The sequence below is a fragment of the Salmo salar genome, chromosome 03 (assembly GCF_965601325.2).
Source record: "Salmo salar chromosome 03, fSalSal1, whole genome shotgun sequence".
In the NCBI taxonomy this organism is placed as follows: Eukaryota; Metazoa; Chordata; class Actinopteri; order Salmoniformes; family Salmonidae; genus Salmo; species Salmo salar.
The window spans coordinates 58476185-58764542 of record NC_138293.1 but is presented as its reverse complement, the minus strand read 5'-3'; the positions used below and the strand labels follow the sequence as shown (position 1 = coordinate 58764542).

At 42.8% G+C, this 288358-nt stretch overlaps 9 protein-coding genes and 1 pseudogene across 21 annotated transcripts; 5 read left to right on the top strand and 5 right to left on the bottom strand.

Annotated features, from left to right (window-relative positions):
• The first annotated feature begins 46578 nt into the window (after positions 1-46578).
• Positions 46579-47557, top strand: LOC106600960 (heat shock protein Hsp-16.1/Hsp-16.11). The gene has a single exon (XM_014192767.3). It carries the CDS (start codon positions 46716-46718, stop codon positions 47436-47438), a length of 723 nt encoding a protein of 240 aa, XP_014048242.1. The 5' UTR covers positions 46579-46715; the 3' UTR covers positions 47439-47557.
• Positions 47558-72200: 24643 nt separating this feature from the next.
• On the top strand, positions 72201-76078 carry pyy (peptide YY). Its single transcript, NM_001139523.1, has 4 exons — positions 72201-72331; positions 73208-73395; positions 75505-75585; positions 75874-76078. Exons 2-4 carry the CDS (start codon positions 73208-73210, stop codon positions 75896-75898), a joined length of 294 nt encoding a protein of 97 aa, NP_001132995.1. The 5' UTR covers positions 72201-72331; the 3' UTR covers positions 75899-76078.
• Positions 76079-77402: 1324 nt separating this feature from the next.
• mpp2a (MAGUK p55 scaffold protein 2a) lies at positions 77403-103909 on the top strand. Of its 4 annotated transcripts, none has more exons than XM_014192588.3 (13): positions 77403-77514; positions 86640-86750; positions 89807-89910; positions 94420-94572; positions 94786-94941; positions 95272-95499; positions 96651-96782; positions 96964-97069; positions 100034-100105; positions 100246-100407; positions 100621-100823; positions 100954-101082; positions 102152-103909. In XM_014192588.3, exons 2-13 carry the CDS (start codon positions 86720-86722, stop codon positions 102326-102328), a joined length of 1653 nt encoding a protein of 550 aa, XP_014048063.1. In that variant the 5' UTR covers positions 77403-77514; positions 86640-86719; the 3' UTR covers positions 102329-103909. The 4 variants fall into 4 exon arrangements, with proteins under 4 accessions (XP_014048063.1, XP_082829750.1, XP_082829749.1 ...); XM_082973624.1 differs by having other exon boundaries at positions 77431-77514; positions 86693-86750; XM_082973623.1 differs by lacking the exon at positions 77403-77514 and adding an exon at positions 88649-88866 and having other exon boundaries at positions 86644-86750; positions 95272-95394.
• On the top strand, positions 103083-108260 carry LOC106600779 (inactive all-trans-retinol 13,14-reductase-like; annotated as a pseudogene).
• A 7858-nt stretch (positions 108261-116118) lies between these two features.
• abi1 (Abl interactor 1) lies at positions 116119-145315 on the bottom strand. 7 transcript variants are annotated; one of them, XM_014192418.3, is made up of 13 exons: positions 145033-145315; positions 144692-144906; positions 132629-132799; positions 129559-129738; positions 128715-128773; positions 127980-128081; positions 127455-127756; positions 126855-126974; positions 122994-123122; positions 120855-122815; positions 117211-117276; positions 116859-117066; positions 116119-116699 (listed from the first exon to the last, which is right to left on the bottom strand). In XM_014192418.3, the coding sequence occupies exons 2-10, from the start codon at positions 144821-144823 to the stop codon at positions 122649-122651; spliced, it is 1362 nt and encodes a 453-aa protein (XP_014047893.1). In that variant the 5' UTR covers positions 144824-144906; positions 145033-145315; the 3' UTR covers positions 116119-116699; positions 116859-117066; positions 117211-117276; positions 120855-122648. The 7 variants fall into 7 exon arrangements, with proteins under 7 accessions (XP_014047893.1, XP_045570207.1, XP_045570208.1 ...); XM_045714251.2 differs by lacking the exon at positions 145033-145315 and having other exon boundaries at positions 127980-128078; positions 144692-145023; XM_045714252.2 differs by lacking the exon at positions 145033-145315 and having other exon boundaries at positions 126855-126971; positions 127980-128078; positions 144692-145023.
• Positions 145316-145460: 145 nt separating this feature from the next.
• Positions 145461-146900, bottom strand: fam187a (family with sequence similarity 187 member A). The gene has a single exon (XM_045714989.2). The coding sequence runs from the start codon at positions 146893-146895 to the stop codon at positions 145603-145605; it is 1293 nt and encodes a 430-aa protein (XP_045570945.1). The 5' UTR covers positions 146896-146900; the 3' UTR covers positions 145461-145602.
• Positions 146901-147199: 299 nt separating this feature from the next.
• LOC106600861 (dynein axonemal assembly factor 19-like) lies at positions 147200-149417 on the bottom strand. Its single transcript, XM_014192590.3, has 4 exons — positions 149020-149417; positions 148459-148605; positions 148116-148254; positions 147200-147742 (listed from the first exon to the last, which is right to left on the bottom strand). The coding sequence occupies exons 2-4, from the start codon at positions 148602-148604 to the stop codon at positions 147200-147202; spliced, it is 828 nt and encodes a 275-aa protein (XP_014048065.2). The 5' UTR covers position 148605; positions 149020-149417.
• Positions 149418-151021: 1604 nt separating this feature from the next.
• On the bottom strand, positions 151022-154959 carry LOC145877590 (uncharacterized). Its single transcript, XM_082973621.1, has 5 exons — positions 154787-154959; positions 152053-152177; positions 151557-151681; positions 151376-151444; positions 151022-151241 (listed from the first exon to the last, which is right to left on the bottom strand). The coding sequence occupies exons 1-5, from the start codon at positions 154847-154849 to the stop codon at positions 151207-151209; spliced, it is 417 nt and encodes a 138-aa protein (XP_082829747.1). The 5' UTR covers positions 154850-154959; the 3' UTR covers positions 151022-151206.
• An 88-nt stretch (positions 154960-155047) lies between these two features.
• On the bottom strand, positions 155048-192924 carry LOC106600863 (integrin alpha-3). The gene is made up of 26 exons (XM_045714988.2): positions 192371-192924; positions 169921-170048; positions 169533-169624; positions 169017-169260; positions 166709-166804; positions 166140-166371; positions 165742-165935; positions 164041-164129; positions 163709-163845; positions 163460-163537; positions 163238-163305; positions 162225-162361; positions 161897-162043; positions 161528-161625; positions 161141-161309; positions 160667-160750; positions 160455-160534; positions 160245-160322; positions 160031-160133; positions 159771-159947; positions 159408-159527; positions 159071-159184; positions 158856-158954; positions 158504-158629; positions 158085-158252; positions 155048-157577 (listed from the first exon to the last, which is right to left on the bottom strand). The coding sequence occupies exons 1-25, from the start codon at positions 192568-192570 to the stop codon at positions 158145-158147; spliced, it is 3198 nt and encodes a 1065-aa protein (XP_045570944.1). The 5' UTR covers positions 192571-192924; the 3' UTR covers positions 155048-157577; positions 158085-158144.
• Positions 192925-217701: 24777 nt separating this feature from the next.
• gbgt1 (Globoside alpha-1,3-N-acetylgalactosaminyltransferase 1) lies at positions 217702-287929 on the top strand. Of its 4 annotated transcripts, none has more exons than NM_001139786.1 (6): positions 217730-217994; positions 278757-278795; positions 278950-278985; positions 285846-285878; positions 286086-286220; positions 286753-287929. In NM_001139786.1, exons 1-6 carry the CDS (start codon positions 217927-217929, stop codon positions 287441-287443), a joined length of 1002 nt encoding a protein of 333 aa, NP_001133258.1. In that variant the 5' UTR covers positions 217730-217926; the 3' UTR covers positions 287444-287929. The 4 variants fall into 4 exon arrangements, with proteins under 4 accessions (XP_082827306.1, NP_001133258.1, XP_082827303.1 ...); XM_082971177.1 differs by lacking the exon at positions 217730-217994 and adding an exon at positions 258549-258858; XM_082971180.1 differs by lacking the exon at positions 278950-278985 and having other exon boundaries at positions 217702-217994.
• Positions 287930-288358: the final 429 nt, after the last annotated feature.

Sequence of the window (288358 nt, the reverse complement as noted above, 5' to 3'; positions counted from 1 at the left end):
ACTTTGGAAGCATATGAGAAACACAATGAAGTGAACATGTATCAAATATTTATTATAATCCTTTCATAATCAAATGAATGCGTTACATGTGATGCTGGTTTGAATGTAAATGTGGCATCAATGTCAGTATCTATCTTGGATTGGTTTAATTCTTTATTTCTAATGTGGGCATCAAGAATGAATCCTGTCTATGTCAACTGTCAATGAATAAAGGTTCATGTGAAAGAGCCCTTAGATTGTACACTAAGAATTACAATCTAAGGGCTCTTTCACATGTCACTGTATGATCCGGATCCTGGAGCATTTGGTACCCTAATCTGCACTATAAAGCATGTGTGAAACGCAAACAAACCATGGCTAAAACGAATCCTGGATCTGCGTGAGTAGCAGGTCCAAGATTCTGCACAACCACAGTACCAGGTTTTGTGACGAACCAGCACGAGTCGCATGATTTTTTCCCCCCGTTGTAAACAAGCTAGCTCGCTAATGCGATGATAGCTAATGATTTGGCTACTTTGAGGTTGGGTAATCGGCTTCCATTTGTCTAAGCCTGATTTTGGCATGCCCTCACTAGCAGACCCAAGCATATTGGCCTACTAGTCTGTATCACTGAGGAACATACCCCCCATTACCCTGGATCAAACACGTCTGTAAAATCTCTTCTTCTCAACAAGGATGGAAAACAGGAATATTTTATGGAGCCTGGCTGTCAACCAGGAGGGTGGACCTGGGAACCGTCCCTTGCTGGGTCGGTAACATGTCGCCTCGCCGTTATCATCTTCACACCCAGCACTCTCTCTCTCTCTCAGTCCAATGCTTTGACTGACAAGACTCTAGTGAAGGGATCCGATCCTGATCCGGCTAGGGCTTATACAGCACATGCTCCCAGGTTTTTTAAATTCAATTTTTTATTTAACCTTTATTTAACTAGGCAAGTCTGTTAAGAACTAATTCTTATTTACAATGATGGCCTACACCGGCCAAACCCAGACGACGCTGGGCCAATTGTGCGCCGCCCTATGGGACTCCCAATCACGGCCAGTTGTTATACAGCCTGGAATTGAACCAGGGTGTCTGTAGTGATGCCTCAAGCACTGAAATGCAGTGCCTTAGAACGATGTGCCACTTGGGAGCCCCAAAATCTCTGACCCCATCCATTTTAAGGGGCCATGCTACAGTATTCCTGCTAGAAGTCTCTCTCTCCTTCTTTCGTTCCCCCACAATGTAATCTTTCGAAGAGGCTTTCAAAGATGATTCCGCTGATGCTCATCCTGGCTAGTGTCCTCCTCTCTCCTCTCCTGGCCTCGCCTGGTCTCCCTCTCCTCTATTTATGGCAGACTGTAGTGGGCTACCCTCCAGGGCTATTCCTGGGATGGACGTGAGTGCAACGGGTCCGTCCAGTCCACACTTGTTACTGCCGGACAGGGTGGGCCATAGGCCATAAATGGGCCCCTCCTAAGCCAGGCATCCCTGGCTGGGTGTCCTCTCGCATCTCTCTCTTCTCTCCTCCCCCTTTGCCAAGATGTATGAGGAGAGAGACAGCTGCTTGGAGACTGCCAGGACCTTTTATCCACATAGCACTATGGCCTGGCTGGCCGGCGATGTTTCCAGGGAGAGTGTCTTCAGACCTGGGTACAAATACTATTATAAATGTCCAATGCTTTGAGCCTGGAGTGTCAGGTGGGTGGTGTTTGCACTTTGGGGACTTTTCTGTTGGTTGCATCACACCAGGCAAGCTCAAACAAGCATCATTTTCAAATAGTATTTGAACCCAGGTTTAGTGGATCCAGAGTGTGCGTTTGTGTCTCCTGGGACAGGAAACTGAGCATTCCAGGGCAGAAAGCCAGGAGGTTTATGGGCCATGGAGACGGAACTAGCAGATTGGTGTCTTTGCCTGGTATAAGCCTTCCTCTCCTTAGTGTGTCTGGGACTGCAGGAGCACAGGCTTGAGCACAGATGTGCCCGTAAGCAAGTGCATGTGTATTTGTGCTTATTTGTGTGTGCGTTTATTTGTGTGTGCGTGTGTGTGTGTGTATCAAGTAAATCAAATCAAAATCAAATCTAAGTATATTGGACGCATACACAGATTTCCAGGTGTTATAGCAGGAGTAGTAGAATGTCTCGCAAATACACAAATAATCTAAAAGCCTAAACAAGAAATCTTAACAAGACATCAAGAAATGACAGAACGGGTCCAATTAACAATCCAGGGTAGATATGTTAGAGTGAGCATGTGTCAGAATCCAGTATATAAATACATGGTGTGTATAGACAGTATATCATTTGGAAATCAAATTATATGTACAGTTGTAGGTGTACATTAGGATTGTGTCTAGAGAAAGTCTACACCCCCCTTGGAATTCTTCACATTTTATTGTGTTACAAAGTGGGATTAAAATGGATTTAACTGTCATTCTTTTGTCAACAATCTACGCAAAATACCCTGTAATGCCAAAGTGGAAGAATCTTTTTTTAAATTATTATTATTAATGAAAAAAATCAAACACTAGTACACCTTGATGTAGATAAGTATTCACCCACTGAGTCAGTACATGGTAGAAACACGTTTGGCAGTGGTTATATCTGTGACTCTTCTTGGGTAAGTCTCATAAGAGTGTTGCACACCTGTATTATGCAATATTTGCCGATTATTCTTTTCAAAATTCTTCAAGCTCTGTCAAGGTGTTGGGGATCATGGCTAGACAGAAATGTTCAAGTATTGCCATAGATTTTCAAGCAGATTTAAGTCAAAATTGTAATTTGGCCACATTCACTGTCTTCTTGGTAACCAACTCCAGTGTAGATTTGATTTGGTGTTTTAGTCCTGCTAAAAGGTGAATTCCTCTCCCAGTGTCAGGTGTAAAGCAGACTGAAGCAGGTTTTCCTGTATGATTTTGCCTGTGCTTAGCTACATCCCGTTTCTTTTCATCATGAAAAACTCCCCAGTCTTTGCCGATGTCAAGTATGCCCATACCATGATGCAGCCACCACGATACTTGAAAATAAGGAGGCAATTACTCAGTGATGTGTTGGATTTTCCCCAAACATAAGCCTTTGCATTTAGGCCCAAAAGTATATTCCTTTGCCGTGTTTTTTTTACACTATTACTTTAGTGCCTTGTTGCATACATATGCGTGTTTTTGGAATATTTTTTATTATGTATATAACATTTTGTATTTTTCTTTTCACTCTGTCATTTAGATCATTTTTGTGGAGTCACTACAATGTTGTTGATCCATCCTCAGTTTTCTCCCATAACAGCCATTGAGATGTTTTAAAATCACCAATGGCCTCATGGCTACATCCCTAAGCAGTTTCCTTCCAGTCCTGCAGCTCAGTTCAGAAGGACGACTGCATCTTTGAATGTATAAAAAAAGAAGTATTCAGAGACTTTGCTCAGTACTTTGTTGAAGCACCTTTGGCAGTGATTACAGCCTTGAGTCTTTTTAGCTATGATGCTACAAGCTTGGCACACTTGACTTGGGGAGATTCTCCCATTCCTCTCTGTAGATCACCTCAAGCTCTGTCAGGTTGGATGGGTAACGCCACTGCACAGCTATTTTCATGTCACTCCAAAGACGTTTGATCAGGTTCAAGTCCGGGCTCTGGCTCGGCCACTCAAGGACATTCAGAGACTTGTCCCAAAGCCACTCCTACTCTGTCTTAGCTGTGTGCTTACACTTGTTGTCCACTTGTTGTCCTGAGTCTGAGGTCTTGAGCACTCTGGAGCAGGTTTTCATCAAGGAACTCTCTGTACTTTGCTCCGTTCAACTTTCCCTCGATCCTGACTAGTCTCCCAGTCCCTGCAGCTGAAAAACATCCCCACAGCATGATGCTGCCACCACCATGCTTCACCATAGAGATTGCCAGGTTTCCTCCAGACTTGACGCTTGGCATTCAGGCCAAAGAGTTTAATCTTGGTTTCATCAAACCAGAGAATCTTGTTTCCTATGGTCTGAGAGTCCTTTAGGTGCCTTATGGCAAACTCCAAGTGGGCTGTCATGTGCCTTTTACTGAAGAGATGCTTCTGTCTGGCCACTCTACCATAAAGGCCTGATTGGTGGAGTGCTGCAGAGTTGGATGTTCTTCTGGAAGGTTCTTCCATCTCCACAGAGGAACTCTGGAGCTCTGTCAGAATGACCATCAGGTTCCTGTTCCCCTCCCTGACCAAGGACCTTCTCCTCTGATTTCTCAGTTTGGCTGGGCGGCCAGCTCTAGTTAGAGTCTTGGTGCTTCCAAACTTCTTCCATTTAAGAATGATGTTCTTGTGGATTTTCAATGCTGCAGAAATATTTTGGTACCCTTCCCAAGATTCGCGACTCGACACTCCTGTCTCTGAGCTCTACAGACAATTCCTTCGACCTTATGGCTTGGTTTTGGCTCTGACATGCACTGTGACCTTATATAGACAGGTGTGTGCTTTTCCAAATCATGTCCAATCAATTGAATTTACCACAGGTGGACTCCAATCAAGTTGTTGAAACATCTCAAGGATGGTCAATGGAAACAGGATGCACCTGAGCTCAATTTCGAGTCTCATAGCAAAGGGTCTGAATACTTATGTAAATAAAGTATTGATTTTAAATGTAAATAAGATTGATGAGGATTTTTCTTTATGTAATCAATTTTAGAGTAAGGCTGTAACAAAGGGCCTCCCGAGTGGTGCGGCGGTGCACATTTGGCCCAGAGTCGTCCGGGTTAGGGGAGGATTTGGACGGCTGGGATGTCCTTGTCCCATTGCGCTCCTAGTGACTCCTTGTGGCGGGCCGGGTGCAGTGCACGCTGATTTCGGTCGCCAGCTGGACGGTGTTTCCTCCAACACATTGGTACAGCTGGCTTCCGGGTTAAGCGAGCAGTGTGTCAAGAAGCAGTGCGGCTTGGCAGGGTCGTGTTTCAGAGGACGCATGGCTCTCGACCTTCGCCTCTCCCGAGTCCATACGGGAGTTGCAGGGATGGGACAAGACTGTAACTACCAATTAGATATCACGGGGTAAAAAGGGGTAAAAAATTAATATGTATATTTTATCCATTTTAGAATAAGCCTGTAACAACAAAATGTGGAAAAACGGAAGGTGTCTGAATACTTTCCGAAGGCACTGTATGTGTAAGGGTAAGGTGACTAGGCATCACACATAAGATAAACAGAGTAGCAGCAGCTTGTATGTGAGTGGGTGTGCGTGTGTGTAGAGTCAGTATAAATGTATGTGCATATTATGTTTGAGTGAGGATACAAGGTTAACTCAGATCGTCCGTGTAGCTATTTTGTTAGCTATTGATCAGTAGTATTGCTTGGGGATAGAATCTGTTCAAGAGCCTGTTGGTGCCAGACTTGAGGCACAAGTCTCGCTTGTTGTGCGGAAGCAGAGCTAATAGTCTATAGCTTTGGTGGTTGGAGTTATTATGTAACTTAGGCTTGCCTAAACAAATACTTCTGCAACGACTATACCGTATTTTAGTTATTCAATTGTTAATCTATTTTTAAAATGTGTCGAATTTTCGATTCACTTTGACATTATGGAGTATATTGTGTAGATTAATGACAATGAAAAGGACATTTAAATCTATTTCAATCCCACTTTGTAACGCAACAAAATATGTACAAAGTTCAAAGGGGGTCTAGACTTTCTATGGGCACTGTATTTACATTGTGCATGTACATAGGGGTTTTCCAGTAGTGTTCTGTGAAGAATGCATACACATGTATGTACAGATATTGTATTTTTATTTGTGTGTGTGTGTTTAAGAGGACATGTTTGTGCGTGTGCAAAACGTGTGTTTTTAAAATGCATGCACTTTATGCGTATTGTTACAATATTTGACTACATAATGTGTGTACACATTCTTAGGAACACCTTCCTATTATTGAGTTGCACATCCTTTTGCCATCAGAACAGCCTCAATAAGTCGGGGCATGGACTCTACAAGATGTCGATAGCGTTCCACAGGGATGCTGGCCCATGTTGACTCCAATGCTTCCCACAGTTGTGTCAAGTTGGCCGGATGTCCTTTGGGTGGTGGACCATTCTTGGTACACACGGGAAACTGTTGAGCATGAAAAACCCAGCAGCGTTGCAGTTCTTGACACAAACCGGTGGCACCTACTACCACACCCAGTTCAAAGGCACTTCAATATTTTGTCTTGCCCATTCACCCTCTGAATGGCACACACACACACAATCCACGTCTCACTTGTCTCAAGGCTTAAAAATCCTTCTTTAACCTGTCTCCTCCCCTTCATCTACAATGATTGAAGTGGATTTAACAAGTAACACCAATAAGGGATCATAGCTTTCACCTGGATTCACCCGGTCAGTGTATGTCATGGAAAGAGCCGTTTTGTACACTCGGCGTATGTGCATAAACTGTCTGTATTGTGTGGAGGTTGTATGAGAAATGTGTGTGAGTGGGAGTGTGTGCTGCTGCGCCTCTATTCATGTGTTTGTGAAAGGTCACCTCACTTGGCCTTAGGAAATAACAGGCTGGTCGAGATGATATCTGCTTTTGGGGAAAAAAAACTGTTATAGCTTAGACCCCCCCCTCTGAAGTGGGAAACCACAAAAAATAAAACAGGCTCGCAAATCTACCCCCCTCTCACTGCTTCTCTGTCTGCTTCTCTGTCTGTCTGTCTGTCTGTCTGTCTGTCTGTCTGTCTGTCTGTCTGTCTGTCTGTCTGTCTGTCTGTCTGTCTGTCTGTCTGTCTGTCTGTCTGTCTGTCTGTCTGTCTGTCTGTCTGTCTGTCTGTCTGTCTGTCTGTCTACCCCCCTCTCACTGCTTCTCTGTCTGCTTCTCTGTCTGTCTGTCTGTCTGTCTGTCTGTCTGTCTGTCTGTCTGTCTGTCTGTCTGTCTGTCTGTCTGTCTGTCTGTCTGTCTGTCTGTCTGTCACACACACACACACACACACACACACACACACACACACACACACACACACACACACACACACACACACACACACACACACACAAAAGCCAGTGGCCATTATGCCATTTCATTTTCTTTAACACACGTTGGGAAAGATAAATAATTTTTCCAGCAGTCCTGGACAGCGCAGCGCAGTGCAAGCCGCCTGGTGGGGTTGAGCCCATCTGAAGCATGTGGTAAGCCATGTGGAATGTTTCAAATCACTCCCAGATGTGGAAGCTAGCGCTGACACAGTTAACCCCTTAGCTCCACACTCAATGGCACCCTATACCCTATTTAGTGCATTACTTCTGACCAGGGCCCAAACTTCTTTTGATCAGAGCCCTATATGCCCTGGTAAAAAGTAATGCACTTAGTAGGGTACTATTTGGGACGGCAGACCCAGAGAAGATGTTTCAGTTAGGGGAAGAGGGGAAGTTAGTGGGAGATTTGGAGGGAAGCGTGTGGGTCTTTTTTCTCTCCTTTTTCCTTTTATCGTTCTTTCTTTGTCTCCCTCACTCTCTCCTGTCAGCTGAACGAGAAAAGGTGAGGTGTGTCTGGAGTTGGTGCGTGTGTGTGGTGTTCCATGTGCACTTCAGAGAGAGGGAGGGCCATGGAGGAACTGTGTCTCTTTCCACCTGACTGGACATCATACATCAGAGTGAACCAGACCTGAAGAAAGAAAGAGAGAGAGAAAGAGAGGGAGAGAGACAGGGAGTGAGTGAGTGAGTGAGTGAGTGAGTGAGTGAGTGAGTGAGTGAGTGAGTGAGTGAGTGAGTGAGTGAGTGAGTGAGTGAGTGAGTGAGTGAGTGAGTGAGTGAGTGAGTGAGTGAGTGAGTGAGAGAGAGAGAGAGAGAGAGAGAGAGAGGAGAAAAAGGGGAATGTTTATCGATACAGACTGTACCTTTCCACAACCTGAACAAGAACATGTAATTCTCTATTCAGTCTCACTGACCTTGTGGACTATTTCTGTTTACTTGGCTTAACCATAGCATAACCACACACTCCCTCGTTGGTTGCCACACGTTGCAATTACGGTAATGATGCAAATACTGCAACAGTATGAGAGAAATTAATGAAACTAAATGAACTGACTAATTGTAGCCCTCAATCTCTTCAGTAGTAGGTAAGGAATTAAGCACCTGCAAATAGCTGGTAAAGCGAGGAAATTCTAATAATAATAATAAAATATGTAGCTGCGATTAACTGGGGTTCACAGGATGACAGAAAGGATACAAGATCAGTTGGATAACAAAGCAAAACAAAGATAGTTCCTACATGATAGAACTGTCTCCCTTTATGTACAATCAGTAAAACCCTTACCGTTTATCTCTCAATACTACAAGGATGACGCAAGAGAAGTTGTGTCTAGTGCTGTATGATGGTTATCTTTAAAATATGTTAATATTTGTTCTTCCAACAGTCCGTCTCCTTCCTAGGGTATCGCATTTCTACGTCAAGGGTGGAGATGGAGAGTGACCGCATTGTAGCCGTGCGTAATTGGCCGACTCCCACCACGGTTAAGGAGGTGTAGCGATTCTTAGGGTTTGCCAACTACTATTGGAGGTTTATCCGGGGTTTTGGTCAGGTAGCGGCTCCCTTTACTTCACTGCTGAAGGGGGGCCCGGTGCGCTTGCAGTGGACAGCTGAGGCGGACACTGCTTTCAGTCACCTGAGGGCTTTGTTTACCTCTGCTCCCGTGCTGGCCCATCCGGATCCCTCTTTGGCGTTCATAGTGGAGGTGGACGCGTCCGAGGCTGGGATAGGAGCCGTGCTCTCTCAGTGCTCGGGTACGCCACCGAAGCTCCGCCCCTGTGCCTTCTTATCGAAGAAGCTCAGCCCGGCGGAGCGAAACTATGACATGGGGGACCGGGAGTTGTTGGCTGTCGTCAAGGCCCTGAAGGTGTGGAGACATTGGCTTGAGGGGGCTAGACACCCTTTTCTTATCTGGACTGACCACCGCAATCTGGAGTACATCCGGGCGGCGAGGAGACTGAACCCTCGACAGGCAAGGTGGGTCATGTTTTTCACCTGTTTTGGGTTTACCCTTTCTTACAGACCAGGCTCCCAGAACGTTAAGGCAGACGCGTTGTCCCGGCTGTATGACACAGAGGAGCGGCCCATGGATCCCACTCCCATACTCCACGCTTCTTGTTTGGTGGCGCCGGTAGTGAGGGAGTTGGACGCAGACATTGAACGGGCGTCACGTGCAGATCCCGCTCCCCCTCAGTGTCCAGCTGGGCGTCTGTACGTTCCGTCTGCTGTCCGCGACCGGCTGATCTATTGGGCCCACACGTCACCCTCCTCTGGTCATCCTGGGATCGGTCGGACAGTGCGCTGTCTTAGTGGGAGGTACTGGTGGCCCACATTAGCTAAGGACGTGAGGGTTTATGTTTCCTCCTGCTCGGTGTGCGCCCAGTGCAAGGCTCCTGCACATGGGTAAGTTACAACCCTTACCCGTTCCACAACGGCCGTGGTCGCACCTGTCGGTGGATTTCCTAACCGATCTTCCACCTTCACAGGGTAACACCATGATCGTTTTTCTAAGTCCTGTCGTCTCCTCCCTTTGCCCGGTCTCCCTACGGCCCTACAAACTGCGGAGGCCCTGTTTACACAGGTCTTCCAGCACTACAGGGTGCCTGAGGATATAGTGTCTGATCGGGGTCCAAATCAAATGAAAATCAAATCAAATTTCTTTGTCACCTACACATGGTTAGCAGGTGTTAATGCAAGTGTAGCGAAATGCTTGTGCTTCTAGTTCCGACCATGCAGTAATATCTAACAAGTAATATAACCTAACAATTTCACAACATCTACCTTATACACACAAGTGTAAAGGAATGAATATGAATATGTACATAAAAATATATAAATGAGTGATGGCCGAACGGCATAGGCAAGATGCAGTAGATGGTATAGAGTACAGTATATACATATGAGATGAGCAATGCAGGGTATGAAAACATTATATGAAGTGACATTGTTTAAAGTGGCTAGTGATACCTTACATTAAGATGGCAAGATGCAGTAGATGGTATAGCGTAGAGTATATACATATGAGATAAGCAATGTAGGGTATGAGAACATTATATAAAGTGGCATTGTTTAAAGTGGCGAGTGGTACATTTAATTACATCAGATGGCAAGATGCAGTAGATGGTATAGCGTACAGTATATACATAAGAGATGAGTAATGTAGAGTAAGTAAACATTATATAATATAAAGTGGCTAGTGATAAATTAATTACATCAATTTTTCCATTATTAAAGTGGGGGGAGTTGAGTCAGTATGTTGGCAGCAGCCACTCAATATTAGTGATGGCTGTTTAACAGTCTGATGGCCTTGAGATAGAAGCTGTTTTTCAGTCTCTCGGTGCCCGCTTTGATGCACCTGTACTGACCTTGCCTTCTGGATGATAGTGGGGTGAACAGGCAGTGGCTCGGGTGGTTGTTGTCCTTGATGATCTTTTTGGCCTTCCTGTGACATCGGGTGGTGTAGGTGTCCTGGAGTGCAGGTAGTTTGCACCCGGTGATGCGTTGTGCAGACTTCACTACCCTCTGGAGAGCCTTCCGGTTATGGGCGGAGCAGCTGCCGTACCAGGCGGTGATACAGCCCGACAGGATGCTCTCGATTGTGCATCTTTAAAAGTTTGTGAGTGTTTTGGGTGACAAGCCAAATTTCTTCAGCCTCCTGAGGTTGAAGAGGCGCTCCTGCGCCTTCTTCACCACGCTGTCTGTGTGGGTGGACCATTTCAGTTTGTCCGTGATGTGTACCCCGAGGAACTTGAAACTCTCCACCCTCTCCACTACTGTCCCGTCAATGTAGATAGGGGGCTGCTCCCTCTGTTGTTTCCTGAAGTCCACGATCATCTCCTTTGTTTTGTTGACATTGAGTGTGAGGTTATTTTCCTGACACCACACTCCGAGGGCCCTCACCTCCTCCCTGTAGGCCGTCTCGTCGTTGTTGGTAATCAAGCCTACCACTGTAGTGTCGTCTGCAAACTTGATGATTGAGTTGGAGGCATGCATGGCCACGCAGTCGTGGGTGAACAGGGAGTACAGTAGAGGGCTGAGAACGCACCCTTGTGGGGACCCAGTGTTGAGGGTCAGCGGGGTGGAGATGTTGTTACCTACCCTCACCACCTGGGGCAGCCCGTCAGGAAGTCCAGGACCCAGTTGCACAGGGCGGGGTCGGTTGCACAGGGCGGGGGTCCCCAGTTCACGTCAAGTGTCTGGAAGGCGTTCATGGAACGTCTGGGGATCTCGGTCAGCCTTACCTCAGGTTTTCATCCCGAGAGTAACAGGCAGGTGGAGAGAGTTAACCAGGATGTGGGTAGGTTTCTGAGGTCTTATTGCCAGGACCGGCCGGGGGAGTGGGCGGCATTCGTGCCCTGGGCAGAGATGGCCCAGAACTCGCTTCGCCACTCCTCCACTAACCTTTCTCCCTTCCAGTGTGTAATGGGGTATCAGCCGGTTCTGGCACCTTGGCATCAGCGTCAGACACGAGGCTCCTGCGGTGGCCGACTGGTTCCGGCGCGCGGAAGAAACATGAGAAGCCGCCCATGTCCACCTTCAGCGCGCTGTACTGCACCAGAAAGTTGGCGCAGACCGTCACCGCAGTGAGGCCCCGGTGTTCGCACCGGGGGACAGGGTCTGGCTCTCGACCCGTAACCTGCCCCCCCGCCTGCCCTGTCAGAAGTTGGGTCCGCGGTTTGTGGGGCCATTTAAAGTCCTGAGGAGACTGAACGAGGTTAGTTACCGGTTAAAGCTTCCCCCCGATTACCGTATTAACCCCTCGTTCCATGTGTCTCTCCTCAGGCCGGTGGTGGCTGGCCCACTCCAGGAGTCTGAGGTGCGGGAGGTTCCTCCATCCCCACTGGACATCGAGGGTCCCCGGCGTACTCCGTTCGTTCAATACTGGATTCGAGACATCGGGCAAGGGGCCTTCAGTACCTCGTGGACTGGGAGGGGTATGGTCCGGAGGAGAGATGCTGGGTTCCAGTGGAGGACGTGTTGGATCCTTCCATGCTGCAAGATTTCCACCGTCTCCATCCGGATCGCCCTGCGCCTCGTACTCTGGGTCGTCCCCGAGGTCGGTGCTGATGCGCTGCTGGAGCCGCACGTCAAGGGGGGGTACTGTCACGACTTCCACCGAAGTCGGTCCCTCTCCTTGTTCGGGCGGTGTTCGGCGGTCGACATCACCGACCTTCTAGCCATCACTGATCCATTTTTCATTTTCCATTGGTTTTGTCTTGTCTTCCTTCACACCTGGTTCCAATCCCATCAATTACATGTTGTGTATCTAACCCTCTGTTTCCCCTCATGTCCTTGTCGGAGATTGTTTTGTTTGTATGTGATGTGCTATTCATTGTTGTTGTGCGACGGGTTTTGTACCCACATTGTTATTTTGTAAATTTTGGTTGTTTTGGAGTTTAATCAGCATTTATTAAACAACTCAGTTTATACTAAGTTCGTTCTCCTGCGCCTGACTTCCCTGCCACCAACACACACCCCTTACAATTTGTGAAATAATTTCAGCGTTCGTGTATTGGTAAATTGCAGTCATCTTTGAATTCGGGGACTGTACTTTGTTAAACTCATTAGAGATTAATTTATGTCTACGTACCAAATATGGTATGAATATGATTTGTGGTTTTAGAATTGTTCTCTTAACTGTTTTGTTCTTGACTCCTTGTGAATCCTTTTGAGCGTGTCCATTGTTTAGTTACCTGTGTTAAGGTGGGAATTTGGTAAGGTTTAGGAATTGTATTTATTGTAATATACACATTTAAAAGCAGCATGTGATAACATGAAACTATACATGTGAAAACATTTGAGCACATGTGAAATAGGATCTCGTGAAACAAATGTGACAACATGTGGATGCAAAATTTCAACATGTGATACCATGAAACTACGCGTATCAACATTTCAATGTTTTTCACGTGGAAGTGACAATTTGATTTTTACACGTGAACGTTTTTTTTTCAGAATTGAAAATGCAATTCTACATGTGAGAGTTAGATTTTCACATGTGAGGTGAAAGCATGTTATTCTGCTCACATGTGAAAAGGTGGTGGTAACATGAGAACTCTATAATGAATACATGTGAACAACTGACCTCAAGTGTGTGTCTTATACATACAAAGTCTCTAGGTCAAACGCTGCGACAGATGTGAGGGCTTGAGTGTCTGCTTATAACAGCGCCCCCATAGGCCAATTGGTGCCATTCTTTTTGACCAAGTTACTCACGGGCCTCTAGTTTTTGTGTGGCAAATTAGAAAAAAAGTGACCAATATATGCTTGAGTTATTTGAACATGTCAAGGATTTTTTTATATAAGAATTCAGAGAAAAACAATAGGTCTTCCCAGCTTTGTAGTGAACCCCTAATAACGTTTCATTTGTAGAGCGCATTTCCCATGCGCAATGCGCATACACATCGCATGGTTGCTCTGAAATATCCCCTAATACAGCCTGCGCTTGGAAGGTTTCCCTCTGTAGCAGATATTGGCAGGGATCTGAAGTGGGAGAAACACCAGCTTATAAATCCCTGAGAGTTAACCTAACTTTACTGCCATAGGCATTGTAGCTTTTTTGTTGTGGTGGTTTTATTAGCATGATTTAGTGGCGTGATAACACACATATTGTTCTTTTATGGGTGTAATAACACACACAATGCTGTTTTATTACAGTCATAAGGGACACCAAAGGGAGTGAGGAAGGAGAGGAGAGAGGGAAAGAGGGAAAGAGGGAGCAGTTTGCGAGTGAGTCGACTACACAGGGGGCGGACACAATGAGCTGATTGATTTCCCCTTGAGCGATGAACTCAAGTACCCTCTCTCTCGCTCGCTCTCTCTCTCGCTCACTCGCTTTCTGCTCCTATCGCACTCTCTCATCGGCTCTCCCTCCCGCTCTTTGTGCTCACTCATTCACTCACTCACTAATTTTGTCTCAATCTCTGTCTTACCCTTTCTCTGTGTCCCTCTCTCTCTCTCTCTCCTCTCTCTTCTCTCTCCTCTCTCTCTCCTCTCTCTCTCTCTCTCTCCTCTCTTCTCTCTCTCTCTCTCTCTGTGTCCTAGTTGGAAGCTGCAGCGCTGGTCTGCCTGCCAGAACAAAGCCCTGGAACGAGGACCATAACCCTGCCTAATAACAATAGACATAAACAAGTACACAGGAGGAGAAGAGGAAGAGGGAACGACAGAACGAGACAGGGAGAGATATGGAGAGAAGGAGGGATAGAGAGAGAAGGCCAGGGAGTGAGAGCTACTGGAGAGAGGGAGGGAGCAATATGGAGAGAGGGAGGGAGCGATATGGAGAGAGGGAGAGAGAGATATGGAGAGCGGAAGGGAGAGATATGGAGAGAGGGAGGGATAGAGAGAGAGGGGCAGGGAGTGAGAGCTACTGGGTAAGAGGTTTGATTGAGTTTTTAGGAGCTCAGGCAGTATGACGTGGGACCATCATTCCACCACGTTTACACACACTGAGACACACACACATACACACACACATACACACAAAAGGGAAAGGGAGAGTGAGGGAAAAAAGAGAGATGAGGCAGGGGAAGTGAAGAGAGAAGAGAGGACAGGGAAGGAGAGTGAGAGAGGGATACAAAGAGGGGAGCAAAGGAGAATGAGGGAGAGAAAGTGAGAGGGAGCAGGAGAAAGAGAAACACTATTTGGTGTAGGGGACAGACTGTAGAAACAGAGATGGATAAAAACAAAGAGAGAAAGGGAGAGGGAGAGAGAGAGTGAGTGAGAGCGAGAGAGAGAGAGAGAGAGAGAGAGAGAGAGAGGAGAAAGAGAGTAAACAAACCCAACTGTACTGTACAGTACGGTACTGTGGTGTAGTGGTGTAACGTAACACCTCCACTACACTGGCTCCTGAGGTCCCAGACACCTCAGCCCAGACGACAGACATCTGTCCAGACAGACTGGACTCACGTGGTGGATTGGAGCTTGGACTGGGACTGGAGCTGGGAGTGGGGCTAGGGCTGGGACTGGGACTGGGGCTAGGGCTGGGACTGGGGCTAGGGCTAGGGCTGGGACTGGGACTAGGGCTGGGACTGGGACTGGGACTGGGGCTGGGACTGGGGCTGGGGCTGGGACTGGAGCTAGGGCTGGGGCTGGGGCTGGGACTGGGACTAGGGCTGGGACTGGGGCTGGGACTGGGGCTGGGACTGGGGCTAGGGCTGGGGCTGGGACTGGGACTGGGACTAGGGCTGGGACTAGGGCTGGGACTGGGGCTGGGACTAGGGCTGGTACTAGGGCTGGGACTAGGGCAGGGTGAACCACGCCTAAGAGCATTTTCGCTCCGAATGTGGTTTCAAGATGAATAAAGTACTTCTATTTCAGTATTTGGAATGTTAACTACAATGAATGATTATGACATGCTGTAATAGCAATAAAATATTGCTTTAGAAGTAAGATTATCACATTTGGCACGTCATCCGATCATGAGAGGACACCATATCACACCATAGCCATCTAACAGGAAGGACGTTACATGTCACTGACATCTCGTGTGGTCCGCTGTAGCTCAGTTGGTACAGCATAGTGCTTGCAATGTTAGAATTCTGGGTTTGATTCCCGGGACCACCCATACGTATAAAGTTGCTTTGGATAAAAGTGTCTGCCAAATGTCATAAATTATTATGTATTTATAACAAAATACCATCCTACACAACAAGAATATTTCCGTCAAAGTACAGCAGAATCCCTCGCCTCTGGCACCATACCCAGCAGGTGAAACCAACTCCATTGGAGACACAAAACCCTTTTGTCATCTTGTGTCTATCTGCTCCCCCTCTGTCCTCCATTCTGTGCCCACTGCATAGTTCCTCTGATGAGAACCTAATCTGCTGAAACTGGAGCCTGTGGAATGGAGAATATTGCCGTGTCATAGAGAGAAGCGCCTCGTCATCCATTAGAGGAAGCAGAGAGTGGGGTGATGACAGAGATAATGAGGGTGCTGAAGTACGGAGAGGTGGATGGATAGAAAAAAGAGGAAAGGAGAGGGGGTAGTGATGAATAATTGAGGACACCTGGCAGGGCGCTTCCTCGTTTTCCTGGTGTCTCTCTTTCATTTATTCTTTCTTTCGTTCTTTCATTCTCCCCCCTCCCTCTCTGTTTATCTCTGTCTGTCTTCCTCTGCTTGCTGTCTGCTGACCCACTATGTGGAGAGAACCAATAACAATAACTAACCTGATCACTCAGACTCCATGGAAACATACTGGAGGCTCTGCTGCCATTGAACAGGACTGACTGGCATCTAACTGTCCTGCCCTGTCCTCTGTGTGTGTGGGTGTGTGTGTGACTCCAGCGATAGAAAGTTGTTTTTGAGATTTTTGTTTTAAGCCCATCCCAAACCTTAACCCTTACCTTAACCATTAAGAGTTAATACCTAACCTTAAGATTTCTGATTTAATGTCTAAACTTAACCCTAACCTTAAAAATATGTCGTTAATGACAAAATGTATAAACCTTAAACACGTTGAAATTTGACGTTTGCAACAACTTCAAAATTTGACGTTTGAGAAACATGGACGAACGTCTAATTCTGACATGAGACTGTGAGAGCTAGTTGGCATGTCAGTACACCCAGGTTGAGTCCAAAATTGCACCCAATCCCCTATAGTGCCTTACTTTTGACCAGGGCCCTATAAGGTGCTATTTGGAACATAGCCTCAGAGAGCTCTTTCACAAGCCCTATAAAAACCAACAGCTCAGTAAACCACAATTAAAACCCTGGGCACTAATTAGGTGGAAACTACAGCTTGTAAAAAAAGAAGAGGAGTGAAAATGAGATGCAGTGTGTGTTGGGGAGAGTTTGTGTTTGTGTGTGTGTGTGTGTGTGTGTATATTTGTGTATGTTGGGAGTTTATAGGCAAAATTATCTTAACTTTAGCCTATGACCACCCAGTTTTGTGTGGGATTAAACAATCTACAGTATGTACAGTATTTTCAACGATGCTCCAAATACAGCTTTCAGGCTCACTGTGGGCACAAATTAGCCTCTTATTGACCACACACACACACACACACACACACACACACACACACACACACACACACACACACACACACACACACACACACACACACACACACACACATCCCCTCCCAGTCATAAACTTTGGCTATTTGGCTTGCTTTCCTACTGTATTCAATATCAAGAGCATTTTTAGGATAGCAATGTAAAATCAAATCAAATTGTATTGGTCACACACACATGGTTAGCAGGTGTTATTGCGAATGTAGCGAAATGCTTGTACTTCTAGTTCCGACAGTGCAGCAATATATAACAAGTAATCCAAATACACACACATCTAAGTAAAGGAATGGAATAAGAATATATACATATAAATATATGGATGATAAATGACAGAGCGGCATAGGCAAGATGCAATAGATGGTATAAAATACAGTATATACAGTGAAGGAAAAAAGTATTTGATCCCCTGCTGATTTTGTACGTTTTCCCACTGACAAAGAAATGATCAGTCTATAATGTTAATGGTAGGTTTATTTGAACAGTGAGAGACAGAATAACAACAAAATAATACAGAAAAACACATGTCAAAATGTTATAAATTGATTTGCATTTTAATGAGGGAAATAAGTATTTGACCACCTCTCAATCAGAAAGATTTCTGGCTCCCAGGTGTCTTTTATACAAGTAACAAGCTGAGATTAGGAGCACACTCTTAAAGGGAGTGCTCCTAATCTCAGTTTGTTACCTGTATAAAAGACACCTGTCCACAGAAGCAATCAATCAATCAGATTCCAATTGACTGATTGATTGCTTGATTGATTGCTTCTGTGGACAGGTGTCTTTTATACAGGTAACAAACTGAGATTAGGAGCACTCCTCTTAAGAGTGTGCTCCTAATCTCGGCTCGTTACCTGTATAAAAGATACCTGTCCACAGAAGCAATCAATCAATCAATCAGATTCCAATTGACTGATTGATTGCTTGATTGATTGCTTCTGTAGAGAGGTGTCTTTTATACAGGTAACAAACTGAGATTAGGAGTAATCATCTCTCTTGTTTTGATGATGTTGAGTAAGAGGTTGTTTTCCTAACACCACACTCCGAGTGCCCTCACCCCCTCCCTGTAGGCTGTCTCGTCGTTGTTGGTAATCAAGCCTACTACTGTTGTGTCGTCTGCAAACTTGATGATTGAGTTGGAGGCGTGCATGGCCATGCAGTCATGTGTGAACAGGGAGTACAGGAGGGGGCTGAGCACGCACCTTTGTGGGGCCCCAGTGTTGAGGATCAGCGAAGTAGAGATGTTGTTTCCTACCTTCACCACCTGGGGCGGCCCATCAGGAAGTCCAGGACCCAATTGCACAGGGCGGGGTTGAGACCCATGGCCTCAAACTTAATGATGAGCTTGGAGGGAACTATGGTGTTGAGTGCTGAGCTATAGTCAATGAACAGCATTCTTACATAGGTATTCCTCTTGTCCAGATGTGATAGGGCAGTATGCAGTTTTATGCCGAGTGCATCGTCTGTGGACCTATTGGGGAGGTAAGCAAATTGAAGTGGGTCTAGGGTGACAGGTAAGGTGGAGGTGATGTGATCCTTGACTAGTCTCTCAAAGCACTTCATGATGACAGAAGTGAGTGCTACAGGGCGATAGTCATTTAGTTCAGTTACCTTTGCCTTCTTGGGTACAGGAACAATAGTGGTCAACTTGACGCATGTGGGGACAGCAGACTGGGATAGGGAGAGATTGAATATGTCCGTAAACACACCAGCCTGCTGGTCTGCACATGTTCTGAGAACGCGACTAGGGATGTCGTCTGGGCCGGCAGCTTTGCGAGGGTTAACACGTTTAAATGTCTTACTCACGTCGGCCATGGAGAAGGAGAGCCCACAGTCCTTGGTAGCGGTCCATGTCGTGGCACTGTGTTATCCTCAAAGCAGGCAAAGAAGGTGTTTAGTTTGTCTGGAAGCAAGACGTCGGTGTCTGTGATGTGGCGGTTTTTCTTTTTGTAGTCCGTAAATGTCTCTAGACCCTGCCACATACGTCTTGTGCCTGAGCCGTTGAATTGCGACTCCACTTTGTCTCATGAAGTCCAGTGGAGTTCCTTGATGGCCGTCGTGATATTGGCTTGAGGGTGGATATACACGGCTGTGACAATAACCGAGGAGAATTCTTTTGGGAGATAATACGGTCGGCATTTGATTGTGAGGAATTCTAGGTCAGGTGAACAAAAGGACTTGAGTTCCCGTATGTTGTTACAATTACACCATGAGTCGTTAATCATGAAACATACACCCCCGCCCTTCTTCTTCCCGGAGAGATGTTTATTCCTGTCGGCGCAACGTACAAAGTATCCAGGTGGCTGTATCGACTCCGACCAAGAGAGCCATGTTTCTGTGAAACAGAGAATGTTACAATCTCTAATGTCTCTCTGGAAAGCAACCCTTGCCCTAATTTCGTCTCCTTGTTATCAAGAGACTGGACATTAGCGAGTAATATACTTGGAAGCGGTAGGTGGTGTGCGCACCTCCGAAGTCTGACCAGAAGACCGCTCCGTCTACCTTTTCTCTGGCGCCGTTGTTTTGGGTCAGCCTCTGGAATCAGTTAAAATTCCCTGGGTAGTTCGGACAAAGGATCCGCTTCGGGAAAGTCGTATTCCTGGTCATAGTGCTGGTAAGTTGACGCCGCTCTGATATCTAATAGTTATTTTCCCGGCTGTATGTAATAACACTGGGCTAACAATGTAAGAAATAATACATAAAAACATTTTTTAAATACTGCAAAGTTTCCTAAGGACTAAAAGCGAGGCAGCCCTCTCTGCCGGCACCATTTTCTGTATGTGCCGCCATAGCTGCCTTCATGGGACATAGAAAGTAAATCAAATGTATTAAATTATTGTGTCATACCCTATAAAACCTGAAAAACTGTACTGAACCTAAATCCAATTAGATGACATAGCAACAACATCATCCACAAGTGGAAGTATACTTTATAGTTATACAACACGTAAATGAATAAATTCAGGGACCTCTATGATGACATTAGTAATTAGCCTTAGAATACCGCTGCCTGTTCTAACAGTGTGTGTGTGTGTGTGTGTCTGTGGTCACAGTGCGGCTGTATGGCTGGCTGTTTGGCCACATTAGTGTCGCTCCGAGGCCCAGTGGTATGCTAGGATGGAATTAGGGATCAGGGTATAAGGTCAAGCGTCGCAGAATTTAATCCCCTGACCATCTGGCCCACATTCACACACAAGTCAGCTGACCTGGGAGAGGGTAGGAATGGTATGGTGGCAGGGAGGGATGGATGAGGGAGGGTGACATACGGGAGAGAGGAGAGGGGTCAGAATGGTATGGAGGGAGGGAGGGAGGGAGGGAGGGAGGGAGGGAGGGAGGGAGGGAGGGAGGGAGGGAGGGAGGGAGGGAGGGAGGGAGGAGAAGGAGGTTGGAATGGTATGGAGGAAGGAAGTAGGAGAGGGCAGGAGGGGGAGAGAGGGGGGAAGAAGTAGAGAGAGTGAAGCTTGTTGTGATTGGAATGGTATGGAGGGAGGGAGTAAGGGAAAGAGGACGAGATAGAGGAAGAGGGGAGGGTACATAAATATAATGGAATATCGTCTCAGCACATGGTTAAAAAACAAGTAGCATATACAGGTATATTATAATTCCAGCTAGGGAAGGACAGAGTGGAGGGTATTCTCCTGTCTTTTCTTATTGTCTCTTTTCTTCCCTTGTAGCAAAGACCTGCCCGACACACACACACACACACATAGACAAACACAGACAAACACACACACCCTTTAAACCCCCTATGCTCCTTTGAGACCCCTCTCAAAGTCACTGAGATCTCTTCTTCTAGCTATGTTCGCAATAATAATAATAAGCAACTTGGCATTTTTATACATGACCCTAAGCATGATGGGATGTTAATAGCTTAATTAACTCAGGATCCACACCTGTGTAGAAGCACCAGATTTCAATATACTTTGTATCCCTCATTTACTCAAGTGGTTCCTTTATTTTGGCAGTTACCTGTACATACAGTACACACTCACAATCACACACATTTACACAAGCATACGCACACACACATGCACGCACACGCGCACACACACACACTTTCTGTCTCTCTCTCATACGTCCCCCCGTCTGCGTCACGCACCCCACCCCTCCTCCACCCTTTCAAAATAAAATGAATCCGCTGTTGAACCTGAAGCCTTGACATTATTAACAAGGAGTTGTTATCGACATGAGGTAATGACGTTAATGATGGACTCTTCACTGAACCTAATACATTCCCATTAACAGGAGACAATGCCATTAAAAGGACAGTCTTCCATTAAGGAGCGCCGGGACAAATAATATACGGCGGCGGAGATTCCATTAAGGGGATTACCATTACATTGAGGCTCTAGCTTTCATCTCCACGTCTCTATCACACTGAAACTCTATCCTTCTCATTGAGCATTACCATTAGTTCAGAACACCAACGCCATTTCCATGGAACTGGATCATTGTTTGAAGTGTCGCCATGCCTACCCCCACAGGTGTCAAAGATAAGGACTCGAGGTCAGCAGCATACCAGCCTGCATCCCACTGCTGGCTTGCCTCTGAAGCTAAGCAGGGTTGGTACTGATCGGTCCCTGGATGGGAGACCAGATACTGTTGGAGGGCCAGTAAAATGATGGCGCTTATTATAAGAGTAGGGGTGTTAACCCCAGTGTCCTGGCTAAATTCTCAATCATACCATCATGGCTACCTAATCATCCCCAGCTTCCAATTGGCTCATTCATCCCTCCTCCTCTCCCCTGTAACTATTCCCAAGGTTATTGCTGTAAATGACAATGTGTTCTCAGTCAACTTACCTGATTAAATAAGGGTTAAATAAAACCAAAAAATATGAAGTTTTGATTCCAAAATGCCACCAAGTGAGTCCTCTTTCCTTTCCCATATTCCAAGAATTTGTGTCTACAGATTTCTCTATCCATCCCCCTGCCCATCGTTCTATCTCCTCTAAGAACATTGTGCTACTGTAAAAAAAAATGTCCGTAGCGGAGACATAGCCCTCCTGTGTCCATTTTGGGATGCGGGGCTCGTTGGAGCGTGTAGGCTAGTTGTCACTTCGTGTTACGGTGAGCAGGGGCGGCCGTCCAGCATGCAGGCATGCAGAGCAGGGAACCACCTAGCAACCTCAACAACACCACCACCCCAGCCCCCTTCACTCCTTGTATAGTCATGCCATGTAGTCCTAGCCTCCAGGGCTTGAATGACAGGCCTACACTCTTAGAAAAAAAGGTTCCAAAAGTGTTCTTTCAGTTCTACCAAGAACTTTTTTGATCAGTCTTTTTGGAGGACAAAGAACCATCTTAAGAATAATTCTTTGAAGAAAGGGTTCTTTCATGATTCTTTGGAAGGCTAGAAGGGTTCTACATAGAACCATATCTAATATTTCCCAGCATGCTCTACTGCAGGGAGATTTTCAGAATTGTTTGTTTTACTGTAACATCTGTGTTTTTACATGTACTGTACATTGATTGGTTCATACATTTTATGCTACACAAAGATAAATAACATACAGTTTCTAAACGAATCCAATCAGTTGGATATATACAGTAGCACCCGTTACTGAGATGGTTGGTCCAGTTTAGATGATTGAGGTAGTCTCAATATTCAATATTCACTACCATGGCAGTCATTCGGAATGCCAGAGGTGGGACCAACTCACTATTATTTGAGTCACAAGCAAGCCTCAAGTCACAAGGTTCAAGTCCCAAATAGAACGGGTTGAGTCTCGAATCAAGTCCAAGTCGTGCATTCTAAGAGCAAGTCAAGTTTCAAGTCAAGTAAAAAATGATCTATGCATGTGTTGACTTACAAATCAAGACCTCGGGACTATGATATAATGACAACCCACCCAAACTAGGTCTCTCTGAAATATGAAAATGATCAATGAAATCACCAGGTAACCTATTGTTCTGGCAAAGATCTGTCCGTAGTAAATTGCTAAACTGAATTGTATTTGTATAATATTTTTTGCCAGGCAAAACCAGAGAAAATTAAACAAGTGCTTTCTGATCACTAATCTGGATAGGTGCTCCTTTGCGTGCCACTGTAGGCCTATGTTAGTGACCAGATCGAATAAGCAAGGGTATAAATATAAAATACAAATGGTAGGCTATATCTAGCCTGTTAAAATATGTATATGTTTTGCATTTATTTTTCCCATTCAGTTTCACACTCAAGACCCCCAAAACCTTCTCACCACGCTACTGTACCTCAACCAACCTGTGTTGATTGACAATTTGCTGGTCCAATCAGAGGGCCGAGTGTATGTTTCACTACCCAATCTGTCTTTTTCAAGTGCGATACTGTCTCTGGCTGCATGGAGAGCAGCCTAATCCACGGAGACTCTGTGCCACATAATTTGTGATAAAACATTACGAAACCTGGCCAGATCATTTCAAGCCGTCAGTCTCAAGTCTAAATTCAATCCAAGTCTGAAGTCATGTCTCAACTTGTTTTATTCTCTATCAAGTTGAGTCTCAAATCATCAAATGTGTGACTGGAGTCAGACTATTCCAAGTCATGTGACTCGAATCCACACCTCTGGGGAATTACACATCACTTTGCAAGCCAGCATAATGTGATTTGCAGGTCTGATGTGGCCTGTAAACCAGGAGATTCCTAACACCACTGTGTTAGGGTATAACTATGCCCTCAAAGAAAGGCCTTATGATATATGAAATATATTGTCATGAATAATAAAATGTTAAAGGCTAATAAGGCTGGTGGAACCGTTCATAGAGGGTTGTAGGAAGAACCTTCCAAAGATAAAAGGGTTCTTGGTAGAACCCTTCATAGACAAATTTAGGAAGAACCTTTAAATGATCAAATGGTTCTTGGTAGAACCCTTCATAGAGGGTTCTAGGCAAAAACCTTCATAGAGGGTTCTAGGCAGAAACCTTCATAGAGGGTTCTAGGTAGAACCATATACAGGGGGTTCTTTGAAGAACCCTACATAGCGGGTTCTAGATAGAAACCTGTGCAGGGTTCTAGGGGTTCTACCCAGCACCAAAAAGGGTTCCCTTATTAGGACAAACCAAATAACCCTGTATGGTTATACTTAGCACCACTTTTTCCAAGAGTGCAGAGCTGCATTTTTCCATCCTCCTGTGGGGGATTCCAGACCACCACACAAGATGGTACCCGTTGAAATGATGTATATTATGTCAAGGCCTACAAGGCATTGAATTTAGTGCAAATCAGCAACAAGCAGATCTAAAGCCAAAATACAGTACAAGGTACAAATGACGGTATTACTACCATGTTCCTTAATACTAAAACAACAATTATTTGTTGTTATTAATAACTAAGGGGGGACTGGAAACATACAAAGGAGTCACAGGACAATAAACTTGAGTCATTAGACCGCAACAACAACTAGGACCTTCCAAGTGTAAAACTGTCTTCAGAACTTCACAGATGAACAGAGAGTTGCAGCCAACCTCTGCTGAGAAGAGATGGCAATATGCACGTGTTCATAAAGTCACATGGACTTGTTTACCAAAATTGTTCACCAGTTGGCCCTCCTCTTCAGGGTTCTCAACCCACGAACATAAAAATGGTATAATGTGTTTATCAGATACTTTTATAGTCATCTTTCAACAAAATACCCAAAGAGAGAAACTATTTCCGGTTGCAATACAGTAGACCTGGCCAAAACAACTGGGTTAATGAAAGATCTCATGGTGGTTAAGCATTAAGCCTTTGAAACTGTAATATGTAATATTACATGTAATATTATAATGTAATGTAATGTAATATTATATGTAATATGTAATATGTATTTGAAATGAAAAGGAATTAATTCTCAAACACATCTGTTTGATAGTTGTTCGTTTCTCATGCAACTAGTGTCTTCAAGGGCAAAACAAAACGGAATAATCTTTTGACAATTTTGAACAACGTCTTCCATGGCAGTTCTGACGGCTGTAAATCCAACGTGTGACATCATAAACCCAGAAAAAACGTTTACCACTAAGCTAGTATACCTTGCACATACACAACCATACGCACATTCATATAAACAAACACACATCCCTAGCCCACTTCTCTCTGCCTTGCATGCAATGTGTGCTGAACCAGAAACCAAAGGCTTCCTCTTCCTCCCGCTGCTTGGCGTTTAATTTCTGCCATTTCCAATATACAACCTATAACCTTCACCCCCTCCTCTTACACCCCCTCACCACCCCTGTCTCCCTTTCCCAGAAGCCCCCAGCCACCACACAGAAGTGAAATACTGGATCGTTAGTTCAGGGCAATGGTGACAGATTTAACACAACGTTTCCAATGTGTGTGTGTGTGATGTGACTGATGGTGGTTTGGGCAGACAGTGGTATTCAGAGTGTACAGGTGTGTGTACGTCTGAGTGCGTGTGTACGCAACCTTCAGATCATGTGAGATACAGACGTGGAGGTTTTTCATTCAGACAAAAACAACCGAAAAGAGGAGGGGGAGAACTTATGTCTGCTAGAAACTCTTAGACAGAGGAAACACACAGGCTACACCCTTAAAGGGCCATATTATCTCACTTAGTAAAGATGTAAGATTGGATGTCTCACATATGACAGAGGTATGACAGGTGTATGACGGTAGTGTACTAACCATGTAACAAGTTTAGTGCTAGAATAAATGGAAAACTGGACATAAACCTCCCACATAAATTTGTATCGCGGCTAAAGGCCTCAATTAAAAATGGATTAAATCGATTTTTTCTCTCCCATCTACACACAATAACCCATAATGACGAAGTGAAAATGTGTTTTTAGACATTTTTGCAAATGTATTGAAAATGAAACACAGAAATATGTAAGTATTCACACCCCTTTGTTATGACACTCCAAATTGAGCTCAGGTGCATCCAATTTCCTTTGATCATCCTTGATCACCTGTGGCCAATTCAATTGTTTGGAAATGACTTACAAAGAAACACACCTGTCTATACAAGGTCCTACAGTTGACAGTGCATGTCAATCCATCCTTCAATCCAATGTATTCATAGAGCCCATTTTACAACAGCAGTTGTCACAAAGTGCTTATACAGAAACCAAGTATAAAACCCCAGAGAGCAAGCAATGCAGATGTAGTGGCACAATGGCTAGGAAAAACCCCCTACAAAGGCAGGAACCTAGGAAGAAACCAGGCTCTTAGGGGTGGCCAGTCCTCTTGTGGCTGTGCCGAGTGGAGATTATAAGAGTACATGGCCAAAGGCCTCCGGACTGGTGCAGCGGTCATCACAGTGCTAGAGGCATTACTACAGACCTGTGTTCATTCCCGGGCTGTGCCACAACCGGCCGTATCTGGGAGTCCCATAAGACGGCACACAATTGGCCCAGCATTGTCAGGATTAGGGGAGGGTTTGACTGGGGGGCTTTACTTGGCTCATCTCGCTCTAACGACTCCTTGCGGCAGGCCAGGTTTCTGCAGTGCTCCTCCGACACATTGGTGCGGCTGGCTTCCGGGTTAAGCTGGCGGGTGTTAAGGAGCGGGGAATGTTTCGGAGGACGCATGACTCCACCTTCGCCTCTCCCAAGCCCGTTGGGGAGTTGCAGTGATGAGACAAGATTGAAAAAGGGGGGTAAAATACAAACAGAAAAAATATATGCAGTACCAGTGAAAAGTTTGTACACCTTTTTACTATTGTCTACATTGTAGAATAATAGTGAAGACATCAAAACTATGAAATAACACATATGTAGTAACCAAAACAGTGCTAAACAAATGAAAATATTTGTTATATTTGAGAATCTTGAAAGTAGCCACACTTTGCCTTGATGACAGCTTTGCACAATCTTGGCATTCTCTCAACCAGCTTCATGAGATAGTCACCTGGAATGCATTTCAGAATTGAATTCCTTCTTAGCCAATCAGTTATGTTGTGACAAGGTAGGGGTTGTATACAGAAGATAGCCCTAGTTGGTAAAAGACCAAGTACATATTATGGCAAGAACAGATCATATAAGCAAAGAGAAATGGCAGTCCATCATTACTTTTAGAGTTGAAGGTCAGTCAATCCGGAAAATTTCAAGAACTTTGAAAGTTTCTTCAAGTGCAGTCGCAAAAACCATCAAGCGCAATGATGATACTGGCTCTCATGAGCACTGCCACAGGAAAGGAACACCCAGAGTTACCTCTGCTGCAGATAAGTTCATTAGAGTTACCAGCCTCAGAAAATGCAGCCCAAATGAATGCTTCACGGAGTTCAAGTAAGAGACACATTTCTACATCAACTGTTCAGAGGAGACTGTGTGAATCAGGCCTTCCTGGTCGAATTGCTGCAAAGAAACCACTACCAAAGGACACCAATAAGAAGAAGAGACTTGCTTGGGACAAGAAACACGAGCAGTGGACATTAAACAGGTGGAAATCTGTCCTTGGTCTGATGAGTCCAAATGTGAGAATTTTGGTTCCAACCCCTGGGTCTTTGTGAGACGCAGAGTAGGTGAACGGATGATCTCCACATGTGTGGTTCCCACCGTGAAGCATAGAGGAGGACATGTGATGGTGTGGGGGTGCTTTGCTGGTGACACTGTCAGTGATTTATTTAGCATTCAAGGCATACTTAACCAGCATGGCTACCACAGCATTCTGCAGCGATACACCTCCCGTCTGGTTTGGGCTTAGTGGGACTATCATTTGTTTTTCAACAGGATAATGACCCAGCTCACCTCCAGGCTGTGTAAGGGCTATTTGACCAAGAAGGAGAGTGATGGAGTGCTGCATCAGATGACGTGGCCTCCACAATCACCCTACCTCAACCCAATTGAGATGGTTTGGGATGAGTTGGACCGCAGAGTGAAGGAAAAGCAGCCAACAAGTGCTCAGGATATATGGGAACTCCTTCAAGACTGTTGGAAATGCATTCCAGGTGAAGCTGGTTGAAAGAATGCCAAAAGGGTGCAAAGCTGTCATCATGGCAAAGGGTGGCTACTTTGAAAAATCTCAAATATAAAATATGTTTTGATTTGTTTAACACTTCTTTGGTTACTACATGATTCCATATGTGTTATTTCATAGTTGTGATGTCTTCACTATTATTCTACAATGTAGAACATAGTAAAAGTAAAGAAAAACCCTTGAATGAGTAGGTGTGTCCAAACTTGGATTGATACTGTATATATACTGTATATGTAAGAAAAACAAATGTAAATAATAAAAGTACATGGCCATTAAACCCAGATTGTTTGTCAAGATGTTCAAACGGTCATAGAAGACCATCAGAGTCAAATAATAATCACAGTGGTTGTAGAGGGTGCAAGAAGTCAGCACTTCGGGAGTTAATGTCAGTTGTCTTTTCATAGCAGAGCATTTAAAGGTTGAGAGAGCATGTGTGTGGTGGTGGCGTACGGTGAACAGGTCAGGCAGAACAGCAGTAACTGGGTTAGCAGCACAACCAGGTGGACTAGGGACAGTGACTGCCAGAAGTTGTCAGGCCAAGGTAGTCCTGAGGCATGGTCCTAGGGCTTAGGTCCTCCGGGAGGAGGGAGAGAGAGAGAGAGAGAGAGAGAGAGAGAGAGAGAGAGAGAGAGAGAGAGAGAGAGAGAGAGAGAGAGAGAGAGAGAGAGAGAGAGAGAGAGAGAGAGAGAGAGAGATGGGAGAATTAGATGGAGCATATCTAAGATCACACAGGACACCAGATGGAACAGGAGAATTACACTAGATATAATAGACTGACCCTAGCCCCCCGGCACATAGACTATTGCAGCATACTGTAGATACTGGAGACTGAGATGTGGGGGGGGGACGGTGACACTATGGCCCCGTCCAAAGTAACCCACGGACAGGGACAAACAGGCAGGATATAACCCCACCAACTTTGGCAAAGCAGGGCCCCCACACCACTACAGGGATATCAACAGGCCACTAACTTACTACCCTGAGACAATGCCAAGTATAGCCCACAAAGATCTCCCCACCGCAGAAACATGAGGACAGGAAGGATGGAAGAGCGCGAGCAAGCCAGTGACTCAGCCCCCATAATAGGGTCACCGGCAGAGAATCCCAGTGGAGATGGGGGAACAGGCCAGGCAGAGACAGCATGGGCGGTTTGTCACTCCAGTGCCAGACTACACCCAATCATAGGACCTACTGAAGGGATGAGTCATCAGTAAAGACTTAAAGGTTGAAACTGAGTCATCGTCTCTCACAAGGATCGGCAGACCATTCCATAAAACTGGAGCTCTATAGGAGACAGACCTGCCTTCAGCTGTTTGCTTAGAAATTCTAGGAACAATAAGGAGGCCTGCATCTTGTGACTGTAGCGTACGTGTAGGTATGTACGGCAGAACCAAATCGGCAAGATAGTGCTTTGTAGGTTAGCAGTAAAACCTTGAAATCAGCCCTAGCCTTAACAGGAAGCCAAAATGATAAAATTTTTTGGGTTCTGGTCAAGATTCTAGCAGCCGTATTTAGCACTAGCTGATGTTTATTTAATGCTTTATCCGGGTAGCCGGAGTGTAGAGCATTGCAGTAGTCTAAGTCTTGAAGCGAAAAAAGCATGGATTAGCTTTTCTGCCTCAAATTTGGACAGAAAGTATCTGATTTTCGCAATGTTACGAAGATGAAAAAAGGCTGCTTCTTTTTAAGTCTAATATTGCGGGTAATGGAGTCGGGAGAGGGAGAGTAGCCAGACGGAAGCCACTCCTGAGAAAAAGGCACATGACAGCCTGATTGGAATTTGCAAAAAAGGCACATGAAAGACTTTAAGGCAAAAGATTCTATGGTCTGATGAGACAGAAATTTAACTCTTTGGCCTGAATGCAAAGCCTTATGACTGGAGAAAACACCCGTCTAACATCATCCCTACTGTGAAGCATGGTGGTGGAGTAGCGTGGTTCATTCTGCGTTGTGATATTTTAATGAGGACACTGCCACAACTGGAGGTCTGCTGGTTGGATTATTTTTATTTGGGGCGGCAGGGTAGCCTAGTTGTTAGAGCATTGGACCAGTAACCGGAAGGTTGCAAGTTCAAATCACTGTGCTCACAAGGTACAAATCTGTCGTTCTTCCCCTGAACAAGGCAGTTAACCCATTGTTCCTAGGCTGTCATTGAAAATAAGAATTTGTTCTTAACTGACTTGCCTAGTTAAATAAAGGTAAAATAAAAGATTTGTCCTGCACACGAAGAGACAACACACACTATTTTAGCCCTTGGTGCAGTCACAGCTCTCAGGCACCTGCGCGAGCACAGGTCCCAAGTACTCACAAGTTAACCTAGTTAGCGAGCTCGGTGAAACTTGTTAACATAAATCTTTATATTGTCCACATTGTAACAAACGTATGGTTGCATAACAGCACATTGTGTAACATTACCACGGTTTTATATTGAACAATTTCGGAGCCAAGGACAACATACCTTGCTTGCCGAAGGTCAGGCAAAAGAGAACAATAAGGTGGTATGGAAATACAGATAACCCGCGATGGGCCAAACCAAAATATACAAAACTTTTACAATCACGTGTATGTACAATATTGATAGGAAAAAGTGTTTGTACACCAAAAAAATAACATTAGCTATGCAGCTGCAATTAAATTAAAAAAACACACTGAATTATTATTATTATTATTATCAAATTATTAACATCCCCTCTTGACCTGGCCTATTTGAATTGGTCCTTGTGTGCAATTTGGTGCATAATCTAGGGAAACAACATCACACTGCTACATTGGCAGCATCATGATATGGGGATACTTTTCAGCAGCAGGGACTGGAAGACTGGTAAGGACAATGAATGGAGCCAAATACAGGCAAATCCTTGATAAGAACCTGCTTCAGAGTGCAAACGACCTTAGACTGGGGCGAAGATTTACATTCCAACAGGACAATGACCCTAAGAATACAGCCAAAGCAACACTGGAATGGCTTCAGAGTGGCCCAGCCAAAGCCCAGACTTGAATCCTGTTGAAAATCTGTGAAAAGACTTGAAGATTGCTGTCCACCACTGCTCCCCATCTGTCCAGTACATCACTGGGGCCAAGCTTCCTGCCATCCAGGACCTCTATACCAGGCGGTGTCAGAGGAAGGCCCTGAAAATTGTAAAAGACTCCAGCCACCCCAGTCATATACTGTTCTCTCTGCTACCGCACGGCAAGCGGTACCGGAGCGCCAAGTCTAGGTCCAAGATGCTTCTAAACAGCTTCTACCCCAAGCCATAAGACTCCTGAACATCTAGTCAAATGGCTACCCAGACTATTCACATTGCCCCCACACTCTCCACACCACTGCCACTCTCTGTTGTCATCTATGCATAGTCACTTTAATTAACTCTACCTACATGTACATACTAGCTCAACTAACCGGTGCCCCCGCACACTGACTCTGTACCGGCACCCCCCTGCATATATTGTTATTTTTTACTGCTCCTCTTTAATTACTTGTTACTTTTATATACTTATCTGTACTTTTTGAAACTGCACTGTCGGTTAGGGGCTCGTAAGTAAGCAATTCACTGTTGTATTCGGCGAATGTGACTAATAAAATTTGATTTGATTTGATTTGAACTTAACAGAATTTGACAAATGGGAGAAAACCCCCAAATTCAGACATACCCAAGACGACTCAAAGCTGTAATCGCCGCCAAAGGTGCTTCTACAAAGTATTGACTCAGGGGTGTGAATACTTATGTAAATTAGCAAAAAATTAAAAAAATGTAAACAAGTTTTCACTTTGTCATTATGGGGTATTGTGTGTAGATGTGTGAGAAAAAACATATATCTAACGAATTTTGAATTAAGGCTGTAACACAACACTACAGATAAAATAAATCAATTTTAAAAGAAAACATATGAAGAAGAAAAAAAAGAAAAGATTTGACATTCAGGCTGTAACACTACCAAATGTGGAATAAGTCAAGGGGTATGAATACTTTCTGAAGCCACCGTACCTATATTACAGCAGATAATACCAATACAGTTGACTTCCAAATTCTGAATTTAGTTTGTGTTGATTACTGGCAATTCACAATCAAGCATCTGTCCTGACATTTTTTGGAAAAGTATCTGATAAACAGTTTCCTGCAAGATACGATGTAGCAATAACCCTTAATGAAACACGTTGCAATATAATACACATTATATATTATGAGATATAGTTTCCTCATTATATGTTGTAATACTGGCACGCCATCACTTCCTGAGTTCTAATGCATTTCACAAAGGTTAGTGATCTCAAAGAAGCAGTTAACACAAAGAGAATGTTTTTCAAGTGAAACACAACAAAGATGTTACACTCTAAAAAAAAGTGGGTTATTTGGATGACCCAACTGCTGGGTTACAGGCATTGGGTCACTTATTTGGGTTGTAGAGATATGACCCAGCAGGTCAAATCAAAAGACTGGCGACTTGGCTTAGTAGGGTGTGGCCACCAGTAAGAGTAAATGTCCCTCCTGTTCATCTGTTCTGTTGCATTGTAAGCGCATGCTAAGGTTGAACACTACCAGGTTTCCACCCAACCTTTTTTTGTGATGAAAAATGTCATGACAGGCCTGATGGAAACAGCAAATTTGTCCGTGAACTTTCCAAATGTCAACGAAACATTTGGAAAGGTGGGATATTTTTGTGTTTTGGTGACATGATGATCGATGCTTGGCTGCCGTTTGACAAAAAAAAATAATCTCGCTTTTTTGTCCATAATTATCTCATCATGTAGGCCAGGGATGGGCAACTTTGTTGGGGTGGTGGATCTGCATACCCCCCACCCCCCCACCCAAGAGAAAAAATGTCACGCCCTGATCTGTTTCACCTGTCCTTGTGCTTGTCTCTACCCTCCTCCAGGTGTCGCCCATCTTCCCCATTAACCCCTGGGTACTTATACTTGTGTTCTCTGTTTGTCTGGTGCCAGTTCGTCTTGTTTATCAAGTCAACCAGCGTTTGGTCTCAGCTCCTGTTTTTCCCCAGTCTCTCTGTTTCTTGCCCTCCTGGTTTTGACCCTTGCCTGTCCTGACTCTGAGCCCACCTGTCTGCCTGACCTTTCAGCCTTCCCCTGACCCTGAGCCTGCCTGTCATCCTGTACCGTTGCCCACTACTCTGGATTATCAACTCCTGCCTGCCTTGACCTGTCGTTTGTCTGCCCTGTTGCCGTAATAAACATTGTTACTTCAACACAGATTGCATGTGTCTTACCTGAAACCTGATAAAACATGTAGTTTTAAAGTTCATTTAAAACTGAAAGAAGATTTAGCAATTTTATAACTAATTTCATGCAATTCTACTGATTTTGCCATGGGGTGGAGAGAAAAACATGCAGTTTTACAACTAATTTCCTGCAATTCTACACATTTTGACATAGGCTGGAAGCAAATGTTTCCAAATTGCATGCTGTGTATTCTATTATTCTAACTCTCAACAGTAAGTTGAGACCCTGACTGAGTTCCAAACAACAAGAAAAACTAATTGTTTGTGAAATTGGTCCACCAGTTCCCCATCCCTGATTGTAGGCTATACCCACACTGTATCTGTGGGTGTGAGCTGTTGGCTAGAGTGCACGTGCCAAGAACAGAGTGGACAAATCTGCCAAATATTTGTTCCGTCAAATGTTTTCCCAGAGCTAGGTTACTAAATAACCTAAATTAAGTTGTTTTTAACCCAGCATTTTTTAGAGTGTAAGTAACCAGATTCAGAATTTTCATTTAGTATGTGTCTTTGATAAACATCTGTTTTTTATTGTCTACAACTGTTGTAATTACAGTTCTTCTGAATCAATCAGATCTTGTTCTTTTGATTAGCAATGAGGGATTAATCAAGCTTTCTGGGCAGCCCGTGATGATGCCAGGATTGAAAAAATAAGAAAAAATAATTATTTACAATGACGTCCTACCAAAAGGCAAAAGGCCTCCTGCAGGGAAGGGGACTGGGATTAAAAAATAAATAAATAAGAATATAGGACAAAGCACACATCACGACAAGAGAGACAACACAACACTACATAAAGAGAGACCTAATACCACAACACAGCATGGCAGCAACACATGACAACACAGCATGGTAGCAACACAACATTACAACAACATGGTAGCAACACAACATGGCAGCAGCACAACATGGTACAGTAGCAGCACAAAACATGGTACAAAGGGCAAAGGGCAAAGGGCAAGAAGGTAGAGACAACAAAATTCATGCAAAGCAGCCACATCAGGATGTTATATTTTGATCAACAGAGTTTACCTCTCACATTTGAGACTGGTTTACTCGCGCACAATCTGTCCTCTAAAATTTCTCTCTCTTGCTATTTATTTTTTTCTTTCTGTCTCTCTTCCTCACACAAAGTACCTACATACAAGCACGCACAATTGCATACAATACATTCACACATAAGCACACAGGCAGTACACACTATTCCACGCGCACGCGCACACACACACACACACACACACACACACACACACACTGGGCTGTGTAGTGGTCCTGGATAGCAGTGCTTAACCTGGGCCAGCCCACTGTAGGCCAGGATTGATCCGAGTGGGCAAGGCCTGACAGGGAGTCTGTCAACACCACGCATAATCAATACAACGCATCGATCCTACATGCTGGGTGTGTGTGTGTGGGTGTGGGTGTGTGTGCATCATGCATCTCTCTGCCTCTTATCTCTGTCTTTCTCCCTATGTTTCCCTGTTCCTCTCTGTCCTGTTTGTGAGAGTATAGTACCTTTTTTAACCCAACCCGGGTTCTACAGAGAGAGTTCCACAGAGAGAGTTCTACAGAGAGAGTTCCACAGAGAGAGTTCCACAGAGAGAGTTCCACAGAGAGAGTTCAACAGAGAGAGTTCCACAGAGAGAGTTCTACAGAGAGAGTTCCACAGATTGAGTTCCACAGAGAGAGTTCCACAGAGAGAGTTCCACAGATTGAGTTCCACAGAGAGAGTTCCACAGAGAGAGTTCAACAGAGAGAGTTCCACAGAGAGAGTTCTACAGAGAGAGTTCCACAGAGAGAGTTCCACAGAGAGAGTTCCACAGAGAGAGTTCCACAGAGAGAGTTCAACAGAGAGAGTTCCACAGAGAGAGTTCCACAGAGAGAGTTCCAGAGAGAGAGTTCCACAGAGAGAGTTCCAGAGAGAGAGTTCCACAGAGAGAGTTCTACAGAGAGAGTTCCACAGAGAGAGTTCAACAGAGAGAGTTCCACAGAGAGAGTTCCACAGAGAGAGTTCCAGAGAGAGAGTTCCACAGAGAGAGTTCCACAGAGAGAGTTCCACAGAGAGAGTTCTACAGAGGCAATATCAACAGACAGGATTGCATGAAATGAGAAGAAATAGAGTGGGATGGTAAAGAGAGAGAGAGAGAGACATGGAGACAGAGAGAAGGAGGGATGACAAGCCTTTGAAATAGAGCCGATTCCCAGCCTTCTCCATCTGGCTGTGGTAAAAAGGGAGACCCACAGTGAGATACAAACATGCAGAACGGTGAGAGGGATTTGGGGGAGGAGCGGAGGAGGATAGGGGGGAGGAGAGGAGGTACAGGGGAGTATCAAGTCCAAAACAATGTGATTGAAAACTGAATCGGCGGATCTTTATGAACATGGAACAATGTCCCGCATTCTTTCCCCTGGAACCATAAACAGACACACACACGCACAAACACACTTACACACACACTTACACATACACATACACATGCACAAACATTTGAAGACACCACCTTCCCATCTCTCATGGCTTGTCGCTTTGGAAATGAAAGGGCTTGGGGAGGGGGGGGGGGGCTGGGGGGCTGGGAAGGGCTGGGGGGGGGTCTTTTTGTTTAGTTATGCGCCGAGGGTAGGGTGGGGTGGGGGTAGTGGAGGTGAGGGGATCACAGAAACGGGGCGGAACAAGATTTATACGCTGCTGTAGTAAAACTCTGACCCCAAAGCTGTAAATCTGTCAATGGAGTCTAGCCAGCGCAACAGGATGAATAGAGGAAGAGACGGAGAGAAAGACAGAAAGAAAAGATGGTGGGGGAAAAAGAGAGAGAAAGAGACAGGACGGGGACAAAGCGAGAGAGAAGGAGGGATTGAAAGGGAGAGAGAGCAAGACAAAGATTGAGAGAGAAAGAGAGAGAGAGAGAGCGAGAGAGAGTCGTAGAATCTGCTACGCCCAGGTTTGGAGCATTTCAAAGGCATCAGGCTCTTTCGAAGGAGATAGTTTACAGTCCAGCCACTGATCCGATACAGCTGGAACACCCCATACGGCTTGAAACAACCCCACCCCCCCATCCACAGCCCCTAACCCCCCCATAAACACTCCCTGGTCTATACCCAGCCCCCTCCCTCCCATCTTCCCTCATTCACACTCCTTACCCACCCCCACCCATTCCCGTGTTTAACCAGGCCTCCCTCACATTACCTCCTTATTCATAGTACCTCTCCCATCTCCACCCCATCCATAATTCCTACCCAGGCCCCTCTCTCTCCTGCTCCCTCATGCCCTGCGGTAGGAGGTGGACAATGGGGTCCAAAGTGAGCACACATACCCTCTAGGTCTCAGTATAGCCAGGCACGGCAGGTTATGTATGGTGAGCATTTGTTTTCACTACACCACAGCCTGAAGGGCAACTCTGCTGATAATAAGGATAACGAGAGCCAGCTTAATTTCAGTTACAGTCAGATTAGAAAATGAATTAAAATGTGATTCATCTAACGATTTTTTTTCTTCTGAACATTTTGTATTTATTCATTAACTCCTAATAACCCTGCCTCCTATTATCTAATCATTAGAAAATGAGAAAAATATAATGGATAGGGTAATATTCATTCACATTACATTTGAGTCATTTAACAGAAACTCGTATCCATAGGAATCAATATATATCTGTATTCCATGTAGGAGTGGATTCGTGGCCCTACTGCAGCCCGAGTGGCATGACGTCAAAGTCAAATAGACCATGACCCTGCTCCTAGGCCTGGCTCTAGTATGTATGAGAGGTTACTCAAGGTTGCCATGGAAACTGACAGGATGTCAGGGCAGGGTGAGACAGGAAGTGGCAAAGAGAGATAGAGAGAGAGGGAGAGAGAAAGAGAGCGAGAGGGAGTAAGAGAGAGAGAAAGAGGGAGAGAGAAAGATATATATATATATATATATATATATATATATATAGTCGGAGGTTTACATACACCTTAGCCAAATATATTTAAACTCAGTTTTTCACAATTCCTGACATTTAATCCTGGTACAAATTCCCTGTCTTAGGTCAGTTAGGATCACCACTTTATTTTAAGAATGTGAAATGTCAGAATAATAGTAGAGAGTGAATGATTTATTTCAGCTTTTATTTCTTTCACCACATTCTCAGTGTGTCAGAAGTTTACATACACTCAATTGGTCTTTGGTAGCATTGCCTTTAAATTGTTTAACTTGGGTCAAACCTTTCGGGTAAAGTTCCACAAGCTTCCCACAATAAGTTCAATGAATTTTGGCCCATTCCCCTGACAGAGCTGGTGTAACTGAGTCAGGTTTGTAGGCATACTTGCTCGCACATGCTTTTTCAGTTCTGCCAACAAATGTTCTATAGGATTGAGGTCAGGGCTTTGTGATGGCCACTCCAATACCTTGACTTTGTTGTCCTTAAGCCATTTTGCCACAACTTTGGAAGTATGCTTGGGGTCATTGTCCATTTGGAAGACCCATTTGCGACCAAGCTTTAACTTCCTGACTGATTTCTTGAGATGTTGCTTCAATGTATCCACATAATTTTCCTGCCTCATGATGCCATCTATTTTGTGAAGTGCACCAGTCTCTCCTGCAACAAAGCACCCCCACAACATGATGCTGCCACCCCCGTGCTTCATGGTTGGGATGGTGTTCTTCAGCTTGCAAGCCCCCCCTTTTTTCTCCATGGTCATCATGGCCAAACAGTTCTATTTTTGTTTCATCAGACCAGAGGACATTTCTCCAAAAAGTACAATCTTTGTCCCCATGTGCAGTTGCAACCCGTAGTCTGGCTTTTTTATGGCGGTTTTGGAGCAGTGGCTTCTTCCTTGCTGAGCGGCCTTTCAGGTTATGTCGATATAGGACTCGGTTTACTGTGGATATAGATACTTTTGTACCTGTTTCCTCCAGCATCTTCACAAGTTCCTTTGCTGTTGTTCTGGGATTGATTTGCACTTTTCGCACCAGAGTACATTCATCTGTAGGAGACAGAATGCGTCTCCTTCCTGAACCGTATGATGGCTGCGTGGTCCCATGGTGTTTATACTTGTGTACTATTGTTTGTACAGATGAACGTGGTACCTTCAGGCGTTTGGAAATTGCTCCCAAGGATGAACCAGATTTGTGGAGGTCTACAATTTTTTTCTGAGGTCTTGGCTGATTTCTTCAGATTTTCCCATGATGTCAAGCAAAGAGACACTGATTTTGAATTTAGACCTTGAAATACATCCACAGGTACACCTCCAATTGACTCAAATTATGTAAATTAGCCTATCAGAAGATTCTAAATCATGACATCATTTTCTGGGATTGTCCAAGCTGTTTAAAGGCACAGTCAACTTAGTGTATGTAAACTTCTGACCCACTGGAATTGTGATACAGTGAATTATAAGTGAAATAATCTCTCTGTAAACAATTGTTGGAAAAATGACTTGTGTCATGCACAAAGTAGATGTCCTAACCGACTTGCCAGAACTATAGTTTGTTAACAGGAACTTTGTGGAGTGGTTGAAAAACGAGTTTTAATGACTCCAACCTAAGTGTATGTAAACTTCTGACTTCAAATGTATATATATATATATATATATATAGAGAGAGAGAGAGAGAGAGAGCGAGAGAGAGAGAGAGAGAGAGAGAGAGAAAGAGAGAGAGAGAGAGAGTAAGAGAGAGAGAGAGAGAGAGTAAGAGAGAGAGAGATGGTGTGAAGATGACAGAAAGAGAAGAGTGGCTCAGAGTGTTGACACCCAGTAGCTAAGGAAACAAGTCAGCAAACACTCACTCTTAAAGTCATAATCTGAACATGTTTAAAAAGTCTGAATGTTACATTTTTGTTTCTTGTATAGCAATGCCAACTCAATTTAAAATAGGGAAACATTGAGAAAATAGTATTTTGCCAACATTTCTGCTAGTAAGTAGACATATTCATATCACAAGATGAATCAGGTTTTAGTACTGTAAACAAATGTTTCAACATTTCCTCCACGATCGTACAGAATTGACCCAACAAACTCTTAACCTGTGTGTGGCCCAAATAACTTCTAACTTCATGAATTTACTTCCACAGAGAGCTATTCCCAAATTCTAGCTAGTGCATTTTCCCCGCCGAGACACAAAGTATGCATAGCTGCTGTGTCTTCTGAGAGGACAGAGATGTACCAGAGTGCCATACGGTTCATGTAACGTTTGCAGGAGGAACTTGTGGTGAGTAGTGCTGAAGTGGTTTCAGAAAGAACAGGGAAATGAAACTCTTTTTCTGCAGAACCGTATTGGCCTTTCAAGTCTCTGACACGCAAAACAACAGCAGATGAATTGAAGATATGTGCCATGGCCTACATAGGGTAAATGTGCCTACATAGGGTAAATGTGCCTACATAGGTTAAATATGCCTACATAGGGTAAATATACCTACATAGGGTAAATATGCCTACATAGGTTAAATATGCCTACATAGGGTAAATATACCTACATAGGGTAAATATTCCTACATAGGTTAAATATGCATACATAGGGTAAATATGCCTACATAGGGTAAATATGCCTACATAGGGTAAATATGCTTAGATAGGGTAAATATACCTACATAGGGTAAATATGCTTACATAGGGTAAATATACCTACATAGGGTAAATATGCCTACATACTGTAAATATAGCTACACAGGGTAAATATACCTACATAGGGTAAATATGCTTACATAGGGTAAATATACCTACATAGGGTAAATATGCCTACATACTGTAAATATACCTACATAGGGTATATATACCTACATAGGGTAAATATGCCTACATAGGGTAAATATACCTACATAGGGTAAATATGCTTACATAGGGTAAATATACCTACATATGGTAAATATGCCTACCTGTGAGTGTGATGAAACAAAATGCCCGTCTACGCATTACGAACTTAATCACACAGACAGTTAGTTCTGAGTTGTTTCTCATGGTTAGTAGTAGAGCTTTACCGTTGGTTTGGCATCATGCATGAACAATTTGTAACAGCAGCATTACTAAGACAGACGCCATATTTCATCTCCCTTCGCTGGATGTCTATTCTTCTCATCTTCAAACCAAAGTAATGTATTTACGTAGTCCTAAATGTCAGCTGGCTGAATTTATGGAGACTTCCTGTATTTCCTCAGAAATCCTCAGATTTCCTGTAGCAGCTGCTGTCTCCAGCTCCACTAGCAACACGACAGTAATGAAATCACTCACATTCATTTGGCTGGCTGGCTGGCTGACTGGCTGAATGACTGACTGACTGACTGACTGGCTGACTGCAGCGCTCGTCTATTACTCAATGTGTTGGATTAAGTGGATCTTGTCTGGACATTGCTGTGCTTGTCTGGACTGAGTGGAACAAACTGTGATGCTGATTAGCACTGTATCCTGCAGCCTTATTGGTTAATAGGCACATTCGTGTGTTTGCATTACAAACCAGGATGTTGCTGGTCGATCTCCTACCTATATTACCAAACAGTCAGTCACAATAATTTTATTATGAATTTCTTATGACAAAGCTATACTATAATTGCAAGCGGTAACAAGGTCAACAAAAGCAATTAATTATTTATTTGTTATTTACAGTAAATGATGCCTTCCGTTTATGTGACAGAATGCTTTTCCTAGGACACTATATTGGAATTTTGCAAAGGCATAAGTAACACACATACACCAGCCCCTCAAGCCACACACCACACACACACACACACACACACACACACACACACACCTTCCTATGACTCACTGGGTTTTGCCCCTGCTCTCTCATCAGTGACACAGACACAGGAAGAGAGAAAGAGAGGTCACATCCACACGCCCCAGACCAACGCTGGCCAGCTTCCCTCCCAGGCAGGCCCTTCCCTGGCAGGGCAGAGGTAGAGTCATTAACCGTCCCTATACTACAGACATATAGTGCAGGCCTCAGTATCTCTGTGTGTGTGTGTGCTTGTGTGTGTGTGTGTCTACAGGGGGTGTAGTTAATGCCCCTAATATTTTCTCATAGACGGATGACTTGTACCATCTGTAGTAGACAGCAGCTGTTGCCAATTGAAGGGAGAGAGGGGGGGCGTTGCCAGCCATCACACATATTGTTATGGTGCTGGACAGGCACCACTCAACTAATGGGCCTGTACCTACATGAACATGTACAGATGTGCCTTAGTGAGTGTGTGTGTCCCTGTGTGTGAGTGTGTGTGTGGGGGAGTGGGGTGTGTGTGTGTATATGTGTGTGTGTGTGTGTGTGTGTGTGTGTGTGTGTGTGTGTGTGTGTGTGTGTGTGTGTGTGTGTGTGTGTGTGTGTGTGTGTGTGTGTGTGTGTGTGTGTGTGTGTGTGTGTGTGTGGTGTGTGTGTGGGGGCACTCGTTCCTGCACATATGCGTGTGACAGCATGAGAGCGATAGAGTGCCTTTGCATGCGTGCAATCATTTCTAATCACGGAAATGAGTGATGCTGAAATTAAATCTTTCCCTGTATCTTCTGTATGACCTATGGTATACACAGAGATCATAGGTCCAGACTAGAATAGCAGATTACAGTTTTTTATTTACAATTGCTAGGACCCATTTCTCAATACTTAGGCCACTTTTTCAGAACTCTTCACACAGTTCTCCTAACCAACTTTCAGCTTGGCACAGCAGTTCATTTCCCATCCAAAATGCACTAAAACTATCAAAACACTTCTTACATGTCTCAAATCAACTCATTCTTCCATAACGCTAGCAAAGTTTGTCACCCAACAAGCACACTTTGTCACTCATAAAACAACGGCCTAAAAAACACTAACAACAGGCAGCATTACACAATGTTTTCTTTTGTAAAATTACAAAAACAAGAATGACACCTCTCTACTGTTTAGAGTTCACTGCAGTATATGTTACAGGAATGAATCAGAGATGATGCAATATGCTTCAATATGTTTTATGTCAATTTTTGGCTTTGAGTGATTCCAAAATACAAGAATTTGTATTTACACCATCTACCGATACAGATACCGTAGCAATGCTTGTCAACCCTGTCTTCTGCATTTGGCCACAGGTTCTTATCCACATCACATCTTATGTCATCTTGGGCAATACACCTAGGAAATAATCTTTTGGCATGCCTGGTTCATCCCTGGCAATCTTCTTCCTCTGTCAGCCACTTCTCTATCTCTGGCTGGGTCCATGTTTACATTACAGTACAGCATTATTCCTAAGATGTCCCCTTTTGTATAGATGGTAATGTAATTGAAAGACTAACACCTGGGTAGGTGTTCAGCTACAATGGGAATCAGCTGGGGTTGGTCTAATTGTTTTGATAGTATTTCATTATTTAGATTTGGAATATATTTCAATACGGTATTACTGTAGGAATGTAGCAAATTGCTGTCTTATTAAATTTTGTGTTACGCTAGGTTTTGAACTGAAGTTGAACAGTTTTGAAAAGAGCATGCAAACACGTGCAAATTGGCCTGTAGGTACATAGAGTATCGGTGGTGGTTGTGTCTGAGTGAGAAAAGAATTCATGAAATTTGAAAGAGGTTGTCATTGAATGCATTTTGTGCCAAAGCAATGGAAAACGATCCACACTTGATCCCACATAGACTGCTGTTGTGCACACTGTGTGAAGAGTTTTGAAAAAGTTGCACAAGTACTGAGAAATGAGTCCTAGCAATTGTCAAAAAAAACAAAACTGTAGGTTGGAGTCAGAAGAAGTTGAACCGTGTACCCCAGTGGGTCAGGTCAGGTGTGGTTGAGACAGACGAGACATGGCGAGGTTGAGAGTAGGTTGCCACAGAGTTGCGGTAGCAGCCTTCACCCATCAACTCACTTCCTCTCGCTGCCAAGCTTCTCATGCCATGGTGGTTGATCACTTTCAGTATCTGTGACACAGGCTGCCTGTCTGTGTCCCACACATTCCTCTGTGTCCTCTGTGCATGATAGAATTTCTTATTTCGCTGTTTCATTTCACCTCGTGTTTCTCTTTTCTGTGTTTGTTCTGCTCCTCTTTTCCCTGTTAAGTTATCTTGTCTGTACGCCATGCTCATACACTCTCCAAACAGCATATCAATCTAATCCAACACCGCAAGCCTATAGGAGTCCAATAAACCATGCATACATCATTTGGACTTCTGCTTATGTTACGACTTACTTAAGACCAGGCAAGAGATCAACTGTATTAAGGGCCAGTTGTTTTTTCGGTCTCTCTCTCTCTCTCTCTCTCTCTCTCACTCTCTCTCTCTCTCTCTCTCTCTCTCTCTCTCTCTCTTTCTCTCTCTCTCTCACACACACACACACTCCCCCTCTCCTTCCCTCTCTCTCCTTCCCTCTCTCCCGCCACTCCATTTCACCCTCTCCCTCCCTCTCTCCTTCCCTCCCTCTGTCCCTGATCTGGTTTCCATGAGACCTTCCCATGGTTCCCGGAGGAGGAGTTGCATGGCTTTCTGGGAGAGAGAGCTGTCAGATTAATAGATTTTCCCCTCTGTGATGCGAGAGGGCCAGAAAGCCCCTCCCTGCTGGGGACCCACTGCTGCTAAAAGCACCGTTTTTGTGTTTCAAAGGGGAAAGTGGTTGGGAGGAGGGTGTGTGTGTGTTGGCGGGGTGGGGGGGTGCTTGTTTGAGTGTGTTTGTGGGGGGTTACTTGTGTGCATGTGTGTGTGGTTGTGTGCATGCGAGTGTGGCATGCAACACATTCCATTGTCCTGTTCCCCTCTGTGTGTCTTGGATTGTTTTCATTAGTCCTAACAGTCATGTAGTAGGAACGCTAAATACATACAGTATATGCCTCATGACTTTGCTCTCCATGCCAGTGAACCTGTGGCTACGTATCTGGTGTATCGGAGAGTCTACAAACTTAACCAACAGTGCCACCCACCAGCCAATAAGTTTCCTGCAGCTGCAAGGAAGTTGCTTTCATTTAGTAAAATGGCTCAGGGCTGACCTCTAGTGTTCTTATTGAAGTCACCACACTGATGCTCTCAAATCAAAAGATGCGCTTTCATCTCTACTTGGTCATGTGGTTCCACATACACTGAGTGTACAAAACATTTGGAACGCCTTCCTAATATTGAGTTGCACACCCTTTTGCCATCAGGACAGCCTCAATAAGTCAGGGCATGGACTCTACAAGGTGTCGAAAGCGTTCCACAGGGATGCTGGCCCATGTTGACTCCAACGCTTCCCAGAGTTGAGTCAAGTTGGCCGGATGTCCTTTGGGTGGTGGACCATTCTTGATACACAGGAAACTGTTGGAAAAACATAGCGACTTCGCAGGTCTTGACACACTCAAACCTGTGCACCTGGCATCTACTTCCATACCCCATTCAAAGGCACTTAAATAGTTTGTCTTGCCCTTTCACCCTTTGAATGGCACACATACACAATCCATGTCTCAATTGTATTATAGCTTTAAGGGATCATAGCTTTCACCTGGATTCACCTGGTCATTCTATGTCCTAATGCTTTGTACACTCAGCGTATATTTTAAGCCCCAACTCTGAGGCTTTGTCATCACCTAGTGGATAAAGATAGCACAGATAAAGTCGGGCATTGGTATGTGGGTATTTACTGCCTACCAAACTGCACCAAGTGTCTTTTTATGGCCTAGCGCAACAGCACCTTATCAACTTGTCACCAAGATCTTGTTTAGCCGAATCAGGAAGTGCTGGGCTGAGACACATGCCTTCCCTGTAGCTCAGTTGGTAGAGCATGGTGTTTGCAACGCCAGGGTTGTGGGTTCAATTCCTATGGGGGGCCAGCACAGGGAAAAAAGAAAATGTATGAAATTGTATGAAATGTATGCATTCACTACTGTAAGTCGCTCTGGATAAGAGCGTCTGCTAAATGACTAAAATGTAAAAGCCTGCACACACTGTGGCCCTTCAGAACCAGAAGTTAATAACACTTGAGCAACACTTCTATATTCAATAACTACAGTAAGACCAAAGCAGTCTCCTTGAAGAAATCACTTTAGTGATATTGTTGAATTTGGGAATGATGCAATTTTACCTATTTTAACTAAGATCATTGATTGGCCAGCATCCAATCAGCATCCAATCAATATCCCGGGCAGCAGTTGTGGGTCTTTAACTTACAGTATAAATGCTAGAAGTGTAAGGGGTTGTAATATGACTCTTCCTGAGTTCCTCAGCTATAAATATTCTCTCCTCTCCTCGCTATAACTATGACTGAGTGTCTCTAGGCCCCATCAATCTCCTGACTCCATCGCAGGGAGGATTGTGGGTGACACGGTGACATATGGCCCAGCTCCCAGCACGCACTGGGAGACACCTGCCACATGCCGCTAAAGAATGGAGCAGACTCAGTTCTTTATGGCTTCAGTCTGTGGGTGATCAATACACACACACACACACACACACACACACACACACACACACACACACACACACACACGGGTGGAAGCACAGACACACACACGGGTTGACATGAGGGCACACACGCACATACACACAAATCAGCCACACACAATTTCTAAGGGTGTGAAGTTGAGCTGAGGGTTGAGGTGAATTTGTATGAAGCTGCTTCACTTCGTACAGAATCACTATATGTGATCCTTAAATATCTCCAAATAGAGCTAGTTATTGTGTTTCTGTGACTGTGAATGGTAGCACCATTATTAGAGTGTACAAATAAATACTTATAGGATTTCGAGTGTAGCCTGTTTCTGACTGTGAATGGTAATAACATTTGCTGGGGGGTGATATTCCTAGAATGGCAGGTCCCAAAGTGTCTGATGACTGAAAAGTACATGCTGTAAATTTAAAAAAGCAGCGCTCATCAATTTACTTTTGTACACCCTCTTTCATGTTGCTATACTCATGGTGTCAGCATTTATACTACCAGGAAGTTGTCTAAAATAGACCTCAGTCTGTGCTAATGTACCAACGATATTCAAACGGACTAACTTCCTTAGACTTCTGTTTGACAGCGACGCATCACGCATGTCTCTTCTCTGCTTACCTGGTACCTGGTGCATGAGCTCATTGAACCCATCCTGAACTATGAGGATAGCCCCCTAGTACACGGCCACAACACTTGGCTCCTAAAGTATAGTTGTGGGTTCACGTCAGCTAACCCCGGGGGTGTCCAGCCATCTGTAGCCTTCACTTCCAGTATGTCACCCGAGCCTATCCAGCACCCCCAAATAGACAGGGGTGGGGCTCCAAACACATGTATGACACACCAGGGACAATATCAGCCCGTTGATCTCATCCAACAGCCGTGACTCAGGATAGAGGGTGGAGGGTGGTAAGGCGACCCTCAGCTGTGGCACGACCAACCCGACGCTGTGACTAATGAACCAATGACAAACACAGAGGGGGAAATAGAAGCGTCTGCCCGTAAAAACACGTAAACAGGATATGGCCATAAGCTCAGTTTAGCCCACCGACTCGTCGCAGGGCATTCTTGCCCCATGCCACTTACTGCCCCCTTCCCCCGTCCTTCTTTACTGAGCTCATGGGTTGTAAATAGGGCAACAAGGGGGAGGGCTATAGGGAGAGAGGGAGTATATAAGCCTGAGAGGTACTGCCACAAGTTCAGAAACACTCACTGGGAGTAGCTCACCAACCAAGAGATCAACACAGCTGGAGATCCAAGGAACTCACACTCGTCTTCTTCTAAGCAGACCGGAAAGGAAAACAGAAAAAAATAACAACATGACTCAGTCCGCCACCCCAGCAATCGAGAGCATCTTTGGAAACGATCCTTTCTTCAGTCAGGAGCGGATGGTCTTCCCCCCCATGCGCCACCATGCCCTATCCGGCATCCAAGAGGACTTTTTTCAGAGGAGGTCCAACCTGGCCAGTGATCTCCTCAAAGAGCTCCGCGATGGGCTCCCCAGTATGTACCAGCTGCACGAGAGGGCCCACCTCCGAATGGGCTCCCCATTCCTGGAGAGGAGGAGCACAGGAGTTCCAGCAGGAGCTCTGAGCCAGGGCCTCAGCACGGAGGTGGCTGAGACAGGCCGGAGCCACAGCCCCCTGGCCCTGAGCCTAAACGCCCAGGGCTTCAACCCAGAAGACATCACAGTCAAGCTGGACGGACGGAGGCTAGCCGTGGTGGCCATGAAACAGGCCAAAGCAGAAGAGGCTAAATCCACCTCCTCTGCCATCTCTTCCTGCTCCTTTTCCTCCTCCTCGTCCCAACAGAAAGGCTTTGTCCAGAAAATTGACCTGCCTGCTCACCTAGACCTGACAGCCTTGACCTGTTCTCTGGGAGAAGATGGACAGCTGAGGATCGAAGCCCCCACTGCGGCCCCCCAGCTGGAAGCCCCTACAGCAGAGCAGGAGGTCCCCCTCCGCTTCAGAACCTCCCTGGACGTTCCCATAGCCAAGGGCAACACGGAAGAGTCCATAACAGTGAAGACCTCAAAACCTTGAATTATATTTCGTTAATCATTTAATTGTATTATCAATCCAGTGGATTACATTGTGGAAAATTATTTATAATATGCCTATTTGAATAAATGTGATTTAATAAAGACAATCTGACATTGGAATGATGGTTGCTAGAATTGTGGTTTGTGTGGATGACAGTTTTAAAATAGATAACTAGAAATAAGTGGTGGATCCTGTCATTACTAGCATACTATACATTTCAAACAGTCATGTGAACTAAATACTTTTACAGTCCGAAAACACATGTAACCTTGCACTCTGCACCTCAAAACATACAATACCGTTCAAAAGTTTGGGGCCACTTAGAAATGTCCTTGTTTTTGAAAGAAAAACACTTTCTTTGTCCATTAAAATAACATAAAATTGATCAGAAATATAGTGTAGACATTGTTAATGACTGTAAATGTAAATGACTATTGTAGTTGGAAACGGCAGATTTTTAATGGAATATCTACATAGGCGTACAGAGGCCCATTATCAGCAACCATCACTCCTGGCTGAGACAGGCCGGAGCCACAGCCCCCTGGCCCTGAGCCTAAACGCCCAGGGCTTCAACCCAGAAGACATCACAGTCAAGCTGGACGGACGGAGGCTAGCCGTGGTGGCCATGAAACAGGCCAAAGCCATTTTGAGCCTATAATCGAACCCACAAATGCTGATGCTCCAGATACTCAACTAGTCTAAAGAAGGACAGTTTTATTGCTTCTTTAATCAGCACATGATTGCAAAAGGGTTTTCTAATGATCAATTAGCCTTTTAAAATGATAAACTTGGATTAGCTAACACAACATTCCATTGGAACACAGGAGTGATGGCTGCTGATAATGGGCCTCTGTACGCCTGTTTAGATATTCCATAAAAAAATCTGCCGTTTCCAGCTACAATAGTCATTTACAACATTAGCAATGTCTACACTGTATTTCTGATCAATTTGATGTTATTTTAATGGACAAACAATTAGCTTTAATTTCAAAAACAAGGACATTTCTAAGTGACCCCAAACATGACAAAGACATTGTTGCATGTCACATTGGTTGCATTGTGTGTGTTCTCTTCATCCGTATTGAAATCAGGGGCGTAGGCATGGGTGGGCTTGGTGGACACAGGCCCACCCACTGGGGAACCAGGCCCACTCAATCAGATTGAGCAAAAACAAAACAAAAAATATTTTGCAGTATGAAGTGCTCACCAACCTGAAGCTTGACCAAATGCTTAAAATACAAACTAGCATTGTAATTATAATTGAAACACTCCAGATAAAGGAAGTGATTATGGTGTACTTGCTACTCTACACACTAAAAACAAATGGTTCTATATCGTGCCAAATAAGGGTTATTTGGCTTGTAACCATAGTGGATCCATTTTTGTTCCTGTTTAGAACCTTTCTTTGAAAGTGCTACTGTATAAAGAACCACGCGCATAAGGTTTTAAATGGTACCTGTATGGTGCTATAAAGTACCCTTTCCTAAGGTTCTAAAAAGAACCATTAATACAAGGTTCTATATAGCACCAATAAAGTGTTCCGCTATGGTTACAACCCTTTTTGGGGCTATATAGAACCCTTTTTATGGTTCTTTATAGAACCTTTATGGAGAAAGGTTCTATAAAGAACCTTCCTCAATCTCAAAGGTCCTTTGTAGATTCTTTTGAAGAAGCATACAGGGTTTCTTTTTCAGGTCAGCCATATGATCTTGTTAAAATTCCTTACTGTTGTGTTAATTGACCAGTTGAGTCAAGTGTGCTAGCCCTGCAACGGCTGGGGATCCCTGAGACAATTGAGAACCACTGATTTAGTCAACCGTTCTCAATTGACACAAGGCCGTGTGAGTCTTTCACAAAACACTGTCTGGCCATAGTCATAAATAACACATATATAACACATATATAATACAACAGACTAGATCAACTGGAATGACACTCTCACTTGCACAAAAAGAGCTGTAAGCAAACAACGCCCCAAAATATTTGAATAAGGCGCCACCCCGACATTTGAATTATTACTAAAAAAGCAAAGAACCCTTTTGTGAACTGCAAAGAACCATTTGAAGGTTATTTGAGTCATTCTGGTTCCACATAGAACCATCACCCTTCCCAAAGAACCCTTGCGGAACCCTCCTTTTTTAGTGTGTACCCTAAACAAACACTACCTCTTCAATGTCCGATGATGGCGCCAGTACCCTTTAATAAGACATGTTCCATTGCAGCTGCTGTTTGTGTAATTCAATCAATCATACTCTTCCAAACCATCTATTATTCTGTTGAAGTAATGGCTTGCTTCATATTTTCTGTTGAATAAATGATTTGCAACATTTTAATTTGATCGTGTCAGTTCTTATAGGCCCTGCATACTGTTTACTGGTAAAGACCATACAAGTCTGTGTAGATCCATGTTAACCTCTGGTAATGGTAAAAAACAAAGGAGGCACTGAGAAGGAACACAAGATGTAATTTGATATATACAGTGTAAGAGACCTGTTCCTCCTTGTTTATTTCATGTGACTTTTTGTGTTTACCACCTATAATCTTTTATTTCTTAAATGTTTATTGAACCTTTATTTATCCAGGTTAGTCTCACTGAATTGTTGAACGATGCACAGTGACACCATCTGCAGCAAGATGATGTTGTAGGTCTTTGGAGGTGGTCTGTGGGCTGTTTTTGACCGTTCTCACCATCCTTCGCCTTTGCCTCTCCGATATTTTACTTGGCCTGCCACTTCTGGCCTTAACAAGAACTGTGCCTGTGGTCTTCCATTTCCTCACAGTGGACACTGACAGCTTACATCTCTGCGATAGCTTTTTGTAGCCTTCCTCTAAACCATAATGTTGAACAATCTTTGTTTTCAGGTCATTTGACAGTTGTTTTGAGGCCCCCATTTTGCCACTCTTCAGAGGAGAGTCAAAGAGAACAACAACTTGCAATTGGCCACCTTAAATACCTTTTCTCATGATTGGATGTACTTGTCTATGAAGTTCAAGGCTTAATGAGCTCACCAAACCAATTGTGTGTTCCAATTAATCAGTGCTAAGTAGTTACAGGTATTCAAATCAACAGAATGACAAGGGTGCCCAAATTTTTGCATAGCCTATTTTTCACATCTGATTTAATTTCATACAACTTAATATTGCTACACTAAAAATCTTTGTCTGGACAATACCCCAGTACTCAGCTTTTATTAGAAAATGAATGGCATGCCACTGTGATCATTTTCTGTGACGCCAGAGTCAATTATTATGCAGCCTCAGAGGGGTGCCCAAACTTTTTCATACGACTGTATAACCACTGAAACACACTTTCTCTCAACTAAAACTCGCTGGCAACTTTTCAATCACCTCTAGAATCCCTTCTAGAATCCCTTTAAGGCTGATGACGAAGAAACTCCCAGAGACAAAGGGGTCAGAGAGGGTGAGACGCCATACAGAAAACAGCATCTTTAGTCTCTACACTTGGGGAACTCAACACCAGGGAAAGGAGAAGAAGAAAGAGATTTAAATGCTACCATTACAACCAACTCCCTGAAGGGGCTTAAATTAGTAACTGTAAAGGTTCCTCTGACATTTGCTACCTGGGAGACACTATTTGTTGTCGCGCCATAACAGGGACAAAACACAGCAGTTAATATTTGATGAGTACTGCCTAGGGCAACAGGATAGACTAGGAAGAGAAGAAGAAAGGAGACCACTTAAATCTTTAGCTTTATTTAAATGTCACCAAAATCAAATATTTATATTATGAGAGTTAGCTGACCCTTTCCAATGTGTAAAGGCTCCACTCCAATTTAGAACAGGCAAATTGTTATAGGTGAAAGAGGTGGTATGTTCAGAGAAACAGACACTAGTCAAGTTGCACTATTCAGTTAACAGGGATCTGTTTTTCTGTTTTTCACAAATTAATAGCTTTCATTGACTTTCAATGTGTTTTCTCTGCCTTGCTTCTACCCAAGGATCATCTCATATTAGATAGAACACTTTCACAATGTTTTGGGGACACAAGTAAAGTGTTCGCTGTCAATCCAAGTGGATAATCATCACTTGGAGGGAGGAACCAAAAATCTCAGGGACCCCGTTTCTCCACCTGAAAATATTGACCCTTGTACGACAACCTAAATCTTATGACACAGTCCACAGCCTGCCTGGCAGCTTGTATCATCTGGAAGAATATGTGGACAGCTTCATGTGTTGCTCTAAACTACTGTCTGACTGGTATCGATTTTCAGCCCTGATGAGGTACAGAGAGAGCTGCTGCCAAATCATCATAATCTGAGACATCCCTTTTATAGGTGTAGGACATTTAAAATGGGATACTTTCTGTTGACATCTCTCTGCATCATCAGTATCTTCCAGAATTTAATTGGATTCTAACATTTAGAGGGTTCTACGCTATCGTTTGTCTTGATCTTCCAGAAACCCTCTCATCTCCTCCAGGTGGGGTACCTCATTTGGAGAGTGCAATGGGAAAACATTATTGCCACCATCAGCTATTGCAGACCCTTGTAATATTAGATCATGTTGCTATTGGGCGTTTATGAGCCGGTGGTATGACAAGGTCGGGAGCGCAGCTCCTGGATGTCATATAGACGACAGCATGAAATGTGGTCCGCTGCATCAAAGCCAATGAGCTTCGCCATGGCGACAAATATTAACTGGTAATAAAGATGGATTCCAATGGCGTCTCGGAATGGCCAGGGCCGAGGCAGGGGGTCGAAGGCTGATTTGATTTGTCAGGCCATCTAGCCGATACAGGGGCGGGAGCAAGCAAGCGTTGAGCCGGGTTGCCAGTCCCTTACCTGGAGCTCACGGCCCATTTGGGATGTTGGGAATAGCTCAGCCGCAGGTTGCAGACTCTGTGGCGTACTAAACTGAGCAGACAGATATGCGTGTGTTCCCGTGGGATTATGAAGCTGAAGCATGTGACTCACAGGTTTAAAAAGATTTCCGCTTTGACAAATCTTGAAATATTTATGTGGCTATTAGTGGTATGTAAGATAATAAATAACTATAAACAGGTACTCTCACACAAATCATAAAAAGAACAAACGAAGGAGGCCGATACGTAAAAAAATATATATACAGTTGAAGTCAGAAGTTTACATACACTTAGGTTGGAGTCATTAAAACTCATTTTTCAACCACTCCACACACTTCTTGTTAACAAACTAAAGTTTTGGCAAGTCGGTTAGGACATTACTTTGTGCATGACACAAGACATTTTTCCAACAATTGTTTACAGACAGATTATTTCACATATAATTCACTGTATCACAATTCCAGTGGGTCAGAAGTTTACATACACTAAATTGACTGTGCCTTTAAACAGCTTGGAAAATTCCAGAAAATGATGTCATGGCTTTAGAAGCTTCTGATAGGCTAATTGACATAATTTGAGTCAATTGGAGGTGTACCTGTGGATGTATTTCAAGGCCTACCTTCAAACTCACTGCCTCTTTGTTTGACATCATGGGAAAATCAAAAGAAATCAGCCAAGACCTCAGAAAAGAATTGTAGACCTCCACAAATCTGGCTCATCCTTAGGAGCAATTTCCAAACGGCTGAAGTTACCACGTTCATCTGTACAAACAATAGTACGCAAGATTAAACACCATGGGACCACGCAGCTGTCATAACGCTCAGGAAGGAGACGCATTCTGTCTCTTAGAGATGAACCTACTTTGGTGCGAAAAGTGCAAATCAATCCCAGAACAACAGCAAAGGACCTTGTGACATATCTTGCACTGTTATGCAATTAATAAAGTCCAAATACTGAGCTGATTCTAGCAATCAAAGTTCTAGCATTAATTAATTAAGCCAAACTAGAGCAGGGATGTCAAGGTACACTACAAATCATGCGTGTGTAGTGTAACCTAATTATATTTAACATTAGTCCATAACAACAAAACAAAGAATACAGTGAATTATGAGGACGTCAGTATGAATCCAATTTAAAAGTAACTAAGATACATTACAAGCATATGCAATAAGAATACAATTATCAAAGGTGTACATACCATAGGTTTACAAAGTAACTAATACACCGTACTTTGGCATACAAAGTATACCCAGGAAATTTGCTAAACAATTTCTCCATGAATGAAGCAACCATCAACTTTTTACCCTACCTAGGGCAAACTCAATTTCAATAACCCTCATCGTTGAATTAGCATCACTCTGCTGGCCAGGAAACAATAGGCTATAACGAAAGGCGTAAAACTTCACACTCATTCTCTAAACCTAGTTCTAAACTGGGTGGTTTGAGCCCTGAATGCTGATTGGCTGAAAGCCGTGGTAAATGTAAGGGATAATCAACAAGAGGTTGCTGTATGCATTCTATGGAAAATAATGAACGATGTGGAAGGTCCACGGGAATTGCATTATTTTCCAGACAACGCATACCACCATGAGTTGATTATCCCTTTTATACCATGGCTATGAGTGAAGTTATTTTTGCATGGGCTGCATCTCAATCCTCCGCATCCGCCTACGTCGGCCTTTCGCATTTGCAATGGAAGGTGGCCGAGCTACAGCGGTGTTTGTCAAACCATGAGACACGAACACAAATGTCACAAGACTCGTCTGAAGGTAACCCGTACAAACGAATGGAAGTCCGGAGGTAGTTTTGTCCCAAAAAAAATAAGGGGTTAAATATGTCCCCAAAATGTTTTTTCTTTCCTGAGCTTTCTGATATCTCCTAGATATAGGACAGACACTCTCAAACCTTATTCCTTATGACTTATTTTTTGACTGTCTTTTTGGCCATTTATGAATGTGATACTCAATGTATTTTTATGGGCTATAGTAGTAAAGGCCATCCACCCTCCTCCCATCAATCTAAATGATAGGTGCGCACATCTGTGCAGCTTAGAGCTGACCACGGTCCGGCGATCAGTTTAGTTTAGCAGCTCTGTAAAGAGAAATCCATAACACGTATAGTACAGTGAAAAGGTTCCAAACATGACAATTAAATTCATAGAGTTACATTCAACACAAGTCAACCCAAGTTTCATCAGCCTTCACGTCTCTGAGGGCGCCAGTATGGAGCTCCGTGGGAATGTTCCGCCCCCGGAGGAAGCCACGGGCGAAGGTGTGCTCACTCCTGTGATGTGTAAACATATGGCCATACATTCGGACAGTGCCATAAATCGTGTTCAAATCATCAGGCTGTGCCTTAGTGCCGACAAGTCGCCGACGTGTCTTCATCACTACCTTCATCATCGGTCATCCACATGCTTGTTTGGGTTATTAAATGCCGCTAGTGTTTCCAGCCCCTCTCTGGGCTTCTGGGCCGACCATTTTGTGTCTGAGACAAACTGCTGCAATAACGGGCGGCCATTTTGCTTGTGGCTTGTTGATGCTCGTGGCTGTGAGCCTCTTGGTCAGTTTTGAATAAAACAACAAAATTAGGGCATCAGTCACTTTTTAATAGGCCTAGCTGTATTTCTGCCATTGTTTGATAGATGTTTCAAATAAGAGCAATATAATTTAGTGCGACAAGACAGACTTGTTAAACAGCTAGAAGCTAGCTGTTAAAAAATCTTCCTTGATACCTTGAGGATACCAGTATTGTCTATGTCTCAATAATCTGTGTTATGTCCGTTCCTCACTGCCTAACTAAGAGACAACAGGTGCTTCATTCCAAAGGGTGGATCAATGGTCAAAATGAGCTTTGTTGATCCTGTCAAAAACACACTCCCATCTTTCCAACCTCCGCCGTCAAAAACACACTCCCATCTTTCCCTAGCACTGACAAAATGGATGAAATGGAGGAGGATGGTAAAAATGTACGTCCTGAGTCTGCCCGGTGGTCAACCGCCTCCTTTCACACCTCGCCTTCTCAACATAGAACTCCTGGTAAGCCCCTGGAGAGCCAATACAGCCCTGTGGATTTCCAGTAATGTTTCACTTGTATTGTGTATCCTAAAAGCCACGGAAAGCTGTCATAAGCATGATAAGTCACCTTTCATAATAACAAAGTACAGGTGATAGAATACAAACATATTCTTCGTGACACATGCAATGATTACAAAGTGGCCATTTGGCAAACCCCCTTTCTCTGCTTCCTTCCACTCCAAAACATTCCTCTGATTAGTGGAAATTGCCAGCCATTAATATTACCTTGTTACAATAACTCAATGACACTTTTAATTTAGATGACGTCACTTTTGTGAGACATTTGCGACCCATGAGCAAATCAAGTATATATTCCTATCCTAACCATGGTAGATTGTCACAGCATGAATGAATATGAAATCATGAAGGAATGATATGTTTTGTTCAGGTATGAACGGTGTTATTCATTGGCCTGAGGTGATTGCAGTTTTCTTGTTGTTTCCTTTCTTTCACAGCGGTTCGTGAAGCCGTCTTGGTCTGCTAGCGGAATCCCTTGTGGAGTTCATATCACATCACCGAGACCCTGCTTAACTCTTTGTCGAGTGAAATGTCCTACTGATTCTGTGGCACATAAACATGCAGATATACTTGATATGCCTTTACTGACAGCGATAACTGTCTCATGTGACAGGCTTTAGGCTTTGATAAAGTTATAAACAAATGGGCATAACGTGTGAACACAATTCATTTCTTAGGGATATTTGAATGTCATTTTGATATGACATATGGGAATATACAATACACTGAGTGTACAAAACATTAAGAACACCTTCCTAATATTGAGTTGCAATCCCACCCCAACCCTTTTGCCCTGAGAACAGCCTCAATCCATCAGGACATGGACTCTACAAGGTGTCGAAAGCGTTCCACAATTGTGTCAAGTTGGCTGGATGTCCTTTGGGTGGTGGACCACACGGGAAACTGTTGAGCGTGAAAAGCCCAGCAACGTTGCAGTTCTTAACACAAACCAGTGCGCCTGGCACCTACTACCATACCCAATTCAAAGGCACTTAAATATACTGCCCAAAAAAATAAAGGGAACACTTAAACAACACATCCTAGATCTGAATGAAAGAAATAATCTTATTAAATACTTTTTTCTTTACATAGTTGAATGTGCTGACAACAAAATCACACAAAAATAATCAATGGAAATCCAATTTATCAACCCATGGAGGTCTGGATTTGGAGTCACACTCAAAATTAAAGTGGAAAACCACACTACAGGCTGATCCAAGTTTGATGTAATGTCCTTAAAACAAGTCAAAATGAGGCTCAGTAGTGTGTGTGGCCTCCACGTGCCTGTATGACCTCCCTACAACGCCTGGGCATGCTCCTGATGAGGTGGCGGATGGTCTCCTCCCAGACCTGGACTAAAGCATCCGCCAACTCCTGGACAGTCTGTGGTGCAACGTGGCGTTGGTGGATGGAGCGAGACATGATGTCCCAGATGTGCTCAATTGGATTCAGGTCTGGGGAACGGGCGGGCCAGTCCATAGCATCAATGCCTTCCTCTTGCAGGAACTGCTGACACACTCCAGCCACATGAGGTCTAGCATTGTCTTGCATTAGGAGGAACCCAGGGCCAACCGCACCAGCATATGGTCCCACAAGGGGTCTGGGGATCTCATCTCGGTACCTAATGGCAGTCAGGCTACCTCTGGCGAGCACATGGAGGGCTGTGAGGCCCCCCAAAGAAATGCCACCCCACACCATGACTGACCCACCGCCAAACCGGTCATGCTGGAGGATGTTGCAAGCAGCAGACCGTTCTCCACGGCGTCTCCAGACTCTGTCACGTCTGTCACGTGCTCAGTGTGAACCTGCTTTCATCTGTGAAGAGCACAGGGCGCCAGTGGCGAATTTGCCAATCTTGGTGTTCTCTGGCAAATGCCAAACGTCCTGCACGGTGTTGGGCTGTAAGCACAACCCCCACCTGTGGACGTCGGGCCCTCATACCACCCTCATGGAGTCTGTTTCTGACCGTTTGAGCAGACACATGCACATTTGTGGCCTGCTGGAGGTCATTTGCAGGGCTCTGGCAGTGCTTCTCCTGCTCCTCCTTGCACAAAGGCGGAGGTAGCGGTCCTGCTGCTGGGTTGTTGCCCTCCTACGGCCTCCTCCACGTCTCCTGATGTACTGGCCTGTCTCCTGGTAGCGCCTCCATGCTCTGGACACTACGCTGACAGACACAGCAAACCTTCTTGCCACAGCTCGCATTGATGTGTCATCCTGGATGAGCTGCACTACCTGAGCCACTTGTGTGGGTTGTAGACTCCGTCTCATGCTACCACTAGAGTGAAAGCACCGCCAGCATTCAAAAGTGACCAAAACATCAGCCAGGAAGCATAGGAACTAAGAAGTGGTCTGTGGTCTCCACCTGTAGAACCACTCCTTTATTGGGGGTGTCTTCCTTATTGCCTATAATTTCCACCTGTTGTCTATTCCATTTGCACAGCAGCATGTGAAATTTATTGTCAATCAGTGTTGCTTCCTAAGTGGACAGTTTGATTTCACAGAAGTGTGATTGACTTGGAGTTACATTGTGTTGTTTAAGTGTTCCCTTTATTTTTTTGAGCAGTGTATTTTGTCTTGCCCATTCACCCTCTGAATGGCACACACACACACAACCCATGTCTCAATTGTCTCGAGGCTTTATTTATTTAACCTGTCTCCTCCCCTTTCATCTATACTGACTGAAGTGGATTTAACAAGTGACATCAATAAGGGATCATATCTTTCACCTGGAGTCACCTGCTCAGTCCATGTCTTGGAAAGAGCAGGTGTTCATAATGTTTTGTTCATAACGACAGAACTTTCTTCACAGACCATAATATGTGCTGTACAGGTTCTTCTGGATGACATCTTCCTTATGGCCTTTGAGCCCCTGACAGTATAAAGTATTTTATTGACCAGGCTTAGCCTCAGTAAGCTGAGTAGCTCGCCAACTGTAATATCTATCACGAAAGACAGATACGGAGGCAAAGATAGATACAGGACATCTAAGAGAGAAATAAATCAAACAGACAATTCTTCTATTTCTAGAGGACCTCTTTATATCGCACGAAACAACGGACAAAACGTTACAAGAGCAGATCCAAAATCCTACTACTATATATTTTTTTCCAAATGTTCTGTCAAACCGTAAAGACACCGTGTGGTTTACATACACTGTTCTCGCTGATCAAATAAAGAAATTCCCCTTGGACAGAAGCGACACCAGTAGTGCCTTGATGTTTCATATGCAGCCATTGATCTGTTCACTTCCTTATTTTTTTTTGTGAATTGTGTAAATACATTAAAATACGGCCTGGGAAGCCAAGCAGATGTGTCATATTCCCTGGGTTAAGAAATGACCTGCCTACTGAGCCTTGTCGCTCTCACATCTACATTGCTTTCTCTGTTGTAGCCTGAGCTAAAATCTTGACATGATTCCTAGCCCTTCGGTGATAGGCCACTTATTCACATCTATTGTATGTCACGGCTGCAGCTTTAACCAAATGTATTGACCTGCACTATGTGTGGATTAAATTAGCTGAATTTCTCTCACATTCAGAATAGCCACAATTACACAGTTGAAAATAAAGCTTGTGTTCACACTTTTAACTCAAAATCAATGGATGTTTTTTGTGGTTTTGTGCCACAATACACACCCCAAATATCAATGTACTGTATTGAAGTACCTATCGTAGTATGTATCATATTTTATAACCCTGTACATCTGGTAGTTGTGTATTATCTATATATCGTGGCCATTGGGCAGTCTTCCAACTGTTGTTTGCTTGCCTTGGCTCTGTTGAATGACACTATCAGTGGGTAGCTTATCGGCCATCCCATAGACAAACACTGGAGTTTAAACAAGCAGTGCTTTCCTAGAGTGCTCTGGACCCCTCACTTAGAAGATAAGACCTGGGATCAAATGCCTGTTTCCTGTCTAAAAAAAGGAAGAGATGTGTATTAAGTGCAATTGTTTAAACGTTAAAGTTCTGCCCATCTAAGTTATTCTGGCTGACCTGGAGCATTGGTCAAACCGAACATCCTGCTGATAAAACTGTAAAAACCTGTCATATTGTTAGATAAGGATGAACCCATAACACAAAAATCTGTGGCCGATTGAGTAACTTCGGCATCAGAGAACTGATTAGGCTGTGCTTTTAACATAATGTCCCCGCTATCATATTTGAGAAGCAATTTTTATAACGTGTAAATATAGTTTTGATAGCCATGGATAATTTGGGGCAGCTGGATCTGAAATGTTCCCATTTACAATTGGTAAATGGGAATGAGTGACCAGAATTGTTGGCTTTTGATCGGAATATTACATTTTCTCTGCCCTCTTCAACTGCATATCTAGCGGCATTGTCTGTAGTTATATTACTAAAATAAATGACAATTTGCACTGTTACTTCCATAATGCACAATGGCACAGCTCAACCATATGATTCAAGTAGTTCAGTCTATCAAGGGCTTTGGATGTCTCTTAATAATATCATGTTGACATTGAGAAATTGCGAGGTCACGGTAGATTTAAAGCCTACATGGCAGATTTAATTTGTGTTGCAATTGATTTTACGTTAAGGAAGCATGAAGTTAAGTGTTTTTCTTGCTTGTAGGCCCATGCTATGATTGCTTTTTTGGTGCATTTTTACAGCTCATACAGACTGACTTTTTGACTCATTCCTGGACAAGCTGGATACAGAGATTGATTAAACGAGGCAATAATAATCACATGTAAGAATGAAAGCTTTTTCTTGTTATCTCCAATAGCAAAAAGGTTCTCTGCTAGTCTGTTTGGTACCTCCATTTGTGATGACCTTTTACCAACGTCCCGTTTGACATCAACATGAACAGCAAGCGACCTGTCAAAACAGTCAGACGCAGCTAGACGCAGCCTATCGCCTATCACACCATCAGCCATGCCTGACATATCCTCGCCGCTGCTAAATACTTCCAAGCGCCAGAGATGGAGAACAAATGTACTATCAGATATCACCGGGAACCAGATTGGCACTGCTCTCTCTATTAATGTGTGTCATCTTGTTGTCTTCACGGTCTCGGTTCCATTCTGTCTGGCCCACTCTTTGCTCAGTGCGTGGCTAGTGTAGGGCCCAGTCGTGGCAGCCTCTGATCTGATGACCACCGCTAGTTAGCCTAATGTTGTTTTAACATAATTTTCCCTTCCATTAGAGGGGAAGACTAAAAGGGTTACACCACCTGGGCCTGTTCACTGCTGGTTATGTAATGCTGCATAGGCTGCTGGAGGAGAGAGTGTTTGCTCAATTAAACTTGGCCCTGATGTGGACAATTAGGGGTTGGAGCGGTCTGCCCTGAAGGTGGTACACAAAGACTCCTTTCTAAGGGCGCATACGAACAGAACAGAGATTCTACCAACTACCCAGCTGGCTCTGCTTCCCAAAGTATACTTAGCAACTCTGAGAACACCCTCCATTACAAATTGTTCTAGAAGCTGGTAAGAACAGTCTTAAGAACAGTCTTAAGAACAGTCTTAAGAACAGTCTTTAGAACAGTCTTAAGAACAGTCTTAAGAACAGTCTTAAGAACAGTCTTTAGAACAGTCTTAAGGTCTTTTTCAAATTCGACTTATCACAACTCTATACGCGACGCATTGGAATGACAAAGGTGGACAGGGAGAAATCGAACACAAGCACACGTCAACACGCTTACGTTTTGCACGACCACCACCATCATGCCTACAGATCGCATGCATGATGCAGTACTACCTGCCCACATCAAGTTCCCGGCTGTGATTATGAAAGTGTGGAGGTTGGGTCACCCCTGCTGGACTGGTTAGTGCACAGGCAGCAGGTGCTAGACGCAACTGAGACCCTTGGAGAGGGGGGAGAGCTGTCAGCTCTGATCAAAGCCCAGACTGGATCCGTAGCAGTCTCATGGTGCCTCTCTCTCTCTGCACCACCCCCGCTTGAAGGCTGGACAGGGCGGATAGTGGGCTCTGAACCGTTCCTCTAAGGTGAACCTTCAACGCAGTCGGCAAGGTGTGGGCTGGGGATGCCAATTCAGGCCAGCAAGTAAAGCTACTGGGAACAATCACTGAGGTGTACAAAATAAGCATTGTGCATCGCTGCTTGACCCAGACAAATGATTATTCCGGGCAATTGAATCCCTATTTGAATATAAAAAACAAGTCCTGAAGTAATCCCTTTACAAGAAAACCTGCCATCTGTTTTTAGGTACGATGATGATTATTTAAATAATGCGCACAACCCTGTTAATTCAACCCTTCAACCTTTCAATTCATACTTCAGCAATAAAATCTATTTCAAATTACTGCAACTTGTAAGTGAAATTACACCAACTCAATACCAGCTGCAACCGATACCAGACGTCAACAATCACTTAAAGGGATAGTTCGGCTATATTACAAAATGTCATTTTTTCCTTACCCTGTGAGCAGTCTATGGACAAGGTATGACAGCAATCCATGCTTTGGTTTAGTTTCCACATGCTAACGTTTTAGAATTTGTGGCACAATCCCATGCAAGTCATGGTTCTCATATTACCATTTTTCACGCATCATGTCCAATGTCAAAGACTGCTTACAGGGTAAGGAAAACTTTATGTTATTTAGTACTTTGGGTGAACTATACCTTTAACATATTCAAGTCAATTTCTCTCTAATCTCCATTCTGTCTCTCTGAGGAGTCAAGTCTATATTTCACTCCAAAGCGTTTGACTACTGACTCCCTGTGGTCACTAAAGAGCCCATGGCAATTATCGTCAGAGTAGAGGTGTTAACCCCGGTGTCCTGGATAAATTCCCAATCTGGCCCTCATACCATCATGGCGACCTAATCATCCCCAGCTTCCAATTGGCTCATTCATCCCTCCTCCTCTCCCCTGTAACTATTCCCAAGGTCGTTGCTGTAAATGAGAACGTGTTCTCAGTCAACCTGGTAAAATAATGTTTAAATTAAAATACATGCAATTATTGAATGGAGGTAAGTTCCATATAAATGATTCAACATGTCATGGTTGGAGTTGAGTAGTGGCAATGTAGGCTAAGGGTCATCCATAAACAACAGTGTATAGTAAAGACACGACAACAGCGTGACTACATATCCCATCCCATAGTGAACATCAGATGTCCCTGGAATAGTTCCGGAAGATTGACTCAGCCCAAGAGTCACTCGCTAGAAATCACAAACCTCCCCCCTTCTCAGTGGTCTCAATTGTAATTGCCCTTTCAGAAACACATTAGCTCAAGATGTGTTTGAGGAAGGAACTGAGGTGCATAGCCTTGTCCAAACAGCCTCTATACACATGTAGAGCTTCCGCACACAAACACACACGTTTGCTCATACATATAGATTGGAGTGGCCACATGTATTCTGGGCTTGGAAGAAGGGGGAGAGTCCTACGTGTGTTGATGATATGATGATGGCGGGGAAAAAACGTATAGGTCATAGTGTTGTGGGGGTGTGGGGGGGGGGGGGCAGATATGGATGTCCTAGCCTTACAGCTGGCATGCAACAGAACAATCTTCACAATGAGAGTCTGCGTCAGCTGGACTTGTGTCCGTATAGTAGTGTTTTAAATGACACACACTCACGCACACACACACACACACACACACACACACACACACCACACACACACACACACACACACACACACACACACACACACACACACACACACACACACACACACACACACACACACACACACACACACACACACACACACACACACACACACACGAACACACACACACACACACGCACATACTCCGGGGGTATCTTGGATTATTTATTCAGGCCTGTCCTCCCTCTGATGGAAGGTGTGGTGTGGTGTGTGGCTGTACTGCCTGGGAGACCATGCAGCAGTGGTCCAGGTGTGTCCGTCTGTCTGTTTGTTTGTCTCCTGGTGTGCCAGGGGTGTGTGTGTGTGTGGTGTGTGTGTGTGTGTGTGTGTGTGTGTGTGTGTGTGTGTTATTGTGTGTGTGGGCCAGCCAAAGGTATCTGTCTGGGTGTGTCTGTCTGTCTCTTTGTCTCCAGGGGTGTCCGTCTGTGTGTCTGTCCGTCTGTGTGTCTGTGTGCAGGTGTCCAGGCCAGCAGCTGGGTCTGGCTGACTGACAGTGTTCGTCTGTAGAGTGACGCACTACATCTCAGCCGTAACAATGTTACACAAAGCTGATTCACTACCACTCAAATTCCGTGGTTTAGGGGCCACTGCTCACACACACAGGTGCGCACGGACTCACACATACGCATCCACGGACACACACACACGCACCCACGGACACATAAACACACACAGACACACACATGCACAGCTTAAAGAAATGGAATAAAGGCCCAATGCAATCAAAAACGTGATTTGCCTGTGTTTTATATATATTCCCACACTATGAGGTTGGAATAATACTGTGAAATTGTGAAAATTATGATAATGCCCTTTTAGTGTAAGAGCTGTTTTGAAATTGCAGTCTGTTTTTGTGGGATGGAGTTTTGGCCTGCCTGGTGACATCATCAGGCGGTAAATGATTTAATACACCAATAAGAAAGAGAGTTCCATACCTCTCTGCCAATAACAGCTAGTTTTCAGTTTTCCCCTCCCCATTCAGACCACTCCAAGACAGCTCTAGCAAAATTCTTGCTTGAAAAATGTATATTTGCTAAGAAGCTATTTTTATTTTATATTTTCCCATTTGAATTGAAAACATTCACAATAAGGTACTTAATCATTATGCAGAAATGATTTGATATTGAGAGCCAGAGAGAGGCAAGGATAATGGGATTTGTATGGTGATGAGATGTCTGTATTTTCATACTCTCTTTCCAGGAAAGATGGATCCCCTGGTGTTGTCAAAGGCAGTGTTACTCACTAGAAAAAAAAGACCGGGTCATTCTATTTTATATTGAATGATTTTCCTTTTGGAAGAATCGCATGGAAACTACCCTGCTAACAAAAATGAGTAGTTAGGATGTCCCCAGAACATCACGAAATGGTTGCCTAAAGTGGTCAGGACGTTGTGTCATGGTCCCCGAGGACATTTTTTGGACGTTCATGTGACATTATTTCATGGTCCCCTGGTGGTTTTTGTCTAGTTCCTGGTTTGTCCAGGCAAAGTCCCTGAGGACGTTCTTAGGATGTGGTGTCATGGTTCCCTGGACGTTTTTGCCTAGTAGGCCTACCCGGCTTGTTCCAGGGACGTCACCTGATCAAACCCCAGTACCATTACACACACCTCTTGTTAGTGTTGCCAAGCCCATCATGGCCCTGATTGGTGAATCACTGATCCATCAAGGCTCTTTGTCTTTTGGCAATGTTAAGGACAGTCCCTCACACACTGCTTTTAACATATAGAAGAATGATCATTGAATTACCATAGTGAATTATTGTAATGGTTGTTTATGTGTTAATTAACGCCATAAGGGATGGGTTGCCAATTGGCAATTTGACACAAAAATAAAATGTCATTCATACAGTGTTTTCAACGTACTACATATTTGACACACATGATTGCATATGTTTATTCTTACAGTAATTACAGCGAGGGAAAAAAGTATTTGATCCCCTGCTGATTTTGTACATTTGCACACTGACAAAGAAATGATCAGTCTATAATTTTAATGGTAGGTTTATTTGAACAGTGAGAGACAGAATAACAACAAAAAAATCCAGAAAAACGCATGTCAAAAATGTTATAAATTGATTTGCATTTTAATGAGGGAAGTAAGTATTTGACCCCCTCTCAATCAGAAAGATTTCTGGCTCCCAGGTTTTTTTTTATACAGGTAACAAGCTGAGATTAGGAGCACACTCTTAAAGGGGTCTTGTAGCCCATTCTAGCCTTGTGTAGGTCTACAATCTTGTCCCTGACATCCTTGGAGAGCTCTTTGGTCTTGGCCATGGTGGAGAGTTTGGAATCTGATTGATTGATTGATTGCCTTCTGTGGACAGGTGTCTTTTATACAGGTAACGAGCTGAGATTAGGAGCACACTCTTAAAGGGAGTGCTCCTAATCTCAGTTTGGGCTACAAGACCATCGCCAAGCAGCTTGGTGAGAAGGGGACAACAGTTGGTGCGATGACAAAAATGATTATACTTATCATAGTGATTCAGGATTGACATGAAAACAGGATAATATACCCCACCAACGTTAGACAACTGCACTGAAAATCCAAACTCAAATTGCTGAAATAAGTAAATGAAATCAATAACGAGAGAATAGTCAGATTAACTGATAGCAAAATAGGGCCATATGCACTTTTACATGAGTTAAGTGCCGAGATGTTTTCTATATGTAATGAATGCGTAGGGGACTTCTGAAATTCTACAGACTTTGTGGCGCAGCAGAAAAATCAGCGTACCCCAAATTCAGAGGTTGTGAGTTAAAATCCCACATGGGGTCATAGTGAGAAGTCAATACTATGTGTAATCATATTGTCATTGGTTAAAGACTTGTACACTATTTTAGCTGAACAGTGTACCACTTACCTTAATTAAGTGATAATGCCCGAGAAGCCGGTGTTTGGAGGACATATTGTCACGGGTGTTGTTAGGCCCAAGATGAAGTCAAGGGCTGGCAAACCATGGCAATATATCCTCCAAACACCGGCTTCGAGGGCATTATCACTTTTAACGGGTTACCAACATATTCAAATAATGATTGACATATTTTCATTAAAAACGTTATTTTGATTAATTTATTCATACTATTTCATCCTTCCACAAGATATAGTCCCGAAACAAATCTAGGGTTGTTACCCAAGCCGGCTGGTCGTTCGTTCTATCGGTTCGGTTGCCAGAGATGCGACCCAGTCATTCAGTCTTTTTATTCTGTATCTATGGACGCGACCCAGTCGTTCGTTCTAAATGTTCCATTGCCATACTGGCTGGCAACGTTCTTATCTCCAGCTTACTAGATAGGCAACTACGTCAAACAGTGCAGACAGAATAACAACAGTAGATACATTTGTTTAAGCTGTTTTTTAGTGACATTTATTTGGATACATCCATAACAATGATCTAATGAGGCACGATTTCACCTGGCATAGAAAATGTGTTCTCTCTTTAGGACACTGTTGTTCAGAGGAGCTAGCCAACAACACCGCTAACACAATCACTTCAAACGGAAGCTGGAAAGACTGCAAACTAGCTGCACTTCATTTCATGTACCTTTTTTTCAATTTACATTTCTTTGTATATATCCATAAAAATGAATGAATTCAACTGGCTGAGAAACGCAGCCTCCGTCCCGACTCCCGACCCCGACACGTTCATTACTACGGGACAGTTGGAGATTGAATTTGAATATTGAAACAATGTTGCAAATGTTGGAGAGACAGACAGCGAGGTTCATACAAATCTCCACTGTTGAAAACTAAATGTTAGTGGAAATGAATGTCAATAGAAAACAGCTACTTTGCTGTTATTCTGGCAGCAGAGGTCATGACTGCGTTAGCCATAGGAAGCTGTCTAGCTAGCAAGCGAAGGACAAGAACTTTGCTAGCAAGCATGGCAACGGAACATAAAGAACGAAAGACTGGGTCACGTCCATAAATATCAAACTAATCTAACGAAAGATGACAAAGTATTTACTTGCTTATACAAATGAAAATATCAACAGAACAATTGTATTTCTTCACGTAAATGTGTGCTTAAAGTATTGTTTCCTTTGGCAACTGTGTCATAAAGCGGAATAAACAGCTTAAACAAATGCACCAGAATCAACTTTGCTGTTTTTCTGGCTGCAGAGGTCGTGACTGTGCAGCCGTTGCTCGTTGGCTAGCTAGCAGCAAGCGAGGGATTAGAACGTTGCCACTGAACGAACGACTGGGTCCCGTCTCTAGCAACCAAAATATGAGAAAGTATGAATTTGCTTGTAAAAATCTAAATATAAACAATACTGTTTTATTTGGCAACTGTAGTATACGAGCGATAAAGGCCTCCGTTCTGTACATTACCTTGAAATGAACTCCGCAAAAGGGACTCGGCTCCGCCTCCTTCACCTGCGTCATCCACTATTTTCTAGGTAATGTACAGAACGTCAGCGTTTAGCGCTTACATAATGGTTTGGGACACCTGGGGCCATTATGTGACAAAAACCTCCAGGGGACCATGACTCAACATCCCAAGAGAGTCCTAAAAATATCCCCGGGGATCGTCCCAGGGACAAAACGGGAACTAGACAAAACCTCCAGGGGACCATGACACAACATACTGACCACTTCTGGTGACCATTTTGTGACGTTCCCGGGACATCCTAACGGCAAATTTTTGTTTGCAGGGACGTTCCCTTGGGACCATTACGCACCGTCCTAATGACTAGTAAAATGAACGTTTGAGAACGTCCTGAAAAGTCCTGACATGGTCCTCCGTGACGTCCTGGTAACTAGGGAACTAGACAAAAGTTCTCCAGAGAATGTTCCCTTGGGACCATCATGCGACGAACCCTTGACCATCATGAAACATCCCCTTGTGGTCAATGAATGTCCCATGGAGAGCATCCTTATAGGCAAGTATTTGAAAGTGGTGGAAAGAGTTGGTACAAATGTAAATTCCTAGAAAAGTAGAGGCCATGCCAGAGTTCTTACTCTGAAGATCATGTTAATGCATTATAATGAAAAATACATAAATAAATGACATTACTTTAGAATTACTGACTAGGATACAATTGCACAATATTGCTATAGCTCATCAATTTATTCATAATTGCATTAGCATGTCTGAATTCAGACCTCCAATATGATATGCGAGAATGTTCTTCTCTTAATAACCAGTTAGTATTACGTTCAATTTTCTAACCGTAACAAATTTACTTCATAAGAATCGAACTCTCCTCCCTTCATCACTAATGACAATCTCATTTTTAGAGCAGACAATTTTAGGGTGACATTTCAAAGCATGGGTATTGACAGCCATCTGTGGAATACATCTGATCTTTTAGTGTGTGTGTGTGTGTGTGTGTGTGTGTGTGTGTGTGTGTGTGTGTGTGTGTGTGTGTGTGTGTGTGTGGGCGGGCGGGCGTGTGTGTGGGCGTGTGTGCGTGTGTGCATGTGTTCACTGATTAGATTATTCACAATGTCATGATGCAGTTGTTGCTAATGGTAACACTATGTGGATTAGATTGCTCTATTCCTCTTAAAATGAGACACAGCTATATTACAGCACGTACACCAAAATCATTAATGTAATCTGCCTCTCTCGCTTTTTAGAGAGGGCTACTTGATACTTGATGTGTTTGAGATTAAAGCAATTAGTACCTAATTGGATCTTAATTTGCAAGCCAATTGTCACTAATAAGGAAAACAAGAAGACGTGGATTGTTTATCTCTTTCTCTCTCGTTTCTCTATCTCACTTTCTCCTCCCGATCAAATTTGTCCTTTCTTCTCACAAAATTGCTTTCCCTCCAACTCTCATTGAGTTAAACCGTAAACAGTGGAATATTGAGATGGAGGTTAGGTTGGTGTTAGTTCTTTGGGTCCTTATGACTAGCTCACACCACGAGGAGTTGTGAGGGACGCGGTGTGTGTGTGTGTGTGTGTGTGTGTGTGGGGGGGGGGGGGGGGATGATAGGCAGAGGAGGATCAGTATGGATGAGAAAGCCAATGACGTCTCATGTGGAGCCACGTCAGACGCTTTGGGTGTCTTTTCGGAAGGGGCCCTTGTATACGGGGAGAGGGCATGAGCCCTGAAGTTATTTTGAGCCATTTGACGTCTAATGGGTTATGGCCGGGTGGGGGAGTTGAGTGAATCAACAACAACAGAAAGGGGAGAGAATGGTCATAGTCAATCAAGAGGAAGTGTCAAATAGGGGAGAGGGGCAGAGAGCAAATGGGAGGAAAGGAGGGGAGAGCCTCTGGGCCCTTAGAGATACTTCCATACAACTGGTGTTATTCGATTTAGTGTCATACACTGACTGGCGAACACTCATATGGGTTTTTTCCCTGGAATAAAACCTGGCCTCTGGCTTATTGAAAATTGGCCTAATCATTCCCATTGCTAACGTGTGTATTCAGGTTGTGTGTTGACCGTATTTGAAATGCTTAGCCCATGGTGATGATTTCAGACATCTCTGCTCATATTCCGACATACCTATGCATTGTAAACGCGTTTTTTTGTGTACAAATACAGCCCTCTACACCGGTGCTAAAATACATGACTTGTATACTCCTAGTCCCCCCTCGAGTCACACTGACCTGACTGAGTAAGTTATCGTATGCGTCTCTTGATTGCTCCGATAATAATTCACTCATAGTCTCAGCCAGTAATTGATGGAAGACATTGATTAGGCCCGGACGGCAAACAGTCCGTGAGTTTTATAATCCCGTGGAAAACTGTGTTTGGTTTCTGATTCACCCGACTCCCACGTCTTCTCCTCTCCAAATCACCTGCAAATCGTTTACAGTGCCATTAATTATCGTGAACCTAGAAAAGGGAACAATGAATATCCAATTATTAACACTTTGTTTACGGGATGTGGAATCTAATGAAGTCTAATTATAGCTAATTGAGGATATGTTGTCATAACCCGTAGCAGCTAGATTACTGTGAATGATGACATGAACTTGATTATTTATGTTAATAAAAGACGGATATAAAACACAGGTAGCCCTATAGAAAGTGTAGCTCATATGGAAAGTGTAGCTCATATGGAAAGTGTAGCTCATATGGAAAGTGTAGCGCATATGGAAAGTGTAGCTCATATGGAAAATGTAGCTCATATGGAAAGTGTAGCTCATATGGGAGAAGGAGTGTAGCTCATATGGAAAGTGTAGCTCATATGGAAAGTGTGAGGGGCGGGGGCATATGGAAAGTGTAGCTCATATGGAAAATGTAGCTCATATGGAAAGTGTAGCTCATATGGAAAGTGTAGCTCATATGGAAAGTGTAGCTCATATGGAAAGTGTTGCCCATATGGAAAGAGTAGCTCATATGGAAAGAGTAGCTCATATGGAAAGTGTTGCCCATATGGAAAGTGTAGCTCATATGGAAAATGTAGCTCATATGGAAAGTGTAGCTCATATGGAAAGTGTTGCCCATATGGAAAGTGTAGCTCATATGGAAAGTGTAGCTCATATGGAAAATGTAGCTCATATGGAAAGTGTAGCTCATATGGAAAGTGTAGCTCATATGGAAAGTGTTGCCCATATGGAAAGTGTAGCTCATATGGAAAGTGTAGCTCATATGGAAAATGTAGCTCATATGGAAAGTGTAGCTCATATGGAAAGTGTAGCTCATATGGAAAATGTAGCTCATATGGAAAATGTAGCTCATATGGAAAGTGCAGCTCATATGGAAAGTGCAGCTCATATGGAAAGTGCAGCTCATATGGAAAGTGCAGCTCATATGGAAAGTGCAGCTCATATGGAAAGTGCAGCTCATATGGAAAGTGCAGCTCATATGGAAAGTGCAGCTCATATGGAAAGTGCAGCTCATATGGAAAGTGCAGCCTATTTCTCTTAATCATATCACAATCAACTTTTAACAGTTGAATGTAGACACATATTAAAAAATATATATATTACTTTTTTCCTGATGTTATTAAAACATGCAAATTATGCTTGTTAAATGTGCACATATTTGCAAACTGCGCAAATACATTTTTCTGGACAGGGGATGTAGTCAGCCTAAATAAAAAATAAAACATTTGTTAAGACACTCCAGGACCAGACTTGTCCAGAGCAGATTGTGGATATATACTTTTTTCATCTATCCATCTGTAAAATACTAAAGATATCTATTGAAATTGCAGTTTTTGCATTTTTTTTTTCACATAAAATGTTATCTATAATAAAAAAATGACAACATATCAATTAGTCTCTCTGGGCCAGTCTGGAAAATATATCTAAGGATAAACACACAAACTTTGGTGAATACAGATGCTTCTGAAACTGATTCTTTTTGTTGGCCTGTGGGAAGAGTCTGACTTTCAGGAAATGGCATTTAAAGACAAGTACACCACTGAATTAAGACTACCAAAAGCCTGATGTTTAGACCCAATCACCATTTCTTTAAAGTTACTCAATGTATTCCAGTTTGTAACATTCTCTATGAAATGGGCTTAGCAATTATGTGTAATTCAATATAGTTAGCCTTGAAATGATTTATGCATGTCCATTTTAAGGGGTTAAAATTCATTAAAATGTTGATGGCAGTAGTATGATAAACTTTAAAAAAGTTTACTTTTTGAAAATACTAATATTAATGGACCAAAATACCAACAAATCTCAAAATTGACATGTAGATGCAAAAATGTAATTTCAGCCTGTGGTGCTTGGCTTTCAGGGCATTACTGTACCAATAGGAACTTGACCGCCACCTGGTGGTTATTGGATTAGGCTAATCCACCACACTTTTTTTCACTTTCTGACCTATAGGGAGTTTTGTCCCTTGTAAATAATAATAATAGGCAATTTTAATAGGTATTTAGCCTACTGATATCGAATCAGTGTAGTCCTTATACGTCGAGGCCCGGCCCTATATGTTGTTGCAGTTTTAACCAAGATATTAATTGGAAGTTGTGAAAGAATGAGAAAAGGCCTAATGATTATCGATATTTAGCCTGTTTGTAGCTTATTTCCATTTAGCTATGTTTGACATCGTCTGGCCAAATTGTTTGACAGCATTCCATTGGTTTGTCATGAGGACAGGTGTGGTCCAAATTGCCTTAATGTCCTTATAGCATTAAGTCAGAGATTCAAATTGCGTAACCCCACATAGTTCGACTAGGGTGATGCATTAGTAATATGTTAATCATCAGGTGACGTCGGTGTTATGCCCACATCCCCCTTCTCACCATCACAGCTACCCGTCTCACCCCGTTGACGAGACGACGATGGGTATATAAACCCCCTTGTGTTGGAGTTGAACAAAAGACCAGCGATTTGCTGCAAAGACACCAGTTGAAAAAGGAACATTGCAGAAGCCAAGCAAGAGAATCCACACTGCTGGACACAGACACCCGTTGTCTTAACCACCTGTAGCTCACGTCAAGTCTTCTCAAAGTAAGTACAACTTTTAGTCTTGTGAATTTGAAATGTTTGCTGGTTTTACTTGTATTACTTTTAAAGCTTTCATGATGCGGACGCTTACATTTCTTTGCATATTTGGACATAAAAAAATGAGTTGCTATTTGTGCAGTTCGTCATTGAAAAAAAATGTGAATCGTCCGATCACCTACGCAAAGATCTGCACGTTGCAACCTACAGCTAGAATCGTTGTCCCAACTGGAGTTGGTTTGAAAATGTTAGAAGATACTAGAAAAGGCTTTTCAGAACCATGGACAGCTACGGCGCGAAAAGTTGCGCAAATGAAATGTGGGTAAAGTCGTGATTTCTGCGTGCACAACATGCATTCCTATAACAGTTGCAAATATTTGACAATAGCATAATAAATAATGTTCATGTTGAATAGCCTACTATTTTACCAATAACTAGTGAATTATAGCGAATACACGTTTCAATGGGGAAATATAATATAATTGGTAAGCTTTAACCAATTATTTCTGCTGTTATACTTGTTGCTTGTTCCCATTCAAACTCATTCCTATTACTTAGTAGGTCATTATTTAGATTTGAATTCGAATTCGAAATCAAACATGGAGAATTAGCTTGGACCGTAACTTCCTCTCAAGACGCGTGCAGTAGCCTACAGAAAAGGCAGATTTGATTCAGGGATAATGCAGGATCGTAATGATCCATTACTAACAGGTGGATATCAATGCGAACGAGGTTAGCCTTCTAAAACATATTTTTAATGACCATCTATGAAATTGGTGTAATATTGATTGGTGGGCTATTTAGCCTACATTATTTTGCTCCGTTGAGGATCTTTAACATTTAACAATCACGTGCTCCCTAACCCCCTTCTCCTGAGCACAGATGGCCATGATACTGAAACCCTGGACCGTCTTGGTCGCCTTGGTGTTGTGCGTGCTGGTGTGTCTCGGGACTTTCGTGGACGCCTACCCACCTAAACCGGAGAACCCTGGAGAAGACGCGCCTCCTGAAGAGCTGGCCAAATACTACACCGCGCTCAGACACTACATCAATCTGATCACGAGACAGAGGTAAGCAGACCGTGCTCGCGCTCTACGTAGCAGCCGTTTCTATTTAAATGACATTTCTTCCTAGTCCTAACATCAGAGGACATTTTATCTATGAAATTATAATAAACCACATACCTTGTTTTTTTTTATGGCGAATAGAACCGTTTTTCTTTTTTTTATTACAATCTAGGTTAGTCTACTGTGACAGTGGCCCCTGAGTTTTCTGCTCTTATTTTTGCAGCAAGCTCTTAATGCTCCCTATACCATGATATATATTTTCTACATTTTATTACAGGGCTTTAGGCTCAGAAAGCTTTAGGCTCTCCATAGAAATAATGCCATAGCAATAAAAACCTGTGAAGACAGACCCACGTGAACTCTCCAAATCGGATTATGGCTCTCTATGTGCCTGCAGGTTCCCTATGACATATTCTATGCTGATATGGTGATGTCTGGGTTGAATAGGTGGTCTCTGTCTTATGCTGAAATGGCACTGAATCAGGCACACCTGATATTATTCATGATATTCAAATAGGCCATTGATCTTTAAGAAAATATATCCAACCCTGTTACATTCAACTTAGAGGGAAAAAATGTTTACTCTTTTATAACCCATTATCATATAGCATCCACATTTAAGTTGTCATAATATAGCAATGGCCTGGATGATAACCAATAATATAGTGGAATAGTGTAGATCAGAACTATATAGTCCAAGACGATGACACTTAGTGGAGTTTGTTCTTCTTGTCTGTCATAATAACACATTGGACTACATTTAACGTTTTAGTCATTTAGCAGACACTCTTTTCAGAGTGACTTCCAGGTGCAATTCGGATGAAGTGCCTTGCTCAAAGTGCACATAGGCAGATTTTTCACCTAGTCGGCTTGGGGATTCAAACCAGTAACCTTTCGGTTACTGGCCCAAAGCTCTTATCCGTTAGGCTACCTGCCGCCAAATATGAATGATCATTCGGAAATGCTATTTGAACCGTAGAGAAGATTTGCCTGCAGCAAGAGCACGGATTTTCCTGGAATCAAAAATACATAACAGTAACATTGTCTTCTGCATCCCCACAAAGTGGTTTCTAAGTGGAGAGACGAGAGCATGGTTTGACACTGATGGTTCCCTTTTACATCTTGTTACAACCGCCTGTCTATGGAGCAGGTGCGATTGCCTCGGTCACTTTCTTAGAAGGCCTGGTTGATCATGCTTACCTCCACTTCACTGGCATCGCTTTGGAGTGCCGAGTGGGGTTGAATTGGAGTGTAAGATTGCACAGCTGCTATGAAAGTGCGGCAGGTAGCCTAGTGGTTAGAGCGTTAAGCCAGTAACTAGAAAGGTTGCTAGATCGAATCCCCGAGCTGACAAGGTAAAGATCTGTCGTTCTGCCCCTGAACAAGGCAGTTAACCCACAGTTCCTAAGCCGTCATTGTAAATAAGTTGTTCTTAACTGACTTGCCGAGTTAACAAACAAAACATTTATGAATGCCAGGATAGGTGGCATGATGGGAAAGTGAACATTTTCCACTCAAAACGTTTTCCCCACAGAGGAAGGAATTCCAGCCCAATCCCGCTGAGATATTCAACTTCCAATTTCAATTTCAAAGAGAAATTGATCGTTTGTACATACATTTATCTGTGCAGGGAAGTGCTTATAGACAAACAGACAAACACACCGGAAAGAAAAACAATTAGATCTTGCCTGAACAATCCAAGCATAGTGTCTCAGTCTATTATCTACCTTACTAGAGAGAACTACATTATCATGCCATTTAAAACCCTCATTATCTTTGGTAGTTGAGCAAGAAAGGCTGTGAGCAGCATCTTGTCAGAGGAAAGGAGCTCTGACTCTAATTGGCCTTGTCGGGTGGCTCCAGTGTCTGTGGGAGTTTGTGGGCTGACATAGTCAAGTTTCACACATATACACATAATTACATCACCCCTCTCCCATTACACACACCTCAGACAGCTACCTTGGCACCTTTAGACACATTCCGACAGCAACATGTTCTACCTGTCATTGAGAAGTGGGATCCTCCCGCAGTATGCTTAGAGTGGAGTGGAGGTTTGACGGTCTTTGCTCTCTCTCCTTCTTTCTTTCTTCCTTTCTTTTTTTCTTCTTCTAGGTACGGTAAGAGGTCCGCCCAGGAGGGAGTGATGTCAGAGTTGCTGTTCGGCAACAATGCAGAGAGAGACCAGAGATCAAGGTCAGTCCATCAAAGATATCAAACATTTCCAATACAATTTCAACGGCAGGTGCAAAGACTGATATCTCTTTGTTTCTGGGGTTATTTCAATAGTGTAGTGTCAAAGAATGGTCCCTTTATCGGCTACAGACACCTACTGTACAGAAAAAGACTGGCATGCACAACTTTTAGTAGGTCTGTCTTTGGGTAGCCCAGGATTAAACCAAATGTTCATTTCCACAGGACTCATTGTTCTCTCTCTCTCTCTCTGTCTCTCCCTCTTTCCTCTTTCCTCTTTTCCCTCTCCAGATATGACGACTCCTACATGTGGTGATTCCTCGTCCTCATTGGGTATTCTCCCCAGGTGTCCACCAATACCTGGAGAGGCCGACCAGTGCCTCCCACCACCGCCTCTCCCTCTGACCCCTGACCACAACCAATGACCATCACAGACCTTTAAGACAACGTAAAATCAACCTGAAATACCTAACCCTCCCCCATCCCTCTTTCCCTCTCTCTCAGACTTCTCTCTCTCTCTCTCACACGAAGTCTCTGACTCATTTCTTCACACGAAGACAATTGTACATAATGAATTATTCAATTAAGATATAGAATACAAAAAATATATAATGATTGACGAAATCACGTGTAACCATCACTGCTGTACGTCTTAACAGAGAATTATCTTTTATGATTGGTACTGTATAAATGCTTTGTGTGTGATTAAAGTTCGATGGATGGCTATGACAAAATAGACGATTGTGTCTCATTCGCTCTTACAGTCGACATTATTGTGGTGTTTTAAAAGGATCTCTTGGAGTAAAACCGTTTATTGGTGAGCAGAAGACATTAAATCGAGTTGAAAATGTAAGACCCCCATCCGTGAGGACTTTCCAGACCATGTTACTGTAAGGTTATGGGTGTCTTCTACTATCCGGCCTGAAAATCAGACATCTGTTTTGTCTGGTGCAAGTACCGGATATCAGGCTGTGTACATTCCGCCTTACGCTGATGTCTACATCTCGATCAATATGCAGATGATACCTCTTAACTGTAATACTTATCTTCGTCCAGTAGATGTCACTCCTGTAAGGCAGGTACCTGACATGAAAATGAGTGCGGAGTGAATACAATGTGAACACTGATTGAATGAGTAAATCATGATTTTCTGAAATACATATATTATAATGGAGTACATATAGTATAATCCGACTAAACATTACAAACTTGTATACACGATACAAGTACAATTATTTACTTAGCATGTTTGCATGTGTTGCATGAGTTGAAGAGCATGTGGATGTATAGCATTTTTGATTGATCTGTGACGATTCAGTTCCGTTAAAGCCACAATCCGTAAGATTTCCATTTGCTCATTTGCCATTTGAACGAACGGAATAGCCATGCTTTCTGAGGAATGTGACTCATATATGCCCTGTCTTACCTTATCATAACCAAAGCAATATGGACACATTACGTCATTGTGTATGATAACTTTAATAATACTCTGCACAACTTCGAGTTTGGCTTTAACCCAAACAAACGTGGGTTAAAATAGGAATATTCATTGGAAGCGTAAGGATTACACACAGATCATGTGAGGAAAATCATGTAAATCCATGACATGTTATGGTAGTCAATTATTAGCGTCAAGAATATTTCTGTGTTCTCGACTTATTGCAGGTAATTGTACTTATTTGTTATTGTAAAAACATGAAATGGGTCTGCAATAATTATTTGTTTATTATCTTAGAAAGACTGTTAAAAAGACATGGACAATATATCTATTCTGCGCTATGGCCGTACGTAGTTGGTGGGGCCCACATTGAGGAAAGAAGTGCATTGCCCGTTTAAATCTCCATCGCGACGACTACAGTGGTTTGACAATCAGTAGCGGTTCAAAGATCTCATTTTAAACGGAGACAACGACGCGACCACGAGACGGAACAGGTTAGTGCAGTCCCGTTATGTAAAATTGCGTTTTTATGTTTTTTTTTAAGTATACGATATATTTTCATTGGAACGCATGACAGATGGTCTATTTGATTTGAGGTGTTTTTCGTTGTGCTTTGCGTTGTCGGGGCTTCATGCAGTCAAGTAGTAGATGATTCCGATAATGTAGATACAGAGTCAGGCAAATACTCAAATGGTGACATAGATTAACCGAACCCAATTTCTATTCAAATATACATACTTGTGTTTCGCATTGCGTCTATGTTAGATACGTTATTTATGCGTTTATCTGTGTCCCAGTTGCAGACCCCCAGCGTTTGGTGGGTTATCTGGGTACCATATGTGGGTGCGAGCTATCGGCTACGCACCAACGATAACGGTTCTCTTCAGTCATTTGAATTCAATCTAAAAACACAATAATGTTAAGACTGTTTTGTAATACAGAATTTTCGTTAATGGAGGAATATCATTCGTGAATAGTCTGGTATATTGGTGCATGCTGCATGCTGCAAGCAAAACAATACAATTAGTCCCTACACTCACGCACGCACACCACCTGCACGCGCAGACTTTTGGCAAGGTGCAGTAGTATCATAACATCACACATGTCATGTAGGCTATACGACGCACCTAACCATACTCTTTCTCTCTCTCTCCATCTGGGGCGTGGAAGAGTTTGCCCCGGTGTAAGAATCAGACCTTTGGAACATTGCGTTTTCTGTTTTGTATCCTGTAGGTTGAAGCACGGTAGTGAAAGTGGACTGTCCTTATTACAAATGTATTACACTATTATAGACCTGCCATGACGGAAATCCAATTTCCCTTTCCCGATTAGAGTTAAACCATGTGATTAGTTCGAAGCCAATCATATAATTGTGTGGTGGCAGTGAAAAAAACATATTTATTTTGAAAATATGTCAGGGATTAATTGATAAGTAAAGACTTATCAGTAATTTGAATAATGGAATTGAAGAGATCAATGTCTTAAAATTAAACATCCCTTTTTCTATATTTTTTCTCACTCCCTCTCTCTTGCTCTCTCAATTGAGTCTTTGGGACAAACCACAAAATGCAATGTGACTGGCTAACTCACTGTGTTGATGGGAGCCATGCACACACCACAGTCTTCAGAGAGAGGGGGAGAGATATTGTGACACAAGCAGATGGGGCATGTAGCCTATCTCTTAGGGGGTGGATGAGAGGGGGGCAGGGAGGGGTGGGGGGCATTGAGGGGAGCAGATGGAGTTCACATCAGCGTGTGATCTCGTTAGGGCCTGGACATGGTGTCGTTAGCACAAGAGGCCACAGCATGACGTGTGTGTGGAGGAGGGGAGAGAGGAAGGAGAGAGGGACGGAGAGAGAGAAGAGAGAGGGATAATGAGAAGGATGGAGAGAGGGAGGGGGATGGGAGAGAGGTAGGGAGAAAAGTGGAGAGGAATGGGAGAGAGGTGAGAGGGAGAAAAGGATGGGGAGAGGAATGGGAGCGTGGGAGGAGGCGGAGGGATGAGAGAAGGATGAGAGAGAAGAGAGAACATGCACTACCCGTGTGGACTGCCCGTTATGAGTGAGGAGAAAGAGATAGAGAAAGGCGAAGGGAGGGAGGGATGGAGAAGAGTGGAAGGATGTTATTCACTACCCAAGTGGGCGTCCTGCCCTATGGTTCGTAACCCCCCAATATGAGTCAACATGAGGGAGGTGAGGAAGGAATACTCCCTAGGGATCTGTGTGTTATTGCTGAGCTTACATATTATCTACCATCGGCTAGGAGCACTGTGGCAGGTCATGTTAGAAAGGTTCACATTAAGGAGTAGAGCTACTGAGCTGGTTTAGTTGGGGAATAATATACAGTAAGCAGGATCTCTTTATGCCAAGAGATAAAATAGGTAAAATAGTAGAAAAAGCAAGTGGATGTTTTGGGTGCTCTCGAAAAAATTTGTTGAGGTTATTTTCTATCCAATTGATGTTAGCACAGAGAGAAAAAAAGGAAATCAGTTCAATTCGGATGAACAGTGGAGAGAGAAGCGGTTCCATTACGTCACATTGACTGGCAGAGAATCGGCCACAGCAGTGCAGGGTCTGCTGCTCTCATAGATTCTGTGGGTATTTGCTGCCCCAGACATCCTCTAGACACCACAACTTCCTACCTAGCGTCTGTCTTTTCATTTTGTTTGTTTTTATTTGAGGCGGTAGATCAGCTTTAATATTGCAGATTGATTGTGGCTTCCATCAATGTAATTGTCTGCATCATTTCCAATCCCCCATATTTGTTTGTAAATATATATATATACTGTATATAAATTATATATATTTATTTAAATGTTTTATTTTATATATTTTAATTTATTATTTTCCACCATTCTACCATCCCTCCCCTAATTGGAGTAAAGTAATGGACAACAACACTTAGGCTTCTACTTCCAGTTTATACATACTATATACATTTTACAGACACAATCTATTTTACTATAGTTGTCTTTTGTTTGTTTTTAGTCCCATCCTTCAGCTCCACTCAACCCCTCCCATCTATCTCTAAACACCATCCAGTTTTGGATTTTTGCCATATATTTTTCAAATGTGCTGTGATGTTTAACAAAAGTTCTGAGCCATTCTATTCTCATAGATTCTACATATTGTAAATTAAAGATAACACTTTTTTGCTAAGAGTATTATTCAATTATTGATCGATTGACTATGACTTTTTAAATCCCCCAGCAGTGCTATCTGCAGAGTTAGCAGTGCTATCTGCAGAGTTAGCACCAGGTAAATGTTGCAATTCTTCAGCCATTCCTGCGACCAAAAACAAGCTACATATGGACAGTATCAAAACAAATGATCTAATGATTCTGTCTCTTCGCAGCAAACTATGCAGAGCTGGGATGGTTGTAGCCCCCATATATGTGAGGTGTTTTTGGTTTCAAGAAATTTGTAGAATAATTTAAATTGAAAAAGTTTTGAATCCAGCGTTGTTTTGTGTATCAGTTCATAAACTATCTGCCATGGAATCGATACATCGATAATCTCTTCCCAACTATTTCGCAATCTCAATGGCACATTCGTTAGCTATAGCCATTTGGGAGGATTTGTTACATTAGAAAATAAACAAATAGTGTTAGTGGCCTGCACCCATGTTGAAATAAGCTACGTCTCGTCTAGTTATTGTTTGGCTCATTATTGTAACGCTTACTGCTTTGCTAAGTGCTCAAATGTGGCGGCGGGTAGCCTAGTGGTTAGAGCGTCGGACTTGTAACCGAAAGGTTGCTAGATTGAATCCCCGAGCTGACAAGGTACAAATCTGTCGTTCTGCCCCTGAACAAGGCAGTTAACCTGCTCTTCCTAGGCCGTCATTGTAAGTAAGAATTTGATCTTAACTGACTTGCCTAGTTATTTGAAAAAAAATCCATGATTAAATTATAAAAACTATACATTTCATACTGTTTGGCAGAATCATAATTCAGCCATTGTATCTGCCAAGTTATGCTACAAAATCATGTACAGGGCATTCTGCTCCTAAAAAGGGACATTTTATTTAAATAATTTGAGCATGGTTTAGGTCAGACATTCCAACCATTGCTTCATTTTTGTGTTAGATTAATCTTCCCCCCATGTATACACTCTTAGGGGACATTTTGTGCATAAAAGCCAAACAAGCCACCACATCTATCAGTGGCTTTATGGATTGATGAACCACATTGCCCCTAGACGTCCATAGATGTACTCCCTCTCTATCTCCACCTTCTCCTTCTTACACAATGCCTAGCAGCAGTGTGAATGTGCATTAAAGGGGCCGGGTAGAAAGCGGTACATCCCATTGGTTGCCTACCTCCCCTCATGGCATAATCCCCTTTTTCCTTCTTTTGGGTGCCCAAGCTGGGGAGGCTGGAAGGCTGTTTTGTTTCCCCACCTATAGCATTGGCATGAGTGGTGGAATGATGGAACGGTGTGTGTGTGTGTGTGTGTGTGTGTGTGTGTGTGTGTGTGTGTGTGTGTGTGTGTGTGTGTGTGTGTAGCTTAGATGAATCACCCCTGCTGACGGTGCTCCTCTACCCACGCCCCCCCTGCTCCCCCTCCCCATCCCAACAGTCCCTCTTACATGCGCCATGGGCTGAAAATATGCGTCCCGATCCCTTTCCCTAAGCATCGTTACTGGTCACCATGGCGGCTGCGGACTATTCTAGCAGATCGTCATAGCAACTGGCTGACGGGGAAGAAAGGAGGCAGTCCGTCTCATATGCCCCTGGATACCTACAGAGAGCTAGGCTTGTCTCACCACAGATCGATAGGTCGATAGCCCTATGAGATGTCAGAGTGTCGGCAAATATAGCCGACCAGATCGACCACACTCAGTCCTTGGCGTGAGAATAGCATATTGGGGGACCTGGGATTTCTGGCATAGGTGGTATTGGACTGGGCCTTTGTGTGTCTGTGTGTGTGTGTGTGTGTGTGTGTGTGTGGGTGTGTGTGTGTGTGTGTGTGTGTGTGTGTGTGTGTCTGTGTGTCTCTGTGTCTGTGTGTGTGTATGCTTGCGTGAATATGCACACTGTGCATACAAGCATGCATTTGTGTGTGTGTCTGTGTGTTGTGGCTCTCCCTAGAGAGGGGCAATTTTCAGCCCTAGCTTATTAAAGCAGACCAGCTTTAGGAAAGGAGAGCTGCTGGCTTGGTACTCTGGATGGATGAATGGAAGGTAGCCATCGACCATTGGCAGCCAAGTGCACACATGAAAGTTGGAACACCATCACATCTAATGAAATATTTCACAGGACAGATACTGTATGGCTGGATTCACAGATACAGGGCACATTTGTCTCCTTACCATTTTACAGATACAGTATGTTTCTTTTATGACTGCTTTGACAAGTCAGACCTTTCTTCTGAAATGAACTGTTATTTGAAGATGAGCAATGACAATTTCACTCCTCATCACATTCACAAGTTGTGTTTATCTAATGAAATGTAATTGTCTATTGTAAATCTGTCTATTGTAAATCAAACCGACTCTCCGTATTACTTTGGGAAAATATGCCTCAACAAATGTTTGCGGGAGTAAGAAGTAGGCTTAAAGCCACTCGTCACTGGTGTTGTGTAATGGGTCTACTGTTGGTCAGTGTGTTGTTGTTGACCATAGGACTGCCCTCTGACTAGACCTGTAAGGCAGGTGGACTGGGAAACATGGATTAGCTGGCTGGGGGTGTGTTAATAGGCTACTGAGGGGGTACTGAGTTCAAGGGTCACTAATTAAAAATGTTTCAGCAGCAGTGGTTCTCTGTTTTGACTTTAGATCAGCAGTACGAGAGAAGAAACGTTTGTGGTCACGAGAGTTTGTGGTCGGCATGCCGATCCATTTGTTTGTTGCCAAATCTTTAGTTTGCGGCTCCACGCGTGTGATGCTTTCCATTATGTTCAAAGTCGCCTGTGTCCTAACTACAGTGGTTTTGTCAGGATCAAGGCGAAAGTTAAGCTAATGTAAATCCTTACTGTGTTTGTCCTTGACTGTAATTGTAATTGTAGAGTGGTCCTTCGCGTTTCCTGGACGAAGATTGTGGGAGACAAACGGGGGTGCGTTCCAGAGCGCATGCTTTTAAACTGTGTTGTGGTTCATGCCAAATTGTTGATTGTCCCAGGGAGAGGATAATTGGTAGCCTCAACATTGACATGTGAAATGGTATATTCCATGGCTACCCCTCAGAGCCTGGTTCGTCTCTAGGTTTTTGCCTAGGCTCCTGCCTTTTCTAGGGAGTTGGATGTGTCGTGGTGTGTTATTTTCCCTACAGTAGGAGTCTACAGGCTTCGACCGTTTAAACAGGGGCCTACTCTTGCCTGCGCTTTATTGGTATATTTGATGTATCCTGCATTTATTGTCTTATGTATGTGGCTCCTCTAACGTCACATCGGTTCGTGCAAAAGGCATGTCACTATGACAACGGTTACCATCCCAACAGCGTAATGTGAGCGGAGGCCTCACCATGGCAACTATTTCTATGAAGTTTACTGCATACTTACTTCTGGGGCATTGCTTGTCCGTTCTGGTCACGGGGACTCACAGGTCTGCTGGCTTTTGTTTCAGTCCAGAACCAACACAGAAACACACCTGGTAATCAAGGCATCGGTCCAGAACCAACACAGAAACACACCTGGTAATCAAGGCATTGATGATTACAAATGAAACTGCAATATGCTTCAATGGCTTGAATGAAAAAGTAAATGTTGCCAAAGTGAAGTGATACACGTAACTATTATGAAACAACTGCGACAAGAATAAGAATAGTAACTATAATAATAAAGAAAAAGGTATATATATATACAGATTAAACAAATAAATATCCAATACAGAAGTGTAATAACTGCAGTAACGGTAGAAGCAGGTGTAATCTATGTGAGTCATTCACGTGGATGCTAGACTTCTCCTCATGACTTACTGCCTGTCTTGTTGCCCAGTAACATGAGTTGTTTTGATCCTGGACAAACAACCACTGACTCAGAAGAGTCTGTAAATGAGGGGAATCTGGCCGATATCTGTCTAGCAGAAGTGATCAAAACACTGCAGCACAATGGCTTCTTGAGTGTGTTGGTAGAGTACATTTATCTGCCTGATTTGTCTGTCTGCCGCCTCAGGCTCTTATTGTTGTTTGCTTTAAGTAGAATTTTCTGCTCTTTATTCTGCTCCTTTACTTTGACTCTCGCTCCCTTTCTGTGTCTCTCTCATGCACTCTCTCATCTTGCTGTCTAACTCTCATTGCATGTCTCACTTGCACACTCTCTGTCTCTCTCTGTCTGTCTTCCCTCCCTCTCAGTTTCCCTTTTGTCTCTCTCACTCGCTGTCTCCCTCTCCTTCTTTGTCTGGTTTCTTCTTACTGTCCCACTTTTTGTCTCACTTTCTTTCTTTCTCCCTCTCTTTCTCTCTCTCTTTCTCTTTCTATGTATCATGCTCTCTGTTAAACCATCTCCTTTCAGCATTCTACATATACAGAACCTCTGTGCATGGTTTTTACTAGCTCTTCTCTTCGTGGGGGTGAGACAGTGTTTTGGTGGGGTGGTGCTGGAGTGGGATGGGGGCTCTGCTCTCTCTTTTTGTTCTCCTTTATTGCCCCCACCTCCCCATTCTTACCATACATTGAGCCTGTTGTCATGGATACAATGGCTTAGCTACACCAGATGCCCACTCTGTCTGTGACGGCGGAGGCCTTCTCTCTTGTTCGTGTCTCCTTACATTGTCCTGTGAGAATCGATACCCGCACGCCGTCGAAGGGTTAGAAGAAATCCGAAACAAAGGCTTAGGTTAGAGGTCTTCACGTTCCAAAATGGAACTGGGCCTTTCCCACCCGAGCCCGATATGCATAAATGAAACATGTTTTATATAGATATCCATTCTGAACGGACCCAAGAACAACTAGACCCGTTTCGTATACACTTGGTTGGATCCAGACCCGGTCCGATTTGATCCGAGGAAAGCTACTTAGTTAACCAGAGCTGATAAAGGGTGTGGGAGAGGAGGGAGAGAGAGGTGCAGCTCTAGCAGGCGGGAGATTGGCCCGTACTGTGTGAGCAAGTGAAACGGGAGCAGGGAGGGAGAGACGAGAGACAGCAACCAACCCAGCCCACTCGCGCTATACTAGACTAATTGCTGCCATAACTAGGTTATTTTTCATCAAATGTGATACGACTGCATCAAACCGGGAGAAGTTAGTTGAGCTAGTTAACGTTAAGCTAGCTATCTCCTAACTTTTTCCCAACATGGAGGCTCTATGATTGTAGCCTATTGCCGCTTTGATGACTTATGATTGGCCAACAACAAGCTACCTACTCGGTTCCCGGATCAGGTCTCGGGTATTCGGGTACAGGTAGATTCGTGAAGACCTCTAGCTCAGATGCAAAAATATGGGCAAGACAAAATATTTAAGGACCTTTGAACGGGGTATGTTAGTAGGTGCCAGAATTGCAACGCTGCTGGGTTTTTTACACTCAACAGTTTACCGTGTGTATCAAGAATGGTCCACCACCCTAAGGACATCCAGCCAACTTGACACAACTGTGGGAAGCGTTGGAGTCAGCATCGGCCAGCATCCCTGTGGAACGCTTTCGACATCTTGTAGAGTCCATTCCCCGACGAATTGAGGCTGTTCTGAGGTGAAAATGGGGCGCAATTCAATGTTAGGAAGGTGTTCCTAATGTATTGTGCACTCAGTGTATATAAATCAAGGACAACATCAGTGCTTATTGGTAGTCCATCGTTCAAACTCGAATATAATCTGCTGATGGGAAAACAGCACTCCCTACTGGTGAATATTATACTCAGAAAAATGCCCAAATGCACCTGTTGGATTCTATGCTGGTGTAAATGTGTATTGTTACTGTACATTAGAGCTCTTCATGGATCCACTTGTACCCGAATACACGGTTGGATCGAGAATTGTAAATAATGTCACAGGTCTGGGTCGGATCTGACATGATTGTCGGGTCTCAGTTATGTGTAATTTTAACTGACGTGTCCAGAAGAACCCATAGAGATCCGAACTCGACTACTACAGTAGAGAGAGAGAGAGAGAGAGAGAAATTGCATAATTTATGCTGCTGCTCTTTGCATTTCACGAGTGTGGCACGTGTAGCTCGTTGTTGTCAAGTCAAAGCGGCAACAGGCAACCGTCATGTGGGGTTGGTTGCTGTCTCTCGTCCCCCCCTCCCTATTCCCTGTGTCACTCGCTCACACTCACAGTAACCTACACACACAGCACGGCCCCTGCACCTCTCTCTACCTCCTCTCCCTCGTGCTTTATCAGCTGAGGTTAATTAAGTAGCTTAAAAATGGATCAAATCGGACCGGGTCTGGATCTGACCAGGTCTATACGAAATGGGTCTAGTTGTCCTCGGGTCCGTTCGGAACAAGTTTTATATTTTTTTAATTAATTTATGCATATCGGTTCCGGATGGGAAAGCCCCAGGTCCATTTCAGAACGGGTCCAATTGTTTAGATCCGTGAAGGCCTCTACCATACATTTTAGCTTTGATGACTGCATTCAAAATGGATGTCTGTTCTGGCTCACATGAGGGAACACTCTCAATACAAATTAATTTTTGATGAAACGAAATGTTTATTAATGTTCCCCCCCTCCTATCTTTCTCTCTAGATCGCTCTCTCTCTCTTTCTTTCTCTCTCTCTTCCTCTCCTCTCTGCCGGCAGCTGACACAGTTTAACTAAAGCCTCAACATGCCTGTGGCGTCGACTGGCACAGAGCCTGGTGAGTTTTGTTTTCCTCTCCCTTCCTTTCCTTCCTCCATTCCCTACTTTCCTCCCTCCATCCCTCCTTTCCTTCCTCTATCCCCCTCTTCCTCCTCTCCTCCCTTACCCAACCCCATTACCTTTCCCTGTAGCTCTGATAAATGGGGCCGTCGCACATTCTATATGACACCCACATCCATAAACACACCACACAGCCATTAAGACCCACAGTTTCTCACTGCCGCAGCCAAAAAAGGTCTACCTTAATGAAACCATATAATGTGGCCCCTAAATGGAGATTGAACTGACACTGTTACTTCCTGGAAGTAGACCCATTTTTCACTGCTTGTCCAGATAGCTGCCGCCATCTTTTCTGCATAAGTTTTGGGCTTTGGTGGAGGGAGTCTTGGGTCGCACGTTACATTAAAGGGCAATCTAGAGTTGCTACATTCATTTGTTGACTTATAAATGAATGATATGTACCCATTGATTCTTAAAGAATATAACTTATACATGAATGTATATGTACCATTGATTCTTGAAGAATATAACTTATAAATAAATGTATATGTACCATTCATTCTTGAAGAATATAACTTATAAATGCCTCATGAGCATAGTTCAAGTGCCGTACACCATCAGAACCCCAAATAAGCTTGTTTTACTCCAAAGTTTTTTAAACAAAGTAAATGTAAACAAACACCGTGGAGCCTCTAAACATGGTTAACATGATAATGTTGATATCATGGATGGTCAGTCCTTGCATCCATCTGTCTGTGAATTTGAGAGTGATTACATTTCTCCAGCCTCATCCCCTCAGCTTTTTACTGAAACAGTGGTTGGAAAACACTTTGTTATTGTTTCAACTGCTGATTGCCCCTTTAAGATACACAAATGCTACCCAGCAGTGATATAGAGAGAAGATGCTGTATGGGTACTTTTATTTTCTCTGTGAGAGCGATACCACAACATTGACTGTTTCTAATCAATAGCAGAAGATGGTCAACTGAGATCTTGGGCAGACCATACATGAGATACTATGACATTATAGTATACGGCCATTGATTGTAGAATAATACTGAAGACATAAAAACTATGAAATAAAACATATGGAATCACGTAGTAACCAAAAAAAGTGTTAAACAAATCCAAATATATATTATATTAAAGATTTTTCAAAGTAGCCACCCTTTGCCATGATGACATCTTTGCACACTCTTGGCATTCTCTCAACCAGCTTCATGAGGTAGTCAACTGCAATGCATTTCAATTAATAGGTGTGCCTTGTTAAAAGTGAATTTGTTTAATTTCTTTCCTTCTTAATGTGTTTGAGCCAATCAGGGGTGGTACACAGCAGATAGCCCTATTTGGTAAAAGACCAAGTCCATATCATGGCAAGAATCGCTCAAATAAGCAAAGAGTTACCTCTGCTGCAGGATAAGTTCATTAGAGTTACCAGCCTCAGAAATTGCAGCCCAAATAAATACTTCACAGAGTTCATGTAACAAACATATCTCAACATCAACTGTTCTGAGGAGACTGCGTGAATCAGGCCTTCATGGTAGAATTGCTGCAAAGAAACCACTACTTAAGGACACCAATAATAAGAAGAGACTTGCTTTGGCCAAGAAACACGAGCAATTTGCATTAGACCGGTGGAAATCTGTCCATTGGTCTGATGAGTCTGACATTTTTGGTTCCAACCACCGTGTCTTTGTGAGACGCAGAGTAGGTGAATGGATGATCTCTGCATGTGTGGTTCCCACAGTGAAGCACGGAGGAGGAGGTATGATGGTGTGGGTGTGCTTTGCTGGTGACACTGTCAGTGATTTATTTAGCATTCAAGGCACACTTATCCAGCGATACGCCATCCCATCTGGTTTGTGCTTAGTGGGACTATCATTTTTTTCCCAACAGGACAATGACCCAACACACCTCCAGTCTGTGTAAGCGCTATTTGACCAAGAAGGAGAGTGATGGAGTCCTGTATCAGATGACCTGGCCTCCACATTCACCCGATCTCAACCCAATTGAGATGGTTTGGGATGAGTTGGACCGCAGAGTGAAGGAAAAGCAGCCAACAACTGTTCACCTTATGTGGGAACTCCTTCAAGACAGTTGGAAAAGCATTCCAGGTGAACCTGCTTGAGAGAATGCTAAGAGTGTGCAAAGCTGTAATCAAGGCAAAGGGTGGCTACTTTGAAGAATATAAAATATAAAATAAATGTTAATTTGTTTAACACTTCTTTGGTTACTACATGATTCCATATGTGTTATTTCATAGTTTTGGTGTCTTCACTATTATTCTACAATGTAGAAAATAGTAAAAATAAAGAAAAACCCGTGAACGAGTAGGTGTGTCCAAACTTTTGACTGGTACTGTATATATATTTTTAAAGTCCTTATATCCTTTACTGGCGAGTGGCATGCTAACAAAATGCTAATGGCATAGATATATGGCATTGTTAGTCACTCATACTGTAGCTTAGCCACTCATTGTTAGTCACCCATAGCTTAGTTACGCATACCTTAGTCCCTCATAGCTGGGTGCAGAAATGCAGAGGCAGCATACAGATAAAAATCTTGTTTAACTTGGGGAGCTTGCTGACTGGGGTGTAAATTGAATTGAAAGTCTGTAAAACAATAGTTTACTTTATACATTTAGCTGCATGCTGAAGGTTTTATGAGATAAAGCTAAAATTGATGATCCATTCAAGGTTCTTACAGTATTTGTGGGCCCCACAAATAGATCACATGGTCCGCTTAGATCACATGGTCTGGAAATCATCCTGAACCTTAGCTGTAGAAATGTGATAACTCCTCCAAAACGTTAACTTTAAGTTTGACTTTCCTCTTTACAAGGGTGAGTCCTGAACTCAGTCAGTCCTATGTTGCTGTGTGAAGTTGGGTGTAACTCCTTCCTCTGAATCTGTATCTGTGTTTCTGTGTCGCTGTGTGAAGCTGGGTGTAACTCCTTCCTCTGAATCTGTATCTGTGTTTCTGTGTCGCTGTGTGAAGCTGGGTGTAACTCCTTCCTCTGAATCTGTAATTGTGTTTCTGTGTCTCTGTGTATAGCGGTATCCCCCCAGGTCCTGGATACCCTGAGTGACAGCAACAGCTCCACCACCGCCAATGACCTGGACCTCATCTTCCTCAAGGGCATCATAGACAGCCCAGTGGTGAGAAAGAGAGAGGCCTAGTACACACACATTCAAACACGGCAGGATGTGTTCACACACAGGCCTACAGAGAGCCTCGTAGTGAGTCAGAGAAAGGTGAAATATGTAGGTCTAGTATGTAGGCTTACACACACACACTAACAAACACACACACACACACACACACACACACACACACACATACACACATATACACACACAAACTAGAGAGAGTGATTGAATAAGGCCCACAGTCCTAAAACCAAGAAATGTCAGTGCCAAAAAGACACTGCACGTTCCCAGAAGCTATGACTCATTCAAGCCTTCACAAACTCACAACCCCTGTATGGCAACAGAGACAATGCCATGTGAACTGACACCCTCCCTCTGAACATGCATTCTATTAAAGGTGGGAGGCATCACAGCATGTAATTCCAACTGATAACCCCCTTCTGCCGACATGTATTAAGGTGAGACGGATCAACCTTTCCAAAATCCATTCAAGGATTTATTACCAAATGAAAATAGCAGTGAGAGCTGTAAGTCATTACAAAACTCTACATGGCTGAGGGGGAATGGAAACCACGGCTGTGAACAAAGGAGACAGAAAGGGGAAACATTCAATTGCTTAGGAAATAAATTGGGTGTTTAGCCTTCTGTTTAATTAATGGTCCCCGAGGAGAAGGGTTGTGCACCTTTTAATTGAAGTCTTGCTCAGTGATTAAAGGGGAAGTGTCTGGGTACTGTTACTGTAAATACAGGGGGATGTTCTGGAACAAAGGCTACTAAGACACATATCTTTTTTTTTTTAAGCACAACAGGTCTTGATCATTTTGTTATTCATTTATTCATTATTAGTCGGGGCCAGTAAATTTAATTATTTAAATGAGGTAATCTCTTGTGTCAAGGAGGACTGATGAAGAGGGTAATATGATCTCAAACTAGTCGACATCTGAGGATGTGGAACTGTCATGCCCCAGCACTAATGACTGCTCCTGGACCGCTTTGATGCCAGATGATGGGAGGAATCTCGCTCTCTCTCTCTCTCCAATCAAATCAAATTGTATTTGTCACATGCGCCGAATACAACAGGTGTAGACCTTACAGTGAAATGCTTACTTACAAGCCCTTAACCAACAATGCAGTTTTAAGAAAATACCCCAAAAAGTAAGAGACAAAAATAACAAATAATTAAAGAGCAGCAGTAAAATAACAATAGCGGGGCTATATACAGACGGTAGTGGTACAGAGTCAATGTGCAGGGGCACCGGTGTCGAGGTAATTGAGGGAATATGTACATGTAGGTAGAGAAATTAAAGTGACTATGCATAGATAATAACAGAGAGTAGCAGCAGCGTAGAAGGGGGGGGGGGGGGCAATGCACATAGTCTGGGTAGCCATTTGATTAGATGTTCTGAAGTCTTATGGCATGGGAGTAGAAGCTGTTTAGAAGCCCCTTGGACCTAGACTTGGTGCTCCGGTACCGCTTGCCGTGCGGTAGCAGAGAGAACAGTCTATGACTAGGGTGGCTGGAGTCTTTGACAACTTTTAGGGCCTTCTTCTGACACCGCCTGGTATAGAGGTCCTGGATGGCAGGAAGATTGGCTTCAGTGATGTACTGGGCCGTACGCACTACCCTCTGTAGTGCCTTGCGGTCAGAGGCCGAGCAGTTGCCATACAAGGCAGTGATGAAACCCGTCAGGATGCTCTCGATGGTGCAGCTGTAAAACCTTTTGAGGATCTAAGGACCCATGCCAAATCTTTTCAGTCTCCTGAGGGGGAATAGGTTTTGTCTTTCCCTCTTTCCCTCTTGGTGTGCTTGGACCATGTTAATTTGTTGGTGATGTGGACGCCAAGGAACTTGAAGCTCTCAACCTGCTTTACTACAGCCCTGTCGATGAGAATGGGGGCGTGCTCGGTCCTCCTTTTCATGTAGTCCACAATCATCTCCTTTGTCTTGATCACGTTGAGGGAGAGGTTGTTGTCCTTGCACCACACGGTCAGGTTTCTGTCTTCCTCCCTATAGGTTGTCTCATCGTTCTTGGTGATCAGGCCTACCACTGTTGTGTCATCGGCAAACTTAATGATGGTGTTGGAGTCGTGCAGTCATAAGTGAACAGGGAGTACAGGAGGGGACTGAGCACGCATCCCTGAGGGGCCCCCGTGTGTTGGATCAGCGTGGCGGATGTGTTGTTACCTACCCTTACCACCTGGAGTTAGTGATGAGCTTTTTGGGCACTATGGTGTTGAATTCTGAGCTGTAGTCAATGAATGGCATTCTCACATAAGTGTTCCTTTTGTCAAGGTGTGAAAGGACAGTGTGGAGTGCAATATTGATTGCATCATCTGTGGATCTGTTGGGGTGGTATGCAAATTGGAGTGGGTCTAGGGTTTCTGGGATAATGGTGTTGATGTGAGCTATGACCAGCCTTTCAATGCACTTCATGGCTACAGATGTGAGTGCTACGGGTCGGTAGTCATTTAGGCAGGTTACCTTAGTGTTCTTGGGCACAGGGACTATGGTGGTCTGCTTGAAACATGTTGGTATTACAGACTCAGACAGGGAGAGGTTGAAACTGTCAGTGAAGACACTTGCAAGTTGGTCATTGCATCCTCAGAGTACACGTCCTGGTAATCCATCTGGCCCTGCGGCCTTGTGAATGCTGACTTGTTTAAAGGTCTTACTCACATCGGCTGCAGAGAGCGTGATCACACAGTCGTCCGGAACAGCTGATGCTCTCATGCATGTTTCAGTGTTACTTGCCTCGAAGCGAGCATAGAAGTTATTTAGCTCGTCTGGTAGGCTCGTGTCACTGCGCAGCTCTCGGCTGTGCTTTCCTTTGTATTTTGTAATAGTTTGCAAGCCCTGCCACATCCGACGAGCTTCGGAGCCGGTGTAGTACGATTCGATCTTAGTCCTGCATTGACACTTTGCCTGTTTGATGGTTCGTCGGAGGGCGTAGCGGGATTTCTTATAAGCTTTCTCTCCCTCTTCTCTCTTGCACACACAGACACACACACACACACACACACACACACACACACACACACACACACACACACACACACACACACACACACACACACACACGCACACAGGCTCTCCCCTACAGGGGAAATGAGAAGTGACAGCCCAGACTAAAAATAGCACTCCTAATGGAGGCCTGACATTGATTTGCCTTTAAGCACAGTTTGTCAATGAACCAGATATAAGGTGTATGTGCACTCCTAGTCCACCAGGTGGCATGATTACCAAAGAGTTTAAATTACAGTTTTGGTCTGGCAGTGAGGACCATATACTCTGTGTAGGTGGGTCACTTTGCCCTTAAGTGTTGATTCCAGTACAGATTTGCTTAATCCTTCTTCATAGTAAGTTTATGTTTAAGGAAGGATAGGGTGATCCTAAATCTGCTCTTATGACAACCACTGGGCTAGAAGCCTAAATTCCTGGCTGGTGCCAGATGCCACTCAGTCCCAGACCTCAGGGTCGTGTCTGGCCCATCCCTTCAGTTGTTAATGTCCACTAATTCTCTCAAGAATTACTTTCAAACATGTGCTTTTACATTAAAGACATGATCAGCTGACTTTGAACTCAATTCCCTCTGTGAATGAACTTCAAAGGGAAAGTCAGTCAGCCAGCTTTCTTAATAAGGACATTTTGGGCGGATCTTGGAGCTTCTGTGAAATATTAATGGCTTACACACTACTTTGATGAAAAATATTTAATTCATCAGATAAAAGTTACAGAGAACTAAAAAAAAAGTACAAAAAATAAAATTGAAAGATGTTGATATACATTTTAAGGTGCAAAGTATGTGTACTTACTATTTTTAAAGTACCCAAAACCATTCTGAAGCATACTTATTTCCATCTTAAAGAGATTCTCCAGTACTTTTGGATACTTTTTAGCCAGTAGTTCTGAAAATTGTGTGTGCATTTTGCTAGCTGTCACTCAAATGGTGAGGGGCTGAAGAACATTGGCTAGAACTCAAATTGTTAGGGGGCTGACCCACGTGGGAGAAAATTTTGTGAAAAATGTCGCAGCACAGCTTCCAGAAAAACAGTCGCTTTCAAACTAGGGATTTCATAGCTTATTGAGGTAAAACAGTAATTCTGCGCATAGATTATACATGTGTGAACTGCACATTGACACATCCAGCACAAAGCGGGAGGTTTAAAAAAAAAAATAATATAAGTTCCTGAGCATGTCTTTAATAAGTATACATTTGTATTTCAAATATGTATTCAAATAAAAGTATAGGTGTGTGTGTGTGTCTCCTTATGTCTTATGCCTTATGTCTCCTTGTGTCTCCTTTTAGTGTTGTCTCTCTTGTCGTGACGTGTGTTTTGTCCTATATTTTTATTGAATTTATTTGTATTTTTAATCCCAATCCCCCTCCCCGCAGATGGCCTTTTGCCTTTTGGTAGACCGTCATTGTAAATAAGAATTTGTTCTTAACTGACATGCCTAGTTAAATAAAGGTTAAATTACAAAAAAGATATAATAATTTAAAACAAAATGTCCCGTAGGAGCCGGAGAGTCTGGAGGAGACCAGGTTAGAGGCGGTGAGGGACAACAACGTAGAGCTGGTCGAGGAGATCCTCAGAGAGCTGAGTCCCTTCACACACCAAAGCAACAGCGCAGCAGAGCTCACGCGCATCCTCAACGAACCCCACTTTCAGGTACACACGCAGAAGCACACATAGTGCGCACACACACCCACACCCATTAAACCACACACTCATGTGGACATCAATGCACGCATACGCCTACCTAGACGTGCAGAGAAGAAATGTCCTTCATCACATACTCCACTATTTAGTCTTATGAAAGTATTTCTTGTAGCCTCAGTCTGCTGTCAATCTAATGTTCTCTCTCTGCCGACTGGTTCCCAGTCTCTGCTGGAGACCCATGACTCGGTGGCATCCCAGGTGTGTGACACCCCTCCCCCCAGCCCCTGTGCCTACATGGAGCTCCCTGTCAGCAACCAGCCCGTGCCCCCAGATGCCGTCCGGATGGTGGGCATCCGCAAAGTGGCTGGTGAACACTTGGTTAGTACCGCCTTGCTCTTTGTCTATCACCTATCTGTTATAGATAGCATGGCACCCAGAGTTTAGGTGTTTTAGTCAACTCTTCCTTCTTTGGCTGAATCACAAACAGGCTAGTGGTTTTAACCATGGTGTATAATTGTGGCCATAGTGTATCCTCATTCATGTCCTTTTTTCAAGAGAGGGAATTCCCATTATTTTGTCATTTTAGATATTTGATTGAACATATAGGACATTGTAGAAGGACAATTAAGAGAGGAGAGAGTTTGTGCCAAAGTATAAACACCCCATGCCACACATACTCATTAGTTTATATGTTTTGAACCTGTTCAGGGCGTGACTTTCCGTGTGGAGGCAGGGGAGCTGGTGATTGCCAGGATCCTCCACGGAGGGATGATCGACCAACAGGGACTCCTCCACGCGGGTGACATCATCAAGGAGGTGAACGGGAAGGAGGTGGGTGAGGACCCGAGGGTTCTGCAGGAGATGCTGCAGGATGCCAGCGGCAGCGTGGTGCTCAAGATCCTCCCTAGCTATCAGGAGGGCCACGCGCCAGGACAGGTAGGAGTTAACAATAAGTACCGGAGTGAACAATAAAGTACCAGAGTGAACAATATAGTACCAGAGCGAACATTAAGTACCAGAGTGAACAATAAAGTACCAGAGTGAACAATAAAGTACCAGAGTGAACAATAAAGTACCAGAGTGAACAATAAAGTACCAGAGTGAACAATAAAGTCCCAGAGTGAACAATAAAGTACCAGAGTGAACAATAAAGTACCAGAGTGAACAATAAAGTACCAGAGTGAACAATAAAGTACCAGAGTTAGCAATAAAGTACCAGACGTGAACAATAAAGTACCAGAGTTAACAATAAAGTACCAGAGTTAACAATAAAGTACCAGAGTTAGCAATAAAGTACCAGAGTGAACAATAAAGTACCAGAGTTAGCAATAAAGTACCAGAGTTAACAATAAAGTACCAGAGTTAACAATAAAGTACCAGAGTTAGCAATAAAGTACCAGAGTGAACAATAAAGTACCAGAGTTAGCAATAAAGTACCAGAGTGAACAATAAAGTACCAGAGTTAACAATAAAGTACCAGAGTGAACAATAAAGTACCAGAGTTAACAATAAAGTACCAGAGTTAACAATAAAGTACCAGAGTTAGCAATAAAGTACCAAGGCACCAGTCTGCTAGAACTCACCCCCTCATTCTCCGGCCTCTGTTGTCATGGATACCACAAGGCGGAGGGGGCTGAGTTTTTCCTTACAGTATGTCTTTTGGGGGATTTCTTTCCTTTTATCTTCACTCGTTCCGTGGCTGGAAGGCTGTGGAAAAAGAGGGATGGGAAGATAGTCTGAAAGTACAAACCAGTTGTCAGCAGAAGGCTGTTATGGCTGCTGAGGAAGTGTTGATATTTACAGTAACGTAGTTCAACTGAGGATTATAGAGAGTCGTTTGTTTTTATGCGTTCTTGTTGATAATGGCATTGATCAGCTGGAATACTGTATACAGCTGTATACTCTGAATGCACATACTGCATGATCTAGAGGAAAACATCCACTTCGATAAACAAATGTAAACTTTGCAAGTTAGAAGTGTGCACAAATCGAGCTTCGCTTTTTTAATTTGGTACGAAATGTTCAACACTATCCAACAGTAACAGACTCGTAACCATCTGTATGTATGTACTTCCTGTTCCCCACAGGTGTTTGTGAAGTGTCACTATGACTACGACCCGGCCAATGACAACCTGATCCCGTGTAAAGAGGCAGGGCTTAAGTTCTACACCGGTGACATCCTGCAGATCGTCAATCAGGATGACCTCAACTGGTGGCAGGTGGGTCCATAGGGATTATTTTGCCATGTACTGTACTGCATGTAACACAACTTATTTTGTGTATTGCTTCTGTTGTCAATACTATCAGCCTCTGTATTCGTCTACTTGTGCCTATCGGTACACGGTGTGCGTGCTGGTGGGTCTAAGTATTGATGAGAGAATCATCCTGTGGGTCTGTCAGGCTCGTCGTTGTGTGGAGGGAGGAAGTGCTGGGCTGATCCCCAGTCAGCTGCTGGAGGAGAAGAGAAAAGCCTTTGTCAAGCGAGACGTGGAGCTGGCCCCCGCAGGTAGGACCAGTGCATAGGGCTGTGGCAGTCATGCCATTTTGCCAGACGGTTATTGCCGTGCAAAAGACTGCCGGTCTCACGGTAATCGACCGATAATTGACACAAACACGTTTAGTATCTCCAGGTCTCCACGCATACAAGCCACTGATGTGCGCTTTTGGATCATCTACATTTAAAAAAAGTATTATAAATCAATTTAATATACATCATCACAATAAATCCATGATTTATCTTAGTCAGGTCTAAGGAAATGTTATCAAATGAAAATGTCTTTCAGAAGAACAGAATATGATCTGGCCTACTGTGTGTTATCTGGCTATGCTCCATGCCATAGGCTGCAGGCTTGTTCATTTAGCTGACAAGACATGCCTATAAGTCCCATGCTATTATTTTATTTTATCCGATTTTATAGTAATACGAATATAATAGAACTCAATAAAATAGAAAGGATATTTTTTCCCCATTACAGAGCCACGTTGATCATAAAATGATGATTTGAAACAGGTCCTATATGCTAGCTTTAGAGTTATTTGGCAACTTTAGTTGTGAATGATACAAACCTTAGAATGTCTTAGAAATCAAAACATATATGGGCTGCATGATGCGACTATAGGATATTGATGAATTGAGAAAGTAACAAAAAAAGCTTGGGCTCTGTTCCTTGCCTCAGGCTGCACAGCTGTTTTCTCATCAGGTGATCATATTTACACCCATCAGACTATTCTCAATTTAATCTTGTCTTTTCTAAGAAAAGATTGTGTTTATCTTGTCTTTACTCAAATTTGTTTCGATTTAGAATTGCCCATTATTAAATGGGCAGGAACAGGGGCAGAAACAGGGGCAGGGGGAAAAATGCATGTCATCTGTATGTGCTCAAATAGCGAATGGAGGCCGTGCTTCCCGTCAGTCCGTTTTGTAGTCTACTTCCGTTTTATAGCGGAGCATGAGCTTAATATGAGCAGCTGAGAAATAAATAGAAGAAGACTTATTTCATTCCACCCATCAACCACTGTTTGAGGAGCATGCTCTCTCTACCCCGACACGTGATATTTTCCTCCAAACTCTGTATACCACGGGCTCTCAAACCTTGTTCCTGTAGCTACTCAATGCTTCATTTGGGAAACCAAGTGAAATCTGTTAGGGAACATCAATAGTAACGTCTTTTCGCAACAAAACATATTTCACTAAACTGTTGACAGCCCGTCTGCGCGCTCAGGAAAAGGAATAAAGGCGAGAGCGGAGGAGATGGAAATGCGTGATGGTGAGATATTCTGTATAGCTGAAGGTAATGTGAGTCTCAATTAATTATGAAAATATAAAAAGCCCTATTACTAGGCTATTCAAAATCAGGCTAACTGTAGGCTAACTGTAAACCGCCCTGCACAAACAATGAACCAACAGCATCACCTAGGACTGGCTATACGTTCTCTCCCAGACTCATGGATAGACATTTTGGAGAGTAACATAAGGTAACCAGTCCATCCAGTATGTATAATAATACGGTCCACACTCAAAGGCGATTACTCAAATGAGCTTAATTTTGGAGCATAGGCTAGACCAATTATGTACCAAGACATTTTAAATCAGTTTTGTTTCATTTGTTTTCTGCCATGCGTAATATGCGGTAGGCTATGTATTGTATAACGGCACAATCATGTTGGGTACAACCAAAGCATGTCTAGAGTACATAAAAATGAGATTACTGTGACTTAATGGTCAAATGAAATTTTACTGTGGTCATGGCTCATAACTGCGGGTGTGGCAGTCATTCAGTCACCCAACATCCCTAGCAGTGCAGCCCACCTTATAAACTCATCATAACACTTACCCCCTGTCTGTCTGTCTGTCTGTCTGTCTGTCTGTCTGTCTGTCTGTCACTCCTCACAGACAGCTTTTAATATGAGCCAGATCGTCAGATCCTTGATGTGTAGCTTTTATGTAGAGGGGAATGATGTTGTGCTGGGCATTAGAGGTCTTCATAGATCCACCTGTACCCGAATACAGAGAACCGATCCGGGACCCGATTGGGTCTGGATCCTGAATTCTAAATAATGTCACGGCTCTGATATGATTGTCAGGGGTCTCGGGTATGTTTCATTTGAACTGACTTGTCCGAAAGGACCCGTACGTATTCGAAAGGCGAATGCTACAGTAGAGAGAGATAAATTGTATAATTTATGCTGCTGCTTGTTGGTCAATCATAAACCATCAACGCGTCATAGAGCCTCCATGGAAAGAGTTGTGTGATATCTAATCAATGGAAGATGGAATTAAAAGTTAAAGGAGCAGGATAGGCTACAACAACTATGAGCCAACAGTTAGGCTGCTACTTAATATTCTGATGGAGTTGTTGTTATTTCTAACTGTAGGACGAGAAAGCTCATGCAGCCTCAATTAGCCTAGCTAGCTAGCTTAACTAGCTTCTCTCGGTTTGATGCAGTCAAGACAGGTACTACTTAAGTATATTGGATGATAAATAACCTAGCTATGGCAGCAAGTCGGCTTGGTTGGTGGCTGTCTCTCGTCTTTCCCTCCGTCCTCCCTGCGCCACTCGCTCACAGTAACACACCTCTTCCTCCTCTCCCTCGTGCTTTATCAGCTCTGGTTAATAACGTGGGTTAAAAACTTCCCTTTTCTGCTGCTTCCCTTACTCGGATCGGGTCAGGATCCGACCAGGTCTATAATGAGTGGGTTTAGTTGTCCTCTGGTCCGTTCGGAATGGGTATCTATATTTAAAAAATAATAGTTATGCATATTGGGTCCGGGTGGGAAAGCAACATGGCCATTTTGGAATGTTTCCAACTTTTTGGACCAATGATCTCTACTTGGCATTGTTATATACTGCCCCCTAGTGTAAAATCAAATGGATGATTAATAAGAAAACCATGTGAATACCTGCGGATGAATGTGGATAAATGGAGTTTGTATGGGATCATCATTGTTTCTTGTGTGTTATTGTGACAGGAAATCTTTGTACTGGAGTGGCGGGAAAGAACAAGAAGAAAAAGATGATGTATCTAACTACTAAGAATGCAGGTGGGAATTTCTTCAATTCTGATAATTCTGAGTGTTTCTGTAAGTTACATTGAAATATTAACAAATAAAATTCTCTCTCTCCCTCTCTCTGTTTTCTCTCTCTCTCTCTCTCTCTCTCTCTCTCTCTCTCTCTCTCTCAGAGTTTGACAGGCACGAGTTGCTGATCTATGAGGAGGTTGCCAAGGTGCCTCCATTCCGCAGGAAGACGTTGGTTCTGATTGGTGCTCTGGGAGTGGGCCGACGCAGCCTGAAGAACAAACTGATGCTGTCTGACCCACAACACTACGGCACCACCATCCCCCGTGAGTGTTGCTAACGCTAACTTTCCAACTAATTAACAACAACAAAATGCTAACATGCTATAGCCAGCCCTTTTTGAATTTGGATTGAACCCATTGTGTTAGGACACCTTTATACAGTAACTAGGGATTGTTGAAACCGTTTCCAGCGAGTTTCTCTGGATAAGAGTGTCTGTTAAATGACTAAAATGTACATCATCTTCTTGCCTCCTCCAGACACCTCCAGAAAGCCAAAGTCAGGGGAGCGGGAGGACCAGATGTATGCCTTCACCTCGCGGAGCAAGATGGAGGCAGACATCAAGAATGGCCGCTACCTGGAGCATGGCGAGTACGACGGCAATCTCTACGGCACCAAGATGGACTCCATCCATGAGGTGGTGGAGGCCGGTCGCATCTGTGTACTGGACGCCAATCCTCAGGTAGGAGCGACTGGCCACATTGTGGCCTCACACACCACAATCTGGAGCCCTATCTGGGTGAATTCAGGGTTCTAACAGTTATAGACATTTGTACCTCTTACAGACATTGTATTCCTTGTACTACTTCCAGGCCTTGAAGGTACTGCGGACGTCGGAGTTCCTGCCTTACGTGGTGTTCATCAAGGCCCCTGATTTTGAGGTCCTTAAGGCCATGAACCAGTCGGCCATCGAGACTGGAGTTGTCACCAAGCAGTTGACGGTAAGCACCAGGGTGAAGCCAAACAGAGGATAATGACTGAATGGAAAACTCAATGACAACTACTGACTATGTCTTTCATTCAGGAAGACCAACGTGCCTCAATTTGTTTAGCCATTATACACTGAGTGTACAAAACATTAAGGACACATGCTCTTTCCACGACATAGACTGACCAGGTGAAAGCTATGATCCCTTATTGATGTCACTTGTTAAATCCACATTAATCTGTGTAGATGAAGGGGAGGAGACAGGTTAACGAATGATTTTTAAGCCGCGAGACAATTTAGACACGGATTGTGTATGTGTGCCATTCACAGGGTGAATGGGAAAGACAAAAGATTGAAGTGCCTTTGAACAGGGTATGGTAGTAGGTGACAGGCTCATCGGTTGTGTCAAGAACTGCAATGCTGCTGGGGTAGGGGGGTGAGGTGTAGCACTTACTACTTAGAGACATTGGGACTAGAAGATTCTATCTGATATTTTTGTCAAAAATGCGTAAGTCACATATAATAGATCTTTAGATGATCTTCATACTGTATGTCTGTGAAGTTTGATTTTTGAAAAAGTACATTTTAACAACTAGGAAGTTCTATCTGCATAAATCCATTTCAACTTGGAGCTATCAAATCACAAGCCTGAACAAATACAGACGGACCAATCAGAACACGTCTTTGCCAACAACACTGTCTGAAATCTTAAAGTAAATTGCACATCATTGTTCAGTGATGACAGTAATTTGTCTGATGATCATAATACATTGCTTATCTGGGTAAAATAGGGTTATTCTATCATTTATGTATTCAAATAACTGCAGTCTTTTAAAAAACGAAACATGTCTAATTCAGAAGTGTCAGGTAGAACTATGCTTTGTGCAGATAGAACCTTATAGTCCCAAGGTCACAACTTGCTGTAAAGCTGAAAGGCGCTAATGTTGCTCACTAGCTACATGCTTGAGCTTCCAGGTTCGTACCTATTGGCGCCTTCCTAAACAGAACTAATTAGCTTGTTCAGGGCCTGTTCCCTTCCTGTTACTCTTAGTTCTAACAACTGACATCTTTGTTCTCTGTAGGATTCAGAGCTGAAGAGAACAGTGGATGAGAGCACCCGCATCCAGACGGCCTACGGACACTACTTTGACCTCACCATCGTCAACGACAACCTGGACGAGAGCTACAGGAACCTGAAGGCAGCTCTGGAGAAGGTCTCTGCTACCCAGCAGTGGGTCCCAGTCACCTGGGTCTTCTAGTGGGAGACAGAAGGACAAGAGGGTGGAGTCGAACACTTGTTCTCTCATTCATCCCCACAAGACATCTGATGATACTGTCTGGCTCATCATCACAGTGACCTCTGGACCTCTGACCTTTGGATCCCATACTGTACATAAGACTGAACTGACAGCGTTCTTTTTGCTGTGTATGTATTGCTTTTGGAAATCTGTCGACAAAACATCAAGGATTTTCTTGTTTGGGCATTATGGGATTCTGGTGTGTGTGTGTGTGTGCATGTGTGTGCGTGTGCGTGCATTCGTGTGGTTGCAGAGTGTCTTTACCATAATCCTGGTCACTACATTGACTCTTTAGTTCAGCAATAGTTCATCTATGTTCACATGAATCATTAAATGGACGTTCAGAATATGAAATAGATAATCTTACATCAAAACAGTAAACAGCGGTAGATGGCCTTCTACTGTTTATGTCTTCACTACAGGTCTGACACACACACACACACACACACACACACACACACACACACACACACACACACACACACACACACACACACACACACACACACACACACACACACACACCAAATTCTATTTTTATTACCACATTCTATTTTTTGTATGGTTGCGTTCAAGTTGGAACACTTTTTGACACCTACTGTTGGGTATTTATTTTTTCTATCATTTCAAAAAGGCAAGACACTAAGGTGTGATAATAGAACATCAAAATAATTTGAAGATAGCATGTAGATGCATCGAGAGATGTGTATGATAGATGGACTGTAAGTACAACCTTTATTTATGTAACTACACAGATACTTTTTATATATGTTTTTGATGTGCCAAAAGCCTTCTTTCTCTTTTAGTTCATAAAAATACTATTCCCAGGTCTGCTCTACAGTACAGTACACACCAGTTTGACATGGTAAAGGCTCCAGAAATTTACTTGATGGGTTCCTTGCTGTTTACTTGTCAAACTGGGCAGACCTTTTTATTCCACTTTCGTAACAGAAGATCTTGTGATGCAGTGGTACAGGATGTCTATTGGGTCAGTTGAAATCGATGCACCCCAGGCTTTGGGAAATTTGGTGATAATTAGTTTGGGGTCGTATTCACTAGACACGAAACAGTAGAAAACAGACTGAGGATGTACTCTGTACTGTACAGGATAGCTTGTTTTCGTTTTCCGTTGCAAAACATTTAGCTAGAATGTGCCCCAATGAACACGACCCTGGAAACTCCAGAGGAACGACACACAACAATGACAAGTTTGTGTACTCCTGATGAGTGTAAGGTCATAGTTTCTGCCTTTTAGTATGGTTTCTACATTCCATGATGCTCACGTGTATCCATGGCATTTTCAAGTACCTAGAATATGAGTTTGGAGATTTCAATTAGATGAATTCATGACTGAACGATTTCAAGAAGCTTGTGTATTTGACTGTGTATCAGTCACCTTTTCTAGACGTACTGTAAATGACAGACTGTGAATGTAGATATACAGTAGACTAGAGGCAAACGCTAACTACAGTGACAGTGTGTTGTTTATAGGAAAATGAACTGTACATTTGATGATGTCCACAATTAAACGTCTAAAATCAATGAGACCAAATTGACGTCTGATTCCATGGAAGGATCAAATAGCATCCAAGTAAAGCTACATTTATCAGGGGGTTTAGGAAACAACAAGCCCATGTGCAAGGGATTTCCAGTGTTAAGAACAAATATGGTGGCCAAGCCCATGATAACTTACTATTGGTAGGCCTATCAGGATGATATGCATTCCAAGCCATAATGACCTCATCTAACTCCATTTTCCACTGTCACTAAAAATAATGGATGGTTCCAAAGAACTGATTTTCAATTAATCTTGCATAAGATATTAGATGATCGATGCCTCATCAACCTTCAACCTTCGGTCTCTTCCGCAACAGACAGGGAATCTCTTTGCCTTTGTAGGTCAGAGAAGGTCCGTTATTTTTAGGTTATTTTCCACCTCAGGACTTTCCGCCATCTACCAACCAACAAACACAATACTAAAAACAGCTCCAACAAACGTAGGTGTTCCCTTCAGGACGTGACGCATAAGGCCTTAATGTGTATGTACTCAAGTTGTTGGGTCTGGTAAGGTTATTCTTGTTTGTTAATCTCAGTGAAAAAGCAGAATTTGTTTGAGGACTTACAAAGCGAAAACTAGTCTCTGGTGAGTGGTGACAGACGGCCAGAGGCCAGTGCTCACGCAAGAGTTCGTTCAGGGTTGCAGAGATTAAGCAAAAGGTAATGGCGTGCAGTCTTTAAAAAAACAATTTAGGCACAATCATAAGGGAGGATCATTGGGTAGGATAAGCTTCTAATACATACACAAATGATCCAGCAAATATTCTCTTACCACCTCAACCCCCTCCCTCTGTCAGGTATCCACTACCTGGACCAGATCAGTGAGGGCCAGATCCAGTTCTCCAGTATGGAGCAGCACTTTGACACACTGATCCTAGGTCAGAGTGAAGGCCGTAGGGACTACCACATCCTCTCTGGGAAGACGGAGATGGCAGAGAGCCTGAAGAGGCAGTTTCCTGATGATGTGGAGGCCTTGAATTAATATTACAAGTATATGAAGGTGATGTGTGTGTGTGCGCGCGCGCATTTGCGTGCGTGCGTGTGTGTGTGTGCGTATGTGTGTGCATGTCTGATCATAACCCCTCTCATGTCTCCCCATGTTGCAGAAGGCAGCTCGTCATATAAAATCTCCTGGCTGGCCTCAAGATGATGCCCGTGTGGCTGGTACACTTCCTGGCTCAGACCGGCATATTAGAGCGCATCTCCTCAGTGTTCCGCATGGCCATTACCAAACACACAGAGAAGATGGCCACTCTGACCAAGAACAAAGACCTACACGCCCTCTCCGCATACCTCTCTATGGTCAGTCCCTATACACATCCACTCGCAGGGTGAATTCCAATGCGTTTTTTATTGGACAACCATTTTCCGAACTGAACTGACACATTTGGTAGTTTACAACCTAGTCCTAGAACATACAATTGAGTGCTCTTCTGTCCTTCTTGAATGTAGAGCATGTGGTTATGTTTGTCCCTCTCTGCATGTTCTGTAATGCAGTGGTTTGGGGGGGAAGGCGCCCTGACATTTTCAAATGTGAAATAGGGATCCCTGTGGGAAAAAGGTTGGGAACCCCTGCTCTATTGTGAAATGTAACTTTAACTGGATGTCCTTGACTCTGTTTCCCCTGCTGATAGGTGTTCCCCCTAAGGAATCCAGTTTCCTAATGAATACTCTACTGCTGCAGCACTATAAAGAGGGGATCCTACTACCCCATTGGAGGGGCCAGTGAGATCGCCTTCTACATCATTCCCAGTCATCCGGAAGGCAGGTGGCGCTGTGCTGGTCAGAGCCCCTGTACAGAGGGTCCTTCTGAATGAGGAGGGCTCCGCGTATGGTCGGTATCTAGTTCACGGGGGGAAAGCACTAAAGCAATGACTCATTTTACTATTAGATATGCTTACTGTTGATCGTCTTTTATGGGAGTCTTTGGTGTTACATTAGACTCATTGCAAAGTGAGTTGTTGGTCTATTTTATTATTATTATTTATTTATTTCATCTTTATTTAACCAGGTAGGCCAGTTGAGAACAAGTTCTCATTTACAACTGCGACCTGGCCAAGATAAAGCAAGGCAGTGCGACACAAACAACAGAGAGTTACACATGGGATAAACAAACTTACAGTCAATAACACAATAGAAATATATATATACAGTGTGTGCAAATGTAGTAAGATTAGGGAGGTAAGGCAATAAATAGGCCATATTGGCGAAATAATTACAATTTAGCAATTAAATACTGGAGTGATAGAAGATGATGAATGTGCAAGTAGAGATACCGGGGTGCAAAGGAGCAAAAAATAAATAACAATATGGGGATGAGGTAGATGGGTAGGCTATTTACAGATGTGCTGTGTACAGGTGCAATGATCGGTAAGCTGCTCTGACAGCTGATGCTTAAAGTTAGTGAGGGAGATATAAGACTCCAGCTTCAGTCATTTTTGCAATTCGTTCCAGTCATTGGCAGCAGATCACTGGAAGGAAAGGCGGCCAAAGGAGGAGTTGGCTTAGAGGATGACCAGTGAAATATACCTACTGGAGCGCGTGCTACGGGTGGGTGCTGCTATGGTGACCAGTGAGCTAAGGCGGGGCTTTACCTAGCAAAGACTTTTAGATGACCTGGAGCCAGTGGTTTTGGCGACGAATATGAAGCAAGGGCCAGCCAACGAGAGCATACAGATCACAGTGGTGGGTAGTATATGGGGCTTTGGTGACAAAACGGATGGCACTGTGATAGACTACATCCAATTTGCTTAGTAGAGTGTTGGAGGCTATTTTGTAAATGACATTGCCGAAGTCAAGGATCGGTAGGATAGTCAGTTTTACGAGGGTATGTTTGGCAGCTGAGAGGAGGTGGTGGGGAACATCTCCATGATGTTCATTCATTACCCCTCTGCCAAAGACCCCACCTCCAGTACCTGCCATCCAGGTAGCTGCCTCAACAACACACACCTGCACCAATAATAAATCACATTCAATTTGTCACCTGATTCGTAAACAACAGGTGCAGACTAACGGTGAAATGCTTCCTATATAGAATATAACACAGCATTTGAATTCATAGAGCACCCATCACACCAACAGAAACTCTGAAAAGACAGAGTAAAAGCATAGTAAATCCCAAAAAATAATTTAGATGATGAGTGATAATCAGTGCTTCAATGCAGCTGAAGGTCTATTTTCATACAAAAAAGGCAGATAGTTTGAGATATTAATGATGAGAAACAGTTTTTATAGTTCAAATGATTGTGTTCTAAGACTTTCTCTCCACCTCCCAACAGGGAAGTCCTGTATGACTCTGTTGACCATGGCCAAGTTTGAGTGGTTTGAGGACTGGAAAGATACCAAGCTAAACAAGAGAGGGTCTGATTACAAAGACCTGAAGATGAGCATGGCCAAGGAGCTCCTAGACTGGGCACTGGTTGTCTTCCCTCACCTCAGGGATAAGGTACTTTGAAAATATAGCTTCATTTGAACATAACTGGTCAAAATACATTGTCATATTCAATTTACTGACTTATACCGTAGAGTGGAGTTTTTTGGACAATCAAAAGAGGCATTATAATTCGTTACCACACCCATTGTGCTTGAAATCAAGACGTCTTTGAAGCAATAATGTCATCCAATCGTAATGATGTCTCACACCTGCTGGCTGTCTCTGTACCTACCAGCACAAGATGTTGAAAATATGTATTTTTGGTTGAAAGATGTTGAAAAAAAACATCTTTCAACCAATTTTGCTCACTGGGTACCTTGTGTGCCTATAGGTGGTGTATATGGAGGCTTCCACACCCCTGACCAACATGCACTACCTGGGCGCCCCGCGTGGGGAGATGTATGTGGCTGAACACAACCTGGACCACTTCAGCCGGGAGACGGCGGCCAGAACCCGGCACCCCACGGACATCAAGGGATTCTACCTCACCGGTGAGTAAGAAATAGTTCAGCGTTGTAGTATTTGAGTTTTATTTGAGTACATTTGTCACAAAGGCACAAGGTGATGCTTGACTGTGGCAGTTGTATGAGTTAGTCAGTGGAATAATAAGCAAGAAATGAAAGTCATTTTAAGGTGCTAACGTAGATAATACTGTTTCTGGTCTATGCTAGATGGTTCGACACATTGTACAAACTTACCATCAGTAGTTTTCATTTCAGCAAACCTTTGTCTTGTTCTGAACCCCAGGACAGGATGTGTTCTGTAACGGGATGGGCCGGTGCTCTGCACGGAGGAATCGTGTGTGCCTCGACAGTTCTGGACCGTATTCTCTACATGGACCTCCTATCTCTGAAGAAACAGCTCAAAAAGCAGACTCGTGAAAAGGCTCGTAACAAGGCCTGAGAAACCATTTGGACACAGCAGTGACCACAGTCAAAATCATTATATAAACCAATATAATGTAGGCTACTGTGTACAGTGTGTCACATTTCTTCACCCTATCAATCAGTTTAATGTAACAGCGCCATTTTGTCTTATATTGAATTAAAATAGTGTGTCTTTCTTTATTAGCTGTTATGGTCACATGTTGCCATCTCCTTAGCCTTGGTTAATAATGTTAGAAAAAAATGACATCACTGGATTCCACACAGTCATGAATGATTACTACTCTTTAGTCAGATCACACCAGGCAGAAACATGGTTTTGTTTTATGCTTTGTTTCCATTGAAGTGCTTCTGTAGTACAGACACAACTCATTAAGGTGCGCTTTGCCCCCTGAACGTCTGTTACATTTGTCCTCTCCACTGTGGGTAGTTTCAACCAGATGATGTTCAAATGATACTTGTTACAATCCATTGCAACCAAGTAATGCTGTTACTGTAATACCTATCACTGTTACACTGCTGTAACTTTTGCACCTGGTACTGTAGCCAGCCACCAGGTAGGTTTCAGCTTGTTCTGTTCTATCGACTCAAATGCAGATAGGAGAAAATAAGTCACTCTCAATGCACCTCACGTCTCAGTACAAACACTGTGCTGGGAACTGGACTTTGAACTCTCATGCCATTAAAAACACTTCACAACAAGTATTACAGTGCATTCGGAAAGTATTCAGACCCCTTTTTCCACATTTTGTTAAGTTACAGCCTTATTCTAAAATGGATTAAATTGTTGTTTTCCCTCATCAATCTACACACAATACCCCATAATGACAAAGCAAAAACAGATTTTTTTGTACTTTTATTTCTATGTTATTAAAAATAAAAAACGTAAATATTACATTTACATAAGTTTTCAGACCCTTTACTCAGCATTTTTTTGAAGCACCTTTAGCAGCAATTATAGCCTCGAGTCATCTAGGGTGTGACGCTACAAGCTTGACACACCTGTATCAGAGGAGTTTCTCCCATTCTTCTCTGCAGATCATCTCAAGCTCTGTCAGGTTGGATGGGGTGTGTCGCTGCATAGCTATTTTCAGGTCTCTCCAGACATGTTCGATTGGGTTCAAGTCTGGGCTCTGGCTGGGCCATTCAAGGACATTCAGAGACTTGTCCCGAAGAAACTCCTGCGTTGTCTTGGCTTAGGGTCGTTGTCCTGTTGAAAGGTGAACCTCCACCCCAGTCTGAGGTCCTGAGCGCTCTGGAGCACTCAGGACCTCCTCCCCTTCGCTCTGTTCATCTTCCCCTCGATCCTGACTAGTCTCCCAGTCCCTGCTGCTGAAAAACATCCCCACAGCATGATGCTGCCACCACCATGTTTCACCAAGCATCCTACAGATGTGACATTTGGCATTCAGGCCAAAGAGTTCAATTCCTTCGACCTCATGGCTTGGTTTTTACTTGGTTTTTGCTCTGACATGCACTGTCAACTGTGGGACCTTACATAGACAGGTGTTTGCCTTTCCAAATCATGTCCAATCAATTGAATTTACCACGGTGGACTCCAATCAAGTTGTAGAAACATCTCAAGGATGATCAATGGAAACAGGATGCACCTGAGCTCAATTTCGAGTTTCAAAATGTCTGAATACTTATATAAATAAGGTATTCATGTTTTTTTTATTTTTAATACATTTGCAAAAAATTCTATAAAACTGTTTACCGCTGTCACGTCCTGGCCAGTATAAGGGTTAATTGTTATTGTAGTTTGGTCAGGACGTGGCAGAGGGTATTTGTTTTATGTGGTTCAGGGTGGTGTGTTAGTTAGGAGGGTGTTTGATTTATTATTTCCGGGTTTTGAGTTATGGTCTATGTTTATGTAATTCTATGTGTAGTCTAGTGAGTGTGTTTCTATGTTGAGTTAATTGGGGTGGACTTCCAATTGAAGGCAGCTGTTTGGTGTTGCCTTTGATTGGAAGTCCTATATTAGTTGGGTGTGTTTGTCTTGTATTTGTGGGAGATTGTTTTTGCATTGCGTGTTTATGTATAGCCTGCAAAACTGTCATTTGTCGTGCTTATTATTTTCTTGTTCAACGTTCGTTAATAAATTAAGAAAATGAACACCAACTCTGCTGCATATTGGTCCACATTTTCAGACGACGATTTCGCTATATCGTCCTCCGACGAAGAAAGCTGTGACAACTGCTTTGTCATTATGGGTATTGTTTGTAGATTGATGAGGACATTTTTGTATTTAATCCATGTTAGAATAAATGTGGAAAAAGTCAAGGGGTCTGAATACTTTCCGAATGCACTTTATACTATATAAAAGTTGATGAATCACACTCACGCGATGAGTAACTTTGCACTGAGACCTGTCCTGAAGACATGTGTTAGTTCCCCAAGTTAATGCCTAGGCTTTAGCTCATTGGGCTAACACAGTCCACAATCACACAAGAGACCCAGGTTTCAAACCCAGTCTGTCATATTTGCAAAATGCTTGTATTGTTCAGGATGTTCCATAAAGTATCACATCACACATTTTGAGACCCAAAACAGTGTTGGGTTAGTAGCATTGAGGCACCTCAATAACAACTGCTCAACCTCTGGTCTAGTCTTAGATAATGAATAACAGAGATGGGCCATATATCTGTTTTGATCATAGTTCATCATAATTTTGATCATAGTTTACGGTCATAGACAGAGTCCATCCATATCACCTTGGCTCCTGGACTCTGTCCACGCATTTCAAGGCTGTGTTGAAACAATGACTTATCAATGATCCAAGACCAGCTCTTTAAGTAAATCCATACCATTATGACAATGGGACAACGTCATCATAATGCTGCATCAAATGTCCATGATCCTCGAGGCATTGTCAGACACAATGTAAGTAATGAAATGTATGTCCCCCTAATTGCCCTGAATACCTCTGTTGATCTTACAGCTATTGTATGCAGTAATCATTAGCCTATGAACCAGAGTTATACTGTTAGCGCTGAGGCGGTGTGCCCTGGTAGGAAGTCCACTGTGTGCGGCTCACCCTGCACTATCAGCCCCAATATAAATAAAATGAGCAAGTCTACTTCTGATAAGCTTCCCAGTAAAGCTGTCACACCCTGATATGTTTCATCTGCCTTTGTGCTTGTCTCAACCCCCCTCCAGGTGTCGCCCATCTTCCCCATTATCCCCTGTGTATTTAAACCTGTGTTCTCTGTTTGACTGTTGCCAGTTCGTTTTGTTCACGTAACCTACCAGCATTTGTTCCCCTGCTCCGGTCTGTTTCTTGCTCCTGTTTTCTAGTCCTTCCCGGTTTTGACCCTTCTGCTTGCCCTGACCCTGAGCCTGCCTGCCGTTCTATACCTTGCCCCACCTCACTGGATTATTGACCACTGCCTGCCTTGACCCTGAGTCTACCTGCTGTTCTGGACCCTTTGCACCTTCTCTGGATTACTGATCCCTGCTTGCCTTTGACCTGTCGCTTGCCTGCCCCTGTATTCAAAATACACTTTTGTTTCTTCAACACTGTCTGCATCTGGGTCATACCTGAAATGTGATAAAAGCATTAAAAACAATCAAGCAACCCAGAAAAGTGCTAAAAAATAGCCCATATTAACATATGCAGCCTGAGAAACAAGTTCCATGAAGTCAATAACTTGCTTATAACAGATGACATTCATATTCTGACTATCTCTGAAACTCACTTACATAATACATTTGATGATACAGTGGTAGCAATACATAACGTCTACAGAAAAGACAGAAATGCAAAAGGGGGCGGTGTTGCAGTCTGTATTCAGAACCACATTCCTGTAAAGCTTAGAGACGATCTCATGTGAAATACTGTTGAAGTAATATGGCTACAGGTTCATCTGCCTCACCTTAAGCCCACTCTTGTGGTAAGCTGCTATAGACCACCAAGTGCTAACAGTCAGTATCTGGATAATATGTGTGAAATGCTTGATAATGTGATATCAACAGTATATTTTCTGGGTGATTTAAATATTGACTGGCTCTCATCAAGCTGCCCACTCAAGAAAAAACTTCAAACTGTAACCAGTGCCTGCAACCTGGTTCAGGGTCTCAGTCAACCTACCAAGGTATTTACAAACAGCACAGGAATTAAATCATCAACATGTATTGATCACATCTTTACTAATGCTGCAGAAGTTTGCTTTAAAGCAGTATCCAAATCGATAGGATGTAGTGATCCCAATATAGCAGCCATATCTAGGAAAACCAAAGTTCCAAAGGCTGGGCCTAATATACTGTATAAGAGGTCATACAATAAGTTTTGTAGTGATTCAAATGTTGATGATGTAAATAATATTTGCTGGTCTGTGGTGTGTAATGAGGAGCAACCAGACGCTGCAATTGACACATTTGTAAAATTGCTTATTCCAGTTACTAATAAGCCTGCACCCATTAAGAAAATGACTGTAAAAACGGTTAAATCCCCTTGGATTGACGAGGAATTTAAAAATGGTATGGTTGAGAGGGATGAGGCAAAAGGTATGGCAATTAAGTCTGGCAGCCCAACTGGCTGGCAAACATACTGCAAATGAAGAAATCATGTGACTAAACTAAAGAAAAAGAAACTATAATATGAAACAAACAAAAATAAATGATATAAAGAATGCTAGTATAAAGCTTTGGAGCACCTTAAATGAAATCTTGGGAAAAAAGGCAAACTCAGGTCCATCATTCATTGAATCAGATGGTTCATTCATCACAAAACCCACTGATATTGCCAACAACTTTAATAACTTTTTCATTTGCAAGATAAGCAAACGTATGTATGATATGCCAGCAAAAAACACTGACACTACACAGTCAAGTATATCTGACCAAATTATGAAAGACAAGAATTGTACTTTTGAATTCCGTAAAGTCAGTGTGGAAGAGGTGAAAACATTATTGTTGTCTATCAACAATGACAAGCCACCGGGTTCTGACAATCTGGATGGAAAATTACTGAGGATAAAAGAGGACAATATTGCCACATCTTCAATTTAAGCCTACTAGAAAGTGTGTGCCCTCAGGCCTGGAGGGAAGCTAAAGTCATTCCGCTACCCAATAATAATAAATCCCCCTTTACTGGCTCAAATAGCCAGCCAATCAGCCTGCTACCAACCCTTAGTAAACTTCTGGAAAAAATTGTTTGACCAGATACAATGCTATTTCACAGTAAACAGATTGACAACAGACTTTCAGCATGCTTACAGGGAAGGGCACTCAACAAGCACAGCACTACTGATGATTGGCTGAGAGAAATTGATGATACGATGATTGTGGGGGCTGTCTTGTTAGACTTCAGGGCAGCTTTTGACATTATCGATCGTAGTCTGCTGCTGAAAAAACGTAAGCGTTACTTGTCTAACAGAACACAGAGGGTGTTCTGGAAGACTCTCAAACATAATCCAGGAAGAATCAGGAATTCCCCAGGGTAGCTGTTTAGGCCCCTTACTTTTTTCAATCTTTACTAACGTCATGCCACTGGCTTTGAGTAAAGCCAGTATGTCTATGTATGCGGATGACTCAAAACCATACACGTCAGTTACTACAGCAACTGAAATGACTGCGACACTAAACAAAGAGCTGCAGTTAGTTTTTGCAATGGGTAGCAAGGAATAAGTTAGTCCTAAATATTTACAAAACTAAAAGCATTGTATTTGTGACAAATCACTCACTAAACCCTAAACCTCAACTACTTCTCATAATGAAAAATGTGGAAATTTAGCAAGTTGAGGTGTCACTGTCATGATCAAAATATATTGATACAACAGTAGCTAAAATGGGGAGAAGTCTGTCCATAATAAAGCGCTGCTCTGCCTTCTTAACAACACTATCAACAAGGCAAGTCCTACAGGCCCTAGTTTTGTCACACCTAGACTACTGTTCAGTAGTATGGTCAGGTGCCACAAAGAGGTACTTAGGAAAATTGCAGTTGGCTCAGAACAGGGCAGAATGGCTGGCCCTTAAATGTACATGGAGAGCTAACATTAATGATATGCATATCAATCTCTCATGGCTCAAAGTGGAAGAGAGATTGACTTAATCACTACTTGTTTTTGTAAGAGGTGTTGACAAGCTGAATGTACCGAGCTATCCGTTTAACTTGGGGATAGGCGTCCTGCTAGCGGGACACCTGTCGACAACATCCGGTGAAATTGGAGGGCGCACAATTCAAATAAATAATCGTAATATTAAACATTCATGAACATACAAGTATCTTATACAATTTTAAAGCTTAAATTCTTGTTAATATAACTGCGTTGTCCGATTTACAATAAGCTTTACAGCGAAAGCATACCATACGATTGTTTGAGGATGGCGCCCCACATCAACATATTTTTCAACCAGCACAGGCTTCATAAAATGACAAATATCGATTAAATAAATCCCTTACTTTTGAAAATCTTCCTCTGTTTGCAATCCCAAGGGTCCCAGCTACAACATGCATGGTCGTTTTGTTAGATCAAATCCTTCTTCATATCCCAAAAGGTCTGTGTAGTTGGCGCCATCGATTTCAGTAATCCACTCATTCTACATGCAGACAAAGGAGTCCAAAAAGCTACCTCTAAACTTTGTTCAAACAAGTCAAACTACGTTTCTATTTAATCCTCGGATATCCTAAAATGTAAGTCAACTATAATATGTCATACTGAAAAATGTTCAATAGAAAAGTAAAATTAGTAAGCTCGCGTCCTCTTCACCGCGCGCCAACAGACTGATTTTGAACCGGGAGTCTTTGTACAAAAACTCAAAATTCTTGCTTGTTTTTGAAGAAACAAGCCTGAAATAATGAACAAAGACTGTTGACATCTAGTGTAAGCCATATGATTTGCAATCTGAGAGCTGGAATTACATAGAACCCATAACTTTACATTATATGAGCCTGGGAGCATTTTTCTTTGGAATTTCGCCTGCCCTATCAATTGTGTTATAGTCTCAGACATTATTTAAAAATTTCTAGCAACTTCAAAGTGTTTTCTATCCAATGCTACCAATTATATGCATATCCTGGCTTCTGGGCCTGAGTAACAGGCAGTTTCCTTTGGGCACGTCAGTCAGGCGGAAATTCAGGAAAATAGACCCTAGCTCTAAATAAAATACTTGCACAAAGCTCGGACACCCATGCATACCCCAAAAGACATGCCACCAGAGGTCTCTTCATAGCCCCAAGTCCAGAACAGACTATGGGAGGCGCACAGTGCCACTTAGAGTCATGACTACATGGAACTCTATTCCACATCAGGTAACTGATGCAAGCAGTAGAATCAGCTAAAAAAAGGTAAAAATACACCTTATGGAACAACAGGGACTGTGAAGAGACACACAAAGGTACAGACATATGCATACACATTCATTGCGATATTGTTGTATGGTGGTATAGTACATTTTGTATTGTAGATATGTAGTGGTGTAATAATGTTATATGATGTTCTTTTTTATGTTTTGTTTTATATGTAATGTAAGTGCTTTAATATGTTTGGACCCCAGGAAAAGAAACTGCTGCCTTGGCAGAAGCTAATGGGGATCCATAATAAATACAAATAGGCAAGGGGGCATTAAGTGAAGGGGTTACCATTTTGCTGTCACTTCATACACTACACGTCATCAGCCAAAGACTTGTTCCTATTCATGTAAGGATATATGATTGGGCAACTGGAGTAATAGGAAATAACATATTTATAACCGAGAGGTATGCCACAAGCTGTCATGTCCATCACGTAGTACATTTTTATCAGTTTGTCTGTTCAATATCTTACCGGTGTTTTACAGAACAGCTTCCTGGTAAGGGCTGTTATGTAACCTATTGGTCAAAAGAGCACGGATGATGTGTTACAGCAACAGAAACGGCTAATACAGGACAGATCGGATCACTGATATGAGAACAGACTTTATTCCCGATGTCAAAATAGTTCAAATAATTTACCATATTACACAACAAGGTCCATGACATTGATACATAAATTAATAAACTATTCTGAGTAACACATTGAAAAATTAAATGTGAAAGATTTCTTAATATTTACACACTGGTTTGTACAGACTGGTAGCTATAGCTACTATGCAACCCCATTCGATCTCTTGTCCCCAACTTTTGCTTTGAAGTACACACTTTCATAGACGTCCAAACACTTGCTTTTTCTTATGGTCTCCAAACCTTCCAACTCACGTCCTCATTCCACATTCCCAAGGACCAAGTCTCTGTGGTATACATGTCCAGCTTCAGGATCCCCACTCCACATACACTACGTGCCATTTTCTGTGTTATTTATCCTTTAGTCTGTGGCCTCAGGCCTCCCCTTCATGGGATTCCTAAGGTGGTACGGTCCTATGGTTGGGAGTGGGGTTCAGGAGGCACTGAGTAAGGTTGCAGGGGGAAAACAGGTGTGTTGGAGAGCTCAGAGTAGGCTGGAGGAAGCTCTGGGTAGATAAAGTCTGGCTTCATCTCCACCTAGACAAAATTAGATCAGAAGTGGATGAATAGAAATTAAAACACATTTACAATACAGTACAGTGTTTTACCCAAAAAGTGTGAATAAAAATTCATTCTAAAGTTGTAAACCCTACTGTACCGTACCGTTTGTACCTCATGTTTAGGATGGACTATTACCTCATTGTAGGCAGGCGGTGGGCTGTAGAACTCTGAGGTGCTGTAGCGAGGAGGTCTGTGGATGTCTTCGTTGTCATAAGATACTGCGGGGAAGGGAATGACATAGATGGAGGCCCTGTTTCGTCTCTCGCGGGCCCGGTGTAAGAACTTACAGAAGGCTATGCAGCAGATGATGGTGATGCCAAATGTGATCAACGGGATGAAGATTCTAAGGGAAGAGAATGTAATTGGTTGATGAATTTCTCATTGCTGTAGGAGCGCATGACAAGTCACGAGCAAAGTCTATTTCAGCGTGTGTTTGTGCGTGTGTGTCCTAGAGCGATATGAATGTGAACGGGAATAGGACTCTTACTCTAAAATGAGAAACGTGTCTTGTATCGGCATCTTGTGAAGTTAACACCTGCACCTCAGTAGAAATCTGCAAGGACAAACACAACTACCTCATGAAGCTGGTTGAGAGAATGCCAAGAGTGTGCAAAGCTGTCATCAAGGCAAAGGGTGGCTACTTTGAAGAACATAAAATATAAAATGAATTTTGATTTGTTTAACACTTTTTTGGTTACTATATGATTCCATATGTGTTATTTCATAGTTGTGATGTCTTCAGTTTTATTCTACAATGTAGGAAAAAGTCTGTAATAACTCAAAGTGCAAAAGTATGAAAAATAATATTGTTATATTAGGAATAAAGGAGGATGAAAACGAAAACTATCAGTCAACGGAGGAAAAAATCAAGGTGTTCATGAAACGTAATCTCAAGATGACAGGTGGAAACAACTGATTTTCAGAGGGACGGCCACGTCCGATCGTAGCTATGCTAACACACACTACAAAATGAAAATTGCCTTGTTACAACAGGGTAGGGAATTGAAGAACATACGTTCTCTATTAATGAACTATTTCCCCATGAAACAGTGAAGCGATGACGTGCCCTGTACCCCATTTCAAAGGGCTCCGAGCAGAGAAGAAGAATGTTCGTCTAGTAGTCGATAAATTATATGTAAACAACCAAACGTTTAAGGACTCGAAGATTACAAGATGGCTGTGAGAGAGCTACCTCCTGTTGAAGTAGTCCTCAATACACATTTGCACCTCATTACAAAGAACAATTATGGATTAATTTGTTTTTTACAAAAACATTTTTTTCCATTATGGATTTTTTAAATTCATGCTGTATGGAACCGTGGACTAAGTGGACTTAAAATAAAGATAGACTTATGGCAATGCAGAATGGGTATGATGAACTTGAAATTAAATCATGGTGCCTTTTAATGGTAAGTTTACAAACATTGGTTGTGGTAAATATAAATGAAACTTGGGTATCATTATGGTAAGTGGGGAAATAAGTATAGCAAGTCATAATTGTAATGGCTTAGCAGATAATAAAAAAATTAATATTATTTCTCTTTGCAGGTAAAAATGTATCTATTGTTTACAGGAAACTCATTCTACAAATATAGATTAGATTCGGTAGAAAAAGGACAGGGAGGGAGAAATATATTTTTGTCATGGGCAAAGAAACTCAAAAGGGGTGATTATACTAATTAATACAAATTTTGTTCCGATTGTGCAAACTGCGCAAACAGATCCGCAAGGAAGGTGGATTCTTTTAAATATGCTATTGGACCAAAAACAGATCCGGCTAATTAATCTATATGGTCCAAATAATGATGATCCACACTTCTTCGAAAATATATATAATAATCTACTAAACTCACAAAGCAAAAAATTAATCTATTATTATGGTGTGAGATTATAATACGGTTTTAAGTACCTCAATGGATCGTAAAGGACATGTTCCTCCTGACAGAGCTGGTGTAACTGAGACAGGTTTGTAAGCCTCCTTGCTCGCATGCACTTTTTCAGGTCTGCCCACAAATTTTCGATAGGATTGAGATCAGGGCTTTGTGATGCCCACTCCAATACCTTGACTTTATTGTCCTTAAGCCATTTTGCCACAACTTTGGAAGTATGCTTGGGGTCAACGTCCATTTGGAAAACCCATTTGCGACCAAGCTTTAACTTCCTGACTGATGACTTGAGATGTTGCTTCAATATAGCCACATAAGTTTCCTGCCTCATGATGCCATCTATTTTGTGAAGTGCACCAGTCCCTCCTGCAGCAAAGCAGCCCCACAACATCATGCTGCCACCCCCGTACTTCACGGTTGGGATGGTGTTCTTCGGCTCGCAAGTCTCCCCCTTTTTCCTCCAAACATAACAATGGTCATTATGGCCAAACAGTTCTATTTGGTTTCATCAGACCAGAGGACATTTATCCAAAAAGTACGATCTTTGCCCCCATGTGCAGTTGCAAACCACAGTCAGGCTTTTTTATGGCGGTTTTGGAGCAGTGGCTTCTTCCTTGCTGAGCGGCCTTTCAGGTTATGTCTATATAGGACACATTTTACAGTGAATATTGATAGTTTTCTACCTGTTTCCTCCAGCTTCTCCACAAGGTCCTTTGCTGTTTTTCTGGGATTGATTTGCACTTTTCACACAAAAGTACGTTCATCTCTAGGAGACAGAACGCGTCTCCTTCCTGAGCGGTATGACGGCTGCGTGGTCCCATGGTGTTTATACTTGCGTCCTATTGTACCTTCAGGCATTTGGAAATTGCTCCCATGGATGAACCAGACTTGTGGAGGTTTACAAATTTATTCTGGGGTCTTGGCTGATTTCTTTTCATTTTCCCATGATGTCAAGCAAAGAGGCACTGACATAAATAGAAAAATATACCAGTTTCATTTGAGGACAAAAATGTTGACAGCTGCGCCGTAAAATAAATGGGAAGAGAAAAATGGGAATCGATGTACCGATTCCATGAACTGGTTCAAAAGAATAACACTTGATTCAACACTTAAATGATTATATACAATTCTTGCCACCAACAGAATGCTATATATACAGTGCTGTGAAAAAGTATTTGCCCCTTCCTGATTTCTTATCCGGGTGGCCATTTCATTAATTGTTCAGCAGTCTTATGGCTTGGGGGTAGAAGCTGTAAGGAGCCTTTTGGACCTAGACTTGGCGCTCTGCTACCGCTTGCCGTGCAGTACCAGAGAGAACAATCTATGACTTGGGTGACTGGAGTCTCTTGGTGTGTTTGGACCATGATAGTTTGTTGGTGATGTGGACACCAAGGAACTTGAAACTCTCGAGACGTGAAACTTCACACGTGATATCATCACGTGAAGTGATTTCACATGTGAAATCATGTTTTTCCACAACTGTCATCAACATGAAACATGACTCAAACATGAAATAGTACCTTTGCCACACTCAGATAGAAAAGAACCAGAGCTGTGCTTTGTTGCAATGTAATCTCAACACCCAGAACCAAATCTCAGCTAACAGAGACTAGTTGCAATATAAAACAAAGAGCGTTGCAACGAAAATGTAATATAAACTTCTGTCACCCTCAATTTGAATTGGTCAGTATCAAGGTAGAGTTAGTATCAACTTTCTACTATGGCTTGATCGAGAGGGACTCACTGGTGATAATATACCATGTAATTAAGTACACAGATTGATAAAATCACAAGTAGATAAAACCACAAGTGGAAGTGGAGTGAAAGAACAAGCTTCCAAAGAATAGCAGACCTAACCGCATAGCCAATGTGTACAACACAGAGTCAACACCAAGAATAATCTATTCAATCTGTCAGAGTAGATTGTTTATTTATTTAACTAGGCAAGTCAGTTAAGAACAAATTCTGATTTACAATGATGGCCTACCCCGGCTAAACCCTAATGACGCTGGGCCAATTGTGCGCCGCCCTATGGGACTCCCAATCACGGCTGGTTGTGATACAGCCTGGAATTGAACCAGGGTCTGCAGTGACGCTTCTAACTGAGATGCAGTGCCATAGACCTCTGCGCCACTCGGGAGCCAAATCATACATTCATACCAACAAAGTTCTGTTGACCTATAGTCATATTATACTGTATGTTAACGCATAGCAAATATATAAATCCAAATGAACTTTATCTTACCTTGAAGCCAGCAGCCACTTCAGTGAACCTGGTACTTCAACGGAAATCAATAAGGACCTGAACCTATGTGTACTGTGTGTGTGTGTGTGTGTGTGTGAATATAGAAGACCAGAGTGTATGTGTACTGTGTGAACGTTTGTCTTATCTGGCAAAAGGTGTGCTATGGGACTGAGGGTTACGGTTACAGGTTTATGGCAACCCTTTGCTGTTTAAAGGCACAGCACCTGAGCTGCCGTGGCCACGATGAGGCCTAACACAATGGTAAAGTTACTGTATCATGCTGTCTTAGCATTAGAATAAGACCTATCGGGGCATGTCTTAGACAACAAAATGATATGGACTTAGTTTGTCACTCCTCTTAACGCTCTTCATAGCACATACCGTTGTCATCTTTTTTCTATAGTTGGTTTCTAGATTAGCATGAGAATATTGGAAGAGATTAACTTTATCTGAAGTGGGTTATGGTTGTATAATTGTTAAAGGAGTTACAATTGGAAAAGTTTATTTCGAAACGCTAAGCATTTATTGAAAGACATGTAAATAAAACATTGTTCAATCTAAAAGGATGTACTAAATACCAAAATGAAACTCTAACTGAAAACATTAACAAGTTGAAAAGCACTGTTAGATTTTTCAATATCATGACATCACTACAGTAAAATATTTTCACCATGCGAGAGAATTCATACAAATATTTTTTTTGTATGAATTTTCTCAATAATCCATATATTACTTCATCTTAGTTTGAATATTACAAAATATATTAGTGAAATTCTAGTTAAGAGACCAATATCATCCTGCAGAGCCAAAAACTGCAGCAGCAAACAGTGCCTGGTTCCATTGACAAAAAACGGATGCAACTTTACCACATCATTTTGCAGTGTTCAGGGCTTGTCCTAGTGAGCGCAACAGTAAGGCCAATCTAGTTCACATACTGGCACTACAGTACTTGTAAAACAATACTGAACAGGACATAGAGCTATTATATAACTTGCAAAGCATTTTCCCTCTTTACCAAGTATTCACTACCTTCATGACGTTGTATCTTGCATCTAGTCTTGGTTGAAAGAGAGCAGATATTAAGTCGTCCTACCTAGTGACCCTCTGGGTAATACATAGCTAGCCCCTCGCTCTATATAGTGGCTATATTTCAGAATCCTGTCATCATTCCATGTGTAAATATTGCTTTATTTTCCGTTCACATTACTATGACCTGTAGGGGTCAGTAGAGGACTTTCTACAAAGCTAATAGTTGACTATGTCCCCATCAAGAAACAACCCAACAACCAACAGCCCTAAACTCTGGTGGTTGAAATACCAATATGGTTGAAATTCCATCTGGCCTATCGAAGGGACAGGTGAAGCTACAATAGTTATTGCTTTTACCAATGATGTGAATAGGTATGATTATACCTGTCCAATTCTTCCTGGTCAACATAAAGTGCCTAGGTAGACTTAGGGTATAGGGTTATGAGTTGTTTGTGGACAGAGCCTACTTTCCCCTTTTCATATTACAGGTAGACTAAGCGAAATGACATTGCTACGAGCAGCACCAGAGATATTGTGATAAGCGAGATGCACGACTCCGCTCTCACACAGTCACACACAGAATCTGCGCATGTGCACGGGTTCGCTTCACACTTTTACAACATGGTAGCCACAAGACCAAAACAGAGGACAAAGTTGATCCTCGGGCTTCAACACTCTTAGTTGTAGAGGAAATTGACCCACTATGCTGTTTACTTTCTGCGTATATGTCATATCACTGAGTCTACCTTTAAGTGGTCTAATATCTTAGCTGGTGGAGGAATCTACGTAGTTCCCAGGGAAGAATCCCTCTACTCCGTTGAGCAGTCCCTCACACCAGCCATCTTCATTCCTCTTGATCAGGTAGATGACTTCTCCCTCCAGGAACACCAGGTCTCCAGGATTCCCTGAGTTGTAGCTGTACAGCGCCACCACTGGGAGGGAAAGTGAATTGCAATGAGACAACCAAGACAAAACACAAACATAGACCAAATGTTATGGTATGATTTGGTCAGACATTGAATAAGTACTGTAAAAGTATGCATGCAATTAGGGACATGACAGCATTTAGTCATTTATCTATTGGTGAATATGCATGGAGCACTATCATACCTTTCTCCAAAAAGTCTGTAGGGCCAGTCGTGTCATAATCCGCAGGGGGAGGTAGGAGTGACATGTCGTCATCAAAGCCCACCACGCTGTCGGGAAAATTTGGAGGAGGAGGGGCTGGGATCACCAGATCTACAGGATTGGAAAAAAGTCATATACAGTTGAAGTCAGAAGTGTACATACACCTTAGCCAAATACATTGTAACTCTGTTTTTCACAATTCCTGACATTTAATCCTAGTAAAAATTCCCTGTCTTAGGTCAGTTAGGATCACCACTTTATTATAAGAATGTGAAATGCCAGAATAATAGTAGAGAGAATGATTTATTTCAGCTTTTATTTCTTTCATCACATTCCCAGTGGGCCAGAAGTTTACAGACACTCAATTAGTATTTGGTAGCATTGCCTTTAAATTGTTTAACTTGGGTCAAACGTTTCGGGTAGCCTTCCACAAGCTTCCCACAATAATTTGGGTGAATTTTGACCCATTCCCCCTGACAAAGCTAGTGTAACTGAGTCAGGTTTGTAGGCCTCCTTGCTCGCACACATCTTTGCAGGTCTGCCCACAAATTTTCTATGGGATTGAGGTCAGGGCTTTGTGATGGCCACTCCAATACCTTAACTTTGTTGTCCTTAAGCCATTTTGCCACAACTTTGGAAGTATGCTTGAGGTCAACGTCCATTTAGAAGACCCATTTGCGACCAAGCTTTAACTTCCTGACTGATGTCTTGAGATGTTGCTTCAATATATCCACATAATTTTTCTTCCTCATGAAGCCATCTATTTTGTGAAGTGCACCAGACCCTCCTGCAGCAAAGCAGCCCCACAACATGATGCTGCCACCCCCGTGCTTCACGGTTGGGATGGTGTTCTGCCTCCCCCTTTTTCCTCCAAAAATAACAATGGTCATTATGGCCAAACAGTTCTATTTTTGTTTCATCAGACCAGAGGACATTTCTCCAAAAAGTACAATCTTTGTCCCCATGTGCAGTTGCAAACCGTAGTCAGGCTTTTTTATAGCGGTTTTGGAGCAGTGGCTTCTTCCTTCCTGAGCGGCTGTTCAGGTTATGTCGATATAGGACTCATTTTACTGTGGATATAGATACCTTTGTACCTGTTTCCTCCAGCATATTCACAAGGTCCTTTGCTGTTTTTCTGGGATTAATGTCCACTTTTTGCACCAAAGTATGTTCATCTCTAGGAGACAGAACACGCCTCCTTCCTGAGTGGTATGACGGCTGCGTGGTCCCATGGTGTTTATACTTGCGTACTATTGTTTGTACAGATGAACATGATACCTTCAGGCATTTGGAAATTGCTCCCAAGGATCAACCAGACTTGTGGAGGTCTCAATTATTTTTAACTGAGGTTTTGGCTGATTTCTTTTGATTTTCCCATGATGTCAAGCAAAGAGGCACTGAGTTTGAAGGTAGGCCTTGAAATACATCCACAGGCACACCTCCAATTGACTCAAATGCTGTCAATTAGCCTATCAAAAGCTTCTAAAGCCATGACATAATTTTCTTGAATTTTCCAAGCTGTTTAAAGGCACAGTCAACTTAGTGTATGAAAACTTCTGGCCCACTGGAATTGTGATACAGTGAATTATATGTGAAATAATCTGTCTGTAAACAATTGTTGGAAAAATGACTTGTGTCATGCACAAACTAGACGTCCTAACCGACTTGCCAAAACTATAGTTTGTTAAAATCAATTTTTATGCCATTTTTCTCGTAAAAAAGCGATAATATTCCGACCGGGAAAGCGTGTTTACGTTCAAGTCGAGAGAAAATAAAAACATGGGATCCCCTCGTGCACGAGCCTCAGTCTGATGGTCCTCTGATCGGCCACTTACCAAAGGCGATAATGTTTTTCAGTCAGGGGCTGGAATTACATCATTCAGCTTTTTCCCGGGTTCTGAGAGCCTATGGGAGCCGTAGGAAGTGTCACGTTACAGCAAAGATCCTCAGTTTTCAATAAACAGAGCCAAGAAGCTCAAGGAATGGTCAGAGAGGGCACTTCCTGTACAGAATCTTCTCAGGTTTTTGCCTGCCATATGAGTTCTGTTATACTCACAGACACCATTCAAACAGTTTTAGAAACTTTAGGGTGTTTTCTATCCAAAGCCAATAATTATATGCATATTCTAGTTTCTGGGCAGTAGTAATAACCAGATTAAATCGGGTACGTTTTTTTATCCGGCCGTGTAAATACTGCCCCCTAGCCCTAACAGGTTAATAAGAAATTTGTGGAGTGGTTGAAAAACGAGTTTTAATGATTCCAACCTAAGTGTATGTTAACTTCCGTCTTCAACTGTAAACCCAAACTGATGATCGGCTGCACCACTTGCCATACAAGTAATTCAGCATCAAAAGTGTATCAAAACTATAGCTATACTGCATAACTTGTTCCGAGGACTCTTTAAATCAACTTACAGTACCTAGCTTCTTTGAAACTCTTTTCTCCACATAATGTGTTATGTGTTATATTGAAAAAAAATAAGACATATCTATCAAGGAAAAAACAAAGACGTTACCAACCCGGTGTCTGACGGACTTTTAGAGGACAGAATCTGTCCATGGCTTTACCTTCCGACACAGTAGACTCAACAGCAATAGCAGCAGAAGCAGAAGCAGCACCAGTGACGCAGTCATTTGGACAGAAGTCACCCTCTCACGCCCCCCTCCCCATGGCCTGGAGGGTGTACTGCGGTCTCACACAGTCCCCACTTACCCAGGTGATCCAGGCGGGCGGGCAGGCTGGACAGGGGGCTCAGCGACACGGGAGGGGCGAGGGGAGGAGGGTATGAAGGGGGAGGGGGGATCATGACTGACCGGTGAGGTCACAGAGGGAGAGGTAGGAATGGGTGACGGAGAAAGATGACGTCAGATCAACCATGTGGGGACTCCACATGTATTTTAATAAATGTTTTATTGCACCTTTGTTTAACTAGGCAAGTCAGTTAAGAACAAATTCGTATTTACAATGACGGCCCAAAAGCTAATGCTAGCACTAATATGAAGCTAACACCATTGCTTAAGCAAGGCTTGAACTTTGATCATGCATCAGAAACCTAAACAACGGTAGTGTAATATTAAACCAGTTTCGCATTAGCCATGTTCAGCTCCTCATGAACTAATGATTGGTATATTAATACTAAGACATGAGGCCATATTGGACTACAGCTGGGGGTAGGACCTGGGATGGGGGAGGGTTGCCAAAGTGGCCTTACGTGATTGGATGGTTGGCAGGAAGAGCGAGCGAGTGTAGAGTGAGCGAGAGCTTAGGCCTTTGCGGACCCTGAGGGACATGGAGCGCGAGCTGGGGGGGTGACGACGTACACAAGAACGCCTGGGCTGCAGAGCTGAGCCGGAGAGAGACAGGTCACAGGTCAAAGGTCAAGATCAAGCAGACAGACACAGAGAGAGAGAGAGAGAGAGAGAGAGAGAGCAGACAGACAGACAGACAGACAGACAGACAGACAGACAGACAGACAGACAGACAGACAGACAGACAGACAGACAGACAGACAGACAGACAGACAGACAGACAGACAGACAGACAGACAGACAGGAAGACACTGAAGAGTCTAATAACAGAGATGAGGACAAGAAAACACCAAAGATCAGCATCAGCGAGCATGCTCTGCATAGAAAGACAGACAGATAGATAAACAAACCTCAGACAGACAGCTAAACAAATAGATACCAATATTTGAACAAATCAGATCTTTTGCGTCATTAGAAATGGATGTGAGGTCTCATTCTCGAGTCCTTTCAGAACCACTTGTTGAAAGACCATTCAAAGTACAGTGTGGCACATTTAGGGCTGGGTGGTCCACCAAACCAACCCGCTCCTTTTACCTTCATCCACCTCATCACTCGGTGGAGGGCCAGGGAGCTCCAGGCCCTCACTGGTTGGTGGAGGGAGTGGCTCGTCAGATGGTGGTGGCATGGGAGGCGGGAAGCTGTTCTCTTCAGCTACTAAGAAAATAGTATATTTATGGAAGAGTATCTGCTTCATTCATCTGATTTAAGTTGATATTCAGCGTTTCATAACGTGTGAAATCAGTAACACAATCATGCAACTAGGCCATAAAAGTATTTCTTAGTATCACAGTGCAGGCACCAGGTTGTTTGTTCCTGGTTTCCTGCCTCTAGATGTGTCAGCATGTGCATGTCTCTGTGTGTCTGTATGCACACATTGCGTGTTCTCGTTTCCTCTCCTACACTGTGCTGTGCAGTGTGCTAAAGCTGTCTCACAGTGTGGGAAACACAAAAACAAGCCATATTTTCCACCTAGATGTTTGATATTGAGTGTGATATTCATTTTATGACATGTTAATGTACTTTAGTTACTCATACAATACGTTTACAGTCAATTACTAATAGTATGTACACTAGTTACAAATAGTTTTTTCATGTTTTACGAAATTCATGATAAAGTGTTATACAGACACTTACCAGTCTCCAGTGGGGGTGGGGCAGGGGGAGGGGGAATGCAGGCTAGGCTGGTATGGGCAGGTTCAGGGCTGCTGGTTGTGGGGGGCAGTGGAGGGGGAGGAGGGACATCCAGAGAGGAGGCAGGAGGCGCCATGGGAGGAGGAGGAGGAGGGGCCGGAGCAGTCATGGCGGCGTCACCATCCTCCATCAGAGACAGGGGCGGTGGTGGGGCCTCCTCCAGCAGAGTGGTGATGATGTCAGAGTCAGGTGACGCGGGCCAGCTGGGGACCACGGGGGGAGGCACGGCCTTGCCGAAGCTGGACCTGTTACAGGAGGGGGAGGGCAACGTCAAGGTAAGCTAGGGGTATATTTCCATGGTCTGGGTGGAGATATTCTACAGGCTGCTCTACACACAAAATATACAAACCCAGAAGCACCACACTTAACTGAGGTGTCTGAGTACTCGTAAGGAATGGAGTGTTTAGTAGTAAGTGTCAAAGCTGATGTCTGTACAGTAAAACTGTGTTTCCAGGAAGTGTTTTTTACCCAATGGAGCGATCATGGAGAGAGGTGAGGGACGCCCCTTGAGACAGAGAGGGGGCTATGGGACACTGGACAGGCTCTGGGGGTGCTCTGGAAGTGCTCCTGCTGAAAACACACACACACACAGCCGTAAGCGTCACATAGCATTATCACAAATACGGGCACTTGAACTCACACAGACCAGCTCTATCAACTCATAAATAGTGAGAAACATGCAGAAAGCTTCAAATCATACATATTGACTGAGAGATGTTGTTATCTTCTCTCACTTAACAGTTTAAATATGCTACTCAGTGCAAATGCTGCCCGCACATTTGATTTCTATACTTCCTGGTTTGTTTTTGGCATAATCACATTGTGAAAGCTCTGTGCTCGTTCTCCTGCCAACAGTAAATCACCCTCTGGCTGAATGGCATTCAATCCCCTACTGAATGAACACAACAAACATGATTGGACAGGAGGTGTGGTTAGCCATGAATACTGTTTAACCTCCTTCCCCAACCCTACCCACGGCACACACGCACGCACACACAAATTATTTTAAGGATTTCTTTTGCTGATGTTTCTGGTCTTGAATAAAAGTTAAATAAAGGGTTTTTGTGGGCCATTGAGCATAGAGGACATGCAGAAACTAGGCTTCCTGTCTGAAGGACTTCTACAGGAAGTGAAACCGTTACAGTTAGACTGACAGTGCGAGAGCAGAGCAGTCAAATGGAGTCAGCAGTGTCAGCATCATACCTGATGGTGCCGCCATGTTTGCGTGTTGACCCTGCTTTCCCCAGCAGCTTACCAGAATTCTGTGGGGAAGTGGTGAGAGAAAGAGAGACAAAGGGAGAGCAGAGTGAAAAAGAAGAGGTAGTTTATGTGTGTGTATGTGTGTGTGTGTGTGTGTGTGTGTGTTGTAGATGAGTGAATTGTGTTGGAGCATCAATGAAGCGCCTTGGCAGCACTAATTACTGAGTCTATCCATTTTCCCACGGTGCACAGTGGCATGCTGGCTGCTTATTCTGTGTGTGTGTGTGTGTGTGTGTGTGTGTGTGTGTGTGTGTGTGTGTGTGTGTGTGTGTGTGTGTGTGTGTGTGTGTGTGTGTGTGTGTGTGCGTGTGTGCGTGCGTGCGTGCGTGCGTGTGTGTGTGTGCGCATTGTATCCGTGCATGCTTGTGTGTGTGTGTGCTAATCGAGGTCAGCACTACGCAACAAGCTGCTCCTCGCTAAGTGGATGTGGTGTAGACTAGAGGCACGGTGGTAGAAAATAACAGCTGCTGCCTAGCTGCATTAGAAAGGCTTGTCTAGAGGGCTAAGGAAACCTACGGAGCCTTTGTCTCCTGCCGTAGCATCCTGGTTTTAAAAAGTCGTTTTCACCAACTTTGTATTATGTCATTTCATTTCCACCTCAGTCATTTCCAACATTACTACTGAATATTGATTGCAACATACAGTAGTGTACAGTTTTGTAGCTGTATAGTAAGACACTTGCAGGGAAAGTATTTCTTTGAACCTTTGACCTTTTTAATGGCATGGGAATGTTAGGTAAAACATGTGTTGTGAGTAATTGCACTTGAACTTGAGAAGTAAGTCTCACCTTCATGCCATGTCCCTGTGTGTCCAGGTCCGAGTAGGTGATGGGACTACGGGTGTACTTGGGTTTGGGCTCCTTGCCTGTTGCCGGGGGGATTATTTTGTGACTGCGGGGAACCCTCTTGGCTGTGGTGAAAGCCCCTATCTCTCTCCGGGCCACCTTCTCTCTGTGCATGTCCACTGTCTACAAGACAGAAGGCAGAGGATGTTCCCATCTGGGTATGAACCAATAACACTTAAATAGATTTTTTTTTTGTTTAAAGGTAATTCAACACATCAGGTATCCACTTCCTGTCAGAAAATGTCTCAGGGTTTTGCCTGCCAAATGAGTTCTGTTATACTCACAGACACCATTCAAACAGTTTTAGAAACTTTAGGGTGTTTTCTATCCATATATAATAAGTATATGCATATTCTAGTTACTGGGTAGGATTAGTAACCAGATTAAATCGGGTACGTTTTTTTATCCAGCCGTGAAAATACTGCCCCCTAGCCCCAACAGGTTAACTACAGATAAACATGTGCCATTCTTAATTCCTTCCCTCTGGTAAAACTTTTCCCAAAATACAAAAAAAACATACAGGATGGAATAGCATGGTACCCTTTCTCTGACAACATCATTAGCTCAATATAGCTCATTCACGAGCGTGGTAATATTGTCTAACTTTCTTTCCTCCCCCAAATAGAGGAAGTTCAAGTGAACCCTATCATTTAGTATACAGTTGTTAGGGACCCTTCATGGGTGCCAGCAGACAATGGAGGACATCAATCAGAGGTTAGCAGGAAGGAACATTCCATCCCAGCCCCTATGATACTCTGCGCTGAAGGTCAAAGTTCACACTGTAGCCCCTTAACCCACTCACCCCTCCATCCCCAACCCCCTTCTCAGGTGACCTGGTTCTGTATGATAATGCTGGGCACGGAGCATGCAGGAATGCCTGGGGTCTGTGCCAGCTTTGGGGACAGTGGGGCTACAGAGAGGGGGAGGGGAGGGGGGCGCAGCAGGAGACAGTTGGGCTGGTGTAAGAGAGGGGAGGTGGGGGGGCAGTGGGACTGGTATATGAGAGGGAGAGAGGAGAGGCACGCGGTGTACTGTAGATGGAGAAATCAGCTATTCTGCATTGAAGAAGGTCAGGGTCCCCAAAGAGTCCCTGGAAACCAGCCCTGGTCAGCGGAGAGGCAGAACATGCAGCTTTCATATGATGAGCACCAAGAGAGGAAGAGAGGGAGGGGGCAAGGAATAAGGGAAATTGGCACAGTGGGTACCAGTGACAGTCAGAGAACCCTGATGATCTAGGTGCAACAAAGCATCAGCCCCGGACGGAGGGTGACTCATGAAATCAAATATCCTTCTTTGTACCTCTTCAATCCAGTCACTGCCTCTGATGGGCCTCCTCATTCTAAAGCCTGGGTTCAAGGAAGCAAACCTTCCTTTTTAGCAAGGTTAACGGTGCATTTCTGCTAACCAGTGGAGGCTCCTCAGAGGATGAAGGGGAGGACCATCCTCCTCAGTGAATTTCAGAAAAATTTAAATAGTGAAACACTAAAAATGTTAGCCTTTTTAGATAAAACTATGGTAAATATATTCACGTCACCAAATAATTGATTAAAACACACTGTTTTACAATGAAGGTCTACAGTAGCCTCAACAGCCCTCTGTAGGGTAGCACCATGGTGTAGCCAGAGGACAGCTAGTTTCCGTCCTCCTCTAGGTACATTGACTTCAATACAAAACCTAGGAGGCTCATGGTTCTCACACCTTCCATAGACTTACACAGCAATTATGACAACTTCCGAAGGACGTCCTCCAACCTATCAGAGCTCTTGCCGCATGAACTGACATGTTGTCCACCCAATCAAAGGATCAGAGAATGAATCTAGTACTGAAAGCATAAGACACAGCTAGCTAGCACTGCAGTGCATAAAATGTGCTGAGTAGGTGACTCAGTGAGAGAGAAAGACAATAGTTTAACAGTTTTGAACAAATTAATTTCTTCAAAAATGAATGAGAGAGAGAAAGCTAGCTATATATATTTTTGTTTGTTGTTGACACTTTCACTTACTTAGCTAGCAAATGCAGCTAGCTCGTTTAGCCTACTCAAACACCCGGCTCAAACAGAGAGGGATGCTATGTTAGTTAGCTGGCTATGGCCATCAAACACTGGAACTCTTCCAAAGTCAAGGTAAGCTTTTGGTTTTACTAATTTATTGCCACCGGGGCTTGCCAGTGTAACTGCTAAACTGCTGACTGTACACTGTACTGCATGATTGTCGCAGATTTACTAACGTGTTAGTTCTAGTAGCTATGTTGACTATGACAATATGGTGACAACGATGTAGGCTGTATGTGGTGGTTAACAGTTATGATAAGAAGGCTTGGCTTGGAAAGGTTTCCTTGCTTGGTCCCAGACCGCTGATGTGTTATGCACTGAAGTCCACAAGCTAAGGGAAAGGTGAGAGGAGGAGAGGGCATAGATGTGAGGAGGACTATACAATGATCAAAGTGATAATTCTGTTTGTATGTGGCTGCTATAAAAGTGGACAGTGTTTGCGTGTGATCAGGGGTGTATTATTTCCGCTAAAAAACGTTTCTTAAACAGAGGCAAACGGAACGAAATGGCTATAAACATACCTGAATTTGTCCAATAGAAACTCGTTTGCAACTGTTGGACTAATGACTACAGCCTAGATCAGCTAGATGGAGGCAAGAGTGTACAAGGCGGTATTGAATGTGTCAATGTATGTCACCTTTCAAATTTCTCTCGACCTGCGCACCTACGTTGTAAACTTTCATTCATAGGCTAGGTTGTAGCAACCTCATGATGGGTATAGAGAACATTTGAGTATCATGTAGTAGCCTAAACCTAGCGATGTTACATTGAGCTGGGTAAATGGAATATGAATGACACTCATCCAATATGCTGTAATAGAAATTAGGCCATGCTCATAAAATGTTTTATCGTCCTCCTCCTCGGCACCAACCGCCACTGCTGCTAATATACACATGCTCGTGTTCTCTTCCTGAAACTGAATCGGGGCCTAACACATAAGTGGAGACATGCTAGAAATGCTACCTGTCCGATGAGGTTGACAGAGGACTCCATGTGTCTGAGCTGGGAGTTCTGTGCATCCAGCAGCTTGAGGACATTGGAGGCCAGGGTGCTGATCTGGTAGGCCACACTGGCCAGAGACTGAGTGGTGAAGTTCTTAGTCTCCTCCAGAGCCTTGGCCGCATCCGCACCTGCCTAACGGGAGGGAGGGAGAGAGAGAGAAAGAGAGAGGGAGGGAGAGAAAGACAGAGAGAGAGAGACATGGAGAGAATGAGAGTCATGAAAAAATAAATGCACGCATGATGCTCATGTCACAAATGCCAAACAATAGAGTATGATTATGATTAGCCGGTGTGTGTATCATGGCGCCGGAGAAGATGGCTGGCATTTTACGTGCTCCTAACCAAATTAGTTTTTTTTGTTCATTTTTGTGCGTTGTTTGGAACTTATTCTTTAACTTATTCTGTACATAATGTTGCGGCTACCATCTCTTATGACCGAAAATAACTGTCTTCTGAGAATTCGTAGGCGATCGAATAGACTACCTTTACTCCACACACAGATACGCATACCAAGCATACAAAGCTCTCCCTCACCCTCTATTTGGCAAATCTGACCATAATTCTATCAAGCAGGAAGCACCAGTGACTTGGTCAATAAAAACGTGGTCAGATGAAGCAGATGCTAAGCTACAGAACTGTTTTGCTAGCACAGACTGGAAAATGTTCTGGGATTCTTCCAATAGCATTGAGGAATACACCACATGACTGTGACTGCATTGGCTTCATCAATAAGAGCATCGATGACGTTGTCCCCACAGTGACCGTACGTACATAGCCCAACCAGAAGCCATGGATTACAGGCAACATTCACACTGAGCTAAAGGATAGAGCTGCCTCTTTCAAGTAGCGCGACTCTAACCCGGAAGCTTACAAGAAATCCTGCTATGCCCTCCGACCAACCATCAAACAGGCAAAGCATCAATACAGGACTAAGATCGAACTGTACTATACCAGCTCTGACGCTCATCGGATGTGGCAGGGCTTGCAAACCATTATAGACTACAAAGGGAAGCAGAGCCGAGAGCTGCCCAGTGACACGAGCCTACCAGATAAGCTAAACTACTTCTATGCTTGCTTCGAGGCAAATAACACTGAAACATGCATGAGAGCACCAACTGTTCCGGACAACTGTGATTATGATCTCCGTAGCTGATGTGAGTAAGACCTTTAAACAGGTCAACAGTCAGAAGGCCGCAGGGCCAGATGGATTACCAGGTCATATACTGCGAGCATGCGCTGACAACTGGCAGGTGTCTTCACTGACATTTTCAACCTCTCCCTGTCCGAGATCCGTAGCACTCACGTCTGTAGCCATGAAGTGTTTCCAAAGGCTGGTCATGGCTCACAGCAACACCATTATTCCAGAAAACCTAGACCCACTCCAATTTGCATACCGCCCTAACAGATCCACAGATGATGCAATCTCTATTGCACTCCACACTGCCCTTTTCCATCTGGACAAAAGGAACACCTATGTGAGAATGTTGTTCATTGACTACAGTTCAGCGTTCAACACCATAGCACCCTCAAATCTCATCAATAAGCTAAGGACCCTGGGACTAAACACTTCCCTCTGCAACTGGATCCTGGACTTCCTGACAGGCTGCCCCCAGGTGGTAAGGGTAGGTAACAACTAGAGGTCGACCGATTAATCGGAATGGCAGATTAATTAGGGCTAATTTCAAGTTTTCATAACAATCGGTAATCGGTATTTTTGGCCACCGATTTGCCGCCCCAAAAATTTTTTTTACACCTTTATTTAACTAGGCAAGACAGATTAAGAACACATTCTTATTTTCAATGACGGCCTAGGAACGGGGGTTAACTGCCTTGTTCAGGGGGGATTCGGGGATTCGTTTTTGCAACCTTCTGGTTACTAGTCCAACGCTCTAACCACCTGCCTTACATTGCACTCCACGAGGAGCCTGCATGGCAGGCTGACTACCTGTTACGCGAGGGCAGCAAGAAGCCAAAGTAAGTTGCTAGCTAGCATTAAAGTTATCTTATAAAAAACTATCAATCTTAAAATAAGCACTAGTTAACTACACATGGTTGATGATATTGCTAGTTTATCTAACGTGTCCTGCGTTGCATATAATCGATGCGGTGCCTGTTAATTTCTCATCGAATCACAGCCAACTTCGACAAACGGGTGATGATTTAACAAGCGCATTTTCGAAAAAAGCACTGTCGTTGCACCAATGTACCTAACCATAAACATCAATGACTTTCTTTAAAATCAATACACAAGTATATATTTTTAAACCTGCATATTTAGTTAATATTGCCTGCTAACATGAAATTGTGTCACTGCTCTTGCGTTCATTGCCTGGCTCGTTGCGAACTAATTTGCCAGAATTTTACGTAATTATGACATACCATTGAAGGTTGTGCAATGTAACAGGAATATTTAGACTTAGGGATGCCACTTTTGTGCGTTTTGCCAGCAGCTCTTCGCAATGCATTGCACTGTTTATGACTTCAAGCCTGTCAACTCCCAAGATTAGGCTGGTGTAACCGATGTGAAATGGCTAGCTAGTTAGCGGGTGTGCGCTAATAGCATTTCAAACGTCACTCGCTCTTTCTTGGAGTAGTTGTTCCCCTTGCTCTACATGGGTAACGCTGCTTCGAGGGTGGCTGTTGTCGATGTGTTCCTGGTTCGAGCCCAGGTAGGAGCGAGGAGAGGGACGGAAGCTATACTGTTACACTGGCAATACTAAAGTGCCTATAAGAACATCCAATAGTCAAAGGTATATGAAATACAAATCGTATAGAGAGAAATAGTCCTATAATTCCTAGAATAACTAAACCTAAAACTTCTTACCTGGGAATATTGAAGACTCATGTTAAAAGGAACCACCAGCTTTCATATGTTCCCATGTTCTGAGCAAGGCACTTAAACGTTAGCTTTCTTACATGGCACATATTGCAGTTTTACTTTCTTCTCCAACACTTTGTTTTTGCATTATTTAAACCAAATTGAACATGTTTTATTATTTATTTGAGGCTAAATAGATTTTATTGATGTATTATATCAAGTTAAAATAAGTGTTCATTCAGTATTGTTGTAATTGTCATTATTACAAATAAGCAAACGAAATCGGCCGATTAATCGGTATCGGCTTTTTTGGGGCCTCCAATAATCGGTATCGACGTTGAAAAATCATAATCGGTCGACCTCTAGTAACAACACATCCGCCACACTGATCCTCAACACAGGGACCCCTCAGGGGTGCATGCTCAGTCCCCTCCTGTACTCCCTGTTCACTCATGATTGCATGGCCAGGCACGACTCCAACACCATCTTTAAGTTTGCCGATGACACAACAGTGGTAGGCCTGATCACCGACAATGATGAGACAGCCTATAGGTCAGCGACCTGGCCGTGTGGTGCCAGGACAACAACCTCCCCCTCAATATGATCAAGACAAAGGAGATGATTGTGGACTACAGGAAAAGGAGGACCGTGTATGCCCCCATTCTAATCGATGGGGATGTAGTGGAGCAGGTTGAAAGCTTCAAGTTCCTTGGTGTCCACCTCTCCAATAAAATAACATGGTCCAAGCACACCAAGACCGTCGTGAAGAGGGCACGAGAAAACCTATTCCCCCTCAGGAGACTGAAAATATTTGGCATGGGTCCTCAGATCCTCAAAGGGTTCTACAGCTGCACCATCGAGAGCATCCTGACTGGTTGCATCACCGCCTGGTATGGCAACTGCTCGGCCTCCGATCGCAAGGCACTACAGTGGGTAGTCCGTACGGCCCAGTACATCGTGCCTGGCCGTGGGGCGGCAGGTAGCCTAGTGGTTAGAGCGTTGGGCCAGTAACCGAAAGGCTGCTAGATTGAATCTCCAAGCTGACAAGGTAAAAATCTGTCGTTCTGCCCCTGAACAATGCAGTTAACCCACTGTTCCTAAGCCGTCATTGTAAATAAGAATTTATTCTTAACTGACTTGCCTAGTTAAATAAAGGTTAAATAAAAAGGCACATTGACTCTGTACTGGTACCCCCAGTATATAGTCTCGCTATCGTTAATTTACTGCTGCTCTTTAATTACTTGTTCCTTTTATTTCTTATTCTTATTTGTAATTTTTTAACTGCATTGTTAGTTAGGGGCTTGTAAGTAAGCATTTCACATACCTGTTGTATTCGGCACATGTGACTAATACAATTTAATTTAATTTGATCACTTGGGGATCATAACAATCATGATAATAATGGCATCTCATTTTGAAATTGACAATGTGGGATGACATTTTTTCTGAGTTATGAGTCATATGATGCTGTTGAAGTGTCTGAGAAAAGCAGTGAAATCAGACCTCTCACTTCCTCCTCACACAGTAGAATTCCTTCCTGTTCTAATTCTTCGATAATTTCGAAACACACCCACAGTCTTTGACAGCTCAGTGCTAAACACATTACCCCTTTTTTAGATATCCAGTGAAAGCACCTATTTACTAGCCTGGAAGAAACAGCCTGATCGCTGCGTTCACAATTCTATTTCATTTCATGGTGAATGTACACAGCAATTTCTCCAGTGTTAAATCAACGCTGACAGTGTTACATTTAACACTGGGCAAGTGTCTTTACAGGTCCACACATTTGTGCGTTAAATTAACAATGAGCTTAGTGCTGACGCTGTTACACTTTGTCAGTGATGGGGAATTAACACTTTCAGTGTTATGCAATAACACCTCATAAAGCATTTCTAACACTAGGAAGTGTATATAGTTTACACCAATGGTGTTATGCAATAACACCTCATATAGCATTTTTAACCATTACACTAAAAGGTCCGTATATCTTGACAAGGTCATTTCGTGTTGGACATTATAACATTATTTACAAGTCGTTATTGCCACCTGCTCTTAGGTAAGGTTTTACAAATACTTCAGAACTGTCAGCAGACAGCAGACTTTAATTTTTTATTTAATTATTTAATTTAATTGTATTACTTTATTTAACCAGGTAGGCCAGTTGAGAACAAGTTCTCATTTACTGCGACCTGGCCAAGATAAAGCAAGGCAGTGCGACACAAACAACAACACAGAGTTACACATGGAATAAACAAACGTACAGTCAATAACACAATAGAAGAACAAAAAAATTAACATATCCATAGACCACTTAACTTCATTGGGATAGGGGGCAGCATTGGGAAGTTTGGATGAAAAGCGTGCCCAGAGTAAACTGCCTGTTACTCAGGCCCAGAAGCTAGAATATGCATATAATTAGTCGATTTGGATAGAAAACACTCTAAAGTTTCTAAAACTGTTAGAATAATGTCTGAGTATAACAGAACTCATATGGCAGGCAAACACCTGAGAAAAATCCAACCAGAAGTGGGAAATCTGAGGTTTGTAGTTTTTCAAGTGATTGCCTATCCAATATCCTGTGTCTATGGGGTCAGATTGCACATACTAAGGCTTCCACTAGATGTCAAAAGTCTTTAGAAAGTTGTTTCAGGCTTCTATTGTGAAAGGGGAGAGAATAAGACAACTCACAGTAAGTGGCTCAGCTGAAAGCCTTTAGTTGTTTATCGCACGTGGCCGTGAGCGCCAGCTCCGTTCCCTTTCCTTTCTAATGACAACGGAATTGTCTGGTTGGAATATTATTGAAGATTTATGATAAAAACATCCTAAAGATTGATTATATACATCGTTTGACAGGTTTCTATGAACTGTAATGGAACTTTGTTGACTTTTCGTCTGGACTTTGTGCTCGCGCTTTGTACATTTGGATTACTGGACTAAACGCGTGAACAAAAAGGAGGTATTTGGACATAAAGATGAACTTTATCGAACAAAACAAACATTTATTGTGGAACTGGGATTCCTGGGAGTGCATTCCGATGAAGATCATCAAAGGTAAGTGAATATTTATAATGCTATTTCTGACTTCTGTTGACTCCACAACATGGCGGGTATCTGTATGGCTTGTTTTGGTGGCTGAGCGCTGTACTCAGATTATTGCATGGTGTGCTTTTGCTGTAAAGCTTTTTTGAAATCTGACACAGTGGTTGCATTAAGGAGAAGTATATCTTTAATTCTATGAATAACACTTGTATCCTTCATCAACGTTTATGATGAGTATTTCTGTAAATTGATGTGGCTCTCTGCAAAATCACCGGGTGTTTTGGAAGCAAAACATTACTGAACATAACGTGCCAATATAAACAGATTTTTGGATAGAAATATGAACTTTATCGAACAAAACATACATGTATTGTGTAACATGAAGTCCTATGAGTGCCATCTGATGAAGATCATCAAAGGTTAGTGATTATTTTTATCTCTATTTCTGCTTTTTGTGACTCCTCTCTTTGGCTGGAAAATGGTTTCTTTTTGTGACTAGGCGCTGACCTAACATAATCGCATGGCATGCTTTCACCGTAAAGCCTTTTTGAAATCGGACACTGTGGTGGGATTAACAAGAAGTTTATCTTTAAAATGGTGTATAATACTGTATGTTTGAGGAATTTTAACGATGAGATTTCTGTTGTTTGAATTTGGCGCCCTGCACTTTCACTGGCTGTTGTCAAATCAATCGCGTTAATGGGATTTGATCTCTAAGAAGGTTTAAATTGATACAACACTTCTACTCATGGGTGGCTAAAACTAAATAATTCAAAGCCACGCCGCCCACGACCCCAATATAATTTACACTGTGCGTTGCCTTTTTGAGTGAATTATAGAGTTACCACCCATGACTGTATTTGTTAATGACAGAGACATGAATGTTGAATTCATTCATTCTCAGTCCTGTAGACTTCACCGAGTTCCTACTGCTAAACTGTATATGACAATACGTTACATACAGTATATCATAAGGTCTTACTTTGATGGCCATGTTTTGCCCCAACACAGTGGTGTTACAAACCTGCTGGTTTACAGGCCACATCAGGCCTGCAAGTCACATTATGCTGCTTGCAAAGTGATATGTAATTCCCATTGGAATCCAGCCAGAGTTAGGACAGGCAACAGTTGGAAGTTTTATTCACCTGCAATCTGCATTAAGAATGACTGCCAGGGTTAGGAACATTGATAAAGGAGACTACCTAAACCATTTTAAACTGGAACAACTATTTCAGTGATTGGATTAGTCTAGAAAAATGTATGCAATTTATCTTTGTGTAGCATAAGATGAATCAATCAATATCTGTTCAAAAACACAGATATTAAAAACAATCCCAAATAATCGAGCTGCAGTAGAGCATGCTGGGAAATCACATAATGTTGGTTTGGTTTTGATGTGAAAGTTTTACTCTCCACTGAGAAAATCGGACAGAATCAGACTCACACTCAACACTGGTTCTTAACATTAACACTGGGGTTCTTTTACACCACTGAGAGTTAATTTTACTCCTGAATCAACCCTAGTAATGTTTCACTGAAAAATCAACACTAGGTAACACTGTCCAATTTGCTGTGTTGCGATCAGACAGGTTCCAGCAGGCTACCTACAGTATTTAGAGCATCACCTAACAACTTGGTTGACAATAGGCTGCACATACCTGCCTTCCAGCATGGGGAAGTAGAGCCTACCCTTATATGTGCACTCCTTCACACTCGCATAGAAATGGGCACATAATGCATGCTCACTTCTAACACGCAGATGCACAGAGACTTCCTGTGTAACTTTCTGTGCTCAGATTAACACTATTTCTCTCTCACACTCAAATGCCAATAGAGACACACGTCACACACAGATACAACCAAATTAGGATGCACTCAATTGTGTTTCTCTTCATATTGAAATACTCTCTTTACACTGAAATATTTGAAGGGAGGTGGGTGTCACCGGAAGTGCACTTCTTCTTGCTCATCTTGACAATGCACAATCTAGCAGCATCACTGTTCCAGTGTCCACACTAGATTAGAATACAAGCACAGAAATGGTCTTTGCCAATTTTGTAAGCTTTCTAAACTAGTGCGAGTACTTCTGACTACGTAAACTAATCTGTTCCTCTTTCTTTGACAGGAATGTTTCTTAATGTATACTGAACAAAAATATAAACGCAGCATGCAACAATTTCAACATTTTACTGAGTTACAGTTAATATAAGGAAATCAGTCAATTGAAATAAATTCATTAGGTCCTAATCTATGGATTTCATGACTGGGTATGCATCTGATATGCATCTGATACAGATATGCATCTGTTGGTCACAGGTACCTTTAAAATAAAAAAGTAGGGGCGCGGATCAGAAAACCATTCAGTATCTGGTGTGACCACTATTTGCCTCATGCAGCGTGACACATCTCCTTCGTATAGAGTTGATCAGGCTGTTGATTTGTGGAATGTTGTCCCACTTCCCTTCAATGGCTGTGCGAAGTTTCTGGATATTGGCGCGAACTGGAACAAGCTGTCATGCATGTCGATCCAGAGCATCCCAGACATGCTCAATGTGTGACATGTCTGGTTAGTACGCAGGCCATGGAAGAACTGGAACATTTTCAGCTTTCAGGAATTGTGTACAGATCCTTGTGACATGGGGCCATGTATTATCATGCTGAAACATGAGGTGATGGCGGTAGATGAATGGCACGACAATGGGCCTCAGGATCTCGTCACGGTATCTCTGTGCATTCAAATTGCAATTGTGGTTTTTGTCTGTAGCTTATCCCTGACCATACCATAACCCCACTCCCACCATGGGGCACTCTGTTCACAAAGTTGACATCAGCAAACCGCTTACTCACAAGAAGCCATACACGTGGTCTGTAGTTGTGAGGCCGGTTGGACGTACTACCAAATTCTCTAAAATGATAGAGAAATGAACATTACATTCTCTGGCAACAGCTCTGGTGAAGATTCCTGCAGTCAGCATGCCAATTGCACGCTCCCTCAAAACTTGAGACACCTGTGGCATTGTGTTGTGTGACAAAACTGCACATTTTAGAGTGGCATTTTATTGTCCCCAGCACAAGGTGCACTTGTGTAATAATCAAGCTGTTTAATCAGCTTCTTGATATGCCACACATGTCCGGTGGATGGATTATCTTGGCAAAGGAGAAATGCTAAAGTGCCAAAATGTCCCTCCATCCACCCTCTGTGACTTCTAGGAAGATTTTAACCCGCTAATCCCAAAAAATACTCCCAAATTTTCACCATCATTGTAAAGCCCTAGTTATTGCGTTGCTTTGACAAAGTTATTTCTGAAGATGATTATTTATTTCATGTGATTAGTGATTCATTTAAGTCTGTGTTTTCTGGTGAAAAACTGAGCATGTGGAGCATAACACGTCAACCTTGTTAGCCATAAATAGACAGGCTAGACATGTTTTAACAATTTAAAGTTTGCAGTGAATCTTGCATTCAATTGTCCCTCCATGTTGCACACAATAAGCTTCCATTCCCCTTGTCACAAGGGGATTCATGGCTGATTTAACTGGTAATTACCAGTTGGAGGGCCGTTCAAGTGGATTTTTCTCAGACGTGGTAAATTCCCATTTCCCACTTGGTTACGAACGTACCATAACACTGCTAAAAATCCACTGTAGAGCTGTATAGTAGTAAAGTAATAGTATAAACACTAATTGGAAGCACAAGACACCGACCTACACTTCGACATATTGTAGACCGTTGTACAGTTTTAATTTAAATTGGGCACTACATTATTTTTCATTATTTAGCTACGCTGAAGAGAGGCACTTACTATAGTCATTTTCTTTACCTCTTGAGATGGGAAAACACTTTTCACGAAGTTGAACATGTGCTGTTTACGACAGAATGTTAAAATTAGGTGAAATCCAAGTTTTTTTTTTTTTACTCACCATCACAATTTAAATGATATCACTGCCAAGTTTTGGCTTGGTGGCCCCAAAAATTATCTCCATTGGTCAATACGTAAAGAGTAATTTAAGAAGGTGAATTAGGAACCACTTTGACCACGCTGTAGACTACACTCTTAGAATTAGTGGTGATTCGAGGAACCCTGGAAATTCTAGTCAATGGTTCATATTTGCACATTCGGCTACTTGAGGGGTTCTTGGAGGAACCTTGAATGGTTCAGCGTAGCATGGCGTTTATGGAGGAACCCTTGAGTGGAGATATATATTTTTGGGGCCACCCGTTACATGCTGACCACACCAGCCACGTTGCATGCGCGAGCGTTGCAAAATAAACGTAGTACATACATGTTATTCAATACTTTAATCCAAACTGCTCGCTCGTGTCAACAAGCGTCTGTGTAGCCAGAATATGATTTTGTCTGAATCAAAATGGGTCAAAATGTTACTAAGATCCAGGGGGAAAAAGGACCTTGTGCATTTCAAGAAAAATAACAACCCAATGTTTATATCCCAGGACAAATGATCTAACAACAAGCTAGCTAGCTAAATGACCATGAATGTTTCATGTGTTTCAACCGGTCCCCAAATTAACATAGTTGGTTCAGAGTTGGTTTTGATATTTCAACCTGCGTGTCCTGATCGCGCCTGTTGTCGATGGACAAAATCAACATGCGCACGTGTACCCGGTCTAGTCAGCATGTTCGAGTAAATGTCATTCCTGTTCATCTGTTCTGTTGTATTGTCATCACATGTTAAGGTTGAACACTGGCAGTTGTAGAGCTTTAATGAGGCAAACAGAGGTATGAGCATATGTTAATCCCAAAGTTGGAGTAGTTACCACTTTATTACTGTATAAACTCAGCAATGTTAATATATTACATTACAATATGTGTAATATGCATAAATATTCAAGGGACATTTTAATTTGCAGTTTACAAACTTAACATTATGAACAGGAATGACATTTACGCTAACAGGTGACCAAAAATAACTATCGGAAAGCCACGACTCCAATCTGATAGGCAGCCACACCTACAATGTATTTTTTATTTTTTTTAAAGGTGGAACCCCTCCCATCACAAAAAGGTTCCGGTTTGAATCTTTACACAGGGGTTCCTCTAAGACCTTTTTCAGAGGGGTTCCTCAAATAAACCTTTTTAACTGGAAAGGTTCTGCCGGTGTAGCGACCCAAAAGGTTCTTCCAGGCACCTTTACATCTAAGAGCATACAGTCTTCGAAAAAATGGTTCTATCACTAACCTAAAACGGTTCTTCGACTCTCCCCATAGCAGAACCCTTTGAAGAACCCATCTTGGTTCCAGGTAGAACCCTTTCCACAGCGGGTTCTACATGGAACTCGTAAGAGTTCTGGTTTAACCTGGAACCAAAAAGGGTTCTACCTGGAACCAAAAAGAGTTCTTCAAAGGGACCGTTGGCACTATGCATTGGGGCAGGTAGCGTTCTCCTGGCATCCGCCAAACCCAGAATCATACGTCGGACTGCCAGATGGTGAAGCGTGATTCATCACTCCAGAGAACATTTCCACTGCTCCAGAGTCCAATGGCGGTGAGCTTTACACCATCCAGCTGGCGCTTGGCATTGTGCATGATTATCTTAGGTTTGTGTGCAGCTGCTTGACCATGGAAACCCATTTCATGAAGTTATTGTGCTGACGTTGATTCCAGAGGTAGTTTGCAACCGAGGACAGACACTTTTTATGTGCTACGGGCTTCAGCGGCCCCATTCTGTGAACTTGTGTGGCCGAACACTTCACAGCCATTGTTGCTCTTAGACGTTCTCACTTCACAATAACAGAACTTACAGTTGACCGAATTGACTTGTTCAGTAAGGCCATTCTACTGCCAATGTTTGTCTGTGGGGATTACATGGCTGTGTGCTCGATTTTATACACCTGTCAGCAACAGGAGTGGTTGAAATAGCCAAATCCACTAATTTGAAGGCGTGTCCACATACTTTTGTACGCTGTGTGAAAACAGTTGTGTTATGAAATGAGGAGAGAGATAAACCATTCTCTTTCACTATGTAGCCGGATTGATGTATGATGCAGGTAGGGCCTTGATTTGAATAGTCTATTCTCGTTTCTGTGAAAGTAACGGTACTGTGGGCTATTTGTTCAACTGCACATTAATTGTGCACATTAATGTCTACTAGCTACGGTATAACTTCGGCTGTGTCCTAAATGGATGTCTGCACTAAACGTCCATCTCACCTGCAGGTAGTTATTCTCGCAGTAGTCGGCCACGTTCATCAGGTTGTTGTAGTTGTCCAACAGGGCTTGTCTCGCCGGCGGAGCCTCTTGGAAGATTTGAGTAATTTCATCAGTACAGCTTTGGTCCTTCATGATGCCCCTTTGCGCGCAACTCTCTTCCCGGAAACCCGTGGCGACTGCAACCTCTCCGCGAAGCCCTTGTGGGAACTTGTTAGCTGAAAGAAAATCACTTTTTAAGTCCACCACTCAGAGACATCATCACTTTGCAGAAGCAGTACCAAAAGTAGGGCTGGAGAATCTCCCGACTTGCGTTACCAAAAAAGAGAAGCTGTTTTACTTACAACTTGGCTGTGTGTGTAGTGTAGCTCACTTGATCTTCCTCTTTCTGCAACGCCTTGACATTTTGCAAGGCGAAGCTGCTGATGGTGTCTAACGCAATAAAGCCTTTGATGTTGTATCTATGTGAACGTGCCGAATATCACGGCGCATAATAATAGGCCTAATGTATGGAATTTATCACTAAATTACCTCTTTAAAACCAGTGAGTAATGGCAATCAATCTTTTTTTTTAAAGGTATGCATGTGAGTTTAGCCTACGGTAAAACATGTCTTAAATGAAAAAGTAATAGGCTACGAGCTGTCTGTCGGCGTCATAGGGTCCGCATTGTCATCCAGGCTAATGCATGCAGCACTAGTGCCACCTATTGGCTATAAGGCAAAAATCCAATAGGGTAGGCAATTACAAAAGTTTGTTTGACACACATTCTTACATCATGAGCACACTTTATTAACACGCTTTCTTTCTTTAGCTAAGATTTACACAAATTGGAAGTAAAGACAATCATATTTTGAACAAATCATTTTGTGAAATGTAACTCAAAAAGAAATCTCATCAAGTGTCAAGCAGATTTCTAGTATTTGGCTACTTTTGGTCTTACTGTGCGCCAAGTATACTTCAACAGCACTATCAAAACAAATACCCCAGTCATCCCCCCGTAGCAGAGGAGAATAATCCTCAGGGCATAGAGAGACTCAGGGTCAGAGAGCAGACGCTTGCGGCCCAGACGGTAGTAAATCCCCAGCTTGATCTCAGCAGCCCTCTTCCCCTGGATCCAGCAGTAGTAGGACCCTCTGTCGTCCTGTGTTGCTGGGCTGAAGTGCAGGTGGTGGCCTGTGTCTATGAACAAGCGGAAGGTCACGTTCAGACCCTCCATGTACTGGGAGCGATACAGAGGCCTAGAGCCTTGGTCCCAGGCTACCGCATGCTGAGGTTTGGCTCCAGGGCAGGAGAGGATGAGTGGGGTGTCCACTGGGTGGTTGTGGTAGTAGATAAGGACCCCATGAGCTGCTGGCTTGTTGTAGCCCAGGAACTCCAGCAGGGCCTGGTGTTCTGGCTGGGGGATGGAGTTGGGGGGGCAGGGGACCTGGCAGCTCCGCACCCCCAGCTCTGCCCCCTGGTGGTTGGTCTGGGTGAGGCCAAAGCGTTGGGGTACAGCGGAGGAGCCGCAAGAGGCCACCGTCTGAGATGTCCACCTGTAGCGCACGTGCAGGTAGTCGCTCTTCACGTAGCAGAGTCCTACGCGGGTCTGCTCACCCCGGACGCCACAGCGGTCGCACACTGACCACGGCCAGAAGCTGGTGAACACCTGGTAGAGTGGAAGATCCTGGTTGGATCTCGAAGCCGCCCTAGCCGCCATAGCTGCTGCTCTACCCCGTCTCTGGGCACGACTCCAGGGAAAGGACACCCTGTGAGCCTCTTGGACGTCCACGTCATAACCATAGAAGAAGTCCCCCTTGGTCGTCCCACAGAGGTAGTGGCCCGAGTCTTCCTTCTGGGCCCTAAAGATGAGCAGGCTGAAGAGGCGGATGGAGAACCTGCTCCGGAGGTCCCCTCCCCGGCCCACTTTGGATGAGTCCACCACAGAGGTGCCCTGGAAGTCAGTGAGGGCCCTGGTGTCCAGGCTGCCCAGCCTTTTCTGGTAGTACCACACCACAGAGTGGGCCTCCTCAGGCTTACAGTGACAAGGCAGCTCTATGGTCATGTCAACCAAATAGGCAGCATTGTCAAACACAAGGAAGGCAGGACAGGCCCTACTGGCAAAAATGTCCTCCTTGTCTTCAGGGGCCTCATAGGTAGACAGTAGGGAGAAAGAGAGGGTCTGGAGGAGGAGTAACAACAGGGACATGTGTTTTAAAGGGATCATCGTGTCCCTAGCCCCATCGTTGTCATCTTCAAGTTATCCTTAGGGCCATTACGTATTCTAGAATGTTCAGAGCTCCACAAAGAGATTCTCTGGTTACTATGGTAGTTATTGTCATTTCACTTTGACACTGCGTTGCATAGTAGTGAACATTGTCCTTCATATAACTTATACATGTTATACATTTCAGAATAAAGAACAAACAAATGATAAGGTTTTTGCAACCACATAAAGCTCTACAATGTATAGTAACACTCATTGTTATTTCTGAAAACAATAAGTCCAATATGGGTTTGTGTAATGTTTCTTATTGAGGAGAGACCGTTTCAACCCCATACAACTGCATTATACCATTTAAGCTTTCAGTATCACTGCTTCTTCCGGCAGCCTCACTGGTCTGTCCTGGAAACAGAGTCTCTGGCTCAGCATCTTGTGTCTCTTTAATCTCTTCCACATTACTTCCATGGACAATGACATCCCCTTTGGATCCTTTGACATTGCTATTCCCTGCTGCTGATGCTTTCCTCAGGTTCTGAAACAGCTCTCCACATGCCTCCCTCTCAGCCCGGCTCAGGAGGGACATATTGAGGCCAAACCTGGGGGTCTTGGACAGCCCTTCCAGGACCCCTATCACCGTGGCCTCGTCCCCAGGCTGGAGCCCACTGGAAAGGAACACAAGAAATTCCCCCAGTAGTCCGAACCCCACCTCAGCCCTGAAGATGTCCCGAAGGCCCTCTCCACCTAGGGAGAGCAGGAGGCTGTATTTATCCTCTGGGTTTTCACTGCCGAACCTGCGCCAGTCCCGGCTGAACTCTGATGCTGTCCTGGGCTGGAACTCTGACAACTGAGGCTTAAAATAACATACAGGAGACATTGTGTGTCAATTACTAATTTAATGAGATTGTTGTTCAGATTGCATTAATATGCTTTGCATGCCTGTTTGGTAACATCCCTGCCCGATACTATGAATATAACTTGTTTAATATAAAACTAGGAATCTATATCCAGGGTTCTCCCCAGGATTTTTAATGGCAATCTAGAGAAAAAAACCCACAACCTATTATGGTGTGGTGCTTGGCCTTAAATTATATTTCAAATATAATAAAATGACAGTGGCGCAGCCAGTCCACAAGGTGGCGCAGAACCACTCATATTCTTTGGGGAGAACCCTGATATTAGAATGGAGAGATGTTTGTGTTGGTGTGTGGTGGCAGAAGTCTAACCTTCAGGCCTATTTCATCACAGCTAGTCTGGTTCTGCCCTTTGTCAGTGGAGGCGAGAGCATTCCAGGGCTGTTTGCGAGGAGTTCCAGCTTTATCCTTCCTGTCCAGTGGTTTCAGGTTGGATGCCAGGACTATGTCCCTGAGAGGATTGATGGTCAAAAACAAACCATAAAACCGTCTGCTGTCTGGACTTCATTGTTTCAAGACAACATTTAATTTCTAATGGGACATCATTTTTTATAATGAAAAAACATACTGTCTAAAAATATGCTGTCTATTAATTTGTGAAACAACAGTGTGTAAGGATATTAAATTAAAAAGAGAATCAATCTAGCCATCTCACCTAAACTCCTCATAAGTTCCGACCTTCTGGTGTAGAGCACGAAACTTTGCATCATTTTCTCTTTGATATTTCTTGTCTGCTTCAACAGCAGACTGCAACTCCCGCTCCAGCGCTGAGAAGTTTATAACCTCAGGAGAGTCATCCATTCTGTGAGACAAGACATGACCCGTGAACCAATGGAATCTCTTCTTAGTTCCGTGACGCAGACACTGTACTCAGAATTGCCTGACAATCAGACTGTGATACTGTACCTCTGGTTCAGTCTGAGATTGTCATATCTTTGTTTGGAAAATGTCCTATCACAAGCTCTACAAGCCAGAATGTTGAATAAAATTATATTTGAACTTACTTTACTGGTTGAATATCATTTTATTTAACATTCTGGCATGAAGAGGTCTTGAGAGGAAATGTTCCTGATCCAAACACGTTTATGCCCGACGTAGAATTCTATCCAGGCTATACGTCTCAGAACTGCTTGGAGAATCAACTCCAACTATGTCGCCAGATATAAACCTTTATAGACTACATTTTCTTTTATTGATAACGTGGTGGTGAACTTACCTGAGCTTTAGGTTAGCTAGCGAGTATTATTTTGATGAACAATCTTAATATCTGGACGTTGTTGTTGGTATGTTGTTTGTGGTGTAGCCTGATGCTCTTGCCGCAAGTCCGTGTCCCCTTCATCAAACACACGTCGTCACCATGACAACTTGGGTAAGGAAAGTACTATTTAGGCTGGTTGGGACGTCCCTACACCATTGAATTTGAAAATGAGGTAAGGATTAGGGATTAAGGTTAGGTTTTTAGCAAAGATGTTTGTTATATCTGTGTTTTAAGGTAGGGACCTTCCAAGGATCCCGGATTGCACGATCCGTGTGAAAAGCCCATGTGTAACACAACTTCAAAATAAAAGTTCCCCACGATGTCTCATTTACTGAGAGCCAGCAACTCATTTTTGTCCACACTAATGGACATTAGTTCTTGGTCCGTATCATTGACGTCATATTTTTTTTATTACTTTGTTCAGTCCTGTTGCACCTTTGAGAGTTTCTGGGCTTTGCAATGATATCACGTATGTCTCAGCGTGTGAAATTGATAACTTTCTCTTACTGGTTCTTCAAATTGGCTGCCAATCACAATTACCACATGTTATGGTAAAACGAAGTTACGTGTGTAATTACAATTTTTGTGAGTTTGATATTAAAATAGTTTTCAGTAAGGAAATATCTCAGGAATAGCTTGGGGAGTTTTCAAAAAAGTTGTATAATTTCTTCACATTAAATAAGAGCTTGTTTATAAATGTCTAATGTAGAGGACATCAGGGTGTGCCAACTGTTATTTTCTGTACACATTTATTGTAATGCTACATTTTTATATTTATTAACCAAGTCCTAATGTCAACATACCATATAAAATAAATATATACGGCCTCCCGAGTGGCGCAGCAGTCTAAGGCACTGCATTTCTGTACTAGAGGCATCACTACAGACCCGGGTTCGATGCCAGGCTGTATCACAACTGGCCGTGATCGGATTAGGGGAGGGTTTGGCCGGGGGGGGCTTTACTAGGCTCATTGCACTCTAGCAATTCCTTGTGGCAGGCCGGGTGCCTGCAGGCTGACCCGGTCGTCAGTTGAACAGTGTTTCCTCCGACACATTGGTGCGGCTGGTGAGTGGGTGTTAAGATGTGCGGTTTGGCGGGTCATGTTTTGGAGGACACAATGATCAATTATCCTTTTAAAATGATAATACTTGGATTAGCTAAAACAACATTCCATTGGAACACAGGAGTGATTGTTGCTGATAATGGGCCTGTACGCCTATGTAGATATTCCATAAAAAATCTGCCGTTTCCAGCTACAATAGTCATTTATAACATCAACGATGTCTACACTGTATTTCTGATCAATTTGATGTTATTTTAATCGACAAATTTTGGGGCTTGTCTTTCAAAAACAAGGACTTTTCTAAGTGACCCCAAACTTTTGAACAGTAGTGTACACCAGTATATAAAAAAACATTTTAAAAAATAGGCATTTTATATTTAAGACTCGGCAAAGTCATGACAACTACTGTTTTGGTTCAGTGATAGTATAGGCCTGTAGGTCTACAACTGGGTTGGAAGAAGAGCTTTTTAAAGTCTGATGGTCCATCAACATGGAATCAATTTCCAAAACATGAAATTGCAGAAACGTCTTACATTGAATGAACGTAAAACCAAAAGGCAAGAATGCAATACTGAAATAGCCACTGGTTCTGGTGTTGTAGAGGCCACAATGCATTGAAATAGCCACTGATTTTCTTCAAGGCGGAGGAGACCTAGAGCTGGTAGGCAGATGGGGGGTGTTTGAGGGCAGAGCGCTAGTGCACTGGAGGTCAGTGATGGTGAGCAGGTGGATGACGGGCACAGGGGGCCACTGATGCTGACTTGCTTTTTTTGTGTAGTACTCCCAATGTCCACGTGTCATTCCACACACAGACATTCAATCGGCTGCCTTTCTCTTCCAGCAGCATGTGCCATGTCCACGCTCTCCTATGGAGCTCTTTGCGGGGCGTGCCCGTCCCCGGCGAAACTTTACTGTTGGTCCAGGGTTGGTTTTGCCAAAGTTTGATAGAGTGGCTATGAGTTCACTGTCTGTTTTCATCTTCTTGAAGCTGGAAACAAAGGATGCTACTTTAGGCCTGAAACTCACAGGATCCTCCCTCATCTTCTTTTTGAGGTCTTCAAAGATCTCCATCCAGTCTTCCTCTAACGTCGCCCCTCAGCTGGTTTTCCAGATGTACCTTGGAGAGCATTACGACCATAGTATTAGAATTACAACCATCATTCAGATTACCAAATGAGTTATAGGTATACAGTCTTCAATTGAAGCCCTTCACTTAATAGCAGATATATTGTGGTGACATAGTAGATTTACCTGAGCCGTTTACATCAGAAACGGGAGCACACTCGATTTCAACAGTGTCCTCAGACGCGTTGCCACAGTCTATTGTAGGAGGAGAGAATTACAACCATCAGACAAACAGATTGTCTTCTATATTGCCTGTCAGGGATAATGTTGTGAAATTGTGGAATTATTCAGTTATTGAGGAACATACCGAAAACATAGCATTCTGGTGAACATTCTTCTTCATTGCAGTTATCCAGATTCTCGTGAGAATCATCAATCTTCTTCTCTACATACGATGCAACCCATGCTTCTTTGAAAAGCTTGTGGTACAATCTGTAATGGACAAATGAGGAACACACCTAAAGCAAATTATTTCTGGTGAGTGTATTTAAATGCTATATGTATCAGCAGTTGAAGTGTGTCAAGCAACTGACTTGTAGCAGAATTGAAGGTGGGGCAAATGGAGCAGTGCACAGAGGTATGCACATGGCTGTCTCCATACTCCACTTGCAACTCATATTTGATCATTTTTAGAGCTGATGAAAGAGAGTGGCCTATTTCAAACAGCTTTGTCAATTTCTCAAATGGTGTCCGCTGACACATTTCTCCTCTTCAGCACCTCAGCACTTGTCAGACTGTGGTTGTTGTTATTCCGTAGACACCCTAATAGTGTGGGTAAATTGTGTTGCACTTATATTTCTAACCTTGATTCTCTTTGTTGGGTATGAATAGACCTCTTCGGGATGAAGTACATTATTGCACCACAACATGTGTTGTTGGTACTTCTGGCTGAACTGGACTTTGTATTATGCTGGCATCTTAGGTCCACCTGTAGAAGATGTAAATCAAATGTTAATTTCAAATTAGAATTTTTTTTAACATGTGTCAACTTACTCTTATTGCGTTTCATTGTAAATTGTATAGCCCTTGGAAGCCCAGGCTTCTCATGCTTCAATAGTCAAGTAAACGAGACAGGATTTGGAAGGATGGCCACACGAGGCTTTAGGGCGATTCCTCACAAAACTACAACAAAACAGGACCATGATTTTTTTTGATTTTCACTAAATTTAACCCATAGAAGGGTCCTTTGGAGAAAGGATTGTTGAGCTATATTTGACATGTGTATCTTAAAGCATAATTGAGAAATACTTAATTGAAGTTGGAACATTTGTGATATTTTTTGGCCTTACCCAGGCCCCCCTTTAGGGTGGCAGGTAACCTAGCGGTTAGAACATTGAGCCAGTAACCAAAAGGTTGCTGGTTCAAATACCTGAGCTGTCAAGGTGAGAACTCTGTCAATGTGTCCTTGAGCAAGGCACTTAACCATAATTTGCCTAAATCCTTTAACTAGTCAAGTCAATAAATAACAAATTATTATTTACAATGACGGCCTAACCCCAGCCAAACCCTAACAATGCTGGGCCAATTGTGCCCTATGGGACTCCCAATCGTGGCCGTTTGTGATACAGCCTGGAATCTAACCAGGGTCTGTAGTGATGCAGTGCCTTAGACCGCTGCACCACTTGGGAGCCCACTATGACTGACTGTAAAACACATTTCACTGCATGTGACACTACATGTTTTTCTTTAAGACTCCATCATGTTTAATCTGTGTGTGATACAAAGGAAAGATTGGTGTCATATTAAGCTTTACCGCTTGTGCTGCATTATGAGTCGTTTTTAGATTAAGAAAACATTTCTTACATTAATATTTTAAAATATCAATCTCTGCTGGTTTTAAAGTCATGGTCCATTTTATACAGAGAAATTGGCATCGTCGGCAATCACAGCCCTCCTTTAACTTGTATCATTGCACATCCTGCAAATCACCGACAGAGGGCGAGACATTTGAAACCACTTTCACATTCACTGTTGGTAACGCTTACAAATTTGATTTCTAAAACTAGCAGAGATCCCACTCTGGAACTTTGATTTGCCCGTAGAGTAGCCTATATTATGTTCAACGATATACTGAAAAAAATAGCCAAATCTAAAAGTTTACATTTCCAATGTTCATGTTTATAATTTTCAATATTCATAAATTAATTGCTATTGAAATCAAAATACTACTCATATTAGAACAAGCGGCAACGCTTTATATGACACCACACATTATGGTGTCTTATGAGGCCTGGGTAAGGCCAAAATGTCACAAATGTTCCAATTTTAATGAATTAGCTATCAATTATGCTTTAAAATACCAAATATATGTCAACAATCTTTCCTCCAAAGGACCCTTCTATGGATTAAATTTCGTGAAAATCCCCCAAATCATGGTCCTGTTTTTTTCTAGTTTCATCAGGAATCACCCTGCTATAAACGGTTTGATACATAAGGGAGGAATTTACTCTATACTTGTTAATTCTGTCAACATTGGGATGGATAGGTCTTTGACTTTCTCAAGTCAAGTCAAGTCTGATGTTCTCTGGAAGTCCTTCAACCACTTGAGGACCTCTTCCTCAGAGCACAGTTTCAACTTCAGGAAGGATCTGAAATGTGTTTCTCCCAGTGGTTGGTAAGAGCAAAGTGTGGTCATAGTTCTCAGTGTAGAGTCTTACAAATGATTAACCAAGTTTATCAAACTCTGGTCCACGCACATGCACTGCAAGCTGCGCGTACATCCAACGCATGCGCACGGACCAGAGCTAGTCGTCTACTATGCATACCTTCATATACAGTCATTGAGGCATTCAGAGAAAGGTTTGCCTGCAATATAGTAACAACTTTACTTCGGTGAGTTACGAAAGTAAAGTAAATTGAAACAACATCGGTAAAACTTGTTGTCGCGCGACATACCAGGTTTACTAGTTAGTTAACATTAGCTGTAGCTATTACGCTACAGTAGCTTTAACAATTCTGTGAATAAATCATTTTGTATAGTGTATTCTTATATTTGAACAATAGGGAGATAGGCCTAGATGCAACAAAAAAAATGTTAAGAGTGGGTTGGTATAATTTGTGGAACGTTCCAACAAGAATCTGTTCCAAACACTTTGTAAATAACAATGTTGTCAACAAACAACGCATTCAAAGTTATATAGCGGCCGAATAAGACACCGGGTCGGGAGAGGGCTATTTCATTACATTTTTCACTCACCACGTTTATTCTGAAAATGTCTGTCCTCACTCTGGTAGCCTATGGACAAACATTAAGTATAAACTACGTGGTGAGTTGATCGTGCTACTTTGTATGCGTTGTTTGTTGGCAACCTTGTACTTTACGTTTTTAGAACAGATTCCTGTTGGAACGTTCCACAAATTATACCCTCCCTTGGCCGGGGTAGGCCGTCATTGTAAATACACACTTGTTCTTAACTGACTTGCCTAGTTAAATAAAGGTTAAACAAAATACAAATTAAACGAGCTGCCGTTAGCTAACTCCGGCTGGCTACAAGTTGTTAGCTAACTTGATCCTGCCTCCAAAGTGTGTGTGGTCACCTCAGCGCTGTCACTGTCCACACAGCACAGATGACACGAAGACAATGTCAGTTTTCTTTTCATTCATAAACGCTCAATATTTCCTCAAAGATCATTTTAAGATAGCTCGTTTGTTTACATTGAGAGGTAACTTAACCTCTGACTGGGGAATCATTTCCGGTGAAATGTATGTAAATTCAGCCTTCAAAATAAAGGTCTCCTGTACATCAATTTTGTGTACAGGGGACCTGTAGTGTTGTAAATTATAGTGTAGAAAGGACATGCAGCATGTAAAAATACTTTAATATAAATGAGGTACAGAAGTAGACAACAGAAAAAACAATAATGAATAGTTGAGTATACACATAGAAAAAAGCATCAGAGACGCTATACGAATAACTACAAACAGAGACAACAGAACAGCATTAAACTGCACTCAGGCAATCACCCGCAATTCCCACACCACGTACCAGCTGTTAATAGCTGTCCTTTGGGGAGCTTTGTAGGCTCAAACTTGACATTCGTTTTTTTTAAGCAACCCACATTAAAAAACCTCCCAGTTTACTATAGATTACTACAGTACATACTTACCAAATAATACTACAGTACTTGCACTATAATTATAGCAAACTGTAGTATACTATACTACACACTGTAGTATCCCTTGATCATGTGTAGAACTTACTATAGAATGTTGTAGTATACTGTAAAATACTACATTTATGTATGCAAAAACACTACACTTTTTGAACTACAGTAAATGCTACAGTATTTAATTTGCATATATATATTCCCTTCCCCCATATCGCAATTTGTGCCACTGAAAAAATTTGAAACCTAAATGCCAAATAGACCATATATTTTGCCCCTACAGGTTACTATCCATTCAGATACCAATAGGTTATGGAAAATGTAGTAGTGCTCCAGTAGGTTTCCTGAAGGAGAAAGCCTCTACTTCTTTGTAAAAGAGAATAAAACAAAAACACTATAGTAAATACTACAGTAATGCCTGCAAAAACACTACAGTAAATACTATATTATATACTACAATATTTATATGATAGTTAACTGTAAACACTACAGTAAACACTACAGTGAATACTACAGTAAAGTCCTCAAACACTTGAGTGAATACCGTAGTATTTATAACATAGTATATATATATTAAGCTATAGTATTTTTTCATGTGGGAATGCCTACTTTCACTATGTCACATACTAACAAAGACATGTATACAGTTAACAGCCAAGCACAGTGCTCCCAGTCCCAAATTCATTTGGTGTATGCCATTGATAGTTAGGAGAGAGTTCTGAAATTATAGTCCTACTCTCTATTTTCTAGATTGATCATATTATTTTACAGAATACACACAAACAAAGCAATCAGACAACGACCAAACCATTAGACCTGTAGTTTACAATACATGTACATTGAACGTTTTGAAATTACCCCAACCTCACAGTTCTCTGTGATTGAAACTTCTCCATGTTCTTTTCTTCTTGGTTCAGGAGTGGCAGTAGTGCCTTGGAACACTACTGTGTGAACCACTTCATCAGTCGATCTCTGATCCATTCCTCAGAATTAGGCCACTGGGATCAAACATACTGTACTTTCTATTGGCACATTTACATCCATCACTCAACTTGGGCTCATACAGTGTAATACATCAGAAAACGAATGTAAACAAATCACGTACTAGTTTAAAAGCATAGTTTTAAAATCATTTTGAAAGCATTTATATTCAAACCACAGTACAAAATGACAGGACGTGCAAATATCAGTCTGTTCCATTTGGAAAGATCAAATCATAAGATAAAAATAAAGCGCTTTTAGCAAATCTAAAACTGTTTCAAATTAGTCTTTTACAATCCACATACAAAAAAAGCACATTTGAGTATACGAAACATTAAGAATACCTGCTCTTTCCACGGCATAGACTGACCAGGTGAATAAAAGTTTAAGGGATGATCCCTTATTGATGTCACTTGTTAAATCCACTTCAAGGAGTGTAGATGAAGGGGAGGAGATAGGTTAAAGAATGATTTTTTAAGCCTCGAGACAATTGAGACATGGATTGTGTGTGTGTGCCATTCAGAGGGTGAATGGGCAAGACAAAATATTGAAGTGCCTTTGAACGCGGTATGGTAGTAGGTGCCAACGGTTTGTGTCAAGAACTGCAACGCTGCTGGGTTTTTCACGCTCAACAGTTTCCTGTGTGTATCAAGATTGGCCCACCACCCAAAGGACATCCAGCTAACTTGAAACAACTGTGGGAAGCATTGGAGTCAACATGAGCCAGTATCCCTGTGGAACGCTTTCAACACGTTGTAGACACGTTGCCCCAACAAATTGAGGCTGTTCTGAGGGCAGAAGGGGTGCAACTTAATATTAGGAAGGTGTTCCTAATGTTTGGTACCCTCATTGTATATTCTTGTTGACATCAAAACAACTAACATTAAAAGTACAATTCTTGAAAATAAAATGTTGGTCCAGAGCATTCAATCTTGTACACTATAAGAACATAACACCATCAGTCCTGTTCCCAATAATGCCCAAAAATCCAGACTAGCGCCCAGCCAATGCATATTGAGATTGAGTTTCTCAATAAGAGTAGTGGTGGTGTTGAAGGTATCAGTCAGTAGTAATGCTGCATTTCAGTCCAGTTTGTGATCCAGTGCTTCTTTTTTTTATTGGGGTTTGGCTCCTCGATGAGGAATCCCTCATTTATCTGGTAGCGCTCCTCTTTGCCAATCTTCACTCCCTGGTGTATTGGCATCATCTTGAAGTGGTTGGGCCGCTTGAAAAAGCCACACTGTGGGACAATGGTAGACGACACAAAGTGAACATTTGAAAAGTGTAGACTTTGGGTATTACCATGTTATTTTTAAAAGTATTTCTACATTGGTGCCACCAGTATACATTTTGTGAGGCAATCTCAGTCCCGCTGTTGTTTAGATACTTGACAGCTTTCTAATGTAAATACGGGTATCATGAGATATGTGAAATATATGATCAAATCACCACACAACCAATAGACTCAAGCTCTGCAAAGCTGGTTAGGTAGGAGAAGAGACTAAATAGTTAGCAATGGGGAAAGGGTTGGAAAAAGAGTTAAATAAACATAAAAGTCAATCAGACAAGTCACAGCCTCTGAAATGCTGTTTCCCCTGTGGATAGATACTCTTGATGAAGAGAAACCATTAGATCATTTATAATTTGACAGCAAGAGAGGAAGACTGAAGTTAAGGAAAGCCACTGCAAGCTGCAAAAAGCCGTTGGAAGCTGAAAGGAGTCACAGACGGAAGGACTATTATTTTACCGAGGAAACCCAGTGCATTGTTCCAGAGGCCCACAGGGGGACCTCCCTCCCCCAGCCTCACTACTCCTCAGTCAGCCTCTCCACCTCCGACGGCTGGGTCTTCATCTCAGCTTTCTGGGCCTTGGCCTCGTACATCTCCCTGGTGCTGGCCCTCCTGAAGAAGCCACACTGAGGAGGGGAAGGCGGTCAGAATAACAAGTCAAACAGGATCCACTGTGGATCCAAAAAGGTGGACCTTTTGAACCAGTGGACAGTAGAAGTCTCGCGGTACCCGTAGCATCTAACAGTTTGTTTGGATTTGTTGTTGGAAGCGAAATTGAATCTCCATTCTCCTCTTGCTGCTAATGTCAGTGCAGGATATTTGTTGAATTGGACCTAACTGGCAGACCATTGTAATAACTAATATACTGGATCGTTACCTTCCACATAAGGAGGATGATGAAGGCCAGAAGGAGGACGCCAGCAACAGCAGACACGATGATGATCCACAGGGGGACCTGGTACGTAGCCTCCTCCCCGAGCTCTGGGTCTATATTCAGGGTGAACTACACAGGGGATATCAAACAGAGGACATCAACTATGTCTGCATTTAGGCTATATGTAAAAGTGCATCCTCAATTATTATTCTGTATATTCCTCCTCTATCATGTATCAGCTATCATCATCAACATCATCATCATCATCATACAGCAATCATCATGTAAATAACCTTTCAATTAGTATGGATGTAGCCTAGCTTTTGTTACAGTATGACTAGTATGGCGTCATTACCTCTGTGCTCTCAGTGTTCATCCTGATGGTGGGTTTGTCTGTGACCAGTTTCAGTGTGGCCTTGCCATTCACTGTCACCCGCCACGCTTCCCTGTAGTCCTATGGAAACACAACACATAAACAGGACTTTATTGGTACACCCATTCCAGTCACTCTAATGAAGCTGAGGAGAAAGTTGACATTAAGTCTAGACCACTGTGCTTTGGTGACTTTACCTCCAGCATGGTGCTGTTCCACACTCTGGCCCTGACAATGATTGTCGCAGTGTTGTTCATGTTGCGGAGAGGGCAGATGAATTTCACACAGTGAGCAGCGCCCGTGACACAGTCCTACAGACAACAGCAGTTGAGAGGGAGTTAGCACCAGTACACCATTTGGGCATACACATTTCAGTTGAGTGCATAATGTGACTGACGGGGTTCAAACCCAGGTCTCCTGCTCACCAGAGGAGAGCATTAGCCCACTAAGCCAAAGCCTAGGCATTGGCTCAGGGAGACAATTCAATGCTTCAGGTCATAGGCTTATGTATAAGATGGTGGGGACGGGCCTCACCAGTTTAAAGGACTTTTTGCGAGTTCCCTTCAGATTGAGGGAGGCCTGGGGTTCTCTGGGGTGCACCTCCTCTGTGGAGCCCTCCTCTCGCTTCCTTCTCCTGGCTTTGCTCTCTGGCAACTATGAGGAAAAGGAAAACAGACAAAAAGGCACAGACCTCATAACTCAGTCTTATAATATTGGAACTTAAAAGTAGCTGTTTTTTAGGTGTTATATTGACAACAACATGATCAACTGTGGACCTGAAGTTAAGATTTCCATCTGAAACCATAAAATTGGGAACACATTAACATACCAGCTACTGGGATTCTGAATAAACAAAACACCACTGAAATAGCCCTGATAATACTCCAACAGGTTTACCATGAGTTTGAGTGGGTTGACGATGGCTCCAGGAGGCACACAGTGAGAGTCTGACGTCCCTTTGGTCTGGATCTCCGTCAGGTACAGCAGCCACTTGCCATTGGCTACCTCCCAGGGCCAATCAAACTCCACCTCCAGGTTTCCAAGGTTACCCAGTGGCTTCCCAAAAACATTCACCTATGAGGAGAGGCATCACAGGTGAATTTAGGATCTTCAGAGATGCTAGCAAGGATTGTTTTCTAGGTAAAAAAAAAAAAAACCTTAAATGTGAACTCCACAGGACTTCCGACGTCGCTGGCAGTCTTCATGCCCGATTCTCCCATGATCTCCCCACTGAAGTGAGTGTGACCTGTGTACTGGGCACTAGAATAGAGGCAGTAACCCTGAATCAGATCCCTGTGATATACAGTATGGTGCTACCTAATGCCTATAATCAAAACATGCCCTTAAAATGACTCAAAACCAATAACTTACAGTGCAAAAGACGTATCCAGTGTATACTCCACCATCATGACAAGAGGCAGCGGTTGTAGATTGCTCTGTTTACTCAATCTGAGAGAGGACAAAGGTTGAGAAGCAATTAAATGTTACAGATGATTGGAGCTGGGTCAGTCCCGAAGCAATGCTGTGATGAGGGATGATGTATGTAGGTAATGACAGTAGGAGGTGTAGAGGGACATTTACGTGGAAAGCTGCAGCGTAGAGCGAATCTCTCTGGTGTCCAGACTGATCTCAGACGTCTGAAAGATGATCTGGACCTGATCCTGGAAAACAGAATGTGGTAGAAATCCACATTTAAAACCCTATATATGGTACCATGTTACCATCCCACTTGTATTGTATCCGCTGTGGTCCAGACAAAGTAGTGGAGAGTACTAGTTTAAACTAGAACCTACCATCTGGTTGCTGGTGAATGGGTTCCCCAGCTCACACAGTACAACCATATCCTCTGCTGAACACTTGATGGCTGGGCTGTTGTTCTGTGGAACATAGGAAACCATTTCATGAGGAGAGAGGAAGTAGTCATTTTTGGGACAACTAGCAAGTAATCTTATCTATAAATCACCAATCAGAGAACCAAAAATATGTGGTTGTTTACTTACCCATAGCTTAGCATTAGCATCGTTGCGTGCAAAACAATGGGAGTGATAGAACTGTTAGCCTTCTAGCTAATTAACTCTGTTACGCACAATAATAGAGGCTCCGAGGTGAAGTTTCCCCTAGGTCTAGGATCAGCTTCCCCACCCTCAATCCTAACCTTAACCAATAGTAGAGAATATGCTTAAATGACCCAAGATCAGCGCCTAGGGGCAATTTCACCCTATTACACCATAGAGCGACACCAGAGTAGCACAGCATAGCAGGCTTACCTTTGAGCGAAAGGCAGAGTAGATCAGCGACGGGGGAATGGTGACGTTGAGCATGGCATTGTGAGCGTCCTCCGCCGGTTTCCCTGGCGACGGGAAGTTGGTCACCTCCACGACCAACATAACCTTCTTGACATTGGCGCTGTACTGGAGGATCTGGTGACCATCATGGCTGTACAGGGACATTCACAACAAACAGAGTTAACAAAGATGACATCTTCTCTTTGATTTGATGTCTTGGTCACTCTAAAAACGACTTACATTATTCAAAGTCAACCTCTATGGTTTACGTTCCTCTCAAGCCACCAATCATATAGCTGATGACACTTTGAACTATCCCTCCTATACCTCTAGTCATGACCTTTGATCCCTGACCTCTGATGACTGTACCTGGGAAAAGGTGTCTGCTCTTCATTGGCAAACTCTGCCTTCATCTGCAGGTTACTCTGGCACGTATTGTCCAGGCCACAGGCTTTCTGGAAGTGAATCTGTGGGAGTGAGGGAGGGAGTGGGATAGAGAAAGAGGGGAGGGAGAGAGAGAGAAGTTGAAAGCAAGTATACTTATTCTCTGTGGAGCTAATATTATTTTCATCAACACACTATCAACAAACCCCAGTGTACAAAGCGTGGGCAGTAACTGAAGAGGCACACACACAAATAGTATAGTGGAGATTCTGTGTAAAGGGGAACATTCAAAACAGTATTATGAGTAGTCGCACCTTGTTATCAAACATTAACTGAGTAAACATTAGGTCTAACCTCCTTTTTGACATGGCTGGCCTTTCCCTCACTGAGCACAGGGAAGGCATCCAGGTTCTGCAGGGACTGCCGGGCTTTGGAATGCCCCTCATGGAGGGATACGTTCAGGGAGAAGACTACGGGCTCCACCTTGTCTCGGATGGGACTCTACAGGACAGACAGCGAGACATGGTTAGGGTAACTCCCTTTGCTATTTTCAAGCATTTATCCAACAAATCTCAACAAGCAGATCATCAGTAATGATACAGGGCTTTGACCCTGGAGGAGAAGATGAATTCAAAACCAAACCCAGTGGTCACAATAGGTTATGTCGGTGACAGTTCCTTACCGCTAGTCCGAGCCTCAGCGTTTTGCATTTGGCAGATGGCATTGACAAGAAACCAGTGTAGCTGTCCAGGCCATTGTCTTGGAAACGGACCCGGTGGTTGTGCCGTGTTAGGTCGGCTTCCACAGTGTACTTCACAGCTGAGAAGACACGGGACAAAATGCTAGAATACATACTACAGGGAATTTCAGAACAATTATTTATTCATTCATTTAGCAGCTTTTATCCCCATTGTTTGAATAAAAATGTGGCTTCAATGAATAAAAACAATAAGAGCAAGTAGGCTTTGTGTACATTTGAAATCACATGAAACCAACAGTTGTGTTTGCGTACATACTGTATGCCAGACATAAGATTTATTTAGATAATAATATTAGGTATCTGTCATTTGATTTATGATTTTGGCTACAAAGGAAAGGGGACAAAGCCAGTGATGTCATAAAAAAAACAACATATTTTTAGAGATGATATGCGTGTGTTTCTTGACAAGCTCATAGGTTCAAGGGTAACAATGGTGGAGTTTGTTTTGCATAGCCCCGTGTCCCGGGTGGGTACAGAATGGTCTAAAATGAGCCAACTCCGCCCACATGGGGTACAGGAAAATGCAAGGCGAACTCCAACAATGTCTTGCTAATTTATACCCTCTCCCTTTTGATGAACAACCTGCGGTAATTGGCTGGACCATCTTGCCAATCAATCACTTTCACTAATTAGTTAATAGCTAGGCACAAATGAAACCAACAGTCACAATGGCCCTTTAGGACTCATGTTAACTCGATGCATCCTCGGCTTACAATTGTACCTTGGGGATAAATAAACTGTATTGAATTGAAATCAATTGAACCAAATTTAATTAAATTGACTAAATTGAATTCCATTTGCTCCGGAAATGACATTCAAACATGTTGGCAATCTTGTCATAAGATCACTTGAATGACTGATCAACGCTAAAATAGCAGTGTTAGTGTTAGAGCAGTGGTCATCTAATAACAATGTTGTAACAGAACCACACTCACTGACGTTCTTCCTGAAGTCGTTGGCCCCAGTGCTCAGTGTGTAGGAGAAACAGACCTTCACCTCCACACTGCAAACACAGAAAAACATACTCAAATGGTCAGGGATTCCCTGATTCAGGGTCATAACATGGGTTTAATCACTATTGCTGAAACATTGAGTATCCTCAAGCATTGAAAAGAGATCATTATGTCCAAATACAATTATACCAAACAAAATCTTACCAGTTGTCACAGTCTTTAGGGTCCACAATCTCTGGCGTCACTTCAAGAGTTTTAATGAGGTGAATGACTGGGCGGGCCCTGATCAAATAAATAACAACATGAACATATACCATACATTAGGGATTTATGGTTGATACAATAGTTTTGCTGTGCATGAAACAATATTTTTGTCGAAGGATGAGAACTGAGATGGCCGAAAACACAATATACATCTAAATGCAACAACAGATCCTTGTTGTGATTAGCTACCTCAGCAAGGCTACGCGGTCGTCCAGTGAGCCGACCACCATGTCGGGGTAGCGGTTCTCATCCACATCCAGCCCTCCGTTGATGGAGTAGCCAAACGTCTTGAACCCACCTCCAGCTATATCCTCCCCATCAATCACCTGAGGAGAGGGAGGTCAATACAACAACCAGATGTTGCAACAGCTGTTCAGCTCTGCAGCTCTCCTCACCATGAGCCCCATAGGATGAAGTTACCCGTAGATGCTGATCTGAGGTTTTACATGGAGTACCCTTAGGGCTAAGGTTAGCAGTCAGGGAGGATCCTAGATCCTGTGCCTAAGGGTGTGTTTCCATACCTGACTGGGCTCCCGAGAGATGCCCTCAGCACTGCCTGTCCAGATATACACCCTGCCTGTTCCATGGAACGGAGCGCCCACCGCAAAATCTGAGAGAGAGAAAGAGAGAGAAATTATAGGTTCTTGTGTCTCCAACCAATGTCTTCAAAAGCCTTGTTCCATCACCGAGGGCCAGGAATGTTCTATCCATTTAATTTAATGTCAGCACTCAGCACTGAGCCAATACTTAGTGAGAGTGAAATGTTGTCAAAATCCCATTCAAACAGCTTTGATTCATGTCAGAAAGGCACATGATAGATTTATAATACCAGTCTCATAGACATTATGGTGATCTACTGTATAGTGTTCAGGACGGCAATGCTGTAAAATGATATATGTAGCTTATTCTTAAATACTGTATTTTCTGAGAGATTAAAGGTTCAATGCAGCCGTTTTTATTTCAATATCAAATCATTTCTGGGTAACAGTTAAGTACCTTACTGTGATTGTTTTTCATTTTGCTAGGACTGTCTAGCTGTGGCCTGATTTGGGAGGGGAAAACTGAAAACTAGCTGTTATTGGCAGTGAGGTTTGTAACTCTCTTTCTTATGTAAGGGATAAATGCCGAAGTTCTGTACTTTACCTTGGAAATGTGGATGACACAGTGAAGTTCATAATTCATAATTTCTCATATTTTGGTTAGTTTGATATTTATGGTCCGCGACCCAGTTGTTTGCTCTATATGTTCCGTTGTAGCTATGCTCGCTGGCAACGCCATTGTACCTTGCTTGCTAGTTACTATAGCCAACTAGCTATAGCTAACACAGTCACAACCTCCGTAGCCAGAATAACAGCAAAATAGCTGCATTTGCTTTTGTTTAAGCTGTTTTCTATTGACATTAATTTGGATACATCCATAACGTTCAGCTGATGATGCACAATTTTGCCAGTTCATTACGAGGAGATCGCATTGCTTATCAAACACTAGGCTAGAAGCTAGCGAAATAGTTAGTTGCTAGCAAATCTGCCAATATGACAACTGAATTGAAAAATACCGTTGCTGAAAACAGTTTGTCAAACTAGAAACGTGGAAGGATTTGACAGCATAGCGCCACTTTCTTTGTGACTGCAACATAGGGACCGGAGAAATTCATGTTCATCAATATGTCTCTGAAAAAGCAAAACAATGCTAGCTAGCTAACTGAGTTCTTCCTCATTGGGCCTACATTTACAATCTATCCAATTTCGGTTTGTGTGGTTGTTAGTTTAGCTTTCTGTAACTTTGTAGCAAGTACTGTCTGCATGTGTAGGCGTATATTGCATCATTATTGCAAGGTGTCTGATATATTTTCAACTTTCCAGATATCTTTTCCAACTGTCCCGCTATCTGGTTTTAATGTCCATTCTAGAATGCCCTTCTAACCAATCAGAAACGAGTATTCAACAACACTGTGGTATAACGGTCTATCAGGACATTTACAGCCGGTTGATGTCACCAGGCAGTTCAAAACTCCATCCCACCAAAACAGGATGAAATTTCAGTCACTTTTTCCAAACAGCTCTTATACTAAAAGTGCATTATCATAATTTTCACAATTTTATTCCAACCTCAGAGTGGAAGTATATATAAATCCAATTTTTCACTGCACTGGGCCTTTAACTACTTTCTATCCTAGGTTCTTTATAAATGTGAGAAAATGTTGGTTTATTTAAATGTTTTACCTTGAAAGCCATCTTGGTTGACATCTCCAATGGCAGCCACAGCCATTCCAAACGCAGAGTCTCTAGGGCCTCGTAGTATGATGCTGGATTTCTGCCGGAAGGAGCCGTTCTCGTTCATATAGACGTACACCGCTCCACCAAGCTCCTTCTTCCGATCAAAATAGAACGGGGCTCCGACGATCAGATCATTCCAACTGCAAAAAATGTGCAAACAAAGAGACTGTTGTTTCATTGACAGGGTTCAGTCAATAATATTTCAATTAACTCAATTCAGGAAAAAATGATATTGCAGTTAAATTAATTCCAAAATAAGCAATATCAATGATTTAAAACAAGTTACTTATGTCCCGTGGGGATTAAGAGGAGTAAGTAAGACAAAGTTATAATCCACACTGTACCCATCATTGTTGAGATCTGCCACGGCTAGGGAGTTCCCAAAGTATGAGCCCATCTGCTCGCCTCTCAGGGTGAGGTAGGGTTTCAGCTGGTCCCCGTCCCCTGACGTCGACTTCTTCTTCACAGTCAGAATGACCGAGCCTTTGGCGTCATCCTTGTTATCCTTAGGAGCCCCTGTCACCACTGTGTCCTGGTTCTGGCTGAGGAGGCCTCGGCCCTCTGCCACCGAGTAGCCTGGAACAGAACAACAACAAACAACATACTAGTACTAACTTAAAAAAATACTATGTCTAACTTACGTGATCTGATCTTAATCTTAAGAAATTGTTCGTAAAGTAGAGAATATTGCACATGCGCAGAAGGTACGGCTGTTTAGCTATCGGGAAGAGGCATCTAGAAAATCTGGCCATGCAGCCACTCTGTTCTAACTACTACATACTGACATACTAACAACATAGGTTAACTGACAACAGAAAACGCACACATCATGTTCACTGTTTACTTTTAAAAACCCGTTCAATTCAAATCTGTCTATAGAAGTTTCCTGGGTAAAGCAAGAAAAAAATTGTACCTATGTAAATGTGCCGTCGATTACCAAAGTTGGGGAAGCTGCTTCTCTTGGTGTCATAGATGACATTTGGATTCATCCAGGAGACGTGAACATTCCCTGAAATAGAAGCAGAACAACACACTGACATTTTAAAACAAAATACGAAACAACCACAAAAACTGACACGATTAGCATGACAATGACCATATGTGTTGACATACCACACACACAGACCAGGCTAACATACAGTCATAACCATAATTATTGGCACCCTTGATAAAGTATAAAAAATAATACAGGAAGATCCACTTGCGGCCAAGTTTCAGCCTCCTGGCAGAGGCAACCAGGTTTTTGGATTACAATTTTGTGGTACTGGGTAAAGTTCATGATGCTGTTGACCTTAACAAGGGCCCCAGGACCAGTAGAAGCAAAATAGCCCCATAACATCAAAGATCCACCACCATATTTTACAGTAGGTATGGGGTTCTGTTCTGTTCTGCATCTTTCTTTCGACGATAAACCCACCACTGGTGTGCATGGCCAAAGAGCTCTATTTTCATGTCACCTGACCATAGTACCGGTTCCAATCCAAGTGCCAATGCCGTTTAGCAAACTCCAGGGGGCCATACTTGCGAACATGAGAAAAAGTTTAAGCATCAGCCAATTAAAATCATCGACATAGTTGCACCTGATCACAGGCTACATGTTAGCTGTTTCCATCACATAACCTTGTACATTTAGCCCTATGTTAACCCTCACCAGGTGGCCAGGATTATTTCCTGTAACAAATTTTGCATCAGCCTATCAAAGATCTTAAATTGTTTCTCCACACACCAATGGAATTTCTTAAAATATGTCAACTTGGCCACCAGAGGGATATATTTAAAGCTGTAAATTCAAAGTTTACTTTTGTTCCCCTTCACTTTGTCTGTCTCAAGTGTAGAGTACCAATAATGCATGAGCATCGCACTCATGACTAGGCGACTTACTAATGTTACCAATTCATAAGCCTCAATTTGTCGGGTCATGGACTCTACAAGGTGTCGAAAGCATTCCACAGGGATGCTGGCCCAAGTTGACTCCAATGCTTCCTACAGTTGTGTTTAGTTGGTTGGATGTCCTTTGAGTGGTGGACCATTCTTGACACACACGGGAAACTGTTGAGTGTGAAAAACCCAGCAGCCTTGTAGTTCTTGACACAAACCGGTATAACTGGCACATACTACCATACCCCATTCAAAGGCACCTAAATCTTTAGTCTTGCCCATTCACCCTCTGAATGGCACACATACAGTACACAGTCCATGTCTCAATTGTCTCAAGACAAAAAATCCTCCCCTCCATCTACACTGATTGAAGTGGATTTAACAAGTGACATCAATAAGGGATCACAGCTTTCACCTGGTCAGTGTATGTCATGGAAAAAGTAGGTGTCCTTAATGTTTTGTACACTCAGTGTATACAGTAACTAAATCCCACATTTTTGCTTATCCGTTTCACATACATCCATGTGCTTTTACGGAGAAAATATAAAGGACTATACAACATTTAAGTGTATCATACATTGTCCAAAAAAAAGTTGAAGAGCATTATGGCCTTGACAAATAGCTGTAATAGCTGAATTCGAACCCGGGTCTAATCACGGCCACCTGGTGAGATTAGCATAGGGCTAAATGTACCAGGTTTGGTTTATAAAGCCGTCCTGCATAAACTTCAGCCGTACCTGACTTCATTGTTAACATACAGAATAATGAGATACTAGATGCGGTCTCAGGGATGGCTAACTCTGGAGACTCCCTGTCAAAATAAAGATGAAATAACATAAATAAAAAATGTGATGAGTTCAGCTAAATCAATTTTGGTTGCAGATGCAAGTGGCGGCATCTCAAGCAACTTTGCTGATACACAAAAGTTATCCAAACGTTTGGTAATTGTAACAGCATCGATATAGACAAAATCCTGGCTGTACATTTAGCTATATTCTGTATGGATTCTGTATGGAGGAATGGCCTGAGATCCCAATGTGTTCTTCAATCTCAATAAGCATTTTACAAAAAGGCTCAGTGCCATTATCCTCGCAAGGGGAAGGTACCCCTATCTTTGTGAGAGAAAAAAAAGACTACTTGTTAAACAAAATATTTTTCTCAGAAAAATTATATTAATATAAAAGATGTTTATATAGAATTTGTATTATTTATTTTATAATTTGTTTTGCTCGTCTTTATCAAGGGTGACAATAATTTTGGTCATGACTGTACTTAACTTTTTACTGACCATATTGTCCCTGTGGGATGTATTTTTTTGCAGTCTCAAACAAATCTATGCCTACCTTGCCACTCAAAGCTGCCAGGGGCGCCCACGATGACCTCTGTGTCAGTGATGGCAGCAGAGATGCCCATGTTGCACATGACTTCACCTGTGATGTCTTTAGTGTGGCTGCACACCTGATCAGGGTTCTGCCAGTGCATGTCTGTTTCATTATAGTTCAGGTCGTTACCACGGATATAACACTTCCCAATCATCTGACGCAGCTTCAATACGCCATGTAACTTCACAAAGCGATGGCCACAGGTCTGAGAGAGAGAGAGAAGGAGAGAGAGAATCAGAATTGATCCTCTTTGTCTTGGTCATTCCATACTTGGCCATTTAATCAAGTAGTATGATACAGTCATTTGCCAGAGATAATCATTCAAATCAGTATTGAATGCATTTTTTTGCTGTAATTTACACTAATCTGTTCAGTAAACTCAGAAAGTAGAGTTGCTGGTCTGGAGGGTCACCAGAGGATTGACTGATGGCCTCTTGAACCAATGAATCTTTAATAAGCAGACGAGAAGTTACTCACCAGAATTCGCCCCCCTGGCTGTCTTTGGCTGGCCACTGTTACCCCCAGCCACATATCCTCCACTCTGTCCTCACCCTCAATGAGGTCAGGGTCTGAAAGGTCACAGTATATCACACCACTCATCATCACTGTGCTTTGGGTTTCATAACAATACAACAATAAGGCATTTCTTTTAGGAATCAGAACAAATTTCTTCCTTATGTTCCTCTTCAAATCCCTTATTTCAGTTGATTTGATATTAACATTTCCTCTGTGGTGTTCTAAATGGATAGTACCTTTGTGGAACAATCAGTATCTATTCTTAGTCCAAATGTACTATAATATTTCCTTACATTTTTAAAGCAGAATTAGCAACTCTGAGCAACAACTGCAAAACCACAATGCATACCTGAGCCAATCAGGTTCATCCTGGTGCAATCTGATTGGGCAACGTTTACAGGGCAGGTATACACATCTCCTGTTTCATTGGCCTTCACGCCAGACTCTGCCTTCTCCTTGGGTGCTCCAACAAGGAGTCTGTGGATCCAAACAAGACAAAACAAATCTGCGTTTACATTTCAACCCCAAGATTAGCCATCTATAGTAGATTAGCCATCTATAGTACAGTATGTTAAACTCACTTACAACAGGGCACCACACGCATGTCTGCAGGAGATCAGATGATACCCAGTGGTGTAGTGGCAGGTATACGCAAGCATACGCATTATACACACTGTTTTCAGTGGGCATTGCGTATACTCCCTTCTTAATCCTCACAAGTAGTTTACTCGAGGTATACGCAGTATCAATAAATAAGGCTGATTTAACAGATCAGAATGTTTCAGTTAAAATGTTGATGAACTATATTTCTCAATTTTAAGCGCACCACTGTGCACACTGCGTTAGAGATCTAAAGATGCAACACCTATTATGGGTTGCTAACATGACCAGGATAGTGCCTTTGGCTGCTAAACAACGAAGGAAAGTTGATTTGAAAAATAGGCCTATAGAACAGGAGGTTTCTAAAATGTTTCCCTCAACATTTCTATGGTCTTATTTTGGCTTGGCTACTTTGAAGCAAGGTAAGACATGCCCTCATAATATGAAGTAAAACATCCAGGTTTCAAACAATTAAGGAACAGGAAACATATAGAGATGCTAATGACAGGCCTAACTGTCTTCTGTTAGATGGAAAGGCTTTCCAAAAAACCTTCTCAATGAAATGTTATACATTCTGCCAGGTATGTCTACCTGGCAGAATGATATCGTGATTATTTGCATCAATCCAGTGGCCATTTGTTTAGCAAACTCCATCTCATGTCCGCTACAGAAACACTGCTATCGAAATAACAGTGCTAAGTGCCTGCAGATTTGAATTAAAGGGTAACTACAACTCAAAAGTGGTCTCCTGATGTGGTTTAAGCATTGATGTTGACTTAGAACTTTTTTATTTATTTTTCAATTATGAAAATGTGACTTTGAGAGCTAAAACCTGAAAGAAATCTGTGAATTTCTGACTCGGTTGACAACCTCGTTTATCTATGTCAATAGTAGGCCAACTATTAGATTACTTGCACAGTACGTCTTGGCTTGTCCTGACTGTGAAAGACCAATATGGGATTCATCATTTTAGGTCATTCAGAGTATATGTCACTGTTTCTCAGAGGGCGACATTACTTCGCCGGGCGGGCCGTTTGGGAAGATGTTAGCAAAATTAGAGTATATGCACTACACCAGGCACCTCTACACCACGTCAACAATGCATATCCACTGATCCAGTGATAACTGCCACCTAATTGGCTATCTGATCAGAGGTCTTTTCCCATACAGACATGTGGCATTGTGAGGCAGCGAGAGTAGTAATTCAAAATGTCTTGCTTCCTTTAGACAGAGAGTCAAATGTATGTATTTGGATTAAAAGGTGTCATAACCAAACAATTTGAGCTGTCCTCCCTTGCTTCAATAAAAGATAATAGTTGTAACACAGATGACTGCCCCTGTGAAATAGAGCGGCAGGCAGCCAAGCCAGGATGTGTCGATTTTTCCCCATCTCGCTCTCTTTCTCGCTCTCTTTCTCGTTGATATGCTGTACACACTGCAATGAGGTGGGTACTGATGAGGAGGAGTCGGGAGAGGTCAGACACAGAGAAGTCAGACTGGAGAGAGGTAGAACGAGTAAACAGAGGAGAGACTGGGGAGGAGGAGGGAGAGAGCAATGAGAGGCGGCAGCCAGACAATGACAGACGGAAGACAGGGAGGACCAGTGAGGAGTTCTGAACTGAAGGGCACCTTTCTCCTCCCATCCGTCCCTCCGAGCTGTCTCATCCAGTTTGGGGGGGGTCTAATTTAATTTTGTCGCCCCCCTCCCCTCACCCAGGACCCGGGTTGGGTTGTGTCATGTGACTCTAAATCAGGTTTGCCTGACCAGGAACGAGGAAATGAGCATGTCACGTAAAGGGTGAGTGAGCTGTGGCATACAAGGACAAGACAGCATCCAAACAACCCAAGTCAATCAGTCTCTTCTCCTTTAATTCATAATTCCTTTCTCTCTCCCGCTTTCTCTCCAATACGTCTCATTCATAAGTCGCTTGGGATGTGGATGGGACATTGGAGAAAGAAACATCAAGCAATTCCACGCAATATTCATTCATAACAAGAAGGCATTATAGTAAAGACACTACTGTGGCACACGATGATTCTATAAGGAATCCAGAAATGGGAAAAGTGTCAAGTGAGAGCTCCACTGGGTTAAGAAGATCTGTACATTTGTAGCAACAAAGACAGATATTTCAGCTTTGACTGTAGTATCTAGACCCTGGCAGACATAAATAGTCAGAGCTCATCAGTCAAGTTGAATAAATGCCAGTCGTCACCAAGGCGATGACAGAGATAATAGGGAGGACATTTACTGACTTCCACCAATCAGGCTGTCTAGCTACACAGATAATGTTATCACAAATGCCACTGGCCCACTGGAGAGAAGTAGGAGAGATACACATACCAGAGAGTAGAGGAGGATCACTACTGATCAGTGTGTGTGTGTGTGTGTGTGTGTGTGTGTGTGTGTGTGTGTGTGTGTGTGTGTGTGTGTGTGTGTGTGTGTGTGTGTGTGTGTGTGTGTGTGTGTGTGTGTGTGTGTGTGTGTGTGTACATGCATGTGTGTAATTGTTCCACTCATCTGACATCTGACCTGGGAGTGCTCTCCCCGCTACTTTAGAAAAAGGAGCTCCAGTACTGGCAGCTGGGGTATGTCATACAGGTAGCAGGGGGTACTAGGAAGGAATGCAACACTACCAGCACACAGGCTAATGATGTCCATGCCGGCGTGCTCTGCATGCTCTCCATTCCCACTGTACTGTAAGACGTAACAGAAGAAAGAGTCCTTCAAATACTTTGAGCGTTTGCTTGAGCCTGCATCGAGTGCCTGATGGGCCGGGTTTGTGGTTTTTGGAATATTCTATTGGTTTATTGAGCCAGGCAAGCGCAACCGAACACAGATAAAGTATTTGAAAGGATTTCAAATACTATTTGAACCCAGGGCTGAAAAGAGCACATGATATTAGAGATAATCAAGCCCTGATGTGTCTTCTCTACGGAAAAAAAAACATGAATTTCTCATGTGATCTTATGTCAAGTTAATGTGATAACGTGACAACATGTAAAAGCAACATGTGAAAACATTTGAGCACATGTGAAAACATGATCTCATTTGAAACAAATGTGACAACATGGGGATGCAACATTTCAACATGTGATACCATGAAACTACGCGTGACAACATTTTAACGTTTTTCACGTCAATATGCATTTCCACATGCGAGAGTTAGATTTCCACGTGAACATTTGTCACGTGAAAGTGCAAGTTCGATTTTCACATGTGAAAGTTTTTCATGTGTGAATGCTAATTCCACATGTGAATCTACATTTCACATGTACGGTGAAAACATGTTATTCTCCTCACATGTGAAAAGGTGGTGTTAACATTTAACATGGGAACTCTACACTGAGTGTATAAAACATTAGGAACAGCAGGTGAATCCAGCTGAAAGCAATGATCCCTTATTGATGTCACTTGTTAAATCCACGTGTATCAGTGTAGATGAAGGGGAGGAGACAGGTTAAAGAAGGATTTTTAAGCCAAGGGGACAATTGTGTATGTGTGCCATTCAGAAGGTGAATTGGCAAGACAAAATATTTAAGTGCCTTTGAACAGGGTATGGTTGTAGGTGGCCAGGACTGAGTGTGTCAAGAACTGCAACGCCGCTGGATTTCTCATGCTCAACAGTTTCCCGTGTGTATGAAGAATGGTCCACCACCCAAAGGACATCCAGCCAACTTGACAACTGTAGGAAGCATTGGAGTCAACTTGGGCCAGCATCCCTGTGGAACGCTTTCAACACCTTGTAGAGTCCACGCCCCAATGAATTGAGGCAGTTCTGAGGGCAAAAGGAGGTGAAACTCAATATTTGGAATGTGTTGTACTCTCAATGTATATTGAATACATGTGAACATATAGTTTCACATGTGAACAGCTGAACTCACGTGTCTCTTGTTTTCACATGAACATTTCAGCTCAATTTGTGAAAACAGTTATTTCGCATGTGAAATTTCACGTTTTTTTTGTAAGGGAACTAATGAAATGGTATCGGGGTTTTAAGGTAGGTGATACGCTGTTGAGTTAAATGTGTTATAAAAAAGATGTACAAATCTTTAATCAATGACAATATGATCGCATTTGACATGATCACTTAGTACTGACTTTTCAATATGACCTCACCTGGGATTTGAACTCACAACCTCTGGATTACAGTGATCTTTCAGCTGCTCGTACACATTCATTCCTTATAACATATCTCTGCACTTGGAGAAAGAGTGTTATCTGCCCTGCTATTTTAGTTATCAGTTAATCTTACTATTCTCTCATCGTTGATTTCATTGACTTATCTTAGCAATTCAAGGGTTTTCTGTATAGTTGTCTAGGGGCGTATTACTCCTGAATCACTATGATAAATATAATAGTTTTTCTTGGGCGTATTATACAAAGTCCAAAGTGTATGAATACAGGAGCAATCAGTCACTGACACATAAATAGTGGCATAGCAGGAAGATCAGAATGCTGTGAAGCAGGAGGTTGAGAGTTCAAATCCCAGGTGAGGACATATTGTATAATAATTACTATATAAATAAATAAACATACACAATGTAGTCATACGTAAGTGGAAAACACTGTGGCTACTTCGGGACATCCTACCACCTTTTTGTTTGCAGGGCATCATGTGAAAGTTTAAATCCACATGTGAAAGGTTATGTGAAATATCATCACATGTGAAGTGTTCCAAAACGAAATGGTTTCACATGCGAAATCATGTGTTTTTTCCCCATAAGGGTTATGCCCAATTGCCCACTGAACATACCTCGTACGCAATTGCATAGCCAGCCTGCCTTCTTCCCTGCTATATGACATTACATGCTTGGACAGGCTGCTTCGCTTGCTTGGATTGTTAGGATATCATCCGTGTTTGTGATAGGGGGGAATCTGAATTCTCTGGTTCGATTCTGATAGTTTAATTTACAATTGTTTAAGTAGAGCTCTTATCAACATTCTACTATTTGAGTACACCGGATTTAAACCTACTCAAGTCAGTGGCTGTTATCATGGGAATGACTGAGCCTTTGTGGGTTGGGTTGGGTATAAACAACATGAGCCTTGTTTGAAAAGACTGAAAGCCAAAGGTGCTAAATTCCTTTAATTCGCATAGCCTAACCTTTTTAACGATGTCTTTGTCATGAGCAGTTAACAAAAGACACATTACCAAACCCCTTAAGCAAACACACTCATTCATGTAATAGAAACAGCGAGAGTGCATTCACTTGTGCTACTGCAGGCAACGTTGTGGGCGACTGAAATGAGAGAAGCATAAAGGTCTCCGATTGAGTTGCATTGGCTCGGCTGCATGGGAACTCAAGGTAAGACACGTCACAATCCCTTAATTCACTTTATCTCTGAATCTCAAGCCAAATCCTTCAGCGATGAGGTGGGAAATCAGGGATAAAGGGGAAGATATGGCACAGTTCATAGTCAGGCTATGTGTAAGCACAGGTACTATAGACCTACTCTGCACACACACACACACACACACACACCTCCTAGTCCTAACCATCCCATACTGTACAAAGGTCACTAATGACAACGCTCAGGGGGGAGAGTTGGCAAAGTAGAGTAAATAAATGACTAAGATATCTACATGAACACTAGATATCGTGAAAAGGCATGCCCAGTAATAAGAAGTTCACTTTTTTTTTAGGGGTGGTGTTTCTTAAGGCATAAGCTCTGCTGGGTTTGAATGCACTTCACTTTGCAGCGCAAGACTCACTTCAATGAACTCTCAATGTTGTGTGACTGGAAGCAAAGTCTATCTGTAAATGTCACAGGGTGAGAAAGCACTTCTGCCATCTTCCCAATAAGTGATTTTACACTGGAATCTCAATTTTGAATAATCCTCTCACAAAACCCCTAAATCCAAAGGACTGAGACAAGGGTTCGACCTCTTAGTAGCTTGGCAGGCCATCTTGGTGAGTAGTCCACTGAAAATTCCACCACACCTTTCCAAAGATGCTACTAAAAATGAGTAACCCACTTCTTGGCAATCAAAAGAACTAGTGGTTTAATAAGTAATAGAGAGAACAGAGGAAGCATAGCAACAGGACTTATGTAGCTGGCTGGTAGACAATCATTTCCTCTCCCATACTGGCCCAGTGCCCTGGCACACACAGTAAAATAGAAAAACAGACCACTACACCTGAGACAGGATGTGGCCGATGACCTCATAGTACATACTGGAACTTGTTTTAGTCTGTGGTGAATACCAGGACTATAGCCAGGTGGATGAAGTATTCAGAATGGACTTGATGATTTAACACTTGGTCAGTTTGCTGTGAAAAGTGAATGTCCAAGATTGACGTTCGTGGATGGTAATGTACTGTATCATCAACATTGGTTGTTGTGTTCCCTCTCTCACAAAGTAGTACTTTCCTGTGGCTCAGTTGGTAGAGCATGGTGTTTGCAACGCCAGCATGGTGTGTGTGACACCAGGGTTGTGGGTTTGATTCCCACGGGGGGCCAGTACAAAAAAAAAATGCATGCAATGAAATGTATGCATTCACTACTGTAAGTTGCTCTTATCCAGAGCCTCTGCTAAATGACTAAAAATGTAAAAGTAGCTAATAGTTATCAACAATATGCTAACTTACGTGACCTGGTATTTTCAAACATGGTTTTGGGAAAAAGGCATGGGGTTATATATACAGTATTTCCTGTGAGGGAGAAAACTGAGGCCTGGCTTTGAAAGTGTAGCTAAACAACTGGCAACATGGGCGTGGCCTGAATACACAATGCAATATAAGATCACCATGGCGATAAGCTCCGGAACCTGCTGCACGGTCGTCAGCGACAGCTAGGCCTGACAGCGAGAAGGAAGTGAAACTGCCCGTAGAGAGAGACAACACGGACGGCTGATCACCATATTGTCCCCTGGCACGAATGCATCCACATGAGACTAAACATAGCACCTTTCTGTCAACGTGTAGGGCCACATCTAAAGACATTCACCACAATCAACAAGATTGGCTTCTTTAGGCATTCCAGTGTATTCAGTGTCCTGCACAGAGCAACACGGTTGAAGACATGAGATCAAGATCAATCTAAAACAGCAACTGGTTTACATGGCTTCCCACATGAATAAAGAATGATATCTTTAGCCTCACAGAGATTCTAAAAGAATGTAAATGTACTTATTAGAAAGTAATCAAAAATGTCCAGGAAAAATGCACTTTGAATTTTTATTAAGATATACCAAAAGGAACACAGAGTGCTGCAATCGTAAACGTTGAAGTAGCGTACGCCCCAACTGAAAACACAATGACATGTCATGTCCTGTTTTGTCTCCGCAAACAGAACAGCTCTAATCAGAGATATCACACACCCATCACATCACAGAGGGAAATGGAAAGAAAAGTGGCAGTGAAAATGACATCAGTCCGAACTTCAGAGAGATTATTCTGTAGCTTTCACAGACCTCACGTACACAGGCAGCAAACAGCAGTGTTTCCAGCAACACGGTGTTTCACACAGCTTTCAGGACAAGACAATGTTTTCTGCCTGTTGCCATGAAGCTACTCAAGCCTCATCCAAATGATGTTGGATAAACAGGGTATGCTTTGAAGATTGACATGTTGCTATTTGGAGGCAATACAGAGAGACAATCTGTGCCAAAATGTTTAAATGTACTTGATTGATACAAAGAAACAGTACATTTGTCACACGCAAAAAAAATATATACTTTCTAAGTGTCTGTTTATTAAAACAATTAAAACTGTAATCATTCACATTTGATGAAATCCTCCTTTTGTCTGTTTATTCTGCAACTTAGCGTGCACGGGTCCAAAAACAAACATGAACAAAAAGAGACAAGACGTGATTAGGTTACAGTACTGAGCAGCCACTGTAGGCAGAGGCCTAGCAAGCCAAGGCCTCTTTCTAACTCGTGTGTTAACTACTAGACAGACTAAATCAAGTCGGACAGCAGACGCGGCTGGAGTCCTGAATGAAACACAAGCCAGACGTGTATGTCTCATTCATTATGTGGAATTACCTGGTGTCGGAATCGACTCTCTTGAAAACAAATAGTACTCCCGGTCAGAACCGTTAACCTGACTATACGCCTCTGTCTGTCTGTCATGACGCACACACACACACACACACACACACACACACACACACACACACACACACCGCCCTAAGGTCATTTTAAATACTATCGACCAATAAAGACCAGTAATGAGCTGAATCCTTACCTTGTTGTTTTAACTGCCCTTTGCAAGTAATGTTTAAGCGACTTTTAAAATAAGCATGTTTAGTCTGTCAGATCTATAGGTCGTGTCTGATGTACCTGTAAACATGATGATTCACTAGTTGGCTGTTTTACCTCAAGGCACAAAAGGAGACAGAATTCAGGGGGACTCAATTATAAAACATACTTGTTGTGTTATCATTGTATTATCCGGTAACTCATAGTATTAAAACAATTATGAAATCAGTCGATCTCCTCAGACGACGGTAGATCAAAATGTCATAGCGAGGTATCTTGAGTGCAGAAAATCAACGAGCCACATGGTGACTAAATCACATGGTGTGAAGTAGCTCAGGTCTCTCACAGAGCTGTCAAATCAACAGCAGGTACAGCAGTGTTCATGGAAGTAACCCCGCTAATTCTACCCCTTGCGCTGACAGTCTGGAATTTATCACATCAAAGTGTCAGGTAACCCGACCCTGGACTTGGCTATTGTCCAGAGAAACAGATAAGACTGGAGTGGACTGTCAAGACTAGACTTCACGCAAAGACAGGACACGATCAATTGTCAGATGCTCAGAAATAAATCACGATTTCAATTTTAACATACTGTAGGCTACGTTCGAACGGATGAATCAATGAAACAATCATCACACAATACGCGAATACAATGAATAGGCCTAATAAAGAGTAGACAATAACAGCTAGCGCAGAAGTACAGACCAGGTGTGATGTAGGAGCACAATGAGACAGACCACTACAAAAACCACATCCCGGTATCTGATTAGCAGTCCACCAAAATGTTTTCATTATTTCAACCACCATATGGAGAAGTCATCGTCACGGTGCTGTGGGACAGGACAGGATACCCTATTACAGTCCAGACCTGGGTTCAAATACTATTTGAAATCTATCGATTACTTAAGAGTGCTTACTTAAGTCTTCCTGGAGAGCCATATGGGCGTGGTTTGCATTTTAGGGACTTTCTATTGTTTCCATGGCAAAGGGCAAGCTCAATCAAGTACAGCTAAAGTATTTGAAATGATTTCAAATCGTACCCAGGTCTGTTACAGAGTACAGCCAAGACCGGAAAGAATGGGTTACTATGAAGGAAATGGGTGATTTGTCTGCAGGACAAGAGGGCTGACAGTGTGGGTATAAAGCTTTCATTGACTAAAAAGTTTGCAGGGGTCACATTACTCCTCCACCGGAACCTTTTATGTCTGTGAGACCCGACAGTGGTGGAAGTGGAACGGAGTGTGTGAACGTTTTGACTGCTGTGGAAGTCTGGAATAAAACGTGGCATGCCAAATACAACCTTTGAACTCCCCACCTGGAGTTCGTTCTAAGGGGCGGTGTGTCTCTCACGTTCAGTTATGTCATGTTGGAAAGGAAGCTCTGGAGGACTCTCCAGATCCAATTTCCCCTTACATTTAGGAACCGACAAACTGGAGGACTCGGGAGCCTCTCGGTAAAGGGAGAATGTCAAGAATCTTTTTATTTAACCATTATTTTTAAAAGACCCCTGAGGTTCGAAATCCCTTTTTGTAAAGGCAACCTGGGATATTTACCCCACAGTAGACATATTGCCTACTAGTCAAACAACATCAGCCAACTGTATGACTTATTATCTCTGTTGCGGTTGATACAGTGAACGCGACCACAGAGGCCACCAAAAAGGAGCCTTTGAAACAGGGAGAATGTGAAGAATCTTTACTCCCACAGCAGACAGTCAAACAATGTCAGACATTTCAATGAGTTATGTCCCTTTCTGTCTGTTCTGGTTGATACAGCAAAACCGACCACGAAAGGTCTGCTTCCTATAACACTCAGAGCCGGAGCCCTGTCCATCCTCTTGAGTTACTATTATATAGTGCACTACTTTTGACCAGGGTGCAGTTTGGGGCGGAAGCCTAACTTGACAGGTGCTTCCTGTTGGAAGCACCTGTCGAATCTCTCCAGTTCATCCACAGAGCATTCAATGGGCACTTCACTTTTTATCCCCGTATTGGAAGGTAGACACTGGTATGGTGCTGGAAATAATGAATGTGAATTTAAAAACAGGTGAACTGTCCCTTCAACATTCATCTGCCTCTCATTATCTCCCTCTCATTAGCACCTGACACAGCGATGTTACAAACAGCCCACCTCAACCCGACTCAACCTGACCAAAGCAGGTTCAAGTGTAGTACTACACCACTTAGGATCATTAGCCCGTTAATTGATGTCAACACTGTCAGCCGTTTTAAATGTTCGTGGCTGTAATTACTATGCTATACTTTAGAGAAATTATCTGGTACCTTAAAACATAAGACAAATATGGGTAGGATTCAACAGCATGCAAGTATGGATTTGGTTTTGTCTCAAATGTATAGATAAGCATGAGCAAAAGAGTTGTCAAATCGCTCCACTTTGAGACCAACCAATTAAGTGAAACGGAGATAGGACTGCTGACGCTAGCATTAGTAATATCACCCATTAAAAAGGAAGTCATTGAGGGACAAGTATTTCAATCACCCAATCGTAATCAGGCTACAGGGAACCCTTTCATTCTGTGAGTAAATCACTCCCATTCACATCCCCTGGGGTCAAGGACCCAAGGGATTTCCTCCTCTGCACTTCCTGACATGACAGCACTGGTGACATGCAAGCATAATGGTATGTCCCTGACTTAAACCACCAAATCTTTAACCTGGACATTTTAGATGGGTGATTAATGCAAAAGTTAAAAAAATTGGTTTGGTCTATGCGTTAATTTTTGATGTCTTGAATCTTGTGATGATCATTTTTATAATCCTATATGTATAAAACATGTCCTAAAAAAAATATTAGAGCTTTGTGGGTTACACTGACTTGAGAAATCTGTCATTTGAGTCCAACTGGTCCTAACACAAATGTATACAGGCAAGAACATTTTACATTCAGTAGTCCATTGGCGATAGACTTGTGGGAGAGCAGTGACATTGTTAAACCAAAAAGGCAGCAGCCTACCAGCCTACGTACAGGACGTACAAGCTACTTCCCAGTCCTGAATTAAAACAGACAGTATTCAGTCAGCCAAATTCAGTCTGCCAATTTTACAGCAGGTTATTAGAGGGATCGACCACACCACATGTACTTTTCATCTGTGTCAGACGGTGCAGTTAATTGATATGGCGTGGGGGTTTACGTATGGATTCCCATTAAAAGCTCAATTCAATTAGTTGGAATAAAGGCGAGGAGAGAGAGAGAGAGAGGCAGGCTCAGCTGCCATAATGTGTTTAAGGTTCTCAAAGAGCCTCCATTGACATGCATGTCAACTCTTGTCCAGTTCAGATGAGGGTCTCAATGGTCACTGAATTAGAAAGCTTTATCACGATGGAAGTACAGATGAAGCAGTTCAGTTCAGTACAGTTCAGTATCAGTACAAGGGAGTTGAACTTCAAGACATGAAGCACTAAGACAAATGGTACACTTATGGTATATGCTATGTTATACAACGGGTAGGTCTAATCCTGAATGCTGATTGGTTAAAACCGCATTCCAGCCGGTGTCTATTCCACAAGTTACCACCGGCTAAATCTATGATGTTAAAATGTCTATTTACTCTGTTCCATCTGACTGCGCAATCCACTGTCTCATCAGACCAGCCAAGCAATTTATAAACTTGATCTCCACTATGAAAAGCATCTAGACATTATTTAACATTTCTTTTAGACTTCTGTCTGTCTCTCCGACATTTGCAACATTGTTTCAATATTCAAATTCTTTCTCGAGCTGTCCCATAGTAATGAACGTGTCGTGAGTCGGGGCGAGACAGACAGGCAGGCAGGCAGGCATCGTTTCTCAGCCAGTAGAAATCATGAGTCAGCTTGCATAATTTTTATGGATATATACAAAGAAATGTAAATTGAAAAAAGGTCAAATGCAACGAAGTGCAGCTATTTCGCAGTCTTTCCAGCTTCAGTTTGAAGTGATTGTGTTAGCGGTGTTGTTGGCTAGCTCCTCTGAACAACAGTGTCCTAAGGAGAGAGCACATTTTCTATGCCAGGTGAAATCGCGCCTCATTAGCTCATTGTTATGGATGTATTCAAATAAATGTCAATAGAAAACACTTAAATGCAAATGCTTATACTTTGTTGTTAGTCTGGCTGCTTTTTGACGTGACTGTAAGTTAGCCGTAGTTGGCTAGCTAGCAAGCAAGGGATAAGAACGTTGCCAGCCAGTATGGCAATGGAACATTGAGAACGAAAGACTGGGTCGCATCCATAGATACAGAACAAAAAGACTGAACAACTGGGTTGCGTCTCTGGCAGCCGAACCGATAGAACGAACGACCAACCGTCTTGGATACAAACCCTAGATTTGTGTCGGGACTATATCTTGTGGAAGGATTAAATAGTATGAATAAATTAATCAAAATAAAGTTAATGAAAATATGTCAGTCATTATTTGAATATGTTGGTAACCTGTTGTATAAAAGTGATAATGCACTCGAAGCCGGTGTTTAGAGGATATTGGCATGGTTTGCCAGCCCTTGACTCGGGCCTATGAACACCCGTGCCAATATATCCTCCAAACACCGACTTTCAGTGCATTATCACTTTAAATATCAAACTACAATATACACATCATTCATTCCACAGCTATAATAGCTGTTTATCATTTTAATTCATTAAAAGTGTATTAATAAAAAAATATTGTTTTATATAAAAACAGGTAAAAATGTATTCATAAATAATATATATACGAATAAATAACAGGTTAACACCATGTGCTAATGACTGCAACACATATTTCGCAACCATTCCTTAACTTTCATTAAAACAGTTGCAGTAGCAAATGGAGGGTTTTAGGAAACAAAAACAATGTTGCCTTACTGTTGTTAATACTGTACCTCTTCAACCAAATGGTTTGCTGGGATACAAAAACTGACGCAATAGCTGCTGTAACCTCTTTATATTGAATGGTTTGAAACAGTTAAGTTCTCATCATCTCTTTACAAGGATAGAGGTGTTGAAGCAGCTGGATCTGAGCCAAGCACAGTATTACCCTTTGCCCTGATGATTCCCTGTTGCATCATGAGGTATTCTAAACGCATTATTAATGCCTCGACACATTCATCTGAGGGTTGATTTGACTGTTATAATTCCTACAGTACTTCAGGTCAGCTTAACCAGCCATAAAAAGGCGCCAGACACCAGCAGCTTTCCTTGAAGGGAAGAACCAGCTCTAGGGTATCTTACTTCTCTCTTAGTCAGTCTTTAAAGCTGCAATATGTAACTTTTTGGGCGACGGACCAAATTCACATAGAAATGTGTGCTATAGGTCTGTCATTCTCATTGAAAGAAAGAACAGATCTACCGCTTCTTAGACTAGGTGTGTTATTTCTATGCTTCCCGTTCTTAAGTTTATTTTTGCATCTTTTACTTTCGGTTTTGTACACCAGCTTCAAACAGCTGAAAATACCGTATCTTGGGTTATGGAAAATATATTTCACAGCGGTTTATTTTTTATTCTCTATACTATACTTGCTTGTTTTGTCAAATAAACTGAAAATAGGCTAACTATTCTAATTTTAGCAACCAGGATATGGTGGAGCGATTTCTGCATAGTGCATCTTTGAGGAAGTCTCTCTGATTTTTGTCGGATATCTAATTGAATCACTATGATATAGGAAGAAAGAGGGAAGGGGACATACCAGTATACTGGCATAAGAGAGTAAGTCCATCACCTGGTGACTGAGTAAATAATATTGGAGAAACCGCTAACACTGTAACCCTCTTGTAAGACAAGAGTTGCTGTGTGTCACTTGACTTGAATCCAACATGGATCTGAGACTGGCTTGTCAGAACTGATCTTCTCTAATTAGAGCTGCATTCCAGTCGGAACCTGTGTGGGGACGACACTATTGATCAGCCTATTGATTCAGAGAACCAACTAGCTTCTGGAGCTGTCTGACAGATCGCCTAATGAGGAAATCTCCCTGAGTACCCCCAGCCATTCCACTTATTTGATGAATTCCATTACTAGCACACCTGATCGAATCCACAACTAATCACCAAGCCTTTCATCAGTTGAATCAGGTGTGCTAGGTGGTCTGGAATACATGAAATACATGGAGCGGCCGAGGGTACTCGAAGAGAGATTTGGGAAATAGTTTGTGCATGAAGTATAACACTTCTTCAGTCCCTTGGGCCTACACATCATATGACAATTGATAACACGGGCAGGACACACACACACATTTGAACACAAATATATACAAAGGATGGCGTGTAGGGGTATAACTGTAATTTCCCTGTACAGTAAGTGACCTTTCTAAGAGAAATAATTGGGTTACCAATGTATTGCCTCAGTTCTCTCTATTAAGAACTACTTGGCAGACCCCGGCTTTGCTTCTCAGTGCACTCATGATTTCATTCCCATCTACTGCAGCAAGATCCAGATTACTGTGCTTTATACAGGCTTCTCCAGGCTGTGTTGTGGCTTGTCTCTGAGGACATACCCTGCACATCCCCAACAAAACCCTCTAAACCCCACCAAATCACCCACACAAACACACACCAAACCCATAGGGCTATGCAACAGCAGCCCTACGAAGAAATAACCCGCAAGTGCTGCCTCAGAACCATTGGGTTGCCAAAAGTAAAACTCAGATCTGTGTTTTGGCCAGGGTTACACAAAACAACCTGCACACAATTTTAGTTGCAAATGGCAAGTAACATCACTTTTAGGGGCGACTTTGTCCAACACCATAACTAGGGCATGGAGTTTTTTTCCAGACCAGGAAACTGGACAGTAGTTTTTCCTGGTGAGGTCATATGGTCAGGAAAAACCTCCAGGCCCAGACAATAACAGCCCGGCCCCCAGGCCATGTGTTCTCATGTCTTCTCTGCAGACACTGAACAGCCGTTTCCTAGGGGACCATACAACAGGAACACAGTCCAAACTCTTCCTCCTGCCCTGACCAGCAACCAGGAAGCCTTCAGACAGACCCATCCATCCAGTCCACACCCCCCCCCGCCACACGCAGGGGGCCCTTAGGGCTAGGGTCATTTTCCTGACACTCTTGCCCTTAGATGGCCTATCATATAAAGAGAACACTTTGCATTTTCTCTCCCCATATCTCGTCTCAATATCATGGACACTTCTCTTTAAAGGGCTACTCGACTACGGTCATTTTGGTAAGTCATGTATGAAACCACTGTCCAGTGTCTTCCATAGATGGCATGGGCAACTACACAAGAATGTGTGGAGGAGACAAGCCATAAACGACAAAACAGCTCATCACATCTGTTAACAATACGGATGTTGCTGCTATGAACTCGTGAAAGACTCTGAGAGTCAGAGGTAACAACTAAAATGACAGAATGAGAGCAATAAAATAAATCACTGACAAGCTCAACCGAAGAAGAATACCGGCATAAATGCAACATTTTGAGGGGGGTGGGTGTTAGGGACATGAGCTAACATCATATTCTATAAAATCATAATGAATTGCATACGGCCCGTGCATCGTGTTTACTGGTTCAGCCCGACACCATAATTCATGTTAATATGGCTGAGATGTTTTTCCAAATGACTTAACTTGGCACAGTCTCATCACCCACTGAGGCTTTGCTGAAGACAACCCACAACTGAAGAAACACATACAAAAAATATTTGTTGACCTTGTTCACAATTTTTCAACTTCATATTTATAATCTCCCGCTACAAGATATGTGAAAATGGCTGGTTCCTATGTTTTGTGGAAAAAAAGATAAGTGTTTCCAATGACATCCTCGGTGTGCATCGTGATTTTAACCAATTATGAGTAAGCATTGCCAACTAATTGTCTACTAACTGGTTGATGAAGTCATTGGAAACACAAATCTTCCTCTATCTTTTTGACTACAAAACATAGAAACGTGGCATTTCCACAGATGTTGGGGTGGTGCTGGAGATGATGAATATGAAGTTGAAACATTTTGAAATGTCCCTTTAACAAAGCTCCTACTTGACTGAAAACTATCCACAGCCCTCCTTTTATGAGTAATTTTGAGGAAGATACGTGCGGCCTATAATTCAATTGTTCGCCCACATTTTGGAACATGCTTTGTGTCCGTGTCAAATGGGAGATTCTAAGTCAAATGGTCAGGATTGTGTGGGTAGTGATCACATTCATAGGCCTACAGTACACTATACAGAGTGGTTACGTACTTGTGCACCGCTTTACAGTTCAGTCATCGTAACAAGACATTATACACATAAAACACACATACAGATAGACACACAAAAGATACAGTGTCCTACATGTGTTTCTACCTAGATTCAAGCGCACAACAAAATCCTGAGGATGATGTTAGGTAAACTACTTGCCCTTTTCCCATTATGTTTGACCTCATATTGGACGTACTACACAGAGCTAGAGATGTTCAATCTTGGGACTCACCACATTTTCCCTACAATGCTGATGTCGGGCCTTTCAATCAAAACAGGATTGTGTTATGCCCAGCATCAGATCCCATTGTAATAAAAAGAAAACAGCCTGTATGTAAGACCTGCAGGCCTGTTGCATGACATGCCCCTATTGTGTAATCTGTGGCATGCCATCCGCCCTGAGGGAGAGAGGGGCTGGCATTATGAGCTAACCACCAGGCCTGTTGGGGCTACAGCAGAACAGCCTTAGCTAAGCATCTCCTCCTGCCATTATTACTGCAACCAGCCAGAGGATAAAGTGGAGGATTGCTAAAGCCAAGACCAGGCATCTTCCCAGGGGAATTATGCAAGAGGCAATTGTCTGAGTGCTGGGAGCAATTTTTATATGCATTTGAACAGTAACAGTGTCTGCATTTTAAGTAAATGTGCTTATTTGTGTGACTTACTAGGCTCATGTTGTGGGCAAGTCTGTGTAGGGTTTTCTAAATGTGTGAAATAAAGTAAGTACGCAAGTGAGTAAAAGAGTGTGTGTGTGTGTGTGTGTGTGTCTGCGTGCACAGGTGTGGCACACTCACTTCAACTCTCTCCTTGACCACACTCTGGCCACTCAAACACAGGTCAAATAAATCAAGGAACGTTTAACATGTAGTGATGTCACTACAAGGGCATCTGGTTTGTACCAGCCCATTGATTCCACAGAAACAGCAATGAAATTGATTTAAAAAAAAATACATGACACATCACCTTGTCCACTCTCAGGTCTCAGCGGAACTTTGTGGGCCATTAAAGGTGATTGGTGGCTTGTGGATGACGGGGGACAAACTCCCAGGAAGCCTATAATTACTCGTCCTTAACTAGGTTGAAGATGACAAGGTTAAGACAATGTAATAATTCCATGTGGCAGTGTTAGAAAACAAACTAATTCATTTTCGCAAACAGTTATGGGATATTACAATTCCGTTCTCTTAACCTTTGTCATCTTCAACCTAGGCTTTAGCTCAGCAGGCTAACAGAGTCTTGTGGTGCCACTGTGTTACATTTGGCTGAAAGCCTCTCTGATAAGATGTCGCCAAAGAGGATGGCTGATGTTTTACATGCTCCTATCCAACTGTGCTATTTTGTTAGTTTTTTTGTTTGTAATAAAAAAAAATTACAAATTTTTACATAATGTGGCTGCTACCGTCTCTTATGACTGAAAATAACTTCTGGACATCAGAACAGCGATTACTCACCACGAACTGGAAGAAGCTTTTTCCTTTAACGAGTCTGACGAGAAGGATATACTGCTATCTTGGGAACAAGCCCAAATCCCCGTAATTTGGGTGAAGAAAATATGGAGGATTAGAGGGCGCAGATCGGGCTGCCTTCTGAGAATCCGTAGGCGAGCGAGTAAACTCCCACTCTACTTTCAATCATTGGAAAATAAAATTGATGACCTACGATTATCCTACCAACGGGACATTCAAAACTGTAATATCTTATGTTTCACTGAGTCGTGGCTGAAGGACGACACAAATAATATAGAGCTGGCGGGATTTTCCATGCATCGGCAGAACAGAGAAAAAGCTACGTCTGGTAAGATGAGGGGTGGGTGTGTGTCTTTTTGTCAATAACGGCTGGTGTCGCGATGCCTGATATTAAAGAAGTCTCGAGGTACTGCTCGCCTGAGGTAGAGTACCTTATGATAAGCTGTAGACCACACTATCTACCAAGAAAGTTCTCATCTATATTATTTGTAGCTTTCTATTTACCACCACCGATGCTGGCACTAAGACCACACTCAACTAACTCTATAAGGCCATAAGCAAACAAGAAAAGGCTCATCCAGAAGTGGCGCTCCTAGTGGCCAGGGACTTTAATGCAGGCACCCTTAAATCAGTTTTACCAAATTTTTACCAGCATGTCACATATGCAACCAGAGGAAAAAAGAAACTCCAGACCATCTTTACGCCACACGCAGAGATGCATACAAAGCTCTCCGCCAACCTCCACTTGGCAAATCTGACCATAATTCTAACATCCTGATTCCTGATTACAAGCAAACATTAAAGCAGGAAGCACCAGTGACTCGCTCAATACAGAAGTGGTCAGATGACACGGATGCTACACTACAGGACTGTTTTGCAAGCACAGACTGGAATATATTCCGGGATTCATCCAATGGCATTGAGGAGTATACCACTTCAGTCATCGGCTTCATCTATAAGTGCATTGACAACGTTGTCCCCACAGTGACCGTATGTACGTACATATCCCAACCAGAAGTCATGGACTACTGGCAACATCCGCATCGAGCTAAAGGCTAGAGCTGCCGCTTCAAGGAGCGGGACACTAATCTGGGCTCTTATAAGAAATCCTGTTATACCCTCAGACGAACCATCAAGCCAAGCGTCAATAGAGGATTAAGATTGAATCCTACTTTACCGGCTCTGACGCTTGACGGATGTGGCATGGCTTGAAAACTATTATGGACTGCAAAGGGAAACCCAGACGCGAGGTGCCCAGTGACGCAAGCCTACCAGCTAAATGCCTTTTATGCTTGCTTCGAGGCAAGAAACACTGAAGCATGCACAAGAGCATCAGCTGTTCTGGATGACTATGTGATAACTCTCTCGGTAGCCAATGTGAGCAAGACCTTTAAACAGGTCAACATTCACAGATCTGCAGGGCCAGACGGATTACCAGGATGTGAACTCAAAGCATGTGCAGACAAACTGGAAAGTGTCTTCACTGACATTTTCAACCTTTCCCTGACCGAGTCTGTAATACCTACATGTTTCAAGCAGACCACCATAGTCCCTGTGCTCAAGGAAGCGAAGATAACCTGCCTAAATGATTACCGCCCCGTAGCACTCATGTCGGTAGCCATGCAGTGCTTTGAAAGGCTGGTAATGGCTCACATCCATAGCATCCTCCCGGATACCCTAGACCCACTCCAATTCGCATACCGTCCCAACAGATCCACAGATGACACAATCTCAATCGCACTCCACACTGCCCTTTCCCACCTGGACAAAAGGAACACCTATGTGAGAATGCTGTTCATTGACTACAGCTCAGCATTCAACATCATATGGCCCACGAAGCTCATCACTAAGCTAAGGACCCTGGGACTAAACACCTCCCTCTGCAACTGGATCCTGGAATTCCTGACGGGCCACCCCCAGGTGGTAAGGGTAGGTATCAACACATCTGCCACGCTGATCCTCAACACTGGGGCCCCTCAGGGGTATGTACTTAGTCCCCTCCTGTACTCTCTATTCACCCATGACTGCGTGGCCAAACACAACTCCAACACCATCATTAAGTTTGCTGACGACACAACAGTGGTAGGCCTGACCACCGACAACGATGAGACAGCCTGTAGGGAGGAGGTCAAAGAACTGGCAGCGTGGTGCCAGGACAACAACCTGTCCCTCAATGTGAGCAAGACAAAGGAGCTGATCGTGGACTAGAGGAAAAGGCGGGCAGAACAGGCCCCCCATTAACATCGACGGGGCTGTAGTGAAGTGGGTTGAGAGTTTCAAGTTCCTTGATGTCCTTGATCACCAATGAATTATGATGGTCCAAACACACCAAGACAGTCGTGAAGAGGGCACACACAAAACTTTTTTCCCCCTCAGCAGACTGAAAAGATGTGGCATGGGTCCCCAGATCCTCAAAAAGTTCTACAGCTGCACCATCGAGAGCATCCTAACCGATTGCATCACCGCCTGGTATGGCAACTGCTCGGAACCTGACCGTAAGGGTCTACAGAGGGTAGTGCGTGTGGCCCAGTACATCACTGGGGTCAAGCTTCCTGCCATCCAGGACCTATATAATAGGCAGTGTCAGAGGAAAGCCCATAAAAGTGTCAGAGAATCCAGTCACCCAAGTCATAGACTGTTTTGTCTGCTACCGCACGGCAAGCGGTACCGGAGCGCCAAGTCTAGGACCAAAAGGATCCTTAACAGCTTCTACACCCAAGCCAAACAATTAATCAAATAGCCACCGGACTACTTACATTGACCCCCCCATTTGTTTTGTACACCGCTGCTACTCACTGTCAATTATCTATACATAGTCACTTTACCCCTACCTACACGTACAAATTACCACAACTAACCTGTATCCCCGCACACTGACTCGGTACCGGTACCCCCTGTATATACCATCGTTATTGTTATGTTATTGTGTTACTTTTTATTATTTGACATTTTTTACTTTAGTTTATTTGGTAAATATTTTCTTAACTCTTCTTGAACTGCACTGTTGGTTAAGGGCTTGTAAGTAAGCATTTCACGGTAAGGTCTACACTTGTTGTATTCGGCCCATGTGACAAATAAAGTTAGATTTGATTTGAATTTGATGTTCTTCTAGGTCAGAGAACGCATTCCGATGTTCAGCTTTTGCCCACCAAAGAAAAGTCTGTGTTTTTATTGGGAAGCTCTAATCATTTTCCCCCGGGACATAAAGAGGCAAAAGGTTTAATGTAAAGTTTTGTGGTCCATTGGGGCATTTAAGAGAGGTAGTACCCAAAGGAGATGTATATCAAATACCCTCAATAAAACATCCAAAAAAAAATCTTAGTTACACAAATGTTTGTTCTCTGTGTACTTCTATCAGTTTGCATGGCCCCCAGCTACACTATCACCAAGACTGACCAATACTGGCAAACGTTTGTTGTTCCTTGCTCTCAAGACAACTACCATGATGAATGGTCACCCACCTCCATGAGCTGGTTGAGCCTCCTCTGTCAGACTGTGAGTCATGATTATTGTGTAGTTGAGACATGGAGATTAATCATTTACTGAACAGAATGAACCTAAACCACATCTTGCATGGGGATAAACTATATCCCCAGCAGCATATTTTTCTTGTTCCTGTTGCATGCTTAGGCCTGTGTGTGCAAATGTGTTGAATAAAATTGATTTGCAATGTTTATGATGGTATCATGGTTTATGTTATAAACTGCATGAATGTTCAAACCTCAAAATGTTTATACCCTGGTAAAACTCCAGTAGACATTTGAGATCCTAATGTGACATTTAGCCTGCATATAACAGTTTTCCAGAGCTAGACAGATTGAAGTGTTTGTTGGTGAACTTAAATCACGCAGAAGCTACAGCCAGGAATTTTACAGTAACTTACAGGCAGCTCAGTGGCAAGTACATTTCTGTATTTCATATTACACTACACCTACTGTAATATAAATATGGTATCAAAGAAAGTACTGTGTAACGACACAGTACAATGGCATAAAATTGACTGTATTATACTGTAAAAAAAGTAAATTCTACCGTAATCACAGTATTTTACTGGGATATGTGCAAGCAAGGGATATGTGCAAGCAGGATGGCTGCTAGGTAAAGTGTTTACACAGCATAATGTATGGTACTGTTTTCTGTGGGCTGGAATTACAGTACCATTCAAAATAAAGCAATTATTTCCCACTCGCAACATTCTCACAATAATACCCAAAATCATCTATAATTTACAGTTGTTTTCCGTTACAGTACTGAAAGGTAGTTTGACACCCACAGATGCAATGCCATATTATTTCCCTTGATCTTGCCTGTGCACATTCTAGAAAAGCAAAATTGATCAAATCTAACATTTGACAACACTTACAGGTATCTTTTCTCTCCCACCATCTGTTTGTGAAGTGCCACCGAGAACCCAAAGAGACTTCCCGGGGTCTTTCCTTCCTTGACAACAGGGAACCGCACATCCAGGTTGAACCCCTGAAGAATATGTGCTGTGCACAACAGGACAAGCAACAGGAGGTAGTAGGTATTCGTAGAGAACCGGAGTTGTTGAAAGATTGCCATGTGGAATTCCTTATTATATGTTCTTCTCTAACATCCGTTGTTCAAATGCAGAATTTGTTGTATTCTTTTTCAAATGACTTTCGAATCTTTCCCTCAAGTCAAATAACCGTGCGCACTGAGCAGCCCTCAACGAACTCTACCCTACCTCCCTCTGTCTCTCTCTCCGCTCCGCTCCGTTCTCTCTCCCTTCTGTCTTCAAATACATACAACCACATACGGCCGATTGAACCTCAAACGTGCTCACTGTACAGTGTACACATTAGTCATTCTTCCGGGTGTAGTGCGGTCATCATAAATTAAATCATTGGGAGGTTGTACCGAGATTAAATTGAGCGCGCGCGGGCACCTTGTCTGCACGACAGCTCAGCCTGGTCTCATACGCTAGACATTACATAGTAAACTTAAATCCGGACACTCAAATGATTATAAAATGTTATGTTTGGTATGGTTACATAAGACATACGACAGAATTCATGACACATCATACATTTAGCAAATTCGTAACATATTGCACGAATTGCAACATCGTAACATATCATAGGAAAAGGGGGATGGACATCCACAAATGAATACATACCATATGAAACATAATGTATCATGCTATTTGGAGTGTCGCAGATTTACATTTACTATGTTACGTCTACGCCTGAGTACAGGTTGGACAGCTCCAGACTACCAATAAAGCAATTGCAATTATGCATTGTCAGAATCGTTGCCAGACAGCATAGAGTAGCCTATTCTCTAGTCTAGACAGTGTATTATCCAAGTAGTGTTGGAGTTTAGAATATGATATGTAAGTGTGTCTATAGTGCCCCAAGGAGAAAGTGGTGATTGGAATAATCATGGAAGGAAGACAAATTGCGAAATAATAAAGTAAACATGCGCTTGAACCTTAACCTTCCTCTTCTGCAATACAGTTCATTTGCAGTTGGATACATGGAGTGTATGATCACTTTTGAATAATGCTGAACAACTGTTATAACAACACACACTGTTCTCACTGTCTATAGTAGTTGCAAAGTTTATGAGCAGAGTTCTATGATGTCATTAAGGAATACTCCCATATGACTTAATTAAGTTGATCTTTCTTAGAAGAATGCCATTTAATTTCACACAATAATGCTTGTAGTAGACAGTGTATGGCCCCAAGGCACATCTCTCTCGGTGAGGTTTCCCGTAGGAATGCTTTTGATGATGATGTCTGACTGAGTTACGGGTTCAAGAATTAGTTTCAGAATCACAAAGCCAGGTTATCGTTATCCTTCCTCTTGTTTTTTCCTTCAATAATTCACATTATCCCTCACTTCCTCTCCTCTCTATCCCTTCTATCTCTCAACCATTGTAGAAGTTTCCCACAGCCTTGTTCTGAGCAAGCCTTCGTCTGAGCAGGCACACCAGGCAGCAGCTGCTGTGACAGTTATTGCTGGCTGAAAAAGACGTTGATTTGACTTGAACGCACCTCTTACTTCGGAGTAGCATTTGTGAAATGGTTATGGGTGAGTAACAACCTAAAAAAATCAGGATGAATGAATCATCTTTCTGCCCGATATTGTATGTCACCTTTTCACCAAACTGATTCTGGGCTCTATGTTTGGCAGGTGTTAAACCAGTGCCATTGTCAAATGCACGATTGTTTGCAGTGGTGGAAAAAAGTACTCAAATGTCATACTTGAGTAAAAGTAAAGATACCTTCATAGAAAATGAGTCAAGTAAAAGTGAAAGTCACCCAGTAAAATACTACTTGAGTAAAATTCTAAAAGTATCTGGTTTAAAATGTACTTACTGTAAGTACAGTGGTGGAAAAAAATACTCACTTGAGTAAAATTAAAAAGTAAATGCTATACATCAAATTCCTTATATTACGCAAACCAGACACCACAAATTTCTTGTTTTTTTTACACCCCGATAAGTACACTTTAGCCAACTGGAGATGATTCTGGAAGGAGAGAATAAAGGGGTGGTAGGACTGCTGACAGCAGGGTATGTAAGGTCACAATACCACGTCGCAACACACATTTACACAAACGGCTCCAAAGACCCGGTGACAAGACACATCTCAGAAACTATATCCCAGATATACAGTTCACCCAGAAAAAATTGACTTACAGGATTCTACACCAAGCCATAACAGTCAACTTTCCTTGGGTCCCAGCTCACGTGGGGGTGCCTGGGAACGAGATGGCAGATGAAGGAGCCCTACATGACAACACCAACATCATAGATCCAAAGTCAAAATCAGGAAATTAAGTCACTCATCAGAATCAAAATAACAGACAAATGGCAAAAGGAATGGACAGAAGGAAGGAAGGAATATATATACACCATCCACTAACTGGTTTCAATCAGCAATAATTACAAAGGACTCAAGACGATCAGAAACCATAATCACCCGTCTACAAATAGGACACAATGGCCCCAATCACTCTCTCAAAAGTCCTGCAGCAAAAACTACAGATCAAATCCTCCTTCACTGTCAAACCTATGAACATCAAAGTCCAATTCTTAGAAGAACGATCACATCCCTGGGGAATAAGCTTCACCCTCTCCAACTTACTCAAAAGCTGTCCAGAAAAAAACTAATTCATTTAGCAATAAATTCCTTCCTCCATTCATATAATCTTGAGTGCAGAGTCTAGAACACCTCCATAGTATCATCACACCCCAGCCCAGTAGGTGGCGGTAGTGTACGAAATACTGGTATGCACACTGCCATAAAACCCCAATGAAGAAGAAGAAGTAAGAGCTAATCAAGAGTAAAGTTCCAAACAATGTCCATCCCTGTGTTCATAAAAAAAACTATTTATTCCTCTCTGAGTAACTCTACCAACTCACTTCCCTTCTATGTTACATATCAGTGGCACCAGACTCAAACAAAATCATGATTTGAGGGAGGAGTTTCTTAAAATAAAATCCCAACCAAACCCTTCTTATGCAAGTACTGTAGTAGGCCTATGTAATGAAACTCTGTCCTCTGTCCTGTACTGCAGTGATTGTTCCTATGACATCCGGGCGCTCTTATCAGTTCCTCCCACACTCTCCATCCCACCCAGGGACCCTAATAGGGGACGGACAGGAAACAGGAAGTGTAGACAGTGCCACGGTGCGCATTGGGTTATGTCCCAAATGGCACCCTATTCCATACATAATGCACAAAAGTAGTGCATAGGAAATAGGGTGCTATTTGGGACAGAGCCAGGGTGTCACGTTGATATTCAATGGGTCATTTTCCCAAAAGGGCAACAAAGATCTTATTCCGTACATTATACAGTACCAGCATTTGCAACTTGGCAGTTGTAAACTCTTAGCCTTTCACTACTGCAGGCTGAGGGAAGTGTTGTGGTTGCCGGAGAATTCCCCATACATCAGTCCTGAGTCAGTGCCAATCCTTCTTTGGAACTTGAAATGGTTTGAACTTTGAAGTACATAATGAAAGAGGGTGAGGCTCACTGCTCTTTGGTGTTAGTTCAATTCAAATCCTGTAATTGATTGATCCAATTACAAATAGTTATTCCAACGATGCAACATTATCAGGTTATAACCATTATGACTGTCTCTAAGTAGAGGACAATGTCTCAACCTAATGTCCACAAAAATGGACTATACAAACTGTGGCCTCATGTTATTTTCATGTTTCAACGCTTACAACAGGCAATCACATGTACCTCACAACCAAATCACTGCTTGTTATATTCCAACAATGTTTGCTTACTTACACGCCTTATCTTTTCTAGGATGCACTTGTACGATTTATAAAGGAAGGATTTCCTGCGTGATCAAAGCAACAGCTTGTTTGGACAGGTGGAGATATCACACTTACTCTGTCAGACTTCATACTGTCAAGGTAACACATGGACGACTTGTGCTCAATACACTCCAAACACAAACCTGGCAGGGCATCCTAGATTGTCAGATCTTGTCCCATTGAGTTTGAATAGACGGAACTTGACACTGGCATAGAGGAGGTGCATTTATGTGAAACCCCCTGAGATCCTTAGATATGTTTAAGCAATAAGGCTCGAGAGGGTGTGGTATATGGCCAATATACCATGGCTAAGGGCTTTTCTTACGCGGAGTGCCTCGATACAGCCCTTAGCCGTGGTATATTGGCCATATATGACAAACCCTGAGGTGCCTTATTGCTATTATAAACACTAGCAAGCAAGGGATACGAACGTTGCCCGCCAGTATGGCAATGGAACATATAGAACGAACGACTGGGTCGTGTCCATAGATACAGAATAGAAAGACTGAATGACTGGGTCGCATCTCTGGCAACCGAACCGATAGAACGAACGACCAGCCGGCTTGGGTAGCAACCCTAGATTCGTGTGGGGACTATATCTTCTGGAAGGATGAAATAGTATGAATAAATTCATCAAAATAACGTTTTTATTGAAAATATGTCAATTACTATTTGAATATCTTGGCAACCTGTTAATACCCTTGAAGCTGGTGTTTGAAGGATATATTGGCACCTCATGCGTCTTAGTTTACAGTATAGAACACATTCCAGTCATACTAATTCCTAATTCTATGGTTGGAATATACTGTATTCAAACCCAGGCATTGCTTGGATTTGGATGCAGAATTTGGTAAGATGGTACTGAATTCCTCCTGACAGTGTTGTCAAGTCATTGGTATTATATTGACACGATCATGGATGAATATCAGGAGATGTGTCGATGATGGCAGGAAGTGTATGTGGTTCATAGTAAGTGTATCAAATGATAAGACCTCTCAATATTGAATCCTCCTTGTAGCAACAAGCCAAAACAGTTTGCATTTACTGTAAGTCTTAAGAAAGCACCAAGTTGCACTTTCCGCTCGATAAATGCCACACGGTTTCACCCACAGTAGAGGTTGTAGTTAAGTTTCACACCATGGCTGTTACATAGCAGAACCAACAGATCTATCTTTCCACCAGAGACTGTCTGTTTCCCACGGTCCCAGCCAGGCAGAGGAGAGGTGGACAGAGTCTGAGCGCTCACAGACAACCACTCCATACTGTATACAGAGGAGAACTAGGCTACATCCCAAACAAATGACACCCTATTCCCTACATAGTGCAATACTTTGGACTAAAACCCTATGGGGACTTTATTGGGAATAGGGAGCCATTTGGGCCACCGACATAGTCAACTACACAAGAGCCAAAGCTTTGATTAACAGTCCCAGGAATCAGGATTCTTCCTCGTTGATAATGTCATGAGGACATCATTGAAAAGACAGGCTGTTTCTCTCTGTTCCCCTCTTCCTCCCACCCAGTGATACACTATCTAGAGGAATTCAGATATGAAGTACATACAGTACACTACACATAATCCCCCCCCCTCCCCGACACACATAATGCTTGCTGTTTAACGCACAAATCAGTATGAAATATGATACATACTAAATAATATCGCACATTTCATGTCTGGACACATGGTCAGCAAGGAAATCACTTATTTCAAGGGGAAGCTTTGTGGTTGTTTTTTTCAACACAGCTTGTGTATACTGTGTGTATACTGTAGACATTGCCAACAACACGTTTAGAGACACACCATCAAAGAACTGGTCTTTGTGTTTTGATATATGTCACACAAGTTGTCATCAGAAGCATTTCCTGCACAAATTAGACACGACAGGAAGTTTTTTGGCAGTGACAGGGGATGGGTCACACAGGAAGGCCCTAATTGGCTGTGAAAATGTGTGTGTGTGTGTGCGTGTGTGTGCGTGTGTGTGTGTGTGGAGCCATGAAGAACCAGGAACAGCTGTAGCTCTAGTAGTTTATCTGCAGGCCATTCTAACAAGGAGAGCCTCAACCATTACACCCCCTTCCTCCTCTCTCCCAATCCTCAGATAAATGGCTTCCCGGTCAGACGCAGGTCAGCATACAGATACAATACATCCCCTTGCCTGGCAAACAGATCTGGGTTCAAATACCATTTCAAATAATTGCAAATACTTTATCTGAGCTTGTCTGGCTTAATTGAGCAGTGGAATAGCCCATATAATCCCATCTGGCACTCCAGGCAGGCTAGAGCAAAACATGTCAAATACTATTTGAAACCAGGTCTGCTGACAAGCAACAGAAAATGTGCAAGTCTCTCCTATTCAGACTGTCACAACAAGTCTCTTTCCTTAGTGTATCGTACAGAATATTGGATAATGGCTTATGGAGTAGAAATATCATCAGTTACTATTAAGGTGGTGAGGAAAAATATCATATCCACACTATTTTAGAATTGGGTTAACTGTATATTAAACATTCAAACCCATCAAAGAGGCATTGAGGATGGTTTAACTTTAAGCCAAATGAGCTTTCTGACACAGGCTGTAATGGATTAGTTTGGAGCTTGTTCAAGACTATCAGACTGAGTAAGAATTCATTGAACAGCTCTGATACTATGTGACATATGTATATATCTTGTCAGTCTTAATGCTCCCACGTCCTGTCTGACCAAGGATACCTCTGAAAATGCCTCTGCGTCCGTTTACCGATTCCCTTCTTGTTAGCAGTGTTTCAGGAGGTATCAAGTCAGACTGTTTATTTTAACATTGGATTCAGGGGTCAAGTATGTAATGTATCAAGTATCGAGTCTGTCCAGAGCTACAAAGATGATGCATCTCCACAGTGTGCTCCTCTAACATGGCACTGCCAACCATGCCATTAGTACGATGAATTAGCTTATACTTATCTAATCTGTGGCCCAGACAAGGGAGCTGCCCGAGTGCTTTGTTAAAATCTGCACACAGAACGCAATGGAAGATGGGTAATAAACGTTTTATCGATGTGTAGTGGTTCAATATTTAGACATACTAGGTTCTTATTTATTGCACGGTTTATTCCGTTTGTCAGTCCCCTCAGGCTTCGGGTCATCTGTAAACATTGTGATACACAAAGTGATAGTCTCCTGTAAGTCACAGATCATTTCCCCCGGGATGCTGACATGGATCGATACAGTGGTGATCTCTCTTATCTCTCTCAGATGCAGCAGGAACAGTATGGATGCTGCCCATCAGTGCTGCCTTAGCCATGCTAAAATGTATTTAATAGCAGGCTCATCTCTGTCCAGCAGATGACTGTGAAATGTGGGTGTGTTACCTACCTTAGTTGAATGCACTGATCGTAAGTGACTCCGGATAAAAGCGCCGGTTAAATGATTAAAATGTAAAAATGTACGTCCCTTCATTTACCGTAGCCTTTGGTTTATCATAGGTCTGTGTTACAGACAGGTCTGTAATAAGACATTACATTGTAAAAGATCCATTGCCGTCACAGCACAATGTACAGCTGCAGTCTCCACACAATGTGAGGCCCAGAATACAGTTGATTTCCATGCCAGAGGTAAACAGTACTTGGCCCAACGACAGGCCCATCCATTCATGTCCGTCCATTAAGCTGTCTCAGTAAGGCTCAATGGGTGATTTACCGCCACTAAGATAGAGCAGACACAATTTCACCAGACTTCACCATTCTGTGATCAGGCCATTAGAGCAGGGAGGGCTTTTTATGAATCTGTTTGCCATCGTTAACAGACAGAGATAGATATACGGGAGGGTAAAGCCAAAGCCTCTGTTCGAGGGCGGCAGGTAGCCTAGTGGTTAAGACGGTTGGGCCAGTAACTGAAAGGTTGCTGGTTTGAATCCTAGAGCCAAATAGGTGAATAATCTGTTGATGTGCCCTTGCGCAAGGTACTTCACACTAATGCTCCTGTAAGTCACTCTGGATAAGAGTGTGTGCTGAATCACTAAAATGTAAATGTAGAGGGGATGTGTTTCTGGCATCCCCAGAGTCCTGCGTCTACCCCCCCTCTTCCGCCACTGGGTAGTAGTAGATGACTTCTCTAGTCTAGTGAACACCCCTAAGGGGGTGTTATATGAATGGACAAGCTCAAAATATTAGTTTAACATGCATGTCAGTCATATTTATTGGTTGGTCATATAACAAGTGAGGATAATTCTATTTCATTGGCTTGTGAATCCAGACACTACAGCATTACAGGACACACAGTCATAACACACACAGCATGTGTCACTGTAAATTAGAGGACATCTTAAATGCAAAAGTAATTTCTTGCCATCTTAGATGCTCTGATGTATCCCGTGTCCTCCCATAACTCCTAGCCTCCTTATTTTTTACCCTCCTCACATTGTTTCTACTCTTCTCTCTAATCACAGGACAAAATATGTCTATGTTGTTAGTGGGACGGGAGGAACGACCCTGGTTAAAATGACAGCAGCGTCCTCCCGGGACTCTCCAAATGACAAGGTGACCCCAGCGCCTCGTCTCCACGCTCCTCATAATTAAAAACAACACGCGCGCGCGCGCGCACACACACACACACACACACACACACACACACACACACACACACACACACACACACACACACACACACACACACACACACACACACACACACACACACACACACACACACACACACACACACACACACACACACACACACACACACACACGCACACACACACGCACACACACACGCACACACACACAGACACGCTTCTCCTCCAATGTCCTTCTGCATGGCAACGGGTGATTAGGCGCTGATTGATGTGCTGTTTTTATTTAACCTTGGCTGTCGTAGAGACATGGCTGAACTCAAGGTCTCCTGGGTGCTGTTGTGGTGGCACATCTTCACACTCCCCCTGTCAGTCTGCTTCTTAAAAATCACCACCTGCACACACACTTACACACACACACCAGTTCAGAGAGGTTATTTTCAGGAGGCAGTAAATACAGGGGTGGAAATTAAGAGGAAGCTACAAATGAAATTAATTCCTAAAAAATGTCATCATTTTCAATAAATATTTGTCAATGTATTAGTTTAATTTTGATTTACTTCCTGAATTGACAACTGAATTAACCTCTACCGTAAAATGTTCACAGCAAATCTTTGACTTGACCATGGGGACATCTGGTGGAGAAATTTACTCCATTAGAGAGCATTTTCAATGCCATCTATGTCATGACTAATCAGTGGTGGAAAAATTACACAATTATATTATTTGAGTAAAAGTATAGAAAGTTACTCAAGTAAAATTGAAAGTCGGCCAGTAAAATAGCACTTGAGTAAAAGTCAAAAAGTATTTGGTTTTAAATATAATTAAGTATCAAAAGTAAATGTAATTGCTAAAATATACTTAAGAATTGAAAGTAAAAGTATAAATAATCACAAATTCCTCATATTAAGCAAAGCATTTTCACACTCCAACACTATGCATCTTTTATTTACAAAAGATGCATTTGTGTTTAGTGAGTCAACCTGCCCAAGCATTCAAAATGTAATGAGTACTTTTGGGTGTCAGGGAAAATGTATGGAGTAAAAAGTACATAATTTTTTTCAGGAATGTAGTGAAGTAAAAGTAGAAGTTGTCAAAAATATAAATAGTAAAGTACAGATACCCCCAAACACTACTTAAGTAGTACTTTAAAGTATTTTTACTTAAGTACTTTACACTACTGCTCAGAAGCCAAAAGTGTTCCTAGAAAATTGCATACTACGTGACAAATGTGCAGATACAGTATGTGCACCAAGTAATTGCTCTCTCTCTCTCTCTCTGCTGTGTGTGCATGATGAGGCTCTTGCTATGCTCTTAGAAAAAAGGGCTCCAAAAATGTTCTTCGACTGTGTCCATAGGAGACCGCTTTTTGGTTCCAGGTAGAACTCTTTTGGGTTCCATGTTGAACCCTCCATGGAAAGGGTTATACATGGAAATCAAAAGGGATTCACCTGGAACCAAAAGGGTTCTACCTAGAGCCGAATAGGGTTCTTCAAAAGGTTCTCCTCTGGGGACTGAAGAACCGAAGAACATTTTTAGATTCTAGATAGCACCTTTTTTTCTAAGAGTGTAGGGGACATGCCAAGTCGCTAGGGGGCATGCCAAGTCGTTTTCAAAATATAGATTTTTTGGGGCTAATTGAGGTAAGACAGTAATTCCGCTTATAGATTATGCATGTATAAACTAGTGTATTGACACTACAATCCCAACATGCTCTTAAAGTATTAACTAATACTAATGAGCCAGGTTTGCCACTACTGAGCGACCGGAGTTGAGAAGTAATACCTCTGCTGAGTTAACGCAGGAGACCACAAACCACTGAAGTGAACAACTGAGTATTTGCTTTTCATTTCCATTTCCTCCAAATTGGAGATTTTTGGTTTCACCCGCCGTGTCTTTGTGAGACACGGTGTGGGTGAACGAATGATCTGTCACAAGTATAGAGAGGAGTAGGCAGGAGGCAGTCATAGGTTTAGAACTACTGAATTTATTAAAGTACCATATATAAAAGTGGGACGAAACCCAAAGTGGAAAAGAATAAAGTGCTCAGGAAATAGTAGGAGAGTTTCCTCTCAGGAAACCAAGCAACATTAACAATGACCGACAAAGACAAATGACAGAGGGAGTATATATACAGTGATTGAGTGGGGATTGGAACCAGGTGTGACGATGACGAGACAAGTCCGGGGTTGATGAGTGAAGGGCAGATAGAAGGCCGGCGACGCCGAACGCCTGAGCTGGACAGGAGGGGGAGCCAAAGCAAAGGCTGGTGTGACAATCTCTGCATGTACAGTATTTCCCACCATAAAGCATGGAGGAGGAGGTGTTAAGGGGCTTTGCTGGTGACACTGTCTGGTCTGTGATTTATTTAGAATTCAATGCACACTTAACCAGCATGCCTACCACAGCATTCTGCAACGATACGCCATCCCATCTGGTTTGGGCTTAGTGGGACTATCATTTGTTTTTCAATATACAAGAAGATACAACTGATGGTGTATTTCCAGTGGGCAGTGTTCAACATTTACATTTTAGTCATTTAGCATACGCCCTTATCCAGAGCGACTTACAGTAGTGAATGCAAAATATGGTGAGATGAGTTCCTGGGTTAATGGCTCAATACACATTTGCATCTCCTTACCTAGAGTCAGCCATTAAAAACATGCTTCAAAAGTATGTGCTGGGTATAATTAACTGAGACATAACCAATATGCAGCTCTGTATGGAGGCTCATATTTTTTGCTTCAATCCAAAACTGAGCGAGTGGTTGTGTTTCTGATAATGGAAGTCTTGCAAACAATGTTCTAATTCGTTTTTCAGCAGCTACTACGCTATTATAGAAAATGAAGGCTAAGTCAATTACTTACCGTTTTTTTCAATTTTCTCACATGCATTGGTCAAAACTGAAGTCACATTGTGAAAACTCTTCACACTGTCAGCGAAACAGAAGTGTATGTGGACCAAACTGTGAATCAGTGTTCATTGCTTTCACACAAAATGCATTAAATGACCACATTCTCCGAAATCCATGAACTCTTTTCTCATTCATACTCCACCACCTGCAAAACCATATATTTGCAGCACATTTTCAAATGCTAACACAGTGTTTCCAAAACTGTTAAAAAAACATTCAAAACAGAATGATGGCAAATGTCGTGCATTTCTGCAGTAACCAGATTGAAACATAAAAAATCTCAGCAGAATATTTAATCATTCCAAACACAGCTGATTGCAATTTCAGCTGAAAGCCTACCCAAGTTTCCTGTTTTTAGTCTCGTTACCAAACAGACAAAAGAGCACGGCTTGTGAATGATTTAGTTTGGAAACATGGATGAAGGAAGACAGGTTGGTGGGGAAAGAAGAGTGGAAGGGAGAGGGAGAATGCGTGGAGGACAAAGGAGAGGAAGACCAAGAGCGGTGGTCTCTGATGAGAAAAGGGCCACAATTATTGACCATGTTGTAAACCATGGTCTCTCTTTGAGAGGCCGGTTTAAGGGTGCAACCAAATCTGCAGCATTCAACAGTTGTATCAATTGTACGCATTTTCTGGCAAAACAACAGGTGAGATGTGCATCCTTCAATGATAATTGAACTATGTAAAACAGTACAATACAGTATGTTCACATTTTTACATGTACTGATCATTTGAAATAAATTGATTGTGTTTTTCAGAAGGATCCAAAAGGTTGCCTCCCACAGGAGGGAGAGGCAGAATATTATCAGATGCGCAGGAAATTGCCATTGTTGACATGGTAATTGGCAACAATGCAATACAACTGCGGGAAATTTGGGACAGAGTGCTGGCAGACAATATCACTTTTGGGAATGTGAATACGGTCCTAGAGAAACATAAAAGAAGGATGAAGCATCTGTACGCTGTACCCTTTGAGAGAAACGGTGAACGTGTGAAAGAACTCTGGTATCAATATGTTCAGGTAAGATGTCTGTTCAATAACCTAACAAGGTACATACACAGCTATGCATAATGAAAGTACTGTAAAACTGTGGGAAGAACACGCTGCAGAGGAAGAAATGTGATTGGACAGAGAGCAACCGTGGATGTCCCAGGCCAGAGAGCAGCTAACGTCACGTGTGCAGCACTGTCTAATTTATGGTTTGCTGTTACACAAACCACTCATTGGCCCCTACAATACAGAGAGGCTAATTTATTTTCTGGATGACCTGCATAATCGACTTGTGCCAGCGGAGGAGAGAGGGGCAAGAAACTCCCCTACCTTTGTTGTTGTGTGGGATAATGTGGCATTCCACCACTCTGCTGCAGTCACAGACTGGTTTGCTGCACCTCCCATAATGTCAATACTATTCCTGCCTCTATACTCCCCCTTCCTAAACCCCATAGAGGAGTTTCTCTGCGTGGAGGTGGAAGGTTTATGACCACCATCCACATCACCAGATATCCTTAGTGGATGCCATGAATGCGGGGTGTGGAGACACTTCTCCTGAAGACTGCCAGGGTTTGTAAGGTGTGCGTTGGGAGTCGGGAAGCAAGTTCAGGGAGTGAATCATTTAATAAATGAAACATAATACAAAACAAGAAACGCAAACAACGCACAGACATGAAACTGAAACAATGACGCCTGGGGAAGGAACCAAAGGGAGTGACGTTTATAGGGAAGGTAATCAGGGAGGTGATGGAGTCCAGGTGAATCTGATGACACGCTGGTGCACGTAACGATGGTAACAGGTGTGTGCCATAACGAGCAGCCTGGTGACCTAGAGGCCAGAGAGGGAGTATACTGTACGTGACAGGGTTGGATTAGACATTCCAGAAGATACTTTCCAAGATGCATCGCCAGAGAAGACATAAGCTGTGATGGTGATGAGAACTTGTGGCCAAATGCAGGAGAGAGGAAGCACTAGAACCCTCACAATACTGTACAGTATGAGTGATTATACTATACATGTTGAGAACTACAACCCTCACAGTACTGTACAGTATGAGTGATTATACTATACATGTTGTTGAGAACTACAACCCTCACAGTACTGTACAGTATGAGTGATTATACTAGACATGTTGATGAGAACTAGAACCCTCACAGTACTGTACAGTATGAGTGATTATACTATACATGTTGTTGAGAACTACAACCCTCACAGTACTGTACAGTATGAGTGATTATACTATACATGTTGTTGAGAACTACAACCCTCACAGTAGTGTACAGTATGAGTGATTATACTAGACATGTTGTTGAGAACTACAACCCTCACAGTACTGTACAGTATGAGTGATTATACTAGACATGTTGATGAGAACTAGAACCCTCACAGTACTGTACAGTATGAATGATTATACTATACATGTTGATGAGAACTACAACCCTCACAGTACTGTACAGTATGAATGATTATACTATACATGTTGTTGAGAACTACAACCCTCACAGTACTGTACAGTATGAATGATTATACTATACATGTTGATGAGAACTACAACCCTCACAGTACTGTACAGTATGAATGATTATACTATACATGTTGTTGAGAACTAGAACCCTCACAGTACTGTACAGTATGAATGATTATACTATACATGTTGTTGAGAACTACAACCCTCACAGTACTGTACAGTATGAGTGATTATACTATACATGTTGATGTTTTTTTTGTAATTATTATTGCAGCCCTGGAATTTCAGGATTTTCTTTTTTGTTTCAACTTTTAATTTTTCACAAGTAAATTACTATATGCAAAGATATAGAAAAAATAAAGGCTATTGAAGCAAATTGCTGCATTTCTGATTCATTCTTGTTACATATACTTTAGTACAGTCAAAGTGAAAAGGTGTTATTCTTATTCTATAATGAAATACTGATGTGAAAAATCATTCAAACTTCAAAGTGAAAATTTCAAGATTTATGTAATGCTCCCTGTTAGTGTTTTTTTTAGGTTAGTGTGTTATGAGTGACAATGTATGCTTTCTGAGTCAAAATTGTTGCCAGTGTTATGGTCGAGCAAGCTTATTATGAGAATTGTATGAAGTGTTGGTGTTTTGAGTGAGTTTTGGAGGTGAGATTAACTGTTTGGCCAAGATGCATGTCGGTAATGCAGACTCTGAAGAGTTTTGAAAAAGTGGCTTCAGTATTGACCGATGCTTGTTAGCAATTGAAAAAAAAAGAACATGCATATTTGATGGTTTGATCAATTGCAACTAACAGAATTTCCCTTTTCTGTGGTCTATGTGTTCACAGATAGACTATTTAGTTCTGAAGGGTGACTGCTAGAGAGGATCATGGCGCAGATCATCTCCCATGATCTGTCAAAGACCATGAACTGGATGGACATCAAGTGAAAGGCGGCCTTCCACCACCTGCAACTTAGTGATATAGTAACTTTATTTTCTACTATTTAGAGGTCGGTGTCTATCATGAGTACAGTAGAGGTAGAAAACTAAAGCTCAGATTTTTTCCCCATTTTCATTTTAAGGTGGGGTGAGAAGAAACCGGCGTACATCAATTGCAAGACCAAGAAGTAGATAAAACCGTCAAAAGATGGCTTCATCTGACTGGGGATCGGAATGCCAGTCATGAGGAAAGAAGGCAAAGACGAAATAGAGGACATGGTTTACGCTTTATGTTAATTGATACCTCTATGGGACTGGCAGCATTTTTTGGGGGGGCCACGGTTGGGCCCCAGGAGGGATTTTGCACTGTGTAATCAGTCGTGCGTGCGCGCAGTAATAATACTCTCATGTAGTAGTAGTCTTGGTCCTGGTTGGATAGATCAGAACGTAAAAAAAAAAAAAATGTTATGTTATTGTCCACAGCCCAGTGGATTCAGTTGAAGGTTAGGAGTTGTTCAGTCGCTTGTCTTTGACTGTCTTAACTAAAATAAATATACAGTGTGTTTCATTATTTAGTTTACAGTAGGAATAGGCTTGTGCTCAAACTGGAGCCAATAGCACAGGTCAGTATACAGGGCGTGAGCTGTCTGGATAGACTTACAGCTGCTTGAGGTTTACAATTCAATTCTGGTTGAGTGTTTCTGAAAGAAAAGTGTTTCCAGCAATTCTGGGCGAAGGGGTGGACAAAATACATACTGTAAACTGTGCTGCTTACTGACAGAGAATGTTTCAGGTCAGTGTAAACTAGCTAGATTAAAGAGCGTTAGGCCTAGATTCAATCAGATCAAGCTTTAACCAGTGATGGCCGACATCTGCATAGCTGATGTTTTGGCTGTGTCAGAGGTGTAACTGTGTTGGAGCTGTCAAATCGGTGAGCAGCTGCTCCTGATTATTATCATAAAGCCACAATCTGTCCCACTCGCGTTAGAAGTTCAGAACGAGAAAGTGTAGTCTATATAGAAATAATGATGGTCAAATTGAAAATCATTAAACAATAATCAGTCTGTGTGCTTTTCGGCCAATTAATATTTCCTATTAGATGACAAGATAAAAAAATTTAAAAAAGTAAAGGGTTGTTCCTCATTTATTTGATTTGGGTAAATTGGGAATTGAGTAACAAAAAACATCTATCCAGTTTGTTTTTTTTACCTGGAAGTACACGTCACCTAATAGAATATTCATGGCACATAGCGGTTGTTATTTTACAGTCTGGGTTGAGCTGCAGTGTCGGCAGCACAGAGAAAGGATTCTACGTGTGTGACAGTCAAGAAGATAAAAAAATAGTAATGCTAGCTAATATAATTAATGTATCATGAAGTTAGCATGCCAATAGAACAAACTCAACAACAACTGAACAAAGTTGGCTTGCACCACCTGGCCAGCTAACTTTACTGCTGACTACCCTACCTGGCTACTGGCTATAGTCATGCTAGCTAGTGGAAGTAAATTATTCCCTCAACTTGCTACAAGATGAAGCTGCCTGCCAGAGGTACCTGCTGCAGAAAGATGATCTCTACATTACTTTCTGTAGCTAATTTACCTAGATCTTCTTTCTGTCACTTATTGACTGTAAATATGTAGACTTGGCTTGTGCGAGCCGGAACGGCTCATAGGGCAGGAGCCTATCTCATGTTTCTGTAGCGCAAGGCAGCTTGATGTACAAGTACAACCCCTGAACACTAGTCTATTGCAGGGCCTTACCCTCAATCTATCTCATGAATGCTGAGTGCCAAGCAGAGATGCATCAGGTCCCATTTTTACAGTCTTTGGGATTGAACTCAACCTTCCAATCTCAGGGCGGATACTCTAACCAGAAGGCCACTGAGTTGGTGCTCAGTGACTGAGTAGGCTAATAATGAACTGCAGTTACTGATAATGGTTAACTGTTTGGCTATTTGCATTGCCATTTCTTACACATTCAATACAACACTATCCAGTTAAGCTACAGTCAATGCTGAAATTGTGTGTGTGTGTGTGTGTGTGTGTGTGTGTGTGTGTGTGTGTGTGTGTGTGTGTGTGTGTGTGTGTGTGTGTGTGTGTGTGTGTGTGTGTGTGTTCAGAATGTGCCCACAGGAGAAGGCATCTGAACAGATCATCATGAACTTCATCCAGTTACATCAGCCAATACAGTAAGTTAAAATCAGTATTTTTTTATTGGTGTGCGTGTAATTCACAAACCTCCTTTCCTGCTTATTGAAAGGCCGAGGTAGAAAAGGGGTATATATGAGGATACTACATGAATTGCTACGACAATTGGCCACTTTTCTGAATGTATACCTACCATCTTTCAAGCTGATGATCAATGATACGGAGCCAGTCTAATATTACTTGATCATTGATTCCCCACACACTCTTTCTCCCTCTCTCTCATTCACAGGACCATTCACCCACTCCAGTCACTCAGCCCTATCTCGAAGCTCTCAAGGTCCTACACTACTCCCTTTTACAACACCCTGAGGAGAAGTAAAAATCCTGGTCCCATGACTGTAGGTTTGCATATCTCTAACGGATAGAGAGATATGCAAACCTACAGTCATGGGGTCAGGCTTTTTTTTCCTGACGTCACAATGCGCAGGATTGCTGAGAGGTGAGAGTCAGTAAGAGATGATCTGTGCCTTGACTTGTTATATTTAATCACTGAAAATGTCTGTTCACATACATAGGTTGATCCAAACAGTACAAACATCTTCTGAACATGACTCCTAATCTTTGGAAAGTTCTGTTCATCAAGAGATGCATAGTACCTCGTCAGTGACATTGTTTTGAATAGTTCTCCAATCCCTGCATCAGGCTTAAGATCGATAAGGTCAAGTTGCAGGTCAGTGGGCGCGTTATCCACATTGAAGGTGAAAGGAGAGGAAACCAACAGCATGTCATTTTCCAACACTTTGAAAAAAACAAGGTCGAATCATGAAGTCAGTGATCTTCAGGTCAGAGCTCTAGGAAGAGACCTGAGTTCCCGACTTGGAATTCCGAGTTGGATGACCGTTCAAAAAGTACTTTCCCAGACGGAGCTTGTTTTTTCCCCCGAGTTCTGATTAGTCTTGAACTCACAGAAATCTGAGATTTCTCAGTTCCAAGTTTCAAGAAGTCATGCTGGATTGACAGCATGGCCAATGTACTGAACCATTTCTGGCCCATGGTGTTGAATGTTTATCCTTTTAACCTTGGAAAAGAGACACTTAAACCCAGACTTGGACCACACACACACACACACACTCCACTGAATATCAGACTAGTGATTGCTTTGCAACGCTTGCAGTTAGCCACCAATTCCTTCCAAATAACTCATTGTTGAATTTGCGATTTCCAACTTGTGTAATGTTTGTCTAATGGCCGATAAGCACCGATACGTTTTATCTGTAATTTCCCTTCATATGACAAGGCTTGAAAATTATTTGCCAGTAGATTGTCGACGTGATTTTGAAAGTATGAAAGAGAAAGGAGGGGAGGGAGGGAGGAGGGGGGAGACAGAGCACTATGAACAAAACAACATTTCTCTCTACCTCAAAATTGTATATTTCTTACAGTGAAACAGCTTTTTTGTTTGCGAAACAAATAGCTATCAGCTACGTTGTATATTAGTCTATAAATACTAAACACTCTCTCAACGCCAGAAAGGCTGTTTAACATTTTCCGGATATCGGTTTTGCTTGAATAAGGACTCAATTTAATCAGATCCACTTTAGCTGACATCCGCATAGTGGTTGTTATGGCAGTGTTGAAGGTGGATCTGCGTTAGAGCTGTCAAATCCACAGTTGGCTCGTGGCATTATACCTAAAGTTCGCTATACCGAAATCCCATGCAGAGCAAGTTCAAACACTGGAATGTGAGATGTAATCTACACCTTGATTTAGGGTCTGAGTGCTTATGGATAATTCCTATTTCCTTTTATCTCGGTAAGGTCAAATAAGAGGATGTATTGTTTTCAAATTTTTCTAGTTGAAAACCAAAATGAGAATTGGATATCAAATTGTTTTCTTATTTATGGTGTCCAAAAAGGGCATAAAGTAACAGAAACCAAATAACATTTATCACATTTTTTGTTTTTTTCATACCTGGAAGTACACACTTAATTGATCATTCCCTCGAAGCCGGTGTTTGGAGGATATATTGGCAAGTGTGTTAGGCCCAAGATGAAGTCAAGGGCCGGCAAACCGTGCCAATATATCCTCCAAACACCGGCTTCGAGGGCATTATCACTTTTATACAATGGGTCACCAACATATTCAAATAATGATTGATATATTTTAATTTTGATGAATTTATTCATACTATTTAATCCTTCCACAAAATATAGTCCCGACACAAAGTGAAGGGGTCTGAATACTTTCCGAATGCACTGCATATATAATTATCAAATTGTAAAATCCTAAACTAGCAAAACACTTAATATCATACAATGTTAAAATATGCAATATATACAAAACAACAATACTACAACACCAAAGTTTGGGTGGCAGCTTTAGAAAATACATCTTTAGAGTACTTAGGAAGTTATTTCTAAGACTCTTTGGCTATATGGCGTGTGTATTGATCAGTTTAGTGAAGTATGGAATGGGAGAGTTCTGATAGAGGCCTGTGCATGTCATGCGAGTTTGTAGCTGTTGCGGGTTGACCGTCCAGCAATCTGCTGTCTGGTTAGGTGGAGCCAGTTTGTTACTAAGTAAGGGAAAAGGCAATGACTTGGTCACTGATAAGGTTGGATAGCTGTGGATTAGTGAGGAATGTGGGCCCAGGTCAGGTCAGGTTAGATGAAGGGAGAAGGAACACTTTTATTACACACATCACGTAACTTCCAACCTATCAACAAAGATGCAGTGTTTAAAGGTGCAAGGAGGAGACTCCGCCTAAAGGAGTATATAAATACTTGTGCTGGTGGAAACATGTCTTTGTCTTTTCAGCAGTTTGACCCACTGGGTGAATATACTTGGTTTGAGCTTTTCTTTCACAAAGCATCATATGAGAAAGCACAACTAGCGAAACAAGAGGCAACATATTTGGGGGTTTCAATTTTAAAAGGCAAGAAGTACATTACACGAGATCGAGGAGGAACAATGTGTTCTTTGGCACGACCAAACACTCCTCACACACTCAGGAAAATCCTAGGTGTTTTTCAATCTCGTGAGACACTTTATTCTGTCTTATTCTGAAATAGCTTTATAGAATTGACGAAAGGGAGGAGGCATCACGAGAAAATATTGGAGTCAAGAGTGTGAGGAAGCGTTTGTCAAGCAACTGATAATCAACGCAGGCGCCAGCATAGGGGTTGCCAAACGTAAAATTACCTTTTAAAATTTTTGTTCATGAATATGAAGGGCATTGTAGTGCTGTGGTTACGGAAAATCATGGAGGAAAGATAGACCAGTCATATACCGGAGCAAATCGTTAGACTCGGGGGCGAGAGAAAAGGGTAGTACAGGCTCCATAAAGGGTACATAAACATTGAGATGGAATAAAAACAAATGATTAATGATTGGACTTATCATTATCATGTTTTATTTGTAATTAAAACCTTTGTGCTGCTGATTAAGATTTAGCATAGTGAATACTAACAATGTACATTCTCTTCCAGGAGAGGATGGGGTGTCCATCTCTCTCTTTGAAATGTTTCCTGAGGCTGTTGTCTTGGGAAAGCAGTTAGTGAAATTCTGCAGTTTTAAAAAGTATAAAGGTACCCAGATCCGGCCGTAAAGGCAGCTCTAAAATAATTACGGCCTGGCCATTTGTTTTTGCCTTACGTTTTACCACACACACCAGCACTCGCACAAACAATCTACCATTTATGAATAGTTGTTAGTGGAATGAATACCGTGTCTGATTTAATTGTTAGGGGTCTTTTAATTTGGTTTCAGTAGGTTCTTCATGGGTGAGAAAGGATGCACCTTAAAGGGCACACAATTGCCATTTTCTACATCTTTTGTCCGAATAGTGGTTGCACCCATGTAAATTCTTCTTATAAGAAAGGCTCTAAAAAAATAACAATGTAAACCGGGAACGCAGAATGATGGAAATATTTGAAATGTTTTTAAATACGTAGTCTGATGTACAGGGAAAGAAAATACTTAATGATGTTGAATGACCTTAGTCCTGACTTTCTGGTGAGGCCTGATCAACCTCACTAGAAATGACAGAGACATTGGGGGAAATGTAAGTATAATATGAAGAAGTGAATTGCTGTTGTTTTGTTTTTACCTTTGTTTCAACACAAATCACCAGATTGGGTCTGCTGTATGGTTAGGATTTCTCCCTAAGGGTTAGTTCTCTAACTCCCTGACCCTATAACTCTGCGGTGAGGTCGCCAGTATGATAAGGGAGTATAAGCCAATTTGGAAAATGGTTTCAACAGTGTGTTGGTATGCTCTTCGACATTTGTTTTAGGAATTTTGTATTAAGAATATTGGGAATGTAATCATTTGTCATATGGTGAAGAGTTGTTTGGATTTTCTGAATCAGAAATGCCTTAACTGTTGTTTTGGTTTGTCCTCTCTCCAAGTTATGGCGATAGTGATTACAGATGGTATCTAGATGCATGGAAGGAATAATTCGACCAAGAACAGTGTGAGCTTCACCCCCTCTAACCGGCTGAAGTAATGGCGACAAAGGTGTTCTGTCACACCATGATGTTTCACCTGTGTTTGTCTCCACCCCTCTCCAGGTGTCGCCCATCTTCCCCATTATCCTGGGTGCATTTATACCTGTGTTCTCTGTTTGTCTGTTGCCGGTTCGTCTTGTCTCGTCATGCCTACCAGCGTGTTTCCTGTACTCCTGTTCTCTCTCTAGTCCCTGTTTTCTAGTTATCCCGGTTTTGACCATTCTGCCTGCCCTGACCCTGATGAGGTAAAGTTGATTAAGGTTACCGCACGGGTATATCGGGTGGCCATGAAGGAGATGGGAGCCAAAGTGATTATATGGCGTGGGAACACCTTTTGTAACCTGCCACTAACGAGGGAAGACTAGGTGAAAGCATGAGGTTTTTCATGGCCTTCATTTTTGTGGGACGCAGCAGAGTTGCAAAGAAAAAGCCATATTTCAGTCTGGCCAATAAAAATAAAAGATTAAGATGGGCAAAAGAACACAGACACTGGACAGAGGAACTCTGCCTAGAAGGCCAGCATCCCGGAGTTGCCTCTTCACTGTTGATTTTGAGACTGGTGTTTTGCGGGTACTATTTAATGAAGCTGCCAATTGAGGACTTGTGAGGCATCTGTTTCTCAAACTAGACACTCTAATGTACTTGTCCTCTTGCTCAATTTTGCAGCTCTTTCAGAACATCAGTTATCTGGATTTGGGTGAAGGAGAAATGGGGGGCTGGGGGTTGCTGTGGAGGGTGCCGGGCAGATGACCGGGGTAGGGGTAGCCAGGTGGAAAGCATGGCCAGCCGTAGAGAAATGCTTATTGAAATTCTCAATTATAGTGGATTTATCAGTGGTAACAGTGTTTCCTAGCCTCAAAGCAGTGGGCAGCTGGGAGGAGGTGCTCTTATTCTCCATGGACTTTACAGTGTCCCAGAACTTTTTTGAGTTAGTACTACAGGATGTAAATTTCTGTTTGAAAAAGCTAGCCTTATCTTTCCTAACTGCCTGTGTATATTTGTTCCTAACTTCCCTGAAAAGTTACATATTACGGGGGCTATTCGATGCTAATGCAGAACACCACAGGATGTTTTTGTGCTGGTCAAGGGCAGACAGGTCTGGAGTGAACCAAGGACTATATATATTCCTAGTTCTACATTTTTTGAGTGGGGAATGCTTATTTAAGATGGTGAGGAAGGCACTTTTAAAGAATAGCCAGGCATCATCTACTGACGGGGTGAGGTCAATGTCATTCCAGGAAAACCCCGGCCAGGTCGATTAGAAAGGCCTGCTTGCAGAAGTGTTTTAGGGAGCGTTTGACAGTGATGATGGGTGGTCGTTTGGTCGCAAACCCATTACAGATGCAGGCAATGAGGCAGTGATCGCTGAGATCTTGATTGAAAACAGCAGAGGTGTATTTGGAGGGCGAGTTAATTAGGATGACATCTATGAGGGTTTCCCGTGTTTACGGATTTGGGGTTGTACCTGGTAGGTTCATTGATAATTTGTGTGAGATTAAGGGCATCAAGCTTAGATTGTAGGATGGCCGGGGTGTTAAGCATGTCCCAGTTTAGGTCACCTAGTTGCACGTGCTCAGAAGATAGATGGGGGGCAATCAATTCACATATGGTATCGAGGGCACAGCTGGGGGCAGAGGGAGGTTAACATGCATGAAACCAAGGCTTTTTCGATTACAGAAGTCAACAAATGAGAGTGCCTGGGGACACGCAGGGCCTGGGTTAGCCTCCACATCACCCGAGGAACAGAGGAGGAGTAGGATGAGGGTACGGCTAAAGGCTAGCAAAACTGGTCGTCTAGTGCGTTGGGGACAGAATAAAAGGAGCAGATTTCTGGGTGTGGAAGAATAGATTCAGGGCATAATATGCAGACAGGGGTATGGTGGGGTGCGGGTACAGTGGATTTAAGCCCAGGAACTGAGTGATGATAGAGGTTGCATCTCTGGACATGCTGGTTATACTGGGTGAGGTCACCGCATGTGTGGGAGGTGGGACAAAGGAGGTATCTAAGGCATGTGCAGTGGGACTAGGGGCTCCGCAGTAAACTAAAACAATGATAATTATCCTAAACAACAGTATACAAGGCATAATGACATTTCAGAGAGACATAAAGCGAGGCATAAAGCAATCACAGGTGTTGATTGCGAGAGCTAGCTAAGTCAACAACGGGTAAGACAACAACAGCTAATCAGCTAAGTCAACAACAGGTAAAATGGTGATGAATGGGCAGAGAGGGTCAGTTAACTACACACAGGGCCTGAGTTCGGGGCTAGGGCTGACAGATAAACAAAGGTAAACAAAGTGGAGTACCGTGATAAATGAACAGTCCAGCAGACACCAGCTATGTAGCCAAGTGATCATAGGGTCCAGTGTACAGCAATAGATGAAACAGGGAAGCCGCTAGGTAGTCGATTACTACGCTAGCACGTGGGAGACACAGCGTTAAAAGTTAGCAGTCCGGGGTAAGTAGAAGCATCTGCTCCGTCGTCCGGCAAAGGACGGTTGAAGGCACAGCTGATGGAATTACGTCTGCGGACCAGTCGTGGTGGTACGGTGGGGCACCGTGTCGATGAAAGGACTGGGCCAGATGGCGAAAGAGGTATTGTAGTTGTGGTAATTTCGATTGCTAGCCGGGAGAGGCGCCTGGCTCAGGGCTAGCTTCGGGGCTGGGTCACTCAGTGGCAGCTAACGTTAGCTAGCTGTGATGATCAATGGTCCAGGGTTTACGGCAGGAATCTGGCGTTGTAGTGGAGAAAAACAGTCCAAGGCTGGCAGGTATTATCCAGGCTAAAAAAAAACGTCTGGTGCCTGAGCAGAGGGTAAAGGCCGCTTAGCAGTGGCTAACAATGACTAGTAATAGCTAGTAACTTAGCTAATTAGCTGGTTACCTTCTGATGAAAGTTTTGGCTATAGGGTCTAAAAAAAATAGCGGATCCGTGTCACATTGAGTGAGACAGGTTACCGGAAGGTATATTTAATAAAAAAATGGAAAAAGATTAAAAAATAAATTGGAATATATACAAATAAGACAAAAAATACAAAAAGTAAACGAGATGACAACAAACCACATCTGCACTGCTACGCCAACTTGGATCATGGCACCCTCTTCCCTATGGGCCCTGGTCAAAAGTAGTGCACTATATGGGGAATAGGGTGCTATTTGGGATACATTGGGGCCTGATGCAGACGTGGTGCCTTATGGAATAGATGCGGTAAAGAGGCCAATGGAAGGTAAACTGTGGGAGATAGAATGATTCCGGATTGGTGCACATTCGACAAATCTGATCTAACAAATTGGATACTCGTAAAATCCGTCATGATTGGTCCAATTTAGATATATTTGGCTGTTTTTACTGCATAACATTTAGAAGTAGTCCATTTTCAGGTTCAGAAGAAGTGGCTGCTAAATGCTAACTCCTGTTCGTATAAACTGGTAGCATAGCTAGCATAGAGAAATCGGTGGTGTTGGTCAAAGTTGTTTTTAACTGTAATGCAGTTGATTGGTGACGATGACATGAACATGTATTGGGGTTGACATCCATACCATCATTATACTTCAATTTTTACCTCAACATATTGTGAAATACACACGTAGGCAATAGCCTAAATGCAAAAATTAGTTATGTAAAAATTATTTCATACTCCATATTTAGGGGGGCCACAAGGTGGTCCAAAATTGGCACTGCCCCCCCCCCCCCCCCCCCCAAAAAAAGAACCACTAGTGCTAATTAGCCCCTATACCCTCCATCATTTTCACTCCCTCAGCTTTGGGACACTTGTGCATATGGTTGAGGCTTGCATGAATGCACAAATGGAGGGGCAAGTAGAAGGAGGTGGTTTGGTAATCAGCCAAAGAGAAAAAAAGAGGAAGGAGCCCAGGAAAAAAGCTCCTCCATTATTATAGGTTACACAAAATACATACACACACATTTTTCTTGTCACACTAGTTTGCCTGTCACACCAGTTTAAACTGATATCAAACCTATTTTACTCGATCCTAAATCCAGCATTGATTTACAGTACTGGTGATAGATTTATCTACTATCTTACTTTTGACCAGTATTAATAGGATCAACTAAATCTTTTGGTGACACTATTGGAGGAACAATGCGCTTTAGTTCAAATGTCAAGCCATATGTTCTGCTTCTCATTGCTGGAATATTCTCGCTTCTGGGGTATGTAAACCATTTTTCCAGTTTATTCCTTTTTCTGGTATTAAATGAGGGGCTTTTTAGATAGATTTTCATGTTAGTTTCTATGAGCTCTGAGATGTCATTTTTTTTAGATACATTTCTTGAATATGACTATGTTCGATTCTGTTAAGGGTTGGATGGATTTAAGAAATAACATTTAATCAGGTGTAAATGTATAACATAGCTCTTGAAAACTGAAATGATAGGTTATGTAAGGGATAATCAACGAGGGGCTATGCGTTCTATGGAATATAAATTAACGACATGGAAGGTGTGTTCTATGAAGGAGTTAGTGGAGTGGAACTAACCTTCCAAGGAGATGCATCATTTTCCAGAGAACGCATAGAGCCCCAAACTGATTATCCCATTTATACCATGGCTACAATTTATCACATTTGTCGCTAGAAATGTGTTAATTTGCAGGTAGAAAAGTGTTGAACATCCACTGTAGTAGCTAGAAAGTTTACTAGATAGCTACAGTATTTGCCTTGGTAACCAAATAGACTTGCTAGTTTAGCTACCCAAACCATCAGTCCTAGCTTGCTATTATGAACATCGAATTCGACAAAGCCAATAATGTTTTCAATTCAAAATTTGCTTTCAAAAGCAGCTCAAACATAGAACATGTAAGAATGACATATAGCCATTCAATTCTATCGTGCTGATATACTCTGCGTTATAAGGAAACAATGCACGCTCTAGAATGCCCTTCAAGCCAATCAGAAACAAGTATTCAACAATGCCACGGTATAATAAAGCAATTGTACACGAGAGGGCGTGCTAAACTACTGCGGTAGATCAGCACAGCCGTGCAAAAAAGTAATTTAGCAAAACCTCGAGTGTACAGTTTTTCTAAAACTGGTTACCAATTAAATAAAACACTTTATTTTGAAAAATGTACTCATAAGCTACTACTTCAAATATAGGTCTTGTCCCAAGCTGGTTGTCAGTTCATTCTATCGGTTAGGTTGCCATAAATGTGACCCAATCGTGAAGTCTTTTTGTTCTATATCTATGGATGCGACCCAGTTTTTCGCTCTAAAATGTTACATTGCCATCCTGGCTGGCAGCGCTGTAATCCCATGTTTGCTAGCTAGCAAACTACAGCTAACACAGTCACGTCAAACCGTGCAACTACAATAACGGCAAAGTAGCTGCGTTTCATTTCAATTGACCTGTTTTTCTATTGACATTTCTTTGTATAATATATTCATAAGTGATGCTGATTCATAATTTCGACTGGCTAAGTAAAGATGTCCGTCTCGTCCTGACACGTTAATTCACAATAGGACAGTGGAGATCAACTATCAATATTGAAACTATGTTGCAAATGTTGAGAAACAGAAACATTTGCACAGAAATTAGGGGTTCAACAAGGGTTCTTCTAAGATCCTAAAAAGGAAATAACGTCTTTTACACTGGTGAACGAGTTAATTAATTGGCTGGCTGGGCTAATGGGACAGTGGATGAGCAGGGAGCTCTCAGATGGAACACAAAACAAGATTCCCATTTTTTTTGCATGGCTTAGAACTAATGTTCCCTCTACGCTGCATGTGGGTTGAGCAGTAGCCCTGAGACTGCCACACAGCTCCCCAGGACTGCTGCGCAGAAGAAATATCCGCCCACAGAGAAAAGTATGAGATTGAACTTTTCTCTGTTAGTTAACACTATCAACATTTCCCTTTCTTTTTAACTAGACAAGTCAGTTAAGAACAAATTCTAATTTACAATGACAGCCTAGGAACAGTGGGTTAACTACCTTGTTCAGGGGTAGAACGACAGATTTTTACATTGTCAGCTCAGGGATTCGATCTAGCAACCTTTCGGTTACTGGCCTAATGCTCTAACCACTAGGCTACCTGCCGGCCCTTTCCTGTGGCAATTATGATCGAATCAATGCGATATTAGCCACTTTTAATGCAACATACCGAAACAAAACGTCCTATGCAAGATATTTTGTTGTTGGCAGAACGGATCAGAGTAGGATCCTATTTCCCATGACTCAGCACATGCTCCAGGCCTATATGCAAATAGACCATTGTCATAAATGTATCTGTGTCATTTACATTGAACTGGACTGTGTTTACAGATGTGGTTGTGAGTAGATGGCTTGTTTTGAGTTCAAAGCATGTAGCCACTTATGCACATTTTGTTCATATCATTTGCTAGTTGGTGAGTTATTACCCCAGTTACAGATCAATCAATAAATCAACTTTTTATATCAGCAGATGTCACGAAGTGCTTATTCAGAAACCCAGTCTAAAACCCCAAACAGCAAGCAATACAGATGTAATCAGCAATAAGGGAGTGATTGCCTCCTAGAAGACCACAAAACATGTACATTTCTAGACATATTTTAAAAGCGAGTCAGGTAAAGAGCTTCTTTTTTTTTTCTTAAAGGGCCAATGTTGTAGTTTGGGACAGGCTTGGATAAGCTAAGTAGACAATAGGCAGAGGGTAGCATAATTTGTCTGATTCTCTGTAATAATGGTATGGAAATAATGCATTTTATTTTGTAAAGTGTTTTCTTGCATCAAACAACACAAAAATATGTTCTGTCACCTCCTTGTCTGAAGGTCAAGTGAATAAACAGGTTAATGTCAAGTCCTGCATTTTTCCGCCAAAAGTCTTATGGAATGTAGGCATGGCCATTGAACACAACACATTGGCTGCTACTGTAGGCTGAATGATAGAGGAGCTATTTCCATGTTAAAATGCATTCTCTCCATTGTTTTTGATGGTAGGCCACTGGTAGTTCTACACTATGATCAAATAGCCACAGTACACTCACTACTTGGCCAATGTTAAAACTGTAACTTAAAGCGTGTACAGCCTCAGTGTTCACAGTAAATGAGAACTGGAAGTTGCACATAATTTAAACAACGTTTAAAGTTTGCGCTGAGCAGACCTGAAATTAGCTCAGTGACAAAATACATTAGAGGGAACATTGCTTAGAACGCATCTCAACCAATCAGAATGCGTTTACTTTTATGTAACTAGGCAAGCCAGTTAAGAACAAATTCTTATTTACAATGACGGACTACCAAAAGGCAAAAGGTCTCCTGTGGAGAAGGGGGCTTGGATTAAAAATAAAAATAAATTAAATTAAAATATAGGACAAAACACACATCACGACAAGAGAAACATGCCAACACCACATTAAGAGAGACCTAAGACAACAACATAGCATGGCAGCAACACATGAAAACTGGGGTGGTTCATTTCTTTACTATCAAATGAGGAGAGACAAACTTATCACACAAGTCAGTTATACTTTAACTAAATCTTTATTAGTGAGAGCTTTGCGATAGCGATGGCTGGTCGACGAATCACTGTCTTTTTAATGATTCGTTGAGAGCACCGAGACAAAAATACAAAGGTCTTTTATTGCCAAGATATACCACTTTCAACCTACATGACGAACAACAGATATATAGAATGGGTCACAAGGTTAATATTTGTATGAAAGATACCTATAATACATAGCAGACATGATCTGCTGTGTCAACAGTTTTCATGGTATAGACTAGTGTCTGGCCCTCCGACTCCAAACTGGAACCATCTCTCCCTGGTACGGTATAGAACAGAAATACTAACCCATGCTCTGGAATGCTCTTTAGGTTTTATCACCCAAAAGACATCGTAAATCTCCTCTGTCAGTGTTATCTCTCAGAGGCCCATCCTCAGTTGAACACACACACACAATTGAATACTCTATTCTGTTAAATAAAACAACCATGATGCAATAAAAGTATTAGAACATAATCTTGCAATTTTGCTACCATACAACACAGCATGGTAGCAACACATCATGACAACAACATGGTAGCAACACAACATGGTAGCAGCACAAAACAGGGTACAAACATTATTAGGCACAGACAACAGCACAAAGGGCAAGAAGGTAGAGACAACAATACATCACGCAAAGCAGCCACAACTGTCAGTAAGTGTCCATGATTGAGTCTTTGAATGAAGAGATTGAGATAAAACTACCCAGTTTGAGTGGTTGTTGCAGGTCGTTCCAGTCGCTAGCTGCCTCGAACTGAATAGACGAGCGACCCAGGGATATGTGTGCTTTGGGTACCTTTTACAGAATGTGACTGGCAGAACAGGTGTTGTATGTGGAGGATGAGGGCTGCAGTAGATATCTCAGATAAGGGGGAGTGAGGCCTAAGAGGGTTTTATAAATAAGCATCAACCAGTGGGTCTTGCAACGGGTATACAGAGATGACCAGTTTACAGAAGAGTATAGAGTGCAGTGATGTGTCCTATAAGGAGCATTGGTGGCAAATCTGATGGCCGAATGGTAAAGAACGTCTAACCGCTCGAGAGCACCCTTACCTGCCCATCTATAAATTACATGTAAGGGATAATCAACGATGTCAGGTCTAAACTATAATCAGAGGTTGTAAGGCTCTGAGTTTCTATCTAAGAAGAATAGTTTAACCCCATCATAGACACTAAACCCAGCAAACTGTTTGTAAGCGTTTATTCAGAGAGCTCTGAAAATCATACAATGCACATAGCTTTTTATACTTCACAGTTGGTTATACAACACATTTTATTAATGCCCCTCCCCTTCTCTTTAGAGTGTACAAACCCCTGTTGTTGCAAACCAAATGTTAGGCTAGAAGCAAGGGGGAAAAACGTCTAGATGCCTTTTACACTGGTGATCGAGTTAATTAATTGGCTGGCTGGGCTAATGGGACAGTGGATGAGCAGGGAGCTCTCAGATGGAACACAAAACAAGATTCCCATTTTTGTGTCACAAGTTTACCCGTGCTAAACATTTTTTTTTTAGCATGGCTTAGAACTAATGTTCCCTCTAAGCTGCATGCGGGTTGAGCAGTAGCCCTGAGACTGCCACACAGCTCCCCAGGACTGCTGCGCAGAAGAACTATCCGCCCACAGAGAAAAGCATGAGATTGAACTTTTCTCTGTTAGTTAACACTATCAACATTTCCCTTTCTTTTTAACTAGACAAGTCAGTTAAGAACAAATTCTTATTTACAATGACAGCCTAGGAACAGTGGGTTAACTACCTTGTTCAGGGGTAGAACGACAGATTTTTACATTGTCAGCTCAGGGATTCGATCTAGCAACCTTTCGGTTACTGGCCTAACGCTCTAACCGCTAGAGTACCTGCCGGCCCTTTCCTGTGGCAATTGTGATCGAATCAATGCAATATTAGCCACTTTTAATGCAACATACCGAAACAAAACGTCCCATGCAAGATATTTTGTTGTTGGCAGAACGCATCAGAGTAGGATTTTATTTCCCATGACAATTGCAATATATGGATCTGTGCCATTTACATTGAACTGGACTGTGTTTACAGCTGTGGTTGTGAGTAGATGGCTTGTTTTGAGTTCAAAGCATGTAGCCACTTATGCACATTTTGTTCATATCATTTGCTAGTTGGTGAGTTATTAGCCCAGTTACAGATCAATCAATAAATCAACTTTTTACATTAGCAGATGTCACAAAGTGCTTATTCAGAAACTCAGTCTAAAACCCCAAACAGCAAGCAATACAGATGTAATCAGCAATAAGGGAGTGATTGCCTCCTAGAAGACCACAAAACATGTACATATCTAGACATATTTTAAAAGCGAGTCAGGTAAAGAGCATTTTTTTTGGCTTCAAGGGGCAGTGTTGTATTTTGAGACAGGCTTGGATAAGCTAAGTAGACAATAGGCAGAGGGTAGCATAATTTGTCTGATTCTCTGTAATAATGGTATGGCAATTATGCTTATTTTGTAAAGTAGTTTCTTGAATCAAACAACACAAAAACATGTTCAGTCACCTCCTTGTTTGAAGGTCAAGTGAATAAACAGTTTAATGTCAAGCCCTGCATTTTTTTTTTCAAAAGTCTTATGGAATGTAGGCATGGCCATTGAACACAACACATTGGCTGCTACTGTAGGCTGAATGATAGAGGAGCTATTTCCATGTTAAAATGCATTCTCTCCATTGTTTTTGATGGTAGGCCACTCTGGTAGTTCTACACTATGATCAAATAGCCACAGTACACTCACTACTTGGCCAATGTTAAAACTGTAACTTAAAGCGTGTACAGCCTCAGTGTTTACAGTAAACGAGAACTGGAAGTTGCACATAATTTAAACAACGTTTAAAGTTTGCACTCAGCAGACCTGAAATTAGCTCAGTGTGTCACGACTACTGCCGAGGGCGGTTCCTGTTCAGGTGGCGCTCGGCGGTCGTCGTCACCGGTCTACTAGCTGCCATCGATCCGTTTTTCGTTTTTCTGTTAGTTATGTCTTTATGAGTTACACCTGTTTTCCATTAGTAATTAGTTTTATTATGTTACGTGTCGTCACTTTGTATGGTTTGTGGTACATGTATTTTGGACTTCGGGGTTATTGTTTCGCCCTGTTGTGTTTGGACATTATTAGGCACAGACAACAGCACAAAGGGCAAGAAGGTAATGTTGGAATGTGCTAAACTTTGATCACTGAGGTAGTAAATGAATGATAAGAAATGAAAGAGACTGGGTGTTAACCTGTTAGGGCTAGGGGGCAGTATTGACACGGCCGGATAAAAAACGTACCCGATTTAATCTGGTTACTACTCCTGCCCAGTAACTAGAATATGCATATAATTATTGGCTTTGGATAGAAAACACCCTAAAGTTTCTAAAACTTTGAATGGTGTCTGTGAGTATAACAGAACTCATATGGCAGGCAAAAACCTGAGAAGATTCCTTACAGGAAGTGGCCTGTCTGACAAGTTGTTGTTCATCTTGGCTCTTTTTATTGAAGACTGAGGATCTTTGCTCTAACGTGACACTTCCTACGGCTCCCATAGGCTCTCAGAGCCCGGGAAAAAGCTGAATGATATCGAGGCAGCCTCTGGCTGAAACACATTATCGCGTTTGGCAAGTGGCCGATCAGAGGACACTGGGCTTAGGCGCATGCACGAGTCGACCCTGTGCTTTATTTTCTTTCCTCTTTTTACCTAAACGCAGATTCCCGGTCGGAATATTATCGCTTTTTTAATCGAAAAATGGCATAAAAATAGATTTTAAACAGCGGTTGACATGCTTCGAAGTACGGTAATGGAATATTTAGAATTTTTTTGTCACGAAATGTGCCATGCTCGTCACCCTTATTTACCCTTTCGGATAGTGTCTTGAACGCACGAACAAAACACCGCTATTTGGATATAACAATGGATTATTTGGGACCAAACCAACATTTGTTATTGAAGTAGAAGTCCTGGGAGTGCATTCTGACGAAGAACACCAAAGGTAATAACATTTTTCTTATAGTAAATCTGACTTTGGTGAGTGCTAAACTTGCTGGGTGTCTAAATAGCTAGCCCTGTGATGCCGGGCTATCTACTGAGAATATTGCAAAATGTGCTTTCACCGAAAAGCTATTTTAAAATCGGACATATCGAGTGCATAGAGGAGTTCTGTATCTATAATTCTTAAAATAATTGTTATGTTTTTTGTGAACGTTTATCGTGAGTAATTTAGTAAATTCACCGGAAGTGTTTCGGTGGGAATGCTAGTCACATGCTAGTCACATGCTAATGTAAAAAGCTGGTTTTTGATATAAATATGAACTTGATTGAACAAAACATGCATGTATTGTATAACATAATGTCCTAGGGTTGTCATCTGATGAAGATCATCAAAGGTTAGTGCTGCATTTAGCTGTGGTTTGGATTTATGTGACATTATATGCTAGCTTGAAAAATGGGTGTCTGATTATTTCTGGCTGGGTACTCTGCTGACATAATCTAATGTTTTGCTTTCGTTGTAAAGCCTTTTTGAAATCGGACAGTGTGGTTAGATTAATGAGAGTCTTGTCTTTAAAAGGGTGTCAAATAGTCATATGTTTGAAAAATTGAAGCTTTTGCATTTTTTAGGTATTTGAATATCACGCCACGGGATTACACTGGCTGTTGAGTAGGTGGGACGAAGTTAATGGTTCTCTGAAGAAAGACAGAAGGCTTTGCAATGTGTTTGATGAAGGAGAGGAGAGCGATGTGTTGATACAGGGAAGACAGATGGACATCTGTGTATTAAAACTTCTTACATCTAGGGGTTCCGCTAGCGGAACGCCTCGCCAATATCCAATGGAAGAGCGTGGCGCGAAATACAAAAACCTCAAATGCAATAATTTCAATTTTTCAAACATACGACTATTTTACACATTGTCCGATTTCAAAAAGGCTTTACAGCGAAAGCAAAACATTAGATTATGTTAGGAGAGTACATAGCCAAAAATAATCACACAGCCATTTTCCAAGCAAGCATATATGTCCCAAAAACCCAAAACACAGCTAAATGAAGCACTAACCTTTGATGATCTTCATCAGATGACACTCCTAGGACATTATGTTATACAATACATGCATGTTTTGTTCAATCAAGTTCATATTTATATCAAAAAACAGCTCGTAAACTCAGTATTAGTATTAGAAAAATTGTATTACCTTAGCTGATCTTTGTCAGAATGCACTCCCAGGACTGCTACTTCCACAAGAAATGTGGTTTTTGTTCCAAATAATCCATAGTTATGTCCAAATACCTCCGTTTTGTTCGTGCGTTCAGGTCACTATCCAAAGGGTAATGCTTGAGCGTATTTCGAGACAAAAAAATTCCAAATGTTCCATTACCGTACTTAGAAGCATGTCAAACGCTGTTTAAAATACATTTTTATGGTATTTTTCTCGTAAAATAGCAATAATATTCCAACCGGACAATAGTGTATTCATTCAAAGAGGAAAAGAAAAAACAGTGTGGTCGCGTGAATGCGCATATCCAATCTCTTTGTCACCAGGCAGACCACTGAGAAACTGAGCTACTATACTCTGCCCAGAGACAGGAGACACCTCAATCCGCTTTCTGAAGGCTTTAGCGAGCCAATGGGTGCCTTAGAAAGTGCTATGTTCTTGACCATGTTCTGTTATAATATCCACCCTGCACAGCCAGAAGAGGACTGGCCACCCCTCATAGCCTGGTTCCTCTCTAGGTTTCTTCCTAGGTTTTTGGCCTTTCTAGGGAGTTTTTCCTAGGGAGTTTTTCCTAGCCACCGTGCTTCTTTCACATGCTTTGCTTGCTGTTTGGGGTTTTAGGCTGGGTTTCTGTACAGCACTTTGAGAATATCAGCTGATGTACGAAGGGCTATATAAAAATACATTTGATTTGATTTGATTTATGTAACCCCACAGATACTGTAGTTTTGATAGAGAATCAAAAGAAGAACTACAAATTCTCAGACAGGCCACTTCCTGCTTGGAATTTTCTCAGGTTTTTGCCTGCCATATGAGTTCTGTTATACTCACAGACACCATTCAAACAGTTTTAGAAACTTCAGAGTGTTTTCTATCCAAATCGACTAATAATATGCAAATATTTGACTCTGGGCCCGAGAAGAAGGCCGTTTAATTTGGGTACGTTTTTCATCCGGCCGTGAAAATACTGCCCCCTATAGCGACGAGGTTACAAGAGTAATACATTTTTGGAATCCTGTTACCCTTTTTATTAGCTTCCTGTAGAGCCATAAAATGTAAGGTCACCTAGCTCATGCCCGGGAGGCGGATGTGAAATGTCATATGTTTAGTTTCATGGTATCACATGTTGCATCCCTATGTAACATTTATTAATAAGCTACACGGACTGAGTTAACCTTGCATCTTTATTGACACTTTTATTTTGCACTGTCTCTATGCAAACTCAAAGGGCCCTACACACTCACACAAACACTCAACCCATCATCTGCTCATTCATACATAATATGCACATAAATGTATACTGAGTCTACACATACGCACACTCACTCACATACAAGCTAATGCGACTCTGTATATCTAATACCCTGTTAACTAGTCACCTTACCCCTATACATACAGCGACTTCGGAAAGTTCAGACCCATTGACTTTTTCCACATTTTGTTACGTTACAGTCTTATTCTAAAATGTATTAAATTAAAATCCTCATCAATCTACACACAATACCCCATAATACCAAAGCCAAAACAAGTTTTTAGATTTTTTTTCAAATGTATTAAAAGTAAAATAAATAAATACCTTATTTACTAAGTATTCAGACCCTTTGCTATGAGACTCGAAATTGAGCTCAGGTGCATCCTGTTTCCGTTGATCATTCTTGATATGTTTCTACAACTTGATTGGAGTCCACCTGTGGTAAATTGAATTGATTGAATATGATTTGGAAAGGCACACACATCTCTATATTAGGTCCCATAGTTCACAGTGCATGTCAGAGCAAAAACAAAGCCATGAGGTCTAAGGAATTGTCCGTAGAGCTCCGAGACAGGATTGTGTCGAGGCACAGATCTGGGGAAGGGTATCAAAACATTTCTGCAGCAAAGACGCATACAAATCCTCCTGATTTCATCCAATAGCATTGAGGAGTATACCACCTCAGTCACCGCTTCATCAATAAGTGCATCGACGACGCCGTCCCCACAGTGACCGTACGAACATATCCCAACCAGAAGCCATGGATTACAGGCAATATCCGTACCGAGCTGGGGCTAGAGCTGCCGTTTTCAAGGAGCAGGACACTAATCTGGAAGCTTATAAGAAATGACGCTATGCCCTCAGACAAACCATCAAACAGGCAAAGCGTCAATACAGGACTAAGATTGAATGCTACTACACCGGCTCTGATGCTCGTCGGATGTGGCAGGGCTTGCAGACTATTATGGGCTACAAAGGGAAACCCAGCCACGAGCTTCCCAGTGACGCAAGCCTCCCAGATGAGATAAATGCCTTTTATGCTTGCTTCAAGGAAAGCAACACTGAAGCATGCATCAGAGCACCAGCTGTTCCAGACGACTGTGTGATCACGCTCTCCATAGCCGATGTGAGCAAAATCTTCAAACAGGTCAACATTCACAAGGCCGCAGGACCAGACAGCTTACCAGGACGTGTACTCAAAGCATGCGCAGACAAACTGGCAAGTGTCTTCACTGACATTTTTAACCTTTCCCTGACCGAGTTTGTAATACCTACATTTTTCAAACAGACCAACATAGTCCCTGTGCCCAAGAAAGCGAAGGTAACCTGCCTAAATGATTACCACCCCATAGCACTCATGTCAGTAGCCATGAAGTGGTTTGAAAGGCTGGTCAAAGCTCACATCAACACCATCATGCCGGAACCCTAGACCCACTCCATTTCGCATACCGCCCCAACAGATCCACAGATGACACAATCTCAATCCACACTGCCCTTTCCCACCTTGACAAAAGTCACACCTATGTGAGAATGCTGGTCATTGACTACAGCTCAGCGTTTAACCCCATAGAGCCCACAAAGCTCATCACTAAGCTAAAGACCCTAGGACTAAACACCTCCCTCTGTTATACACCCAGGCTACTACGAGCAGACGTGTGACAGCTTCCCGTAGGAACGGCGTCCAGCCTCTACTGCCTACATCCCCATGGATGAGGGAGACTACTACTATGGCGGGGCTATGTTCGGAGGGTTCGTGGAGGATGTGTACACACTAACAAAGGTATGTCGGAAACGGTTTGAGGAGGATGCGGGGAATTCCATCGAGGCTGCCTGGCAGGAGGAGAGCCACCTCAACAGGTACCTGCTCAACAACAAGCCCAGCAAGGTGTTGTCTCCAGAATACCTGTGGCAGGACTTCAAGGCCCAAACAAAAGAGGTCAAAGTTATTCGCTTCTCAGGGGTCATTAAAAACTATGCTGAAGTTCGTCCCAATGTATAAAATGAGGAAGAGGCTATTCGACCGGCAGAAAAACTTAATTTAGTTGTAGCGGTAACATTTAATTGAGATTAGGTTTAGGAACAAGGGTTAAGTTTAAATGTAGGTATAATTTGACTGGGGTTAATGTTTGGGTTAAGGTTAGGGAAAGGCATAATAATAATAATAATTTGGGGGGTGCTTATATTTGTCACCTGTGGGTGTTTCTTCTACAAATGTGTAATGGAAATGTGTTTCTTGCATATCCCAACTCCTGAGAGTGGGGTCACGGGCCAGGGTCACCATTGTTCGTTTTAACTTATAAGAACATGTTTTTTCATTTTCTATCTTTATTTCATTCTGTAGCCTATCTATTTTGCATGTTGATTACTGTGAGGGAACGAATAAATAAATAAATAAATATGTAAAAAATGTAACACAATAGTATTATGTTATTTTCTTGAAATAAATGTTTTACCACTTTCCATTATGTTTGTGTTGTGTCACTACTTCTTATTTAACCAAGGTCCAAAGTGATGTTTTGATTTAGAGCTTTACACTTTAGTGGGGTTCACACTAAAACGTTAAATAGGGCTTCCTTCTGGTGGACATGAAATACTGGGAATAGAAATGAAAGGTATTCCATAGCCTAAGGCCAGAGAACACATACTTGGACTAGCTAAGGAGCAACACCAGACTGGAGGAGGAGGAGGAGATTGTATCTGCAATGTAGGTCAGGCACCTCTGGAGGACCCATTTATTGACCCAAGACGTCAAAATCCATATGGTGAAGACTTTTTAATTGGTGAAGAAAGGATGAGCTTTATTAAAATCACACTCGTGAATAATAAGTTATTTGAATGACTCATAATAGACAGATGTAGGACATATCAGAACAGTTTCCCTTTAAAAAAGGCAATATGGAGGATGCATTACAACGAGTCCACAGACAAGTGGATGGGAGAAGAGGTCCCAGAATAGCCTGCACAATCACATTGTATTGGGTTACGTGTACTGCCCTGAAAGCAAATAGAACTGAAACCAGGTGTGTTATCTGCCACATTTGACCAAAAGCATACAGTATTGTACTTTTAACCAGGTGAACGAGGAGATGACGTAGCCAACAGATGAGTTCATCATTACATGTTGCTTATATAGATGACGAAATGCAGTCGTACGTAAAAACGGTTGTTTTCGAAAGTGAAAGGGATTTATGATTTTTATTCACCGACGTTATCAGAGACTGTCCAACTTTCATGGCTAGAAGGGTTTCTAATTGTCAAACTATTATAAAATGTTGAGCATTTTAGCTAACCCTAAACCTTTTCCTAAACTTAACCAAATTATCCTAACTTGCTACGTTAATAATACCATTGTATCTAGCTGTTAATAAGAAATCAAAGCAGGCGATCATTCCTACTTAATAAAGGTAAAACTGAACACAAAACATAGATAGGCTACTGTATTTAAAATACATTGGGTGAAGATCACTGTGTACCTGTCATTATATTATTCTCTGTTTTCATTATGTATTGGTTCAAATAAGTATTTACATAGCCTATCATTTGAGCAACATTCTTGCGCTCACCTGCACACAGTAGACAAAAACGCAACATTTCGTCAACAGCTATGCAAGGTGAAGGAATGGAATTTGCAATGCTTCAGTTTCCCTGCTTGAAATGTCATTACATATTACCTCAGCCGTGGCATTTCAATGAGGGAGACTATAAAGGTAGGGCACGTAGCCCAACGTTTAGAAGTAGTGTTCAGGGATTTATCAACTGACTGGCAACTCTTAACTTGTACTTTGTGGCACATCTTATGTGTTAAATTGGTCTTTACCCGGTTGTGTATGCTAAATGCAGTGACCGAAAATAGCCAATATATTATCATTCTCGAACTCACCAGAGCTTGCCGAGGTAGGTCAATTTCTTTAACCTGTTACAAATTGACAATATAGGCAGAGACATATTAGAAATATGGCTCTGAATATAGGCTGTAGCGTTTTATACTGTGAGATCACAAGTTACATTGCATTCGGGAGGAATTCAGACCCCTCGACTTTTTCCACATTTTGTTACATTACAGCCTTATTTTAAATGGATTCAATTGTTTGGTTTCCCCCCCCTCATCAATCTACACACAATACCCCATAATGACAAAGCAAAAACAGGTTTTTAGAAATGTTTTGAAATGTATTAAAAAAAAATGATATGACATTTACATAAGTATTCAGACCCTTTACTCAGTACTTTGTTGAAGGACCTTTGGAAGCAGTTACAGCCTCGAGTCTTCTTGGGTATGACACGACAAGCTTGTTTCTCCCATTCTTCTCTGCAGAACCTCTCAAGCTCTGTCAGTTTGGATGGGGATCGTCGCTGCACAGATATTTTCAGGTCTCTCTAGAGATGTTCGATCGGATTCAAGTCCAGGCTCTGGCTGGGCCACTCAAGGACATTCAGAGACTTGTCCCGAAGCCACTCCTGTATTGTCTTGGCTGTGTGCTTAGGGTTGTTGTCCTGTGGGAAGGTGAAATTTCACCATAGTTTGAGGCTCTAAGCGCTCTGGAGCAGGTTTTCATCAAGGATCTCTCTGCGCTGCTCAGCTATCCCTCGATCCTGACTAGTCTCCCAGTCCCTGCCGCAGAAAAACATCCCCATAGCATGATGCTGCCAACACCATGCTTCACCGTAAGGATGGTGCCAGGTTTCCTCCAGACGTGACACTTGGCATTCAGGCCAAAGAGTTCAATCTTGGTTTCATCAGACCTGAGAGTCTTGTTTCTCATGGTCCGAGAATCTTTAGGTGCCTTTTGGCAAACTCCAAGCGGGCTGTCATGAGCCTTTTGCTGAGGAGTGGCTTCCGTCTGGCCACTCTACAATAATGGGCTGATTGGTGGAGTGCTGCAGAGATGGTTCTCCTCTGGAAGGTTCTCCCATTTCCACAGAGGAACTCTAGAGCTCTGTCAGAGTGACCACCGAGTTCTTGGTCACCTCCCTGACCAAGACCCTTCTCCCCCGATTGCTCAGTTTGGCCGGGCGACCAGCTCTAGGAAGAGTCTTGGTGGTTCCAAAATTCTTCCATTTAAGAATGATGGAGGCCACTGTGGAGGTCCTCGGCTGGCATGGTTACACGTGGTCTGTGGTTGTGAGACAGTCAAATTCTCTAAAACGACATTTGTGGAGAAATGGACATTAAATTCTCTGGCAACAGCTCTGGTGTACATTCCTGCAGTCAGCATGCCAATTGCACACTCCCTCAAAACTTGAGACGTCTGTAGCATTGTGTTGTTTGACAAAACTGTACATTTTGGAGTGGCCTTTTATTGTCCCCAGCACAAGGTGCACCTGTGTAATGATCATGCCGTTTAATCCGCTTCTTGATTTTCCACACCTGTCAGGTGGATGGATTATCTTGGCAAAGGAGAAACGCTCACTAACAGGGATGTAAACAAATTGTGCACAAACATTGAGAAGAAAATGAATTTATGGTGCGTATGGAACATTTATGGGATGTTTTATTTCAGCTTATGAAACATGGGACCAACACTTTACATAATGTTTATATTTTCATTCAGTATATATTCATTTGGGGACAGGAGGAAACACACATGAAACATCCATGGACATTTAGCTGGAGTGCTGTTGCTAGCTAATTTGTTCTGGGAGATAGAGCCGCAGAGTGGAGGTGTCATAATACCCATAAAACCTAGCGGTCAAACAGGGAAATGGTTCCAATCGTTTTTCTACCATTCATTTTTCCCATAGGGGATTTTAGAAACTTAAAAAAAGGGCTGTGTTTCGTGTAGGCTTACCCTGGCATGAGGATTTGATAACCATGTAAATCTTCCTCAGACATGGGGACTTTTTGGTGGTTTCAGTTTTTGGTGTTTGCAGCCCTGTTCCACATCTATATATGAATGTATTAATTTATGCAAATACACCTAGTGCATATTTGCAAATTAAGCACAAACAATTGTCTTTATTTTATCACAAAGCATTAAAAAAATACCTGATATACTAAGAAAATGTATATATGAGTGCTATCAAGTACAATAGAAAAAATATAATTGTTTTGTCTGTGTGCTATAATTCAGTAAATATCTGATGGTAAATAAAAAATCTAATCATTTAGAGTATCTTCATCCATTGTACAGCTGTAACTTTTAGTTTTTACAAACTTCTAACAATTTCGATGACCGGTCTGAGACGGGGTACACATTTTAAAAACCATAGCGCCAGGGGATGAGCTCCTGGAGTGGCACCATCAATTCCCATATGAGACGCTGAAATAGCTGCCATATACATCTTCGGGGTGGAGAATGAACGGCCTTGCTCGAAAAAAAACCCGGTATGAACGTTAAAATGTCCACCAGAGGAACAATTCCCATTATTTTGGAACCAAAGCTCAAAGCCCGCCATGTAAATCTATCCTCTCGTGGAGCGTGCCATTGAGGACTGTACTGTAACAATAAACCCTTGCCATCAGTTTCAGCAAACGCATGAAATTTGCTGAAATGCATTATGTACATATATGCACGAATTGAATGTGTGATTGGGTTGTAGCCTCACATGATTGTGTTGTCAGTTTATACCTTTCAGGGGCCAAGCCGCCAGATTCCACATTTCTGGCTGCGGAAAATGATCTATGCGAACCACTTTTATTGTAAATAAGAATGGTAGTTTGGGCCAATGGGGAGCCACAATGATCAATGACCAGTCCTCCAGAAGCACTATCTTCAGTGTGGGCTGAATCACGACCATAAGGGGGAAACGCGTAAAGGAGGGTCCGATGACCCCGGTGCTCGCTCTTACAGTACACAGCTATGCAAAGTTTTCACATTCTGCTGCCTTAAATGTAAAAAATGTGACTCCAAAATGACACACATTAAATACATTATTTACTATTCATATCTATTGGGCACAAAATAATCTGAAACACAACCAAAACAAACAGCAAATTCATCCAACAAAGTTGTAGCCACAAGCTTGATGTAGTCATTATGTGCTATGAATATGGGACCTGTCACAGGTTATGTCGTGGTGTTGAAGAGAGGACCAAAATGCAGCAGAGTTGTGGATACTCATTTTCTTTTAATGAGACACACGCAAAGCATCCACAGTGAAAAACCAATAACTGATACCCACGACAGCACCAGTTTTGCAGGCTATACAAAACGCAGTGCAAAAACAACTACCCACCACCCCAAAGAAAAACACACCACTATATAAGACTCCCAATCAAAGGCAACTCAACACACCTGCCTTCAATTGGGAGTCTAATCACCAACACAAACCCCTTAACATACAAAAAACCTGCCACATCCTGACCCAAAACTGATACCATACCTCCCTCTGCTGGTCAGGACGTGACAGGACCAAATAATTTGTACTACTTTAATAACCAAGTGAATTTAACATAATACTTTTGTTTCCCTAAAATGGGGAGGCTATGTATGAAAGTGCCGTAATTTCTAAACGATTTAACGGATATGGATGATAATTGTGGTTTGTGGACCACAACTGCCTATTTAAAGATACAGATCAACCTTGTATGGGTTCTAACAATTACACACTCAACATGACTTTATAACGTTTTAGAAACATGTTTGGGTGGTCTGAAATATTTTGGTAGACCCCCTTCTATATGCTCCCGGTTTTCAGAATAAGACACTGGTAGCCTATGCAGTGCACAGGCAGTATAGACCTTGACAACACAGCTTAAATGGGAGTCTATATTGCGGGTGGTTTTGAATCTGGGCCTAGACTGTAGGTATGCGTGCGTAAAATAGGTCTATCACATAGATCATCTGTCAAAGTATTCATAATATTATGAATAACTATACGAATCAATGTTTTACAGTGGTATGATGATGTCTTAAAGGGCAGGAAAGTATGGCTGGAATTCAGGAATTCTGAGTATTGTAAAGGAGTTTTTTTTTTTATTGAAGATATGTAATTGTCAGGAGGAATAACATTTTTTATATTATTTAGGATAACATTTCAAGGAAAAAGTCGTTAGTTGCATCACACCACACATTTTTACAAAATTGCCAACAATTTATGTCATAAGTGTTGAAGCCGTGTTGAATGGACCAAACTGCAGGCGGAATGTGGATACTCATCTTTTATTGTAAAGAATAATAAATAAAGCAAAGTATACACAGGAAAACAATAAACACGGAACTCACGACAGGCTAACATGCTTACTACAAACAAAAAAGACTAGCAGTGTTAGCACAACCACCCACAAACCCAAGTGACAAACATACTCCTAAATATATGACTCCCAATCAGGAACAACGATCCCCAGCTGTTCCTGATCAGGCGTCACAAGACTAACACAGAAACAGACATACTAGACAACACATACAGACTTCTTCTGCCACGTCCTGACCAAAATACTACACCACTACTCCCTCTGCTGGTCAGGACGTGACAATTTAACCCAATATAAAGCGTGTTTGTCTTTTTATTTAAATATTATAGCATACATGGCAATTATTTGCAACAAGGATAAATAACATAAATATATAAAGGTTACAGTGGCATACCTAATATATTAAACAAAATTACATTTTAATACAGAATTGACCTAAAAGTAGTGCTACTCACACGTGTTTCTTGGCATTTTTGATTACTTGTGAAATGATGCTCCCCATTTCAGCTCTCACGACCTCCCATGAGCACGCGCTGAAAGGCTGAAAGAAAAAAAGTGAAAAATATATATTTTAGGTGAAAATAATACATAATACACCATAGGTATAGGCTAGGCCCACTCCACCCCGCACAATAGTTTAGATCTGAAACACAGCTGACAAAAAAATGCAACCTATGAGATGTTTTACCTCATGTAAAAGAAAGTCGTCCAGCCTTTTGAAGTAGTTCTTAATTGGAAGGTTTAGATGCACACTCATGTCTCTCACCTGAAATAGTAAACAACAAACAACATTAGTATAAATATCCATGCGATTACATGAATAATAATAACAATAATAATGATAATAATTGTGTAAAAAGCTACAGTAAACAAAAATTAAACATAACCAAGAACGTACACATTCCGAATAGGTCATATTTTGTCGAGCAAGAAGGTCTTGGAGATCCCTGAGTTTGATGGAATTCCATTTCACAAGTGTTAGGTTTTGTTGGAAGAGCTCGCTGGCTAGTTGAAACGCAAGTCTCAGTGTCCAAAGCTTTTCCCCCTCCTGTAATCAGAATAACACCCCGTGTAACCATGCAATTGAACAAGACTAACACAAAAACTATATCCACTCATGATCTCCTGAGCATCACCTCTAATGAAAGCGTTGGACGTTGGACCCTTAACCTTTCCGCCTCTGGGATACAGCCTCTTGGTCTCCTCTCCTACACCACACACAAAATACACTATATCTCAATAAAACTACTGAATATATGAATGAATCAAACTTCAATAATCTATTTTTAAACTAGAATAAATAACTTGTGATAGCACAGTATATATGCTACAGCCTAGATTCAGAGCCATATTTCTAAATATGTCTATGCCTATATGGTCAATTTGTAACAGGTTAAAGAAATTAACCTACCATGGAAAGATCATTGAGGGCTGGCGAGTTTGAGAAAGATAATATATTTGCTCCTTTTGGTCACTGCATTTAGCATACACAACCCGGTAAAGAACAATTACACACAGAAGATGTACCACAAAGGACACGTTAAGAGTTCCCATGTGTCCAGTCTGTTGATAAATCCCTGAACACTACTAAACGTTGGGCTACGTGCCCTACCTTTATATTCTCCCTCATTGATATATTGGTTTTTCGAGTGAAGTACATCGGAAAAAAGCAAAAGAAAACTGCAAGACTGAATAGGAGAAAAAATAAGCAACAAACAAAGAAGATAGGCTTTTGAAAATAACTATTTTTCATAAAATTGTAGTTATCTTAGCAAGCTGAATTGTTTACCAGTTGCTAAGCAGTTGCTAGGGACTCTTTTGGAAGAAGCTAGCTAGCTAACGAAGAACAACAAAGAATATCTAGTTAACAGAAGAAAAGAAAGAGAAAATCAGGACAGAAGAAAAAGGATATCAAAGTGAAACAGTTCTCTAAAGACACAGGAGACAATAATACAAGAAACAACACTTCTGTAGCTTGTCAACTATGTGTCTGTCTATCCCTGTTCTCTCCTCTCTGCACAGGCCATAAAAACGCTTCACACCGCGTGGCCGTTGCCACTCTAACCTGGTGGTCCCAGCGCGCACGACCCACGTGGAGTTCCAGGTCTCCGGCAGCCTCTGGAACTGCCGGTCTGCAGCCAACAAGGCTGAGTTCATCTCAGCCTATGCTACCCTCCAGTCCCTAGACTTCCTGGCGCTGACGGAAACATGGATTACCACAGATAACACTGCTACTCCTACTGCTCTCTCTTCGTCTGCCCACGTGTTCTCGCATACCCCTAGAGCATCGAGCCAGCGGGGTGGTGGCACTGGAATCCTCATCTCTCCCAAGTGGACATTCTCGCTTTCTCCCCTGACCCATCTGTCTATCTCCTCATTTGAATTCCATGCTGTCACAGTTACCAGCCCTTTCAAGCTTAACATCCTTATCATTTATCGCCCTCCAGGTTCCCTTGGAGAGTTCATCAATGAGCTTGACGCCTTGATAAGTTCCTTTCCTGAGGATGGCTCACCTCTCACAGTTCTGGGTGACTTTAACCTCCCCACGTCTACCTTTGACTCATTCCTCTCTGCCTCCTTCTTTCCACTCCTCTCCTCTTTTGACCTCACCCTCTCACCTTCCCCCCCTACTCACAAGGCAGGCAATACGCTTGACCTCATCTTTACTAGATGCTGTTCTTCCACTAACCTCATTGCAACTCCCCTCCAAATCTCCGACCACTACCTTGTATCCTTTTCCCTCTTGCTCTCATCCAACACTTCTCACTCTGCCCCTACTCGGATGGTATTGCGCCGTCCCAACCTTCGCTCTCTCTCTCCCGCTACTCTCTCCTCTTCCATCCTATCATCTCTTCCCTCTGCTCAAACCTTCTCCAACCTATCTCCTGATTCTGCCTCCTCAACCCTCCTCTCCTCCCTTTCTGCATCCTTTGATTTTCTCTGTCCCCTATCCTCCAGGCCGGCTCGGTCCTCCCCTCCTGCTCCGTGGCTCGACGACTCACTACGAGCTCACAGAACAAGGCTCCGGGCAGCCGAGCGGAAATGGAGGAAAACTCGCCTCCCTGCGGACCTGGCATCCTTTCACTCACTCCTCTCTACATTCTCCTCTTCTGTCTCTGCTGCTAAAGCCACTTTCTACCACTCTAAATTCCAAGCATCTGCCTCTAACCCTAGGAAGCTCTTTGCTACCTTCTCCTCCCTCCTGAATCCTCCTCCCCCTCCCCCCCCCCCCCTCCTCCCTCTCTGCGGATGACTTCGTCAACCATTTTGAAAAGAAGGTTGACGATATCCGATCCTCGTTTGCTAAGTCAAACGACACCGCTGGTCCTGCTCACACTGCCCTACCCTGTGCTTTGACCTCTTTCTCCCCTCTCTCTCCAGATGAAATCTCGCGTCTTGTGACGGCCGGCCGCCCAACAACCTGCCCACTTGACCCTATCCCCTCCTCTCTTCTCCAGACCATTTCCGGAGACCTTCTCCCCTTCCTCACCTCGCTCATCAACTCATCCTTGACCGCTGGCTACGTCCCTTCCGTCTTCAAGAGAGCGAGAGTTGCACCCCTTCTGAAAAAACCTACACTCGATCCCTCCGATGTCAACAACTACAGACCAGTATCCCTTCTTTCTTTTCTCTCCAAAACTCTTGAACGTGCCGTCCTTGGCCAGCTCTCCTGCTATCTCTCTCAGAATGACCTTCTTGATCCTAATCAGTCAGGTTTCAAGACTGGGCATTCAACTGAGACTGCTCTTCTCTGTGTCACGGAGGCTCTCCGCACTGCTAAAGCTAACTCTCTCTCCTCTGCTCTCATCCTTCTAGACCTATCTGCTGCCTTTGATACTGTGAACCATCAGATCCTCCTCTCCACCCTCTCCGAGTTGGGCATCTCCGGCGCGGCCCACGCTTGGATTGCATCCTACCTGACAGGTCGCTCCTACCAGGTGGCGTGGCGAGAATCTGTCTCCGCACCATGCGCTCTCACCACTGGTGTCCCCCAGGGCTCTGTTCTAGGCCCTCTCCTATTCTCGCTATACACCAAGTCACTTGGCTCTGTCATATCCTCACATGGTCTCTCCTATCATTGCTATGCAGACGACACACAATTAATCTTCTCCTTTCCCCCTTCTGATAACCAGGCGGCGAATCGCATCTCTGCATGTCTGTCAGACATATCAGTGTGGATGACGGATCACCAGCTCAAGCTGAACCTCGGCAAGACGGAGCTGCTCTTCCTCCCGGGGAAGGACTGCCCCTTCCATGATCTCGCCATCACGGTTGACAACTCCCTTGTGTCCTCCTCCCAGAGTGCTAAGAACCTTGGCGTGATCCTGGACAACACCCTGTCGTTCTCCACTAACATCAAGGCGGTGACCCGATCCTGTAGGTTCATGCTCTACAACATTTGCAGAGTACGACCCTGCCTCACACAGGAAGCGGCGCAGGTCCTAATCCAGGCACTTGTCATCTCCCGTCTGGATTACTGCAACTCGCTGTTGGCTGGGCTCCCTGCCTGTGCCATTAAACCCCTACAACTCATCCAGAACGCCGCAGCCCGTCTGGTGTTCAACCTTCCCAAGTTCTCTCACGTCACCCCGCTCCTCCGCTCTCTCCACTGGCTTCCAGTTGAAGCTCGCATCCGCTACAAGACCATGGTGATTGCCTACGGAGCTGTGAAGGGAACGGCACCTCCATACCTTCAGGCTCTGATCAGGCCCTACACCCAAACAAGGGCACTGCGTTCATCCACCACTGGCCTGCTGGCCCCCCTACCTCTGAGGAAGCACAGTTTCCGCTCAGCCCAGTCAAAACTGTTCGCTGCTCTGGCACCCCAATGGTGGAACAAGCTCCCTCACGACGCCAGGACAGCGGAGTCAATCACCACCTTCCGGAGACACCTGAAACCCCACCTCTTTAAGGAATACCTAGGATAGGATAAAGTAATCCTTCTACCCCCCCCTCCCCCCCTTAAAAGATTTAGATGCACTATTGTAAAGTGGTTGTTCCACTGGATATCATAAGGTGAATGCACCATTTTGTAAGTCGCTCTGGATAAGAGCGTCTGCTAAATGACTTAAATGTAAATGTAAATATATCATGGATGAGGAAATATGTAGTTCCCTAAGGCTATAAAAAAAAGGAAATTTCAAGCAGGGAAACTGAAAGAGCATTGAAAATTCCATCTCTTCACCTTGCAAAGCTGTTGACGAAATGTTTCGTTCTTGGCTTCTGCATGCAGGTGTGCGCAAGAATGTTGCTCAAAGCATGGGCTATGCAAATACTTATTGAACCAATACATCATCAAAACAGATATAATGGCACGTACACAGTGCTCTTCACACAATACATTTTAAATACAGTAGCCTATGTATTTTTGTAGTTCAATTTGACCTTTATTAACTAGGCATGATAGCCTACAGTACAAGAGTTTAAAGGCATACTTTTTATATCCCCTCTCCCAAGGGATGGAACGTGTAACTAATTGCATAGCTACTCTGTTACAGAAAGAAGAACACGATGATAATAGTTGGACTCCACACAGCTGCTCCACTGCAGTTATCTTAATGTACTACATGTAGCATCCATGGCATTTCATTATTTGTTGTAAAACAAAGTGACATTGGAATATAAAAAGGTAGTTCAAACGATAATAACAACCTTTGTCGCGGGGGATGATGACATCGGTGAATACAAACCATAAATCGCTTTCACTTTCTAAAACAGCAGTTTTTACATACCCCATGTATTTCGTCATCTATCCCAGTAGGTAGAACGTTACATGTCAACTTTTAAGATGGTTAGCTCAATTGTCCTGAATTCTATTTGTAGCCATTTTCCCATATGGTTTTGAACATAACCTTTATATATTTTTATGAATATATCACATGATTTCACATGATTGATTTGTTTATGTAATTATTTTGTTATTTATTTAAATTAACTGTACAATGCAATTCAGCGCTTAGCTGCCAAGCATGTACATCATGACAATAAACTAAACCTTACTATAAATACGATTCATACCAACTGGATATTTTCTTGGCTATAGGCTCCAAAATGAAAAACTGTCTAAAACTGCATTATAATCTACAATACTCACTATCTCCTAAGAAATATGCCTGTCATATTTAAGTAAGAGTGTAATCTGATTAAGACCACCCCATATAAATCACAGTTGACATTTTCTGATCTGCTTGAAGTGATGTCAACTGGCCAGCAGGGGACATTCTTCCCCCTCAGGTGCTATTGTGAGGACAACATTTTTAGAGAGGATGGTTGCTTAAAATTCATGTATTAGGACATATACTGTAGCAGTTAGTGCTAGACAAGACAAGATATAGGTGCTTAGAATTCTTAATGTACTGAATTATTCACTTGAATGCCATTCTTAACTGTGTGCTTTAAAATATAAATTGAATACATTGGGAGATTAAATAAAATAAAATAAAATTGAATTTGTCACATACACAGTTTACAGGATGTATAAAAAGTGGAGTGAATCCTTACCGCCGCTACACCTGGCTATCAAAGGAGTGTTGTCTGGGAGCGAATCAGTTAATTCAGCTTATTTTACTGCCTTTTAACCTCTCTGGGCCAGTGGGACGCTTACGTCCCACCTACTCAACAGCCAGTGGAATCCTGTGGCGCGATATTCAAATACCTTAGAAATGCTATTACTTCAATTTCTCAAACATATGACTATTTTACACCATTTTAAAGACAAGACTCTCGTTAATCTAACCACACTGTCCGATTTCAAAAAGGCTTTACAACGAACGCAAAACATTAGATTATGTCAGCAGAGTACGCAGCCAGAAATAATCAGACACCCATTTTTCAAGCTAGCATATAATGTCACATAAACCCAAACCACAGCTAAATGCAGCACTAACCTTTGATGATCTTCATCAGATGACACTCCTAGGACATTATGTTATACAATACATGCATGTTTTGTTCAATCAAGTTCATATTTATATCAAAAACCAGCTTTTTACATTAGCATGTGACTAGCATGTGACTAGCATTCCCACCGAACACTTCCGGTGAATTTACTAAATTACTCACGATAAACGTTCACAAATAACATAACAATTATTTTAAGAACTATAGATACAGAACTCCTTTATGCAATCGCGGTGTCCGATTTTAAAATAGCTTTTCGGTGAAAGCACATTTTGCAATATTCTGAGTAGATAGCCCGGCCATCACGGGCTAGCTATTTTGACACCCACCAAGTGTGGTACTCACCAAACTCAGATTTACTATTAGAAAAATTGGATTACCTTTGCTGTTCTTCGTCAGAATGCACTCCCAGGACTTCTACTTCAATAACAAATGTTGGTTTGGTTCCAAATAATCCATAGTTATATCCAAATAGCGACGTTTTGTTCGTGCATTCAAGACACTATCTGAAGGGTAACGAAGGGTGACGCGCCCGACGCGTTTCGTGACAAAGAAATTCAAAATATTCCATTACCGTACTTCGAAGCATGTCAAACGTTGTTTAAAATAAATTTTTATGCGATTTTTCTCGTAAAAAGGCGATAATATTCTGACCGGGAAACCCTGTTTTTGTTCAAAGACCAAAAAATAAAACATGGTGTCGGCTCGTGCACACGCCCTAGTCTCATTGTACTCAGATCTACCACTATCCAAATGCGCTACTGTTTTTCAGCCATGGCCTGCAAAGTCACCATTCAACGTTCTGGCGCCTTCTGAGAGCCTATGGGAGCGTTAGAAAATGTCACGTTATGCCAGAGATCCCCTGTTTTGGATAGAGATGATCAAGAAGGCCAAGAAATAGTCAGAGAGAGCGCTTCCTGTTTGGAATCTTCTCAGGTTTTTGTCTGCCAAATGAGTTCTGTTATACTCACAGACACCATTCAAACAGTTTTAGAAACTTTAGGGTGTTTTCTATCCAAATCAAACAATTATATGCATATTCTAATTACTGGGCAGGAGTAGTAACCAGATTAAATCGGGTACGTTTTTTATCCGGCCGTGCAAATACTTCCCCCTATCCCCAACAGGTTAAAAGAACATAGCTGATATGATTGACTTGCTTGAACAAATGTGGTTTCAACTGACAATTGAGATGTACACATATGGCAAAAGGGGATGAGAAGCGGATAAGTGTAAGGGGTGCGTAACTGGTGGCAGAGAAGTCAGACGCAGGAGAGCAGAACTGGGTAATAACCGGAGCAGTTTAATAAACAAAACCACCGGCATCCAGAATAACAACGTATGGGTACAAAACCCGTCGCGCACCATTCAACAATGTGCACAAGCACTTACAACAAACAATTCCGCACAAAGACATGGGGGGAACAGAGGGTTAAATACACAACACGTAATGAGGGAATGAAAACCAGGTGTGTGGGAAAACAAGACAACAAAAATGTAAAATGAAAAATGGATCGGCGATGGCTAGAAGACCGGTGACGTCGACCGCTGAACACCGCCCGAACAAGGAGAGGAACTGACTTCGGCAGAAGTCGTGACAGTACCCCCCCCCCCTTGACGTGCGGCTCCAGCAGCGCGCCGACACCAGCCTCGGGGACGACCCGGAGGGCGAGGTGCAGGGCGATCCGGATGGAGATGGTGGAACTCCCGCAGCATTGAAGGGTCCAACACGTCCTCCACCGGAACCCAGCATCTCTCCTCCGGACCATACCCCTCCCAGTCCACGAGGTACTGAAGGCCCCTCGCCCGATGCCTCAAATTCAGTATTGAGCAAACGGAGTACGCCGGGGCCCCCTCGATGTCCAGGGTGGGCAGAGGAACCTCCCGCACCTCAGACTCCTGGAGCGGGCCAGCCACCACCGGCCTGAGGAGAGACACATGGAACGAGGGGTTAATATGGTAATCGGGGGGAAGCTGTAACCTGTAACTCACCTCGTTCAGTCTCCTCAGGACTTTAAATGGCCCCACAAACCGCGGACCCAGCTTCTGGCAGGGCAGGTGGAGGGGCAGGTTTCGGGTCGAGAGCCAGACCCGGTCCCCCAGTGTGAACACCGGGGCCTCACTGCGGTGACAGTCTGCGCCGGCTTTCTGGCGCAGCACGGCGCACTGAAGGTGAACATGGGCGGCATCCCATGTTTCCTCCTCGCGCCGGAACCAGTCATCCACCGCAGGAGCCTCGGTCTGACTCTGATGCCAAGGAGCCAGAACCGGCTGATACCCCAGTACGCACTGGAAGGGGGAGAGGTTAGTGGAGGAGTGGTGGAGCGACTTCTGGGCCATCTATGCCCAGGGCACGAACGCTGCCCACTCCCCCGGCAGGTCCTGGCAATAAGACCTCAGAAACATACCCACATCCTGGTTAACTCTCTCCACCTGCCCGTTACTCTCGGGGTGAAAACCCGAGGTAAGGCTGATCGAGACCCCCAGACATTCCATGAACACCCTCCAGACCCTCGAAGTGAACTGGGGACACCAATCAGACACTATGTCCTCAGGCACCTCGTAGTGCTGGAAGACGTGTGTAAACAAGGTATCCGCAGTCTGTAGGGACATAGGGAGACCGGGCAGCGGGAGCAGATGGCAGGACTTAGAAAAATGGTCCACAACGACCAGGATCGTGGTGTTACCCTGTGAGGGAGGTAGATCGGTAAGGAAGGCTACCGACAGGTGCGACCAAGGCCGTTGTGAAACGGGTAAGGGGTGTAACTTACATCTGGGCAGGTGCCTAGGAGCCTTACACTGAGAGCACACCGAGCAGGAGGAAACATAAACCCTGACGTCCTTAGCCAAAGTGGGCCACCAGTACTTCCCACTCAGACAGCGCACCGTCCGACCGATACCTGGATGACCAGAGGAGGGTGACGTGTGGGCCCAATAGATCAGCCAGTCACGGACAACAGACGGAACGTACAGACATCCAGCGGGACACTGGAGGGGAGCGGGCTCTGCACATAGCGCCTGCTCAATGTCCGCGTCCAGCTCCCACACTACCGGCGCCACCAGGCAGGAGGCCGGGAGTATGGGGGTGGGATCCATGAGCCGCTCCTCTGTGTCATACAGCCGGGACAGTGCATCTGCCTTCACGTTCTGGGAACCTGGTCTGAAAGAAAGGGTGAAAACAAAACGAGTGAAAAACACGGCCCACCTTGCCTGGCGAGGGTTCAGTCTCCTCGCCGCCCGGATGTACTCCAGATTGCGGTGGTCAGTCCAGATGAGAAAAGGGTGTTTAGCCCCCTCAAGCCAATGTCTCCACGCCTTCAAAGCCTTGACGACAGCCAACAACTCCCGGTCCCCCACGTCATACTTTCGCTCCGCCGAGCTGAACTTGCTCGAGAAGAAGGCACAGGGGCGGAGCTTCGATGGCGTACCCGAGCGCTGAGAGAGCACGGCTCCGATCCCAGCCTCGGATGCGTCCACCTCCACTATGAATACCAAATAGGGATCCGGATGGGTCCAGCACGGGAGCCGAGGTAAACAGAGTCTTCAGGTGACCGAAAGCCCTGTCCTCCTCAGCCGACCACTGCAAACGTACCGGTTCCCCCTTCAGCAGTGAGTTAATGGGAGCCGCTACCTGACCAAAACCCCGGATAAACCTCCGGTAGTAATTGGCAAACCCTAGAAACCACTGCACCTCCTTTACCGTGGTGGGAGTCGGCCAATTACGCACGGCTGAGATGCAGTCACTCTCCAGCTCCACCCCTGAGGTGGAAATGTGGTACCCTAGGAAGGAGACGGACTGTTGGAAGAACAGGCATTTTTCAGCCTTGGCGTACAGGTCATGCTCCAACAGTCGACCAAGCACCTTGCGCACCAGGGACACATGCTCGGCGCGTGTAGCGGAGTATATCAGAATGTCATCAATATACACCACTACACCCTGCCCGTGCAGGTCCCTGAAAATCTTGTATACAAAGGCTTGGAAGACTGATGGAGCATTCATCAACCCGTACGGCATAACGAGGTACTCATAATGCCCTGAGGTCGTACTGAACGCCGTCTTCCACTCGTCTCCCTCCCGGATACGCACCAGTTTGTAAGCACTCCTGAGATCTAGTTTGGTGAAGAAGCGCGCCCCGTGCATTGACTCAATCACCGTGGCGATAAGAGGTAGCGGGTAACTGTACCTCACAGTGATCTTTTTTAGGCCTCCGTAGTCAATACATGGGCGCAGACCTCCCTCCTTCTTCTTCACAAAAAATAAACTCGAGGAGGCGGGTGAAGTGGAGGACTGAATGTACTCCCGACGCAGGGATTCGGAGACATATGTTTCCATAGCTGCCATCTTCGCCTGTGACAGGGGATACACGTGACTCCTGGGAAGTGCGGCGTCTACCAGGAGATTTATTGCACAATCCTCCCGTCGATGGGATGGTAATTGAGTCGCCTATTTTTGGAGAAGGCGAGAGCCAAATCGGCATATTCGGTGGGAATGCGCACGGTGGAGACCTGGTCTGGACTTTCCACCGTAGTAGCACCTACGGAAACCCCTAAACACCTCCCCGAGCACTCTCGCGACCACCCCATGAGAGCCCTCCGTTGCCATGAAACAGTGGGGTCATGACAAGCTATCCAGGGTAGGCCTAGCACCACGGGAAACGCAGGAGAGTCACTGAGAAAGAGACTGATTCTCTCCGTGTGACCCCCCTGCGTCACCATGCCCAGAGTAGCGGTGGCCTACCTAATGAACCCTGACCCTAATGGTTGACTGTCTAAAGCGTGAACTGGGAAGGGCATAGCCACAGGAATGATGGGGATCCCTAAACTATGTGCAAATGATCTGTCTATAAAATTCCCAGCCGAGCCTGAATCGACGAGCGCCTTATGCTGGGAATGCAGGGAAAACTCAGGAAAGTAACAAACAAAAACATGGGTTCAACAGAGGGCTCTGGGTGAGAATGGTGCTGGCTCACCTGGGGTGACGCCAGAGTGCCCTGCCTGCTGCCTTGACCCCCAGAGGAACCAACCCGGCACCGACCGGCAGTGTGACCTCTGCGGCCACAGATGGTGCACAAGACGGAACCTCCTCTGGTCTCCCTGAGCGCAGCACCTCCCAACTCCATGGGCATCGGAGCGGTGGTGCTGGGGGATGGAACCAACAGACCCCGCTCTGGACGTCCGCGAGTAGCCAGCAGGTTATCCAGACGAATGGACAGGTCCACCAGCTGGTCGAAGGTGAGGGTGGTGTCCCTGCAGGCCAACTCTCGACGGACGTCCTCGCGCAAACTGCAACAATAGTGGTCGATCAGGGCCCTGTCGTTCCATCCCGCTCCGGCGGCCAGGGTCCGAAAGTCCAAAGCGAACTCCTGTGCGCTCCTCGTCCCCTGCCGCAGGTGGAAAAGATGTTCACCCGCCGCTCTACCCTCGGGCGGGTGGTTGAAGACTGCCCAGAAACGACGGGTGTACTCCTCAAAGTGGTCACGCACCGCATCTCCTTCCACCCACACGGCGTTGGCCCACTCCAGGGCTTTCCCCGAGAGGCATGAGACGAGGGCGGACACCCTTTCACGGCCCGAAGGAGCCGGGTGGATGGTGGCCAGGTATAATTCCAACTGAAGCAGGAAACCCTGGCAGCGAGCAGCCATCCCATCGTACTCCCCGGGGAGGGCGAGGTGAATCCCACTGGAACCGGGTTCAGGGGGAGCGAGTAGTGGAGGCCCCTGTTGTGCTCCCCGGAGCATCACTGTGTGTTCCTGGACGCTCTCCTCGACCCCCATACTAGGGATACCAGCTCCTGCTGACTCCATAGATTCGGTGCGGAATTCTGTAAGTGGTGCGTAACTGGTGGCAGAGAAGTCAGACGCAGGAGAGCAGAACTGGGTAATAACCGGAGCAGTTTAATAAACAAAACCACCGGCATAATGGCATAATGTTAATGTTACTACTTAGCTTCAGCTGGTGGAGGTGCTGTAGAACCATGTCCATCTGGCTTGGGGTGGACCAATGATTTCAGGACCCTGACTTGAATGAGGTAAATGTTACACATTTAAATAATACAATGAGCACGGAATTCAAATGAACAAATACTCCCTGTCATTTTACAAGATATAAACCGCAGTAACAGTTGAGTGCATTTCCGCATCTATACCACTAGCCGGCGATGTAGTTGACTCGTAGGGTCTAATCAGCCCCTACACCCTCCATAATTTCACTCCCTCAGCTTTGGGACACTTGTGCACAGGAGCGCAACTCTGGTTTAGAAGTGGGGGGACATAACTTGGTAGGGGGTCTGGGGTCTTCGCATTTTTTTGGGCATCTTTAGCTCATTGCCTGAATTTCTACATTTACATTTACATTTAAGTCATTTAGCAGACGCTCTTATCCAGAGCGACTTACAAATTGGTGCATCCACCTTATGATATCCAGTGGAACAACCACTTTACAAAAGTGCATCTAAATCTTTTAGGGGGGGGGGGGGGGTTAGAAGGATTACTTTATCCTATCCTAGGTATTCCTTAAAGAGGTGGGGTTTCAGGTGTCTCCGGAAGGTGGTGATTGACTCCGCTGTCCTGGCGTCGTGAGGGAGCTTGTTCCACCATAGGGGTGCCAGAGCAGCGAACAGTTTTGACTGGGCTGAGCGGGAACTGTGCTTCCTCAGAGGTAGGGGGGCCAGCAGGCCAGAGGTGGATGAGCGCAGTGCCCTCGTTTGGGTGTAGGGACTGATCAGAGCCTGAAGGTACGGAGGTGCCGTTTCCTCACGGCTCCGTAGGCAAGCACCATGGTCTTGTAGCGGATGCGAGCTTCAACTGGAAGCCAGTGGAGAGAGCGGAGGAGCGGGGTGACGTGAGAGAACTTGGGAAGGTTGAACACCAGACGGGCTGCGGCGTTCTGGATGAGTTGTAGGGGTTTAATGGCACAGGCAGGGAGCCCAGCCAACAGCGAGTTGCAGTAATCCAGACGGGAGATGACAAGTGCCTGGATTAGGACCTGCGCCGCTTCCTGTGTGAGGCAGGGTCGTACTCTGCGAATGTTGTAAAGCATGAACCTACAGGATCGGGTCACCGCCTTGATGTCAGTGGAGAATGACAGGGTGTTGTCCAGGGTCACGCCAAGGTTCTTAGCACTCTGGGAGGAGGACACAATGGAGTTGTCAACCGTGATGGCGAGATCATGGAACGGGCAGTCCTTCCCCGGGAGGAAAAGCAGCTCCGTCTTGCCAAGTTTCAGCTTGCGGTGGTGATCCGTCATCCACGCTGATATGTCTGCCAGACATGCAGAGATGCGATTCGCCACCTGGTTATCAGAAGGGAGAAAGGAAAAGATTAATTGTGTGTCGTCTGCATAGCAATGATAGGAGAGACCATGTGAGGATATGACAGAGCCAAGGGACTTGGTGTATAGCGAGAATAGGAGAGGGCCTAGAACAGAGCCCTGGGGGACACCAGTGGTGAGAGCACGTGGTGCGGAGACAGATTCTCGCCACGCCACCTGGTAGGAGCGACCTGTCAGGTAGGACGCAATCCAAGCGTGGGCCGCGCCGGAGATGCCCAACTCAGAGAGGGTGGAGAGGAGGATCTGGTGGTTCACAGTATCAAAGGCAGCAGATAGGTCTAGAAGGATGAGAGCAGAGGAGAGAGCGTTAGCTTTAGCAGTGCGGAGAGCCTCCGTGACACAGAGAAGAGCAGTCTCAGTTGAATGACCAGTCTTGAAACCTGACTGATTTGGATCAAGAAGGTCATTCTGAGAGAGATAGCAAGAGAGCTGGCCAAGGACGGCACGTTCAAGAGTTTTGGAGAGAAAAGAAAGAAGGGATACTGGTCTGTAGTTGTTGACATCGGAGGGATCGAGTGTAGGTTTTTTCAGAAGGGGTGCAACTCTCGCTCTCTTGAAGACGGAAGGGACGTAGCCAGCGGTCAAGGATGAGTTGATGAGCGAGGTGAGGTAAGGGAGAAGGTCTCCGGAAATGGTCTGGAGAAGAGAGGAGGGGATAGGGTCAAGCGGGCAGGTTGTTGGGCGGCCGGCAGTCACAAGACGTGAGATTTCATCTGGAGAGAGAGGGGAGAAAGAGGTCAAAGCACAGGGTAGGGCAGTGTGAGCAGGACCAGCGGTGTCGTTTGACTTAACAAACGAGGATCGGATGTCGTCGACCTTCTTTTCAAAATGGTTGACGAAGTCATCCGCAGAGAGGGAGGAGGGGGAGGAGGATTCAGGAGGGAGGAGAAGGTGGCAAAGAGCTTCCTAGGGTTAGAGGCAGATGCTTGGAATTTAGAGTGGTAGAAAGTGGCTTTAGCAGCAGAAACAGAAGAGGAAAATGTAGAGAGGAGGGAGTGAAAGGATGCCAGGTCCGCAGGGAGGCGAGTTTTCCTCCATTGCCGCTCGGCTGCCCGGAGCCCTGTTCTGTGAGCTCGCAATGAGTCGTTGAGCCACGGAGCAGGAGGGGAGGACCGAGCCGGCCTGGAGGATAGGGGACATAGAGAGTCAAAGGATGCAGAAAGGGAGGAGAGGAGGGTTGAGGAGGCAGAATCAGGAGATAGGTTGGAGAAGGTTTGAGCAGAGGGAAGAGATGATAGGATGGAAGAGGAGAGAGTAGCGGGAGAGAGAGAGCGAAGGTTGCGACGGCGCAATACCATCCGAGTAGGGGCAGAGTGAGAAGTGTTGGAGGAGAGCGAGAGGGAAAAGGATACAAGGTAGTGGTCGGAGACTTGGAGGGGAGTTGCAATGAGATTAGTGGAAGAGCAGCATCTAGTAAAGATGAGGTCAAGCGTATTGCCTGCCTTGTGAGTAGGGGGGAAGGTGAGAGGGTGAGGTCAAAAGAGGAGAGGAGTGGAAAGAACGAGGCAGAGAGGAATGAGTCAAAGGTAGACGTGGGGAGGATAAAGTCACCCAGAACTGTGAGAGGTGAGCCATCCTCAGGAAAGGAACTTATCAAGGCGTCAAGCTCATTGATGAACTCTCCAAGGGAACCTGGAGGGCGATAAATGATAAGGATGTTAAGCTTAAAAGGGCTGGTAACTGTGACAGCATGGAATTCAAAGGAGGCGATAGACAGATGGGTCAGGGGAGAAAGAGAGAATGTCCACTTGGGAGAGATGAGGATTCCAGTGCCACCACCCCGCTGGCCTGATGCTCTCGGGGTATGCGCGAACACGTGGGCAGACGAGGAGAGAGCAGTAGGAGTAGCAGTGTTATCTGTGGTAATCCATGTTTCCGTCAGCGCCAGGAAGTCGAGGGACTGGAGGGTAGCATAGGCTGAGATGAACTCTGCCTTGTTGGCCGCAGACCGGCAGTTCCAGAGGCTGCCGGAGACCTGGAGCTCCACGTGGGTCGTGCGCGCTGGGACCACCAGGTTAGAGTGGCAGCGGCCACGCGGTGTGAAGCGTTTGTGTGGCCTGTGCAGAGAGAAGAGAACAGGCATAGACAGACACATAGTTGACAGGCTACAGAAGAGGCTACGCTAATGCAAAGGAGATTGGAATGACAAGTGGACTACACGTCTCGAATGTTCAGAAAGTTAAGCTTACGTTGCAAAAATCTTATTGACTAAAATGACTAAAATGATACAGTACTGCTGGCTGGTGAAGTAGGCTAGCTAGCAGTGGCTGCGTTGTTGACTTTGTTTGAAAGTGTAGCTGGCTAGGTAACCTCGATAGTTTCAGTACTACACCATTATCATGATACAAAGGCAACTATGTAGCTAGCTAACATAACACTAATCAAGACGTTCCTTTGTAATGTATTTAGTTTCTACAATGCTGCTCGTCGGTAATAGTTGGCTAGGTTTGGGAAATGGCGTGACGGGGGACGGAAATAGCTGGCTAGCTAACCTCGATAATTACTCTAAACTACACAATTATCTTAGATACAAAGACAGCAAAGACAACTATGTAGCTAGCTAACACTACACTAATCAAATCGTTCCATTGTAATGTATTATTTTCTACAGTGCTGCTAGTCGGTAGAAGTTGGCTAGCTAGCAGGACGAAAATAGCTGGCTAGCTAACCTCGATAATTACTCTAAACTACTCTAACCTACACAATTATCTTTGAAACAAAGACAGCTATGTAGCTAGCTAAAAAATTGCTTAGATCAAACAAATCAAACCGTTGTAATGTAATGAAATGTAATATTACCTGCGGAGCGAAGTGCAGCACGACTACTCGCTCCAAACCCGGAGCGAATAGTCTAATATGACCCATGGCCTTAATGGGGTCTTCGTGTGTATTTGGAAATACAAAAAGTAAGCAAAAATGCGGCAGTCATCAAGCTAGGTAAGAGACCGTTATTGAATATGTTTAATTGATTGATAAGACTGAACTAGATCAATGATAATTCAATTATTTTATTTATTTATTTCACCTTTATTTAACCAGGTAGGCAAGTTGAGAACAAGTTCTCATTTACAATTGCGACCTGGCCAAGATAAAGCAAAGCAGTTCGACAACATACAAAAACACAGAGTTACACATGGAGTAAAACAACATACAATCAATGATGCAGTAGAAGAAAAAAAATAAAAAAAAAATAAGATTATATACAATGTGAGCAAATGATGTGAGATAAGGGAGGTAAAGGCAAAAAAATGCCATGGTGGCAAAGTAAATAAAGTATAGCAAGAAAAACACTGGAATGGTAGATTTGTAGTTTGAAGAAAGTTCAGAGATAAAATATAAATAATATGGTGCAAAGGAGCAAAATAAATAAAATAAATAAATACAGTAGGGGAAGAGGTAGTAGTTTGGGCTAAATTATAGATGGGCTATGTACAGATGCAGTGATCTGTGAGCTGCTCTGACAGCTGGTGCTTAAAGCTAGTGAGGGAGATAAGTGTTTCCAGTTTCAGAGATTTTTGTAGTTCGTTCCAGTCATTGGCAGCAGAGAACTGGAAGGAGAGACGACCAAAGGAGGAGTTGGCTTTAGGGGTGACCAGAGAGATATACCTGCTGGAGCGCGTGCTACAGGTGGGTGCTGCTATGGTGACCAGTGAGCGGAGATAAGGGGGGACTTTACCTAGCAGGGTCTTGTAGATGACCTGGAGCCAATGTGTTTGGCGACGATTATGAAGCGAAGGCCAGCCAACGAGAGCGTACAGGTCGCAGTGGTGGGTAGTATATGGGGCTTTGGTGACAAAACGGATGGCACTGTGATAGACTGCATCCAGCTTGTTGAGTAGGGTATTGGAAGCTATTTTGTAAATGACATCGCCGAAGTCGAGGATTGGTAGGATGGTCAGTTTGACGAGGGTATGTTTGGCGCATGAGTGAAGGATGCTTTGTTGCGAAATAGGAAGCCAATTCGAGATTTCACTTTGGATTGGAGATGATTGATGTGAGTCTGGAAGGAGAGTTTACAGTCTAACCAGACACCTAGGTATTTGTAGTTGTCCACAAATTCTAAGTTAGAACCGTCCAGAGAAGTGATGCTGGACAGGCGGGCAGGTGCAGGCAGCGATCGGTTGAAGAGCATGCATTTAGTTTTACTTGTATTTAGGAGCAGTTGGAGACCACGGAAGGAGAGTTGAATGGCATTGAAGCTCGTCTGGAGGGTTGTTAACACAGTGTCCAAAGAAGGGCCAGAAGTGTACAGAATGGTGTCGTCTGCGTAGAGGTGGATCAGAGATTCACCAGCAGCAAGAGCGACATCATTTATGTATACAGAGAAAAGAGTTGGCCCAAGAATTGAACCCTGTGGTACCCCCATAGAGACTGCCAGAGGTCCAGACAGTAGGCCCTCCGATTTGACACACTGAACTCTGTCAGAGAAGTAGTTGGTGAACCAGGCGACGCAATCGTTTGAGAAACCAAGGCTACTGAGTCTGCCGATGAGGATGTGGTGATTAACAGAGTCAAAAGCTTTGGCCAGGTCAATGAATACGGCAGCACAGTATTGTTTCTTATCGATGGCGGTTACGATGTCGTTTAGGACCTTGAGCGTGGCTGAGGTGCACCCATGACCAGCTCTGAAACCAGATTGCATAGCGGAGAGGGTGCGGTGGGATTCGAAATGGTCGGTAATCTGTTTGTTAACTTGGCTTTCGAAGACCTTAGAAAGGCAGGGTAGGATGGATATAGGTCTGTAGCAATTTGGGTCAAGAGTGTCACCTCCTTTGAAGAGGGGGATGACAGCAGCTGCTTTCCAATCTATGGGAATCTCAGACGACACGAAAGAGAGGTTGAACAGGCTAGTAATAGGGGTTGCAATAATTTCGGCAGATAATTTTAGAAAGAAAGGGTCCAGATTGTCAAGCCCAGCTGATTTGTAGGGGTCCAGATTTTGCAGCTCTTTCAGAACATCAGCTGAATGGATTTGGGAGAAGGAGAAATGGGGGAGGCTTGGGCGAGTAGCTGTGGGGGGTGCAGTGCTGTTGAATGCAGTAGGGGTAGTTAGGTGGAAAGCATGGCCAGCCGTAGAAAAATGCTTGTTGAAATTCTCAATTATAGTGGGCTTATCGGTGGTGACAGAGTTTCCTATCCTCAGTGCAGTGGGCAGTTGGGAGGAGGTGTTCTTATTCTCCATGGACTTTACAATGTCCCAGAACTTTTTAGAGTTGGAGTTGCACAAAGCGAATTTGTGTTTGAAAAAGCTAGCCTTGGCGTTTCTAACTGCCTGTGTGTATTGGTTTCTAACTTCCCTAAAAAGTTGCATATCGCGGGGGCAGTTCGATGCTAATGCAGAACGCCACAGGATATTTTTGTGTTGGTTAAGGGCAGTCAGGTCTGGGGAGAACCAAGGGCTATATCTGTTCCTGGTTCTAAATTTCTTGAAAGGGGCATGCTTATTTAAGATGGAGAGGAAGGCATTTAAAAAAAATAACCAGGCATCCTCTACTGACGGGATGAGGTCAATATCCTTCCAGGATACCAGGGCCAGGTCGATTAGAAAGGCTTGCTCGTTGAAATGTTTCAGGGAGCGTTTGACAGTGATGAGTGGAGGTCGTTTGACCGCTGACCCATTACGGGTGCAGGCAATGAGGCAGTGATCGCTGAGATCTTGGTTGAAAACAGCAGAGGTGTATTTAGAGGGCACGTTGGTTAGGATGATATCTATGAGGGTGCCAGTGTTTGCGGCTTTGGGTTTGTACCTGGTGGGTTCATTAATAATTTGTGTGAGATTGAGGGCATCAAGCTTGGATTGTAGGATGGCTGGGGTGTTAAGCATGTCCCAGTTTAGGTCACCTAGTAGCACGAGCTCTGAAGATAGATGGGGGGCAATCAGTTCACATATGGTGTCCAGAGCACAACTAGGGGCCGAGGGGGGTCTATAGCAGGCGGCAACGGTGAGAGACTTGTTTTTGGAGAGGTGGATTTTTAAAAGTAGAAGTTCAAATTGTTTGGGTACAGACCTGGATAGCAGGACAGAACTCTGCAGGCTATCTCTGCAGTAGATTGCAACACCGCCCCCTTTGGTCGTTCTATCTTGTCTGAAAACGTTGTAGTTAGGGATGAAGATTTCAGAGTTTTTGGTGGACTTCCTAAGCCGAGATTCAGACACAGCTAGGACATCCGGGTTGGCAGAGTGTGCTAGAGCAGTGAATAAAACAAACTTAGGGAGGAGGCTTCTAATGTTAACATGCATGAAACCAAGGTTATTACGGTTACAGAAGTCATCAAAAGAGAGCGCCTGGGGAGTAGGAGTGGAGCCAGGCACTGCAGGGCCTGGATTCACCTCTACATCCCCAGAGGAGCAGAGAAGAATAAGTATGAGGGTACGGCTAAAAGCTATAAGAATTGGTCGTCTGTGACGTCCAGAATAGAGAGAAAAAGGAGCAGGTTTCTGGGGGCGATAAAATAGCTTCAAGGTATAATGTACAGACAAAGGTATGGTGGGATGTGAGTACAGAGGAGGTAAACCTAGGCATTTAGTGATTATGAGAGAGATATTGTCTCTAGAAACATCATTGAAACCAGAAGATGTCATAGCATGTGTGGGTGGAGGAACTGAGAGGTTGGATAAGGTATAATGAGCAGGGCTAGAGGCTCTACAGTGAAAATAATAATCAATATTGTGTTACACCTTTAACCAACAGCGTAACAAATCAACCACTCTTACAAATAAAGTACAAAGACTTTACATTTGATTCTCATTATTAAGACATCCTCTATATCAAATTTCAGCCAGACCGCCCAGCCAGCCCGAGCCGCCTGCACCACCACCAGTCTAGTCAATAACTCAACTCTCTCCCCAACACAACTTCCATCCCATCAAAAGTTTAATAAAAACACAGATAAACCCCCTACACATTAACACACAGAAAGAGTACATCCTCCATATACTGCAGAGCTCTTTTTACTTGCATACCCTGTGGCTGGGTCACCCCGTCCTGCCCCTAGAGGTGTACGGCCCTGCAGCGCCCCAACACAACACACCCCACTCAGCTTTAGGATCTTAGTGAAACATTCATTATTGGTTTCAGGTGTGTTAGGCCAAGGACAGAGTGACAACCAACAGTATGGTAGACCCCCAGAGCCAGGACTGAGCAGCCCAGCAGCTAAGGATTGCCTAAATAGGTATCTCCCCTGACGTGGTCATGTTTTCAATACAGACTCCTTTTGTCATACAGTATTCCATTAAAGGAATCCAGACCTTAAGAAAGTTGCATAGTGTACCCTTAATCTTGTAATAAATCAAATTTAGTGATACATAACTTGACATTTCTGCCATCCATTGTGACATTGTGGGAAGATAACCAACCTTCAAATTAATAGAAATGCATGTCTTAGCCACTATAAATGCTAGGTTACACAGTTTCGTCTGATAACGGTCTCCAGTATCAACATTTCCAAGAAAACAAAAACAGGGAGAATCTATAGACATACACTTTGCCAGACTTCAGCCAGCCTTCACAAGATCATAACACATACAATTATGTCCCCTTTTGTGTGTTTTACACCTCCAAAAGAATAATGAAGTGCAAGATATTCAGTTTAACTAGCTTATAGTACGTTCTATGGATGGTCTTAAACTGCAGTAATTTATGACAGAGATTATATGAACAGATGCAACACAGACAGCAGCTGCCTCTGTTCATCTCTCCCGTGCTGGCCTTCACACGCCTGTCTGCTGTCACGTCCTGACCATAGAATGATGTTATTTTCTATGGTAGAGTAGGTCAGGGCGTGACAGGTTTTTTCTTCTTCTATGTATTATATTTCTATGTTCAGGTTCTAGTTTTGTATTTCTATGTTGGGGATTTTGTTTGGGATGATCTCCAATTAGAGGCAGCTGGTTCTCGTTGTCTCTAATTGGAGATCATACTTAAGTAGGGTTTTTTTTCCACCTGTGTTTGTGGGAGATTATCTTTGAGTCAGTGTATGTTTCACCTCTGCATCACGGTTTGTTGTTTTTGTCATTCAGTTTATTTATGTATTGCATAGTTTCACAGTGTAAATAAAATGTGGAACGACACACATGCTGCACTTTGGTCCGCTTCTCCTTATGACAACCGTGACATCTGCGCACACTGTGATGTCCGTGTGTTCCTAAATCCAGCCACCTGCTTACCCCACATTGCTTCTACACATGTCAAAGAGGTCCCGTGTGGCTCAGTTGGTAGAGCATGGTGTTTGCAACGCCAGGGTTGTGGGTTCAATTCCCATGGGGGACCAGTGCGAAAAATAGAAGAAAAAAAATACATGTATGCATTCACTACTGTAAGTCACTCTGGATAAGAGCGTCTGCCAAATGACTAAAATGTAAAATATAAAGAGGCATGTATGAACATGCAAGTGGAAGGGTGAGGGAAAGGGAGTGGTTTGGTTATCAGCCAAAGGAAAGAGCCAAAGGGGTTAGCACAGACACAACATCAACCGCGCCCTCATTATAGGCTACACAAAATACATACACACGCACATTTTGCCTGTCCCACCAGTTTAAACTGATATCAAAGATATTTTACTGGGTCCTAAATCCAGACAAGGATTGATTTACATTACTGGTGATAGATTTATCTACTGTCGTACTTGTGACCAGTATTAATGGGATAAACTAAATCCTTTGGTGACAATATTGGAGGAACAATGCGCTATATTAAGCCATATGTTCTGCTTGTCATTGTTGGAACATTCTCGCTTCTGGGGTATGTAAACTATTTTGACATTACTTCCAGTTTATTCCTTTTTCTGGTATTAAATGAGGGGCCTTTGATAGATTTTCATATTAGTTTCTAAGAGCTCTGAGATGTCATTTAAAAAAAATAATTGTTGAATGTGACTATGTTCTAATCTGTTAAGGGTTGGATGGATTTAAGAAATGAGATTTAATCAAGATTAAAGATATAACATAACTCTTAACTGAAATGACATCAATTATTAATCAATATCTGGTGTTGAAATATATCAGCATTGCCTAAAATGTATTTCTCTTTTCTTTATTTTTTATTTGTAAATGTATTATAATAGTAGCAGTAACTGTAGCCAATGTATTAGGCCATTTCTTTACCCTATACAACAATAATATAATTTTATTGATTTTGTGTTGTATGCACATATTATCTAATCTTGAAGGGGTTTTACATAAAACATTTCATGTCATATGCTAATTGGATCCCTCTGTGGCCACAGATCATTTTCCTGTGCTGCAGGAAATTCAAATGACACTTGGCGTTTACATAAATTCAATGAAAACAAGCAATTCTCATTCTCTCTCACTCGCTCAAGACAATGTAGTTCAACTTAATGAAACCAGTTATAACACCTTTGTAAATACTGTAGTATACCTTCATAACACATTTATTCATTATCATGCATAAGTATTTTTCAAAATAAAAGCCCATTATCATTACAGAACTACAATACTTGAAGAGGGAGGGGACAATGTTATGTCTGTTGTTATGAGTAACTTATTCATAAGACATATTCACCATAGTGCTCCTGAGAAAACCCAGTGATGTTGTTAGAGATGTGATATCTTAATTTGAAAAACAATCCAGCGGCAGGAGGATTTGATTATAAACATAAGAAAGTGATATTTTCTAACAGGAAATTAGTTTTGATAAACTATAGCCTATCTTGTGTTATTAATAAGCTATATAAAATGACGATTGCTGATGTGTATGGCTGCATTTCAAATAAATGTTTGTATATTTGAATGTCACAGTTGTAGGATCTGCAGTAATGGGACATTATTCTGTCTGCTGCTTTAGCGTTTGAGCGAGCGAGAGAGAATGAGAACTGTGGGTTTTCACTGAATTGATGTAAATTACAAGTGTAGTGTAGTAATATGAACTTGTGGCACACACTATTAGGTCCTCACATGGTACAGGTCAGTACCTTTAAGGGTACATGTGCGCAAAATCTAGTATAATGGTTCATTTTTCTTCCCAATATAGTCAATGTTTAAAACGTAGGTGGAGCAATGTGCTGGCGGGGACTCAATAGCATAATTTGGGGGCATGGTCTAAAACAAGGCTTTTCAACACGGTTCCTGGAAAGCTAATGTTTTGTAGATTTTCACTCCAAAGCTAGTATACTGTTGCACACCGGATTCTAATAATTAGCTGGTTGATAAGCTGAATCATGTTACAACTGGGGTTGGAATGAAAACCTACAGGAGGGTAGCTCTCCGGGAACAGGGTTGGAGAGTCCTGGTCTAAAATACAGTGCCTTGAAAAAGCATTCCTACCCCTTGGATTTCTTCAAGTTTTATTGTGTTACAAAGTGGGATTAAAATCAATTTCATTAATTTGTTTTGTCAACAATCTATAAAAAATACTCTGTAATGTCCAACTTAAAGAACACATTGAGTCAATACATGTTAGAAACACCTTTGGCTGTGATTACATCTGTGAGTCTTCTTGTCATCTGTAAGAATGTAAGAATTTCCTCTGTGTTGTCTTAGGAATTCAGCATTCTCTGTGTTAATCTTGCCAACCTCCATTGTCTCACCTCTGAGAGGCAGAGGTTACGTCATGTACTGTAAGTGATATCTGATTGGAGGTTAACTTTATAGTCACTCTATTGGTCAACAACTCAGATTGTGAATCCAAACAACTCAGATGCTTATAAAAAAAATTGTTATTTCTCTTTTTTGTTCCTGCTGTGGACTTTTGGGGCATGGCCTTTCAGGCTATGATTTCTCTCGCTTTCTGATCATGCTTAGAATAATGCTTTGTTAATGTTAGTTATGCCTTGTATGTGAATCCATTTATTTTATGAAGTAATTCAATATGGATGTATCCAAATAAATGTCACTTGAAATCAGCTTAAACAAATGCAAATGCAGCTACTTTGTTGTTATTCTGGCTGCACTTTTTGATGTTAATGAAAGTTAGCGGTAGTTGGCTAGCTAGCAAGCAAGGGAAAAGAACATTGCCAGCCACTATAGTAATGAAACATTTAGAACGAACGACCATAGATACAGAACAAAAAGACTGAACGGATGGGTAGCGTCTCTCGCAACCGAACCGATAGAATGAATGACCAGCTGGCTTGGGTAGCAACCCTAGATTTTTGTCGGGACTATATCTTGTGGAAGGATGAAATAGTATGAATAAATGAATCAAAAAACATTTTTAATAAAAATATGTCCATCATTATTTGAATACTGTATATTGGTAACCCACGGTAACAACACCGTGCCAATATATCCTCCAAACCCTGCTTCTTAGGCATTATCACTTAAGTATACAACATACTTGATTAATGAGTATATACCAAATACTTTAAGTTAATTTTAGTATACTGTAAACGAACGGTATCCTTTCAGTTGAGCGTACTAATGCTACACCTGTCTACCGGAAGTTGATTCTGTTGCTATGCAACTTCTTGCTAACTAGCTAGACATCTTATGACTTTGGGTGTGTTCGTAAATTCAATCTAGAGTACCAGAGTGCGCTCGCAGTGTGTTCGTAAATTCAGAGCATTGTCAGATTGTCCGTTTGTAAACTCGGAGTGTTCAAAGCTCACACTGGACACTGTCTGAGGAGTATGGTTGATCCGAGCGTTCTGACCTCACAACAGCCGTCAAGCACCCAAGCTAACTGGCTAACATTGGATAGCTTGCTAGCTTCTTCCAGACACAAATGAGAGAACAGCTCACTCTGACCATTTTATGTGCCCTCGTAGAGCTGGTTAGGCTGTTTTCATGTTATCCAGTGCGTTGGTGACTATAACTGTGCTGCTGGCAACAATTTAATTATGCTTTTTTGCCAATGTTCACTGACACCGGACATATTCAACGGGGGTTGAGCGTTCGTAAATGAATCAAGTTATTCTGCGCTCTGGCACACTCAGATGAGAGTGTTCTGAAAAAGTAAATAGTAGATAGTCAGAGTGTATTTACGAACGTACACGAATTAACAATGTTCATTGAGAACGCACAACAACTATGCCACTTAGCTAAGCTAAGAATGACGTGAATAATCAAGTCAATAAACGTTGGCTAGTTAGTTAGATAGAATATAGTTAATATACTGGCAAATTCACTTTATTAGTAGCCAACTAACATTAGGTAGCTAACATATCGGTACATACTGCTGTAATGACATGTTATGCAGTTCGTAAGGATAGATCAGCTAACAAATTGTCAGCCAACGTAACTTAACTTATTTGAAAAGTGAATTTGTATCTGTTCTTGTCTGACTTCGACTGCAAATCTGAAAACATTGTAAAGTCACGCCCATTTTCTGAAGAATTTCATTATGGGCGCTAAAAGAACCAAAATCGTGTCCAATGCTTGTATACTTCGTATTTTGGCTAACAGAGGTAGTAGAGTTTGTCATATTACTCACATGAACATGTATGTGCACAAATATATACAGTATGTATGCATATTCCGTATATATTTACACTATAAACAGAAATGCAAGGGGGGAAAATTATGCATTTCTTTCTCAAAACATTTTATTATCATCCAGATTTCAGGATGAACAGTAACAGACAAAACAAATATAGTAGATAAACAAATAGGCTTGTCCTTGTCCTCCTCCTCGTCGTCCTCCTTGTCCTCTTCCTCCTTGTCCTCGTCCGATTCCTCCTCTTACTCTCACTCCTCTTCCTCTCTCTCCAAAATTGGCATCCATTGTTGTCCAAACCAAGAAAGCCAACCTGAAGCCTATTTATAGCACTCAAGCTTTGATTTCTAAGTGTAGAAATAGCTATGTGTTTTCACACGTGAGCACTGGGTGTATGTAGGTAATCGGTAAATGAGTGTGGCATTTGGAATGGCAGTGTTTTCCAAACGAAACACAAGACATGTTAGTTTTGAATGATGTGTCTAATGTTGAGAATTGTGTTTAGTGTTTTGCAAAAAGTGTGTTTCACAATTGTAAACTGAGTGTAAAGCAGATAATGTGCTTGCAGTTTTGCAGACTTGGTCTGAAGATTAGGTACGAGTTAATGGTTTCACTGAGTGTGCCTCAAGTATCACTATTAGTGTGTAAGCGAATGTAAAAAAACTAAGTAAGTTACAAGCAGTTACTGGCCATTAGGTTACTGTGCATTTTACAATAACTTACTGACAGATGGTTGTCAGTTAGGTCATGTCAAATTCACTGCAGCTTCTGTTGCTGGAGTTTAAAACCATCTGAAATATGTCATTGTAAACAGGCAATGCAAGCCAAACAGGCTATGCAAGCCATACAGATCCTATCTGATATCACACTCATAGTAAGGAAAAACGTGGCTAGGGACTGGGCGGTGGGAGATTCAATATATCAACTAAGTAGCTTGTGACACTTAGGCTTATACGCCACATCAAAACAAATCAATGTTTATATGCACTGAATACAGCATAAACATAAACTTAAAACGATTGAAGCAACTGTTTGCATCAGCTTTTAGAGTATTTCCAACATTAGGTATTTTTATATATAATATACTTTGCTTTTAGGGTTTCATTAACAATATATTAAGTGCAAACAACTTACAGCTTCTCAAATTGGTTAGATTTAACTTAATTTGATAATTTACAGAACTGTTATTGTATGTTGGATCTTAATTTATTTTGGATAATTTACTCAAAATGAGTTGTTTGATGCAATAACACCTACATGGGAATAAGTATAACACATCAGAGGACCTTTGAAACTTCACTTTTATTGCTGACTTTTTATTTTAATTGAAATGTGTTTCTGCAAGAGAAAACAACTGGCAAAATAATAAAGTCAACAAAAGGGAAATGATCACTTTCAACCTCATTTGTCCTCTAGCAGCTCCCCAAAATCAACATATGTGAAAACGTCATGTGTTATAAGAAAAAAATACATGGTTTTAATGAAACTGGAATCTGATGTTGTAATAATGTTCATCATGTGATTTTAAGCAAATATGAGCAGGCAAATTTAGGCCCGATACCAACACATACATTTTTTTTTTAAATCAAAGATGGCATAGCAGTCTTTGTGTTTGTCTAGTTGTGTCCCGTTTATATATCTTTTATCTTCGCATATATTTAAAAAAATTATTTTTCTTAACCTCAACTTCAACATACTCTCCTGGAACCCGCCTCACCCAATGTGGTATGGATCTGCTATTTTTTTATTTTAGAACCGGAACCCCCAACAGAAGCTAGCCAGCTAACTGCTAGCTAGTAGTCAGCTAGCCACTGCTAGCGGTCATCAGCTAACCTTTAGCCTGGACAACTCCTGTCAGTCTGCACAGCATGATTCAACCCAGAGCATATCGGACGTCTTCTTCTCCATATCTCCGGATTCCTACCGCAAGCTCTGAACCTTTTCAACTGGATTATCGCAGCTAGCTAGCTGCTATCCGAGTGGCTAGTCCTGGCTAGCATCTCTGTCCCGAAGCAAGCACCAATTAGCCTGGAGCCAGCCTATGCTAGCCCCATCACCCACTCCTTGGGCTACAATACCTATTTTGCCAATTGGCCTGGACCCCTTCTACTGCTGATACGGAGCCCCGCCGATTCACAACTGGACTACCGACGTAATCCGCCCGAGGGGGTTTTAAAACAAGCTCCTCCGTCGCAACGTCCCCGAATGCCCATCTGCTAGCCTGCTAGCCGTGACCCGCTAGCTGTCTAGAGCATATTGGACTGTTAGCTGAAGATGTCCATCAGCCAATTTCTTGGGCTACTACACCTATTTTGCCAATTGGCCTGGACCCTTTTATTACATGGAGCCCTGCTGATCCATCACGACTGGTCTTCCAACGTACCACCCCATACTCACACCTCTAGGAGCACACACAGTGAAGAACGGTCGGGATAGGAAATCTTCGTTAAGGAGGTAACCCCCGGACCCTGTTGGTACTCGGTTCTTCTCTTAACTCTGTGTGTGATCAGCAGTGCTCATATGTGTACATACCTTCTTGCAGTGGATAACGTGGACCCAAGTGACTCTCTCAGCTTTTCTAATGGCAAAGGCAGTGGTTTAACAGAACCTGGTATGGGCCTTCCCCACGGGGCTGCTTCCCGTCTTTTCTCCTCAGGGACTGGATCCACACCCAGTCTCCTGGTTGTACTGAGTGAATCCCCTTCTCCTGTAATTCACCTGTTGGACACACAATCTTGGACATACGGGTTTGGTTAACAAACAGTCTTCTCATGTTTTCTGCTAGTATTTCTTCAACTTCTATGTCTACCTGTTCTGGTATCTCTATTCTCCCTAACTCTGGCATTCTATAGGCTTTACCTGATTAGCTAAAATGTCATCCATCATTTAAAAAGATGGCTCCTAGTAAACCAACTCTAGGGATAATATCTTGACTTAATATTTTAGCTACCATAATCATGTCCACCAAGTAAGTTGGGAACGCTTCTACCCATTTGCTATACTTATCTATTATTGTTAAACACCCCTTCTTCCCCTTAATTTGGAATAGTTCAATAAGTCCAATTCCAAATGTTGGAATGGATCTTCTTACAAAAAAAATAATTGTTTAAGTAATTATCCTCTAGGCCATCACTCTTTCCTAACTACTCTACTATACTTCCCTCCCCTTGATACATTGCTTAGCCTATGTATCAATATTGCTGCGTATCCATACAATGTCTTTGGTAGGATAAGTAAATTATCCTTATGTCAGACCTTCTCTTGTAGAATGCCCCATTTCATTTTCCACATGTCCAATTCTCCCTGGGCCCTTCATCCTTGGCTATCATTTAACAATCCTCTGTCAAGTGTTTTACTATCTTAAGATGTATCTGTGCTGTTTTGTATGGTTTTAAATGTCTATGTGCTTATCTGTGTAAATAGTAACTTTCTCTCCTTTCTTATTTCACCGGTTCTAGTCAATGCTACTATTTCGGCCTACTGTGCAGAATAGTGTCTGGATATTGTGTCTGAAAAATGGAAGTTTTCGGATTTTAGAGGAGTTTGTATTTCGCGCCACGCCCATCATTGGATACTGGAGCAGGTGTTCCGCTAGTGGAACGTCTAGATGTAAGAGGTTAACCTCTCTGGGCTAGGCGGGATGAAATCGTCCCACCTACTCAGTGTAATCCCGTGGCGCGATTTTCAAATACCTTAGAAATGCTATTACTTATGACTATTTTACACTATTTTAAAGACAAGACTCTCATTAATCTAACCACACTGTCCGATTTCAAAAAGGCTTTACAACGAAAGCAAAACATTAGATTATGTCAGCAGAGTACCCAGCCAGAAATAATCAGACACCCATTTTTCAAGCTAGCATATAATGTCACAAAAACCCAGAAGACAGCTAAATGCAGCACTAACCTTTGATGATCGTCATCAGATGACACACCTAGGACATTATGTTATACAATACATGCATGTTTTGTTCAATCAAGTTCATATTTATATCAAAAACCAGCTTTTTACATTAGCATGTGTCGTTCAGAACTAGCATACCCCCCGCAAACCTCCGGTGAATTTACTAAATTAATCACGATAAACGTTCACAAAAAAACAATTATTTTAAGAATTATAGATACAGAACTCCTTTGTGCAATCGAGGTGTCCGATTTTAAAATAGCTTTCGGTGAAAGCACATTTTGCAATATTCTGAGTACATAGCCCAGCCATCACGGCTAGCTATTTAGACACCCACCAAGTTTAGCCCTGACCAAACTCCGATTTACTATTACAAAAGTTTGATTACCTTTGATGTTCTTCGTCAGAATGCACTCCCAGGACTGCTACTTCAGCGGCGTTTTGTTCGTGCGTTCAAGACACTATCCGAAGTGTAAATAAGGGTCACGAGCATGGCGCAATTCGTGACAAAAAAATTCTAAATATTCCATTACCGTACTTCGAAGCATGTCAACCGCTGTTTAAAATCAATTTTTATGCCATTTTTCTCGTAAAAAAGCGATAATATTCCGACCGGGAATCTGCGTTTAGGTAAACAGACAAAAGAAAACAAAGCATTCTGTCGACGCGGGCACGAGCCTGAGTCTCACAGTACTGTAACCAGCCACTACCCAAACGCGCTACTTTTTTTCAGCCAGAGCCTGCAAAGCCACGATTCAGCTTTTTGCCGCCTTCTGAGAGCCCATGGGAGCCGTAGGAAGTGTCACGTAACAGCAGAGATCCTCTGTAATGGATAGAGATAATCAAGAAGGGCAAGAAATTGTCAGACAGGCCACTTCCTGCATGGCATCTTCTCACGTTTTGGCCTGCCATATGAGTTCTGTTATACTCACAGACACCATTCAAACAGTTTTAGAAACTTTAGGGTGTTTTCTATCCAAAGCCAATAATTATATGCATATTCTAGTTACTGGGCAGGAGTAGTAACCAGATTAAATCGGGTACGTTTTTTATCCAGCCGTGTCAATACTGCCCCCTAGCCGTAACAGGTTAAAATAATTAGGCAAGGACTCAGCTTTCTGCAAAAGGTTTCTGTAGCTTTATTCATGAGAACGTTCTGAGGTCAGGATAACAAACAGTCATTTTATAGTTCTTGCTTACTTACGCACATGCATTTACACACAAACTGTTGTTGACCTGCAACCCCCATTGACTTCTCACGCTGTTTATCACATTCTAGCTCAGCCTGTTCCTTTCCCTCAAGGTTAGGAACTCTTTGAAGTTTTACTCCCTTTACCATCTGTTTCTGTAGCTCTCTATACTAATTGCATACACACACATTTCTTTCCCTCTCCAGTGGTTCCTGGACTTTCTGGAACTAATCAGACCAATCGATCACTACATTGATCATTACACTGATTATTCATTAACCATGCTGTATGACTAATAATTCATCATCGTTTATTGATTCATTTACCTTTATTAGAAAATTATCTTATCAGGTATGTTCTGAGTATGTTCATCTGACAACACCTCCAAGTCTTGTCATTCTTTCCTGCATTTGTGCAGCATCGACATGATGTATTGAGTCCCACAATTGTATCCACTGGACTCGGTGACCCAGTGCTTTCAGATATCCTCTCACCATACTAATTGTGGTGAACTTGTCTTGCATGTGGCTACCAGATTGTCCAGCTCCTTGTCTGTCATTTGGCTGTATGTTCCCCTCACCGCGATACTGTATTCCAGCATTCTGCGTTGGACAGTTTGTGTTGAGATGCCGAGCAGTTTGGCAATGCAAGGTACAGGCGGATCCATTTCAATCAGCTGTCGAAGGTGCTGTTCTGACAATCGGTTTTGGACGTCCCATTTCGCCATCAACAATTGATGGGGCACATCTTTCTTCCATTTCAGCATTGACTAGGTTACACAGTTTGGAGAGATCCTGCAAGTCTACTTAATTTGCTAGTGAGCTGATAAATATAATCTCATATGTCAACATTTTAAACTTGATTTTTCATGGTTACAGTTGATTTTATTTTAAATTCAATACATATGGCGTGAAATTGGCCCCATACTACACCCCTGTCCAGTCATGTGAAATCCAAAGATTAGTACTTAAAGAATTTATTTCAAATGACTGATTTCATTATAATCAAATCAAATGTTATTGTTCACATATTTAGCAGATGTTATTGCGGGTGGAGCAAAATGCTTGTAACTGTTATATGAACTGTAACTCAGTAAAATCTTTGAAATTGTTGCATGTTGCTTTTATATTTTAGTTCAGTACATTGAAGAAACCAATACAATTCAAATGAATTATGCTAATTAGTTAATGCATTGGAAACGCTTCTGCTCTTACAGTTGTTAAGCTGCAAGTTCAGTGGGTGAGGTAGTAAGGCACTCAGTGATACACTGCACATCAACAAAGTGAGGTAAGTATCAAATCAAATTGTATTTGTCACATTCACATGGTTAGCAGATGTTAATGCGAGTGTAGCGAAATGCTTGTGCTTCTAGTTCCGACAATGCAGTAATATCCAACGAGTAATCTAACCTAACAATTTCACAACAATTACCTTATACACACACACAAGTGTAAAGGAATTAATAAGAATATGTACATAAAAAAATATATGAATGAGTGATGGTATAGAACGTTATAGGCAAGATGCAGTGGATGGTATAGTAAACTATATACATATGAGATGAGTAATGTAGGATATGTAAACATATAAAAGTGGCATTGTTTAAAGCGGCTAGTGATACATTACATCAAGATGGCTAGATGCAGTAGATGGTATAGAGTACAGAATATACATATGAGATGAGTAATGTAGGGTATGTAAACATATAAAAGTGGCATTGTTTAAAGTGGCTAGTGATACATTTATTACATACATTTTTCCATTACTAAAGTGGCTGGAGTTGAGTCAGTATGTTGGCAGCAGCCACTCAATGTTAGTGATGGCTGTTTAACAGTCTGATGGCCTTGAGATAGAAGCTGTTTTTCAGTCTCTCAGTCCCTGCTTTGATGCACCTGTACTGACCTCGCCTTCTGAATGATAGCGGGGTGAACAGGCAGTGGCTCGGGTGGTTGTTGTCCTTGATGATCTTTTTGGCCTTCCTGTGACATCGGGTGATGTAGGTGTCCTGGAGGGCAGGTAGTTTGCCCCCGGTGATGCGTTGTGCAGACCTCACTACCCTCTGGAGAGCCTTACGGTTATGGGCGGAGCAGTTGCCGTACCAGGCGGTGATACAGCCCGACAGGATGCTCTCGATTGTGCATCTGTAAAAGTTAGAATTATTTTGGTGACAAGCCGAATTTCTTCAGCCTCCTGATGTTGAAGAGGCGCTGCTGCGCCTTCACCACGCTGTCTGTGTGGTTGGACCATTTCAGTTTGTCCGTGATGTGTACGCTGAGGAACTTAAAACTTTCTACCCTCTCCACTGCTGTCCGTCGATGTGGATGGGGGATGCTCCCTCTGCTGTTTCCTGAAGTCCACGATCATCTCCTTTGTTTTGATGACGTTGAGTGTGAGGTTATTTTCCTGACACCACACTCCGAGGGCCCTCACCTCCTCCCTGTAGGCCGTCTCGTCGTTGTTGGTAATCAAGCCTACCACTGTAGTGTCGTCTGCAAACTTGATGATTGAGTTGGAGGTGTGCATGGCCATGCAGTCGTGGGTGAACAGGGAGTACAGGAGAGGGCTGAGAACGCACCCTTGTGGGACCCCAGTATTGAGGATCAGCGGGGTGGAGATGTTGTTACCTACCCTCACCACCTGGAGGCGGCCCGTCAGGAAGTCCAGGACGCAGTTGCACAGGGCAGGGTTGAGACCCAGAGTCTCGAGCTTGATGACGAGTTTGGAGGGCACTATGGTGTTAAATGCTGAGCTGTAGTCGATGAACAGCATTTTCACATAGGTATTCCTCTTGTCCAGATGGGTTAGGGCAGTGTGCAGTGGGATTGCGATTGCATTGTCTGTGGACCTATTGGGGCGGTAAGCAAATTGGAGTGGGTCTAGGGTGTCAGGTAGGGTGGAGGTGATATGGTCCTTGACTAGTCTCTTAAAGCACTTAATGATGACGGAAGTGAGTGCTACGGGGCGGTATCATTTAGCTCAGTTACCTTAGCTTTCTTGGGAACAGTATATTTATAGCTGTATGACTGGCAGGAACACTAACACCGCTTAGACTAGCCAATACCTTCACCCCCTAACAAAGACAGATACAGTATTGTACCTTGCTGGCCCACAATGAGGAACTGTTCAGGGAGGATTGTAAACGAAAACACCTTGACCCAAGGAAAATTTGGACTAAAGTGTGAAAAAGGATCCATAATAATAAGAGACTGTACACTGTAAACCATTTCCTGTTGTTTTTTTATGGTAACTTACAGGCAGCCAGTTGCCTGTAAGTTACTGTATAAAATGGTACAGTATGTTTCCATACTGTATTTTACAGTTTCCAATAATGTTACTGTAATCTTTTTTGTCATTGTTTTTACAGTTACACACAACTGGCTGCCTGTAAGTTATTGTAAAACAACAGTACAGTTGGTTACTGTAATCTTCTTATGGTAATTGTAATGAATGAATTACTTTGAGGGGAGATGGGGTTTGTATTTTAATGTAATTGCATAAGATTGGTGCAAGCAAGTTGACCGCTAGGAAATGTGTTTATATATTTCTGAATATCATTGAATTCCAGATTGGAAGCTTTTGTTAAGCCTCTAGAAGGGAAAGTCATACAAAATACAAAATGTTGGTCTTAACAAAGGCTTCTAAACTGGCAGTGACTACAGGGCAAAACAGACCAAAGGACATGGTAAATACTCAACCATTAAAGGTTTGAGACTTGCTGGAACTCCATTCTATCCCCTATACACATTTAATTTAGCCTCTTACAAGGCACACCTCAAAATATGTTAATGAGTCAGAAACAACAATACTAAAGACAGTAAGGTGGGCAGAAACGGCTTCTCCAACAGAAATCCCCAATCACGCTTGTAGGCGATGTCATAGCGATGTTGGCTATCTAAGTTCATGCTCAGTAACACGTCATCAGTCGTCTTCTGCCGAACTGCACATGTGCAGGCCATCAAATCAAAGGCACTCCTTCAACATAAAGTTGTTCTTGACGAAAATGAAAACGTGTCAGTTTGTGACTTTCACATGGTTTGAGTAATAACTATTTAAGGCATTGGCTCTAATCTACTGCAGGCTGTGCCTTTAGATTGAGAAAATGAACAACGAAGGAATCATTTTTCACTTCTCATTGAACACGGTTACATGTACACAATAATACGATTATTGTGGATAGTCCGATTAATATAATAGATCGATTAAAACGTTTACATGCTTTGCAAGAAGAACGATATTCCTAATAATCCTGCTCAGATGGACACATCTGAAATCATGCTACTGATGGGCCTTTTGATAAATGCAGAAAATCGCCAATCAAAATCAATGCTACCACAGTGACCATGTAATTTTGTTTTGGAAGACTATTTGATTGGAAGACTATTCTAAAGATGCATACTTTAAGTTTTTCCAAACTCACTTCACTCTCGCATAAGAGGGAGGTTTGCGCAACCAGTGGTGGCACATGTGCAGATAAATACAGTACAACGCTGGTACGCTGATTAAGCTGTTTACATGTCCTAATAATTTGAAAGATTGCTCAGAAAACCAGGTGTTTTAATAGGCATATGCTTACTTCGATTATGACCTTACACCTATTAAAATAAGCAGAGATTAAGTTGTTTACATAGAGTACAGTCAAAAGTGTGGACTCACCTACTCATTCCAGGGGTTTTCTTTATTTTTAGTATTTTCTACATTGTAGAATAATAGTGAAGACATCAAAACTATGAAATAACACATGGAATCATGTAGTAACCAAAAAAGTGTTGCACAAATCAAAATATATTTGATATTCTTCAAAGTAGCCACCATTTGCCTTAATGACGGCTTTGCACACTCTCTTGGCTATGATGAAACTGACTCTCATGAGGACAGACACAGGAAAGGAAGACCCAGAGTTACCTCTGCTGCAGAGGATATGTTCATTAGAGTTAACTGCACCTCATATTACAGCCCAAATAAATGTTTCACAGAGTTCAAGTAACAGACACATCTCAACATCAACAGTTCAGAGGAGACTGCGTGAATCAGGCCTTCATGGTTGAATTGCTGCAAAGAAACCACTACTAAAGGATACCAATAATAAGAAGAGACCTGCTTGGGCCAAGAAACATGAGGAATGCACACTAGACTTGGTGGAATTCTGTCATTTGGTCTGATGAGTCCAAATTTGAGATTTTTGGTTCCAACCGCCGTGTCTTTGTGAGATGAAGAGTAGGTGAACGTATGATTTCCGCATTGTGTGGTTCCCACCGTGAAGCATGGAGGAGGAGGTGTGATGGTGTGTGGGTGATTTGATGGTGACACAATCTGTCATTTATTTAGAATTCAAGTCACACTTAACCAGCATGGCTACCACAGCATTATGCAGTGATTCGCCAATCCATCTGGTTTGCACTTAGTGGGACTAAGATTTGTTTTTCAAAAGGACAATAACCCAAAACACACCTCCAGGCTGTGTAAGGGCTATTTGACCAAAAAGCAGAGTGAGGGAGTGCTGCATTTGATGACCTGGCCTCCACAATTACATGACCTCAACCCAATTGAGATGGTTTGTGACGAGTTGGACCGCAGAGTGAAGGAAAAGCAGCCAACAAGTGCTCAGTATATGTGGGAACTATTTCAAGACTGTTGGAAAAGCATTCCAGGTGACTACCTCATGAAGCTGGTTGAGAAAATGGAAAGAGTGTGCAAAGCTGTCATCAAGACAAAGGGTGAATACTTGAATAGTCTAAAATATGTTTTGATTTGTTTAACACTTCTTTGGTTACTACATTCCAAATGTGTTATTTCAGAGTTTTGATGTCTTCACTATTATTCTACAATGTAGAAATAGTACAAATAAAGAAAAACACTTGAATGACTAGGTGTGTCCAAACTTTTGACTGGTACTGATAGATATATATATATATATACACACACACACTGCTCAAAAAAATAAAGGGAACACTTAAACAACACAATGTAACTCCAAGTCAATCACACTTCTGTGAAATCAAACTGTCCACTTAGGAAGCAACACTGATTGACAATCAATTTCACATGCTGTTGTGCAAATGGAATAGACAACAGGTGGAAATTATAGGCAATTAGCAAGACACCCCCAATAAAGGAGTGGTTCTGCAGGTGGGGACCACAGACCACTTCTCAGTTCCAATGCTTCCTGGCTGATGTTTTGGTCACTTTTGAATGCTGGCGGTGCTTTCACTCTGGTGGTAGCATGAGACGGAGTCTACAACCCACACAAGTGGCTCAGGTAGTGCAGCTCATCCAGGATGGCACATCAATGCGAGCTGTGGCAAGAAGGTTTGCTGTGTCTGTCAGCGTAGTGTCCAGAGCATGGAGGCGCTACCAGGAGACAGGCCAGTACATCAGGAGACGTGGAGGAGGCCGTAGGAGGGCAACAACCCAGCAGCAGGACCGCTACCTCCGCCTTTGTGCAAGGAGGAGCAGGAGAAGCACTGCCAGAGCCCTGCAAAATGACCTCCAGCAGGCCACAAATGTGCATGTGTCTGCTCAAACGGTCAGAAACAGACTCCATGAGGGTGGTATGAGGGCCCAACGTCCACAGGTGGGGGTTGTGCTTACAGCCCAACACCGTGCAGGATGTTTTGCATTTGCCAGAGAACACCAAGTTTGGCAAATTCGCCACTGGCGCCCTGTGCTCTTCACAGATGAAAGCAGGTTCACACTGAGCACGTGACAGATGTGACAGAGTCTGGAGACGCCGTGGAGAACGTTATGCTGCCTGCAACATCCTCCAGCATGACCGGTTTGGCGGTGGGTCAGTCATGGTGTGGGGTGGCATTTCTTTGGGGGGCCGCACAGCCCTCCATGTGCTCGCCAGAGGTAGCCTGACTGCCATTTGGTACCGAGATGAGATCCTCAGACCCCTTGTGAGACCATATGCTGGTGCGGTTGGCCCTGGGTTCCTCCTAATGCAAGACAATGCTAGACCTCATGTGGCTGGAGTGTGTCAGCAGTTCCTGCATTGATGCTATGGACTGGCCCGCCCGTTCCCCAGACCTGAATCCAATTGAGCACATCTGGGACATCATGTCTCGCTCCATCCACCAACGCCACGTTGCACCACAGACTGTCCAGGAGTTGGCGGATGCTTTAGTCCAGGTCTGGGAGGAGATCCCTCAGGAGACCATCCACCACCTCATCAGGAGCATGCCCAGACGTTGTAGGGAGGTCATACAGGCACGTGGAGGCCACACACACTAATGAGCCTCATTTTGACTTGTTTTAAGGACATTACATCAAAGTTGGATCAGCCTGTAGTGTGGTTTTCCACTTTAATTTTGAGTGTGACTCCAAATCCAGACCTCCATGGGTTGATAAATTGGATTTCCATTGATTATTTTGGTGTGATTTTGTTATCAGCACATTCAACTATGTAAAGAAAAAAGTATTTAATATTTCTTTCATTCGGATCTAGGATGTGTTGTTTAAGTGTTCCCTTTATTTTTTTGAGCAGTATATATATTTAACCTGTTGGGGGTAGGGGGCAGTATTGACACGGCCGGATAAAAAACGTATCCGATTTAATCTGGTTACTACTCCTGCCCAGTAACTAGAATATGCATATAATTATTGGCTTTGGATAGAAAACACCCTAAAGTTTCTAAAACTGTTTGAATGGTGTCTGTGAGTATAACAGAACTCATATGGCAGGCAAAAACCTAAGAAGATTCCTTACAGGAAGTGCCCTCTCTGACAAGATCTTGTTCTTCTTGTCTCTGTTTATTGAAGACTGAGGATCTTTGCTGTAACGTGACACTTCCTACGGCTCCCATAGGCTCTCAGAGCCCGGGAAAAAGCAGAATGATATCGAGGCAGCCCCAGGCTGAAAACACATTTGCGCGTTTGGCAAGTGGCCGATCAGAGGACAATGGGCTTAGGCGCGTGCACGAGTCGACCCCGTGCTTTATTATCTTTCGTCTTTTTACCTAAACGCAGATTCCCGGTCGGAATATTATCGCTTTTTTACGAGAAAAATGGCATAAAAATTGATTTTAAACAGCGGTTGACATGCTTTGAAGTACGGTAATGGAATATTTAGAAATTTTTGGTCACGAAATGCGCCGTGCTCGTCACCCTTCTTTACCATTCGGATAGTGTCTTGAACGAACGAACAAAACAGAGGATATTTGAACATAACTATGTATTATTTTGAACCAAACCAACATTTGTTATTGAAGTAGAAGTCCTGGGAGTGCATTCTGACGAAGAACACCAAAGGTAATAACATTTTTCTTATAGTAAATCTGACTTTGGTGAGTGCTAAACTTGCTGGGTGTCTAAATAGCTAGCCCTGTGATGCCGGGCTATCTACTGAGAATATTGCAAAATGTGCTTTCACCGAAAAGCTATTTTAAAATCGGACATATCGAGTGCATAGAGGAGTTCTGTATCTATAATTCTTAAAATAATTGTTATGCTTTTTGTGAACGTTTATCGTGAGTAATTTAGTACATTTTTAGTAAATTCACCGGAAGTTTGCGGGGGTATGCTAGTTCTGAACGTCACATGCTAATGTAAAAAGCTGGTTTTTGATATAAATATGAACTTGATTGAACAACACATGCATGTATTGTATAACATAATGTCCTAGGTGTGTCATCTGATGAAGATCATCAAAGGTTAGTGCTGCATTTAGCTGTCTTCTGGGTTTTTGTGACATTATATGCTAGCTTGAAAAATGGGTGTCTGATTATTTCTGGCTGGGTACTCTGCTGACATAATCTAATGTTTTGCTTTCGTTGTAAAGCCTTTTTGAAATCGGACAGTGTGGTTAGATTAACGAGAGTCTTGTCTTTAAAATGGTGTAAAATAGTCATATGTTTGAGAAATTGAAGTAATAGCATTTCTAAGGTATTTGAATAACGCGCCACAGGATTCCACTGGCTGTTACGTAGGTGGGACGATTTCGTCCCGCCGACCCTAGAGAAGATATACATATATATACAAAAACATATATGGAGGAATGGAAATGATGCAGACAATTATATTGATGGAAGCTACAATCTATCTGCAATTTTAAATGATCTACCCCCCTACCAAAATAAATAAGACGGGTTCTAAGGGGATTCAATAGCGACAGCATGCAAGATAAGTGTAAATGTAAGATAGATATGTAAGACAAATGTAAGACAGTCCAATGACTGTACCTGCTAGCAGTAGATGTCCCACGTCCGAAGATACATCCATAAATCTGTAGACGGTTCCGATTGGATCTTTGTGGGAAAAACCAAATTATTTTGACATGTGTTCAAGTTAATGTGATAACTTTTGACAACATGTAAAAGCAACATGTGATAACATATAACTACACATAAATGTGACATGGGGATGCAACATGTGATACAATGAAACTACACGTGACAATATTTGAACGTTTTTGACATGTGAAAATGCAATTCCACATCTGAGATCTAGATTAAATCAGTAATTGACACAGACATGGTGGCATAGCAGGAAGATCGGAATGCCGTGAACTAAGAGGTTGTGAGTTCAAATTCCAGATGGGGACAAGTTGAATAATAATGAATGTATAAATAAACATACACAAGGTATTCATGTATGTGAAATATGTAAGTGGAAAACACTGCGGCTATTTCGTGATGTTCAGGGGACATTCTATCGACTTTTTGTGAACATTTGAATCCACATGTGAAATGCTATGTGATCACGTGAAATACCATATGCGGTGTTCCAAAACCACATAGTTTAACATGATATCACATAAAATTTCACATGTGTAAATCATGTGGACATATTACATGTGAAATCGTGTCATTTTCCACATGTGAAATCATGTGGGTTTTTTGTTTGCATCGCCGAACAATGAACAAGAAACTATTAAATCCAGTATTTAGCAGGTACAGTCATTAGGTCATGACTTATCTCGCATGCTGTCGCTATGGAATCCCCTTAGACCCTGTCTAAGTAATACATTTAATAATTAGAAAGGTGTCTAAATGTGACCTAGTTCGAGGGAAACACTAAACAGACATTTAAATTCTCAAGATTCCATTAAAAAAATACATCTCAAACTTAGTAATTTACAAACTTAAACCACAGCCACATGGCAAACCTCCCTCTTACCCAGAGGATATACATGGCCAACACACAGTTAAATGTCAGTCACCGTTCAATATTTTGCCACTGTGAGTCCCAAACAGTGCTAACTACTGCCAAAAAGCATAATGCCGTACTACTCCAGCCATTCATGTTTAAACAAGAACAGGTACAATCAGGTTCTTAGTTTGGGTTAAGTGGAAAAATAGGGAATTCCCACACATGTATGAACGCCACAATGTTTTCCCTCCTCCACAATAGTCAATGCAAACTGAATGACTGAGGCTTTCTTTTCAGCCTGGTCAAAAAGGAAAACTAAGGTTACACAATGATTTAACCAACCGGTTCTGTTGCAGGGTTGAGGGAAGCACTAACTAAACAGTCATTGAACTTCAAGATTTAATCAAACTATTCAATATAATAACTAGGTATCTTGGGAAACTTCTACACCACATACCCCTCTCTGAGTGGTATTGAATAAAGACAATGGCTCTCTGAAGCTACATGCAGTCAATATCAGTACAGCATTTTTGTTGTTTTAGCAACAACAACAAAATGACCCTTTAAACATGTTTGCACAATTGTGAATCGTTGCATTTTTCACGTGTGCAACATTGTGTGCAATATGGTTTAATTGAAAAGTTCCTGTATACTTTAAATATCTTGCCCACTAGTATATACAGTACTACTACATACTATGAGATTATCAGTATGTTAATAGCTGAACAAACATACGCAGCATGAATGTGGCTTTGGCCACACCACCTCCAAGGTAATGTAAGGATAGTATAAAGTCTAATTTACACCCTACGCAATACAATAAGATACGCAAATGTATGCGGCCCGTTAATGTGTAACTCTACGGAACTATGCAGTGTTGCCATTTTGCGAAGCTAATTTCGTCTTGCGTGATGTACTTGCATAAGGGTATAAATTACGTTTTAAATAAAAGTTGAAAATCTGATGTCTAAGTACGGCAGTGCCGGCGACACATTTTGTTAGTGTAAAAAGACAAATGTTTTCATGACAGACTTGAACTGATTCTCTCCTGCTTCCCCAAAGGTATGTCTACTTCAGCTTCTTCTCTGAAAGACTCAACAGGTAAGATCAAGTTCTGTTAATCTATTACAGCCTAATGTTGCTATAATGTGAAATGAAAATCACAGTATTGTCTGATTCTTACTAACAGGGTTTGGTTTGAGGCTTGGATTGTATTAAGGGGAACGTTATTTTAAGGTTTTGCTGTTTCCAACAGACAAATTACAATTGATGAGGACCAGAAGGGCAGCAGGTTAGTTGAGATAAACTGAGAAATTCCCCCAACAAGTCATGGTACTTGGTACATTTAAAGGTAGTATGGTCATTTTAAAATTAGGATGTTAGGATTTCTGTCACAAGAAAATCCATCAAATTGTGGTAAACAGCACCACACTCAGGCAGAAAACTGAATGTTATATTCTCAGCCAGGCCCATCTTTTCAAAGAAAATTAAATTGTGTTATCTCTCTATTTGAGCAAAATAATTTGTTTTGTTGTGATCACAAGAAAATCCTAACAATTCGGGTAAAGAGCGCCACAGTCAGGCAGAAATATCAGAATATTCTATCATAGTAGTTTCCCTGACAGATTTGGCTGCCAGGGCATTCAGAGTTTCATAAGATGAGGGGTGTGTGGGTCCAAGAGGGCCTTTTCTAAAATAATTTCCTGGAATTCTACATTATTTTCCATAACTGGAGACATTAAAATTATACATTTTTATATCACCCAAATGATCAAAATGATAAGCTACTTTGTCGTTTACACACTGAGACTAACAAAGCGAATTAAACATTAACTTAAATGCAACCAATAGCATAGGCCAATGAAAATAGTGGATACACAGATCTTAGGCCTATAAAATTGAACCTGGTGAATAACAGGGCCCAATGGGCTTGCCATGAGTTAAGGCATTTAGCAGTGCGGAGGTATTCTAAAATAATTGTGGTCAGTCCACACCAAAAATGGATGTTCCGCCTCTTCCAGCCAGTGCCTCCACTCCTCCAGAGCCATCTTAACCACCAGGAGTTCACAGTTCCCAAAGTCATAGTTCCTTTCCGCAGAGTTGAGACGATGGGACATGAAGGCACAGGGATGAAGCTTTTGGTCCTGGATGGATCGCTGGGAGAGGACGGCCCCTACTCCCACGTTGGAAGCGTCAACCTCAACCACAAACTAACGGGTCGGGTCCGGATGGATGAGGATGGGGGCAGTAGTGAATCAGAGCTTCAGATCCATAAAAGCCCTGTCTGCTGCTGGGGACCATGTGAACGGTACCTTGGGGGAGATGAGTGCAGAGAGGGGAGCCGCCAGAGTGCTGTAGCCCCGAATGAAACGGCGGTAGAAATTAGCAAACCACAGAAACCGTTGTAGCTGCACCCTGGACGTGGTTTGCTGCCAATTCACCACCGCTCTCACCTTTTCTGGATCCATCTGGACATTCCCTTCAGCAATGACGTATCCCAGAAAGGAGATAGTGGAGTGGTGGAACTTGCACTTCTTAGCTTTTACAAACAAGTGATTCTCCAGGAGGTGCTGAAGGACTTGTCGAACATGGAGAATGTGTTCTTGGGAAGAACGAGAGAGAACCAGGATGTCATCAAGGTAGACAAATACAAAATGATTCAACATGTCCCAGAGCCCATCGTTGACCAGGGCCTGGAAGACAGCGGGAGTGTTGGTGAGTCCAAACGGCATGACCACTGCCAGTGTTGAAAGCTGTCTTCCACTCGTCTCCTTTGCGTCTCTGAACAAGGTGGTAGGCATTCCGAAGGTCCGGTTTGAAAAAGATGGTAGCCCCCTGGAGAGGTTCGAAAGCCGAGGAGAGGAGTGGTAGCGGGTACCGATTCTTGATCGTGATGTCATTGAGGCCCCAGTAATCAATACATGGATGCAGGCTCTTGTCCTTCTTCCCCACAAAGAAGAACCCTGTGCCAGCAGGAGAGGCAGAAGGACGAATGGTCCCAACAGCCAAAGAGTCCTCAATGTACTCCTCCATTGTCTTGGTCTCAGGGCCAGACAGGGAATATAGCCGGCCTCGAGGTGGTGTGGTGCCCGACTGGAGGTCAATTGCTAATCGTAAGGATGATGTGGAGGAAGGGAGGTAGCATGAGCCTTGCTGAAAACCTCCTGGAGGTTATTGTACTCTGCGGGAACGGCAGAGAAATCCGAGGCCGTTCTTAACCCTGGAGGCAGACGTTCCGGGGAAGGCTGCGCCGCCTTCAGGCAGTGTGAATGGCAGAACGGGCTCCAACCCAGGATTGAACCCGTGGTCCAGTCAATATTGGGGTTGTGCTTCTGGAGCCAAGACAATCCCAAAACAACAGGGATGTGGGGAGACAATGAGGAGAAGCTGTAATGACTCACTGTGATTACCAGATACCTGCAGATGAATGGGAACTGTGCTGTGCGTGACTCTTCCAATGGAGCAGCCGTCCAGTGCCCTGGCATCCATGGGAACGGAGAGGAGTTGAGTGGTGATACCTAGTTCCGATACCAGGGTAGCTTCCATGAAACTCTCATCTGCACCAAAGTCAATGAGCACCTGAAGAGACTTAGGCTGGTCTCCCCACAGCAGGATAAGAAAAAAGGAGTACGGGTGATGGGAATTAGAGGGTTCCCAGTCTGGCTCACCAGTGTACTTGTACCTACTAATGATTCAGGTCTCTTTACTGGGCAGGTAGCTATGAAATGCCCTGCAGCACCACAATACAGACAACTGTTGGAGCTTAGCCTACGTGAACGTTCCCTAGGCGATAATCTAGCTCTGCCCAGTTGCATAGGTTCCTTCGCCGTTGACTCTCGAGGGAACTCGGGTGGCTTCGGGTCTTCTCGGAAATACAGCCTTCGGGGACTTCAGTGGATTACCAAGTGTGACCAAGACCAGACCACTTCTCACTCCTGCGTTCCCGTAGATGCCCATCAATCCAATAGTAAGGACGATGAGGGAATCGAGGTCCAGCGGTAACTCCCGAGCTGCTAGCTCGTCTTTTATTACCTCTGATAGTCCGTGAAGGAAGGTATCGAATAGGGACTCCGGATTCAGGCACTCTTGGCGGCCAACGTGCGAAAATCTACTGCGTAGTCTGCCACACTACGGGAGTCTTGACATAATTCAAGTAGTTTTCGTGCCACCTCTCTTCTGGATACCGGAGAATCGAACACCTTCCTCACCTCTGCCATGAAATCTTCCAAGTGACAATTATTTATATATAGTATATTTTTGTTCAGTATATATGTTCTGTAGAAAGGCCCATGGAGTTGGTGGAATCGTCCTTTAATTCATGGCCATTTGTGCAGGGGCGCTTTAATTAGGTCAGGTGGAAATGTCTGACAGATCTCAACTCATTAATAGGAGGAAATCGCCACCATGCAACCGCGCTGCTTTCTCTTCCTCAACTCCGTCTAATCCAGACATTCTGTGCGTCCACGAATCAACGTAAATCCACTGAATCTGTTACCTTTCATCTGAACCATCTATTGCAATCGGGAGAGCGGGCCATCAGTTATTGTTTATAGTTATTACCGGGGAGCGCGGCTTGGAGCGAACACTTCAAACCTATTGTGTTATGCCGATGGACAATGATCACGGCCCTACAGATCATCACAGGCCAATTATTCCATTTGTATATGGTTAAAATGTAATGAAATTACATGTACATATGAAGACAAACCTGGGAGGATGAAAGATGAAACGTAGTTATTATTTGCTGAATTGATCAATTCTCATATCAAATTGATGGAGATTATAGATTGAATAAATGATAACTGATCGATTTATTTGCATTCTCATGGTTATGATCCTAAATGACTCCATTCTGCTTCATATTGAATTCCTATGGAACCTTATTGCTGAATTACCTCATTCTGTTAATAATGAGAATGATTGTTATGATTTGACTTTCTGTTTTGAATTTGATTGTATACATGTTCTTCTGTTTCCTTTGTTATGCAGCACAGATAAACTACCCAGTAAATATACCACTTTGTAGTTAAAGGAATTCCTGCCTCAGTCTCATCCATTCCTCTGTCACCTGACCCGTGACCACCTGTTCACCTTCACTATTGTCAGTCACCCTACCTGTCCAGCTACCTACACAGATTCCAATAATATTTCAATCGTCCTTTGAGCCAGATGATGACTGAACCAAAGACGGGTGAAAAGGAAATGGAGGAGAAGGAATAATTGTCTCCTGGAAGGAGAGAGGAGGAAAGAGCAGCTGAGGTTAAAGATAAGTGGAAAAGTCTTTGGAACAAATAAAAGATCCAGGAGCTAATCCTAAAGCACCAAAGAAGGCTTCATCCTCAACCACCAGCAGCACCAGGAGAACCAAGCAACAAACGAGCAGACAAGAACCTGGTTATCTTAAGGATTATGTGGTGGAGTATCCTCCACCAAAGGGCAAGCCCACCTGGGCTCAAAGCGGCGATGGATCAACTGTCCGTTTCAGCCATCAACCATCCTGTCCGAGCCAAGGATTGGAAAGGGATTTGGAACGGGAACGTGGTCTACAGGAAGAACCCATGGAAGAGGTAACTCCCACAGCATAGGTCAACTAGCTTCCCGAGGCAGTAAGTAGTGGGAAATTGTCGAGGCCCTCTAGACAGAGTGAGAGTTTGACCGGTGGATACCCCTTTGGAAGTGGCCATGGTAGCACGGGGAACAGGCCACCCCGCCAACGCCCTCTATGCCAGTGACACAAGTTAGCATTCCTCCTTCATCTAGACAAAGCACCACTCCTTCGTCTTTCCGCCAATTACCAACAACGGCAAATCGTTCCTCTCATCCAGGGCCTGGGCCAGGCCAGTCATCAACCATCAGGTGGGAGAGCTTTCACTCAATTCAGGCTGCCACAAATGGAGGGTCTGGGACAGTAGGGGACAGGCACAGTGAGGCCACAGTGAGCTCATCAGCAGTCCCGGGTTTATCCTTCACGCAACCAGAAGAGGAAGCCAACATCATGAAACTGCTAGTAGCCTCGGCCTATGGAATTCCCAGACCAAAACTGCCATACTTTGAGAGTGGAAAGGAGAGTGATTTTGTCCTTTTGGAAATGGCATTGGAGAGCCTACTGGGTATTCACAGCCATCTGTCAGAACGCTACAAATACCAAGTACTGATGGATCACTTGCGGTTTCCCAGTGCATACAAGCTGGCCAAATCCTTTATGCACTCTGCAACACCATACACTGCCGCTTTCCAGTCCCTGAAAGCGAGATATGGTGAGCCACGCCAGCTAGTCCAGAATGAACTAAAATAACATCCTGAACACGTCTCCAATCAAAATGGGAGACCATGCTGCCTTCCAAGAGTTCTCCCTTGCGGTCCAATTCCTGACCTTAATGCTCCAATCCGTTGAAGGAGAAGACGGAAGCCAGTGACTGATCTGGTGTACTCCTCCACGTGTACAGGCTTCAAATTTTGTCATCAAACCTTGTCATCAAAGTCTGGCATTCTCTGGATTTATGTTGCCTTCAAGACAACTGGGAACTCGGAAAAAACAAGGTTGAATCATGAGGACGTCAGTGATCTTCAGGTCTTAGCTCCAGAAAGAGGCCCGACTAATCCGATTTACTATCCGAGTTGAATGACCGTTGAAAACGTATTTTCCCCGTATGAGCTACTTTTTCCTGAGTTCCTAGTTGTCTTGAACTCACTGAAGTCAGATTTCCCAGTTCTGAGTTAACCATTGTTTTGAGCGCAGCAGACATCATGCTGGATTAATAGTATGGCCAATGTTGAATGTTAATGATTTTAAACTAGGAAAATAAACTCTTAAACCGAGAATTAGGACCACACCCCCACTCCACTGTATAGCAGGCTAGTGATTGCTTTGCAATACTTGCAGTTAGCCACTGATTACTTCTAAACCACTAATTGTTGAATTTGCGAATTACAACTTGTTGTCTAATGTTCATGGCCAATGAGCACCGATACGTTTTATCTATAATTTATCTTCCTTAATTCTCTTCATATGACAAGGATTAAAAAGGATTGGACAGATTGTCGACTTGATTAATGATGATGACTGCTAGCTAAGGTTTTTAAATTATCAAAGCTACTATAGATATAAAGTGATTTGACGTCATTTTATTTGTGGCCAAAGACCTCGAGCCTTCTTGGATGGGCACTTCTAATGTAACTCTATGGCAGCACCAAAGGGGCTTGAATTTTCGAGCTCTACCCTTAGATTTTGCAGTGACGTAGTGTCTCCATGAGTGACAGATGTCATGGTAATTCTAAGCAAAAGGAGAGAAACTGTGTTCTTCAAAATAACTTTTTATTAGAAGATTTGCAAAAAATGAAGCAATTAACAACCAAGCAAATGGTTCATGGTTGAAAATGCTCAACAAACAGAACTGTCTCTCTCCTTTTATAGAAAGTGCATCCTTTCATCTTTGTGACAGTTAGCAGATGTGCAGAAACAGGCCCTGGGAACAGAGATGCAAAAAGTAATTTAACTTGTCTGTGTAGATCAAGATTGCGAATATCACCACCATCCTCTGTTCCTCCCTGTACTTCCCATATAGCTAAATTCCTGCGGATTATAAACACAGGAGGTTACATACTGCGGTCGCACAAGACAAGTTTCTATTAGTAAAAAAAAAACACTAGCATCAATCAATGGACAATTCTCTAAGTAAAAAACAGCATAGTATGTCTAATTTAAAAAGCATAGCATGTAATTAATTAATTTCCTCTGCCAATCACGGCGCAACTAGTGAACATTCCAAACCTCTACGCTCCGTATTTTCCGCTGTCCCACCACCACAGAAAGCACTGAGCTAGGCTGAAACACCTGCATTTTGGAACTGCCTTATTCAAGAAAACAAAAAAGAGACCATGTTTGTATGGAGACTTTATTAACTCAATGAATTATTTCTTTTTTTACACTGTTTGCAAACTGATATGTGTTACACGTATTAATGCCAAAATAACATGCAAAACAGGCAAACCCCACAAAGTTTTTTTTTGTTGCTAAAAATGTGGGGCTCAGAACAGGTGGGGCTTTGCCCTGAATCACAGTTCGCAACTGGGTCTATCTAATACCACCAACCTCAGCCCATCTCTTCATTACAATAAACACATTTAAACAAGTACATTTTGTTCTCCCAGGCTATTGTACAAGCAGCCCAGTATCTTGGATGGGTAAGTAGCCATTTTATTCTAATGTTAAAGTCATATTAGCTGACGTAGTGTAAGTGTCTGATACATCAGTGTGGGGAGGTGTAGCCTAATACACCACACCTTGTTTTAAGGTTCTTTAATGGCCAGTACCATAGTGAAGTATTGAGATCATAACATGGCTCTGGTCAGTACTACACAGTCAGGCAGGACCTTGTTCTGTTTCTGTAGACGTACTGATGTGGTGTCAGTGACCCCATGGTTGGCACCCATTGTCTGGGAAGGCACCTTTGACCCTGTGCTAATCGACAACATCTACAAGCCCATGAACCTCACCATAGCAACCACTGTGTTTGCCGTTGGAAAGTGAGTACAACTTTTGACAAATATACAAAAGGGAATTTGAACTATATATACTTTTTCAACAATGCAACTATAAGGACATAAGTACCTGATGTAACATGGCAGGTAATAAAATGTAATGACGCTGTCATCATTCATGCCTTGGAACACGTAAATAATTGTTCTAATTTATGTATTATCTAGACTGTATACTGGTCAGAAAGTGGTATATTATCCTATGAGAATGATGATGCAGTTAAGGGGATACCTAGTCAATTGCACAACTGAATGCATTCAACCGAAATGTCTTACACATTTAACCCAACCCCTCTGCTCAAGGACAGAACAGCAGATGTTTCCACCTTGGCTTGGTTCAGGGATTTGAACCAGTGACCTTTCGGTTACTGGCCCAACAATCTTAACCTCTAGGCTACCTGCCACCCCATCAGTTAGAGGTGTGCTGACATCAAAATCTCAGTTGCGACCTACTGCTGTTGTGTCCTTAAGCAAGGCACTTATTAATCCTTATGATATGTATGCCTTTAAATACTGACAGATACGTCAGGTTTCTCCAAGATTTTCTGGAGACAGCAGAGAAGCACTTCATGGTCGGCTTCAACGTGCACTACTACGTTTTCACTGATCGTCCCCACGATGTTCCTTCAGTGAACCTGGCTCAGGGGAGACATTTGAGTGTGATCCAGGTCCCGGGTTCAAACCGCTGGCAGGAGATATCAGCCCGGAGGATGGAGATCATCCAGACCACCATCGAACGTCAGATCAGACGGGAGGCCGACTACATCTTCTGTCTGGACGTGGACAGCAAGTTCCACGCTCGCTGGGGGTCCGAGTCTCTTGGAAGGCTGGTTGCTGTTATACACCCAGGCTATTATGAGGAGACGCGTGACAGCTTCCCGTACGAACGGCGTCCAGCCTCGACTGCCTACATCCGGATGGATGAGGGAGACTACTACTATGGCGGGGCTATGTTCGGAGGGTTCGTGGAGGATGTGTACACACTAACAAAGGTATGTCGGAAACGGTTTGAGGAGGATGCGGGGAATTCCATCGAGGCTGCCTGGCAGGAGGAGAGCCACCTCAACAGGTACCTGCTCGACAACAAGCCCAGCAAGGTGTTGTCTCCAGAATACCTGTGGCAGGACTTGAAGGCAAAAACCAAAGAGGTCAAAGTCATTCGCTTTTCAGGGGTCATTAAAAACTATGCTGAAGTTCGTCCCAATGTATAAAAATAGGTAGTGGCTATTAGACCGGCAGAAGAAAAACTTAATTTATTCATAGCGGTAAAATTAATTGAGTTTAGGTTTAGGAACGAGGGTTAAGTTTAAATGTAGGTATAATTTGACTGGGGTTAATGTTTGGGTTAAGGTTAGGGAAAGGCATAATAATAATAATAATTTGGGGGGTGCTTATATTTGTCACCTGTGGGTGTTTCTTCTACAAATGTGTAATGGAAATGTGTTTCTTGCATATCCCAACTCCTGAGAGTGGGGTCACGGGCCAGGGTCACCATTGTTCGTTTTAACTTATAAGAACATGTTTTTTCATTTTCTATCTTTATTTCATTCTGTATTCTGTAGCCTATCTATTTTGCATGTTGATTACTGTAAGGAGGAAACGAATAAATAAATAAATAAATAAATAAATATGTAAAAAATGTAACACAATAGTATTATGTTATTTTCTTGAAATAAATATTTTACTACTTTCCATTATGTTTGTGTTGTGTCACTACTTCTTATTTAACCAAGGTCCAAAGTGATGTTTTGATTTAGAGCTTTACACTTTAGTGGGATTCACACTAAAACGTTAAATAGTGCTTCCTTCTGGTGGACGGTTAGGGTACATGAAATACTGGGAAATGAAATGTATTCCATAGACTAACTAAAAACAACAGCTTTAGTGAACTAATCATCTGGCAACCACAGCACGGTGTCAGCAGAAGGGGAAGGTCAGAGAACACATACTTGGACTAGCTAAGGAGCAACACCAGACTGGAGGAGGAGGAGGAGATTGCATCTGCAATGGAGGACAGGCACCTCTGGGGGTCTCATTTATCGACCCAAGACGTCCAAATCCATATGGTGAGGACTGTGTATATATTTTTTTTAATAATTGAAGGAGATAGGATAAGCTTTATTAAT

Bases quoted from the DNA above. Each gene is read 5' to 3' on its own strand.
- LOC106600960 (XM_014192767.3), top strand. From the start codon at position 46,716: ATGACTCAGTCCGCCACCCCAGCAATCGAGAGCATCTTTGGAAACGAT.
- mpp2a (XM_082973622.1), top strand. From the start codon at position 88,653: ATGACCCAACACACCTCCAGTCTGTGTAAGCGCTATTTGACCAAGAAG. The intron at 94,573-94,785 runs GTACACACGCAG...ACTGGTTCCCAG, and splicing joins TCAACGAACCCCACTTTCAG to TCTCTGCTGGAGACCCATGA. The intron at 94,942-95,271 runs GTTAGTACCGCC...GAACCTGTTCAG, and splicing joins AAGTGGCTGGTGAACACTTG to GGCGTGACTTTCCGTGTGGA.
- abi1 (XM_014192418.3), bottom strand. From the start codon at position 144,823: ATGAAGGACCAAAGCTGTACTGATGAAATTACTCAAATCTTCCAAGAG. The intron at 132,800-144,691 runs GTGAGATGGACG...CCCTCCCGTTAG, and splicing joins GCGAGAATAACTACCTGCAG to GCAGGTGCGGATGCGGCCAA. The intron at 128,774-129,558 runs GTGAGACTTACT...ACTTCCCCACAG, and splicing joins CACAGGGACATGGCATGAAG to AATTCTGGTAAGCTGCTGGG.
- LOC145877590 (XM_082973621.1), bottom strand. From the start codon at position 154,849: ATGAAAAGAAAACTGACATTGTCTTCGTGTCATCTGTGCTGTGTGGAC. The intron at 152,178-154,786 runs GTGACCACACAC...CATCTTCTACAG, and splicing joins TGGACAGTGACAGCGCTGAG to GTGGACCTAAGATGCCAGCA. The intron at 151,445-151,556 runs GTATGTTCCTCA...CTCCTACAATAG, and splicing joins ACCAGAATGCTATGTTTTCG to ACTGTGGCAACGCGTCTGAG.
- pyy (NM_001139523.1), top strand. From the start codon at position 73,208: ATGGCCATGATACTGAAACCCTGGACCGTCTTGGTCGCCTTGGTGTTG. The intron at 73,396-75,504 runs GTAAGCAGACCG...TTCTTCTTCTAG, and splicing joins AATCTGATCACGAGACAGAG to GTACGGTAAGAGGTCCGCCC. The intron at 75,586-75,873 runs GTCAGTCCATCA...TTCCCTCTCCAG, and splicing joins GAGAGAGACCAGAGATCAAG to ATATGACGACTCCTACATGT.
- LOC106600861 (XM_014192590.3), bottom strand. From the start codon at position 148,604: ATGGATGACTCTCCTGAGGTTATAAACTTCTCAGCGCTGGAGCGGGAG. The intron at 148,255-148,458 runs GTGAGATGGCTA...CAATCCTCTCAG, and splicing joins GGAACTTATGAGGAGTTTAG to GGACATAGTCCTGGCATCCA. The intron at 147,743-148,115 runs GTTAGACTTCTG...TGTTATTTTAAG, and splicing joins GTGATGAAATAGGCCTGAAG to CCTCAGTTGTCAGAGTTCCA.
- gbgt1 (NM_001139786.1), top strand. From the start codon at position 217,927: ATGCGCTTTAGTTCAAATGTCAAGCCATATGTTCTGCTTCTCATTGCT. The intron at 217,995-278,756 runs GTATGTAAACCA...GCTTCCCCAAAG, and splicing joins GGAATATTCTCGCTTCTGGG to GTATGTCTACTTCAGCTTCT. The intron at 278,796-278,949 runs GTAAGATCAAGT...TGTTTCCAACAG, and splicing joins TTCTCTGAAAGACTCAACAG to ACAAATTACAATTGATGAGG.
- LOC106600863 (XM_045714988.2), bottom strand. From the start codon at position 192,570: ATGGCAATCTTTCAACAACTCCGGTTCTCTACGAATACCTACTACCTC. The intron at 170,049-192,370 runs GTAAGTGTTGTC...TTGGATCCACAG, and splicing joins GTGGGAGAGAAAAGATACCT to ACTCCTTGTTGGAGCACCCA. The intron at 161,310-161,527 runs GTACAGTCATCA...GTCCCTGTACAG, and splicing joins GAGCAGACACCTTTTCCCAG to CCATGATGGTCACCAGATCC.
- fam187a (XM_045714989.2), bottom strand. From the start codon at position 146,895: ATGATCCCTTTAAAACACATGTCCCTGTTGTTACTCCTCCTCCAGACC.